General features: G+C 45.2%; 2 protein-coding genes and 2 long non-coding RNA genes across 14 annotated transcripts; 2 read left to right on the top strand and 2 right to left on the bottom strand.

Moving 5' to 3' along the window:
• Positions 1-24,293: 24,293 nt before the first annotated feature.
• Positions 24,294-32,761, bottom strand: LOC134757130 (uncharacterized). Its single transcript, XR_010130778.1, has 2 exons — positions 32,587-32,761; positions 24,294-25,773 (listed from the first exon to the last, which is right to left on the bottom strand). It is a non-coding gene; the product is annotated as an uncharacterized lncRNA (long non-coding RNA).
• Positions 32,616-83,659, top strand: EXD2 (exonuclease 3'-5' domain containing 2). 5 transcript variants are annotated; one of them, XM_019010113.3, is made up of 11 exons: positions 32,806-32,886; positions 45,213-45,296; positions 50,124-50,376; positions 50,718-51,097; positions 70,126-70,382; positions 71,786-71,912; positions 76,018-76,349; positions 77,364-77,470; positions 77,722-77,857; positions 78,890-79,246; positions 82,197-83,659. In XM_019010113.3, the coding sequence occupies exons 4-11, from the start codon at positions 50,765-50,767 to the stop codon at positions 82,411-82,413; spliced, it is 1,866 nt and encodes a 621-aa protein (XP_018865658.2). In that variant the 5' UTR covers positions 32,806-32,886; positions 45,213-45,296; positions 50,124-50,376; positions 50,718-50,764; the 3' UTR covers positions 82,414-83,659. The 5 variants fall into 5 exon arrangements, with proteins under 5 accessions (XP_004055399.2, XP_018865657.2, XP_018865658.2 ...); XM_019010112.3 differs by lacking the exon at positions 50,124-50,376 and having other exon boundaries at positions 32,649-32,886; XM_055362191.2 differs by lacking the exons at positions 32,806-32,886; positions 45,213-45,296 and adding an exon at positions 33,108-33,334.
• Positions 37,267-101,762, bottom strand: LOC115930607 (uncharacterized). Of its 3 annotated transcripts, XR_008671540.2 has the most exons (5): positions 101,624-101,762; positions 98,371-98,635; positions 80,384-80,530; positions 72,975-73,199; positions 37,267-37,502 (listed from the first exon to the last, which is right to left on the bottom strand). It is a non-coding gene; the product is annotated as an uncharacterized lncRNA (long non-coding RNA). The 3 variants fall into 3 exon arrangements; XR_010130777.1 differs by lacking the exons at positions 37,267-37,502; positions 72,975-73,199; positions 80,384-80,530 and adding exons at positions 90,858-91,951; positions 92,271-93,097; XR_010130776.1 differs by lacking the exons at positions 37,267-37,502; positions 72,975-73,199; positions 80,384-80,530 and adding an exon at positions 90,858-93,097.
• On the top strand, positions 100,943-198,429 carry GALNT16 (polypeptide N-acetylgalactosaminyltransferase 16). Of its 5 annotated transcripts, XM_063697930.1 has the most exons (17): positions 100,977-101,080; positions 101,512-101,801; positions 162,076-162,233; positions 166,038-166,136; positions 166,687-166,754; positions 167,312-167,377; positions 169,802-169,923; positions 172,821-172,908; positions 174,439-174,523; positions 174,854-174,957; positions 180,005-180,131; positions 180,881-180,973; positions 183,036-183,119; positions 188,441-188,582; positions 189,278-189,403; positions 193,430-193,569; positions 194,730-195,864. In XM_063697930.1, the coding sequence occupies exons 2-16, from the start codon at positions 101,625-101,627 to the stop codon at positions 193,565-193,567; spliced, it is 1,677 nt and encodes a 558-aa protein (XP_063554000.1). In that variant the 5' UTR covers positions 100,977-101,080; positions 101,512-101,624; the 3' UTR covers positions 193,568-193,569; positions 194,730-195,864. The 5 variants fall into 5 exon arrangements, with proteins under 5 accessions (XP_030857813.3, XP_063554000.1, XP_063554001.1 ...); XM_031001953.3 differs by having other exon boundaries at positions 100,943-101,080; positions 193,430-195,864; XM_063697931.1 differs by lacking the exons at positions 100,977-101,080; positions 194,730-195,864 and adding an exon at positions 198,137-198,429 and having other exon boundaries at positions 101,143-101,801.
• Positions 198,430-221,370: the final 22,941 nt, after the last annotated feature.

Below are 221,370 nucleotides of genomic sequence, written 5' to 3' on the forward strand. Positions count from 1 at the left end.
TTGTTTGTCTGTTTGAGTTGGAGTCTCGCTCTGTCGCCCAGGCTGGAGTGCAGTGGTATGATCTCGGCTCACTGCAACCTCCATCTCCTGGGTTCAAAGTGATTCTTGTGCCTCAGCCTCCCAAGTAGTTGGAATTATAGGTGTGTTTCACCACACCTGGCTATTTTTTATATTTTTAGTAGAGATGGGGTTTCACCATGTTGCCCAGGCTGGTTTGGAACTCTTAGGCTCAAGTGATCCACTTGCCTTGGCTTCCCAGAGTGCTGGATTACAGGCATGAGCTACCAAGCCCAGCCTTATTGCCATTTATGTATCTTCTTTGGAGAAATGTCTCTTTAGACCTTTTGGCCACGTTAAAAATTGAATTGTCTTTTTATTGTTGAGTTGTAAGAGTTTTTTTTACATATTCTAGATGTAAGTCTTCTATCAGATATTTGATTTGCAAATACTTTTTCCCATTCTTTGGGTTGTCTTTTCACTTTCTTGATTGTATTCATTGAAGCACAAAAGTTTTTAATTTTGATAAGCTCCAGTTATCTGTTGTTTTCTTATGTCACTTGTGCTTTTGGTATCATATGCCTACTCTATGGTCAATTTTTTAAAGAAAAAACCACTGCCTAATCCAAGGTTACAAATATTCACTTCTATATTTATTCTAAGAGTTTTATACTTTTTAGCTCTTACAGTTATGTCTATGATCCAGTTAATTTTGTGTATGGTGTGCGGTAGAGGTTCAACTTCATTATTTTGTATGTGGACATCCAGCCATCCCAGCACCACTTGTTTAGGAGATGATTCTTTCCTCCATTGAATTGCTAAATGTATAGAAATACAACAAATTTTTGTATATTGATCTTGTACCCTGCAAACTTGCCTAACTCATTTATTAATCTTAATTTTTTAATGAATTCCTTAAATGTCCTATATACCAGATCATGTCATCTGTTAATAGAAATAGTTTTACTCCTTCGTTTTCAATCTGGATGTCTTCTACTTCTTTTTCTTACTTAATTGGCTTGTCTGGAAACTCTAGCACAATGTTGAACAGAAGTATCAAGAGCAGACATCTTGCCTTGTTTCTGATATTGAGGAAAGTTTTAGTCTTCTAGTTACCATTAAATATTATATTAGCTTTTGATTTTACATAGATACCATTTATTAGGTTGCAGAAGTTTTCCTCAATTCCTATAGTTTTTTTTATCTTGCAAAGGTGTTGGATTTTGTCAAGTGTTTTTTGTGTATTGAAATGAGATGATCATATGGTTTTTATCCTTTATTCTATTAATATAGTATATTATGTGGATTGATTTTCATATGTTAAGCCAATTTTTCATTCCTGAAATAATTTTGATCATGGTGTATAATCCTTTTTGCATGTTGCTGGATTCACTTTGCTAGTATTTTGTTGAGGACTTTTTGTGACTATATTCATAAGGAATTTTGGTCTATAGTGTTTGTTTCTTGTGATGTCTTTGCATGGTTTTGGTGTTAGGGTAATACTGGCCTCGTAGAATGAGTTGGTAAGTCCATCCTCTATTTTTTGCATAGTTTGTGAAGGATTAATGTTAATTCTTTTTTAAATATTTGGTAAAATTCACAAAGGAAGCCATCTGCCCTGGGCTTTTGTTTGTGGGAAATTTTTTGATTATTGATTCAATCCCTTGTTATACTTCTGTTCAGATTTTTTATTTCTTTTTATTCTGTTTTGGTAGTTTGTGTGTTTCTAGGAATTTGTCCGTTTTATCCAGGTTATCTAATTTGTTTTCATGTTCACAGTGTTCCCTTATAATCCCTTTTATTTCTATAAGGTTAGTGGTGGTGTCACCTCTTTTATTCCTAATTTTAGTAATTTGAGTCTTCTGTCTTTTCTTGGTCAGTCTAGCTAAAGGTTTGTCAATTTTGTAGATATTTTGAAAGAACCTACTTTTGGTTTTATTGATTCTATTGTTTTTCTCTTCTCTATTTCATTTGTTTCTGCTCTGGCCTTTACTGTTTCCTTCCTCCTGCTTGCTTTGGTCTTAGTCTTCTTTGTCTAATTACTTAAAATGGAATATTATGTTTACCCTAGAGTAGTATAACCATGGAAAATATCCTTCAAACATGAAGGAGAAATTCTTTCCCAGGCAAACAAAAGCTGAGGGATTTCATCAACACCAGACCTGTCCTACCAGAAATGCTAAAGGGGGCTGGGCACAGTGGCTCATGCCTGTAATCCCAGAACTTTGGGAGGCCGAGGTGGGCAGATTGCCTGAGGTCAGGAGTTGGAGACCAGCCTGGCCAACGTGGTGAAACCCCATCTCTACTAAAAATGCAAAAATTAGCTGGGCATGGTGGTGGGCGCCTGTAAGTCCAGGTACTCAGGAGGCTGAGGTAGAATTGCTTGAACCCAGGAGACGGAGGTTGCAGTGAGCCAAGATCATGCCACTGCACTCCAGCCTGGGCAACAGAGCAAGACTCTGTCTCAAAAAAACAAACAAACAAAAAAACCAAAGAAATGCTAAAGGAGTTACTTCAAACAGAGAGAAAAGGATGATAATTAGCAACAAGTAATCACCTGAAGGTAGAAAACTCACTGGTAATGGTAAGTACACAGAAAAACACAGAGTATTTAACACTGTAACTGTGTTGTGTAAACTACCCTTATCCTAAGTACAAAGATTAAACAATGAACCAATAAAAGTAATAACTACAACAACTTTTTGAGACATTCATAGTATAATAAGATATAAATAGAAACAACAAAAAGTTAAAAAACGGGGGGATGAAGTTAAGGCATAGAGTTTTTAGTAGTTTTCTTTTTGCTTGTTTGCTTATGCAAACAGTGTTAAGTTGTTATCATGTTAAAATAATGGGTTATAAGATAGTATTTGTAAGTCTTATGGTAACCTCAAACCAAAAAAACATGCATGCATACACACAAAAAATAAAAACAACCAGAAAACAAATACCAAAATGGCAGGAGTATGTCCTTACTTATCAATGACAACTTCGAATGTAAATGGAGTAAACCTCCCAATCAAAAGACACAGAGTGGCTGAATGGATGAAAAAACAAGACCCATTGATCTGTTGCTTACAAGAAACACACTTCACCTATACAGATACACTAAGGGGATGGAAAAAGATATTCCATGCCAATAGAAACCAAAAAAGAGCAGGAGAAGCCAAACTTATATCAGGCAAAATAGATTTCAAAACAAAAACTATAAGAAGAGACAAAGAAGGTCACTATATAATGACAAAGGGACTGATTCAGCTTGAGGATATAACAAATTTAAATATAGATGAACCCAACACTGGAGCACCCAGATGTATACATAAATATTATTAGCGCTAAAGAGAGAAATAAGCTCCAATACAATAATAGTCGGAGACTTCAATACCCCACTTTTGGCATTGGACACATCTTCCAGACAGAACATCAACAGAGAAATATTGGACTTAATCTGCACTGTAAACCAAATCTAATAGCTATTTACAGAACATTTCATCCAGTATCTTCAGAATACACATTCTTTTCCTCAGCACATGTATTATTATTAAGGATAGACCATATGGTGGATCACAAAACAAGTCTTAAAACATTCAGAAAAACTGAAATAAGATCAAACATCTTCCCTGACCACATTGGAATAAAACTAGAAATTAGTAACGAGGAATTTTGGAAACTACACAATGCATATAAATTAAACAACATGCTCCCAAATTACTGTGGGTCAATGAAGAAATTAAGGAAATTTTAAAAATTCTTGAAACTGGGCCAGGCACAGTGGTTCATGCCTGTAACCCCAGCACTTTGAGAGGCCAAGGCAAGCAGATCACTTGAGGTCAGAAGTTCAAGATCAGCCTGGCCAACATAGTGAAAACCAATCTCCACTAAAAATACAAAAATCAGCTGGGCATGGTGGCAGGCACCTGTAATCCCAGCTACTCGGGAGGCTGAGGCAGGAGAATTGCTTGAACCTGGGAGGCAGAGGGTGCAGTGAGCCAAGATGAAGCCACTGCACTCCAGCCTGGGTAATGGAGTGAGACCCTGTCTCAAAAAATAAATAAAATAAAATAAAAAAATTCTTCAAACAAATGATAGTGGAAACACAACATACCAAAACCTATGGGATACAGTAAAAACAGTACTAAGAGGGAAGTTAATAGCTATAAGTTCCTACATCAAAGAAGATAATAAATTTAAACAATCTAATGATGCATCTTAAAGAACTGGAAAGGCAAGAGCAAACCAAACCCAAAATTAGTAGAAGAAAAATAATAATAAAAATCAGAGCAGAAATAAATGAAATTGAATGGAAGAAAACAATTCAAAAGATAATGAAACAAAAAAATGTTTTTTTGAAAAGTTGAACAAAATTGACAAACCTTTACCCACACTAAGAGAAAAAGAGACAAGATACAAATAAATTCAGAAATGAAAAAGGAGACATTACAAATGATATTGCAGAAATTCAAAGGATCATTAATGGCTACTATGAGCAACTATACGCCAATAAATTGGAAAATCTAGAAGAAATGGACAGATTCCTAAACACACACAACCTACCAAGTCTGAACCATGAAGAAATCCAAAACCTGAACAGACCAATAACAAGTAATTAGATTAAAGTCATAATAAAAAGTCTCCCAATAAAGAAAAGCCCAGGACCCAATGGCTTCACTGCTGAATTCTACCAAACATTTCAAGAACTAATACCAATCCTACTTAAACTATTCCAAAAAATAGAGGAGGAGGGAATACTTCCAAATTCATTCTACAGGGCCAGTATTGCCCTGATACCAACACCAAGACAAAGACACATTAAAAAAGGAAAACTACAGGGCAGTATCACTGATGAATATTGATGCAAAAATTCTCAACAAAATACCAGCAAACTGAATTCAACAATACATTAGAAAGATCATTCATCATGACCAAGTGGGATTTATCCCTGGGATGCAAGGATGGTTCAACATATGCACATCAATCAGTGTGATACATCATATCAAGAGAATGAAGGATAAAAGCTGTATGATCATTTCAATTGATGCTAAAAAGCATTTGATAAAATTCAACATCTTTTCATGCTGAAAACCCTCAAAAAACCGGGTGTAGAGGGTACATACCTCAACATAATAAAGACCATGTATGACAGACCCACAGCTAGTATCGTACCAAACAGGGAAAAACTTAAAGGCTTTCCTCTAAGATCTGGAACGCAATAAGGAGGCCTACTTTCACCACTGTTGTTCAACATAGCACTAGAAGCCCTAGCTAGAACAATCAGACAAGAGAAAGAAATAAAGGGCATCTAAATTGGAATGGAAGAAGTCAAATTATCCTTGTTTGCAGATGATATGATCTTATATTTGGAAAAACCTGCAGATGCCATGAAAAAAAACTGTTAGAACTGATACATTCAGTAAAGTTGCAGGATACAAAATCAACATATAAAAATCTGTAGCATTTCTATATGCCAACAGTGAACAATCTGAAAAAGAAATTTAAAAAGTAATTCAATTTACAATAGCCACTAATAAAATTAATTACCTAGGTATTAACCAGAGAAGTGAAAGATCTCTACAATGAAAACTATAAAACACTGAAGAAAGAAATTTCGGAGGACACCAAAAAATGGAAAAATATTCCATGTTCATGAATTGGAGGAGTCAATACTGTTACTACCCAAAGCGATCTACAGATTCAATGCAATCCCTATCAAAATAAAATACCAATGACATTTTTCACAGAAATAAAAAAAAAATTCTAAAATTTGTATGGGACCACAGAAGACCGAGAATAGCCAAAGCTATCCTGAGCAAAAAGAATAAAACTGGAAGAATCACATTACCTGACTTCAAATTATACTACAGAGTGATAGTAACCAAAAGAGCATGGAACTGGGATAAAAACACATAAACCAATGGAACAGAATAGAGAACCCAGAAACAAATCCACACACCTACAGTGAACTCATTTTTGACAAAGGTGCCAAGAACATATACCGGGGAAAAGACGGTCTCTTCAATAAATAGTGCTGGGAAAACTGGATATCTATATGCAGAAGAATGAAACTTGACCCTTGTGTCTCACTGTATACAAAAATCAAATCAAAATGGATGAAAGACTTAGATCTAAGACCTCAAATTATAAAACTACTACAAGAGAACGTTAAGGAAAATCTCTAGGCCATTGGTCTGGGCGAAAATTTCTTGAGTAATATCCAACAAGCACAGGAAACCAAAGCAAAAATGGACAAATGGGAACACATCAAGTTAAAAAGCTTCTGCACAGCAAAGGGAACAATCAGTAAAGTGAAGAGATAACCTACAGAATGGGAGAAAATAATTGCAAACTACCCATCTGATAAGGGATTAATAGCCAGAATATATAGGAAGCTCAAACTACTCTGTAGGAAAAATTCTAATAATTTGATCAAAAAATAGGCAGAATATTTGAATAGACACTTCTCGAAAGACATACAGATGGCAGACAGACATATGAAGAGGTGCTCAACACCACTGATCATCAGAGAAATACAAATTAAAACTATAATGAGGTATCATCTTACCCTAGTTAAAATGTCTTATATCCAAATGACAGGCAATAACAAATGCTGGTGAGGATGTGGAGAAAAGGAAACCCTAGTACACTGTTAGTGAGAACGTAAATTAGTACAACTACTATGGAAAACAGTTTGGAGGGCCGGGTGTGGTGGCTCACGCCTGTAATCCCAATACTTTGGGAGGCCAAGGCAGGTGGATTTCTTGAGGCCAGGAGTTTGAGACCAGCCTGGCCAACATAGCAAAATTCCATCTCTACTAAAAATACAAAAATTAGCTGGACGTGGTGGTGCACAGCTGTAAACTCAGCTACTCAGGAGGCTGAGGCACAAGAATCGCTTCAATGCAGGAGGCAGAGGCTGCAGTGAGCCAAGATTGTGCTACTGCACTCCAGCCTGGACCACAGAGTGACACTCTGTCTCGAAAAAAAAAAAAAAAGAAAACAGTTTGGAGTTTCCTCAAAATACTAAAGGTAGAGCTACCATGTGACCCAGAAATCCCACTGCTGGATCTTTCATATACTGATTTCCTTTCTTTCCCAAAAGAAAGGAAATCAGTATATGAAAGAGGTATCTGTACTCCCATGTTTGCAGCAGCACTGTTCACAATAGCTAAGATTTGGAAGCAATCTAAATGCCCATCAACAGATAAATGGGTAAAGAAAATGTGGTACATATATACAATGGAGTACTATTCAGCCATAAAAAATGAGATCCTGTCATTTGCAATAACGTGGATGGAACTGGAATCATTATGTTAAGTGAAATAAGCCAGGCACAGAAAGACAAACTTCGCATGTTCTCCCTTATTTGTGGGATCTAAAAATCAAAACAATTGAACTCATGGACATAGAAAGTAGAAGGATGGTTAGCAGAGCCTGGGAAGGGTAGTAGGTGGCGGGGAGCAGGAGAGGTGGGGGTGGTTATTAGTGAGTGCAAAAAAAAATCATTAGAAAGAATGGATAAAACCTGCTATTTAATAGCACAACAAGGTGACTACAGTCAATAATAATGTAATTGTACATTTTAAAATAATCCACATTTATAGATCAGGCATATGGAAATGAACTTGAAAATGTAGGTAAAACTGGCTTCATCCCACTGTAGGAGAGGCAAGTCAATTTAACTGCCACTGGACAGAATTTACTTGCATGTCTATAGATAAGAATTATTTTGCACTCTGCTGTCAGTTATTTACAATTTACAGAGTTGTAAAATACCTCACAAGCAATAAAAGGGTAGAATCAGATACCTTGGAAAAGTGTGCTCTAAAGAATGTACGGTTTTCCCCTGGAAATACCAGTTACATTTTTGCTTATTCCAAATTTGCTTACACTTCTCATCCTTGGGGTATGTGAAAATTGAGAGCATAAAAAGCTACCATTTAGGTGAGCAAAAGGGAAAATGTCTTTAAGAGACTGCCAGATTTTAATAAAGGTAAGAAATTGGGGGAAATGCTTGAGAATGGCAGGGGCTTTTGCAGGTTATGGATCATTAGTTCCAGAGAACACAGTGGAAGAATTTGGAAGGGGAGGGAAGGGAAGGGAAGGTAGGATGAGGCTGGGAGAGAAGTAATGTTGTAGGGAATATTATAGGCATAATAATTCATTCAGATGGCAATTCTTGAGCCAGATGTGGTACATGCCTGTAGCCCCAGTTACTAGGGAGGCTGAGGCAGGAGCACTGCGTGAGCCCAGGAGTTCAAGACTGCAATGCATTATAATCACACCTGTGAGTAGTCATTGCATTTCAACCTGGGCAACGTAGGTTGCTTCATCGCTTTAAAAGAAGAAAAAAGAGGCTGGGTGCAGTGGCTCGTGCCTATAATCCCAGTACTTTGGGAGGCTGAGGCGGGTGGATCACTTGAGGTCAGGAGTTTGAGACCAGACTGGTGACCAATGTGGTGAAACCCCGTCTCTACTAAAAATACAAAAATTAGCTGGGTGAGGTGGCACACACCTCTAATCCCAGCTACTCAGGAGGCTGAGGCAGGAGAATCACTTGAACCCGGGAGGCAGAGGTTGCAGTGAGCCAAGATTGCGCCACTGCACTCCAGCCTGGGTGACAGAGCATGACTCCGTTTCAAAAAAAAAAAAGAAGAAGCAAAAAGAATGGTGCTTCTCAACTGGGGAAGGATGTTGCCCCTCTTCCCCTTTCCTTTAAGGTTGCCAGATAAGGCGTAAACCAACCAGTTACATTTGGAATAAAGAAGTTTTTGGCTGGGTGCGGTGGCTCACGCCTGTAATCCCAGCATTTTGGGAGGCCAAGGCGGGTGGATCACCTGAGGTCAGGAGTTCAAGACCAGCCTCGCCAAAATCGCAAAACCCCCTCTCTACTAAAAATACAAAAATTAGCCTGGTGTGGTAATGAGCACCTATAATCCCAACTACTCGGGAGGCTGAGACAAAGAGAATTGCTTAAAACCTAGGAGGCGGAGGTTGCAGTGAGCTGAGATCACACCACTGCACTCCAGCCTGGGCGATAGAGCAAGACTCAGTCTCAAAAAAAAAAAAAAAAAAAAAGAATTTTCTGTAAATGTGTTCTGATTTTTTGTTTTCACTTTGTTAAATCTGGCATTCCTAACCTAAGGGAACATTTGTCAATGTCTGGAGACACTTTTTGGTTGTCAAAACTGTGTATAGGAGGGGGTGCTGCTGCTGGCATCTAGTGGGTTCAGGCCTAAAATGCTGCTAAATTCTTACAGTGCACTGGAAAACTCCTCACAAGAAAAGATTCTCCAGCTCAAAGTGTACATAGTGCCCAGGTTGAGAAACCCTGCATTCGAACAATGATCTCTACATTATTGAATCACAAACTTACCTTTAAATATTTTTCAACATGCACCCTAAGTTATTCATACATTAGAAGCATGTAATACAGTCCTAATATCTTATGTACCTTTTAAAATGACAAAAATGTTTTAAAGTTAAAGGATAAAATGATGATGCTGCCGAAATAAACTCAGTATTTAAAAATATAACATTTTGTGTATGATGGCCCTATCTTGCCCTACAAGCCAGGCCCTACTTTGGGAATAGGCGTCATCCATTGACTTGGGGTGGCAGGGCCCAGTGGTCTGCTTCTAACTAGATTTGTCTGACACCTACTTTGGAGTCCATATGTGTTTGTCAAGCCAAATACCTGTTTTCTGTACTTCTCAAACTTGTGGAAGAGGCCTCAGGCACTTATCTCCTCAGCTTTCTCTAATCCAAGTATTCTTTGGCCCTGCTGAAGCCCTGGAGGGTCCTGTGGATCCAGCTGGAACTGGCCAGAACAGGCTTACTGAGGACTGTGTAGCCTTCAGTGTCGGAGGTTCATTTTCCTGGCCCCCAAAATCCTCTAGTGGCTGTCAGTGCAGTCTAACACTGGCCTGACTGTCCCTCCAGCCTGGTACCATTTTACCCCACCCACACTCACTCTGCCCCCAGTATATCCTGAGGCCTCAGACCTAGCCTTCCTTCCTCTGTACAGAAAGCCTCTTCTCCACCCACCCGAACTGGGACACCATTGTATGGACCCACCTGAAGTGTTCCAGAGAAGACCACCTGTACTGATTGACAGACCTGAGAGAAGTGAACAGCTTTCCCACTGGAGGGTGATGCCACCTGGGCTGGTTCTAGTTAAAAGCCGGTGGCCTTGTGTTTGCTAGCAGCATGGGGTCACATGGAACTGACAGAGAAAGACTCTTATTGCCATTTTGGCCCCCTTCCCTGCCAGCGTGTGGCAAGAGAGCCCCTAATATAAATGTAAGTGCATCTGCATGTGTGTTGGTGTGTGTGTGTTTGTTGCATTATGTTTATTTTATTTACTTATTTATTTTTTAAGAGACAGGGTCTTGCTATGTTGCTCAGACTGCTGCAGAACTCCTGGCCTCAAGTGATTCTTCCATCTCAGCCTCCTGAGTAGCTAGTATTACAGGTGCCAGCCACCCTGCCTGGCTATATTTTATACATATATTTATGTATATTACTTTGTATATACATATATGTAATTATATAGTATATATATTTATTTGTGTGTGTGAATATATAGATAGATGTATGTGTGAAACAGATTTATATACACACATACACACATATGTATATGTTTCCTTCTTGCCTGCATGAAGAACCACCACCACAGACTGGCAGACAGTGCTACAACATTGTGTGTAAAATCATCTATATTCTAATTTTTATTTCTATGTTGATGCATATATTTATGTTACCTGTTTCTTTAAATACTTAAAATATACACACTTATGTATGCATATAAAAATTACATTTATTATCTGTACAAAGAAAACCCTCTTTTTTTGAGACAGAGTCTCACTCTGTCGCCCAGGCTGGAGTGCAGTGGCGTGATCTCTACTCACTGTAACCTCCGTGTAATGGGTTCAAGCCATTCTCCTGCCTCAGCCCCCTAAGTAACTGAGATTACAGTGTGTGCCATGATGCCCAGCTGCTTTTTGTATTTTTAGTAGAGACGGGGTTTCACCATGTTGCCCAGGCAGGTCTTGAACTCCTGACCTCAGGTTATCTGCCTGTCTCAGCTTACCAAAGTGCTGGGATTACAGGCGTGAGCCACCTGCCCAGCCTAAAAAAAACTTTTTTTTTTGCTCTTACTAATTTATTTTTAAGAGCAACTTTATTGACCCTGCTTTATTTCTGAAATTGTGGTTTAGCACATTACAATATTATAAATTTGAGGCCGGGCGCAGTGGTTCATGCCTATAATCCCAGCACTTTGGGAGGCCGAGGCAGGTGGATCACTTGAGGTTAGGAGTTCAAGACCAGCCTGGGCAACATGGTGAAACCCCCGTCTCTGCTAAAAATACAAAAAATTAGCTGGGTGTGGTGGCACGCACCTGTAATCCCAGCTACTCATGAAGCTGAGGCTGGAGAATTGCTTGAACCTGGGAGGTGGAGGTTGCAGTGAGCCAAGATCGCACAACTGCATTCCAGCCTGGACAACAGAGTGAGACTCAATCTCAGTAATAATAATAACAATAATTTCAAAGGCTTGTTTCTATGATCTGTTTAGCTTATTACTTGATGGAAATAAACCTGACAAAAATATGAACTCTAAATGGAGGAATTATTGTCTAGGCTTACTCAATAATGAAATTGGTTTTTCAATTTCATTCACCAATTTGTGAAGGTTTTTACTGAAATTCAGCTAATTTTTATCTTCCATGATAGTCAGCTGTCTTTGCAATTAATCAGAAAACACTATATTTTTATATATGAGCATTTCTATAAGTTACATACTTATATAATTTTTAGTAAAAAGTCACACCAAAATGGAAATGCTTCCAAATATAATTTTTCGAAATACTCTTTTGCAATAGCTTTCCAAAAGCAATTATTTCCCCACTTGTCAAATTATCAACCCTACCTTAAAGAAATGGAATTTTAAAATATTGCTTATTAGTATCTGTAAATAGCATATACTGACAGCCACATTATCATCGAAAAAGGCAACACAGTTTGAATGCTTGTCTTTTTGTCAAAGAAAAGTGCAAGTTATTTATAGATTCTATTTTTAATACTCTGACAAGAAAGACCAAGCAAACCTCTGAGTGAAGTCAAACATCTTCATCATCAATCACCATTTCATCATAGACTACTGTATTATAAAGATTCTGCTACGTAAAAGTCTTTTTTCTACAAAATTAGCATATTGATGTCATCCCTTAGGCACAAAAAAATATAATATGGGGAAGCACCACTATCATTCCATCTGTGCTGTGGAACTCCTATGTCTCTCTCAAGATATTGAAATGACTCATAACCAGCTGGCATCCAGACCAAATAAGGATGCCAGTGTCTATCTGCATATTAAATACTAGCAAAGGTGAACTTCTTTTAGATTAAAAAATATAAATAGAAATCTAACATTGCCTTCCAGTGCCCTAATGGATCATCATGCATACCCTGGACGTGCCCATCCCACTCTGCTGTGGGACCCTTGTGTTAGAAAATGGGGTCACTGGACTATTTGTACTTCATTATGGAGGAATATGAAGCCTAAATGAGGTCAGTAAATTGAAGTCAGAGAGGCCTGGGTTAGAACTTCCTAAAATGTCTCCATCATTCATCAGCTGAGTAGTCTTATACAAACTGTATAATCACTGTGCTTCTGTTTTTACATTTGTAGAGCAGAATAATATTGTAAAGTAGAGATAATGGCACCTCATGGAACTGAGAAAGGATTACATAAAGTAATTTTGTTAATAGGACCGTAACATCTTCTCTAAACCCTCAGAAATTGAGCATACTACCCACGCCCTTGCCCTTAGCCTTGACCTCCCCATCTGCTTCACAAGGATCATGGAAGCCATGAGTTGAGGACTCCAACCAGGTCTCTCTGAGGCAGGGGGCGGGACTCAATTCCAGAGATAGGGCTTAGACACTGGACCAGATTGAGGACTAGCTGAAATGGGGCCAGGGTGAAAGCAGTTTTCAATCAGACACATCCACCAGTATGCCATGTCAATTTACTGTTGCCATGGCAACACCCTGGCATTACCACTCCTTTCCATGACAATGACCCAATGACACAAAAATTACTACCCCTCCCCTAGAAATTTCTGCATAAACTGCCCCTTAATCTGCATGCAATTAAAAGTAGGTATAGGGTGGGCACCATAATCCCAGCACTTTGGGAGGCTGAGGTGGCAGATCACCTGAGGTGGCAGATCACCTGAGGTCAGGAGTTTAAGACAAGCCTGGCCAACATGGCAAAACCCCATCTCTACTAAAAATACAAAAATTAGCCAGGCGTGGTGGCGGGTGCCTCCCAGCTACTCGGGAGGCTGAGGCAGGAGAATCACTTGAATCTGGGAGGTGGAGATTGCAGTGAGCCGAGCTTGCACCACTGCACTCCAGCCTGAATGACAGAGTGAGACTCTCTCTCTCAAAAAAAAAAAAAAAAAAAGTGGGTATAAATATGACTGCAAAACTGTCCTGGGCTGCTCCTCTGCCTGTGGGGGTAGCCTTGCTTGGAAGGAGCAGTCACAGAGCTGTAACACTGCCTCTTGAATAAAGCTGCTTTCCTCTATCTCTGGTTTGCCCTTGAATTCTTTCCTGAGCAAAGCCAAGAACCCTTGCAGGCTAAGATTCACTATGGGGCTCGCCTGCCCTGTGTCATCTCCACCGCAAAACTCCTTATCCAAGTACCATCTTATCCAAGAACCATCTCATGTTATTTTCTCATTTTATCTTTAACTCATTCCATCAGTTATCCCCACTTTCTACTACACATTAATCCACTCCAGTGCTACTAACCTTTCTCCTTAAGTTGTTAAGTTTGTCAAGTGTCTCCCAACATTGAAAAAAAATTTTTTAACTTAGGTGATAAGTTAAAATTCATATTTACCCCCTCTCCCAATCCCACTTACCCTCTGAGAGGAAACCATGATTAACAGTTTAGCATTTATATATTGTATTAGTCCGTTTTTACACTGCTATGAAGAGACACCCAAGACTGGGTAATTTATAAAGAATTTAATTGACTCATAGTTCCACATGGCTGGGGAGGCCTCAGGAAACTTACAATCATGGCAGAAGGGGAAGCAGGCACGTCTTAAATGGAGGCAGGTGAGACAGAGTGTGTGAAGGAGGAACTGTCAAACACTTATAAAACCATCAGTTCTGGTGAGAACTCACTATCATGAGAACAGCATGAAGGAAACCACACCCATGATCCAATCACCTCCCACCAGTTCCCTCCCTCAACACGTGGGGATTCTGGGGATTATAATCCGAGATGAGATTTGGGTGCAGACACAGAGCCAAACCATCTATATCTACCTCATTATTTTAAATTCCTGCATAGCATAGTGTCCCATAGTCAATAAATATCTCTTGAGCACACTGTTCTATGCCCTGACGATATGGCCTTGAACAAAGATGGATAATATTCCCTGCCCTTAAGAAGCTTATATTCTAAAGGCAGTGGGACACAGAAAGCAACTAAGGTAAACAAGTAAAAATATATAATTTTTTTTGAGACAGGGTCTTGCTCTGTTGCCCAGGCTGGAGTGCAGCGGTGTAATCTCGGCTCACTGCAACCTCTGCCTCCTGGGTTCAAGTGATTCTCCTGCTTCAGCTTCCTGAGTACCTGAGATTACAGGCGTGTCCCACCACGCCAGGCTAATTTTGTATTTTTAGTAGAGACAGGGTTTCACCATGTTGGCCAGGCTGGTCTCAAACTCCTGACCTCAATTGATCCACCTGGTTTGGCCTCCCAAAGTGCTGGGATTTCAGGCGTGAGCCACCGCGCCTGGCGTATATGTTTTTCCTCAGTCTCCCCAGTAGCTGGGACTACAGACCTGCATCACCAAGCCCATCTACTTTTTGTATTTTTAGTGGAGACGAGGTTTCACCATGTTGGCTAGCCTAGTCTGGAACTCCTGGGCTCAAGCAATCTGCCTGCCTCGGCCTCCCAAAGTGTACCACTGTGCCTGGCCTATAATATATTACATGGTGATAAGTACTATGGAATTTAAATAGGGTGGTTATGGAATATGTCGCTGAGAAAAGTGACATTTGAATAAAGATTTAAGGGAGGTGAGGGCGAAGCACTCATGGATATCTAGGGAAGAGCCTTCCAAGGAGAGGAAACATTGATGCAAATGTCCTGAGGCAGGAGAATGCTTGCCATTGAGTCACAGTTGCAGTATCCATATTTAGGCAATGCTAATACTTCTCAAATTCAGTCAAGGTCCTACCTGAATATATTGAAACCTAAAGACAAATTGTCAAGTCAATCACCACCAGCAATCATTACTATAAAACTATAAGGGAAATCAGAAGAGATTACCTTTTTTGTACACACATAAAAAGTTGGAAGAACATATGCATAGTTAGTGTGCTCATTTCTTTAAGTGGTCATGATGTCATAGTTGACATTTATAACTGCTGTTTTCCACTATACATTCATTATTTTCTCTTCTTTTTTCTTTTTTGAGATGAGGTTTCATTCCTGTCACACAGACTGGAGTGCAATGGTGCGACCTTGGCCATTCCTCGGCAACCTTCACCTCTAGGACCCAAGCGATTCTCCTGCTTCAGCCCCCTGAGTAGCCCATGCCCAGCTAATGTGTGTGTGTGTGTGTGTGTGTGTGTGTGTGTGTGTGTGTGTGTGTGTATATATATTTTGTAGAGACAGGGTTTCACCGTATTGCCTAGGCTGGTCTCCAACTCCTGAGCTCAAGTGATTCATCCGCCTTGGCCTCCCAGAGTGCTAGGATTATAGGTGTGAGCCACCATGTTTGTCCTGCACTTACTATTTTCTTTATCTTCCACAAGAACCTTTTTTTCTGGTCTAGGTTCTTTACCTGGTTGGGGAACCAAACCTTCATTCCTGCAGGATCTAAATTTTCTTCAGCATTCTGCCTTTTTCTGGTTGCTTTAATTTTCCATTAATCTTTCCTATTAAACATGGAGTGCTCAGAGGCTTCCCAGAGAATCTCTTAGATTCAAGAGAAACTCTTGGGTGCATGTCCTCATTGTGTAACAAAGACTCAATTCCCTTTCGGTGATTAGGATCAATCACTTCAGCCAGTTGAGCAATATCTTCTTGGCTATTGGTTCAGTGGCTCCTCAGAGCCCAAAATGGCCAGGTGGTATCTCAACTTCTCATTCAATGGAGCTAGTGTTGTGTTTCATGATAGAAGCATTTCTCTGTGGAAACAAAGTTCATCAAACCTGCAGAACTCAAAGTTGCAGAGGTGGGAAGTAAAAATCCCACAAGTTGGTTATTAGGTATAAGAATGAGAAAAGTCACTTACATGTCCAACCATTTATTCCTGGACCCATGCATTCTGGCTGTGGGAGAAACAGCATGATATACGGGAATATATATGGAATTTTGTAAGACAAAACTTCAGTCTTTCAGGATGCTATCTCTCAACAGGTGCTGGTGCTGAAACCAAGCCATCATTAGGCTAATCCATCATTCCACCAGGCTAGATGCTTCTGGGTAATGAGGCATGTGGAAAGATCATTTTTTCCTTTACATCATTGAATGTAGTTGCAAGATCTGCTCTTAAATCTTGACAATTGCAGCATTTATGTCATATCAGTGTCAGTCTCTGTTGATTATCTTTTCTCTTGAGAAGATGTGCTACATAGTTTTGTTTCTTCATATGTCAAATAGTTTTGTTTATTTCTGAGACAGGGTCTCCCTCTGTCACCCAGGCTAGAGTGCAGTGGTGCAATCATGGCTCACTGCAGCCTCAAACCACTGGGCTCAAGTGATCATCCCACCTCAGACTCCTGAGTAGCTGGGATTACAGGTGTGTGCCGCCATGCTTGGTTAATTTTTTAAAATTATTTTTAGAGACGAGGTCACCCTATGTTACCCAGGCTGGTCTCGAACTCCTGGGCTCAAGCCATCCTCCTGCCTCAGCCTCCCAAAGCAGTAGGATTACAGGTATAAGTCACCACACCCAGCCATTTGTTAAATAATTGAGTTGTTTTCTGAACATTGCAAATGTTACGTTGTGAACACTAGATACTATTATGTTCCTTAAAGAGTTGAAAGCCAGTTGCAGTGGCACACGCCTGTAGTCCAAGCTACTTGAGAGGCTGAGACAGGATGATTGCTTCAGCCCAAGAGTGTAGTGTAGTGCACTATTATCACACCTGTGAATAACCACTGTATTCCAGCTTGGGCAACACAGTGAGACCCTGTCTCTAAAAAAAAAAAAAAATGAAAAATAAAAAATAAAGTGTTGATTTGTTGTTATATGTTTGTTTTAGCATGCTATTAATTTGGTTGGACTCATATTGCAAACTCTGACTCTGGGCTGCAGAGTGAATCTCAGCTCACTTATTTTATCTTTGGTTGGGTTACTTGCAGTGTACCCAAAGCATGTATGGCTCAGGGGTTCTCCAGATCTCCAGAAAGTTGAATAGCTTTTTCTTCTTTTTCTTTTTTTGTGTTTTTTGTGAGACAGTCTCGCTCTGTTGCCCAGCCTAGACTGCAGTGGTGCAATCTTGGCTGACTGCAACCTCTGCCTCTCAGGTTCAAGCAGTTCTCCTGTCTCAGCTTCCCAAGTAGCTGGGATTACAGGCATGTGCCACCACACCTAGCTAATTTTGTCTTTTTTTAGTAGAGATGGGGTTTCACCATGTTGGCCAGGCTGGTCTCAAACTCCTGACCTGAGGTGATCTACCCGCTTTGGGATTACAGGTGTGAGCCATATCTGACCTCAATTGAGTTTTGATTGATATTTATTTCATTGTTAGACTGGGGTTATGTGCTTTTGGGAGGAAAGCTATAGAGGTGAAATGCCATTCTCATGAAATCATATCAACTACACATACTGCCAGCATGACTTATCACCTTGATAAGTAGTGTTTGTCAGGTTTCTACACTGTAAAGCCACTCTTTATCCCCTTCTTTTTCATATTATACTCTGAAAGGGAGTCTATACATTGTCTCTTGACCCACATTGTCTTTGTCCTCTGTCACCCCAGGATCCCATCACCTCCATCAAAATCAGGGAACCCATCTCAACTATAACATCTTCCTTTATCATATCTACCTACAGAAAACAGCGACCATAGCGTTTACAAGGATATTGGTGCCCATCTGCTAATGTATTTCTCAGTGCCTTAGTGGAGAGCATGTCCTCTGGGATCTCTTAGGTGATATAGTGAGAGGGTGGCCATTCATATATTATAGATTCACTCCAACATTTCTATCTCCTTAAACTTTGGGATTGCGTCTTCTAAATTATGCCACTAAGTTCTTGCATCTCAACACTATTGAAAGTAGCCTACTGCTGAAATAAAGTTTCAGGCAACCAACCAAGTAACTATTAGAGAGGTTTCCAGCTGCACAAGCTAACACATTAAAACCAGAATTTGTGGTAAAAGCACCCATGCTAACAATTCAACCAAATCCAGTATTACATTCTGTCTTCTTGGTCTGTTTCCTTCTTGGAAAGGAAGAATCCTCCCTTTCACATGTTCTTCACATTTCTGCAGATAAAAATTAGCAAAATATTGAAAGAATAAGTTATTTCTTCCCAGCCATGCTGTGGAACATGCCGGGATCTAACCCTAGCTATAGATGTGGAGCTGTGGTTCTCAACTGGGGATGATTTGTTTCCCACAGTACATTTGGCAATGTCTGGAGACAATTTTGGTTGTCACAACTTGGAGGGGAAGGTGCTGCTGCATCTAGTGCGTAGAGGTCAGGAATATTGCTAAATATCGTACAACACACGGGACATCTCCTCCCACAAAGAATTATCCAGCCCAACATGTTGGGAAATCCTGATCTACAGTTAACAATGGGTGGTTGGAGTTAAACTAGAGGAAAGTAGGCTGGGCACCATGGCTCACACCTGTAATCCCAGCACTTTGGGAGGCCAAGGTGGGTGAATCACCTGAGGTCAGTAGTTTGAGACAAGGCTGGCCAACATGGCAAAACCCCGTCTCTACTGAAAATACAAAAATTAGCTGGGCGTGGTGGTGCGCACCTGTAATCCCAGCTACTCAGGAGGCTGAGGCAGGAGAATCGCTTGAACCTGGGAGGAAGAGGTTGCAGTGAGCTGAGATCACGCCACTGCACTACAGCCTGGGCGACAGAGTGAGACTCCTTCTCAAAAGAAAGAAAGAAAGAAAGAAAAAGAAACTAGAGGAAAGTAGACATCCTTCAAGTGATTAAATTTTTTTTCTTTTTTCTTTAGAGATGGGGTCTTGCTATATTGCCCAGGATGGTCTCAAGCTCCTGGCCTCAAGGTGTCCTCCCACCTTGGCCTCTCATAATGTTGGGATTACAGGTGTGAGCCACCATGCCTGACAGAAATGATGTTATTCTAGTGCCTTTAAGGGAAGAAGGACTGCTTCTACTGGCCTTGTAGATGTTTAGAGAGATTGGACATTGTAGAACTTCGACTTTCTTTGAGTCAACCCAATACTCCCATTCCCAGTTTCAGTGTTATGCCCCTCCCAGTCAGTGCCCTATTTTTCACTAGAGATATCTAGCAAGGATGTGAGATCAAATTGTATTGTAACTCTGAAAATTGCACAATTAAATTTTATGTTTGATTTTTAGAAAGATAAGTCTGGAGGTACAGGAAATAAGGAATTATTTTGGGCTGCTGTAGAAGTTTTGTACTCTGTGACTTGAACTGAATGTTTTTTTTGTTTGTTTGTTTTGCTTTTTTGCGACAGGGTCTCACTCTGTCTGTTGCCCAGGAAGGAGTGCAGTGGTGCAATCATGGCTCACAGCAGTCTTGATCTCCTGGGCTCAAGCGATCCTCCCACCTCAGCCTCCTAAGTAATGGAGACTACCAAAGAGTCTGGTACAAACCGGCCACCACGTGCAGTTAATTTTATATTTCACTATGTTGCCCAGGCTGATCTCAAACTCATAGGTGCAAGCAATCCTTCCACCTTGGCCTCCCAAAGTGTTGGGATTACAGGAGCGAGACACTGAGCCTGGCCTGAACTGAATGCTTAATAACCTGTACTTTTAATTTATAATAAGTTCCTCGGTGCATTCAAATAAAGCCATGAATAACCTAGAGTTGTTGTAGATATCATTGTCAAACAGTCAAATGTGGCTCCTAATTACTTGCTTTAGTAGGCACTTAGACAAAGTTGATTACAGACGATAAGTTGATTATTTGTGATACCACTACATTCCATTTCCCATTGACAAGTGGCTCAACATTGCATTTGAGTTTAAGGATATGACCAAATAAACTCCTATAATAAATCCTATATCTGAAAGTCTGTTCCCTGGAACAACTCCTGGAAAACCATTTTCTGTATTAGTCAGGATTCAATGAAGAAATGGAAGCCATAGGAGTTATTTTTTTCAATATAAAATGTATTAATTTTCATTGTGGTAAAATTCACATAATAAAATTTATCATCTTAACCATTTTCACGTGTTCAGTTCAAGTAGTATGAAATATATTCATAGTGCTGTGCAACCGTCACCACCATCCATCTCCAGAACTTTTCATTTTGTAAAACTGAAACTCTGTACCCATTAAACAGTAACTCCGGCCGGGAGTGGTGTCTCACACCTGTAATCCTAGCACTTTGGGAGACTGAGGTGGGCGGATCACAAGGTCAGGAGTTCGAGACCAGCCTGGCCAATATGGTGAAACTCCATCTCTACTAAAAATACAAAAATTACCCGGGCATGGTGGCAGGCACCTATAATCAATCCCTGTTGCTTGGGAGACTGAGGCAGGAGAATCACTTGAACCTGGGAGGCAGAGGTTGTAGTGAGCTGAGATCGTACTACTGCACTCCAGCCTGGGTGACAGAGCAAGACTCCTTCTCAAAAGAAAAGAAAAAAAAAACCCGTAACTCCTCATTTCCCCTCCCCCCAGTCCCTGGCAACCACCATCCTACTTTCTGTCTCTATGATTTTTGACTATCCTAACTTATATAAGTAGAATCATATAGTATTTGTCTTTTGGTAGCTGGCTTATTTCACTTAGCATAATGTCCTCAATGTTCATCCATGTGTCAGGATTTCTTCCTTTTTAAGGCTGAATAATATTCCACTGTAGGTATATACCACACTTTGCTTATCGGTTCATCTGTCAGTGTACACTTGGGTTGTTTCCACATTTTAGCTATTTTGAATAATGCTGCTATGAACACAGGCATGACAAAAACAAACATCTCTTCTTTGAGACCCTGCTTCTGACTCTGAATATATACCCAGAAGTGGAATGCTGGAAGGAACTGCCATATCATAGCAGTTATCTTTTTTCTTTTTTTTTTAAGATGGGGTCTTGCACTGTTGCCCAGGTTAGAGTGCAGTGGCATGATTACGGTTCACTGCAACCTCTGCCTCCCAGGCTCGAGTGGTCCTCCCACCTCAGCTTCTCAAGTAGCTGTGACCACAGGTGCACAACACCACACCTGGCTAATTTTTTGTTTTGTTGGTAGAGGCAGGGTTTTGCTATGTTGCCTAGGCTGGCCTCGAACTCCTGGGCTCAAGCAATCCACCCGCCTTGGCCTCCCAAAGTACTGGGATTCCAGGTGTGAGCCACCCCTTCCCCCTGGCCAATCTTAACTGAGAAAATTAATATAAAGAATTATTAGAGATATCACAGGTACCGGAGAATTAAAAAGGGAAAATGGAACAAAGAAGTAGTGACTGTAAGAAGTAGACAGGGGAAATAAAAGGTCAAGATTGAGATTACTGGGACCAAACACTTGAAGGAGGAGCCCAGTTAATTTTTGTATTTATAGTAGAGACCGTGTTTCACCATGTTAGCCAGGCTGGTCTCGAACTCCCGACCTCAGGTGATCCACTTGCCTTGGCCTCCCAAAGTGCTGGGATTACAGGCATGAGCCACCGTGCCCAGCCAAGAACAATTTCTTTATAACCAGCACAGTTAGGCAATCATTGTTCAGATTACATACAACGACATGAGGGAGAAGCAAGAGTCTAGGACATTTCACAGGTTTCTAGCTTTAGTAACTAAATGAAAAGTGGAGAGAGGGGTAGAATGTATGTGGAGTAGGGAAGAGCTAGTTTGTAGGGGTTGTAAATATACCAGCCCCAACAGAGTTGATATATTTAGAGAGCCTGGACTCTAATATAGCACAATTCAAAATGTGGCCTCTTTACTGGCCAGTCTGCAATTAAAAAAATTGTAGTAAAATATACATGAAGTAAAATTGTCCATTTTAACTTTTTTTGAGACAAGGTCTCCCTCTGTCACCCAGGCTGCAGTGCAGTGGCACGATCATAGTTCACTGCAGCCTCCTGGGCTCAATCAGTACTCCCACCTCAGCCTCCTGAGTAGCTGGGACCACAGGCAGGTGCCATCACTCCTGGCTAATTTTTTAAATTTTTTGTAGAGATGGGATGTCCCTATCTTGCCTAGGCTGGTCTTAAACTCCTGAGCTCAAGTGATCATCCCTCCTCAGCCTCCAAAAGTGCTGGGATTACAGGCAGGAACCACCATGCCCAGCCCCTTTTAACCATTTTTAAGCATACAGTTCAGTGGCATTAAATACATTCACATTTGTTGTGCAACCATCACCACTGTCTCCAGATTTTTTTCATCATCCTAAACTGAAACTCTGTACCCTTTAAACACTAACTCCACCCTCCAGGCCCTGGTAATCACTATTCTACTTTTAGTCTCTATGAATTTGTCTATTCTAGGTACTCCATGTGAGTAGAATCATACAATATTTGTCCTTTTGTGCCTAGCTTATTTCACTTAGCATAATATCTTCAAGGTTTATCCATGTTGTAGCATGAGTCAGAGTTGCATTCCTTTTTGAGGCTGAGTAATATTTCACTGTGCATTTATTCCACATTTTATGCAATTTGTTATCAGTCCTCAACAAGATAAAAGCTTGTCACAGAATGTAAAGCAACTGTGTCACTAAACACCAGGTTTAGTTCCCTTAGCATTTTTGTAGGAAGATTTTCTCTTTCTCAAGAGCATTGTGTAGGAAGCACAATGCTGATTTACATTCTGGAGTGAGGTCCTTATCTCACTTTATCCTAGTACTCTGAATAGCACTGGTATAGTAAATATTTAGAGATACAGCTTTGGACTGGAGATTTGAGAGTCATCATCCTACAAAAGAAAAAAATTCCAAACCTGGACTAGGATGCAATCTTTTTGCATGATGTAATTGAAAGCTTCCTTCTAGCAAGAAATTAGGATTTCTTGTAAAATGCCTACACAAATTTCTAATAAATTAATGGGATTAAAACTTCTAAGAAACCAGTCATCCACCCACTTACTTTTCAGTTAAGAGCCCAGTGAGTGACTTACCAAATGGTCTTTTCTTTTTTTTTTGAGACGGAGTCTCACTCTGTCGCCCAGGCTGTAGTGCAGTGGTGTAATCTCGGCTTACTGTAAGCTCTGCCTCCTGGGTTCACGCCATTCTCCTGCCTCAGCCTCCTGACTGGCTGGGAATACAGGTGCCTGCCACGACGCCCGGCTAATTTTTTGTATTTTTAGTGGAGACAGGGTTTCACCATGTTAGCCAGGATGGTCTCGATTTCCTGACCTCGTGATACGCCTGCCTCAGCCTCCCAAAGTGCTGCGATTACAGGTGTGAGCCACCATGCCCGGCCTTTTTTTTTTTTGAGGCAGTCTTGCTCTGTCGCCCAGGCTGGAGTGCAGTCGTGCAACCTCGGCTCACTGCAACCTCCACCTCCCAAGTTCAAGCAATTATCCTGCCTCAGCCTCCCAAGTGTCTGGGATTACAGGTGTGAGCCACTAGGTCTGGCTAATTTTTGCATTTTTAGTAGAGACGGGGGTTTCACCATCTTGGCCAGGTTGGTCTTGAACTCCTGAGCCCAGGTGATCCACCCCCTCAGCCTCCCAAAGTGCTGGGATTACAGGTGTGTGCCACCACACCCAGTCTCTCTCTCTCCTCTCTTTTCTCTCTCTCTCTCTGTCTCTCCTGCACCCCCCACCTCTCTGACAGGGTCTTGCTCTGTTGCCTTGGCTGCAGTGCAGTGGTGCCATCATACATCACTGTAACCTCAAACTCCTAGGCTCAAGCAATCCTCCCACCTCAGCCTCCCTAGTAGCTGGGACTACAGGTGCACATCACCATGCCCCGTTAATTAAAGTTTTTTCTGTAGTGATGGGATCTTGCTATGTTGCTCAGGCTGGGCTCAAGCAATCCTCCTGCTTTGGCCTCCCAAAGTGCTGGGATTATAGGCATGAGCCTCTACACCCCACCTGAAATCAATGTTCTGAATAGAACAGTGAGAAAGGGAAGTCAACAGAAACTTCTCAGAACAGAATTTATTTGTATATCTAAAGACGATAATTATTTATGTTACTCTTAGTTTTCTACAAGTTAGAGTCTATCTCTTTAGGATTGTTAAATACCTCAAAGACAATGAAAGGTATAAACCCCATAGAATCTGATAAGTTGGAAAGGGATACTTAAAACAATGCAGTTTTCCATTTCTCAATAATCTTTTGGTCCATTTCAAAGTCTTTTAGACTTTCCCCCATATGCTACTATAGGCCTGCTCTTATACTATAGGTCTTGCTATGAGATGGTAATGAAATTTCCCCATAGGCTTACAGCAAAATTATCTGAAAAACTTTAACACTTGGCTTCTAACATTGGCTGCTGATTTAGGGGAGTTAAGCAGGAGTCTTGAAAGTAGGTACTTTCACTGAATTGGCATGTTTGTTATGGCATCCCATCCTTAACTAGACAAAGAACTACCTACTCTCTCCAGGGAATCAATCCTGAGTCTTTTGCACCAGGCAGTCATTTGGGAGCTGGGGAAGAAATCCAGTGGTCTAATGCTTCTGAAATAGACTTTGAACTAACTGTCCAATTTCAGCCCCCACTTTATCCCTGCTTCTGGGGGTACCTGGTGCTGCCAATTCTTGAACATTTGGTGGTTCTCTGGGGCAAATCTGGCTTGCTTTTGGCTATCCCCTTTGATAGATGGCAAGTCTGCTAATTCAGCTCACACTATCCTCCTGCTTTCCAGCTTCCAAAATGTTAATAATTTGATCTCCTCTACTGTTCTCTGAGAGACGGATTATATAAACAGACAGTAGCCAGACCATATATGACAATAGAACTCTGACCCACAACCTCTGCAATCGGCCAGCCTGGGCAGGGCTTGGTCAATGAGTCAGCTTCCCTATATTTTGCCCCTATTTTCAACACAGGACCAACCAGAGAAAGCCAAACCATTACACAAGAAGCCCAGCCTCTAGTTAGCCCACCTGCAGTTTTCCCATGACAATGATCTCCAGTCAGAGCATACCGAAGCCTTCCCCTTTTTTCACTACAGCATAAAGTGTTTCCACTCCCTGCCTGCCTTCAAGTCTCACCAAAGTATGGTGGTATGGTGGCGGACTCCCAACGACGGCAGCCTCTGCATAAATATCCTCTCTTCTTATCTGAGTGGTTTTCATCATTTTCCTCATCTTTTTGATTTTGAAGTTTTATGTTAAAGTACTTTTTTTAAACCATTGTTCTAGAGGGATTTTAGAAGGAGGTGGGTTGTGTGTGGTTCAATCTATCAGCTTTAACTGGAGATCTCTTTCTGTGTTCTTTCCTCTGTGACTAGATGTCAGCTGTCCATCCTCTACCCTCCACCTCCAGCAGGCCCAGAAGTCACCTTTGTATTTTCCTCTTGCAAACCTGGATGCAAAATCCAATATGTATTCAAATTCCTCCAAAGAATCCGCTGGATCAAAAGGATTAGAGAATGACATAGACTTTGCTGAACCTTACCTGTGGAAGATAGAAGATGAAGTTAGATAACATTCACAAACCCCGTAGCAACTTAAATTCAACTCCCCAAACATCTTAAACATTTCTTTCTCCCCTAAAGTCTCTCCTCTGTAGATATCTTCTTTCCAATAATTTTGGAGCCTTGCTGATTCCCTTGTCAATCTTTGATTGACTCACTGAGCTTTCTAATTCCTTATCCTTTTACCCTACAAAGCAATTCAGCTCGGCACCTCATTTTGCCCCAAACACACCACTTATTGCAGAAACAAAGTTCTCTAAACCACCAAAAACCCTTCTCATTTGCTAACAAACATTCTTTCTTGTGTTTCCAAGTAGCTCCAGAGCTTCTTGAGTGCACAGACAATAGCTATATATTTTATAGTCTGTATAGTACCTAATAATATTACCCAAATTTATAGAGGAAAGGAATCAGTGGGTAGAAAGCATGGATAGAATATCATCAGAAGGGCCGGGCGCGGTGGCTCATGCTTGTAATCCAGCACTTTGGGAGGCCAAAGCAGGTGGATCATGAGGTCAGGAGATCGAGACCATCCTGGCTAACGTGGTGAAACCCCGTCTCTACTAAAAATACAAAAAATTAGCCGGGCGTGGTGGCGGGCGCCTGTAGTCCCAGCTACTCGGGAGGCTGAGGCAGGAGAATGGCGTGAACCCGGGAGGTGGAGCTTGCAGTGAGCCGAGATCGCGCCACTGCACTCCAGCCTGGGTGACAGAGCGAGACTCCATCTCAAAAAAAAAAAAAAAAAAAAAAAAAATATCATCGGAAGGGGCCAGGCACAGTGGCTCATACCTGTAATCCCAGCACTTCGGAAGGCTGAGGTGGGAGGATTGCTTGAGGCTAGGAGTTTGAGACTAGCCTTGGCTGCACAGCAAGACCTTGTCTCTACTAAAAATTAAAAAATTAGTTGAGTGTGGTGATGCACTCCTGCAGTCCCAGCTACTTGAGAGGCTGAGCGGGGAGGATTGCTTCAGCCCAGAAGTTTGAGGTTGCAGTGAACTAGGATCATGCCACTATACTTCATCCAGCCTGGGCAACAGAGCAAGACCCTGTTTCTTAAAAAAAAAAAAAATCAATGGAAGGAAAGATTTTTCAGAAATAGTCTATCAGGCAGCGATTCCTCTAAATTTTGACCTCCATCATTATCTTCTACCTTTTTTGTGTATCTTCAGTGCTGGGCATTGTATTAAATAGGTTTTAGTTGACTGGTGTGGCATGCATTTATCATTAATATCTTTTGTTTTCCATATCAGTTAGGGATTGGATTCTACCACTAGTAACATTGACTGCAGTAGCTTAAGAAAATTAGAGGTTTATTTTCCCATGTAAAAGAAGTACAGGCCGAGTGTGGTGCCTCACGCCTGTAATCCCAGCACTTTGGGAGGCTGAGGCAGGTGGATCACGAGGTCAGGAGTTCGAGACCAGCCTGGCCAATATGGTGAAACCCCGTCTCTACTAAAAATATAAAAAATTAGCCAGGTGGAGTGGCATGCACCTGTAGTCCTAGCTACTCAGGAGGGTGAGGCAGGAGAACCACTTGAACCTGGGAAGCAGAGGTTGCAGTGAGCCGATATCATGCTACTGCACTCCAGCCTGGGCAACAGAATGAGACTCCATCTCAAAAAAAAAAAAAAAAAAAAGTTCAAAGTTCAGAGGTAGGTTGCTCAGGGTTAGTATGGAAACTACAGAAGGCATCAGGGATCCAGGCTACATCTACCTCTCCACTCCGTCTTCCTAAGCACCTGGATTTCATTTTAAATTGCCACTGTGATGGCAGAGAACTGTTGGAGCTTCAGCTATCAGGTCTTAGTATAAGCAAGGAAGAAGGGGAAGGGCAATGACAAAAGGCAAAAGAGGCCTTGTGGGAGTTGTCTCTCCCCTCATTATTTATGAGACAGAATCTCTGTCTACCAGGCTAGAGTGCAGTGGCCCAGTCATGGCTCACTGGCAGCCTTGCCCTCCCTGGCTCAAGCAATCCTTCCACCTTGGCCTTCCAAGTAACTGGGACTACAGGCACAAACTACCATGCCCAGCTAATTTTTTACTCTTTTGTAGAAACGGGGTATCCCTATGTTGCCCAGCCTGGTCTTGAACTCCTGGGCTCAAGTGATCCTCCTGTCTTGGCCTCTCAAAGTGCTGAGATTACAGGTGTGGGCCATCACACCCAGCTCTGTCCTCTTCATCCCCTTTTTCTTTTCTTTCTTTTTTTTTTTTTTTTTTTGAGACAGAGTCTCTCGCTCTGTCACTCAGGCTAGAGTGCAGTAGTGCAATCTCAGCTCACTGCAACCTCTGCCTCCCAGGTTCAAGCGATTCTCATGCTCCAGCTTCCCAAGTAGCTTGGATTACAGGTATGTGCCACCACATCCAGCTAATTTTTGAATTTTTAGTAGAGATGGGGTTTCACCATGTTGGTGGTCTTGAACTCCTGACCTCAAGTGATCCACCCGCCTTGGACTTTCAAAGTGCTGGGATTACAGGAATAAGCCACCGCACCCAGCCTGTCACCTTTTTAGAAACATTACCAAAAGTCCCATGCAAAAACTTTTGCTTATAACTAATTAGCCAGAACTTAGTCACATGGCCACACCTACTCCTAATGAAGACAGAAAATTGTATTTTGTAAATGCAATTGTTTAATGCCCGCTAAGTGGAAAGGGAGAATGCATACTAGGTGGGCAACCAGCACTTCCGGCCACAGTTCCTTGTGAATTTTCTGCACATGATGTCCCATGAATCCCTAGCCCAGTGCTTGACATTAAGTTGTCCTTGGAATGAATAAACAAATGAATAAAGTATTTTAGATAGTTCACACAATAACCTTTTTTTAAAAAAATTAATTGACTTTATTTCTAGAGCAGTTTTAGGTTTACAGAAAATTTGAACAGAATGTGCAGAGAGCTCCCACATACCTCCCCTCACCACATGCAGTTGCAGTTTCATCTATTATTGACATCTTGCATGGGTATTGTACATTTGCTACAAAATTATATTGATACCTTATTAGCCAAAGTTTATAGTTTACATTAGAGTTCACTCATCATGTTGCACAGTTCCACACATTTTGACAAATGCCTAATGTCATGTATCCACCATTACTGTATCACACAGAATAGTTTCACTGGCCTAAAAATCCCCTTGCTCCAGCTATTCCGCCTTTCCTCCTCCCCTGGAATCCCTGGCAACCATTGATCTTTTTACTGTCTCTACAGCTTTGCCTTTTCCAAAATGTCATACTGTTGGAACCATACGGTATGTAGCCATTGCAGACTGACCTCTTTCACTTAGCAATATACATTTAAGGTTTCTCCATATTATTTTTTGCAGCTCGATAACTTCTTTCTTTTTAGTTCTGAATAATATTCCATTGTAAGGATGTACCAGTTTGGTTATTCTTCCACCTACTGAAAGACATCTTGGTTGTTTCCAGCTTATAAATAAACCTGCTGTCAACATTCATGTGCAAGTTTATGTGTGGTCCTAAGTTTTCAACTCATTTTGGTAAATACCCAAGGGTGTGGCTGCTGGATTGCATGCTGAGACTATCTTTACCTTTATAGGAAACTGCCAAACTGTCTTCAGAAGTGGCTATACCATTTTGCATTCCCAACAGCAATGAATGAGAGTTCCTGTTGCTCCACATCCTTAGCAGAATTTGGTGTTGGCAGTGTTTTGGATTTTAGCCATTGTTTAACCTCCACCCCCAAGACTCAAGCGATCCTCCCACATCTGCCTCCCGAGTAGCTGGGACCACAGGTGTGTGCCACCACATCCAGCTAATTTTTGTATTTTGGGTAGAGGTGGAGTTTTGCCATGTTGCCCAGAGTGGTCTCAAACTCCTAGGCTCAAGTGACCCACATGCCTAAGTCTCTCAAAGTGCTGGGATTACAGACGTAATTTCCAAGTACATGGAGTTTTAAAAATAATCCTTTCTTTCCCTCCCTTCCTTCCTTCCTTCCTTCCTTCCTTCCTTCCTTCCTTCCTTCCTTCCTTCCTTCTTCCCTCTCTCCCTCTTTCTTTCTTTCTCTCTCTTTCATTCTCTCTCTCTTTTTTTTTGATGGAGCCTCGCTCTGTTGCCCATGCTGGAATGCAGTGGCACGATCTCGGCTTACTGCAACCTCCGTCTCCCCAGTTCAAGCAGTTCTCCTGCCTCAGTCTCCCAAGTAGCTGGGTTTACAGGCATCGGCCACTGTGCCTGGCTAATTTTTGTATTTTTAGTAGACACAGGGTTTCACCGTGTTGGCCAGGCTGGTCTTGAACTCCTGACCTCAGGTGATCCACCTGCCTCAGCCTCCCAAACTGCTGGGATTACAGGCATGAGCCACCGCACCCAGCCTCATTGTTGATTTCTAACTTAATTGCAATGTAGTCAGATAATGTGATCTGTATGATAGCAATTTTTTGCAATTTGTAAAAAGTTGCTCAATAGCCTACATTTTTAAAAATTATTTGATTTTAAAAACAGCAACCTGTTAGATAATCAATGCCTAAATCAAAATTAATTTTCTTAAATCTTCCCTGTAAATGTGAAAAGTATATTTGAGAACAATTTGTGTTTTCACATCGTTGAGGACATAGTTCTTTTCTTTCTCTTCCTCAGGAATGGAGGGTTCTATACATAGTTCTATACATGCTCCTTAGAAAAGGTTAATTAATTATGTCAGACATTCCCATAATGACTGGTGATTCTTGGATGTCTTCTCATATTTAAAAGTGAGAAACTGTATTTTAAAAGCTGATTAGAAATTCTGTATGCACAGATGAGTCTTGTTGACTGGGCCTTAATGTAGAGTGATTGCTTGTGAACCCAGACAGTTCTTTATGAAATCCTCCAAATGTCAATATTCTGCTATTCTTTTTGTTTTTAATTTTTAATTTTTGTGGGCACACAGTAGATGTACATATTTATGGGGTACATGAGATATTTTGATACAAGCATACAATGTATCTGCCATTCTAATCTAATTTCTATCTTTTAAAATTGTATCTTTTTTTTTAGTTTGGTACTATGTCCTTTCCTGTTCTTTCTTCTTTGGGTTAACAAACTTTTCACTCCTTTACTATCATTTTTAAAAAACCCTTTTATCGAAGCATATATGAAACCAGAAAAGTGCTCACAAATATAACCTGAATACACATGTAAAGCCGCACTCAGATTAAGAAATAGAACATTATCAGCACTTTGTGAACCTCCTCATGTTCCCTTCCAGTTATTACTACCCTAAGATTAATCATTATATACAGTGACTTCTAATAGCAGGGATATTTGGGTAGTTTCCAGTTTGGGGCTGTTGAAAGTATGGGTATGAGCTTTTTTTTGTACATGTCCTTTTGGTGAATACATGCAGACATTTCAGTTGCATATATATAACTAGGAGTAAAATTGTTTTTTGTTGTTTTTGTTTTCGAGGCAGGGTCTAGCTCTGTCACCTATGCTGGACTGCAGTGGTGTGATCACAACTCACTGCAGCCTCAAACTCCAGGGATCAAGAGGTCCTCCTGCCTAAGCTTCTGGAGTAGCTGGGACCACAGGTGCGCACCATGATGCCCAGCACTTTGGGAGGCCGAGGTGGGAGGATCGCTTGAGGCCAGGAGTTCAAGACCAGCCTGGGCAACACAGTGAAAATCCCTAAAGTGCTGGGATGACACGTTGAGCCACTGTGCCCCAGCTAGGGGTGAAATTGTTGGAACAAAGTCTTTTCACATATTCAGCTTCAGTTGATACCGCCAAACAGTTAAACAAAGTGATTGCATCAATTTATGTTCCCTTCAGGAGCATATGAGAGTAGTGGTTGCTCCACAATCTTGCCAATACTTGATATTTTCTTTTTCATTTAGATATATCTCATTGTGGTTTTAATTTGCATTTCCTCTTTATCCTTTGTTTTTTAAGTGTTTCAAGATGGAGCAGATAAAAATTCAGGGAGTTAATCCTCTATAATAGCTGGAAATTTCCCCCATGGGTACTCATTCAATGGAATTTAAAACATTTGCGCTTGTATTGAAGGCAATATAGTATAAAGGATGGGGCCACATGCTCTGCAATCAGAAATATGAGGTTTGATTCCTAACTCCAGTGCTTACTTGCTGAATTACCTTGAGGAAGTTATTTAACCTTTTTCTATTTTATGTAAAACGGCACTAATAATAGTACTGCCTCACAGGGTTGTTATGGGGATTAAAGGAGAAAAAATAAGTAAAATGCTTTGCAAAGTTCCTAGCAACAGGTGAGCACAAAGTCAACAAATGGTAGCTATTATTATACCTTATATTGGTTATTTATGCACATCTCATTTCTCCTTCTGTTTTACACATTCCATGAGAAAGGAAAAGCATGCATGCAGCACAGATTAACTGCCTCACATATAATTGCTAATAAAGACTGATTGGATGAACGATTTAATATATAAACAGAAAGTATTGTGGTTATCGCTATAAAAGATGGCATAGGTTGGGCATTCACGCCTGTAATCCCAGCACTTTGGGAGGCCGAGTTGTGAGGTTCGCTTGAGCCCAGGAGTTCGAGACCAGCCTAGGCAATGTAGGGAGACAGTATCTACCAAAAAAAAAAAAAAAAAAAGGAGGGTACATGAAATTATTATAGTGGCTATAGGATAATGTGCACTGCTAATGAAGACTACATTATTTAAATACAGTGTCTTTCCTTCTATTTACTGTTATCGTTTAGCAGAAAAACAGTACGCAGGATACTAAAGAATGAAAATTCGATGTCCCATATTACATTTGTGAGAGTTCTGGAGGTTTCTCCCTTCAAAGCCAAAACCAAAACACAAACATACCATCCCAGTAACAAATGCGTCACTTTTCTGAAGAAGACGTTAAGCCCTTCCAATTTTAACAGATCCTTCGTTCATCAGAAGAGAGTGACTGGGTAGGCATCACCTGCCCCAGTAGCTTCCGTACAAAATGGCGTTGCCTGTTCCCACACGCCAGCTGGGATTACGTCCTCCAGGCCTGTCGCAGGAACGGAAGTGGTTACGGCCCTAGTGAATCCGGGTGGGTGCGCGCAGGCGGCCGCACAGGTTCCAGGTCTTTAACGTGAGCCCGCTGCAGGTGTGCGGCCCAGTCCGAGACAGCAGGTAAGTGAGGCTCAGAAGCCGGCGAAGCCTTGCACCAGGATTGTGCGCGGGGCAGGGGGTGCTTCCAGTGCAGACTAAGAGGGGTCGTGGAGCGGGGGGATATTACCGTGTACGGGGGTGACATTGCGGGGACCCCGCTGTCCCGGAGCGAGTTGGCCCTGCCCCTCTCCCCGCCCCTCGGCGTGACCCCCTCGCCCCCGTCGCACACGGCGGGGCGGTTCAGCACCCAGGTGCGCAAGGAGGGCCTTACCCCTGCCCGCGGCCTCCCACGCCCTCCTTGGGCCTCTCCTTTCGACCCCCTTACCCTCTCCCTGGGAGACTCTACCAGACCCTGGAGGCTGCGTGTCCCAGTCAGCTAAAAAGGAGGCCCCGCCCGCGGCACCTGGTAGCTCCTCGGGCGCTGCGGGTTCGACGCGGCAACAGCTGCTGTTTTCTCCCCTGGACTGGTGTGAGCCGCCACCCTCGCTACCATCCCTGTCCTCCCAGACCACACCCTGCTCTGGGCCTTGCCGGGAGCCACCTCTTTCGCTTTTCACATCCCTGGGATGGATCAAAACTAAGAACCTTAATCATTATTTATTACAAAATTGACATCTGCTCCTTAAAATACAAACAAACCAATCCCCCGATAAGCTTTTGATATGATTCCAGCATTCAAACTCCTTTATATACCCTCTCCTCAAAAACACAAAATTGAAATTATACTTTATTTTCTTAGTTCTGTTCCAAGGATAGAAGGAATTGAAAGGTTTTGTTAATCATAGGAATTAGGAAGTGCGGGTTGGGGCGCAGCGGGGAAGATGGATTAAATTTGGTCAAGTTGAGCTTGTTTTAAAAATGTATTTTTAAAATATTCTAGTTATAGTCCGTGCATAAAGCCTTGTAACAAAATTATGTAAAAATTTTAAACAAGACAGATCTTTCTTAGCTTGATGTTCTTGGTGGTGAGGGTGGGGAGTGTGGAAGACAGATCCTCTTTGATTTTGTTTTTTTTCCATCTCCACCTTCTTTAACAGTCCCTTTCCCACAAAATAAGAACTGTTGTCAGTTTGTGTGTATTTTTCTTTGCATTTATTTGACAAGTATGTGTACGTATAAGATATATGTTTGTAAGATTTCGCTTTAAACTTTTACAAATATGCATGTTTTATGCATTACACAACTTGACGTTTTATGCTTAAAAACGGGTCTTGGAATTTTTTATTTGTCAGTACCTAGAGATCTACCTATTCTTTCTGCTTGCTCTGTAAATTCCATGGTTATGTAAGATTCCATAGATTGTTTCCAGTTTTTCATTGTTAGACACAGTATGGCGGAGAACATCCTTCCCGCACACCTCTGTGAGAGCCCATGTGAGAGCATTTCTCAAGGATGGGTACCTGCAGGTGGAATTGCTGGGTGGGAGAGTATGGGGATTTAGGAATGCCAAACTGCCACCCACGGTGGATAATAATTTCCTCCATTCTCTCTCTCTTTTTTTTTTTTTTTTTGAGACAGAGTCTTGCTCTGTTGCCCAGGTTGGAGTGCCGTGGTGTGATCTCGGCTCACTGCAGCCTCTGCCTCCCAGGTTCAAGCGATTCTCCTGCCTCAGCCTCCCGAGTAGCTGGTATTACAGGCACCCGCTACCACGCCTGGCTAATTTTTGTATTTTTAGTAGAGACGGGGTTTCACCGTATTTGCCAGGCTGGTCTCGAACTCCTAACCTCGAGTGATCCGCCCGCCTTGGCCTCCCGAAGTGATTGGATTACAGGTGTGAGCCACCGTGTCTGGCCCACCATGCTCTTTTGATCATTTAATGGTATCGATCTTTTTTGTTTTTGCCAATCTGATGGATGGAAAAGTGATTTCTCATTGCTGTTTTAATTTGCATTCCCCTGATTACTATTGAGATTGAACATCTTCATGATTGTCAGCCATTTGTATTTCCTCTTTTGAGAAACATCTCTTTCTATTGGATTGTCTTTTCCTTATTGATTTATAATAGTATTTTATATGTTCTGGATTTTGATCTTTTGTTATTCATATGTGTTTATAATATTTACTCCCTGCTTATTGCTTTTTTAAGTTGTTGCTTGTCTTTTAACTATATGGCATCTTTGTTGAAACAAAGTTTAAAATTTTAGGTTTTAATTTATCAGTCTGTTATGTGTGTGTTTGTATTTTGTGGCTATCATTCCCAATCCGAGTGGTTCTTAAATGGCAGAGATTTTTGCTCTCGGGGTTATTTGGCAATGTCTGTAAACATTTTTTGTTTGTTCCACTAGGATGGTGCTGCTATTGGTTATCTAGTGAGTAAAAGCGAGGGGTGCTGCTAAACATCCTACAGCGCACGGGAAAGCTTCCCACAACAAAGAATTTCACCAGCCAAAAATGTCAATTGTGCTGAAGTTGAAAAATCCTTCTCTACTTTTAGAGAGAGGAGGGTTTTCTCCTAAAGCTCTGTTTTCTCCTTGAAGTTCTTCTTGTGGGAATAGTTTTTTTTCTTTAATTCCTCTGGAATTGTGTGTGTGTAATTGTTGTTTTCCAAATACTGTCACCTCGAACAGTCAGTCCATTCTTTTTTTTTTTTTTGAGTCGGAGTCTCGCTGTGTCGCCCAGGCTGGAGTGCAGTGGCGCGATCTCAGCTCACTGCAACCTCTGCCTCCTGAGTTCATGCCATTCTCCTGCCTCAGCCTCCCAGGTAGCTGGGACTACAGGCGCCCACCACCTCGCCTGGCTAATTTTTTGTATTTTTGGTAGAGATGGGGTTTCACCGTGTTCGCTAGGATGGTCTCGATCTACTGACCTCGTGATCCACCTGCCTCGGCCTCCCAAAGTGCTGGGATTACAGGCGTGAGCCACCTCGCCCGGCCTAGTCAGTCCATTCTTGAACCATTAATCCGAAATGCCACACTTACCATGTACTAATTTCTTTTTTTTCTTTTTAATTTTTATTTGTAGAGATAGAGATGAGTTTTTGCTATGTTGTTCAGGCTGGTCTCAAACTCCTGGCCTCAGGAGATTCTCCCCCCTCAGCCTCCCAAAGTTCTGGAATTATGGACATGAGCCACCTCGCCTGGCCTCATGTGCTCATTTATCATACAGGATCTGTTTCTAGACTGTCTTCTGTTCTATGGCATACTTTTCTATTTTGCTAGACCAATATCACAACATCCTATATTAAACTATATGTTATATGTTGACATTAATAGGGTAAATACTCCATCATGATTATTATTTTATTGGAAGTCATATACTATATCAGCTCATGTACTCTCATTTAAAAAACAATATTTTTGGTTATTATTAGTTTCTTTTCCAGATTAATTTTACAGTCAACTTGTCAATTATTTTTTTCTTTTAAGAGATGGGAGCCGGGCGCGGTGGCTCACGTCTGTAATCCCAGCACTTTGGGTGGTTGAGACGGGCAGATCACCAGGTCAAGAGTTTGAGACCAGCCTGACCAACATGGTGAAACCCTGTCTCTACTAAAAATACAAAAATTAGCCGGGCATGATGGTGTGCGCCTGTAATCCCAGCTACTCAGGAGGCTGAGGCAGGAAAATCACTTGAACCCAGGAGGCAGAGGTTGCAGTGAGCTGAAATTGCGCCACTGCACTCCAGCCTGGGTAACAGAGCAAGACTCCGTCTCAAAAAAAAAAAAAAAGAGAGATGAGGTCTCACTCTGTCACTCAGCTGGAGTGCAGTGGCAGCCTTGACCTCCTGGGCTCAAGTGATCCTCCTGCCTCAGCCCCCCAAGTAGCTGGGACTACAGGTGTGTACCACCACACTGGCTAATTTTTGTATTGTTTGTAGAGATGAAGTTTCACCATGTTGCGCAGGCTGGTCTTGAACTCCTGGGTTCAAGTGACTCACCCGCCTTGGCCTTCCAAAATGCTGGGATTACAAGGTGTGAACCACCACGCGCAGCTCCAAATCATTTTTTAATGGCTTTGTTGAGATGTAATTCACACACCATACAATTCTTCAAAGTGTACAATATAATGATTTTAGTATATTCATAGAGTCATGCAAACATCACCATAGTCTAATTTTAGAACATTTTTATCACCCCAAAAAGAAACCCATACCAATTAGAAGTCACTCCCTATCCCTGACTCCCCTGAGACCCCAGCCCTAGGCAACCACTAATATTTCTGTCTTTCTAGATCTGGGTGTTTTGTGTAAAAGGAATCATACAATGTGTAGTCTTTTGTGACTGGCTGCTTTAACTTAGGATAATGTACTGAAGATTCTTCCATGCTATAGCATGTTTCAGTACTTCATTCTTTTTATTACTGAATGAAATTTCATCCTATGGTATATTTGTTTTGTAGGGCTGTGGTCAAAGTAACACAAACTGCTGACTTAAAACAACAGAGGTTTATTGTCTCGCAGTTAAGGAAGCTAGAAGTTCAAAATTAAGGTGTCAGCAGGGTTGTGCTCTTCCTGAAGGCTCTAGGGGAGAATCCTACCTTGCCTCTTCTAGTTTCTGGTGGTTGTTGGCAATCCATGGCATTTCTTGGTTTGCAGTTGCACAACTCCAGTTTCTGCCTCTGTGTTCAAATGGTCACCTTCCCTCTGTGTCTGTCTGCACATTGGATTCGCTCAGCGTAAGCCTGTTTCTTCTCCTCCTCCTGTAAGGACACAAGTCATAGTTGATTAAGGGCGCACCCTACTTCAGTATGACCTCATGTTAACTTGATTACATCTGTGAAGACCCTATTTTCAAATAAGGTCACATTCACAGGTCCTGGGGGTTAGACCTTCAACATATGTTTTTGGGGAATACGATTCAACTCGTAACATACGGATATGCTACATTTTATTTATCTGTTCATCAACTAATTGACATTTGGGTTGTTTCCACTTTTGGGCTATTATGAATAGCTATGAACTTTAGTACAGGCATGTGTTTTCATTTCCCTTGGGTATATACCTGCCAGTGGCATTGCTAGGTTATATAACTGCCAGACTGTGTTCCAGAGCAGCTGTACCATTTGACATTCCCACCAACAATGCATGAGATTTCTAATTTCTCCACATTATTGCCAGCACTTTTTTTTTTTTTTTTTTTTTTTTGAGAGACAGGGTCTTACTCTGTTGACCAGGCTGGAGTGCAGTGGAGTGATCAAAGCTTACTGCAGCCTCAAGCTCCTGAACTCAAGCAATCCTCCTGCCTCAGCCTCCCAAGTAGCTAAGTCTATAGGCACACTACCACTCCTGGCCAATTAATTTTTTTTTTTTTGAGGCAGGGTCTCACTATGTTGCCCAGGCTAGTCTCAAATTCCTGGCGTCAAGTGATCCTCCCACCTTGGATCAGAGTGCTGGAATTACAGGTGTGCACCACCATACTTGGCCTTATTTGTTTTTTTGAACAGAACCATCCTACTTGGTGTAAAGTGGTATCTGATTGTGGTTTGGATTTGCATTTCCCTAACAGCTCATGATATTGAACATCTTTTCAAGTGCTTATTGGCAATTTGTATACCCTCTATCAGGAAATGTCTATTCAGTTAGCTGGACTTGTCTGTTCAGTTAGCACACTTGTAGTCAAGAGGCTGAGGCAGAAGGATCACTTGAGCCCAGGAGTTTGAGGCTGTCGTGAGCTGTGATTGCATCACTGCACTGCAGCCTGGGCAACAGAGCCAGATCTCATCTCTAAAAAATATATTAAAAAATAAAGAACAGAAATACCTATTCAGATTCTTAGCCAGTTTTTAAATTGGTCTGTCTTTTTATTATTTGGTGGTAAGAGATTTTTGTATATTCTGGATACACACCCTTCCCAAATATATGATTTGTAAATATTTTTTCCCATTCTGTGGGTTGTCTTTTCGCTGTCTCGATGGTCGATTCATTCTTTTTTTTTTATAATTTCAACTTTTATTTTAAATTCAGGGGGGTACATGTGCAGGTTTGTTACATGGGTAACACGTTATGCTGGAGTTTGGGGTGTGGATGAGTCCTTCACTCAGATATTGGGTATAGGTAGTTTTTCAGCCTGCGGTCCCCTTCCCTGTCTTCCCCTCGCCTCTGGTAGTCCCCAGTGTCTGTTGTTCCCGTCTTTATGTCCATGTGTGCTGGGTGTTTAGCTGCACTTACAAGTGAGAACATGCAGTATTTGGTTTTCTGTTCCTGCATTAATTCACTCAGGTCGTGGCCTCCAGCTGATCCATGTTGCTGCATCCATTTTTCTCATCTGCACACAGTCAATTCATTCTTTAAAAAGTTTTTTAAAATGAAGTTTGTATTGAATTTACATATTATTTTGAGTATTTCTATAGAACAATCTTTTCTTCTTATCAAAAATAGGATAATTATAGTACCTCCCACATAGGGTTATTGAAAGGATTAAATGAATACTTTAATATGAGTATATATGTACATGTAAAGTGCCTGGCACATGATTGGTCCTGTTTGACAGCTGCTATCATACATCTCCACTCTTCTGGTCTTCTTCTAGATCTTCACTAAAGTTTTCTGTTCCTCTTTGTATTGATCTGACACATTTCTTGTTGAATTCTTTCCTAGACTTGTGTATGTGATTATGTGGTTTTTTTATGTAGTTTTAAAATAGTGTACAGGTATATTGCTATTATGAATGAGATTTCTTTTTTCACATTTTTATAATAGGTTTAGAAAGCTATTGATTTTATACTCATCAGACTTTCTGAATTACCATATAATTTCTAAAAGTTGGTTGATGACTTTGTTGTTTTTCCAGGTGGTTGTGATGCAGTCATTCTGTTTAGGAGCTGTGGTTCTTTTTCATTCTACTTTCCTCTGCCATAATTCGAGTATTCTTTGCCTCTCCGCTCTGCTTTATAAGCTTCTAACAGGTCTCTCTGCCTACAGCCTTGCTCTCCTCCAGGCTAGCACCCACATTAGTACCATGGTGGTCTCGTCCTGTCACTCTCCTTATAAGTCTGTTATTTGCTCTCCAGTGTCCTGGAGGATAATGATGGCCCCCTCATGACTTGTCCTGTATCTGCTCATTCCAGCATCATCTCTATTTCCTTACTTGCACATTATATTTTAGCACAGTAGTGTCCATTAGAAGTAGAATGTGAGCCCCAATTTAAAATTTTCTAGTAGCCACATCAAAGATATAAAAAGAAACAAGGTGAACTGTAGTAATGGCATCACTTAATGAGGATCTGTTCTGTGAAATGTGTCATTTTGTGAACACGATAGAGCACATTTACACGAACCTAGATGGCATAGCTGACTACACACCTAGGCTGTGTGGTATAGCTTATTACTCCTAGGCTATAGACCTATATGGCATCTTATTGTACTGAGTCCTGTAGGCAGTTGTAACACAGTGGTATTTGTGTATCTAAACATACCTAAGCATAAAAGTACAGTAAAAATGTGGTATAAAAGATAAACAGTGGGCCGGGCATGGAGGCTCACACCTATAATCCCAGTACTTTGGGAGGCTGAGGCAGGCAGATCACCTGAGGTCAGGAGTTCGAGACCAGCCTGGCCAACATGGTGAAACCCTGTCTCTACTAAAAATTTAAAAAATAGTCTTGTGTGGTGGCACGCGCCTGTAGCCCCGGCTACTCAGGAGGCTGAGGCAGGAGAATCGCTTGAACTTGGGAGGCAGAGTTTGCAGTGAGCCGAGATCACGCCACTGCACACCAGCCTGGGCAACAGAGTGAGACTCCGTCTCAAGAAAAGATAAACAATGTTACACTTATGTAGAGTATCTACCATGCATGGAGCTTGCAGGACTGGAAGTTGCTCTGGGTGAACCTGTGAGTGAGTGGTGGGTGAATGTGAAGGCCTAGGACGTGACTGTACACTACTTTAGATCTTATAAACACGTGTGTATTTAGGCTGCACTCAAATTATTTAAATTTTTTTTGCAATAAATTAACCTTAGTTTACTATAACTTTTTTATTTTGTAAACTTTTTAATTGTTTTAACTTTTTGACTTGTAATAACACTCAGCTTAAGACACAAATATGTTGTACAGCTGTATAAAAATGTTTATCTCTTTATAAGCTCTTTCCAACTTAAAAAAAATTTTTTTTTTACCTTTTTAAACTTTTTTGTTAAAAACTAAGACACAAACACACACATTCATGTTAGCTTAGACATACACAGAGTCAGGATCATCAATATCACTGTCTTCCACCTCCACATCTTGTCCCACTGGAAAGTCTTCAGGGGCAATAACAGGCATGGAGCTGTATCTATGATAACAATGCCTTCTGGAATAACTTCTGAAGGAGCTGCCTGAGGTTGCTTTACAGTTAATTTTTTTTATAAGTAGAAGGAGTACACCGTAAAATAAAAAATATGGTAAATACATAAACCAGTAACATAGTCGTTTATTGTCGTTATCAGGTATGTACTATACATAATTGCATGTGCTGTACTTTTATACGACTGGCTGTGCTGTAGGTTCGTTAACTCCAGCATAATTACACACATTTGTGAGTAACGCATTGTGCAGCAACGTTAGGACGGTTAGGATGGCTATGATGTCACTAGGCAATAGGAATTTTTCTGCACCATTGTAATCTTATAATTTTGTAGAACTATTGTATGTGTGGTCTGTTGTTGACCGAAACATTGTTATACAGCACATGACTATATTTAACCCAGTATATTCCAAGCATTATTTCAACATAAATATTAAAAAATCAATATGGAATTCATAGTGATAGAAGGTATAATAGGGCTTATCAGGGATTAGAAGAGAATGGGAATTCTTGTTGAATTACAGTTTCTATTTGCAAGGATGAAGTTGTTCTGGAAATGGGTGATGGTGATGGTTGCACAGCAGTGTGAATGTACTTATTGTCATTGAATTGTACACTTAAAAATGGCTAAAATGGGCCAGGCGTGGTGGCTCAGGCCTGTAATCCCAGCACTTTGGGAGGCCGAGTCTAGGGGATTGCTTGAGCTCACGAGTCTGAGACCAGCCCGGGGAACATTGTGAAACCCCCTCTCTACAAAAATAATACCAAAAAAAAAAAATTACCCAGGCATCGTGGGGACTACCTGTAGTCCCAGCTACTTGGGAGGCTAAGATGGGAGGATGGCTTGAGCTCAGGAGGTGGAGGTTGCAGTGAGCCAAGATCGCACCACTGCACTCCAGCCTCTGCGATAGAGCCAGACCTTGTCTCAAAAAAAAAAAAGGCTAAAATGGTAAATGTTATGTTATATATATTTTACCACAATAAAGAAGTCACCATAAAAATCAGTATGAGGCCAGGCGTGGTGGCTCACGCCTGTAATCTCAGCACTTTGGGAGGCCGAGGTGGGTGGATCACCTGAGGTCAGGAGTTCAAGACCAGCCTGGCCAACATGGTAATACCCCACATCTACTAAAAATACAAAAATTAGCCGGGTGTGGTGGCGGGCACCTGTAGTCCTAGCTACTTGGGAGGCTGAGGCAGGAGAATTGCTTGAACTCGGGAGGCAGAAGTTGCAGTGAGCTGAGATCGTGCCATTGCACTCCAGCCGGAGTGACAAGAGCAAAACTCCATCTCAAAAAAAAAAAAATCAGTATGGAAATTATAAAAAGTTTACATCCTTTTTTTGTAGTAAGTATTCAAAAATTTGGTGTATATTTTACATGTATAATACATCTTACGTTGGGTTTTTTGTTTGTTTTTGTTTTTGTGATGGAGTCTTACTCTGTCCCCCAGGCTGGAGTGCAGTGGTATGATCTCAGCTCACTGCAACCTCCGCCTCCTGGGTTCAAGTCATTCTCATGTCTTAGCCTCCTGAGTAACTGGGACTACAAGCACACGCCACAATGCCTGGCTAATTTTTGAATTTTTATTAAAGATGGGGTTTCACCATGCTGACTAGGCCGGTCTCAAACTCCTGATCTCAGGTGATCCTCCCACCTTGGCCTCCCAAAGTACTGGGATTACAGGCGTGAGCCACTGTTCCCACCTACATTTTACAGTTGTTTAAATGTTTCACCTATCCTGTGGTGCTTCCTGCCCTTCCCATTTGTGCACAAGCTGTTCCCTCCACTTGCAGTGCCCTCCTCCTGTCTGGCTCCTGCACCTGGAGAACTCTTGCTCCTGTTTGAATGCCAGTCTCAGACACCGTCTCTCTCAGCAAGTGTTTTCTCTGTTGTTGTTGTTTTTTTTTTTTTGAGACAGAGTCTTGCTCTGTTGCCCAGGCTGGAGCACAGTGGTGCAATCTCGGCTTACTGCAAGCTCCGCCTCCCAGGTTCAAGCGATTCTTCTGCCTCAGCCTCTTGAGTAGCTGGGAGTGCAGGCGCACACCACCACACCCGGCTAATTTTTGTAATCTTAGTAGAGATGGGGTTTCACCATATTGGTCAGCTGGTGTTGAACTCCTGACCTCAGGTATTCCACCTGCCTCGGCCTCCCAAAGTGCTGGGATTACAGGTGTGAGCCACCGCACTCAGCCATGTTTTCTCTTAATAATACCCCAACTCGGCCAGGTGTGGTGTTCATGCCTGTAATCCTAGCACTTTGGGAGGTTGATGTGGGCAGATCGCTTGAGCTCAGGAGTTCAAGACTAGCCTGGGCAACCTGGCGAAACCCCATTTCTACCAAAAATATAAAATATTAGCGGGTGTTGGAGCTCAGGAGTTTGAGACCAGCCCAAGCAACCTGGCAAAACCCCGTTTCTACCAAAAATACAAAATATTAGTTGGGGTGCTGTCATGTGCCTGTGGTTGGTCCTAGCTACTTGGGGGGTTGAGGTGGGAGGATCACTTGAACCCAAGAGGTCAAGGGTGCAGTGAGCTGAGATCATGCCACGGCACTGTAGCCTGGGTGACAAAGTGAGGCCCTGTCTCAAAAAAATAAATAAAAATAAAAACAATATCCCCACTCTTTCCTCAAGTCCAAGCCATTCGTGTACTTGTGTGTGCTTCACTTGTTGGTATTATCTCACTCTTTGCAACTTGTTCATTACGTGTATTTTTCCTTGGCTATATCATGAATTTTTCGAAGGCAGATTGTGCCTTTCGACTCTTTTTACCCGGGGTCTATCAGTGTGTGACTTATATAATGTGTTGTGTAAAAAGTTTGCTGAATGAATCCCTTGGCTGGAAAAGAAAAAATAATGCAGTTCACAAAACCTCTTCAAGTAAAAATGAATTAATAAAAGCGTATGTTAGATGTTATTTTCTCTGAAAACAAATATTCAGTTTTGTATATAAAATTATGTTTGAGAGGGAAGCATAATCAAGATGCAGATTGGCCTCAATAGATGAAACATTTGGCTGAAACAGACAAGATGAAATTTAGAAGAAGGATTTTTGATTTAAGTACAAAATATAAATTACAAATATATAAAATGGAGAACTTGATTTGGCATCAGTGAATTTTAATTTACTACAAGCTTTATATGACCCAACAATGAGATTCTGTTACTAAAAAATGTATCATTTCATACAGCATTAATATAGGATCCAGCTTCTGGGAAGTAATAGTATCACTGTAGCCTGCATCAGTTAGACCATGTCTCAAGTTTGTTTGTTTGTTTGTTTGTTTGAGACAGGGTCTCACTCCTGTTGCCTAGGCTGGACAGCAGTGGTGTGATCACAGCTCACTTCAGTCTTGACTTCCCAGGCTCAGGTGATTTTCCCATCTCAGCCTCCTCAGTAGCTGGGGCTATAGGTGCATGCCACCATGCCTGGCTAGTTTTTTGTAATTTTTTTTTTTTTTTTTAAGTAGAGATGGGATTTCACCATGTTGCCCTAGGTAGTCTTGAACTCCTGGGCTCAAGCAGTCCGCCTACCTCAGCCTCCCAAAGTGCCGGGATTACAGGCCTGAGCCATCATGCCTGGCTTCAAGTATTGCGTATAGACCTGAATGCCACGTTTGAAGAGATACATTAACAAACTTGGGACTGTGCAGAAGGCCTTGGCCAGGAGAGTCTATAAGCCAGGTCACAGGAAGACTATAAGGGGAGTCTCAGAGCTCTCTTCACCTATTTAACAGGCTTTAAGGAGGGAGTAAACACTTGTCATTGCAGAGGCTGTCAAAGAGGGCAATTTGTAAGTAGGAAGCTTTTATAGAACGCAAGGACTTTCAACAAAAACTGCCTCTGAAGGTGATGAACTCGGTTACTGGAAGTATTCAGTCAGAGACTAGGTCATGATCTGTCGGGATTATCATGGAAAGGATTCTTGAATTGGGTGGGAGCTGAACTTGACTCCAAAATTTTAACTCTGATTTTTTGATTTCCTTTAATAGAAGTTCTGTGGTTTTGTAGTAATAGCTAACATTTATAGAATCCTAATGTTCTAGCCAATATACTAGGTGAATTTTATTTATCATTTTACTTAAGCCTCACAGTAATCCTACATAATGGCATTCCTATTTCACAGATGAGGAGACTGTCCTTCCTGTTTCGCAGATGAGGAAACTGAGGCTTAGAGAAGTTTGGCAAATTGGCTAAGTTCCTACAGCTAGTGAGTAACAGAGGCTGGATTTAAGCCTATGCTATTTGATGTTAGGTCTTGTGTTGTCTACCATATACTGCATTCCAAACACTTTATACATAATCATTTAACTCATTAAAGTGTGATTTATTCCAAGAATATGATTCTGTGTTTTGCCAAGTGGGATTGCCTATCTCTAAAGAGCACCAGTTTAAAAAGAGTGTATTTTTCTAATTACAAATATGTACATATTCGTATAAAATTTGAAAAATAAGAATTGTTCATAATCCTACTATCATTAGGTAGCCGTTGATATTTAGCCAGGCATATGGCTCACACCTATAACCCGAACACTTTGGGAAGGTGAGGCAGGAGGATCACTTGAGCCTAGGAGTTTGAGACCAGCCTGGGCAATATAGTGAGACCCACATCTCTACAAGAAATCAAAAAATGTGCTGAGCATGGTGGCATGCACCTGTACCCCCAGCTACTCAGGAGGCTGAAGTGGGAGCCCAGGAGGTTGAGGCTGCAGTGAGCCGTGATTGTGCTACTGCAGTCTAGTCTGGGCAACAGAGTGAGACTCTGCCTTAAAAAAAAAAAAGTTTTATGTTCAGTTAATTTATATAAAAAACTTAAGAATGACAGATTGTTTCATTGATGAGATTTAGTGAGGGATCGAAAAGCTTGGATCCCAGAGTAAACTGTTACCGCAGTTTGATTTTTTTCTGACTCCCAACCCAGTACTGAACCATACTACCTCTTTATAACATCAAGGCTCGATAAGGTGAAGAACTTTTTTTCATTTCAATAAACAGAATGTTGTAATCTGGTGATTGAATTAGAGACATTTATCATACAAATGTTAACATATAATACCTTGAGCTGAATTTCATTCATTCAGTAAATATTTACTGAGTATCGTCAGCTCCGTGCTAGTCACTGGGGATAATGGTGGTAACAAAGCCAGTTAAGGTTCCTGTTCTCATGGACAGACAATGAATGAACCAACAGTCACACATTAATCATTCAGGCCAACAGGCTGTTTCCAGTTTTTGGCTGTTACAAACAAGTAACTGCTATGAACATTCTTATATGAGTCTTTTTGTGAATAGATTTAATTTATCCAGCTTGGGGCTCAGAGAATAGTACCAAATATGACCCCCTTCATACATTCCAAATCTTTATTCCATGAATATTGGAGTTTCTCAGTCCATTCCCCATGTCTCTGCTTTGTTGTGTATTCTTTCTGTTTTAAAATTTTTTTTAGTAAAGATGGGATCTCATTATGTTGCCCAGGTTGGTCTTGAACTCCTGGGCTCAAGTGATCCTTCCACCTTGGCCTCCCAAAGTGTTGAGATTACAGGCATGAGACACCATGCTTGGCCTCAGTATGTTTTCTCCCTCTTTATCTGTCTACTACATTCTGGTGACTTCCTCAGATTTTTTTCTTCAATTCATTAACTCTGTCTGTATGTCTGGTCTACATTTTAATCTGTCTATTGAGTATTGAGTTTTTAAAAATTTTTAATAAATATTTTTCATATCTAGAATGTATATATTTTTGTCTTTGTTTTAGTTATTATTTTCATTAATATCTCTGAATATTCTTTAAAGTCCTTTTCAGATCTGAAGTATGGAAATCTTTGTTTGATGGCTCTATGCACTATTTTTATTGGCTTTAGGATTTTGTTTTGTTTTGATTCATTGTGAGACCCCTTCTAGGGACTGATCTTCCATGGTAGTCCTGTATGTTTCCTATGTGGGGTGTGTTTGTGTGTGTGTGTTATGATAGACTCTGCCTGGTTCCAATAGAATTTACCAGTTCTGAACCAGTGTAAATTCAATTTCTTGGCTTAGGGTTCCCTTTTATGAGGATAATGTGAACTTGGGCCTTGTATCTGCTTGAGCCATAGAGAAGTGTAGGCTTGAGGATTTGTCTTTTATTTTTTAATTTATTTTTTATTTTTATTTGAGACATAGTCTCACTCTATTGCCCAGGTTGGAGTGCAGTGGCGTGATCTTGGCTCACTGCAATCTCCACCTCCCAGGTTCTAGTGATTCTCATGCCTCAGCCTCTCGAGTAGCTGGAATTACAGGCATGCACCACCACATCTGGCTCATTTTTGTGTTTTTAGTGGAGAGACGGGCTTTCACTAAGTTGGCCAGGCTGATTTCAAACTTCTGGGCTCAAGCTGTCTGTCCGCCTTGGCCTCCCAAAGTGCTGGGATTACAGGTGTGAGCCACTGCACCCAGCTGAGGATTTTTCCTCTTTCAAGGGACTCTGTTCATGCCTTTGGCTTGGGGCAGGTGGCTTGCCCAGGCCAAGGTGGGTAAATACTTCTGGTTTGTGGATAGGGTGGCACTCCCCTGGATTCCAGCTGTGTCTTGGGCCTGTGGCGTAGAGTTCTGCCTCTGGATTGCTGATATACTCCAGCGCTGGGGCTGGCATGAGTTCTGGTCTCTGCCCAGCTTCACCTCCCACCCACCCACTTTTTTTTTTTTTTTTTTTTTGAGACAGGGTCTCACTCTGTCACCCAGGCTAGAGTGCAGTGGGTGCAGTGGCACACCATCACAGTTTCCTGTAGCCTTGACCCCCCCGGCTCAAGCTATCCTCCCACCTCAGGCCCCCCAAGTAGCTGATACTTAAGGCATGTGCCACCATGCCCAGCTAATTTTTTATATTTTTGGTGTAGATGAGGTTTCACCATGTTGCCCAGGCTGATCTCAAACTCCTAGGCTCAAGCCGTCCACCTGCCTCGGCCTCCCAAAGTGCTGGGATTACAGGCATGAGCCACTGCGCCCAGCCTTCCACCCACTTGGGGTTTCCTCCTCCCTTTCTGGCACCTGATGATTTCTTTCTTTCTTTTGGGGGCTTAACTGTGTTTTACATTTTTATCTTTTCAGTGGTTTCTCCAGCATTTGCATTGTTTAGAGTGGAAAAGGGAAGGACTTTTATGTCTTCTCAGATTACCTTAATCAGCAGTTTCTCTACACAAGTTATTTAATCTCATTAAGCTTCAGTTTCCTCTTCAATAAAAGCACTGGAGAAAATACATATGAAATTCTTAGCACAGTTTCTGGAATAAAGTAAATGTTTTTAAAACAGCATAACTATTACCACTTTTCATTATTACTCTAATAATTGTTGTGATTCAGTTTTTCTTCTCTAATACTCACATATCTCTATAGGCATGATTATAATCCAGAAGTTATTGTAAATATGAAATTTTTTTTTTTGGCCCAGTGCAGTGGCTCACACCTGTAATCACAGCATTTTGGGAGGCTGAGACAGGTGAATCACTTGAGGTCAGGAGTTCAAGACCAGCCTGGCCAACATGGTGAAACCCTGTCTCTACTAAAAATACACAAATTAGCTGGGTATGGTGGCATACCCCTGTAGTCCCAGCTGCTTGGGAGGCTGAGGCAGGAGAATCACTTGAACTCAGGAGGCGGATACTGCAGTGAGCCGAGATCATGCCACTGCACACAGGTCTGGGCGACGGTGAGAGACTCCATCTAATAAAAAAAAAATTTAAAGTTATTGATGAAACTTTTAAAAAGTAATAAAAACCATACACATTCAGTGGGAAACCTTCAGCCATAGAGAAGTGTAGGCAGGGTGCAGCTGATTGCTCTGTCTTTGGGCAATTTAGCTTTTAGGCCAGAGGCCACAGATGGGTAGCCTGGTGTGTGCCTAGGGTGTTTTTGTTTGGCTGGCGCAATATTTTTTAAAACTGTAAGTTTATTGCCAGCATTTTAAAATGGTGACATTTCATGTAAAATTCAGATACCTGACTTATCTTAAACAAGCAAAGTATTTGACCACACTGGGCCTTCTTCCTGCACAGGATCATCAGCTTGTGCCGAATGGTTGCTGCTCCATGTTTTCTCCCTGGCCCTGAGACCAAAGGCCATTTACTTTTTTTTTTTTTCTTTTTTGAGACAGAGTCTTACTCTTATCACCCAGGCTGGAGTGCAGTGGCTCAGTTTCGGCTCACTGAAACCTCCACCTCCCAAGTTCCAGCTATTCTCCTGCCTCAGCCTCCCGAGTAGCTGGGATTACAGGTGCCCACTACCACGCCTGGCTAATTTTTGTATTTTTAGTAGAGATGGGGTTTCACCATGTTAGCCAGGCTGGTCCGAACTCCTGACCTCAGGTGATCTACCTGCCTTGGCCTCCCAAAGTCCTGGGATTACAGGCATGAGCCACTGCACCTGGCCAGGCCACTTACTTTTTTTTTTTTTTTTTTTTTTTTGAGACGGAGTCTCACTCTGTCACCCAGACTGGAGTGCAGTGGCACGATCTCGGCTCACTGCAAGCTCCGCCTCCCGGGTTCATACCATTCTCCTGCCTCAGCCTCCCAAGTAGCTGGGGCAACAGGCGCCCGCCACCACGCCTGGCTAATTTCTTGTCTTTTTAGTAGAGACGGGGTTTCACTGTGTTAGTCGGGATGGTCTCGATCTCCTGACCTCGTGATCCACCTGCCTCGGCCTCCCAAAGTGCTGGGATTACAGGCATGAGCCACCGCTCCCGGCCCAGGCCACTTACTATTTACTGTTGTACTTTTACTGTTATTTTAACAGTACAGAAATAGTGCTGTATACTAATTTCTTTCTCACATAGAGGAAAACAGAAACTACATGGAGAAAGCCACATGTTACAGAAAAATGAAAAAGGGACTATTTTGTGGCTTGCTTCATTGATTTACATTAACCTGCCTGGCGCTGTGGACACTTCAGTTTGCATCCGCCTTCTATGCATCTTGTATATCTCTCTAAGTTCTACCTTTTTCTTTTGCTTTTCTGATCCTTTCTCTTTTGTACCCCCGCTGCCTTACCCTACAATAACCGCATCAGTTTCTATGGAGAACTGCTGAGCCTTCTGGAGCAACAGAAAGTGTTGAGTCAAGCCTGTTTCCTCCACTCCCTCACTGCCGCACCTTCCAGAGAAGTAAAAAAAGTCTCCCTACCAACTGACTGATGATTACAATTTTTTTTAAATTGAGAAGCAGTTTTCCTTCAACTGTTAGGTGATCAAAGGTTTAAAATACAAAATACTTTGAAGAAGATCCATTAACTAAAAAATTCATTCATTAATCAGCAGTTAGAGGTGAGAGTCTAGCTTATTGTTTTTTTTTCTTCCTAGATCACACTTCATTGTGTAGATAGCCTGTTGTTTTGACTGATATGATTTTATATCATTAAGAGAGCCATGGGGAACTGTCAGAGGGCAGGGAGATTTCCTGGGGTGAGGATGGAGATAGAGATGGAATACAGAGATTATAAAGATGAAGAAATTAAACCATTGCTACTATTTCACATGGAAATTTATAGCAGTTGTTTTAGTTTGTGGGCACAGAGATTATAAATGGGGCATTTTTTAGAGGAAAACTTGTTTATGTAAAGGTTTATATTCTGTATATAAATATATTTTTGCCATTTGTTTTGCAGATTGTGGGATTAGTGATATGCTTTTCTAAAGAGTAGAAAAGTCGAAGATGTCTAGACAGAACTTAGTGGCTTTGACAGTGACTACCCTTCTGGGTGTGGCTGTAGGGGGGTTTGTCCTCTGGAAAGGCATCCAGCGCCGCCGAAGGAGTAAAACGAGCCCTGTGACCCAACAGCCACAGCAGAAAGTGCTGGGCAGTAGAGAGCTGCCCCCTCCAGAAGATGATCAGCTGCACTCCAGTGCCCCCAGATCCTCGTGGGAGGAACGGATCCTTAAAGCAAAGGTGGTGACGGTGTCTCAGGAGGCAGAGTGGGATCAAATCGAGCCCTTGCTTAGAAGTGAATTAGAAGATTTTCCAGTACTTGGAATTGACTGTGAGTGGGTAAGTTAAAAAGCAAAAGTTAAAAAACAAAAAACAAAAAACAGAAAACAACTTCTGCTTTTCCAACTGGGACCTTGGACAGTCAAGTAGAAAATAAGGTTAAAGGAGAATGAATTAGCTTGTTCTCAACTTGCTTATAAGCAGATTTTAGCAGAAGAAGAAGCTGCTGTTCCTCTCAGGATGGCGGAGTGCTTACAATTATGGATTACAATTATGTCAAACCTATATGAATTCTATTTCCCCCACTTATCATTCTGTGAACTTGGACAAGCTATTTAGCCTCTCTGAGTCTTTGTTTGTTTGGTTGTTTGTAATAGGAACGTCATGGTACCTACCTCCAGTGGCTTTTCTAAGGATTCAAATAGATCACCCCCATAAAGGATTCAGCACAGTGTGAGCATATAGTAGTAAGTGTTCATGAAATATTAGCCACTGTTAATATTTGTAGTAGCATTTTCATAAGGATGCCATGGAGAAAATAGCTAAGGAATTCTATTTAAATGGAAATTATTACTTAGGATTTTAAAAGATAACAGTTAACATTTGAAACATCATTTACTCTAAGCCATGTACTATATGTTTTGCTTGCATCATCTAATTTTCACCATATGGGCATAACTTGGAGATATTGCAGGTTCGATGTTAGACCATGGCAATAAAGCAAATCTTACAATAAAGTGAGTTACATGAGTTTTTTGGTTTCCCAGTGCATATAAAAGTTATGCTTATGCTGAGTGTGGTGGTGGCTCATGACTGTAATCCCAGCACTTTGGTGGGCTAAGGTGGGGAAAATCAGTTGAGGCCAGGAGTTTAATACCAGTCAGCTAGGTCAGCATAGCGAGACTCCATCTCTACAAAAAGAGAAATTAGCCAGGTGTGGTGACACCCACCTGTAGTCCCAGCAACTTGGGAGGCTGAGGCAGGAGGATTGCTTGAGCCCAGGAGGTTGAAGCTGTCGTGAGCTATGAACACACCACTGCACTTCAGCCTGAGTGGCAGAGGGAGATCCTGTCTCGGGGAAAAAAAAATGTTGTGTTTATACTATACTATAGTTTATTAAGTATGCAATAACATTATATCTTTAAAAAGTACATTAATTAGTTTATTGCTAAAAATTGCTAATAATTATCTGAGCCTTCAGCAAGTTGTAATCTTTTTGCTGGTGCAGGGTCTTGCCTTGATATTGATGGCTGCTGACTGATCAGGGTAGTGGTTGCTGAAGGTTGGAGTTCCTGTGACAGTTTCTTAAGACAACAAAGAAGTTTGCCACATTGGTTGACTCTTCCTTTCATGAGAGATTTTTCTCTACTATGTGGTGCTGTTTAATAGCATTTTACCCACAGTAGAACTTCTTTCAAAATTAGAGTCAGTCCTCTGAAACCCTGCCATTGCTTTATCAACTAAGTTTATGCAATATTCTAAATCTTTTGTTGTCATTTCAACAGTGTTCACAGCATCTTTACCAGGAGTAGATTCCATCTCAGGAAACCACTTTCTTTGCTCATCCATAAAAAGCAACTGTTCATCTGTTACAGTTTTATCATGAGATTGCAGCAGTTTAATAACATCTTCAGGTTCCACCCCTAATGCTATTTCTCTTGCTGTATCCAGGAAATGTAATTAAAAGAGTCCCTAAGCAGAATGGCTCCACAAAATCAGTTCACAGGTTGATAGAAGAGGCCACTAGATGCCAACACTGTGATGACCAAAAAGAGAACACCTGACAGTGTGGGGAAATCTTTGTAGTCACAAAAGCCCTTACACCACAGCTACTGAGGGTGTTTCTTTATATCAGCAATAGTAGTAGTCATTTATACCAATGACCTTGGGCCATCAAGAAAGGATCAGTGATTTTAATCTATTCTGTGTAAAAAGTTACATCATTTTAGAACTATTTACATCAGCAACAATAGAAGAAAATAGGGTTTAAGTGGTAAGCTCTAGCAGATTAGGAAAATTCACCTGTGCCAAGCACCTGGATCATTCCAACTAAACGAAGTATAACTTGAGCAACAACAGGGTAGACTGAAGTGAATAGTAATTGATCTGATAATAATACACTTTAATTATTATAGCAGAGGCATAGAAAAGTTAAAGTGGCAAATAATCTAACCCCACCTCATTTTGACTTTTGATGTGTATTAAACTCAGGTTGGATTCCACATTTCCCTTTAGGTATGACTGCATTTCCTGATTGCTGTCATAAAAAACTCAATGAGAAAGTCATTCATGGCTTCCTTCCTTGTAGAAATAAGATAGAATACATTTAAGAGATGAATAGGAAACAAAAATAGGCTGGGCGCGGTAGCCCACGCCTGTAATCCTAGCACTTTGGGAGGCCGAGGCGGGCAGATCACTTGAGGTCAGGAGTTCGAGACCAGCCTGGCAAGCATGGTGAAATCCCCCCCTCTACTAAAAATACAAAAATTAGCCAGGTGTGGTAGCAGGCGCCTGTAATCCTAGCTACTTGGGAGGCTGAGGCAGGAGAATTGCTTGAGCCCAGGAGGTGGAGGTTGCAGTGAGCCGAGATCACGCCACTGCATTCCAACCTGAGGGACAGAGCAAGTGAGACCCTGTCTCAAAAAAAGAAAAAACGAAGACAAAAATGAAAAATCATCCATTCTTGCTCTATTTATTCCTCCATTCCTGTTTTGCTTTCCTTTTCATTCACTTTTATGTAAATGTTTATTCGATTATTATTTTTGTTCTTCTTTATTGTTTTTTTTTTAGAGACAGGGTGGTGTCACTCTGTTTCCCAGGCTGGAATGCAGTGGTACTATCATAGTTCACTGAACCTCGAACTCATGGGCTAAAATGATCCTTCTGTCTCAATCTCCCAAGTAGCTAGGACTACAGGTATGTGCCACCACTGTCACTTGGTTCCAATGGTTCTTGATTTTTTTTTTTTTTTTTTTTTGAGACAAGGTCTTACTCTGTCACCCAGGCTGGAGTGCAGTGGTGGGATTTTGGCTCACTTTAGCCTTGACCTCCCTGGGCTCAGATGATTGTCCCACCTCAGCCTCCTGAGTAGCTGGAACTACAGGTGTGCACCACCACACCTGGCTAATTTTTTTGTATTTTTAGTAGAGACGGGGTTTTGCGGTGTGGTCCAGGCTGGTCTCAAACTCTTGGACTCAAGCAATCCATTTGCCTCAGTCCCACAAAGTGCTGAGATTACAGGCGTGAGCAACCGTGCCTGGCCTATGTTATTGTTTTATAGTCAATATTTGTTTAGATTTACCAAAGTGTTTACCTTCCTGTATTCTTCTTCTTTTCTTTTCTTTTTTTTTTTTTTTGTAGTTGGGGTCTTGCTCTTTTGCCCAGGCTGGAATGCAGTTGTGCAATCACAGCTAACTGCAGCCTTAACCTCCCAGGCCCAAGTAATCCTCCCTCCTCGTGAGTAGCTGGGATTACAGGTGTGAGCCACCACATGCCATCTCTTTTTCACAGAGACAGGATTTTGCTGTGTTGCCCAGGCTGGTCCCAAACTCCTAGGCTCAAGTGATCCTCCTGCCTTGGCCTCCCAAAGTGTGCTGGGGTTACAGGTGTGTGTGAGCTACCATGCTGGGCCCTTTTTTTTTTTTTTTTTTTTAAGAGATGAGGTCTTGCTTTGTTGTGCAGTTGTGTGAGCATGGCTCACTGCAGCCTCAAACTCCTGGGCTCAAGTGATCCTCCTGCCTCAGCCTCCTGAGTAATTGGGACTACAGGCATGTGCCACTGCACCTGGATAATTTTTTTTTTTTTTTTTTTTGTAGAAATGGGGTCTTGTTGTGTTGCCCTGGCTGGTCTTCAACTCCTGGCCTCAAGTGATCCTCTCACTTGGTCCTCCTACAAGCATAAGCCACTGCACCCAGCTGTATTTACCTTTTTTTTTGTTTTTTTTTTGAGACAGAGTCTCGCTCTATCACCAAGGCTGGAGTACATTAGCGCAATCTTGACTCACTGCAACCTTTGCCTCCCGGGTTCAAGTGATTCTCCTGCCTCAGCCTCCTGAGTAGCTGGGACTACAGGCGTGTGCCACAATGCCCGTCTAATTTTTTCTATTTTTAGTAGAGACAGGGTTTCACCGTGTTAGCCAGGGTGGTCTCGATCTCCTAACCTTGTATTTACCTTTTTCTTTGCTTACTTTTTCTTATATCTCTGACCTTCTTTTGGGGATCATTTTCCTTAAAATTGTTCTTTAACAGTTTAGGGCCCATTGATAATAAACTTCATCATTTTGAAAATGTCTGTAATTTGATTTTAATCTTAAAGAGATTTTCTCTGGGTGTAAAGTTCTGGTTTGGCAGTTTATCATTTTCAGGATAGTATTCCATTGCCTTCTGGCTTCCATTATTGCTGTTGAAGATAACTGTCAGTCTATACCTTGATTCTTTGTAAGTAATGTAATTTTTTCATATCTCTTCTTAAGATCTTCTCTTTGAGTTTATGGTTCTGAAGGTTCACTATGATGAGTCTAGGTGTTTTATTTCTAGCTTGGGATTCAGAAAAATATCTGGATAATAGGATTGATGTTTTATCAATTTAAAATTTCTCTTTAAAGATTGTCTTTATCCTTTCTTCTTTCTTGCTGGAATTTAATATTTAACATATCTTAGTCTCTCTAGATTCATTTTATACGATTTCTTCTGGTCTCTTTTACAATTCCCTTTTTCTTTATTTGGCTTTGTCTAATCTGTTTAACCTGCCCCTGAGTCTTTTTTTAGACTTTTTTATTGTGAAATATAACACATCAAGAAAAGTGCCTGGAACAAAAATAAACACTGAATGATTTATGTAAAGAGAACAGCTCAGCTGTGTAACTAGAAACTAGGTCAAGAAACGTAAGATTGCTAGGACTCCAGGAGCTCTTGTTGTGCCCACTTGAAATCATTGTCCCCTCACTGCCCTCTGAGGGTTACCATTATCCTGTCTCAAGAAAGTCTATTTACTTTCTTGTTTTCTTTATACTTTTACTGCTTAGGCATGCCTCCCTCAGCACTGTAGTTTAATTTTACCTGTTTTTTAAATTTAGTATAAATGAATCATCGAGTATGTGCTCTTTTTTGTCTTGCTTCTTTTTCCAAACGTTGTGAGATCTACCTGTGTTGGGTGTGACTATGATTTGTTGCCATATAGTATTCCATGGTATAAATATACCATGACTTATTTTTCCATTCTATTACTGATGGACATTTATATATATATATAAAATACAGTATAGGCCAGGCGTGGTGGCTAACACCTGTAATCCCAGCACTTTGGGAGGCCGAGGTGGGTGGATCACCTGAACCTGAGGTCAGGAGTTCAAGACCAGCCTGGCCAACATGGAGAAACCCCGTCTCTACTAAAAATACAAAAATTAGCTAGGTGTGGTGATGCATACAGGTATAATCCCAGTTACTTGGGAGGCTGAGGCAGAAGAATTGCTGGAACCCAGGAGGCAGAGGTTGCATTGAGCTGAGAGTGTGCCACTGCACTCCAGCCTGGGTGACACAGAGAGACTCCATCTCAAAAATATATGTGTGTGTGTGTGTGTGTGTGTGTGTATAATACAATATATCATTTACATTTGGGGGCTCTTGCAAAGAATGGTGCAATTGAACATTTACACTCATTATTGGGCATATGCGTCTATGAGTGGAGTTCTGGGTCAAGGAGTTTGTGTGTGTGCACATGCACGCACAACTTTAACTTTTATAGATGATGCCAAACTGTTTACCAAGATCTTTTTATGAATTTACCTTCCCATCCGTAGCATATGACTGATTCCATTGTTTCTAGCTGTTTTCAGAAGTGATTACACTAATTTAACCTCCCTATATATGAAAATTGCCTTTGTTTTACATCCTTGTCCACATTTGGTACTGTCATATTTTAAAATTTTATCCATTCTGTTGGGCTTGTAGTAATAGTTCACTATTATTTTAATTTGCATATTCCAGATTGCTAATGAAATTAAACATCTTTTTGTATTTTATTGGTCATTTAGATATCCTCTTTTATGCAGTGTCCATTCAAGTCTCTTGCCTCATTTTCTTTTTTTTTCTTGCCTCATTTTCTATCGAGTTGTCTTTATAGAAGTTCTTTACATATTCTGCATATGAACCCTCTGGGAGTTAAATTTGTGTTGTAAATGTTTTCTCCCATTCTGTGAATTGCCTTTACATTCTTTTAATGTTTTCTTTTGATAAACAGAAGATCTGTGTAGTACAGTTGATCAAGTCTTTCCCTATACACAGTCATGAACATCTTCTCCCCATGTTATTTTCTTAGAGTTTTATGGTTTTAACCTTGGCGATTCAGATTTACAATCCACCTGAAATTGATTTTTTAGGTGTGTTTGTATATGATGTGTGGTAGGGTTAAGTTTAATTTTTTCTCCTAAAGGGATAGTCAATCTGCCTAGAATCACAGATTGAACAGATAAACCTTTCCTGATTGCTCTGCAATGCCACTTTATCACAAAACGAGTGTCTGTATGTGTCTAGATCTGTTTTTGTCTTCTTGATTGTCTATTTTTCTATTGTTGCACCAATTATTATATACTTTCTTATTTACCATTGCTTTAAAATAACTCTGGATATCTGGGGCAGCAAGACCTGCCATCTTGTTCTTTTTCCACAATATCTTGGATAATCTTGATACTCTACATTTTCTTTTTTGTGATGGAGTCTCACTCTGTCACTCAGACTGGAGTGCAGTGGCATGATCTCGGCTCACTGCAGCCTCCACCTCCTGGGTTCAAGCCATTCTCCTGCCTCAGCCACCCGAGTAGCTGGGACAATAGGTGCCTGCTACCACACCTGGCTTACATTTTCTTAAATGTTTTAAAATCAATTTTCAGGTCCTATAAAATTTTCTTGAAATTTTGATTGAGATTGTATTGTATAGATCAGTTTGTAGGGAACTGACTTCTTTATATTATTGAAGGGTTTTAAAAAATTGACATGAAATTGTATATATTATGTGTAATGTTTTATGCATATATACATTGTGGGATAATTAAATCTAGCTAATTAACAAGTGCATTACTTCACATAGTTATCATTTTTAATGATGAGAACACTTAACATACACTATCTTTGCATTTTAGTAATACAGTATATCATCATTAACTATAGTCACCATGCTGTACACTAGATGTCTTGAACTCATCCCTCCTATGTAACTGTAATTATATATTCTTTGATCAACATTTTCTCATCCTCCTCTCCTCCCAACCATCCTGGCCTGTGGTAACCACTATTCTACTCTCTACTTCTATGAGATCAACTCTTTTATTTTTTATTTTTATTTTTTAGAGACATGTTCTCGCTCTGTTACCCAGGCTAGAGTGCAGTGGCGTGATCATAACTCACTACAGCATTGAGGTCCTAGGCTCAATCAGTCCTCCTGCCTTACCCTCCCAAGTAGCTAGGACTATAGGCACACACTACCACAACTGGCTAATTTTTATTTTTATTTTTTAGAGATGAAGTCTCACTGTGATTCTTAGGCTGGTCTTGAATTTCTGGCCTCAAGTGATCCTTCCACCTCAGCCTCCCGAGTAGCTGGGATTATGGGAGGGAGCTACTATGCCCACCAAGGTCAACTTTTTTAGATTCCACATATGAGTGGGCTCATGCAGTATTTATCGTTCTGTGCCTGGCTTATTTCACTTAACATAATGTCTTCCAGGTTTAGCCATGTTGTCACAAATGACAAGATTTCATTATTTTTTATGGACAAATAATATTGCATTTTGGAGGGAGAGATTTATATATCACATTTTCTTTTTTTTTATTATACTTTAAGTTATAGGGTACATGTACACAACATGCAGGTTTGTTACATATGATACTTGTGCCATGTTGTTGTGCTGCACCCATTAACTTGTCATTTACATTAGGTATATCTCCTAATGCTATCCCTTCCCCCTCCCCCCACTCCATGACAGGCCCCGGTGTGTGATGTTCCCCTTCCTGTGACCAAGTGTTCTCATTGTTCAATTCCCACCTATGAGTGAGAACATGTGGTGTTTGGTTTTTTGTCCTTGCGATAGTTTGCTGAGAATGATGGTTTCCAACTTCATCTATGTCCCTACAAAGGACATGAACTCATCCTTTTTTATGGCTGCATAGTATTCCATGGTGTATATGTGCCACATTTTCTTAATCCAGTCTATCATTGATGGACATTTGGGTTGGTTCCAAGTCTTTGCTGTTGTGAATAGTGCCACAATAAACATACGTGTGCATGTGTCTTTATAGCAGCATGATTTATAATCCTTTGGGTATATACCCAGTAATGGGATGGCTGGGTCAAATGGTATTTCTAATTCTGGATCCTTGAGGAATTGCCACACTGTCTTCTACAATGGTTGAACTAGTTTACAGTCCCACCAACAGTGTAAAAGTGTTCCTATTTCTCCACATCCTCTCCAGCACCTGTTCTTTCCTGACTTTTTAATAATCTCCATTCTAACTGGTGTGAGATGGTATCTCATTGTGGTTTTGATTTGCATTTCTCTGATGGCCAGTGATGATGAGCATTTTTTCATGTGTCTTTTGGCTGCATAAATGTCTTCTTTTGAGTAGTGTCTGTTCATATCCTTTGCCCACTTTTTGATGGGGTTTTTTTCTTGTAAATTTGTTTGAGTTCTTTGTAGGTTCTGGATATTAGCCCTTTATCAGATGAGTAGATTGCAAAAATTTTCTCCCATTCTGTAGGTTGCCTGTTCACTCTGATGGTAGTTTCTTTTGCTGTGCAGAAGCTCTTTAGTTTAATTAGATCCCATTTGTCAATTTTGTCTTTGTTGCCATTGCTTTTGGTGTTTTAGACATGAAGTCCTTGCCCATTCCTATGTCCTGAATGGTATTGCCTAGGTTTTCTTCTAGGATTTTTATGGTTTTAGGTCTAACATTTAAGTCTTTAATCCATCTTGAATTAATTTTTGTATAAGGTGTAAGGAAGGGATCCAGTTTCAGCTTTCTAGATATGCTAGCCAGTTTTCCCAGCACCATTTATTAAATAGGGAATCCTTTCCCCATTTCTTGTTTTTTTCAGGTTTGCCAAAGATCAGATAGTTGTAGATGTGTGGTATTAGTTTTGAGTGCTCTGTTCCATTCCAGTGGTCTATATCTCTGTTTTGGTACCAGTACCATGCTGTTTTGGTTACTGTAGCCTTGTAGTATAGTTTGAAGTCAGGTAGCATGATGTCTCCAGCTTTGTTCTTTTGGCTTAGGATTGTCTTGGCAATGCAGGCTGTTTTTGGTTCCATATGAACTTTAAAGTAGTTTTTTCCAATTCTGTGAAGAAAGTCATTGGTAGCTTGATAGGGATGGCATTGAATCTATAAATTATCTTGGGCAGTATGGCCATTCTCACGATATTGATTCTTCCTATCCATGAGCATGGAATATTCTTCCATTTGTTTGTGTCCTCTTTTATTTCATTGAGCAGTGGTTTGTAGTTCTCCTTGAAGAGGTCCTTCACATCCCTTGGAAGTGGGATTCCTAGGTATTTTATTCTCTTTGAAGCAATTGTGAATGGGAGTTCACTCATGATTTGGCTCTCTGTTTGTCTGTTATTGGTGTATAAAAATGCTTTGATTTTTGCACATTGATTTTATATCCTGAGTCACATTTTCTTTATCCATTCGTCTGTTGATGAACACTTAGGTTGATTCTATATCTTGGCTATTATGAATGGTGCTGCAGTAAACGTGGGTGTGCAGCTATCTCTTTGACATACTGATTTTATTTCACTTGGGTATATATCCAGTAGTGGAATTGTTAGACCACAATATTGAGTTTTTGAATCTAAGTGTTTGTTTAGACCTTTAGTTTCTTTTAATAATGTATTTATAGTTTTCTGTGATTTTTAAATTTAAGTATAAATGGAGATTTTAAACATTTTTCTGTTTCTGGTACATGGAAAAAATAACTGAGTTTTACATATTTCTCTTGTATTAAGGAATCTTTCTAAACTCACTTATTCTAATTACTTGTAGATTCTTTTGGATTTCTATATAGACTGTTATCTTTGAAAATGACCATTTTATTTCTTTCCCGTCCTTGTCATTTTTTCTTTCTTTTCTTGCCTTGGTGTACCTGGCTAGGATCACAGTACAGTGTTCAGTAGATGTGGTGATAGTGGACATCCTTGACTTATGCCCTATCTCAAAATGACAGCTTTTAACATTTCACCTTGAAGTATAATATCTGCAGTAGGTTTGTAGATCCCTTTATCAGATTAAATATGTTCATTTCTATTCTTGGTTTGCTAAGAGTTTTTTTTTTTTTAATCATGAATGGTTGGTGAATTTAATCAAATGTTTTCTGCATTTCTTGAGATAATTATATATCTTCTCTTTATTCTGTTATTGTGTTGAAATACATTGATATTTGAATTCCTGGGATAAATGCCCTCCTCCTGTCTGGCTCCTGCACCTAGACAACTCTTGCTCCTGTTTGAATGCCAGTCTCAGACACCATCTCTCTCAGCAAGTGTTTTGTCTCTTTTTTTTTTTTTTTTTTTTGAGACGGAGTTTCACTCTGTCACCCAGGCTGGAGTGCAGTGGCATGATCTTGGCTCACTGCAAGCTCCGCCTCCCGGGTTCACGCCATACTCCTGCCTCAGCCTCCCGAGTAGCTGGGACTACAGGCGCCCGCCACCATGTCCGGCTAATTTTTTGTATTTTTAGTAGAGACGGGGTTTCACTGTGGTCTCGATCTCCTGACCTCGTGATCCGCCCACCTCGGCCTCCCAAAGTGCTGGGATTACAAGCATGAGCCACCGTGCTGGGCCTTTTTTTTTTTTTTAAGGAGACAGAGTTGGGCCAGGTGCAGTGGCTCACTCCGGTAATCCCAGCACTTTGGGTGGCCGAGGTGGGCGGATCACGAAGTCAGGAGTTCGAGACCAGCCTGGCCAACATGGTGAAACCCTGTCTCTTCTAGAAATACAAAAATTAGCCAGGCTTGGTTGTGGGTGCCTGTAATCCCACCTACTGGGGAGGCTGAGGCAGGAGAATCGCTTGAAACCGGAAGGCAGAGGTTGCAGTGAGCCAAGATTGTGCCACTGCACTCCAGCCTGGTCAACAAGAGTGAAACTCTTTCTAAGTCAATCAATCGATAAGAGATAGAGTTGTCCTTTTGCCCAGGTTGGAGTGCAGTGTCTCAGTCATAGCTCACTGTAGCCTCAAATTCCTGGGCTCAAGCAGTCCTCCCACCTCAGCCTGCCAGGTAGCTGGGACTACAGGTGCACACCACCATGCCTAGCTAATCTTTTAATTTTTTTGTGGAGATGGGAGTCTTGCCATGTTGTCCAGGCTGGTGTCAAACTCCTGAGCTCAAGCAGTCCTTCTGCCTCAGCCTCCCAAAGTGCTGGGATTACAGGTGTGAGCCACTGTGCTTGGCCGTTGTCAGGCTTTGATTTTAAAAAGTTATGCTAGCTTCATACAACAGGTTAGGGGTGTTCCCTATTTTTATGTTCTCTGGAAGAGTTTGTATAAGATTGTCATTCTTTTCTACTTAAAATGTTTAGTTAGAATCTACTGGTGAAGCCATCTGGAGTTCTCTTTTAAGGGAAGTTTTTGAATTATGGATACAATTTCTTGAATAGTTATAGAGCTATTAATATTTTCTATTTCTTAATGTCTCAGTTTTGATAAGTTATATATTTCATTTATCATCTAAATATGTTATCTTTAAATTTTTTTAATTATTGGTATAAACCAAGCGTAGTGGCTTATGCCTGTAATCCCACCACCATGGGAGGCTGAGGCAGGAGGATCACACTTCAGGCAAGGAGTATGAGACCAGCCTGGGCAACACAATGAGAATCTGTCTTTACAAAAAAATTTAAAAATTAGCCCGGCATGGTGGTGTGAGTCTGTAGTCCCAGATACTCAGGAGGCTAAGGTGGTAGGATGGCTTGGGCCCAGGAGTTCAAGGCTGCAGTGAGCTATGATCATGCCACTGCACTACACCCTGGGCAGCAAAGCGAGACCCTGTCTCCCCCTCCAAAAAAAATTATTGGCTGGCTGGGTGAGGTGGCTCATGCCTATAATCCCAGCACTTTGGGAGGCCAAGGCAGGTGGATCACAAGGTCAGGAGTTCGAGACCAGCCTGGCCAACATGGTGAAACTCTGTCTCTACTAAAAAAAAAAAAAAAAAAAAAAAAAATTAGCCACGCGTGGTGGTGCGCACCTGTAATCCCAGCTACTCGGGAGGCTGAGGCAGGAGAATCGCTTGAACCTGGGAGGTGGAGGTTGCAGTGAGCCAAGATCGTGCCATTGCAGTCCACCTAGGTGATAGGGTGAGACTCTATCTCAAAAAAAAAAAAAAAATTATTGGCATATATTTGTTTATGATATCCTCTGAAAATTTTTACCCCATTTGGTAGATATCTAGGAATGTCTCTTTTTTCATTCCTGACTTTGCTTACTTGTGCTTCTTTTTTCTTCATAATTCCTTCCATGGGTTTATTAATTTTATTAGTGTTTTCAAATAACCAACTTTTTGCTTTGTTGATCTTCTTTATATTTGTGTTTAATTGATTTCTACTCTTATTTCTATTGTTTCTTTCCTTCTGTTCTCTTGGGTATAATTTCTTATTCTTCATTATTCTTCAACCAACTTTAATCTGACATCTTTCCATATTACTCCACTGAAACTGGTCAAGTTGATGGCTTTCTTGTTTTCTAGTCCAGTGGACACTTATTTGGACTCGTTATTCTTGCTCTCAAAAGCATCACACTCACATTCTTCTATCTCCTATCTTATTATCCTTTCTACTTTTTCCTTTTCTGATTCCTGTTTTACCTGATATCTAAATATTGAAATGGGGCAGGCTTGGTCTCTTCTGTATCCACCCCAGATATTGCAAACTGAGATGCCTACAAGAGCCAAGCACGTTCTGTAAATGAGTGATATAGAGTGATTGTTTGCTTTTTTTAATACATAGGAATGTTCTTAAATTCATAAGGAAATGTATTACCTTTCATTTTTTTTTTAAACATAAGGCCTCTAGGGTCTATCTTTCATTTTTGTAGTTTTACTAGCAACATGGATCCTGAGAAATATTTTTTTGTATTAGAAAAATAGTGGTGTACAAATATGATGGTAAGTGAAGACAACATTTGGCCTCAGTTGAAAAGACATATGGTGAATTAGAGAATTCATGCCTCATATAAATGAAAAAGCTGCCATATAGTTCAAACCAACTGTTACTGGATTGCCCAGTTCTTTAAAAAGAAACTTGGAGTATGGATGGATTCTTTAAAATGTGAACTCTACTAATTTAAAAATTCTGGCGTAAGTTTTTAAATACGTGGAGACCAAAAATAATATTATAATAAAAGCATGTCTGTGAGTCAGCAGATGGATCCGTGGGCCACTAATTTATGTCTTCTAATTTACATTCTTTTCCTGTATTCCCATCTAATTATATGGCTTTAAATACCATTGATATGGTGATTACTCTCAAATTCAGAATGCCAGCCTTTCATATTCACCTGCCTACTTGACATCTCTCCTTGAATGTCTAATAGTCATCTCAAACTTAACATGTTTCTAACAGAATTCATTCTTGATTTTTCTTCCCAAACTTGTTATCCCTAGTCTTCCCCACCTTTAAGATTAAAATCAGTGAGACATTCTTCTCTCAGAGGGTTGTCCAACAGGATGGTGATATGATTGAAAGGCAGAAATAAACAGACAGTATATGTTAAATTTCTTTAATGGCAAAATATATGCAAATCCAAAGAAGTGGTTATACAAAGCAGGAAATAACAGCATGCTATCACAAAGAGGTATAGGTTTCTTTGAGTTACCTATAATGAGGTATAACTGTGGATAAATCACCTGTACAAAATGAATATTCTGCCATGTTTTAGGAGCTATTATTGCCCTTCTCCTGAGGCAGGTGGAGACATTAAATACCTTTTTGATCCCCTGACTCCTGCCTGGTCCTTTCTGGAGACTCTGGCTACATATTTCCTTGCATAACAGGTACAAATAATTGGTGCAATAAAGGCTGAGCAGGTGATTTTCCCAAAACCATCATCCTGTAGACCCAGTGTATTAGTCCATTCTTGCCCTGCTATAAAGAAATAGCTGAGACTGGGTAATTTATAAAGAAAAGGAGTTTAATTGGCTGTGCAGGAAGCATGGCCGCATCTGCTTCTGGTGAGGCCTCCAGGAGCTTTTACTCATGGTGGAAGGCAAAGCGGGAACAGGCGTCTTACATGGCAGGTGCAGCACCAAGACAGTGGGGAGGTGCCACACACTTTTTTTTTTTTGAGACAGGGTTTCACTCTGTCACCTAGGTTGGAGTGCAGTGGCGCAGTCTTGGCTCACTGCACTCTCCACCTCCCAGGCTCAAGTGATCCTCCCACCTCGGCCTCTGGAGTAGCTGGGACTACAGGTGCACACCACCATACCCATCCCCATGTTGCCCAGGCTGGTATCAAACTCCTGGACTTAAGCGATCCGCCCACCTTGGCCACCCAAAGTGCTGGGATTACAGGTATGAGCTACCATACTCAGCCACCACACATTTTTAAACAACCATATCTTGTGAGAACTCACTCAGTATACAGTAACAAGGGGGAAGGGTGCTAAACCATGTATAAGAACTCCATCTCATGATCCAGTGATCTCCCACCAGGCTCTACCTCCAACATTGGGGATTAGAATTCAAAATGAGATTTGGGTGGGGACACAGATCCAAACTATATCACACCCCTACTACCTCCTGAGTCCAAGCTTCAAGTATCTCTCACCTGGACTATTGCAAATCTTCCCTTGACTGGCCTCCCTGCTTTGACTCTTGCGCATGTACAATCCTTTCTCCATACAGTCACCAAAATATTTTTTTAAAATGCAGATTAGATTGTGTCAGTCCTCTGCCCAAAACCCTTCCATTGCTTAGAGTAAAATGCAGATGGCCAGGTGCAGTGGCTCATGCCTGTAATCCAAGCATGTTGGGAGGCCAAGGTGGGTGGATCATGAGGTCAAGAGATCGAGACCATCCTGGCCAACATGGCGAAACCCTGTCTCTACTAAAAATACAAAAATTAGCTGGGTGTGGTAGCGGGCACCTGAAGTCCCAGCTACTCAGGAGGCTGAGGCAGGAGAATCACTTGAACCCGGGAGGTGGAGGTTGCAGTGAGCCGAGATCACACCACTGCACTCCAGCCTGGCAACAGAGTGAGACTCTGTCTCAAAAAAAAAGAATAAAACGCAGATGTCTCAATTACCTACATGCTGTTAAGGTCTTACTTGCTGTAGCTTCTTTCAGCATCTCTGATTTTGTCTCCTCCTACTCTCTTCATCCTACTCTTACGGCGTCTAGCCACATTGGGCCTTAGTTCTGTTGCCTGAACAGGGTAAACTCATTCCTATCTCAAAACCCTGGTCTAAATTTAACTGATACATAAACTCCACAGACTAGGGGTGCTCATTAGTTAACCTGTTCCAGCCCAGAAGATGGTCCCATGTCATTCTTTGCTCTCTGCAGCCTTCATGAAGTCATTTAAAGAATCACAGGCCATTCCAGAAACTATTTTTTATGAATACTGTTTTGTTGGTTTTTCTCTTTTAAGAATACTGAAGCCAAAATGGATTATCCCCTGGCTCCTGGAAGGAGGACTCTAACCCGTTGTTCTCTAAATGAATCACTGAAACAGCAGAGTGTTAGAAATTGTATCTGTAATGATTGTTGTTATTGTTCAGTTAAACTTTGTACTTTTGTGTATATATAACACATTAATACAGTATTATATGTGCGTAATTTATAAATATATATAGTATATGTCTCAAACATTTTCATATATGTTGACTAATTTTAAAAACCCTAGATTAAATAATGCTAATAAGACCACTGGTTTAAATAGTGCTAATGAAATTAAAATGTGTCACTTTTTAATAATGTTGATAAGCCAAGCATTTCTTGTTTCCCATGAGTAGTGATGTCAGGGCAAAAAGACATTAGAAAGCAAAAAGGGGGAAATATGAGAAATAGAGACTAGATATCTTATTCTTTAAGCTAAATTGACTCTCCTAGAAACATTCTTCCAATTATATATTCAATATAAGTTATGTACCTAGTGGAATCATAAACATTTGGATTCCTAGTGAGAAAACTTTGATTATAGTATATTGGATCTTAAGCACAATCCAGAAACATTAAAGACAACTCAATTTACCTATCTGTCTATTATCTAGTTATTTATTTAATGTATTTTATCTTTTCTTTTTACCACTGTATTAACAAGGAAATTAACGTATGGTAGACAATGAGACCTGACTGTAAAGAGGTACAAATATTGAACCTTAGGAATTTGTAGTGAGTTTTATGTCAAATTAGCAGTACTAGCTATTAGAAGTAGAGATTTATAGCTTTTTCTTGGAGAAAGCTGATATCACAGAGGGAAAGAAGTACTCATTAATTTTTAAAAAGGTGATTTGGTCACATCCAGATGAATTATTAGAGAACTGGAACCCCAGTAGTCATGTTTCTCACAGGTCTTTGTAACCTTGGCTGAGCCTCAAGAAATAGACAATGAGATCAAACTGGCACGCTTTCGTGTGAGGATACGAAAATAGCCCTCACTGATAAAGCAGTGCCTAAGAAGGAAGCGTTAAGTCTTTTGTGAGTTAGATCATGGTTTTACTCCGCCTTAGAAAAGAAGTTGAGGGCTAGAGGGCCGGGCATGGTATCTCACGCCTGTAATCACAGCACTTTGGGAGGCTGAGGTGGGCGGATCATTTGAGGTCAGGAGTTTGAGACCAGCCTGGCCAACATGGTGAAATCCTGTCTCTACTAAAAATACAAAAATTAGCTGGGTGTGGTGGCAGGCGCCTATAATCCCAGCTACTCGGGAGGCTGAGGCAGGAGAATCGCTTGAACCCGGGAGGGAGAGGTTGCAGTGAGCTGAGATTGCGCTACTGTACTCCAGCCTGGGCAACAGAGCGAGACTTGGAAAAAAAGTTGAGGGCCAGAGCCCTCCCAGTTTTTTGTTTTATTTTTTTAACAGCAGTTCTTTTGTGATCTTGACTATTTCCTCTGTGTGATTTTGGTCACTTCAATTATGCAATGTACCTCCTGTGATTAATTGTGACACTTTGCTTGAAACATTCCTTTGGCATTTACCATGTCATTTTCTGTGTGTGTAAGCTTGTGTTTATGTGTATCCCTCCTACTCCTCCTGTAAGATTATAAATTCCTTAAGTCAGCACGCTCTCTTCCATTACTTTGTATGCAGCTGTGGCACTGCAGGCCCAGCAGGCAGCTAGTACAGTAGCGAGAGGACCACATTGCCCTAGAGCAGAGTTTCTCAGCCTCCTCGCTATTGACATTTTGGGCAGATGATTCTTTTTTGTACGTTGTAGGATGTTTAGCAGCCTTCTGGCCTTTACTTACTAGATGCCTATGTACTTCCTCCCCACTTGTGACAACCAAAAATTTTTCCAGATATTGCCAAATGTCTCTTGGGGTACAAAATTACCCTCAGTTGAGAACTACTATTCTAGGGACTGGGAAATTTAGGTGATAGTGTGATAGCCCTAGCTTTGCCATGATCTCACCATACTTGGTCAAACTGATTCACCTATATTCCTCTCCTGACAAGTGAGAAGGATTAGAATTTATTGGGTGCTTAATCTGGGTTCTGTGGATAGCTTTAGGGAAATTTTAATCCCTTGAAAATGTATGTGAGTTTTGTATGTACATTTTTCTAGGAATAACATCCTTAGCTTTCAGCATTTTTTCAAACTTATCTATGACCCCAAAAAGATTAAGCCTCAGCCAGGCTCAGTGGCTCATGCCTGTAATCCCAGCACTCTGGAAGGCCGAGGCAGAAGGATCACTTGAGGTCAGGAGTTCGAGACCAGGGCGACATGGTGAAACTTCATCTCTACAAAAAATACAAAAATTAACTGGGCGTGGCTGGGCATGCCTGTAATCCCAGCTACTCGGGAGGCTGAGGCAGGAGAATAGCTTGAACTCGGGAGGCGGAGGTTGCAGTGAGCCAAGATTGAGCCACTGCACTCAAGCCTGGGCGACAGACCCAGACTCCGTCTAAAAAAAAGAAAAAAGATTAAACCTCAATCACTTATTGTATAAAGTTTTTTGTATCTTTTAAGATTTAAAGGACCTAACTTATGCTCAATATACATTTTTTTTTTCTTTTTATGAACGCCATTTGTGACTAGAAAATGCTGAGAAAGCACTTGGTGCTACCTGGATTTATTATATTATCAGGTACCACTTATTTACAGTACTCTATCTTCTACCTCTTTTTAAAAATTGGATCTTGAGTCAGTGATGATAAGGTAAATGACTAGAGTTACCTGCGTGTACATTAGAGAGGCTGGATAATGAAAAGAGGATGTTTATCATTTCTCACTCTACTCCTTGGCCTTTTTTCTTTAGCCTTTTTTTTTTTTTTTTTTTTTTGAGACAGAGTTTCACTTGTCGTTCAGGCTGGAGTGCAGTGGCGCAATCTCGGCTCACTGCAACCTCTGCCTCCCGGGTTCAAGCGATTCTCCTGCCTCAGGCTCCCATGTAGCTGGGATTACAGGCACATGCCACCACGCCCAGCTAATTTTTGTAATTTTGGTAGAGACGGGGTTTCACCATGTTGGCCAAGCTTGTCTTGAACTCCTGACCTCAGGTGATCCGCCCGCCTTGGCCTCCCAAAGTGCTGGGATTACAGGCATGAGCCACCGTGCCCGGCCTCCTTAGCCTTTTAAAACCAGCATGTTCCATATGACTGCCAGTGTATGTCCCAGAGCTCCCCTGTGTCGGCTGGTCGCTGTTTATGGACTTATATTTCAGACCTTGGCGTTTGGGGTTCTCGGTAACCTTTGTTTAGGCCACTGCTTCACAAAGTCCATTGCATTTGTTACTGTAGGCTTATCTGTAGATGCAAACCAAAACCTGGTCAGATGCTCCCTTTGGGAAGTTAAGGATGTACCTCTTAGACTTTTTTGTCACAGTTGTATGTTATGCTCGCTGCTGTGCTCAGGTGTGAACCACAACCTTGTCTTCCTCTGTTGCAGGTAAATTTGGAAGGCAAAGCCAGCCCTCTGTCACTTCTACAAATGGCCTCCCCAAGTGGCCTGTGTGTCTTGGTTCGCCTGCCCAAGCTAATCTGTGGAGGAAAAACACTACCAAGAACATTATTGGATATTTTGGCAGATGGCACCATTTTGAAAGTTGGAGTGGGATGCTCAGAAGATGCCAGCAAGCTTCTGCAGGATTATGGCCTCGTTGTTAGGGGGTGCCTGGACCTCCGATACCTAGCCATGCGGCAGAGGTGTGGTTTATATGAATGCTGGGATTCCTGTAGCTGCGGGACAAATATTTTAGCCAGATTTGTAGATGCCTGGGACTCAATAGTGAGACATGTGAAATTGTATAGGAGCCTAGAGGCTTCTATGATGCATATTGAATTTGTGAGGAGACATTCCAACTTCTGTGAAACTTTGGTTACCTAGAATTAGCCTTTTCAGATCAAACATTACTGAGGTATCTCTGTAAGCTACAGGCTAAAAGCTGGTGGTCCCACTGGCTAAATTATGGCTGCAAAGGGTTTTTGGTTTTCTTTTTTCCCATATGATATTTTTGGGAATTTTTGTTTAAATCAAGAATATTTAATGTAAAAATCTGTATTTCTGGCTTCTCTTGAAATTAGGTAATCTGACTACACTGAGTCTACAGTTCTAGATGGCAGCATTCGGCTGGGTAGCATATGTGCCCTTTAGATGAGCGTGCTCTGTTCAGTTTGCCAGAGTCCCCACCACTCCCATTGTAACCCTGGCTCCTCCTAATAAACCTTTGAGTTTGCAGAGCTTGCTTTAGGCCAAAAATGATGGTAGACCAGCCCTTATCTGGGAGGAAGAGAGATTTCCTTTAGAATTTTATTCCTATGGAAATTTGATTTCAGCTTGTCTTTTTGGGGCGGGGGGTCATAATTACCTCCTCATGTTTATGTATGGATCCTCATTTATAACAACATGGACTGAAACAGCCTCTTGCCCTGCCTGAAGTGACACAGTCACTAAAAGGTTGGAGATTTGGTAAACTAAAAGAAGGCCTGATTAAAATCTGTACTTATCACAATTTTTTAGTATAAAATGAAATTTTATTTTAGTTTGTTAGTTTGGCTTATATAAAGCTCTTATAAGTGAAGTATAATTTTTTAAAGTAATACATTAAGATATTGCTGTGAAAATTAAAACTCTGCGAAAGTCTATGGAGTATAACAGTAAAAGCCTCCCTTCATCAGGCCCTCCTTTCTTTGGCACCAGCTCCCCAGAATGCCACTGTCGCTGTGTGCTGTTAGAGGCAGCGTGGATAGAGGCTAAAAGCTGACTCGGGAGCAGACTGCATGGGTAGGAGTCTCAGTGCTGCCACTTGCCAGCTGTATGACCTTTGGCACAGTACTAAGCCTCTCTGTTCCTCAGTTTCCTCATCTGTAAAGTAGAGTTGATAATGTAGCCACCTCACAGGGTTGGTGTGAGTATTAAATGAGTTAAACTACAGAAAGGATTTATAAGGTGTTTCACAAATAGATAACAAGTTATCATTTTCTTTGATGTCTAGTGAGATTCAGTATGTTATCTCTGTTTATTGGCCATTTATATGTCTTTTTTGATTTTCTTGTTCATGTCCTTTGCCCGTTTTTGATGCATGGTTTTGTTTGTTTCTTTCTTTTAGAAACAATTTGCTCTGTAATGGGCTTAGCCTGAAATCCCTCGCTGAGACTGTTTTGAACTTTCCCCTTGACAAGTCCCTTCTACTTCGTTGCAGCAACTGGGATGCTGAGACTCTCACAGAGGACCAGGTACTTCTTATCAGAGTAGTTGAAGAATGGAAAGTCATTGTTTCTGAAGTATAACTGTTTATAAAATTCGAATTCTCAAATATAGTATAAGTATTGGATGGAGATGCCTTAAAATAGATTCATTCTCTGGTGATACTCCAGCTAACTGGTCTACAATAATCACTTAAATGAAGGATAAGAGTCCTGCTTTTGTTCTATTTTTGAGATGGAGTCTCACTCTGTTGCCCAAGCTGGAGTGCAGTGGTACGATCTTGGCTCACTGCAACTTCTGCCTCCTGGGTTCAAGCAATTCTCCTGCCTCAGCCTCCTGAGTAGCTGAGATTACAGATGTGCACCACCATGCCTGGATAATATTTTTAGATTTTCAGTAGAGATGGGGTTTCATCACGTTGGTCAGGCTGGTCTCAAACTTCTGACCTCAAATGATCCACCCACCTCAACCTCCAGGTGTGAGCTACCGTGCCCGGCCAAGAGTCCTGATTTTTTTTGAGCATTTACTATATGTTGGGCATTTCAGAAAAAGGGATTTTTTTATGAATACAAATGTATAATTTAAAAAAATATATAGTGTTATAAGTGTGTAGCAGTTATAACTTATTTTAAGAAGCAGTAAGTAGTTCCCTGCATTACCTTTCCCCATTCCTAATCCTTCTTCCTTCTTCTCCTCAGAGGCAACCACTTTCATTTCTTTCTGGTAATTATCATTATACTTCTAAATTACATGCATGCGTTATTCTTTCTTATTTATTTATATTATCTTTTGACATCATACTATGGGAGATACGGTTTAGTACTCTTGCAGCTCCCCTGTCCCCAGACAAATACTTTTCTTCCCCATCCTCCCAATTTAGGTAAATCATCATTTTTATCAGGTTAATATCCAGTATTTATATTATTTATAGCTGAGTCACATAGTAAACTGCAGTTACTTTTATTTCCCAGGATTAATAATTAGTATTTTGTTTGCATAGTGTTCCATGTACCTATTATTTCCACCCCAGACTCCTTATCAGAACTATGGATCTCCTCTGGGCTGGTTCAGACACACGTCAGGTCACTTACTTGTTTCATTTTCCCTTGGAGCCTTCTCTCCTAGAGCCCTCTATCATCTGGCTCCTCCCAGGACGGAGTGCACTCTAGGCCTGCTGCCCAACTCTCATCCTGGAATTTGCATTTACCATCAGCCTGGAATTCCCTTCACCTTTCTCTTTCATAGTAGATCCTCTGTTTTTTAAATTCCATGTCTTCTTCCTTTCTTGCCTTGGCGGAGTACATTCATAACAGTTTCTTGAGAAAGGGAGCATGAGCAGTAAAAAAAAAAAAAAAAAAAAAAAAGTTAGTAACTGTCTTTTCTCTCAGGTGACTTAGTTTCTCCACAGATGAATCTTCTAGTATTCTATTCAAGAAGTGTAAGCCCCACTGCCTATATTCCAGTCACTGAGTGGGGGAAAGGTGCCAGTGGTTTTAACATTCAATGTGTAATCTCTCCCTTAATCCCCCTTTCTTCAGGTGACATTTTGTCCCTCCCTTCAGTTTTGCCTGGTATTACCAGGTCCAGATCCTCTGTGGTTTAACCATTATACGATTTAAACTTTTACTGTCTTTTGGGTAGGGGAGGGATAGTTGTCTGGCCCTGTGCTGTAAAGGAGGAGATCAGGGTGTAAGTGTTCTCTATAGAGATTTCACCTTATTCTTCTGTTTTCGCCCTTGCCTTCACAGATACCTGGTGTCTCCATTCCTTACGCTTTCCTGGTCTCTGTGTTCAAACTCATTTGAACTTAGGCTTTTTGCCATACCACTTGCATAGGCCTAGTTTCAACCTTGCTTGCCGAGTCAGTTACCACTTGTTCATCCTTGAGAAATGTTAACTGGTTTCCAAAGTAGCTACACCATTTTGTATTCCCACCAGCAGTGTATGAGGGTGTCGGGGTTCTGCATCCTTGCTGACATTTGTTATTGTCAGTCTTTTCCATTAGAGCCATCCTAGTAGGTATGAAGCGGTATTTCATTGTGGTTTTGATTTACATTTCCCTTGTGACTAATGATGCTGGGCATCTGTTCATGTGGGTATTGGCCATTTGTATATCTTCCGTGGAGAAATGTCTATTCATACATATCCTTTGCCCATGTTTAAATTGGGTCATTTGTTATTTTATTTTTGAGTTTTAGGAATTCTTTGTATATTCTAGATCCTTTTCAGATAGATGATCTATAAAGTATTTTCTACCATTGGTTGTTTGAAGCACAATAGTTTTTAATTTTGATGAGCTCCAGTTATCAGTTTCTTTTTAAAAATCTCTTCCTTTAATTGCTTATGCTTTTGGTGTCATAGTCAAGAAATCATTGCCTCACCCAAGGTCATGATGATTGGCTCCTATATTTTCTTCTAAAAGTCATATAGTTTTAGCTCTTGCATTTAAGTCTGTGATCCATTTTGAGTTAATTTTTGTGTGTCTTGCGAGGTAGGGGTCCACATTCACTCTTTTGCATGTGGACCTCCAGTCATCCTAGTACCATTTGTTTCTTTATCATTAGAAAATAATGTGTTAAAGGGAACTCTGAAGTCTTCTCATTCAAGCACACATTCTTCTGTGGGAAACAGTCTGCTAATAGATATGTAGATTGTTGGATCTAGGTGGAAAATTTTATCCAAACTTGTTTGACTCTAAAAGTATAAATGATCCTTACTAATAGAGTTATTCACTGGCTTGGTTATTAAAGGTGAAATAATAGAATTTTAAAGTCCTTACACTTTTTGTTGGGAAAAGCTATTAATTTTAGTTTTTTTAAATTTAATTTAGTTTTTTTTTAATTAAATTTAATTAATTTATTTATTTATTTTGAGATGGAGTCCCACTCTGTCGCTTAGGCTGGAGTGCAGTGGTGCGATCTCAGCTCACTGCAACTTCTGCCTCCCAGGTTCAAGCCCCAGGTTCAAGCGATTCTCCTGCCTCAGCCTTCCGAGTAGATGGGATTACAGGCGTGTGCCACCGCGCCCAGCTGATTTTTTTTATTTTTAGTAGAGATGGGGTTTCCCCATGTTGGCTGCACTGGTCTCAAATTCCTGACCTCAAGTGATCTACCCGCCTCAGCCTCCCAAAGTGTTGGGATTAGAAGCGTGAGCCACCACACCCAGCCGAATTTTAGTTTTGACCACACTACTTTTTTTTTTTTTTTTTTTTTTTTTTTGAGATGGAGTCTTGTTCTGTCTCCTAGGCTGGAGTACAGTGGCACGGTCTCAGCTCACTGCAATCTGCGTCTCCTGGGTTCAAGTGATTCTCCTGCCTTAGGCCTCCTGAGTAGCTGGGATTACAGGCGTCCACCACCACACCCAGCTAATTTTTGTATTTTTAGTAGAGACAGGATTTCACCACGTTGTCCAGGCTGGTTTCGAACTCCTGACCTCAGGTGATCTGTTCGCCTTGGCCTCCTAAAGTGCTGGGATTACAGGTGTGAGCCACCGTACCTGGCCCACAGTACTTTTCTTTATGACCAGCTTGCCTATCACCAGTTGCTTAGGAGAATGACTTACCACTATTAAATAAGTAAATTCCAGGAATGGGCCCTGTGACTTTGATTTGAGGCCCATGTTTGAAACTTATTTGTTTTCTTTGTTTTCAATATCTTATTAATAGATATGGCAGGTCATTTCTGATTGACAGTCACACAGGCCTCTTAATGAATCATGATTTCAGCCATTCCAAAGGATGACTGCCTCCAAAGTGAATTTCATGTACTAGTTATCAGGCCTTTGTTAACTACCCTTCCCCCAAACTTGAGAGAAATCTGTCCAGCAATTTGGTAGCAGATAGAAACTTCACTGATTTATATAGGTGAGGATTTTCCAGCATTTAGAGTAAGTCATTATTTTAGCTATTTTAGTTAAAAACATAGGGAACATGAGAGTTAATCATACTATTCAATTTACTTTTGTGTAGTTTGAAAATTTTTATAATAAAAAGTTTTAAGGAAGTATATGGTGCCCAGGTTGTCGTACATTTTGAATTAGGATCCTGAGAGTTATCTATTTCTTTGTGATTGACTTTGAAGTTGTTCTCTCTGGTTTGCCTTCCAGATTCCACTGATCTCTGACTTTTCTCTTCAGGTAATTTATGCTGCCAGGGATGCCCAGATTTCAGTGGCTCTCTTTCTTCATCTTCTTGGATACCCTTTCTCTAGGAATTCACCTGGAGAAAAAAACGATGACCACAGTAGCTGGAGAAAAGTCTTGGAAAAATGCCAGGGTGTGGTCGACATCCCATTTCGAAGCAAAGGAATGAGCAGATTGGGAGAAGAGGTTAATGGGGAAGCAACAGAATCTCAGCAGAAGCCAAGAAATAAGAAGTCTAAGATGGATGGGATGGTGCCAGGCAACCACCAAGGGAGAGACCCCAGAAAACATAAAAGAAAGCCCCTGGGGGTGGGCTATTCTGCCAGGTAACTGAATCACTCCCTGTCTAGTAAAGAGTCAGTGACCCAGCCTTAGCAAAGGGTGTGATGCTTCCCTGGGGTCTGGGGAGAAGGCTTGTAGTAGGGGAGCAGCAGCTCTCCAGGGGTTAATCTTGCTTTTTCTTTCCATCAGAGACGTTTGGTCTCTCCTTTGCTTTATTTGTGTATTTTTCTCCTTTTCCCTTATTTTACTTTTTTATTTATTGACAGTTGGGGTGGAAATGAGGAAAGCTTAGCTTAGTTCTGTCATTGACCCTGATGTGACCTTAGGCCTTAACTTCTCCAACTGTAAATGGGGATATAATTATCATTCCTTCCTTGTTTCAGGCTAGCTGTGGAAAATAAATAACATGCAGTGCCTCATACTTTTCAGGAGAAATGCATCATCTGATTTCTTGTTCATATGTTATTTGATTATTTAGAATGACATCCAGCTCCAAGAAAATGTTACTCTCTAGCCAGTGAAAAATGTCCTGTATAACTTATCCCTCTATTGTAGGAAGATGACTAGTAAGTACTTTGGAGCATAAATTTGGTCCCCGTAGCAAAGTGTCTTTAGGAATTAATTGGATGATTAAATTGAAGGAAGTGTTATTGCATGTGAGTTAGAAGTAAATCCACATGGCCCTCATTACTTTGGCTTGAACTTTTAAATTTTTAATGTACTTTGTTTAATCCAGTGATTTGGCAGTTTTCTTGTTGCTTGGTTCTTTTTTGCATTCACAGCAGAGCTGTGTGTAAACCACTTGACACACTCCCTAATGTCCTAGTCCATAAGTGTAAAAACTAGAGGCATAAACTCATTCATTTTTAGTTCTGTTTCCTAGCCCAATGCAGGTGAGGATTAAACATGGTTTCTTACTCTGTTTTTTCCATAGTGGTGTGTTTGACCTTAGTGTTGAGAATAGTTTTGAGTCACTCAGAAGAGAGCATGGGAAGGCAACAGACATTTTGACCCACAGTTAGCTTCCGGTTTGAGATTTCTCTTTCCTTTCCCTGCAGAAAATCACCTCTTTATGATAACTGCTTTCTGCATGCTCCTGATGGACAGCCCCTCTGCACTTGTGATAGAAGAAAAGCTCAGTGGTACCTGGACAAAGGCATTGGTGGTATGAGATTCAGCTGTCCTTGTTTATCTCTAATTAGGTGCATTGGATGCTGGCAGGAGTGGGGAGTGAGATAAGGAAGAGGGAGGGATAGAAGGCAGAGAGACCGTGAGATGCATGGGACTGGGTAGGCACAACCCAGAAATCATGTTCTCTGTCAGGCCATAGCAGAGAACAGTGAAGGTAGTGCTGCTTCTTGGGTGTGGTGGTGGGGGCAGGGGGAACAGTCAAACACTGATGTCTCTTCTCTTAAGAGCTGGTGAGTGAAGAGCCGTTTGTGGTGAAGCTACGGTTTGAACCTGCAGGAAGGCCCGAATCTCCTGGAGACTATTACTTGATGGTTAAAGAGAACCTTTGTGTAGTGTGTGGCAAGAGAGACTCCTACATTCGGTGAGTGCGGCATTGGGCCACCCTGGTTGTCTGTGGCAGATGGAAATTGCTTTTGTAGCCATATACAGAGCCTTTGGGGGCTGTGGCTGAGTCTGTCCACTTTGGCTGAGAGGCTTGTTCCTAGTATCCAGCTTCCCCAAGAGCTTTGGTATTCTGCTGCCCTTGCTATAGTGGCCCTTACCCCTCCTGAGCCGTTTCTCAGTTTCTGGAGTGCAACACCATACTCAGTAATGGTCTGTCATGGGGACAGTGGTTCCCTTTTGCTCATGAAAGACTGAAGACCAGTTCCTTCAGAAGCTGTGTCCTTCTCATCCTCTCTTGACTGGCTCACCAGGTTTTTGAGCCATGGTTTTATTCATGGAGTATCCAGATGTCCTGAAGCCTGCTCTGTGTTGTAATACTGTTTCACATCAGGGCCCCTGCACCATGAGGGTGAGGCTGCCGACTACGTCTGAGTGCCCAGACACTTGGGCTTTCTCCCTGGCTTCTGTGGAGTCACTCACTTTCCTCCTTTCTCCCCTGCAAAGTGAGACAAAGTCATTGCTGCCAAGAGTTTTTCCTGAGAGCTTAGTTCTCCTTAGAAAATAATGATGAACCTGGTGAACCAGGGAAATAGAGTAAGGTATTCCTCAGATGAAGGAAATTGGCTTTTTCAGGTTCCTAGGCCTTCTTGAGAGAGTTGTTTTCCAGGTGTCAAAGGCCATTAGAGTATCTTTTCAGTTCTCTGAGACTTTCCCTTCTGGGAGCACAGCCTTCTCAGAGGTTGTTATTAACCTCTCACTATGCTGGCCCTCCATTGAAGCCCACAGCAGGTGGTCTGTACTTACTTGCAGGAGAGAGGAAGCTAAGACACAGATGGGCTGAGAGTGGAATAGGTGATACTGCCTTTCTGTGATCTGTGTTGGGCGGTGGTGCCCAAGGCTTCTCAGTCATGGTTAGGCCCCAGTTAGAACCCCAGTAGCCTGTCTGCTGTCTTCCCGTGTGCTCTGTCATACACTTATGAGCGCTGCTTTCTGGCTGGGCTTGTTCCAGGAAGAACGTGATTCCACATGAGTACCGGAAGCACTTCCCCATCGAGATGAAGGACCACAACTCCCACGATGTGCTGCTGCTCTGCACCTCCTGCCATGCCATTTCCAACTACTATGACAACCATCTGAAGCAGCAGCTGGCCAAGGAGTTCCAGGCCCCCATCGGCTCTGAGGAGGGCTTGCGCCTGCTGGAAGATCCTGAGCGCCGGCAGGTGCGATCTGGGGCCAGGGCCCTGCTCAACGCGGAGAGCTTGCCTGCTCATCGAAAGGAGGAGCTGCTGCAAGCACTCAGAGAGTTTTATAACACAGACATGGTCACAGAGGAGATGCTTCAAGAGGCTGCCAGCCTGGAGACCAGGTACAAAGCACAGGAATTGTGGAATGTACCAGGGACATTAACCCTCATTACTTAGTGAGAATGCTTGCCAGGGAGGGGGCATTGGCTGCTTAGGCACAGTGCCTAGCCTCATGCTTCACCTAGTAGGTGTCTAGTAGTTTAAGATACCTTGGAAGTGGAATAGAACAATCTACTTGAGGATTTCCTTTCCATAGGAAACTTGCTTTTGTGAGGTGCCTATCTTTGACCTTTTTAAAGATCATACACTTAAGTTCGGTCATTTTTGTGATTAGCGTGCGAGTGCAGTTGTGGTGGAGCTGCATCTTACACATTCTATGCAGACGTAAATCCTCATGCCAGCACATGAGATGAAATAATAGTCCAATAACACCCTCGAAGTTCTGAAGTTCCCCATGAGATACAGTACATTCACCCCTCAGTATCCATGGGGGATTGGTTCCAGGACCTCCCTTGGATACTAAAATCCACCAATGCTTAAGTGCCTGATATACAATGGCATAGTATTTGCATATATCCTGCACACATCCTCCTGTATACTTTAAATAACCTGTAAATTACTTATAATACCTAATACAATGCAAATGCTATGTAAGTAGCTTTTATATTTTATTGTTTATGAAGTAATGAGAAAAAAGTTTGTACATGTTTGGTACAGATAGTACAGATAGTTTTTTTTTTTTTTTCCAAATAGTTTTGTGGTTTTTTTGTTTTGTTTTTTTGAGATAGTATATGGCTCTGTCACCCAGGCTGGAGTGCAGTGGCACTATCTTGGCTCACTGTAACTTCCACCTCCCAGGCTCAAGTGATCCTCTCACCTCAGCCTCCCAAGTAGCTGGGACTACAAGCATGCACCACCACACCCAGCTAATCTTTGTATTTTTTGTAGAGATGGGGTTTCACCAGGCTGCCCAGGCTGGTCTCAGATTCCTGACCTCAAGCAATCCACCTGCCTTGGAAGAACTGGGATTACAGGCATGAGCCACTGTGCCTGGCCCCAAATCATTTTGATCTGAGGTTTGAATCCACAGATGCAGAACCCACAAAGATGGAGGGCCAATTCTATGTGTGGTTTTGTGTCTCCGACTTTATACAGGTCTGTGAGAACTGTGACTAATGAATTCATGGTTCCTATCTCACCTGCACTCCAGGGTATCAGCTCACTGAATGGAATGTTGAGCAGAATTGCTGTTACTATGTAAATTACTTTTCTCTTTTTTCCTTCCTTGCTTTCTCCCTCATTCTCCATGAGTACATAGTTGAATTCTTGTGACACAATGCAGTATTCTGAAATGAGAAATGAATGGGCACGTGGCTCAGATGGTAAGAGCTCTGGGCTACCATGCGCAGTTCTGCCTCCCAACTGTCACTGTTTCCAACAGGACCAGGAGTTGAAATAAGGGAACTGATAAGTTCACAAAACCTTGAGAGTGATGCTGGTTTTTGTTAACTGAAAAATAAAAAAGTAACTCCAATTATAAGCAAATATTTAATTTTTTTAGAAAACAAAAATTTTTTTACTCTGATCCATTACTACTGATCCATTACAGATACTGCAAATATTTATTGAACAGTTATTTATAGATATACTATATCTTGCAGCAAACCAGCTAATAAACTTCACATAAATTGCCTTAATTGTTTCTCATGACAACCCGACAAAGTAGGATTTAGATTTCTTACTGGTTAACTGCTACTATATCTTAAATTTAAAAAATCTTTCAGGGTTTTAAAAGAATTATAGAATTTTATCCCCATAACTATTTTGTGAGGTTGTAGAATAGATGTTGTTTTGTAAGTAGCTGGGATTACAGGTGTGTGCCACCACACACGGCTAATTTTTGTATTTTTAGTAGAGGCAGGGTTTCACCTCGTTGGTCAGGCTGGTCTCGAACTCCTGACCTCAAGTGATCCTCCTGCCTTGGCCTCCCAAAGTGCTGGGATTACAGGCATGAGCCACCACGCCCAGCTGCCAATATGTTTTCTAAAGCAGCTAAACCTCCCCTTTCGGCCACAGACTTTTCTAACAAATTCATCTTGCTGAATTGGGTAGATGAATGCTGGACTTGTGACTGAGAAGAACAGTTGTTTGGAGACAGGCAAGTTAGTGGGAAGCGCATGAGCTAAATATTAATAATAAAGTGTCTGCAGATACCCAGAGACGCCAACACTGCTGGGGTGGCGGGCGTCTTGGGAGGGAGGATTGAACATGGGGTATGGATGTAGGGAGAGGAGAGTGTGTGTGGGCAGGGTGCTTCCTTGAGGAAGGTCATCTTTATTCACAGGAGGTGAAAGCACCATTCACACAGCATCGGAGCAGTTTTTTAAGGACTCTGCTTAGTTAGGAAGGAGGGAGGCATTCATCTTCTCATTTAATGGCACCATTTGCACAACTGAGCAACCATGGAAACATTTCACTGTGACCGAAACACTTCTCACCACTGTGGCTTGGCATCTTTTTGTGAGAAAAAAGGCTCTAAAGAAATATGCTACCTTGCATTTGACATTCAGTTATTAAATTGTGTTGTGAAAAAGTGTAACATGTGGGCCGATTTAACAGCCTCACATAAATACTGTGTCCCAGAATGAACAACTTAAAAGAGGGGTGAACTGGTCACTGGGTAATCCTGGAAGAAATGGAAGACCAGCATTCTTCATCCATTATCAGCTGGATGGTAGTGCCCCTCTCGTGGGAGCTGAACATTATGAAGTGGCCTTCCTGTCAGTAGAGCTCAGAACCCTCAAATACCTTCTGTTGGGATTGCGAGTCGTATGTTCAGACTATAAAAAGGGCAGAGATAGGAAAGAGGATGTTTCGAAAACACCAAAGTAACTAACCCTTTAGGAGTCCTTCAACCTCCCCAGTTACCCTTGGCGCGCAGCATTTGAAGCTGTCTGTGAGGCCATCCTGCACTTGTTTCCCTCAGACACTTTGTTTTTCATGTTTTGGCAGAATCTCCAATGAAAACTATGTTCCTCACGGGCTGAAGGTGGTGCAGTGTCACAGCCAGGGTGGCCTGCGCTCCCTCATGCAGCTGGAGAGCCGCTGGCGTCAGCACTTCCTGGACTCCATGCAGCCCAAGCACCTGCCCCAGCAGTGGTCAGTGGACCACAACCATCAGAAGCTGCTCCGGAAATTCGGGGAAGATCTTCCCATCCAGCTGTCGTGATAGCTGCTTTCCTCCCAGTTAGGACAGGTGGGAAGCTGGAGCCAAGGTTGAAGAGTCGCCTCTTCCCATTTTAGTACATCATTAATTGTCAAAGCCTGGGTGACACAACTCAGAATACTAACCTAGACTAATCCCAGGATGCTTCTGCTGGAGCAAAGATATTGTTTGAAGGAGAGTTTATGGTTTTGGATTTTAAACGGGCAGGGTCTTTTTTCCTCTCTTATTTTTGTGGACAAGAGAGGCCTTCGCCTTTATTTTTACTCTCCCTCTTCTGCTGTCCCTGTGCAGAGGAAAAATGAAGAATTCTCCCAGAAGTGACTTGTCAAGACTTAAAAAAAATGTTTTTAATGCATTTCTTCCTTGTCTAGTGCCTCGGTTTATCTCTAACAGGGGCTGTCCAGTATATCGGTCCTGTTAGGAGGGGAGAAAAAGTTCTTCCAAAGGCTGGAGAAGTGAACAAGGAGTCAATTCAACTTCATAATTATCATTTCTTTGGCTTCATGCTCTCCCGTAACTCATGTGGTTGGGATCCATCCCATCTGGGTCACTTCAGTCTACTTCACGTACTTGAAAAGGCTTTCCTTTACACTTCCAGGACCAAACAGCAACTTCCTGCCACACACTTCCACCCTATCACTGGGAGAAATCCTTTTCTGAAAATGAGCCTTTGACCTGGGTGGGGCAGAAAGAACCACAAACTCCATCTCCCAATAGAACTTTGAAATTCACTCAGCTTTTCCTTTCATGCTGTTTGTTGCCTGCTTGTTGCACTCCTCCTGCCCCAGAACTGCAAGATTTTTAGCTTCACCCCTTTCTGAGAGTAATGTTATCTTTTATCAGAATCAGTATCAGTTCCCCTGTATTCTGTGCTTCATCGAATTTGCAAGACTGACCTCTTTTAAGCATTTAATTCACTCCCAGAGTCATCTGGTCAGGTTGCAATATGAGGACTTCTCTGTCTCCTCTGAAGCCTGGGACACTGAGCTTACTTAATACATTAGATGTTCAAAAGAGGAGCGTTGTTTCATCTTTCAAAATGTTAGGCCATCACTTTGAGTATAAAATCGACTTATTAATGATTAGTAATTTTTCTAAAGTATTGGGAAAACTTTCTTATTTTATAAGATCTTAACAAGCTTAAAAAAGAATTTTATGACCAGAATCCAACAAGAGCTCTATTTTGGAATTGTGCCCAAGTTGGTGATGTTTACTCTAAAATTGATAATAAAACTACTTGTAAGCACAAGGCTCACTGGATGTAAATGTAAAACTTCACGACTTTATAAAACTGGCGTTCCTAGGGGAGGGGCTATTTATCCTACAGGTCCCTGCCTCCTGGCAGTGCCATGGTATGTGTGCATGGATATACCAGACACAGTCACCATCGGCCATCAGTAGCAGCCCATGAACCCACGTGCACATCCTGCATCTTGCTCCTCTGACCCTTCATTCCCACTTGTCTTCAAGCAGGCATTTCTGGGATCTAAACTAGAAATCCTTGAAAACAAATAGTACCAGCTACTTTGAGGAATGTGCATTCACTATAGTGGGTTATTATGGGGTCTCTGCCTCCTGGCTATGTTATGTGGAGCCCAGGAGTGGAGGAGAGCCGTGGAAATAGACGGGGAGAGGCTGGTACTTGGGTTGTGGTAATAGTCAGGCTTGCCACAAGAGGGCACTCATAGATTTGTTTTTATATTCATTCTTGAGAAAAAAGCAACTGGTTACTGAACGTAACTCATGACTTATGTTTCAAATTTTGCATAGCTGATTTTAAGTCATTTTGATAGCTTTGCAAGAAAAATTTTTCCTTTGAAACAAGGGAATAGGGCTGTTTCATTTTCTTTCCTTCTAATCCTCATGCCAAGAGGTGAGAAACACTTAAGGTCATTTAAGGTGCTAGGGAAAGGGTTTTCCCATGGAGCTTTCTGTGAGGCGCAGTAAAATAGAGCCAGCAGCAAAGTAGAGGAAAAAGCCAGACTGCGTCACACAAGATTTCTCATCCTTTTCAGGAGACAGTCACTGTGTAGATTTGAATCTTTTTTCTTTGAGTCTGCTTTGAACTTTAGCAGGCTTTTCCTAAGACTGACAATTGTCGTCTTAAATCAGAGATTTGAGGGTAGACTTATTTTATGGTAAATGTCTATTTTTCTGATATAAAAGTAACAATGCTCATTACAGAAGAGTCTAAACAAAGAATAAAAATTAGCCATCTTCTCGCCATCTAAAACAGCTAAACTTTGCTGATATGTTTATGAATTTCCTTTCAGTATTAAAAAGTGCATATAAGGTGTATATTTACACAAAATTGAAGGTCATACATAGATACAGGTTGGTATCCTAACTTTACCCTCTCACTGATTAACATGGTATCACGAGTAACTTCCTATGTTTTTAAATCTTTGAAAATAGATTTCTAGTGGTTCTACCTTATCCATCCCCACACTGTTGAAAATTTTGGTTGTTTCAGATACTTTCATTATCAATGATGATGTGATAAAGTTTCTTGTATATATCTCTTTGGCTCTATCTTTGGTAATTTCTTAAGAATGGAATCTTAGAATTGGATTGTGAAGAGGGGGATTCACATTGCTGGGGCTAAGTACAAATTGACATCACCTTTTAGGAATGAAATGCTTCTCTTTGACCCTTTAGCTCCAGTGTCCCAGCATAGTCACTGGGCTTCATAGGAGTAGCAGTGAGAGGACAGTGTCACAGCAAGGGCCTCTCTGCATGCTCCCTGATCATTGTGTTTGCAGGTTCAGCATCTCTTCTTGAGTCCTTCCCTTCTTCCAACCTTATTGCCTCATTTCCCCCTTGTAGTCAATGTTTTTTGGAAACACTGTTTATTTTAAAATAAAAATGTAAAAAAAAGGTAAAAAAAATAAAATTTTAAATTTTAAAATATAGGCTGTAGGCAGATGTTTTTCCCCTGCTACACAAACAATTAGTGATTTGCCATCCCAAAGTGAATGAGGCACAATATTCAGGGATTTGTTACCGCTTAAGAGCACAGCCATAAGTTACTTATTCTTATCCATGTCACGGATAGAGATCAGATGACAAAATGTGTTCTGTTGAAATAAAGCCATTTTAATCCTGCATTTTAGACTCTTAAGAATCCAGCAGGCAGAAAGAGGTTTTGTTCACCTTCCTATTCTGCCTATTAGTTTGGGGCCCTAACATTTGACTGTAAGTTAAGTTCTTAGTTTACCCTGCCTCTCAATTTTTCATTCATTTATTTATCCTTTCTTCCTTTTTTTCCCCTTCCTTATGTCTCAGCCTTATAAGAAGTATCATTTTTTCTTTTAAAGGAGATATTTTCTCAGTTTGCTAGTTTACTAATTATTATGTATTTTAAATGAATCTTTCTTTCTGGTCTTTTATGTTTCCTATTATAAGATGGTCATTTTTTTTTTGAGTACCTAATTCCCTTAGGGGTACACTGAGAATCAGTTTCTGTTGGAAGAGATAAACTAAAAGAGGGTATAAGAATGATTCTTGTTTTGATTAACTATTGATTGATATGAATAACATAAAAATAATACATAATCTCCCCAGTACTTTTTTTTTTTTTTTTTTTTTGACATGGTCTCACTCCAGACTGGAGTGCAGTGGTGCAGTCATGGCTCACTGCTGCTTCAACCTCCAGGGCTCAGGTAATCCTCCCATCTCAGCTTCCCAAGTAGCTGGGACTACAGCCTTGTGGCACCACGCCTGGCTAATTTTTTAATTTTTTTGTAGAGATAGAGTCATGCTTTGTTGCACAAGCTGGTCTCAAACTCCTGGCCTCAAGCCGTCCTCTCACCTTAGCCTCCCAAAGTACTGGGATTACAGGTATGAGCCACTGTGCCCAGTCCCCCAAATACTTTTGTTTTGGAATTCAGGTACAATTTTCAGGCATTCACCAAGATACCCCTTGTGCAAGAGCCCAGCACCTTCTGCCTGTCCCAGTCCTGGAGCAGTTTTGCATCAGGCAATGGAGCAGGGATGATGTGCAGCCACACAGCCCATGTGTTCAAAAGTACCTGTTCCACCAGCCTTCTAGGAGACGTATTAGTCACTCCCTTTGCTTGAGGAAGCAAGGCCTTGCTTAAATGCTAACATGTTATTTAGAAAGGTGGGAAGTACATTAGACCATTGTTTTTTTTTTAACCAGCTTTATCTGTGGCCAACTCTGGTTGAAGGGCCCTAGAAACTGGGTAACTGGACCAAATGGTTAATTATTTGAGAGATAATCAAGAACTGCCTTTGCAGAGGAATAGAGTTGTCAAAGGACCTAGTTCATGCATCCTGGGTTGTACCCCCTTCTGATGTGGTGCAGACTGCCTCAAAGGTCATTTTGTGTTGTGACTGAATGGAGATAGTGTCATACCCTCCAGACTGAACTCAAAGCATTTGCTTTTTGCTATTTGTTATTCTCGAGTTTTTCTCTCTTGTTGGATGGGTAGCCTGTTGCCTTTCTCCCAGCATAAGCTTCAAAAGCTGCTGAGTTTACAGGCAGCATTATTATAAGCATGATGTTTGGGTTCAGAATATTCCTGAGTTGAAATGGCTACTTAGAATCTGCTTCTGCTGCTGCTGCTTTTTTTTTTGTTTTTGTTTTTGTTTTTTTGAGACAGAGTTTTGCTCATGTCACCCAGGCTGGAGTGCAGTGGCGCAATCTTGGCTCCCTGCAAACTCTGCCTCCTGGATTTAAGCGAGTCTCCTGCTTCAGCCTCCCAAGTAGCTGGGATTACAGGCGTGCACCACCGCACCTGGCTAATTTTTGTATTTTTAGTAGAGACATGGTTTCACCATGTTGGTCAGGCTGGTCTCGAACTCCTGACCTCAGCTGATCTGCCCGCCTCAGCCTCCCAAAGTGCTGGGATTACAGGCATGAGCCATCGCACCCGGCCCCTACTTCTGCTTCCTAAAGATCTCCCTTCTCAGGCTGCAGCACGCCAGGGCGGAGTTGAGATTCTGGCCACTCAGGCCACCAGGGTATCTATTAAGTCCTGGGTAAGAAACAGAATTTTGAGCTTAGTCAGCTACAGGGGGCTGAAAAGGAATGAGACAGAAACATGGCTAATTTTAAAGGAGGTATGTTTATTTGTTTAGTGGGGATGGGGTGGGCTGGGGGCTTGTTCATGAACTGAACTTTAAATTTTGCTCTTTCCTATACCTAGTTCTGTCATGTATTGGAGGATCAGAAAAAAGTGTGCTGGTGACTGAGATTCTGGTTCCAGCCACCAGCTGTGTGCCTTTGGACAGATCACTTTTCTGGGCTCCTTTCTGTATCTATAGAGGTTTGAATTAGATGTGCCGTAAGGGCCCTCCTAGCTGTAGCATTCTGTAATCCACCCCACTGTTTCCTTATGTGGCCCTTTCCCTTGAGTACTGTGTACTTTCTGCTTTGTTGCACACTCTCCTCCCACCCCCAGCACTGGGAATGGAGACTGCATGGAAAGAAGGGTAATGAGGGAAGCAGGATGCCACACCATGGCCTCATTGACTAGGGAGAAGCCTGCTCTCTCCATCTGGTGTCAGAATACCTGTCTCACCAGAGATGTCTGTGTGTGGGGAACTCACATTTCCCTATCGCCCAGTCCACTGAATAATCAGAAAGAGAGAAGGGAAATCTGTATGTTTAACCACATTGCCAGTGCTCTAGGATTTAATAGGAGATAAGTGTAAAAGGGAAATGAGGCAAGTGTGCCAGGTGTTGTAGATGGGAGGATATTGAGTGGGGAAAGACTGTTTCTCATTTTAAGGATAAAGAAATTAAGATTTTATATATATATATATATATATATATATATATATATACACACACACACGTATATATACATATATATGTATATATACATATGTATATATACACACATATATGTATGTATATATGTGTATATATGTATGTAATGGATAATTGAATTGGGTACTTTGAAAAAAAAACCTTAAACCAATAAGTAAAAATACTCTTTCTGTGTTTTGTGTGTGGTGTTGTAACAGCCCAAGAATATTGGAGGCATCCACAGTGTTAACATGTTCTTACCCATCCATGAGTGCTAAGACATGAAGAACTCACAGGGAGACAGGGAAGCATCTCTGGAGCCTGTCTTGTATAACCCTGACATGCCTTGGACTTTGTCCTGCTTGCCTTTGCCTTTGCCTGGGCATCAGCTAGACAGACATGTGCAAAATGTAAAGTTTGCATTTTATAAGCTGCTGAAGACATTTCTCTCTCTATATCCATCCCCTATGACCTGACAGAAAATACAATTTCTAGTCCATCCTTGTGCTTAGTTTCAGTCCCAAAGTGGATTGGCTTTTCATTGTGTAACACAGATTTGTATCAAATGTGTTCATCTTGGAGCTCTTTCCACAGTAATCACCTAGATCTAGACATGAGCCCCTGCTTTCTACCAAATTGGGGTCCTTTTGTTGTTTGTTTCAGAAAGAGTAAGCAGCTAGCCAAACAGGAAGCTCAACTACATTTCTCTGCCCTCTCCTCGATGGACCCTAACTTTATCTAAAATTCTGAAATTTCTCCTTATATCCCATGGAATCAACTAAAGCCCTGTTGGCTGGCTTCGTTTCTTTTTAATCAAGATATGTATGTTTGGCCCTGGAGGTTTGGTAAGCCTGAGCTGTTGCACATATGGCTCCCTCTGAGTTCTTGGACACAATGAGCAGGACTAAAGTTGGCTACAAAAAGGAACAGAAGATGACTTAGGTTAGTTTTTCTTTTTTAAATGTTATACAAGTGCAGAGCACTTGGCTGCCATCCCCCTCTCAGACCATCAACAGAACTTGACCTTGGCCAAGATTTTGCCTCATCCTCTCGGCATTTCAGCATAGAGTTGCGTTTCAGCCATGGAATGCTTAACCAAAAGCACATGCTGTAGTGGTGGTTTCCAAAGAGTAAGTTTTTGCAAAAAGTCCACATAATGTTTCCTCATAACAGCAGCTTTCTCTGAACCATCAACCCAACAAACCTCTAAGTGGTGATTTTTTGGCTTATTTGTCCACAAGGACTGTGATTTTTTGTTTTGTTTTTAGCAATACTTTATTAAAGTGCAGTATAAGTAACATATGATAAAGTGCACACATCTAAGAATACAACTCAATGAATTTTGACAAATGCATATATCCATATAACCACCAGGGGCTGGTGTTTTTAATATTTTGTGAAGCACCTATTCTAATGATGTACGTTTTGGGATTGGAAGGTTGTGCATTCTTCTAGCTGAGAAAATTACTATAAAACAGTAAATCCAGATCAAAATGTGATGAAGATCCACCTTCCACAGAGAAAGTATTAATAGAATATAAGGCTAGGGTGTAGGAGAAGTGGCCCAGGAAAGCCATCCATGCAAATTTTGTTTCCTTCCTACTTGAAAGGGTTGGAGATGAGAGGTCCGTCCTTCCCTGGCTCATAAGCCCATGAGTTGTGTAAAACACTGTTCAGTAAGGCAGAATATAAGTCCCCTTATATATTGAGTCCAGACAGTTTTCCCTTTTGTCACATCTAGTGGGTTTGGTTATTGCAAAGCTTCATGTTTGTTTTTAGTAAGTTAATTTTTAAAAATAGGTAAAATGTGCACATAGTATAAAATTTTTAAAAAACATATAATGAAAATCGCTCCAGTCTTTCTGCCCTCCTTGAAGGCAACCAGTGTTACTATTAATTTGCATCCCTCAGAGAGATTGTATGTGTGTGTGGTTTTGTTTTGTGTTTTAATTCCCAAGTTTCTTATTTGGTCGCGAACCAATAATATTCTCCACCCCTTTGTTTCACACTTTAGGCTCTAGTTTAGGGCATTTATGCAGAAACGTTTTGGATACTGCAGCCTGAGTAGGACTACTTCTTTTTGTTCTGTACCACGAAGTTCATCCTCTATATCTGTCAGCTGGTTCAAAAGTTCATGTTTCTCACAGGATTGGCCATGGGTTGAGAATCATTGAAGCTGTGTGTTTATTATAGTGGGCCCTCTCTCTCTCTCTATATATATATATATTTGAAATTTTCCATTAAAAATGTTCTTTAAAAACTCAGTCTTTTGTTTGTTTTAAAGTAATGCTTAGTTGCAACCTAAAAGCAAACCATAGATTAATCTCTAGACAGAACCCCCTGCCCCACCATCCAAGTCAGACATTCAGAGTTCCCAATTTGCAAATTGTGACCTAGGATGGTTATTCACCTTTACAAGCCATCCTTCTGTTTAAACATAGGATTGACTTCGAATTTATTTTGAAAAGCCAGCTTCTCTGGCAGGTAAAATTTGATTTATACACTAATTCTTTCAAGAATATGAATCTCATGCACAACAGAGGGCTTATATTCTGCCTTCTTGAACAGTGTTTTACACAACTCATGGGCTTATGAGCCAGGGAAGGAAGGACCTCTCATCCTCAACCCTCTCAAGTAGGAAGGAAACAAAATTTGCATAGATGGCTTTCCTGGGCCACTTCTCCTAGACCCTAGCCTTATATTTTATTAATACTTTCTCAGTGGCAGGTGGATAAGGAGTCAGGTCTTCTCCAAATTAGAACTTCCCGAAGATACACAGTCCAGAGAAAGGAGCGAGGCTGTTGGTGTTTTCCAATTCAAGTCCCGTATGGTTTCCCTAGGGCCATTTTACCCTTGATGCCCTTTCATGCTCGCTCCTTTGTCTTGCCATAGTCTAAACACCCAAGGCCTCTCGGTCATCATTAAGAATATTCCCTCTGGTCAGGGAGTGCCCTTTGAGCATGCCCTTAAGAGCAGCTGTCAGATTTGAGCAGCATCTGCTTTCTGACAAGCTTGAAAACAGGATGAAGGAAGCCATTGAGTATTTCCCAGTGGAAATGGTACCACAAGCTGCCTTTGGGACTGTGTTCAATATGCAAGGAGTTTAGTGGCCTGGCAGCTTGGGTGGGGGTGGGGGATGTAAGTGTGGGTCATTCAGCATGGAGCAGGGATCTTCCCCATCCTGAATGGTCTCAGCCATGTCATCCATGCAGGGTCCTAATGCTGGAATCCTTCCCTCAGCCTTTGGCTCCAGCCTTTTCTGGGCAGGGAAACTGAATGAGGCAAAATGCCTGGTGTGTTTTAAATAGATTCTTCTTGTGGCAGCCAATGAGTCCAACAGCTTGGAAGGTGAGTGACCCTTCCCGAGAGACTTATGTTGTGCCATTTCTCTTGTCCCTAGCCCCTGGAATACTGACCACCTCGGCTCCTCCTGCCGTCCTCCCCTCCGACCTAAACTCCAGTGATGTTAGCCATCCTCTTGCTGCTCCCTAGATGGACTGTCTTCAGGCTTTTCTGGTTTTAGTATTTATTACACTTCCCACTTGGCTTTTTCTGTCCCCAAAGCTGATTTTCCTCATGCTATTTGTCCACTCCACCCAGTGCACATCCCCATCTGCTGCTGCTTGTCTGACTGTCATGGCTTCCCGATGATCTTCTTGCCTCCACCTTCCCGTGGCCTGCTAGGGGACAGCCCAGCCCCACCTGGGCCTGTGTGCAGCTGGGGAGGCAGGAGAGGCTGCTCATTGCAGTGGCAAACACTGGGGCCTGCAACGTGAGGTCAGCAGTCAGTGCTCCAGCACAGCCAGGACACCCCAGATTGAGCATGGGCAGCGTGCAGAGCCATTTTCAAAAGAGTATCTTTTAGCAAAGAGAGTTAGTACTTCAGAAGACCAATGTGGCCTCTTCCCACCCTATCCACGGAGACCACTTACAAGACCTAAGCACCATGATCTCTGGATTCCCAGTAAGGGGTCATACAAAGGAAGGACATGAATATTTTTTACTTGCTAAGGGGAGATTGGCTGTGTTGATTCTGGAAAGATGTAGGGTATGGGGAATGTGAATGGACAGTAGAGGCTCCTACCTTGAACAATCTCGGCTGTGGGGCAAGTGAGAGCTCCAGACTAGGAAGCAGACCTCAGTGATGATGGCTATTCTTGGCAGTGTGGCAGTGCCATAAGTCGGTGAAACAGGTAATGGGGGGGATCAGAAATCTGAGGAGGGGCATAGAGAACATAGGACACACAAGTGATGGGCCAGCACCCATTAAAGGTTAGAATCAAAAGAGGAAGGTCAGGTGGAGGCTGGATGTCATGAGGGAAAGTTGATGAGGAGCCGGCACTGGGGAGACCAGGGCAGCGGGCCCCTGCCAGAGACCCTGCAGCTCAGCTCTGCCACATGGAGGCAAGCAGTTTGGGGATAAGGCCAGGAACAAAGGGATCTGTGAGGACCTTGTCTCCTACTCATCTCTCGCCCTTTTATTATTTTTTATGAGCCTGTCCTCATGTTATATTAGTAGTAGAAAACAAACAAAGGCAGTCTGCATTTGAAAGGGATGGCACAGCCTGGAGAATTTAAGGCTAGATGTACTTCCCCTTTTGCTGAATTCTTAGGCCTCTTTGCCCATCTGGTGCTGGAGCTATGGGGCCAGTCCCTTACTGGAGCACTCTGAATGGAATCCCTACACAGCTCGACAGCTCAGATGAGTGCCGGCGGCAGGGGTAGCCAGCAGCGGGTGTGCACCCACAGAACCCCTCCAGGCCCATGGGGCAGCCAGGGGAGCAAGGCTGTTGGCCAGCCTGGCTAGAGAGGGACCCTTAGGGAGGTTCTGGTCTGAAGGCAGCTTCCAGCGTGTGACTCCAGCTCAGTCACTGGGCTCCTCTTCCCCTAGGCACTGAGCTGCAGAGAGGCCTGAGGTAGAAGAAAGAGGAAGGAAAACTTTTTTCTTGCTGGAAAAGAATTTTAGGTAAAGAGGTAAAAAAAATTGAAAAGGCACAAAAGGGTATACAATGAAGGTCTCTCTCCTACTCATGCTCCCCTCAAACTCCCCTCCTCAGAGGCATTCCCAGATGTACCAATTTCTTGTACATTCTTCCAATTTCTCCTTTTTTAGTCTGCTGTAATCCAGAAGTTTCCAGATTCTTGAACAAATGGACTATTTTCAGTTGTTGGGATGTGTGTGTGTGTGTGTGTGTGTGTGTGTGTCTGTGTGTGTGTAACATGTAGAGGGGGGAATCAAATGATAATAAAGAAAATTGTATCCTAGTTGATTGCCCATCATTCTTGCTGAGGCAGGGAATGGTTTAAAACATTAAAACAAGTAAATAGAATTCTAAAATGCTAGCACTTGAAAGGACCTTCCAAGTACTTTTTTCTTTCTTCTTTTCTTTTTTCTTTTCTCTTCTTTTCTTTCTTCCTTTTTTTCCCAAAGCCCTCCCCATAAACATGAGGAAGAGGCCCAGATAAGTGACTTTTCCAGGGTCACCATGCTAGCTGACAGCATATCAGCTACTGAAGTGGAAATTAAAGCAGTGTTCCTGGAATTGGTATATATCTTGAAGCTGTCAGCAAGGCTGAAGATATCCATCGATATATTCTGAAGTGTCATTTCTAAAACCCAGGTTTCCCATCTCCCAGTTGTCCCAGTTGCCCAAGAAAATACTGTGTGCGCCATCTTTAGGTAGTGGTCTTTGTAAAGATAAGTGATTCAGAGGTGGAAGGAAAGACAAATGATCAGACATGGATTTAGAAATTTTCTCTGGTGGACACAAATAGGAGGAAAGAAATTAGTAATTCTAGGAAAAGCCTGAAGTCAAATTCCAATTGAAAACAGAGCATGTGCACACATGCACCCGCCCACCCACCCATACACAAGTACTGGCAGAAGACAGAAGATGGCTGCCGGCAAAGTCTATTGTCTGTCTATCCTGCTGGGCTCCGGGCTGAGATTCAGGGTCCAGGTAGAGGCTGTGAGAGGCAGCATAGCGCCATCCCTCTGCCAAAAAACTTGCAGCCCTCTGGCTTACTGTCACTGGGCAGGTATTTTCTTGTTGGGCAAAAGGGATAAATGTCAACTTAGACTGAACAACTAAGAAGACAAGCTGTGCGTGGGGAGGATGTGCCTGGCCATGCCACCATGGAGCTCTGCCACCACTGGCTCCATGAGCACTGATAGACAGCCCCAGCTGTTTCCTACCATCTACCAGGAGGAAACTCCATAAAATTTACATGCTGATAAAATGGCAGGATGATATTTTAAAATCCTCCCTGTTTTGGCATCAGCTCCAGACACTGTGAGCAATTTCAGTGTCCAAGCCAGACTGATGGGCCTTTTGATGGCTTCAGAGGGTGGCTTCAGTGAGAAGGGGACATATAGGGCTGTAAACATTGGCTGTAAAAGCCTTCAATTGCTTTGAAATGGTAAATTTCCAGGCAATGTAGATCTGATGTTATATGCCTCCTGCATTAACAGCTTTTTCTTCCCGTTCAATTATTTTGACTGGTAAGGGAGTAGAAATTATACTTCAAAATATATCGATGGATATTTTCAGCCTTGCTGAGAGCTTCAAAATATGTACCAATCCTGGGAACATTGCTTTAATTTCTACTTCCCAGTTTCACAAGGAAAATGGAGATATCAGTTATAAGCACCATTAAACTGAAGGAAATGCAGGACCAGGACTATGGATCTCTCTTCAAATTCTCTTTGGTCTTGTCACCTGACCTTTTTGATATGGAAACAAATTTTATTCAAACCCTAGGTCAAGGGGTCCATCCTGGGTTTCCCGATAAAGCAATGGGTATTCCTAAGAGACTGGGTCCAGGGACTTGAATTAAGGCATCTGACAGAGGCAGAAAAAAATGCCAGTTTTCTGTCTCTCCATCTTCACACGAGGCATCCAGAAGCCCTCATCTCTGACAACATGGCCTTTCTGCCATGCCTAGGTGCTGGGTACATAGGCAGCCACCCAGCAACATGTTCACCCCAGTTGTGTTTCTGGCTTTCTCATCTCTACCTGACTGGCGACGTCCACTCTCCCTGAGCTCCAGATCTGGATTTATAGATGCCTTCCTGGACCGACCACAGACAACTCAAGTTCACTGAACACACCTCCCAAATTGGCTCCTCCTTCTATATTCCCCATTTCAGTTAATGGTTACATTACACCAAAGCACTAGTCTCCTAATCAAGAAACTTAACATGCTATTCTCAAATCCTTTCTCTCACATCCACCTCAAACTGACCACCAAATCCTACCCTCTTTCTCTCCTGCTTCAGTGTTACTGCTCTAATCTGTGCTTCTGTGGAGCTCTATTATATCATCTTGTGATTTTTTTTTTCCTCTGAGGCAGGGTCTTGCTCTGTCACCCAGGCTGGAGTGCAGCGGCATGATCATAGCTCACTGCAACCTCAAACTCCTAGGCTCAAGCTATTCTCCCCACTAACCCTCATGAATAGCTAAGACTACAGGCATGCACCACCATGCCCAGATAATTTTTAAATTTTTAATGGAGATGAGGGCTCACTATGTCTCCCAGGCTGGTCTCGAACTCCTGCTCTCAAGCAGTCCTCCTGCCTTGGCCTCCCAAAGTGCTAGGATTACAGGCATGAGCCACCACACCCGGACTCATCTTGTGATTATCTATGTGTATTTCCCCATTGTCAATTACTGGACTCTTCAGAGGCTACAACCAGATTCTATTAATTTTTGTATCCCCAGTACCTAGAAGTGCCTGGCATGGTAGGTGTTCAAGAAGGAAAGGAAAGGAAGGGACTGGAAATTCCACGCCAATGGGCAATCAAGCACTGGCTTTACAGTCTGAGTGGGCTATTTGGCATTTTCATGGGACAGAATGGGGAGTAGCAGCAGCTGCCACCCTCAATATTCATTCATTCATTTACTCTGCCTAGATATTTAGCGAGTGCTGCCAAGATGCCCAACACTGTGCTAGAAACTCATGATACATAAAAGGAGGCTGCCAGGCTCTGCTTAGAGGAGCTCCCATTCAAGGGAAAGACAGGCATGTGGTAGGCACTAACCTGGCATCTTGGGCCATGTAGTCTGATCTGAGGACCTTGGCCACCCAGCTCTGCGGAGGCTACGGAGAAGGGGAAGGGGCTCAGGAGAAGGTAGTGGAGACGGGAAGGTCAGAGAGGCCTTGGAAAGGGCTCTGCCTCTGGGATCAATTCTGCTGAGGAGTGGTTTTATTTATGTATTTCTCCTTTGTACAAATTCCTTGCTTGTTAATGAAAATCATTTGACACATTTCTAATTAGCCTGCAGCCTCTGCAATCCTATTATTCCCAAATGCAACACCTGGGTTATTTCATGATCCCTAGTAACATTTATGGTTCTTGCAGTTGTCCACCAGAATTGGGGTCATTCCTTCTGCTACTTCTCATGGGACCACAAAGGACTTTCTCTCCCCCCTCATCCTGGGGCAGGAGGGTTTGGCCCTGGCTCCATGACTTGGGGAGGAAGCACTGGCAGGGGACGCCCTACGCTGGCCCGCCCTGACCCTAAACGAATCACCTCCTTTGTCTGTGCTCTAGTCCTGTACTCATTTCTCAAGTGCTTGGCTTAAGAGAGAAGTGCATTTTTTCATAGAGCTACACTGCCTTTTTTCCTCCCTCCCTCTTCCTCTCCCTTTCTTCCATCAATAAATACCTATGCGATCGCATTCCAAGGGCTTCAGACAAACAAACAAACAAACAAAAAAACAAATACTACACACTAACAAGCATGTACTATTTGCCACTACTATAGGCACCAGGGAAACAGTGGTAAGGAAAATATACAGGAACCCCAGTCCTCTTGGAATTTATACTCCAGTGGCAGAAACTAATAAGTAAGAAACCAGGGTTATCAGACAAGTAGGAGGAGGAGGATTGACAATAAGAAAACCGCCAAGTTCCTTTCAAAGAGCTAAGTCCTTTCCTCCATCTATAATGGTTTATAGAAACTACCTTATAAATATCTTTTCCTTAGAGACGATTGGTGCATTGAGTGCGCTCAGCTGGCAGTGGGCAGCGCATGCTCCACTTTATGCTGGCACCTCCGTGGGCATCAGTCTCCTCCCCTGTGGAAGGGGGATGATTGCGCCTTCCTCACAGGGTCGTTGTGAGTATTCTGAGATCGTGTATCAGCACATTGCCTGTTGCTTGGTAACATACATTCTGTCCACCATCCCTGCCTTCTTTCCTGCTTAGAGCAGACATGGGCCAGTAAGGGTATCCAATCAGGTCCCTTCCCTACCTTCTGGGCCCTGCTGCTGCGGACAGAGCAAGAGCTTCTGAGCTGGCCCAGCACCTCAAATGGGAGGCTGGGGCCCTGCTCTGTGCCTCTCCCCTGCCTTGCCTCCAGCCTGCTCAGCAGAGGCTGTGGAAGATGCAGCCACCCACCCACGGGCAGGACAGTCTATGACTGCTGGACATTAGCCATGGCCAAAGAGGCTGGCATCAGGTCTGTTCTTGGCAGCAATAGTGAGCAGTCCCTTTCAGGAGGCCCCTTTCACCTCCAGCAGCCAGCAACAGCCTGCAGGAGAGAGCCCCTGGGGGGTGCTTATGAGGCACTGGATTTTACATGACTTTATTTCATCCTATCTTTCCCAACAAAGTTGTGAGGTAAGAGCTGTCAGTGCCCCATTTTGCAGTTGAGGAAACTGAGGTTAAGAATTTGCCCAACCCACTCTCTTAATTTGTGACAGGATCAGCATTCAAGTTCAGGTTGTCCAATTCCAGAGCCAGGGCCTTACACTGAGCTGTACCCTTTCCCCCTCGGTTATCCACTCCTCCACAACCCCCACACCAAAGGCCCAGAGGCAGAGAGCTCTCTGGGGCATCTGGGAGCCCCAGGGGCATGTGGAACTTTGCCCAGCTTACCCTGAGTGCTGGCTTTGACAGCTTTAAAACAATATGAACTGTGCCTAAGAGAAATCCTGAAAAGGAGGAAATGCAAGTTTGAAGTGGCACAGTTGATGAGACCCCCCCCACCCCAGGACATCTTGTATCCCTCCTTTTATGGATGAGAAAATGGAGAACTGTGGGCAGGGAAAGTGAGGCTCCTGCATACAGAAATTCAGACCACACTGCAGATTTCCCAGTGGCCTCAGAAGCCCTGTACTCGTACCCAGACACAAGCGTTGAAAATGGCACAGGACTTAAACCGAGCTTCACCACTTACTTGCTGTAGGATTCCAGGCAAGTTGAGTAGCCTTTGAGCTTCAGTGTCATCATCTGCAGTTGGGGATATGATCATCCTTAGCTCAGGGTTGTAGGGGCTTTAGAGACAGTATAGGTGAAGTGGTGGCACAGTGGCTGGCACCTGGTAGGTACTGAGTAAACTGCAGCTATTATGATCACTCTTGTTTTCACAGTTCAAAGTATGTGAAGAAACAGTGAATTCCTTAGGTGTTGCTTTGATTCTGTGATGCTGCTGGAGTCCATTCCTAGTACCAGAGAGGAAACAACACTCATTGTCATTTCTGAGCATTGAAACCTATCCCAGGGAGGGCCAGTTCTGCACCCACTTGGGATTACAATCTGAAACAAAGACCACAGACTGTAGCCAAGGTGGCAATTCCTGGTCTTTAGCTCTGCCAGAGTGCCTATGGCTTCAGGCACATTACTCCACCTCTGTCTATGTGGAATTCCTGTCAGTCAAATGAGCATGGTAATTACTTGCTGTCTTACCCCCACCCCACCCCCATCATCCCCCAGGGAAGTGCCCAACTAAGGAACAGCTGTGGTGAAGTCATCTAGAGAGGCTACGCTTCACTTCTGTGCAGTCCTTCTGGTGGTGGGGGCCAAGCAAACCTTCTCTCAGGGACAGAACTACCAGGAGTGACCATTTGGGGCAGATATATAGCATCCTCACCACTGAGCCCTGGGCAGTAAGTGGTGAGATGTGAGAAACCCTGCCACATTCCAGCCCATCCCACCCCTCCCTCCTTCCCCACATGGAGCCTTCCTTTTGGAGTCACCAGAAGCCCCATCTGCCTGGTTTCAGTCAGCATGGTCCAGCTTCATCCCTGTGCCGAGGGGTGAGTTTGGAGCCTTTTACCAGGAGGTGATAGGTGATGTGATGTCTTTGAATCCCACATCCAAAGGCAACTAGAGATGCACAGACCAGGCTGCGATGAGGGGAGGAGCCTATGACAACAGGGCTACTCCCCAAGTTTTCACCTGGCTCACCTGAGAGATGTGTGAAAATGGGGGCACCAGGAGGGTAGTTCCCTTACATTTTCTTGGTTGACCTGAGAGTCCTGTGGAGCCTGATTCCCAAGGAGCAAGGTCTTTCCTGGCCTCCCACAAATGGCACCACTGGATCTGCCCCGTGATTCCTGCGGAAACCAGACGGTGGTTTGGCAGTGGTTTTCTCCATCTATGCAAACAAGCCCTGGCCCCTGGCGCAGTCTTATTAAACTCCCCAGGGGAGAGAGACCTGGGAGAGCATCTGGCGTCTCCAGACTCCTGCCCCTGTTGTGACTGCCCACACCTTATGCCTGAAATTCCCCGCTACTTGTGTAGACCCTTTGTGAGGCCCTCTTTGCGCATTCTCTTCTTTCTAGGTCCCATTCCTGCGTGGGTCACTTTTGGACTTGTCTAAGTGTCATCGTAATTAGTCTTCTGAGTGAGGATATCGTATTGCAGTAATGACCCTGGGTTTTCCTCAGCAAAAACCCAACTAGGGTTTCTTCACCTCAACAGAAATGTATTGAGCATCTATTATATGTGCGGTTCAGTCTCGAGTGCTGGAGAAATGGAGAAAAGCCACCTGATTTTACTTCTGTCTGTCAGGGTGGTGCTCATGGGATGCTTGTTGGGGGGCATGATGCTGTGACTTCAGTTTGCCTGATTCCCCAGATGGCTTCATTTAGAGGCTGGACCCTATGTGGGTCTTCGGAGTAGCCATGGTGTCCAGCAGTGCCAGCAGGAAGCAGACTCCTCAACAACTCTGCCCTGGCATTCAAGGACCTCCTGAGTTCAGACTCACCCAGCCTGGCTAACCTCAACTCCTATCAAATCCTAGGCCCCCTGCAACGCCTGGCAGCTCTCTCTCTTGAACACATCAAGCTCTTCCATCCTCTGGATCTTTGCAAGGCCTATTTCTGCAGTCTCTCCCCTGTCCTCACCTCCCCCTTCCTTGCCTCTTAAGTGATTCATCCACCTTTCTGAGAGCTTTCCCAAAGGCCACCTTACAATAAATTATTTCTTCCTCTGTTGGATCCCTACTTTGTTGTTACACATCTATTCATTGAGCGCTCTGTGCCCGACACTGTGCTGGTTTCCTAAAACTCATCTAAGTCTCTTGCTTTCTGCCTGGAGTGAAGAGTAGTTCACGCCTGATTCTCAGTGCCTCTAGGGCTGGAGCGGAATCTCAATGTCTGTGTCCTCGTCTCTCACCACCGCGTTTTGCACTTTGTCGAAAGGTGTCAGATGGAGAGATGGCTTCTAGACTGGGCTCTGCCCACTAATTAGCTGTGTGGCCTTGGGAGAATCATCCGGCCTCTCTTGCTGCCCTTCTTTCCGATGAAATAATGCTGACGATGATATTTCAGGGTTGTCCAGGGGTCAATGAGGCGGGATAGAGGGAAGCATCGTGAAATCTGGGAGCCCCAGGCCAGCGAAAAATGTGGAAGGGCCGTACCCCCACTCTCCTAGCACTGGGTGTGAGGCAGCGTCGTTTCCCCTTCGCTCTCTTCGAATGTCAAGTGCACCAGCTTCCAATCCCTCCTCTGGGCGGGCCCTGTCTGGCTAATCTCAGCTGCAGATTCCAGTACAAACTCAGGACTCTCCCCCGCCCAGCCGCCCCTACACAAGGACTCGCCGAACACACCTTGAATCCCGCGCCAGAGCGCAGCCCGGAACTGCAGCTCGCGGCGCGGGCCCAGGTCGGGGGTCGCGCGTCTCCAGTCGGTGACTCAGGGCCGCTCGGCCCGGGGGTGGGTGTGGGTAGGCAGGACCGACCAGGGCCGCGCGGGGGCAGCTGCCGGGCGTTCGGTCACCTAGCGGTGGGAGCCGAGGCTGGCTTTGGCCAGTCGCCATTCCGCCGCGGGCGTCTGTCTCGCCGGGTTCCCGGGCGCGGGAGGAAGGCCCGCGCCGCTTCCCACTCGGCGCGCTTCTCTCCCAGTGCGCAGTGGCCGGGTGGGTCAGCCGGCGGCGGCTGGAGCGCAGGGCCGGCCCTGCGCGCGAATGAATGGGCGCCCGGGGGACGCGCGCGCTCGGGGCTGAAGGGCATTAGGACCGTGAGGATCGCTCCGCGATCCTGTCTCTCCCTATCACCCCCCCGCCCCCCCACCTCTCTCCTTTTTCTGCTCTGCAGGACTGAGCAGCTAGGCGTGAGCGAAAACAAACAGCTGGGGCTGCGAGCGCCCCCGCCCCGGCCCCGAGAGCACGCCGGCCCAGTCCCCCACCTGGGGCGCCCGTCTGCCCACCATGAGGAAGATCCGCGCCAATGCCATCGCCATCCTGACCGTAGCCTGGATCCTGGGCACTTTCTACTACTTATGGCAGGACAACCGAGCACACGCAGCATCCTCCGGCGGCCGGGGCGCGCAGAGGGCCGGCAGGAGGTCGGAGCAGCTCCGCGAGGACCGCACCATCCCGCTCATTGTGAGTACGCCCCGAGCGTCGGGCGGCCAGCTAGGGAGCCGCGGCGCGCGTCCAGCCCCTGCGCGGCGGCCGAGGGCGCGGGGCCCGGCCAGGGGCTGAGTGCCCGCTGCGCCGGGCCGGCTTTGTATATGTTGGAGCATTCCTGCCCGTTGTTATGGCAACCTCTGCCGTGCGGCGGGGCTGGGGCGCACCGACTAAGGGAGGGTGACAGAGGGTGGGGGCTGGGAGAAAGTGCTGCAAGTTTGGTGGGCCCGGCGTGCGCGCGCGGCTGGGAACGTGGCGGCTCTCCAGGCTCTGTGCTGCCGGGGCCGGGAGTCTGGGGGCTGCAGGAGCCTAGTGTGCCCCGGAAGGCTGCCGGGCCCAGCGCGCGGCGAGCGGGCGGTGGGAACTACTCGCAGCCGAGCGCGTAGGTGGCAGTGCGCAGCCCCTCTCCAGCCTTCTGGGGGCAAAGGACATCGGGTGGGGGCGTGGGTAGGGGAAGGCTCTCTAGGCGCTGCGCCTGGCTTCGAACCCCCTTCTGAGCCGGGGTCAACTTGAACCCGCTTCTTCGGCGCGGACACCCAGCTCCCCCGGAGTTCTCTGGGTTGAGGAGAGGTCTCGCACTGTACGCGTCTCTCACTCCCAACATTAGGGTCCGCCACCACGGGTAGGTGGGCAGTGTCAGCGCCCGAGCTTGGGGATACCCTTGCATGAAGTCAGCCTCGCGACATCTAAGCGGGCAGGGAAACAAAGGCAGTGTGGCACAGCGGGGGCGGCGGCGGGGCTGCGGGGGCCCTTGGCGCTCTGGGGACCCGGGCGGGGGCGTGCGGAGCCGCAGCCGCCCTGCAGGGGGCGATCCTGTCGCCGTCTCCGTCCGAGCCCCAGGTGACAGAGCTGTGCGTGGCCAGGCAGGGGCACCTGTTGAGGCGGGAGGCTTTGGCACCCGCCGAGAGTGCGCTCGAGCGGGCGCGTTCTTCCAGACGGGGGCGGTTGGTGGACGAGAGCCTCGGACGACCCTCGGGAACTACCAGGGCGGGGCAGCCTGGCCGGATGAGGACCAGGAAGAGGAGAGCCGAGTGGGGCGGGGGTAAAGGAGTGAGGAAGCGTGGCGATTCCGACAAGGAAAGATCTGGGCCTGGGGGTGGAGGGGTGAGGAGCTCCGCGGGGGAGGTGCAAGGTCCGGAGGGCTGAGGCTTGTGTGGAGCCGAATTCGAGAAACGCATCCAGACGCGGATCTGAACCCCAGGAATATCGGGAAGTTCATTGGAGAGTGTCCCCTCGTATTCCCATCCTGCCCCAGATTCCGAGTCCCCTGCAAAGGAAACATTATTTCAGGGCTTTGCCTGAGGAGACCTGGGGGGGGGGGGGGTGAGGTTGTGGGTTTTGTCCTAGATACCAGTCTGGGTGAACTCTCTGGGGGCAAGCCTGATTAGATGCACTGTTCCCTTCTGGGCTGTTCTCCCAGGGCACTGTTTCCAAAGCACTTGTCGCCCTTTGGACAGAAAACTGATAAGGAAAAGCCTCCTGTGCTGAGACCCCAGAGTGTTGTGATCTGAGCGGAGGGACAGGTTGGAGCTGGAACTGTCCAAACCAGCAGTGGCCTCCAGACCCCAGGGAGCTTCCTCTCCAGGAGCCCAGGCTGCCACATTCATACTCAGTGGCAGGAAGAGCCCTAGTCTCAGGCAAGGCAGGCTGGCCAGATGCTCTGTCCCTCTTTCTGGTGAGGCGATGGGAAGAGGGTCTGAGTTGGAAGGGGCGGAGAAAGAGGCTGGGCAGGGAGGAGAGGAGGGAAGAGAGCACAGGGAACTGCTGCTCAGAGCCTCTGCTTTGGAACCCGGAACCTGAACCCTGACCTGGCCCATGCACCTCTCTCCTGCTCCTTCCAGAGTCCTGTAGGATGCACTGGGAGGGCCGCTCACATTTCTCAAGAGTCCCAGAATGGTGTAGGGGACCTGCTGGAAGGATTCAGCACTCATTTTGAGGGGTGGGAATTGGAGGTCATGAGAATCACCAGTAAACATCCTCTTGTCCCTGCTTATTCCCACAGGGTTTGACTTGCTGCAGGTAAGAAAAGGTCTCAGAGCAGGAAGCTAAGTTTAAAGTATGAAGGAGTATCAGGGAGATACCTGGGAGCTGGGAAGTGAAGGTGCAGGAAGAAAGGGAGAATGGAAGTCCCTGGGAGTGGCAGAGCCTTCTGTGGCCACTTAGGGGCACAGCCAGCTCCCTCTTTGTTCTTAAGCTTTAGATGCCTGTTCCACCAGCACTGACCCCCCATCACGCACCACTTTTGACAACTGCCTTGCATTGTTTCATTGTATTCCTCTCTTCCAGTTATTTCTTCCATGTGATTTGCAGCTGAATGTAAGTGATGCATGCGGGAACTGTGCTGGAAGCTCCTTGCATCCCCACATTGATGCACACAGCAAGATTTCTTTTTTTCTTTTTTTTTGAGATGGAGTCTCACTGTGTCACCCAGGCTGGAGTGAGGTGGCATGATCTCGGCTCACTGTAACCTCCACCTCCCGGGTTCAAGCGATTCTCATGCCTCAGCCTCTCGAGCAGCTGGGATTACAGGCATGCGCCACCACTCTCAGCTAATTTTTGTATTTTTAGTAGAGACGGGGTTTCATCGTGTTGCCCAGGCTGGTCTCAAACTCCTGACCTCATGTGATCCATTCACCTCAGCCTCCTAAAGTGCACAGCAAGGCTTCTTAAAGGAGTGAAATAGGATTCTCACCCATTTCTGGGGGCAGTCAATGCTTCACATCCCCTTAATATTATTATATTATATTCATATCTCCTTAATATTTTATTATCAACTGTAACCTCTAAGTAAGGAGGTGGCTCTAAGTAAGGAGGTGGGGGATGTATATTCAAGCTTCTGCAGGCATTGAACCCTTTGTTCAACTTAAAAGGGGCAGGTGCAGCTGAGGATTTACTTTCTCCCTGCAATTTGTGGTAACCGCTTATTCAGAAACATTTCTCTGTCTAGTTGGGCCAGGATGCTGCATGTGGATTTTCAGATTCTTAGAGAATGATGTGGCTAGCCCTGCTGTCAGAGGCTGGCAAATTCAGACAGGCGTCATCATTGCTCCCTTGGGGAATCAGAGAGCTGAGCTGGGAAAGGGAGGGTCTGCAGAAGTGCCTGGACCTGGAGGCAGCTCTGCTTTCACAATGTCTGGACTATTCGAAGCCAGCCAAGTTGCTTCTGGACCTTGGAGATGCCTGTTTGGCATTATAGGGTGTCGGCATGGCAACCGTATGGCCAGATTTCTCAAGAAGGTCCTGATTTTTAATATTCTGTCCTGCTGTCGGCCCATGTGTCACCAATTTTGATGTGAAAAATTTGGCTATGGAATCTGTAAAGCTAAAGGGAGATACTGATTCCATCCCTTTATGGCTGCTTACGATGCGGCAAGGTTTGTGATTTTTCCATGCTGTACCTGATGGGCGAGGCAGTAGATTTGGGGACATCCCCTTGAATCTACACTGATGCACGCTGGGACAGGACAGCAGCCAAACTGGGAGGCAGGGCCGACACAGCCGGCCTTGAGTCTTCAGTCCTCACAGCTGGAGAGAACATTTGTGGTTGTTTTGGTTTGGGACTTAGGTTTTCCATATGCCAGTTCACTAACAGGCATGGGTGGGAGGCTAAGGTGTTATATGGAATTTCACTTTACATTTTTAAAAAGACTACTCATTTTCGGTATAGGTGCACTCATTTGTGTCAACAGTCTCCTATTTAGAACTGTGAAAGATTTAGGCAAGAATTTCTTAAACCGGAGTTTCTTAGCCTCAAATTGGGATACTGCTGAATGACCATGGACACAATACTTAACATCTCTGGACCTTGGTTATTTTGTCTGCTGAAGTTGAGTTAAATGATTTGCAAAGTTTGTTGATCCTGAGATAAGCAGATGATAGCTCCATTTCTAGATGTAAATACATGGCTTTAAGGGGGAGTTCTCCTGAAAGGTGTTGTGAAGTTTCTGCTTATGGAGGGACATGCTCCTGTCAGTGGAAGGTCCCATAGGAACCCTTGAGGCCTTGCAGGAAGCCCCCGCTTACCTAGCAGAAGGGGATGCAAATGATGGCTTTTCTGATAGTGTTCTCAGAGAGCGGAAGCTTTAATAAGATCTAGAATAATTTATATTTTATTTATAATGTGTGCATTTTGGAACTGTGGGAATATGATTTGCCTAAATATAATAACAGAAAGTGATTTTGTATTTAATTGGTTTAGGTACCACACTTGAGAAAGAGAGTGAGGAGGAAGAAGCACAAACACCCACAATTCCCTTTGTCAAAATGTTCAGATTTTTTTCTTTTCTTTCTTTTCTTTTTTCTTTCTTTCTTTTTTTTTTTTTTTTTCGGACACAGGGTCTCACTCTGTCACCCAGGCTGGAGTGCAGTGGCACAGTCATGATTCACTGCAACCTTCACTTCCTGGGCTCAAGCGATTCCCCTGCCTCAGCATCCTGAATAGCTAGGACTACAAGTGTGTGCCACCACACCTGGTTGATTTTTATATATTTTTGTAGAGACACGGTCTTTCCATGTTGTCCAGGTTGGTCTCGAACTTCTGGACTCAAGGGGATCCTCCCACCTTGGCCTCCCAAAATGCTGGGATTACAGGCGTGAGCCACTGCGCCCAGCCAAAAATGTTCAGATATAAAGGGCCTGATTTCCTGTCAATGGGGTCTGTTCCTGGGCCATTTCGAGACCTGCCTCTGGGACATGGGGTCAGCCCAGAGGGAACTAAGACTGGGGGTGGGGAGGAGGGCTGGCAGCCCGAGAGTTACCTTCCTGGAAGGCCAGAGGTCCAAGGGCACGGGACTAGCTTTAGGGTGCTGCTCATGCTTCTGCAGGTCTTTTATTTCTGTGCTGTAACAGCAATTTACCCCCCAGCTGCTCCGAGATCTTTGGGAGCATGGCTTTCTTCCCTGGTGGCTGTGTTTGTCCTTGCTGCAGGCAGAGGAAACCGTTGGGTCTGGAGATGCCATTTAAGGTAGAGGTAGGAGGACACTGGTAGACCAGGGCCAGGCTGAGTTGCCTACGGGACTGTCTCACTGTAATGGAGGAAGCTTCCCTGAGGTCAGAGGGGAGCCTATAGCCAAGCCTTCATTACAGTTACAAGATTGAAGATTTATACCCTGTCTGCTTCTTGAGGAGACCTTAAGCACCTTCCCCATGAACAGTAGAGCAAAGACACAGGAGGCTAAACAGACGTGGAAAGGAGCAGAGGAGCCGAGCTTTCAGACATGAGTCAACTGCTGATTATACTTGGGCAGTAAATTCAGTTCAGTTAATCAGTGTGCTTGCCTGGTACAGTCACCGACTGTGTGTAGCCCACTCTGAAAACGGTGTCAAGTGGTTTAGTCCCTCTTCTCTGAAATCTTGTGGTCTTTGACCCGTACCTGTCTAGCCTCCATAATCACTGTATACTCTGTTATGTTGATGGTGATGACATTCGTTGGAGACCTGGATGCTGTGTGTTTTACAGGCTTACCTCTCTGAATCCCCTCAACAACCTAATGAGATAGGTACCATTGTTAAGTTCTCATACGAGTAAACACGCTTACTCATGCTCTGACAACTAGTAAGTGCACCTGACACTAAGTGTTTCTGACTCCAAAGCCCAGGCTCATGGCTTCCTTCCCCTGGAGCATCTTCTGGTCAAGATCCAAGCCTGGTCTATCAGCACATCTTTTCTGGGGCACCTGAATCAGCACCTTGCTTTCTATTCGCTCCACAAACATTCGTTGGGGAAAAAAATGCAAAAACGATACAGAACAAAATGTTGGCAGTAGGGAGGTAGGATTATGGGCAATCCCTCCTTCCATCTTTTGGGTTTTTACCCCCAAATTTTCTGTAATAAGCATCCATTGACATGATAATGTTCAAACCAATAAGGATAATTATTTTTAAAACATATTTGGTGACTGGTTAAGATCACTCTTGACTCCAAAATCGAAGTATAACCTTCTTAACCACATCTCACACTTCTGACTCCCCATCAAAACTTAGCATTGAGCCAACTTTCAGAAAAGGCAAGAGACTTATTTGAATTATTCTGTAGGGTTCCAAGGAATAGAATTGAGGCCAGGAGGTGAAAGATGCAGGGAGAGAAATTTCTTTGCAGCAGAAGGAAAACATTCTCACAGAACCATCCAACATCGGAGCAGTCCAAAGGCCGGCCAGGGTTTCTCTCCACACTCCCCGTTGGCCCATAAGTGCTCCCAACAGCAGCAGGAAAGGGAGAAAAAAGACTCTCTGTCATGAAATAGGGCCCAATTATTGCACTGCAAGAGCCCTGCACCCTGGGAAGTAGGCGGGCCCCAGGCACTGAGGCCAGCCCAGGACAGGGTAACGACCAGAAATCCATAACTGCTGCTGTGCTCCTCTCTCCCCTGTTCCTTTGGAGCTGCCAAGCAAGGACAGAGAGAGGAAGCCAAGGCTGGTCAGAGACAAAGCTGCAAAGTTGGAGGCGCTGGTCTTTAGCATCTTTCCTCTCCCAAGACTGAGGCCTGCATAGGTGTTTCTGCCTGGTGGAGGCACCTTGAGTCTGACCTTCCCATATTCCACTTCTATTTTCCCAATCCAACCCAGGTGTGATTTCCAGGTTACCTGTCCTGTCTCCCAGACCCCTGACTGTTGCTGCCTGGGGCGGCGCTGGCTGGCAGTGCCTCTGAGCTGTGTGCTTATGGAGAAGCCACAGCCCTGGCCTGCCTGTCTCCCCACCCCTAAACTTCAGATGCGCCTTTGAACTGTATCTGGCTAGAGACAGTATGGTCACCCAGGGAACTTTTGTGAACATTTCAGACCAGATAGGAGTGGCAGGCCAGAGGTACTTTGGGAAAGAGGGGGCGACTGGAAGAAGCTTGTCGATCATATTATGTAGGTAAGATAAGGCTCAGGCAAAATTTGAGGAGGCATTGAGGCAGGTCTGCCCAGGTATAGCCTTTCCACTTTTCCAGACCCATTAGGAACAACTTCACGTTTCGCTGAAGAGCACAAGCTCCTCTTTCTTGCTGTTTCATAAAGTGAGGTGTGGCTCTGTGTAGAGCAGGGATGACATTGTCTCAGAGTTCAGAGGTGAGTGACATGCCTTAATGTGAATTGTGCTGTTGCAGGATTTTCCTGGCCCCTAGGTGGGCCAGGCAGAGTGGAGTGGCCCAGGATGGAAACAGATGTTGGCTGTCAGCAGGGGATGGAGAGAGGGAATGGAGAGAGGATGTGAATGAAGTCCAAGTGATCCCACTTCTAGGCTCAGCCCTGCCCTCAAGGGACTGTGTTTCCTTAGGTGAGTCACTCCCACTCCCTGGACCTTAGTTTCCTCATCTGTCAGGTGAGGGTTGAACTACAGGATCTTGGCGGTCCCTGTCAGCTGAAATAATCTTGGACTTTGTTGAACTTCTCCCGCAAAAGTGAGGTGGCCTTCAACCAGGGCTTAAGTCCTGATAGTGCTTGAATTAAGGAGAATAAGACCAGAGGGTGAGGTGTACAGAGACCTCGACCACATGCATTAAGAAGGGCTGTAACCTTTAAATTCTCATAAGGAATAAACTGGCCCTCATCCTTCCCCTTTCTCTTACCTTGAAACATTGTCTGATGGAGCTACGCCACTCCCTGCCCGCTGTACTAGAAGCCTAAGATATTTGTGAGTGTGTCTGAGAATGCACACAGGCATGTATGCAGAAGTGTCCACAGGTGGACTTCAGATACCTCAACAATCTAGGAAGACCAGAAGGAAGCTACAAAGACCCCTTTGCAGAGCATAAATAGCCACAACACCCATGGACTTTACTCAGAAGACAGGCATGGAATTGCCCATAGGCCACAGTCTGGAAATTAACATTGTTTATAAAAATTGGTTTCAGTAGTTCAGGGGGTTGGTCATCTCCTGGCAACTTTCAGTTTTCCTAGGTTACAAATATAGTAGATTGGATGAAGCAAGATGAGCGAATTGCTAGGAGCTGCTGACACTCTGAGAAGTGACAGCTGATAGCAAAGGCCTAGCCAGGAAGGGCTGTGTGAGGTAGGAGGGGCCCCTCCTGCCTCCACACACACACAGGATCAGAATGCTGAAGGCAGCATCTATTGATTCTCTTGAAAATTATTTACTGAGCATGTACTATGTGCCAGGACTGTTACAGGCCTGGAAATAACAAACCAGGTAAAATCCAAGCTCTCAAGGGGCTCATATTCTAGTGGGGAGAGGCAGAAAATAAACAGAAAGATATATTAGGTGGTGGCAAATACTATGAAAGTAAAGCAGCATAAGGGGGCAGAAAGATGGGAAAAGGATGGCCAGGAAGGGCCTCTGGTAAGACTTCATTGGAGATGGCATTGGCATGCAAAGAGAGAGTGAGCCATGCGGACATCTAGGAAGACAGTGTTCCAGACAGCCTGGGCCAGGGCACCATCCCGGAGAGTGTGTGCTTAGAGGGGCAGCTGGAGGAGGAGGAAAAGTGCCCACAGCAGAGGCCAGACCGTTAGGCCTTGCAGGCTGTGGTAAAGATAGGCTCAGAAATCCGTCTCTGAATCATCAGGAAGTGATAAATTCCACTCGGTGCACAGGCTGGTAAGTCAGGGAACTGTGTCATTCATTTCAGAACATTTTCCAGCAAGATGGTCACATTTAGTTGTTAGTGTTGGTTCTTTTTTCTTTTTTTAAGATTTTTTTCCCTCTCAGGATATGTGTGTGTATAAAAGCGTTGGTTCCTGAGGAGGTAAGTGTAGGTTCGTTGGAAAATGTTCTGTGTCTTGGAACACTGCATTTCCTTAAAATGTGGGATCAATGTGTGTTGTGTGTGGTATGTGTGGTGTGTGGTGTCTGTGGTATGTGTATGTGTAGTGTGTATGTTGTGTTGTATGGGTATGTATAGAACGTGTGATGTATGATATATGGGGCGCACGTGTGTGTGTGTGTGGTGTAGTGTGTGTTGTGTGTGGTATGTGTATGTGTGGTATGTCTGGTGTGTGTGTGATGTGTGGGGTTTGTGTATGTGTGTGTAGTATGTGATGTGTGTGTGTGGCATTTGTGTGTGTGTGATGTGTGGGGTTTATGTGTGTGTGATGTGTGTGATGTGAGGTTTGTGTGTGTGTAGTGTGTGTGTGTGATTTGTGGGGTTTGTATGTATGTGTGTTATATGTTGTGTGTGTGGTATGTGTGGTGTGTATATGATGTGTGGGGTTTGTGTGTGTGTGGTATGTGTGGTGTGTATATGGTGTGTGGGGTTTGTGTGTGTGTAGTGTGGTGTGTGTGATGTGGGGTTCCTGTGTATGTAGTGTGTGTGCGATGTGTGGGGTTTGCGTATGTGTGTGGTGTGTGAGATGTGGGGTTCCTGTGTATGTAGTGTGTGTGTGTGTGTGTGTCTGTGTGCGTTTGTGTGTGTGTGTGTGTGATGTATGCGTGGGGGGTGTAGTGTGTGATGTGAGGCTGGTGGAGGGTGCTGGTGCCTGAAGCGATGTAGAAGGGAAAAGGTAACGGAGCCCTTGTTGAAATATTGGAGTGGGCAGGCTGGGGAGGACTCTGTCTGGAGGGAGAGTTTTGTGTGGGATGGAGAATTCCTCTGAATGGTGGTACCTGATCAAGCCCACCTTTGTCTCCTTGTCTGGTTTGTGGTGTTCTCTTCTGGTAAGTTGGGACTCTGGAAATTGTTTTCTGGCCATGCAGGAACTTGGAATCCCTGCCCCTCCCCACAGCTTCTCCTCTGTTCAAGCAGACCCCCTGGAGGCTGAAGCCTGTCAGGGCCTTCCCTAAGACACAGAGTAGGCACTCATGTGGGGAGTAGTCACTGCTGGGCAGGAGTGGGCACTGCGCAGCTGTTTCTCGGGCAGGTGGTTGATAAAAGGGGCTGCCCTCAGGAGGCGGACGGCTCTGCCCGGCCCATCTGAGGTGTGTCCTCTGAGGTTCAATAGCTCCCTCAGTGCCCAGGTGACTGGCATGACACAGCGTCGTGTGTCTCTGGCAAGTTGCAGGCACCTTTTTTCTGTGGTTTAGGTCACACACAATTCCAATCCCCTGGCAGTCGTGCCCTGTGAGATGCTTCTTGTCAAAGTTCAGATTTTCATCCCTTCATCTTCTCACAGCAGCTCTGCCTGTAGCTTCTTTAAACAAACTGTATGGGAGGGCTTCTGATATTTCAAGGTCTTTCATGTCAAGGGAAGCTGGCCTTGGGCTGCCACAGCTCACTGGGGCAACCCGAGTTGCCTTCCAAAGTTGCCGGATCAGCGGTCCGTTCCAGGGGGCTTCACTTCTGACGCCTCACACATCTGTGACCTGATTATTTCCTTGGAAGTCATCTTTTCCTCTCCCTGTGGAAGTTCTCACTGGATAGGGAGATGCGGGGCATGTGGCAGGCTTGGGGCATTATCCCAGGGATGAGGGGAAGCGCAGCCTGGGGCTCAGGGAGAAAGAACGTGTAATCGCCTAGTGATGTCTTGTTGGGGATCTGGTGGTTTGAAGGGGCGAAGCAGTTAGGACTGAGCACAGCCCCCACAAATACCGCACCAACCTAGAGGCCGGATGAAGAAGGAGAACCAAAGGTCAGGGCAAACACACCGCAGGGACCAGGGAAGGCAAGAGAGCAGCAGGCCAAAGCACTTCTCCAAGTGGAAAACAGAGGCTACCCATGGTGATGTGTGAGTGCAGTCTTGGTGGTGCCTTGTGGGGGCATGAACGTGGCAAGGGCCTTCTCCCAAAACAATAACAGGACATGGCTCATCGCTGGATGCACCCCAAAATTGCCAACTCCAGTTGTTTTTTGTATAGCAGAGAACACAGCGTCACCCAACTACCTCTTCCAGACAATGCAGCATCCCTGAACCACACTGGGGCCGGGGCTCTGGAACTGGGACTCACAGCGGGGTGAGGATGGGCTAGCTCAAGACCTATGGAACTTGGGAGATCAGAAGGCCAGCGCTGGGGCAAAGCTGAGGGCAGGCCAACCAGAGAGCCCAAGAAAGGGCCCTGGCAGAGAGGAAAACTGGGCATAAGGTGACAGGTCTGAGCGAGAGTGCTCAGAGGAGCCGGCCCCTGGGATCCCCGAAGCCAAGCCGAGTCACAGGAGCTCTGATGGGAGGCTGGCATCTGCCCGAGGCTGGGGAGAGCCCTCCTCATCACAGGGTCCAGACTATGCTCACCAATGCAGTGGTTGCCGGCCACAGGTGGCCACCGAGTGCTTGGAATGTGGTTAGTGCAACTGAGGAACTGAATTTTTCATTTTATTTGATTCTCATTGATTTAAGTTTTGAAACAACACTCATTTTAGTTGTGGGAAAACATTTGGGAATGTTTAGAACTTCGGTATGTGGAATCTATATTTTCAACTGTAAATTTTTGTGAAATCTCAATACAGATCAAGTATCTGTGCTGAAAATTTAGTATCTGAATTGAAATCTGCTGTAAAATATATATCAGATTTCAAAGACTTAGAAAAAGAACTAAAATACCTTGCTAGTATTTTGTACATGTTGAAATGATATTTGGATATATTAGGTGAAATAACATTATTAAAGTTAATTTCGTCTGTTTCTTTTTATTTAATGTGGCTACTAGAAAATTTTAACTTGCATACATGGCTTGCAGTCTATTTCCACTGGGCAGTGCTGGTGCTCACATTCATTCATATCCCCTCTCTTAAGTGCTAGGAGGGACCAGGTGCTGTGGCTTGCGCCTGTAATCCCGGCACTTTGGGAGGCTGAGGAGGGGAGATCATCTGAGGTCAGGAGTTCAAGACCAGCCTGGCTAACATGGTGAAACCCCATCTCTACTAAAAATACAAAAAGTTAACCGGGCCTGGTGGCATGCACTTGTAATCCCAGCTACTCAGGAAGGGGAGGCACAAGAATTGCTTGAACCTGGAAGGTGGAGTTTGCAGTGAGCCAAGATCGTGCCACTGCACTCCAGCCTGGGTGACAGAGCAAGACTCTGTCATAAATAAATAAATAAATAAATAAATAAATAAATAAATAAAAGTGCTAGGAGGTTGTCCAAGGAAGGTTATACAGTCATGTGCTGCAACAATGTTTTGGTCAACCAGGGACTACATATACGACAGTGGTCCCATCAGATTATAATGGAACTGAAATATTCCTCACCTACTGACCCTGTAGCCACTGTAATGTTGCAGCACAATTACTTTATTTTAAAAAATAAATTTAGTGTAGACTACATGTACAGTGTTTATAAAGTCGTGTAACATCCTAGGCCTTCCCATTCACTCATCACGCACTCACTGACTCACCCAGAGCAATTCCCAGTCCTGCAAGCTCCATTCATGGTATGTGCCCTATACAAGTCTACCATTTTTTATCTTCTATACTGTATTTTTACTCTACTTTTTATATGTTTAGATACATACACATATGAAAATACTTATTGTGTTACCATCGCCTACCATTCAGGACAGTAATATGCTGTACAGGTTTATAGCCTAGGAGCAATAGGGTATCCCATATAGCCTAGTTGTGCTGGAGGTTATACCATCTAGGTTTGTGTAAGTGCACTCTGACATTTGCACAGTGATGAACTTGCCTAATGACGCATTTCTCAGAATGGATAAGGAATGCATGACTGTATACAAAGTGAAGAATCTGGCTACGCATCCTAGTTTACCTTGACTTCAGGATTAGATCTTTCCAGTCCAGCTGCTGCTGAGCTATTGGTTCCTAATTCACCATTATCCGTGAGCATGGGATACCTCCCAGCATGGGCTCTAGTCCTCATATCATCATTAAAAACAAGGTCAATATTTTGTGCAGTGTCTTCTCTTTTAGAAATCCCTTCTAAGCTCTTGCTGTGATGAAAATGGGTTTTGGAGGAGGGGTAGGAGCAGTGGAGGCGAGAAGCCTTTTACTCCCCTGGAAGGTAGAGGGATTATTTCCAGTCTGTTGCTTTTGGTGTTTCGTCTTTGTCCTGTTACAGCCAGAATGACAAGTAGGTCTCAGCTCTAATGCCAACTCAGAACTTGTGGAAGTGGCAGCCTGGAGCACTGTGGTGAGGATTCTGGAGCTGCCTCCAGGCTGAGCAGGAAAGAGGCTATGATCGATTAGCCATGTCTGTAAAGGGCTTGGAAAGGGACCCTAGGACATGCACCTTGTATTTACTAATCCTGCATTAGGTGAGGTTGTCTTCTTGGAGTGATTTTTCTCCACTTTAGAGATCTGACATGCTTTAAGACATCAGCCACTTTGAAGAAGCAGGGATGAGGCTTACACTGAGCCAGAACATGTGCAGAAGAGACATTCTCATCTCCTTGGGCCAGAATCCTAGCTAAGGAGATGTGTGACATTTTAGTAAGCATTCCTGTCAGGAAAGTCTCAATACCCACTTCACATACTTGGTGGAGGTGAGCTTGGCTCTGGTCTGGGCTCAGCCTACCGGCAAGATAGGACATAGTTAGAGCCGTAAACCCAAGAAGAGTAGGAATCTGCAGGGTCTGGAAGAAATGGGAGGGGTTGGCTCTTTTTCTGTCTTTCCTCTTCTTTGCTTAAAAACAGGAGCTGTGGATTTGAGAACATGTCTTGCTTCTTGGTGCTACATTTCTGATGATGGCTTTGTTCAGGATGCAGCATAGCGTAGTGGTTATGGGCACAGACGTTGCAGCCAAAGTGTCAGGGTTCATATTCTAGTTCTGCCACTTACTAGCAAGTTACTTAAGCATTCCATGCCTCTGGTTTCTCGTCTGGAAAATGAGGATGCTAGTAATCCGCGTTTTAGAGGGTTGCTCTGAAGATTGAGTTAATTCACATCAAGAGTTTAGGTTAATTCACATCAAGAGTTTAGAATTCTGCCTAACTCGTAGTAAATGCTATACAAGCATTAGTATACAAATTGTTACACAAATTAGTATGCAAACTTGTAATATAAGTTATTATTTGTTAATTTGTATATTAGTTATCTAATTCTGCATAACAAATCACCCCAAAACTTAATGACTTAAAACAATAATTATTTATTCTCTCTCATTGGGTCAAGGAATTTGGGAGTGGCTTGGCTAAATGGTTCTGGGTTTTCTCATGTGGTTGCAAACAGATGTCAGCCAGGGCTATTGTTATCTAAAGGATTGAAGGTGTTTCTCTCATATTGTTGGCAAGTTGGCATTGGCTGTTGGCAAAAGACCTCAGTTCTCCACGCGGGTCTCCACAGGCCTCCTGTGGGAGGCCTTCATAGCATGCATCTTCATAGTATGGTGGTTGGCTTCCCCCAGAGCAAGCAATCTGGGAGACCAAGGCAAATATTGCCAAGCCTTGTATATGTGTGATGCAGCCTTGGAAATCTCATAAACAGAAGAGTAGTAAGATTTTGAGAGACTGCTGCGGCTGCTGGTTTGAGAATAGACTGGAGGACGGCAAGGATAGAAGCACTTTTTGACTGTCCAGCTTGTTCTGGTACTTTCCCCCTTGACCAGAACAGCAGGCCTGAGCTGATTGTTACTGTCCTCATTGTACACATCAGAACCTGACTCAGAGATGGCAGGTTACTTGCCAACAGAGCCAGGATTCTACCAGGGCTGCCCGGCTTCAAAGCCATGGACACACTTACTTGTCAGGATACCCACCACCTGATGGCACAGCTTACAAGGGGAACACAGATTCTGTGAAGGATCTTAGTTCCCTTATCTCTTCAAGTCAGGATGGGGAGCTTCAGAGGGCAGAGAGGTACTCATGGATCAGACAAAGGATTGGAACGAGAAAGGGGTGACCATAGCCGGTGCCATAGCTGTGGGAAGATAGAGGGACTGGGGCAGAGTTTGGAAGGTCTTAGGGACTAGAAGGGTGCAGCCTGGGGAGAGCCCCTGCAATTGGCTTAGCCTCTCCAAAGTAGAACCCCTGAGGTCAGGGAAATTCTTGGTATTATTTATTATACCCTAGAGAGCTCTATGCAAAGGAAGCAGGACCACCCACTTGGGATGGAGAACCTTGCAGGAGTAAAATAAATGAAATTGATCAGTATATATATATCAGTATGAAAGGAGCTGAAAAGTATGATGTTAGGGAGGAAAAGAACTGCATTGCAGAATTGATGATTTAGTATGATACCATTTATGTAAGTTAAAATAATACAAAACAATTCCATATATCATCCTTGGGTGTGTCTATGTGTGTGTGCGCATGTGCACATATACATCTCAAAGTATAAAAGTGGAACTGGCCAGGCACACTTGCTCATACCTGTAATCCCAGCACTTGGGGAGACTGAGGCAGGAGGACTGGTTGAGCTCAGGAGTTTGAGACCAGCTTGGGTAATATAGTAAGCCTCTGTCTCTACAAAAATTTGTTTTTAATTAGCCAGGCATGGTGGCATGCACCGAGTAGTCCCAGCTACTCTGGAGGCTGAAGTGGGAAGATTGCTTGAGTCTGGGAGGTCATGAGGCTGCAGTGAGCTATGATCATGCCACTGCACTCCAGACTGGGCTATAAAGTGAGACATGTATTAGTCCGTTTTCACGCTGCTGATAAAGGCATACCTGAGACTGGGCAATTTACAAAAGAAAGAGGTTTATTTGGACTTACAGTTCTACATGGCTGGGGAAGCCTCACAATCATGGCAGAGGATGAAAGGCAGTGGCAAGAGAGAATGAGGAGGAAGCAAAAGTGGAGACCCCTGATAAACCCATCAGATCTCGTGAGACTTATTCACTATCACAAGAATAGCACGGGAAAGATGATTCAGTTACCCACATTGATTCAGTTACCTCCCATTGGGTCCCTCCCACAGCATGTGGGAACTCTGAGAGATACAATTGAAGATGAGATTTGGGTGGGGACACAGCCAAATCATATCATCTGTTTCCAAAAAAAGAAAAAAAAAGAAGACCAAAGAAGATACACAGCACACTTATGACAGTGAGTGTCCTGGAGAAGGATAGGAGAGAGGATCAAAAGAGAGTGTGACTTTATCTGTAATGTTTTGTTTCTGTTGTTTTTGTGGTTTTGTTTGTTTGCTTCAGTTTTTTTATAAGAAAGAAGCTTGGAGGCCAGGTGCGGTGGCACACGCCAGTAATCCCAGCACTTTGGGAGGCCGAGGTGGGCGGATCACGAGGTCAAGAGATCGAGACCATCCTGGCCAACATGGTGAAGCCCTGTCTCTGCCAAAAATACAAAAATTAGCTGGGTGTGGTGGTGGGCGCCTGTAATCCCAGCTACTCAGGAGGCTGAGGCAGGAGAATCGCTTGTACCCAGGAGGTGGAGGTTGCAGTGAGCCGAGATCACGCCACTGCACTCCAGCCTGGGCAACAGAGTGAGACTCTATCTCAAAAAAAAAAAAAAGAAAGAAAGAAGCTTGAAGCAAATCTAACAAAATATAAACAGTTGTTAATTCTGGTGGCAGTGCAAGTAATCGTATTCTTTGTCTTTGTCCTTTTTGGAATAAAAAAACTCTGATTTTAAAACATGTTTAAAGTAAAAGGAAAGAGCGAGCTTGTGACTTAAGTTTGCTGGATCTCAGCTGATTGAGAAGGAGGGTGCAGTGGAGGACTGAAGGCAAAATGCCTGTTCCCCCAAGCCTGTCACACACGTGGCACTGTGGTCACTTGCCTGGAGGACAATCAAAGTGATTCTCGATTCTTCTGAACCTGAAGATCAACCCTGATGGGCTGGCACTGAAGGCACTGGTCATGGAGAAAGGACTTCCCTGCTGAGAGCCAAGGCAAGAGAGACGAGATCCCAGGACCTGCAGGCCAATCTGTAAAAGGGCTGAATAGTCAAAATGGGTGTGTCTTCACGAAGGACAAATGACAAATTCTTTTGATAGAAAGGTATGAGATCAAAGACAAAAAGCCTTTATTATTATATTTTCTCCTTTTTTTATTATTATGCTTTAAGTTCTAGGGTACATGTGCACAACATGCAGGCTCATCACATATGTATACATGTGCCATGTTGGGGTGCTGCACCCGTTAACTCGTCATTTATATTAGGTATATCTCCTAATGCTATCCCTCCCCACTCCCCGCCACCCCACGACAGGCCCCGGTGTGTGATGTTCCCCATCCTGTGTCCATGTGTTCTCATTGTTCAGTTCCCACCTATGAATGAGAACACGCGGTGCTTGGTTTTCTGTCCTTACAATAGTTTGCTCAGAATGATGGTTTCCAGCTTCATCCATGTCCCTGCAAAGGACATGAACTCATCCTTTTTTATGGCTGCATAGTATTCCATGGTGTATATGTGCCACATTTTCTTAATCCGGTCTATCATTGTTGGACATTTGGGTTGGTTCCAAGTCTTTGCTGTTGTGATTAGTGCCACAATAAACATACGTGTGCATGTGTCTTTATAGCAGCGTGATTTATAATCCTTTGGACATATACCCAGTAATGGGATGGCTGGGTCAAATGGTATTTCTAGTTCTAGATCCTTGGGGAATTGCCCCACTGTCTTCCACAATGGTTGAACTAGTTTACAGTCCCATCAACAGTGTAAAATTGTTCCTATTTCTCCACATCCTCTCTAGCACCTGTTGTTTCCTGACTTTTTAATGATCGCCATTCTAACATTTATGCAGCCAACAGACACATGAAAAAATGCTCATCATCACTGGCCATCAGAGAAATGCAAATCAAAACCACAATGAAATACCATCTCCTTTTTTTTTTTTTTTAGTTTTTTTTTAGAGACAAGCCCTCCCTCTGTCACCCAGGCTGGAGTGCTGTGGTGCTATCAAAGCTCACTGTAACCTCCAACTCCTGGGCTCAAGCATCTACCCACCTCAGCCTCAGCCTGTAGCTAGGACTACAGGTGCACACCACCATGCCCGGCTAATTTTTAAATTTTTTGGAAAGACGAGGTCTCACTATGTTGCCCAGGCTGGTCTTGAACTCCTGGTTTCAAGCAGGCCTTCCACTTTGGCCTCCCAAAGTGCTAGGACTACAGGCGTGAGCCACCACACTGGTCATATTCTGTCCCTTTAGACATAATATGTGTTTAATATACAAGGCAGGAAATCAAAAGGAAGGAAATAAAAATCACCCCAAATCCTACCATTCAGGGTTACTACTATTAATGTTTTGGCAAATAATTGATTCAGATCTTTTTTGATTGATTTTTTAAAAAAGGAAATTATAGATTCTATACTGTTTGTAACTTGTTCTTTTTATTTAACACTATATCACGAATACTCTTCTGTATCATAATCTTCTTCCAAATATTTTTAAATGTCTGTCTAGGATTTCATTGTTGTCTACTGTTCCATAGACTGTATAATCACAGTTCATGAATGATGAATGTTTAGATTAGGTTGGACTATATAACGTTGTATTTTAGGTAAAAAATTGTCAAATTGGCAGTTTCATATGGTCTAACCAAATGTGTTGTCCGTGTTTCATAGTTATAAACAACACAGTGAGCATTCCTGAAGGCAAATCTTTGCACATAGCATTGATTAATTCCTTAGATAAATACCTCGAAATGAATTGTTGAACAAAAGATCAAATTTCAAATAAAGACAAGATCTGACAGGGCTGGAATTAGGGTGAGGCAAATTATCTATGCACAGAGCCAGATCCTGTCTTTACCTTAATTTTTTTTTTTTTTTGAGACAAAGTCTCACTCTTGTCGCCGAGGCTGGGGTGCAGTGGCACAGTATCAGCTCACTGCAACCTCCGCTTCCCAGGTTCAAGTGATTCTCCGGCCTCAGCCTCCCGAGTAGCTGGGATTACAGGCGCTCGCCACCACTTCCGGCTAATTTTTGTATTTTTAGTAGAGACGGGGTTTCACCATGTTGGCCAGGCTGGTCTCGAAATCCTGACCTCAGGTGATCTGCCCACCTTGGCCTCCCAAAGTGCTGAGATTACAGGCGTGAGCCACCACGCCTGGCCATTTATCTTAAATTTTAATATTTTGTTCATTAAGAATTTTTTGCATTAATTTTGATTTTTAAAAATACTTCATTAAAATATTACGTACCTTGATTACTGAGTTTTGGGGGGTCCCTTTACATTTGCACCTGAGGTGAGTGCCTCACTTGTCTTACCCTGAAGGTAACGATAGCACTACCTTTTAGAGTTGTTAAGATGAGACAATCTTTTGTAAATCTCAGAACATTGTCCACAGTAAGTGTGTTCAATAAATGTTATGTACATCTCCACTGAAAAAGCATTGGTTTTCTTGTGTGCAACAAGCACTAAGCTAGAAGCTGGTTTACATGGATAAGTAAGACCAGTTCCTGCCCTCAAGTTGCTCAGCCCTGTAAGGAACTGAGTGGGTGTGGGAAGGGCTGTGGGGGCCGTGTCAGGGCGTATGCCAAGTATAGCACAGTCTTGGACAGCTTCACTGAGGGCTGAATCTTTGAAGATGAGCATGTGCTTGGTGGACACAGGAAGGAACATCAGGTGAGGGGTGTGGCAAAGGCTTGGCGTAGTAACCCCAATTCCATCTTGTAGGGTCATCTCATAGGGTCATCTCATGGGATTATAGCCTGAATGGAGGGGGCCTAGGCCGAGAAATAAGACTGGGCTGTTGGGGGAAGAGACTGCAACTTCACCCTGAAGCTGGTATTTATTCTGTTCCCAAGCCATACAGACTACAGGAGAGCCCAGCCTAGAATAACCTACTCATGTTCCCTATGCAACAGAAATAATGGTGCCTAGTATTGATTTATTTTTCTTATTTTTAAAATTTTGTATTGTAGTAAAATACATATAAGATAAACTTTACCATCTTAACCATTTTTAAATGTACAATTCAATGGCATTAAAGACATTCACATTGTTGTGTGACCATCACTACCATTCATCTACAGAGCTCTTTCATCTTCCCAAACTCAAAGTCTATACCCATTAAACACTAACTCCCCATTTCCCCTCTCCCTAGCCCTTGGAGGCCACTATCCTACTTTCTGTCTCTATGACTGTGACTACTCTAGGTACCTCATATAAGTGGAATCCTGTAAGTGGTGTCTTTTGTGATGGCTCATTTCATTTAGTGTAGTGTTCTCAGTGTTCATCCATGTTGTAGCATGTGTCAGAATTTCCTTTTTTTAAGGCTGAATAATAAATACTCCTATGTATGTCTATACTACATTTTGTTTATCCATTCATCCATCAGTGAACCTCCCGGGCTGCTTCGACCTTTTGGCTAATGTAAATAATGGTGCTGCAAACATGGTGTACAAGTATCTGTGCAAGACGCTGCTTTTGGTTCTTTTGGGTATATATGCAGAAGTGGAATTCCTGGATCATATGGTAATTCTATTTTTAATTTTTTGAGGAATCACCGTAACTTTTTCTTACCATTTTTGCTGGATAAGGGAGCTGAGGCATCCAGCACAGTGCCCACCCCTAGAAAGTATACAATGAACATTGTTGCCTGGAGGAGGTCCATGGAGGTTGAGTCACTTGCCCAACGTCCCAGAGTTGGTGGCAGATTGGGGGAACATCCAGATTCGAATCCAGAGGGCAACTCCAGGGCCCAAAGGCTCTTTACCTCCAGGTTGTATAGCTCCCTGAGAGGGCCTGGCTCCATCAGTTTCATGATGTTTTCTCTTACCTTTCCTCCCCTTGGGGAAGAAGCTGAGGTTACAGCCCTTAGGGGAGCCCCCACTGCCTTCGCTGCAGTGAGTTGTAAAGGTGGCCAAACTGCTCATGGCTAATAAAAACACGGAGTCTTCGCCACATGCCCACACCAACCCCCGAGACCAGGGCAGCAGCTGCTGTGCACCAACCCAACTGTGCTACAGATTGCTTTTCCTTAGCTGTTCCTTGTATACCCAGTGGACAGAGTCCGCGATCGTACTTGACCTCCACAGTGCCTGGTCCATTGTGAGCACCTGGGGACTCTGCAGTGATTGAACCTACAGGGCCTACTGTGTGTCACACCCAGAGCAAAAAGCTCGACACATTCTCTGACTTAATGCAGTGAACTAGGAACTGTCAGTATCTCCATTTTGCAGATGAAAAAACTGAGACTTAGAGAGGGTGTGACAGCTAATCAGTCACAGTGCTAGGATATACAGCAGACATCTGGGCTCCTAACCGCACAGGCATATAAAGAGGGGGAGAACCTAATTAATTCAGCTCCAGACCTTGTTAGGTGTGCAGGGTCCCACTCAAAGTCCCCAAAGCACACCTGGATTGGGATGGAGGAAAAGGATGAGAGGAAAAGGAGGACAATTGCAAAGCTGGTGGACCCAGTGTTCTGCTTGTCTGCCCTCCCTGCTTTCAAAGTTCTGTGAGCCTGGCGGTGGAAATCTCTCTCCTTTGTTGCCAGCAGGGCTGGAGGCTGCATCCCTGTGTAGTCATGACACCAGCTGAACCCTCCACTCCTGGGCTTCATGTGCTCACGTGACCCCAAGGAGAAGTGGCTTGTTAAAGAACTCTGACGTCAGCCTTTCTCCATCCCAGCACACAGACATGTGCCATTTCTGAGACCTGATATTTTACAAGCCTGTATTGAAGAACCCAATACAGTCTCCCATTACTCCAGACACAGTCCTCTGCCCGAGGGTGGTGCTGGGTAGGAGCTGAGACTGTCCCCAGTGCCTGTCTAAACCTCAAGTAACCATGAGGGTCATTAAAGAAACAACACTCATTCTGAAATTGCCTCCTGTTGGTAAGTATTTGCATGCACAGAGCACTTCAAAGACTGTGTTAGGATTATGAATTTTCATACGTTACATCGTGGGGTTTGTCCCAGAGAAACTATGAGAAACGTCAGCCTTGATGAAGACGATGTCTGCACTAGCTGGGCTTTGTTTTCTTTATGTGAAGACAACTCAAGTTGCATGGTGAGGTTTCATCGCTTTCAGAGAGGCTGTAACCTGGGACTACCCGCATCCCCTGGAGGCGATTCCTTGAGTAGTTCCCTTGCACGCTGCCTGTGTGGACACAGTATTGTGTGGCTTTGGAGTGCACAGGCCTGGAGTCAACCAGACCTGGATTTGAGTCCCCGACTTTCCTCATCTCCTATTGTTCCTTCTACGCACTGTGCTCCTTCCACACTGACCTCCTTTCTTTCCAACAGGACCTCAAGTTGTCCTGCCCTGGGCGCTTTGCACAGGCCACCCTCTCTGCCTAGAACACCCCTAGCTCCTCAGATCTGACCATGGTTGGCTCCTCTCTCCAGCCCTCTCCAGCCTGTACCGTGCTTTGTTGCCTTCCCCACGATGATCGCCCTTGGAAATGATTTTTTTAGGGTTCCCTTTTATAAGGATAATGTGAACATGGGCCCTGTATCTGCTCTAAGTGCAGGCCCTGTATCTGCTCTAAGTGCAGGCCCCGTATCTGCTCTAAGCGCAGGCTTAAGAATTTGTCCTATTTATTTATTTATTTATTTATTTATTTGAGACAGAGTCTCCCTCTGTTGCCCAGGCTGGAGTGCAGTGGTGCTATCTTGGCTCACTACAACGTCCGCCTCCCGGGTTCAAGCAATTCTCCTGCCTCATCCCTCCTGAGTAGCTAGGATTACAGGTACACACCACCACACCTGGCTAATTTTTGTATTTTTGGTAGAGATGGGGCTTCACCATGTTGGCCAGGCTGGTCTCAAACTCCTGACCTCAAGTGATTCTCCCAACTTTGCCTCCCAAAGTTTTGGGATTACAGGTGTGAGCCACTGCACCTGGCCGAGATGATTTTTTATGTGTTCTCTACTGCTCTCCATCCCACCTCTTCCACTAGCATTACAGCTCATGAGGGGCAAGGCCATCTGTGGTGTTCACTTCTGTACCACCATATCAGCACCTGCCATGCAGATACCTGTAAATTTGTGCAGTTACCATGGAGCAAGTGATCTCACCTTTCTCAGACTCGGTTTCTTCATCAATAAAATGAGCATGATTAAGGTCACAGAATTACATGAAAAGACACTATGGACACATTAGTACGATCCACAAATGATGGATCACTAATGTCAGTCACTTGGGTTCCTTGAGCGCATCAGGGAGTGCACCTAGTTTAGCTGCATCAGGTCCTGGACAGTGCCTGGCACTTGGTGGGCGCACAGTAAATGTTGCCTGAATCGGAGGGAGGCTGGCCAGTATTGATATGGCTGCAGTTTCTTTGCTCACTTGGTCTTTCATAGTCTGCATCACCCATGTTGTGGTTGCTAGGATAATGGTTTGTCTACCAGGGTCACACTTGGCCTCTTACGAGTCCTGACTCTTGGGCTCAGGCTGGTGAGGAGCTTTGTGTAATGTGCCAGGGAGCTTTTCCAAGGTAGGATAGACAGGATGATAGTCATCACAGGGATGAAGAGCACCGGTGCTGGAATCTAACTGTCTGGGTTCAAATTTAGCTCTATCACTTACTAGCTGTGTGACCTCAGGCAAGATACTTAACCTCTCTATGCCTCATACCTACATCACAGGGTAGTTAAGAAGATTTGATTATTTACTCTAAGTGGTGCTGTTAGAATGGTGCCCAACACTTAGTAAGTGCTGCATTCATTTTGTTTGTATTACTGTCCCTCTGCTTTCTCATCTTCCCTGTGTCATGTATTCATTCATTTAAGATATATTAATTATGCACCTACTATGTGTCATGAACTGTACAGGGGGCTGGCAAATCAAAGATGAACAAGACATTCTGGCTCCTGTCTTCAAGTTGCTTACAGTAAGGTGGGAATCGGTGATAACAGAGGCATGGATAAATACCAGGAGAGGGTGTGCTTAAGAATGATTTGCCTCATCCTTACCCATCTTGATTTGGAAAAATGGATTCCTGCCTTTTGGTGCTCACACCTGCCCTGCTATACAAACTTTGACCCTCTCCTAAGACTAGACTCAACTTCTCAGGGCTGGACCTCCTCCTTATCTTCCCCCAAACACCTGCTGCAGTTCCTCGAGAAAGGGATGCCTGCTCTTCAGGCACAAGGAAGCAGAGCCACCACTCCAATGCCAGCAGCCAGGCCATCCTGCTACCCTCCAGACTCCAGAGGCGAGTGGGCCCATCAGCAGCAGCAAGGAGAGAGAGATCAATGCACCTGTCTCAGGAGCTGCACACAGATAGGTATAAGGAGGCACTCCCAGCAGCGTGTCAGCTCCAGGGCTGTAACTTCCAGTTAACTCACCCCGTGTGGTGTGTGCAGACGAAGGTGACATTGGGGAGCCAGGGCCAGGAGGCTTTTACACGTGGCTGCTCACTCATGACAAATAATGCTCCCGGGTGGAAAACTTGCCACCCACCCTGGACAGGACTCTGGGGCCTTCACTGAGCACCTGCTTCGGTACAGGAACCTCTTATTCAGCAAAATGCTGTGGCTTGCGGCTTCGTAATATGGTGAATTCTGGTTCCACAACTTACTAGCTGTGTGAACGTGGGCAAAGTATACCTCTGTTCTGTTTCCTCAGTCACAAAATGGGGACTGATATGGTTTGGCTGTGTCCCCACTCAAATCTCATCTTGTAGTTCCCATAATCCCCATGTGTCGTGGGAGGGACCTGGTGGGAGGTAATTAAATTATGGTGGTGGTTCCCCCATGCTGTTCTCTTGATAGCAAGTGAGTTCTCATGAGATCCAATGGTTTTATAAGGGGCTTTTAACCCCCTTCGCTCAGCCCTTCTCTCTCCTGCCACCATGTGAAGGACGTGTTTGCTTCCCCTTCTGCCATGATTGTAAGTTTCCTGAGGCCTCCCCAGCCATGCAGAACTGTGGGTCAATTAAACTTCTTTCCTTTATATGTTACCCAGTCTCGGGCACTCTTTTTTTTTTTGAAACGGAATGTCGCTCTTTCGCCCAGGCTGGAGTGGGGCAGCGAGATCTCTGCTCACTGCAAGCTCCGCCTCCCGGGTTCACACCATTCTCCTGCCTCAGCCTCTCGAGTAGCTGGGACTACAGGCATCCGCTACCACGCCCGACTAATTTTTTGTATTTTTAGTAGAGACGGGGTTTCACCGTGTTAGCCAGGATGGTCTCGATCTCCTGACCTCGGCCTCTCAAAGTGCTGGGATTGCAGGCTTGAGCCACTGCACCCAGCCTGGGGCAGTTCTTTATAGCAGCATGAGAATGGACTAACACAGGGACTATAAAAGTGCCTGCTGTGGCAGTAGGATTGTCAGGGGGATCAAATGAGATTAGACCTCTAAAATGTGTAGTATCATGTGCAGTTTTCTCATCATTACTGTTGTCATTATTGTTATCTTCTTCCAGGAGCAGTGAGGTCATGCTGATAGCCCATCACACACAGAAGCAGGATGGCTCCCATTTAAGAAAGATCCTTTAATTTTTATGCCACACTGTCAATTTTGTACCTGCACAATGTACCATCGTCTACATTTCCATTGTAGGCACCATTGTAGCTGGGGCTGTGGCAGTCGCATGGAGAAAGGGCCTGTTTGACCCTCAGAGAAAGAGGGTTTTGTGAGGACACCAGAGAACTGGAACTGCAGTTGAAAGGGGAGGAAGCTGAGCCCCCCTCTCCATCTGTCCCTCAGGGACGTGCCATCTCTCACACAGAGTTTCTTCATCTTCTGGATACACACCCCCTACCCCTCACTAGCTCTGGCTTTTCCACACTTCTGCTGGCACATGGCATGCAACCATAGTGACCCCAACCCAGATCTGCCTCATGGCCCCTCAGCTCAGCATCCTGGTCTGACTCCCCCACCCGCCCCAGTGCAACCAGTTTCCCACTTCTCGAAAGAGCCTCTGGTAGGTGTGGCCTACCCTGCCAAGCCAGGCCAAAGAGGTTAAAGATCACTCTTTAACCAGCACCTGGCTGGCTTGCCTTTGGGTGAGGTGCCCAGCCTGGGCAACTCACTGTGGCCAGGTGCTCAGAACCACAGGGCACAGAACTCATAGGGTAGGACAACAAAGGGTAGGGCATGCGGGACAAGGGCAGAATCCTGTAAGAAGGGATAGATGAGGGAACTTTCTGGAATGATATTACTGCTCTATTTCTTGGTAGGGATTTGGACTACACAGGTGTATGCACTTACCAAAATTCATCCAAAGGCACTTTTTTTTTTTTTTTTTTTTTTGAGATGAAGTCTCGCTCTTGTAGCCCAGGCTGGAGTGCAATGGTGTGATCTCAGCTCACTGCAACCTCTGGCTCCCAGGTTTCAAGTGATTCTCCTGCCTCAGCCTCCGGAGTAGCTGGGATTACAGGTGCCTGCCACCACGCCTGGCTAATTTTTGTATTTTTAGTAGAGATGGGGTTTCACCATGTTAACCAGGCTGGTCTCAAACTCCTGACCTCAGGCAATCTGCCTGCCTCAGCCTTCCAAAGTGCTGGGATTACAGGCATGAGCCACCGCGCCCGGCCAAAGGCACTCTTAAGATTTGTGCATTTTACACACACATATTATAACTCCTACTTAATAATATGCATGTGAAGGTTTTAAGTGAAATATACTGAGGTCTACAGCTTCCTTTGAAGTGCACCAAAAAATCAGGATGGGTTGACTGACAGATGAAAGGACGGTTAGAGGAGAGCTGTATGATCAAGCAAATATAGCAAAATGTTAACAGTGGAATCCAGATGGGTGTTCACTATACAACTCTTTCAATTTCTCAGAATGTTTGAAAAATTTTATAATAAAATGTCAATGTTTTAATAAAAAAAGAAAGGGAGTGTGATCAGGCAGGTCTTGACTGGCATCTCCACACAATTTGCCCTTTTTCCAGTCAAAAACACAGGACCCTTCTGCCCCAGGCCTGCCACAGAACACGCGGCATCTTCTTGACCAGTGTAGCCCCCATCAGTGAATCAAGAGACTTTCCAGGACATATGAGTCACTCACCATTCCTGGTTTTCCAGATCAAGACCCCACACACCTCACCATGGTTTGTGACTCTGCCCACTGTTGGTCCATCTTTGTGCAATTACAACTCTGCATCACACCCTTCACTTTCATAGGGCCCCTTTGAGCATCTTTTGTACAATTGCCATTGACATCATTGTATCTCCACTGTGTGAGATACATCCCAGAGATAAAAATCCCTGTTGGTTCCCTGGGGACAGGAGCCTCAGGTCTGGTTGTTGTTGCAGGCCCAGCACAGTGGCTGCCGAGCCAGATGCTCAGTAAGTGTTTACTGGCTAAACGCAAGGATGAGTGAACTGTAGAATTCAGTGCAAGAAAGAAGTGTTTATCTCCTGACGTTTGGGTAATCTTTCTTTTTAGCAAACAGAACTGAGTAGCACACAGCGTTTCCCTTTTGGTGCAATATAGCAATTACAACTGCTCCCGTAGCCTGAGCTCCCTCACTGGAAGTGGGAGGGGGTACCTGCTCCCTCCCTTACACATCTCTGGATGTTTTGTCTCCCTGTGAGTAATGCTCCAGGGAATACATAATAAATAAGTGAATAGAAATCAAGTCCAACCTCCAGAGAGATTAAGTGACTTGTCCAAAGGCAAACAGCCATCTGCTGGCCAGCACAGCCAACACAGAGCCCGCCTTTCCTACCTGCACTTTTTTCTCCTGGACCACACTGCCCCTTGTGTTCAGATTTGAGGTGAAAACACAGCTTGGAAATGATGCAGCTGCCTCTGAGTGAGATACGCTAACCAAAAATCCTAACTGCAGGGCCCAAATCCTGTAGAAAATTTTCCTCTTGATCCTCGCCTGGGGATTTGGTGACTAATTCTGAGGACTCAGAGAAAACCCTCCATAGCACCAGGAGCTCTGAATTCTCCCTGAAGTTTCTCAAGTCCTCAAAGACTGAAGTGCTAAGAGCCAAAAGTGTTTCTTGGGATCAGTGACCCTCCAAGTCCAAAGCAAACTAACAGTGTCTGCCACTGCCTAGCTCAATTCTTTGTGTACTGCTTTCCAGCAGGGACTGAAAGAAGGGCCAGTCAAATCTAGGAAGTGACCTGGACAGCCGCCTAGTGGCCTAATTTACAGGGGGAGGAAATGAAGGTCAGGAGAGAGTATCATTTGTTTAAAGTTGCACAGCTTGTTTGGACAGACTAGGGCTGGAATCCAGGCCTCCTGGCTTCCAGCATCCCGGCAGGACTCTTCCCACTACCACTTGCTGCGTCTTTAAAAAGCCACAGGGCACTTGTTCTGCATTAAGGCAAACCAGAAGGCAGTTGGAACAGGTTGACAGCCTGCAGCAAAGAAACCTCTGATGCAATTGGTGGTGAATAAATTTTAGTGGGGATGCTGCCAAACCTGACCCCCATTGACACAGCAGGCCCATGTGAAACAGCAGCTCTCCCACCAGTAACCCTGGCCCCTATGCTTTCCCAACACCCAGCAGGCTGGCCACGTTTCCTTCATTCATTTTGCATTGACCAAGCACCTAGCCAGGCCTGGTGAGTTGCAGCACCAGGCCTCACTAGTTTACCACCTGGAATTACTCAGAGAAAATGAGATTAATGGGCCCTTCCTAGGCTATCTCTTCAAGGATCAGAACTTCCAGTCGGTTTCAATCAACCCAGAACTCTGTAGATTGGAAAATAGCTTCCACAGCATCAGAAACTTCAAAACTCAATATGAGGTCCGGAAAAACCAACACCTGGAGAATGAGAGAACCCACATGTGGAGCAGGGGCATATTTGAGTCTGGTGTTGGCATGGGCTGTCATCCTAGCGAGTAGATAGAGGTCTTTTCTTCTTTTTTTTAGAGACGAGGGCTCACTCTGCCACCCAGGTGGGAGTGCAGTTGTGTGATCACAGCTCACTGCAGCCTCAAACTCCTGAGCTCAAGTGATCCTCCTGCCTCAGCCTCCTGAGTAGCTAGGACTATAGGCACACACCCCCATGCCTGGCTAATTTTTAAATTTTTTGTAGAGACAGGGTCTCGCCCTGTTGCCCAGGCTGGTCTCAAATGCCTGGCCTGAAGCAATCCTCCTACCTCGGCCTCCCAGAGTGCTAGGATTACAGGCGTGGGTCACCATACCCAGTCAAATAGAAGTCTCATTGTTTTCCCTTTTGCGGCCTCTGAGGGATGCCGAGATGCTGGAGAGTCTTGAGAGTGACTGAGTCCATGTGGAAGTCATTATGTAACACTTGAACTTGTATGAGGCCCAGTGAATCCATTTTGAAGTCTCTGGTTTTAAGTTTGCACAACTAACTGAAGTCATCAGGGAATGTGATGCAGGGGAGACTGGAAACCATGATGCTTCAGAAGGTCTCTGTGGTCAAAACTTTTGAAGGCTTCAGCTCGCTGGAAGGTTCAGACTCTACAAATCTCAGTTGCTGGCCTCAGGCCTAAGGCTTGAGAGCGGCTTGTTGGCTCGGCCTATGTCCTGTGGTTGCCCTTTGGTGGGAAGAAGTGGGCAGTCTCCACAGGGGCCTACAAGGACTGCCCTGGCTTCCATGGTGGTGATAGTGGTGGTGGGGCAGACTCCTGGATGCTCCACCAGGAGTCTTCCTGGAAGGAAACGGGTGCTCTTAGGAAGAGGAAATGGATACTAGGCTTCCCAAAACAAACGCTGTCCCCAGAACCCAGTGTAGACGTTGTTCTGAGTTATTTGTTTATTTGGAGATAGAGTCTCACTCTGTCGCCCAGGCTGGAGTGCTGTGGCGCAGTCTCACTGCAACCTCTGCCTCCCAGGTTCAAGCAATTCTCATGCCTCAACTTCCCGAATAGCTGGGACTACAGGCGCCCGCCACCAGGCCCAGCTAATTTTTTTTGTTTTTTTAATAGAGACAGGGTTTCACCGTGTTGCCCAGGGTAGCCTTGTACTCCTGAGCTCAGGCAATCCGCTCGCCTCGGCCTCCCAAAGTGCTAGGATTACAGGCATAAGCCACCACGCCTGGCCTGTTCTGAGTTATTTTTGTTAATGAATTTCATATGAACATATGCTTTGTTGGTCAATATCAATGATCTAATGTGTAAGGTTTTAAAAAGCAAGAGACAGTGCCACAGTGGTAGTTATTGTCACACGCCATGTGTTCATCTTTCTCACCGGAACTGCTATTTGGAGATGCTCTCAAGTTTGCACTTTGACCCACACAATCTTGCCAGATCTTTGCAAGGTTCTTAGGAGGCAGCTGTTGTTTTACCGAATATGGTGTTCCCAGGAGAAGGACCCTTTGCCTCAGGAAACCAACATCTTGGATGGCCTTGCAAGCAAACAGGAAGGCGGGGGAAGAAAAAGCTGTCCCAAGACATCAGAATTGAACCCAGGCTGCCTGCAGCTGGGAACAGCACGGCAGGGACAGACTCCCAGAATCATCTGTGTTTGGTGCCTCCACAGAGGAGCTGAGACAAGATGTTGGCAGGGGCTTTGCCCTTCGGTTTCATTGTTGATGGTTTTAAACTGACAAAAGCAGTTGAAAAGGTTGCAAAAATAGTAAGGCTCTCATTGACCCCAAGATGCTATGACAGAGAATGATTGAAAGATTCACGTTAAGAATATGACTCTTGAAAGTGCCTCCCAGAATTCAGACTGGCTTAGGAAAATAACTCGTGTGCTTCACCTCTGGGCTTGGAACCATCTCAGTCCAAATGGTAATGGTCTCAGAAAATTACCAGCCCTCGAAAATGAGTGTGGCGAATGGAAATGCTATTTCAGCCTTAAATGGAAAGCATTAAGTGCCAAAACCTTCCATCCAGGTTCCATGACTGACAACAGTTAAACTGTGTTAGAGGAAGGTAACGTCACCAGGGAAGGTTCCCTGAAGCTTCAGGACCCACAGAGCTCCCTTGAGAGACATGGTTCTGGGGTGCGGCAGCCCGCCGGCCAGGAGACAGGGTTAGAAGCTCAAGTGTCAAGGACACTTCTTCCAGGCTGGGCGTGGTGGTTCATGCTTATAATCCCAACACTTTGGGAGGCCAAGGCAGGAGAATTGCTTGAGGCCAGGAGTTCGAGACCAGCCTGGGCAACACAGTAAGACCCTGTTTCTATGACAAATTTTAAAAAGTTAACTGGGCATAGTGGCATGTGTCTGTAGTCCCAGCTAACTCGGGAGGCTGAGGTAGGAGGATTGCTTGAGCCTAGGAGGCAGAGGTTGCAGTAAGCCGAGATCACGCCGCTGCACTCCAGCCTGGGTAGCAGAATGAAACCCTGTCTCAAAAAATAAAGTAAAATAAAATTTTATGTGGGAACTTTTTAAGTTTGTCCCCAAAGCTCTTATCCAATAAGCCCCCCTCCCCGGCTTATTAGATAAGAGGGAGACTTGGCTTTGACTTTCCGAGTCTCTAGGCTGGGTGGCTCCCAGTAGACCAGCTATTCATACAGCTGACTTGACAAGGACACAACCCAGTGAGGTCGGGGTCCCCACCCACCCTGCTCTTGGTCAGAACAATGGGAAAGGCACCTTCTTCCACAGACATGCGCCAAGCCCTGACCTTGAGCCAGCCTGCCAGGCCTCCATGCTGCGCTCACCGACCACCAGGCACAGGCACTCAGGAGGAAAGGGAGTGGGATGGGGAAAGACAATCCTCACCTCTGCCAGGAAGGCTCAAGGTCATGTGGAACAGGAGTTCCACCCCCTGGACTTCAGTCCTTCTTCACTAGCTGCGTTGCCTCCCTTGACTTCCCCCATTTCTTCATCTGTAAAATGGCTACCATGAGAATGCTCACAGGCTTATAAGTGCCGAACTGAGAAACCGTGTGAAATTGCTTTGCAAACTGATCAGTGCCATAAAAGCAGAAGGAACCATGGTCATTACTATAGTAGGCACCCAAAGTCCTGTAATGGGTGTGACCCCACAGGCACTGCTAACTTGGGAGGGGTTCAGATACCCCTCCTGGGCACAGGCCTGATGGCATCCTGGGTCCTTCCTCAAGACAAGAATCTCAGGCAGGAAAGGGGACCTGTGGATGGCTCTGTCTTAACCTCAACACAAGCTTAACAGTAGCTGCTAATTATGGAGCATTAACTCTGTCCCCAGGCATGCTAAGAATTTTCTTCTCCCAATATCCATGTGGGGTAGGACCTGGAGCACAGAGGAAGTGGGCACAGAGAGGTGAAGTACTTTGTGCAAGGCCACACAGCTAGTGAGTGGCAGAGCCGGGACTCCCATCCAGGTTGCCTCATTCCTGAGTTAGTGCTCTTAGCTGGCATGCTGGACCACATCTTTGTTTCCCATTATGAACTCTGTCCTGAGACAGAGGGGAAAAGGTGAGTCAGCTGCTTAATGCTGCTGCCCCTGCTGGGCCCTGCTCCTCCTAGGAGAGGAGCCTGAGGCCAACGCAGGCAGGGCAGGGAATGGGAGTGCCATCCCAGAGCCCCAGGGAAGGAGCACAGCTGACTGCTCCTGAGCGCATCTCCATCCTAATGACACCAAGACGAGTCTCCTTCCATACCCTTGGCCAGTTTAATGGCCCATGGAAAGTCCTTTAAGGCTAGCTTAGCCAGCCTCCTGCCCCAGTCTAGACCCAGTGGCTCTTTCTCTGTTCTCTGGGGAGATGGAGAATCATTCCCTCCTACCCACAATAACCTTTCTTATACCAAAGTCACAGATCTACTTAAAGCACCTCATCTTTTTCTCATTAGTCTAGTGATGGTGGCTTCCCCCTACCAGTTTGATTTGCTGTACACAGTGGCTAAATTTCCCGTCGTCCCTCCAGGCTGATGACAGGGTTGGCCCATTGGGCAGCCTTTTTCTAGTGTGGAGAGTCAAATCACAGTGCTGAGAGCACAAGACCTTTTGTTAACCTTCCTCTACAAAGTGCTACACTTCCTTCATGAGCTGTAATGAGAAATGCATCTGTGGTGACAAGAAAATTAGGTGGAAGATAATTGACTGAACTTATTAATCCCTCAATATGTGCCATGACCTATGCTGAGCACTCTGCACATATTACATTATGTCATCCTTGCAACCTCCAAGCAGGTTTTTTTTTTCCAACCCATTTTACAGATGAGGAAGCTGAGAGTGAACAGAAGGTAAGTATCTTGTCACTGATCAGATGGCCATATTGGTAGAGGGGCCAGGACCAAGCCCTGTTCTGTCCTGCCCCAAAGCCTGGGCCTTAAACCTCAGCACACTGCCTCACTGCCGCAAAGAAACCCAGATGCGGTAGGAACTGCATTGACTTCTTGCTCCACCCCTTAATGTCTAAGCCAGATAGAAAAGGGATTTCTTTACAGAGGCTCTGTAGAGTTAAGCACTTTTCTTTCAGACAGAATACTTCTTAAAACAGGCTTGGCTTTTTTCTCCCCAAACACTTCAAAATACAATTGGACAAATTCAAGCCATTTGAGTCAGTTAAGCAGTAGTTTCTTCCCTGACTAGCATTTATTGAGCACTTATTGTATGTCAAGTACTTTGTATTCATTGTTTTTATTTAATTCTCATAACAACCTGAAATAGGTGATGTCATTGTGAGGTGGTACAGTATGGTGGTTAAGCATTTGGCCCTTAAAATCTGGCTACTGCTTGCCCTACTGCCTGCTAGCTGTGTGACCGCAGGCAAGTCACTTAACCTCTCCGTGCCCAGTTTTCTTATTTGTAAAATGATGATGATCATAGGAGAGTTGTGAGGCTTAAGCGCATTAATATATGTAAAGTGCTGGAACCAATGCCTGGCTTTATAGTAAGCATTAGTTATTCCCAGGACCATGTTACTGATAAGGGAATAGGAAGATAAAGGAGCAGCTACACTGGAACAGTTGGCATTTTCACCCAATGAGGCCAATGCCAGAACCCATACTTTTTTTTTTTTTGAGACGGAGTCTTGCTCTGTCACCAGGCGGGAGTGCAGTGGCATAATCTCGGCTCACTGCAACCTCTGCCTCCCAGGTTCAAGCAATTTTCCTGCCTCAGCCTCCTGAGTAGTTGGGACTAGAGGCGTGCACCACCATGCCCAGCTAATTTTTGTATTTTTAGTAGACACGGGTTTCACCACGTTGGCCAGGATGGTCTCGAACTCCTGACCTTGTGATCCACCCGCCTTGGCCTCCCATCTCGCTCTGTCACCCAGGCTGGAGTGCAATGGTTCCATCTCGGCTCACTGCAACCTCCACCCCCTGGGTTCAAGCAATTCTGCTGCCTCAGCCTCCCAAGTAGCTGGGATTACAGGTGCGTGCCACTGCACCTGGCTAAGTTTTGTATTTTTAGTAGAGATGGGGTTTCACCATGTTGGTCAGGCTGGTCTTGAACTCCTGACCTCAAATGATCCATCTGCTTTGGCCTCCCAAAGTGCTGGATTACAGGCATGAGCCACCGCGCCCAGCCCCCTTTTACCTTTTTAAAAAGCCACTTTACTGAGGTACGATTTACATACCAAAAAAATACACTAGTTCTAACAGCAATTCAAGGACTTGTACTAAATTTACACTTGTGCAACTTACACCATAATCAAGTTTGGAACGTTTCTGTTATCCCAAAAGGATCCCGCATGCCCACATACAGTCACTTCCCCTTCCCACCCCCAGCCCTAGGGAACCACTAATTTACTCTCTGTCTCCATGGATTTGCTTTTCAGGGGAGACATTTTATATCAATGGAACCTACAATATGCAGTCTTTTGTGACTAGCTTCTTTCACGTTACCTGATTTTTTTAATGTTTATTTACTTTTAAAGAGGGGAGTCTCATCATGTTGCCCAGACTGGATTTGAACTCCTAGACTCAAGGGATCCTCCTGCCTCAGCTTCCCAAGGAGCGGGGATTTCAGGCACAGGACACCGCGCTGGCTCACATGATATTTTTGAGGTTCACCCATGTTGTAGTTTATATTAGTAGTTTGTTCATTTTTATTGATGCATAATATTCCATGGAATGGATATGCCTCATATTTTTTCATTCACCAGATGATAGACATTTGGATTGTTTCCACCTTTTGATCTTTATGAATACCTTTTAAAATTTTAATAATCTATTACGAAAAAATTTAAACATACAATGAACTCCCACGGGTCTATCAACCACCTCAACATTTAACATTGGCCGGGTGCCATGGCTCACGCCTGTAATCCTAGCACTTAGGGAGGCTGAGGCGGGTGGATTGCTTGAGCTCAGGAGTTCGAGACCAGCCTGGGCAACACGGGGAAACCCTGTCTCTACCAAAAATACAAAAGATTAGCTGGGTGTGGTGGCGCATGCCTGTAGTACCAGCTACTTGAGAGGCTGAGACGGGAGGATCGCTTGAGCCAGGGTGGTTGAGCCTGCAGTGAGCTGAGATTGCGCCCCTGCACTTCAGCCTGAGGGACAAAGTGAGACTCTGTCTCCAAAAAAAAAAAAAAAAAAAAAAAAAATTAGGCTGGGCACAGTGGCTCACCTGTAATCCTAGCATTTTGGCATATTGGGAGGCCGAGGTGGGCAGATCACTTGAGGTCAGGAGTTCAAGACCAGCCTGGCCAACATAGCGAAACTCTGTCTCTACTAAAAATACAAAAATGAGGCAGGCATGGTGGCACGTGCCTGCAGTCCCAGCTACATGAGAGACTGAGGCAGAAGAATTGCTTGAACCCAGGGGGCAGAGGTTACAGTGAGCTGAGATCGCACCACTGTACTCCAGCTTGGGCGACAGAGCGAGACTCCGTCTCAAAAAAAATTAAAAAATTAACATTAACATTTTGCCATTGTTCTTTCATCGAAACCACTCACAATATATTTTTTTTCTGGAGTACTTAATTTCTCATAGGTAATATATTAATCAGGTTCTAAGACCAAGGAGTATAAGAAGATATTTCTTTCACTCTGGAAAGTCCTATCCCCCATCTGCTCAGTTCTCAGTTCCCTCCAACCACCGTTTTGTTCATGGACCCTTCCAGAATTTCTTTATGCATATCGTTATCAGTCCATTCTTGGATTGCTGTAAAGAAATACCTGACATTAGGTAATATATAAAGAAAAGAGGTTTCACTGACTCTCGGTTCTGCAGGCTGTACAGGAAGCATAAAAGCTTCTGCTTCTGGAGAGGCCTCAGGAAACTTCCAATCATGGGAGAAGGTAAAGGGGGTGTGAGCCACTTCACATGGCCAGTGTAGGAGGAAGAGAGAAGGAGGAGGAGGTGCTAAACACTTAAACAACCAGATCTCATGAGAACTCACTATTATGAGAACAGCACCAAGGGGGATGGTGTTAAACTATTCATAAGAAATCTCCCCCATGATCCAATCACCTCCCTCCAGGCCCCATCTCCAACACTGGGGATTACAGTTCAACATGAGATTTGGGTGGGAACACAGAGCCAAACCACATCACACATGCAAGAAAATATAAATATATAGTCTTGCTCAGGTGTGTTGGCTCATGCCTGTAATCCCAGCACTTTGGGAAGCCGAGGTGTGCAGATCACTTAAGTTCAGGAGTTCAAGACCAGCCTGGGCAACATGGCAAAACCCCATCTCTACAAAAATATAAAAATTAGCCTGGCATGGTGGCACACGCCTGTAGTCCCAGCTACTTAGGAGGCTGAGGTGAGAGGATTGCTTGGACCTGGGAGGCAGAGGTTGCAGTGAGCCAAGATCACACCACTGCACTCCAGCCTGTATGATAGAGCCAGACCCTGTCTCAACACAAAATAAAACTAGATAGATGGACAGATAGATAGATAGATAGATAGATAGATAGACAGACAGACAGATAGATGATAGAGATAGACAGACAGATAGAGCTAGATAGATAGATGCCTTTTCTCACCTTTTACACAAAAGGTAGCATATTACATATACTGTTTTGTACCTTGATTTCTTTTTCACTTAATAGTATAGCTTGGAAATCTTTCCATATCAGAAGACAGCTTCCTCATTCTTTTATTTACATTTTTACAGCTACATATTATTTCATTGTATAGCTATACCATAAGTTATTCAATCAGCCACCTACTGATGGACATTTGGATTATTTCAGTCTTTTACTCTTAACAGGCAATGCTGTGGTTCATTGCCTTGTACATATGTCATTTATCATGCAAAATATCTATAGGATATATTTCCTAAAAAGGAATTGCTGGGTGAGAGAGTATGTCCATTTGTAGCATTTGTAATTTTTACTGATTTGCCCTCTTTGGCGGTCGCATCGATTGACACTCCCAGCAGATGTATACACTCGCAAGTTCTTGATTTCCTATAGCCTCACCAATAGAGTGAGTTATCAGACCTTTTAACTGTTGCATAATAGTTCTGTTTTTCAGCTCTCGCCTCATTTTCTTTCTTTCTTTCTCTTACTCTTTTTGCTTTAGTTTATACATTTTTATGTTAAGAATTTTTGAATGGGCTATTCTTATACACCTTGACTCATGTTTTAAGGTTTTTAAAAATAACAGCTTTAATGAGGCATGATTCACATACTATACAATTCACCCATTAAAGTGTACCAGTCCATGGTTTTCAGTACTTAGCTCACTTTTAATGCTCATCCTCAATCTTTAAGAGTATTTTTTTCTAATTGCATTAGTATTATGTGTTTGGAAAAGCCAGAAAAAAACAAACTACAAAGAAAAACATAACACTGTCACTTAGAGATATCCAGTTAACATTTTTTTAAAAACAAAAATAATACCATATTGTAGATCATATGCTGAGGTTTGCTTTTATCATTCTCAGTTCTTCTAAGTCTCTCAATTATGTGTTCAGCCTCTAGGTCTTCTAGTGACATAATCATCGGTGATGATAACAATAGCAATAATAACTATAATACTACCGACTTACTGAGAGCTTGTTATGTGCCAGCATTGTGTCTTACATACTTTATGTGCTCGATCTCAATTAATCCTTGAAACAGTTTGTTGGTCGGTACTGTACTCACCTCTATTTTACAGCTACAAAAACTGAGGCTCAGAGAGGTTAAGTAATTTGCCTCATGTTAAACAGGTAGCAACTGAAAAAACTAAGGTTTGAACACTCATCTGTGCAACTTCAAAATCTCTAGTCACTCAGCTACAAGTTCAGACTAGAGACATTCAGGACTGGTTAAAGAAAGCAGCCCCTCTCTCAGGAAGAGTCAGGAGGGCAGAGGAGTTACAGCCTCTCAACAGCAACGTTGGGGCCTGCCAATGCCAGTTCCTGATGCCCCCTTCTTTCTCAGGGCTGGTGAGTGCCCAGCGCCCTTCACTTGCATTGGCAGGATTCTGTTCTAGCTGTGTGTGGCCCTCTCTCTGTCCCTGGAGGGCCCTCCCTCCTTCAGCTTGTAGATAGGGAGTAGAGTGGGTGAGGAGGTGTTGCTGGAGAAGTGGCCTACATCACAAGAAGGTGTGGGAACCCCTCTGGCGGGAGTCATCTCATAGCTCTTCCAACCTGTTGGTAGGGAATGATAGAACAATTCCAAATCTCTGCACTTCACAATCAGCCTCCCGTTCCCTGTCGCACACTTCCCACGTCCTCCACCATGTTCCATCCTCACAGACACTTTGGGGGCACCTTCCCCTGCAGTTGCCCAAGCCAAGTAGTCAGCAGGAGCTTCATGGCTGTTAGCTGGAGTGGAAGGCTGGCTGCCTGGTTGCCACAGCAACAGCTGTTGTAAGTAAGTGGTCCTTGTGACAGAAGACAATTTAATAAGCCAAATCTGGGGGCCTAGTGGGAAGGTTGCTAGTGGCTTTACTGGGTATCTTCTGTGGTGCTGGAGCTGTAGGCAGGCAGGTGTGACTGAGGAGAGTTGGAGTCGGGGGAGGCCAGGCATCTGCCTTTAACCGAGGGCTGGAGGCTTTTGTCCTGCAGAGGTAGGCCCAGCCAAGAGGGAGCTACCTCCCGTGTCTTCAGAGATCCCGACACTCAGCTCTGGACATCACCCAAGGCCGAGGCCTTGCACTTCTGCTCCCAGCTAGAATGAACTAGCTTGTATCAGAGCAGTTCTTCTGCTGAGAACAACCAGACAATTTGGATGAAGCATAAGAAACATCTGTGTGCAGTTGAGACTGAGGCAGACAGGACAGGTGTCCATATCTAGGGCCCGATTTCAGCACGTGCAGTAGCCCTGGGAAAATGGCATGCTGTTTCTGCATCTCTGTGCTCCTAGTAAAACAGCAGAACTCCTGGAAAGAGTTGCCTATGCTTGCTGTGCTGTTTCTCTCCTTTCATTCTTTCTTGAATCCACTCCAGTGAGGTTTTTGTCCCTACTGTTCCTCCAGAATTGTTTGTCAAGGCTGTTCTCACTTCATTTGCTCCCTAAGGGATCTCGCCTCAAGTCTCAGCTTCCCAGGAAGCTGACTCGGAGACGGAGGTTTGCATGCAGCAAGTTTATCTGGCAGTACTTTGGAATGAATACTCGCAAGGCACACAGGATGGTGCAAAGGGAGATGCTCCACTGTGATGGTGTTGCAGCAAAGACTGTGGCTGACCTCCAGGGGTGCTCCAGAGCTGGGGCAGCCTCATCCGTAAGGTGGGGTGGGGAGTGCTGAGCACTGTGCTGTGGAGGCATTACCTTGAGTCTTCCTAATGTCCTTAAGGAAGAGGTTCTGTCATTGTCACCATTTTGCAGGTGCAGAGGTGGAGGCTGAGTGAATTATACATCTTGCTCACTGTGGGGAGCTGAGACTCAGATCAGGTCTTCCTGCCTCCCAGAGCCCTAGCCACGCTTCTGCTTCATAAAGCCTCCAAGAAGCGTGTTGAGGAAACTCCTGGGCCAGGTCTCTGGGAGGCCTGTGACTGTCACTCCCCTGGGCTGGCTGCTGGGAACCCCATCTTCACCATGGAACTTTCAGGCTACAGTGGAGACTTCCCACAGATTCTGTCCCTATCTCCTTCTAAGACACCAAGGTGTCCCATGTTACAGGGTCTGATGGAGCAGCTCTGAGATGTTATAAGAGTTCGAGCAGCCTCAGAAGCAGGATGAAAGGATGAAGCCCCAGAGAGCCAGGCCTCTCTTCCCCAGCCCATCAGCACCTGCTTTTAGCCCGTGTGTGCACATTTTAGGAAGGGATGTTTCCTAGGGTGCTGCCTCCTTTCCCCACAAATGGCTCTGAAACTTGAAAAAACAAAAGTCAATTCCAAAATAAGCGAATCTCTAACCACTGGGTGAACCCCTCTGTGTCCCCTTGAAGAACTTGTATTCAAAGTGTGTGTGTGCTACACCCGCACACACACATATGCTCTGATACACACAGACACATCCCTGTCCACAGCAAAGCTTGTGCCTGTGTACACACATAAGCACACTCACATATTCACAAATATGCAGACCCAGAAATGGAAACACTGAGCAGCATCAGCACTGGGGTGATGCCACTCCTGCCCTTGCTGTCACTGGGGCTGTAGCTAGTGATGCTTCTGCTGCTGCCACCTCTAAGGCCACCTCTAAGAGCCGTTACCCTCTAGGGAGCCCAGGCAGCATTCTCTGATCTCAGAAAACCATGCTTGCTTTTGCCTATTAGGGTCTGGGGTGATGTTTGAAGCCTGCAGAAATGGTTTTAAATATTGATTTGAGTCATCTGCAGAATCTTCCATTTCACTTGGGGTGTGCCCATTTAACCTCTGGAGAGCTACTGCCAAATCACCTGCCCCTCCTGCCGGCCCTCCTCCTAGGTCCTAGCAGTCCCCTGTGCAATGACAGTTGGTAGAGGTCTTGGAGTTTGGTTCTTGGTACAGCTTCTTGAGAGATCTTTCAAAGCAAGAGGACATCCAACTCAGAATTAAAGCAAAACTCCTGTTCCTACCCCCACGCTCCCCTCCCCGCCCCATCCCAAAGGCATGGGAAATAGGAAGTCAGAGGTACCAACTTGGGATTTACCTTCTGGTTCTTCCTGTCCGTGGAGCCCTCCCAAATTGAATGCTTTTCAGCGGTACTCAGAGTACAAGAAATTCTTCCTCTGCATCATATTCTCTCTCACACGCTTTAAAAGTGCTTGCTGTGAGGCAGCCCCCTGGGAGTGCTGAGCTAATTCTATCCCTGGCTTTGTTCCTTTTTTCAAAATCCATGTTTAACCAGTTTGGCCCAAAAGGAACTTGGGGATTTCAGGGCTCCAGGGAGTGCCAAAGGCTTGGGATTGCACCAGGGATTCTGAATCTGGACTCCAAGAATGGACCTCAGGGGTTTGTGAGCCTCTGAAAGCACCTGCAGCTGGGTGAGAGTTTATGTGTGCTTTTTTCCTGAGGAAAGAGTCCATAGCTTTTAACAGGGTCTCAGCAGGTGTGCAATCACTCTTCCCTACATCCCCCAGAAAAGGTTAAGAACCATTGCCTCAGGGACAGAGTATGTAGCTTTATTTTTTTAAATTATTATTATTTGAGATGGAGTCTCTCTGTGTTGCCCAGGCTGGAGTGCAGTGGTGTGATCTCTGCTCACTGCACCCTCCACCTCCTGGGTTCAAGTGATTCTCCTGCCTCAAACTCCCTAATAGCTGGGATTACAGGTGCATGCCACCGCACCTGGCTAATTTTTGTATTTTCAATAGAGACAGGCTTTCACCATGTTGGCCAGGCTGATCTCAGAGACTCGCCTGCCTCAGCCTCCCAAAGTGCTGGGATTACAGGCGTGAACTACTGCACCCAGCCCAGAGTATGTAGCTTTATAAACAGGCAGAGTTAAGTAACTGCATTCTAGAATCAAGAATCTAGGGAAGGGCCGGGCGTGGTGGCTCACTCCTGTAATCCCAGCACTTTGGGAGGCCAAGGCAGGCAGATGATTTGAGCTCAGGAGTTTGAGACCAGCCTGGGCAACATGGTGAAATCTGCTCTCTCCAAAAAGTACAAAAAATTAGCTGGGCATGGTGGTGTGCACCTGTAGTACCAGCTACTCGGGAGGCTGAGGCAGGAGAATCGCTTGAACCCAGGAGGCGGGGTTGCAGTGAGCCGAGATGGCGCCAGCTTGGGTGACAGTGAGACCTCATCTAAAACAAACAAACAAACACACAGAAAACAGAATCTCAAGAGGGATTCTTAACAAGAAGTTGAGGTGGGGGTGCTGTATGCAAAGTTTTGTGGGACTCTGCCTTCTGAGAATAGGATACAGATTTCATTAGATCCCCAGAGAGTTCATAACTCCCTGATTTAATAATCACAGATACAGAGAATTAATGATGTTAAAGTATTAGTGTCATCTGAGAAGGTAGATATTTTTAATAGTGATTCTTTTTCAAAATGTAAATGCATTTATTCATTGAAGAAAACTTGAAAAAAATCTTCTGGAAATCTTCCAAAAATCACCTATAATCCCAGCACCCAGAAATAATAACTGTTTTTTTTAAAAAAAGATTTCTCCAGTGTGTCTGATGTCTGTCTGTCTCTCTCATTCTCTCTTTCTCGGTGTGTGTATGGGCATGTACACACAAACCTAGAATCATACTGATTTTAACATGATTTTTATCTATGTAATATCTATTTTATGAGCACTGTCTCCTGTTGTTAGTTTTCTAAAACAGTGTTTTTCAAACTTTGTTTAGTAATGGAACCCTTATTTTTAAACCGAATCTTGCACAGAAGTCTAAAATATAAAAGAGATAAAAGGTGAGACGCTCTAGTTAAAGCACAGGAAGAGAAGAAACACAATTTGAAAGCTACTGCACTAAAAATATGAATTTTAATGGCTATATTGTATTCCATCATATGGACATATAGGGTGACCAGATTTAGCAAGTAAAAATACAAGACATCCAGATAAATTAGAGTTTCAGATAAAAATGAATAAATTTTTAGTATAACTATATCCCAATTTGAATTTTAGATAAACAAATACTATAAAAAAGAATACATTTTTAGAATAAGTGTGTCTTATAGCAATATTTGAGACATACTTATACCAAAAAAATTATTTGTTGCTTATCTGAAATTTTGATTTCACTGGGTATCCTGTATTTTACATGGCAACCTTGTGATATGCCATAATTTAACCACTCTCCCATTGGACATTTAGATTATTTCCAATATCTTACTATTATAAAAAATATTAAGCATGTATCTTTGTACCTACATCTTCATTACTTATTATTTTATAACACCCTAGAATCAAAATTGCTAGACCAGAGGTTGTGAACATTTTAAAGGCTTTTGACGCATTTGCCAAGTTGTTTTCTACAAAGAAATGTACCTTCCACAGCTGTATGTGAGGGCACCCTGACCCATTGTTACTGGTTCACATTTGCTCGTCATTCTGCCTCAGCAAGGTCCTGAGCCTTCAGGTGGGATCCAAGATAGCTCAAATGGATGGGGCCTGAAGGTGCTAAAGAACCCAAAGGGAGGGGCTGGTTAGCCCAATAGCATCTGCTGCTTGGGGTCAGGGATCAGGGCTGATAAGAAATAGGGTAGAGATGGCAGAGACTTCACCCAGGGCAAGTCAGCTCCAATCATGTGTTGCAGAGACCATCCTTTCTCCATTAAAGTAGCAGTAAGCTGTACACTAGGCCCATGTAATGCGTTATATTTAGTAAGCAGCCTTACTTACCATAAAGACAGCCATTCCAAGGAGGGGAGAGGCTACAGAGGAAAAAGTCTGAAAAGATTTTTTCCCACTTAAAAAATAACAATTACATAAACATAGTAACAACCGAAAGGATGGAAAATCACCCATAATCTTCCCATCCTAACAAATCACAGTTTTTAGTTTTCAGTATACCCTTCTTGTCAAGGTCCGTGATTTTTACATAACTGCAATCACAAAGTGTATACAATTTTATCCTGCCCTTTCCTCCCTTTATTGTGCAAGCATTTTTCTGTACTGCTACAGAGCTTTCATAGCTAATATTATTATTGTTATTTTTTCTTGATTTCAGAGGTATAATTATTCAGCAAGATAAATGAGAACATCTAGATAAACAAAAATGGGATCAAAATGCACATATTAATTTGTAGCTCATTTTTTCCCATTTAACTGTGTCTAGTGAACATCTTTCCATGTTAAAAAATGTTGATTTCTGCATCATTTTTATAATTGCAATATGTTCTATTTAAGGAGTCTTCCATCACTTTTTTTCCAGGCTCTTTTTGGGGGTGGGGGTGAGGGATCAGGTCACGTTTAATGATGACATTTTAAAATTGTACAAATATTTTCACATTTGCCCACTACAAATTTAGCCTCTTAAAATGACAGGAAAACAGCAACCAATCGCAGGTTAAATAAGTTTACCCCTTCAGTTCTGATTTGCAATATCCAATATTCTTTTGAATTATGAAACAGACCGGTAAAGGCCAACAGTAAATTTCTGCCCTCTTGACAGAGTTGGAGAGTTCAGTCCAGGTCCTATTATGGTTTAATCTTATAAGTGAAGAGATGGAGATTCAGAAAATTTAAATAACTTCTAATAGATCACATGTCAATGAGTGAGAAAATGTAGGCCTTTTAATTCCATATGTGGTTTTTTCTTTTATATTATTGCAGTAAGAACACATAACATGAGACCTACCTTCTTAGCAAATTTTGAAGTGTAAAATCCATTATGATTGACTATAGGTACGATGTTGTACAGCAGACTCTAGAGCTCATTCTTTTTGCTTGGCTGAAACTTCACACCTGTTGATTAGTAATTCCCCATTTCCTTTACACCTCCCCCAATAGCCCCTGGCAACCATGAATCTGACATTTTGATGTCTATGAATTTGACATCATCATATTTTAGATACTTTATATAAGTGGAATCATGCAGTATTTGTCTTTCTGGGACCAGCTTATTTCACTTGGCATAATGTCCCCAAGGTTCATCCGTGTTGTTGCAAATGGCAGGATTTCCTTCTTTCTCAAGGCTGAATGGTTTCATTGTATGCATCTACCACATTTTCTTTATCCGTTCATCTGTCATGGACATTTGGGTTGTTCCCACATCTTGGCTATTGTGAATAATGCTGCATTGAACAAAGGAGTGCTAATATCCCTTCAAAGTCTTGATTTCAATTCTTTTGGATAAATACCCAGAGTGGGCTTGCTGGATGTTATGGAAGTTCTATTGTTAATTTTTTTAAGAGCTTCCATACTGTTTTCTGTAGCAGCTGCGCCATTTCACATTCCCACCAAAAGCGTGCAGGAGTTCCAATTTCTCCACATCCTCACCAACACTTGTCTTTTTTTTTTTTTTTATAATAACCATCCGACAAGTATCTTTTTTTTTTTGAGAGAGAGTCTCACTCTATTGCCCAGGCTGGAGTGGTGTGATTTCGGCTCACTGAAATCTCTGCCTCCCCGGTTCAAGTGATTCTCCTGCCTCAGCCTCCCAAGTAGCTGCGATTACAGACATGTGCCACCATACCTGGCTAATTTTGTATTTTGTGTAGAAACAGGGTTTCACTGTGTTGGCCAGGCTGGTCTCGAACTCCTGACCTCAGGTGATCCACCTGCCTTGGCCTCCCAAAATGCTGGGATTATAGGTGTGAGCCACTGCGCCTAGCCCTGACAAGTATTTTATTGTGGTTTTGATATGCATTTCCTGATGATTAGTGATATTGAGCATTTTTTCATATACCTGTTGGCTGTTTGTATATATTCTTTGGAGAAATGTCTATTCAAGTTCTGAGCCCAATTTTTAAATCAGGTTACTAGTTTTTTGTTTTTGTTTTTTTTAACTGTTGAGTTGTAGGAGTTCCTTATAATTTTTTGAAATTAACCTCTTATAAGAAATATGACTTGCAAATATTTTCTCTCAGTCTTTTCACTCTGTTGATTGTGTCCTTTGCTGTGCAGAAGGTTTTTTAGTTAGATTTAATCCGGCTTTGTTTATTTTTGTTTCTGTTGCTTGTGTTTTTGATGTCATGTCCACGAAATCATTGCAAGACCAATGGCATGAGGATTTTCCCCTATGTTTTTTCTTCTAGGAGTTTTGCAATTTCCAGTCTTATATTTGTCTTTAATCATTTTGAGTTGATTTTTGCATATAGCATAAGATAGGGGTCCAGTTCCATTCTTTTGCATGTGGATATCATGTTTTCCCAGCACTATTTGTAGAAGAGACTATCCTTTCATCATTGCGTATTCTTGGCACCCTTGTCGAACATCAGTTGACCATATATGGATGGGTTTATTGGGGTATCTGTTCTGTTCCAGTGGTCTCTTTGTGTCTATGCCAATTCCATACTGTTGTTTGATGACTGTAGCTTTGTAATATATTTTGAAATCAGAAAGTGTGATGCCCCCAGCTTTGTTTTTCCTCTTCAAAATTAATTTGGCTGTTTGTTGTTATATAATAACTTACTGAGCCAATTTCCTACAGTTGGAACTAGGGTTTTTTCCCACAATCTTTTGCTATTATAAGTGAAACCAAATTTTAATCATTTCCTTGGGAAAGACCCCTAAAATTGAATCACATGTACACTTTTTTTACTTTTGATCATACTGTTAAATTTATCTCTAAAAGATGTATACCAGTTTATACTCCCACTAATAATGTATTAAAGAGTACCTAGTTCCCCACAGCCTATATCAAATATTGTAAATCGTTGCTAAATATTCTATTCAGTTGAGAGAACATAATTTATTTACTCTTCTTCCTGCTGTTAACATTTAGATTATTTTCAAATTTTCATTCTTACAAAACCATCATGAACATCTTTCTGCCTAATATTTGTCTATAAGTTGAATCATGATTAAAATAGGAATCCTGGGTGAGAGGGCATATTTAACCTTGTCACTTATACTTTCCAAAGGTTAAACTGAAATCTTCTGGGTAGATGGGAGTTTTGGGGCACCCTGCCATGTCTAGGGGAAGGTAATGGACAGAATGAAATAGAAGAGGCCATGTGCCAAAGGATAAAGCACCAGAAATGTACTGCCAGACTGTTTTCCAAAAGGGTACTAATTTAATAACCATTCCGGTGTCTTAAAAACAATTTAATGCAGTATTCAAAGATATTAGGTAAGGAAGAAAAGCACTATCCACCATTAACCTGCAATAATGTCATTCCGCACAGAGGACCCTTCAACCTCAATAAAACACACATCTCTGTCCCTCCCGGATCCAAAGCTAGCATGCGCATCTGCCTAGCTCATGCACTTGGCAGGAACTACCTGTGGAACTCACAGGGTAGCTCATCTCCTGGGGCTCCTCTGTTCTAGAATCCTTTGTATTTTTATCTCCTGTCCAAAGCTCGACATCCCCAAGGGAGCAAGTCCCATTTTAGTTGACACCTAATCAAAGCTGCTGATACTCCTTCAGCTCCTGTGGAGCGTAGGTCTCTGGGGCACAATGAACACACTTTTTCACGTGACAAACGTACCTCGAGCAGCTACTGTGTGCCAAGCAAAGCGACGGATCACAAAGAAGCTCTCAGCTCTTCAGCAGCCTTGTCCAGAGACCTAGTCCTCACTGTTTCAGCATTTGCTCCATGATCTGCAATAAATATGTATTGAACAATGATAGGATGAGTGGATATTGTTCCGGCTCATTTGACATTTGAGGTGGAAGAAGACTCAGAGATCATCTTGCTGAACCCCCTCCTTTTATACAGTCATTTAGTGATGGCCTCCCATGACCCGATGTGCTTGACACCCCGAGGCAGTACCATTACCTCCTTTCCGCAGCTATGGAAACTGCTTCACTCAGGTTAACTTGACTGCCGCTGTGGAGTGGCTGTGGTCTAGCTGGAGGAACTTGACTGACATCCCTTTTCAGCTCTCCTTGCCCTGCCTGCCCCCTTCAACTAAGTTACTAAGTTAAGTACTCACATCAGGAACTTTAGAAAATATGTTTTTTAATGGTCAAGACGGAAAAGGAAATGGCACCAATTGCCCATGTGCCTAAGTACCTAAGTACCAGCCTCCTGGGAGTGTTCTGTGGTTGATGTCTGCAGTACAGGTGAGGAAAGGCTTGGCTTCTCGGCCTCCACGCCCAGTCCCACCCTGTTTTCAATTGTTAGGCTTGTGCTTTGGGGAGAAATCAGGCAAAGTCAAGTTGGGTTGCCAACCATCACACGAATGATGAATTCACCTGCAAAAGCACCTCCCACCCCGACTCTGCAGTTCAGCCTCCACATCTTGCTCCCCTCCCTCCTCCACTTTCCTCTCCTTCCTGTCCATCAGGACTAAGCTACTCCGGATGGTACCTCGGCCCTCAGATGTTACAGCTGAGGAGGGACTTACTTTTCATCAATGTATTTATCCCTGAGTTTCACTCTGAGGATGATGATGATAATGATGACAGTAATGAGCTCAATCCTTTTATCTTAGGTAGCGAATTAAGGTTCACCTGTTTCTTAAAAATTTTTATTATAAAAAATAAATTCTTATTTATATAAAAAAAACCTGACATGTATGAAGGAAAAGGTAAAAGTCTTCAGTTTTCTATCTCACCCCCATGCCATTTTCCAGAGGTGACCCCTGTAGAGCGGTTTCCTGTGTATTCTTTCAGGTATACCTATGCATTTACACATGCATATGTTTATCAACTATTTATATAAAATGAATCACACTGTATATATTTATTTCTTCTAACATTCCTTTAGAATTCTAGTATAAGGATAAAGTATACTTTAATTAATCAGTTGTCTACTGATAGACATTTATTTCCACCATTTTTATTAAAAATAATGCAGTAATTAATATATTTGTACATTTCACATATTTACATGAGTTTAATTGTAGGGCTAATGCCTAGAAATATAAGGTGACCATATAATCTATTGCCTAAACCAGGATAAGTGCTCATTCAGAAGGGCTCCAGAGAGCACAGGAATGTACACTGTACATTCCTGTCTCAGGAAATCAAGTGTATTTTTACCTAGAAATGAAACTTCTGCTAAGTCAAAGAGTAATATTTTTAAACACTGATGTTGACAAATAGCCTTCTGTCATGGTTATACCAATGTATCATTCACCAATGTATAAAAGCTTCTATTTCTTCAAACTGTCAAAATACTGAGAATTAATAATTATTCTTGAACTTTGCCAGATAAATTAGCAAGACATTATGTCTCATTTTAGTTTTTGACTTTTGTTTTCTGTAATTTTTTATTACTGGCAGAATCAACCAGATAGATCTTGCTTTAATTTGCATTTTTATTTAGTCGTTAATGAAGTTGAACATCTTTTCATTTATTAATGGCCATTTGCATTTTATTTTTATTTTATTTTTCCTTTTTTAACATGTACTTATATTTATTATAAAAGGATATAACTCAGGAAAAGCCAGTTGGAAGAAATGCATAAGGCAAGACATGGGGAAAGGGGCACAAAGCTTTCATGACCTCTTGAGATGTGCCACCTACGTTTCATCTTTCTTTCTTTCTTTCTTTCTTTCTTTCTTTCTTTCTTTCTTTCTTTCTTTCTTCCTTTCTTTTCCTTCTTTTTTTTTTTTTTGAGACAGGGTCTCACTCTGTCACCCAAGCTGGAGTGCAGTGGTACAATCATAACTTATTGCAGCCTTGAATTCCTGGGCTCCAGTGATCCTCCTGCTTCAATCTCCTGAGTAGCTGGGACTACAGCACGCACCATCATACCTCGATTATTTTTATTATTTTTTTATGTGTTTGTAGAGATGAGGTCTTGCTGTGTTGCCCAGACTGGTCTTGAACTCCTGGCCTCAAGTGATCCTCCTGCCTTGGCCTCCCAAAGTGCTGGGATTATGGGCATGAGCCACTAGCCAGCCACACATTTCATTTTTCTATGAACTTCGTCATATCCTTTAAGCTTATATTCCTTTTTAAGTATTGGTTCATTTCTTATTGATTAACAAGAGCTCTTTGTGTATTACAGAAGTTAGTTCTTTGTCATATTTTTATTTAATATTTTTTCCCAATGTGATGTTTGTATTTTGACTTTATGACATTTTTGACATATAAAAATGTTAAGTCTTTGTATAGTGTTTTCTTTTATGACATATGGGCTTTATGGCCAAGATTGAAAATAAATGAAAAGTGACCAAGTTTTTTCTTTATACTTTTAAGTTTCTTTTTCAGTTTAAATATTTGAGCTACCTGAAATTTATTTTGGTTGAAGAAATTAGTCCAGCTTTATTGATTTCCACATTGCCTAGTCACTTTTCCTAACATCATTCACTGAATGGCATAGCTCTCCCTCCCCACTGCCATTTGAAGTACAAGTGTATCTTATGCCAATCCTCCACATGTATTTGGGTCTATTTCTGATCTCTCCTCTATTGATCTGTTTATAGTAAGACATACTATAAGACTACAGGTACTACTAGTATAGTAGTATTCTACTATATACTACTATATAGGATATAGATCTATATCCTATAGATATAGGATACTATTATATGAATAGCATCTGTAGTCTTATGGTATATCTTAAAACCTGGTAGGTAGTTTTTTTTCAGATTTTCTCTGATTGTTCTGTCATGTTTAAACTCTTCCAGCTGAATCTCCCTTCCCCCAACACAGCTGTTATTTGATCAGAGTTGCATTAAATTCATAGATTAAGTCAAGGAGAATGTATGTCTTTACATCACTGAATCTTTTCCAAGCATGAGCTGTGTCTTCCCTTTAAGGTCTGTTTAACTACAGGGTGGGTGGCCGTAAAGGGAAACATGGACAAATATACCTAATCAGTGGTTTATTTCTATCACATTACAATACGTGAAACTGTGTTGTTTTTACTAACAATGTATGGTTCAGTGTACTGTGCAAAACTGCAACAAATGCCACATTTCCATTGATCCCTGTACATGCATCTAAAATATGCTATGATCGGAACATTTGTGTCTCTGTTTTCTGATGGAATAAAACTGCCTTTATGGCATCCCAGAAGTAATCAAAAGGGTTTTTTCTGTCTAAAAAAAATTAGGGCTGGGTGCGGTGGCTCACACCTGTAACCTCAAGACTTTGGGAGGCTGAGGCAGGAGGATCACTTGAGCCCAGGAGGTTGAGGCTGCGGTGAGCTATGATGGCACCACTGCACTCCAGCTGGGGTGACAGAATGAGACCCCAGCTCAATAAATAAATAAAATTTTAAAAAATAGTATTATCCCTCTTTCCAAAATTTATGGCTACTTTGTGCCTTGATAAAATGCGGGCTACAGGGGTAGAGGCAGTCCAGGGGCATGGTCCTATTGAGGGGACAGGTCACACCTGCTCCAGCAGTGGTCCTGTCTTTGTGCTGCTGTAACAGAATATCACAGCCAGGGTGGCTTATAAACAACAGAAATTGATTTCTCACAGTTTCAGAGCCTGGAAACCCAAGATCAAGGCACCAGCAGGTTTGGTGTCTGATGAGGGCTGCTCTCTCTGTTTCCAAGATGGTACCTTGTTGCTGTGTATTCCAGAGGGGACAAATGCTGTGTCCTCGTATGGCAGAAGGTGAAAGGGCGTAAAGGTGTGAAGTCTCTCTGAAGCCTCTTTTATAAAGGCATTAATCCATTCATGAGGGCAGAGCCTTTCTGACTTAATCACTTCCTAAAAGACCTTACTTCTTAATACCACCACAATGGGGATTAAGTTTCAACAGGAATTTTGGAGGGGACATATTCGAACCACAGCAGAGCCTCAAAGAAAGTCACACAAGAGGCAGGCTGGTTTTTCCCAAGTTCTCCTTCCCCTCTCCCTTTTCCTTATGTTTAATCTGATTCAAAAAAATCTGCCTTTGTCATGCTCTGTCCTATTGGTGGACATTATTGAGAGAGTATAGCCTAACCGATTAATTACTAGTCACAAACCACAGGTAATGTGTTTCTAAATTTGGCCCACAGTGCCAATAACATGCCACATCGGCCACTACTCTGTTTTTGGCTCTCTCTTCTGAAAAGTGTTATAAACCGACATGCCCAGCTGGCAATCAAAGGCTTGCTGAGTTCTAATGTGTTGAATTGGATCCTGGCCCGCTGGTCCCGACCTTAGTTGGTGGGGCAGAAGGCTGTCACCATCTTTGCAATAGTCACACTATAAGTGTTCTATATGTTATACGGCCCATTATTGCTTTTTTTACCCCCTTAATATGTTGGGGCAGGGGTGGTGGCTCACACCTATAATCCCGGCACTTTGGGAGGCCAAGGCAGGAGGATGGCTTGAGGCCAGGAATTTGAGACCCGCCTAGGGTAACATAGCAAGATCCTGTTTCTAAAAAAAAAAATCTATCTATCTATCTATCTATCTATCTATCTATCTATCTATCTATCTATATCTATCTGTCTAATATATATAGTCCCAGCTACTCGGGAGACTGAGATGGGAGGATCACTTGAGCATAGGAGTTTGAGGCTGCAGTGAGCTAGAATCATGCCACTGCACTCTAGGCTGGGCAACAGAGCAAGACCCTATCTCTAAAAAAAATTTTTTTTAAATTAAGTATGATCAGTCCGTGTTCGATAGATACTGACTGTGAAATACCTGAAGTACAAAGATGGCATGCGGACCTTGACGCTTTGCGCTTGTGACTGTAGCAGAAGTGGCACCGACATGGATCCCATGTTAGCCCAGAAGGTGTTTCTTGGGGCCTCAGTTGCCTTGAGGTTGTCCTGTCTCAGCAGTTCATCCTGCTCATGTCCTTTTCCTCAGCCATAGAGCAGGACCAGGTTGTTTGGGGGACTGGTACCCTGAGCAAGAACGACTTTGTCTCCCGTTAGGTGTGACTGCTGCTGAGGGTCATCAGGACCTTGAGGGTGTCACTGGCTGAGAGGACCTAGGAAATCTGGTGGTGTGCTGATTTGGTCTGAGTACACAAACTCTTGTATTTTTCTGTTTTTCCATGTTCTTTTGAGCCATAGTCAAGAAGCGCATGTCCAGGCCAGGAAGTGACAGCACTGGGCAAGTCCCTATCTGAGCCACGAGCTGATGCCGATCCTTGAGCCAAGGAAGGAAGCGACCTCCAGCCTGAGCTTGTCAGGACCCAGCTGTGTGCCGGACATCAGAGGCCAGCCTGCTTTGGAGCTGAGGACTCAGAATTGGCAAGAGGGGATGCCAAGGACATCTGAGCCACAAGCTGGTCTGAAGGCACACAGAGAAATCTTTGTGCTTAGGCTCTGTGGCCAGACAGCCTCAATTTTGGTCCCGGCTAAGCCACTCAGCAGCTATGTGACCTTGGGCATACTATTGTACCTCTCTAGGCCTCAGTTTCCACCTCTGTAAAATAAGAATAAGAGGAGCATTTGGAGATAGAAATAAGCCCTTGGCATATCACCCAGTGCACAGTAGACCCTCAATGAGCTGTCAACATCAGCTCATTCCTGTTGAAGATGCCCAGTCTTCCCCCGATAACCCTGGGCTACAGCAGCTGTGGCTGGAAGGATCAGGTAGGGCTTTTGTACCCTTCACAGACTCAGGGATGCTTGATTTGCACTGGTAAACTGATAAGCAGATGCAAGCCGAGCATCACATATCTCTGGCATGGACCAGCCTCACACTCCCTCCATCCCCAGATGGCCTCTGGGCTGGGCAAAGGGCAGGAAATGGAGACATGGGGAGCCTGGTGGACCTGGAGAGGACCCTCGGGTCTGAGCAGAGACTGCCTGGAATGGTGGGCCTGATGCCTTGGCCCAGCCTTAGGTAGAGGACCCTGGGTGGCTCAGATCCCTAGGGGAATAAGCAGTGGGCCTCCCTCCACTTTCTTGGTGAGATCACTGGAACCACAAGCACTCATAAGGCCACAGGAACTCTTTCTCAGTGAAACCAGTAGTGTTGGAAAGCTGTGCAGTCATCAGTACCCCTGGAGGAGTCATTAGGATGTGTTGGGAAATCTAACTGGAGGCCTTAGGTGGGTTTCCCCAGGCAGCTCCTATCTCGTGTTCCGGATATGTAATTAAACTAGGGCCTCCCAGGCCTGTGGGACAGAAGTGTTGCAAGGTAGTGGATTTCTGTAGTAACCATGGTGGCTCTAGCTGAGTTTCAGTTGGCTCTGCTGATGGTGAAGTTCCTGGTCAATACAAATAGAGGCCAAAAACCAGACTCGCGGTTAGCCTTCCTGGGAACGGGGTCAGAGGAGACAGCCTTTAAGGTCCCTCGTAGTTCCAAGATCCTATGATTAGCCCCTCACCATCATGAGTTTGTACAAAGCAGCGGCTCTCAACTTGGTAGCACATTGGAACTGCCTGGAGAGCTTTAAAAACATCTGATGCTTTTGTCCCACCTCCAGAGATTCTGGTTTAGTTGGTCTTGGGTATGGCCTGGACATCAGGCTTTTTGCCATCTTCCCACATGATTCTAATGTGTGGCCAAGGTTGAGAACTACTGATAAAAAGGCAGACAACGTAATATAATAATAGTTAATAACAATTCATTAGTTAATAATAATAATCACAATTTGTGTGCCAGGCACTGTGCAAAGCACATTATATACATTGCATTCTTGATAATTTCCATTTTCCAGATGAAGAAGAAACATGTTCAGAAAGGGAAGTGACTTTCCAAGGCCAGAGAGCAGTAAGAACTGCCATTCTATACCAGGGCCATGAGAGTTCAAAGCCCTGGCCAGTCACTTCTATAATTGCCACTTTTGAGGCAATGTGCAGCAGAAGATGGGGACATGTCTGGAGCAGACTCCTGAGGGACCCCTGATACTCCACTCAGGCCTCCCCTGTACCCAACCTGAGGTTCCTGGCCCTGTGCAACCTGCAGCACCTTGTCTGGTTGGATGAGACCACTGGCAGCCCAGTGGGGTTGGCTACTTCCTGAAGGGAGGCCCTGTGGAACCTTCCTTTTCATTTGGAAGAGCTGGAATCTGAGACCTTGAGCTCAGAGATGTCAAACTGTGTGCTTAGCTTCCCAGCTCTCATAATGAATGGCAGTCTTTCAACTTGGGACGGAGAATCAGGTAAGATTTTACTCCCAGGGGAGTGGGGAGTGGTTGGAAATCATATTTTATTCACCAGGTGTTTTTGGTTTATAGCAGACTCAGGAAAAAAGTCAGGGGCCATCCATAAAATAGGGCCAGAGCCTTTTTACTTGCAGTTTCATTGAAATTTAGTGAAAGGTAAACCCAGTAGGTACCTGTTTTACTGGCAGTAAAAGAAAATCGGGCAACAATTATTTAAAATGAGTCAGAGCTGTTTAAATCTAAAATTTAGGGGTATGTGTATGTTTTAAAAGAAAGTTTACAAGGCTTGGAGATTTGGACTGAACTGTTTTTGATGAAAATGACATGGAAAATATTTTCCTTTCTTATTTTAAACCTTCTTCTTTGCTGTTTGTTTCCTAAATTTAGCAGGAAGCAATAAGCAAATCTAGCTGGAAAAAAAAAACTGAAGCAAGTTAGGGAAGTTTCAAGGTCTAATCGAAATGATAGACTGAAAATAAAGCTGTCCAAGGTGAGACAGTAATTCCTCCCATTTTATAGAAAAAAGTCATTATTTCAACTTAAACCATTTCAGATGTGATTGACCTATTGGACACGGAAGTGCTGGATTTGGCACTCCCTAAAAGTACAAAGACTGGGGAGGGAGGCAACTGTCTAAACATCAGCCAAGAACTCTCAGCAGGAGGCTGGAAAGATGTGGGAGGCTCGTCAGCCTGTCACTCACCATCTCCCCAACCTTCCTTCCTCACCATGGCAACACCAGGGCTTCTGGAGCCATGGTCCAGATGGAACCCCCAGTCTCAAAGCCTGAATACCACCCTGCCTGCTGGGGAAGGCTGGGAATGCCCCACCCAACTCTAGACTTAAGCCACTGGCTAGATGCCAAAGACGGGCCTGATATTTTGGAATGGAGCATTGACACAAGTGACTGTCATTGTTGTCAGTGACTCACTTGTTGGGTTTTGGGTTTGACTTTGTTTTTTACTTGTGGAGAATGATTTTCTATTTATTGGAAGAACTGCAGGACTGACATCTCTGAACTTTTGGTCACTAGAGAAGAACACCCAACTCAAATCCGTTTTTTAAAAAAAAATATGTAGGTAGGTAGGTAGATAGATACTTTACATCTCTTGGTTCTGATTGTTTCTTCTTGGTTCATTTTTCAGACAAGGTTTCTCCATGTGATGGACAAGAAGATTCTTATTTTGCACGCTTGGCAGTGCTGGCAAAAAAAAAAAGTTCATTGTATAGAAAAGTCTCAGGGAAGATTCTGATTGGCCCAGATCAAATCAAATGACCATTCCTGAACCAATCACTGTGTCTAGAGGTGCAGTAATGAGATTGGCCTAGCCAGGGTCTTGTGCTCACCCTTGTGGTGGTGCTTGGGGTGTTGGTGGGACAGGGGACAGTGAATCACAGTCCTGCCAGGAGCCTATGAGTGGGGAGGAAGATCTCCAAGACAGGCAAACTACCATACGCCGGCTTGGTCCACCTCAGTCTCGTGTGTTGTATTTGGCCAAGGGTGCAGGGATGGTGGGGAAAGGAGGAAGGAGAGGCTTGAGATTACACATGTATTCAGTAGCTATTGTTTTTGAGTGCCTGCAATCACCAAGGTTCTGCTCTGGGCTTTGGGATTCAGCATTAGACAAAACAGAAAACCCCTGCCCTGGTGAAGCTTATAATCTTGTGGGGAGAGGTAGCCAAAACCCTAAAATAAATAAGTAAATCACATATAGACTGTGAGATTGCAATGAGTGCCATAGGAGAAGCAAAACAGTGCAGGAGGGCAGGGAATGAGAGGGTCGGGTTGGGGTCACAGAGTTACATGTGGTGGTTGGGGAAGGCTCACAGAGGAGGTGAGGTTTGAGCAGGGTCCTGCAGGAGGTTTGAGCAGGGCCCTGCAGGCCCTACACAGATGAGCCTTCCACAGAAAGAAAGTGTGGCTGGAGCAGAGCGAGTAAGGGGCAGCAGTGGAAGCAAGTTCAGCAAGGTGACACCTGCCCAGAGAGCGCCTCAAGCCATTGTGAGCTTGGGGGCTTGTAGTCTGTGAGAGAGAGGGGGGCACTGAAGGTCACATGATGTATCACAGGGTCCCATTTGTTTGCTGTTTTCTCTCCAATTGATTATAGGTCCTTTGAGAGTAGGGACAATATTTAGGTATTCATTCATTTACTTATCTATTCCTTGATTCAGCAACCACCCGTTGAGTACCTACTGTGTGCCAGGTGCAGCGAGCCCCATGAGGAAGAGCTCACCATCTAGTGGAAAAGAAAGAGAAGTAAAGCACAAATGTCAGTGTCATGTGACATGTGCCCCTGCCTGACATAAGAATTCCACCAACAACCCAAAATACTTTCACTACCCCCTCCAGAGAGGGCAGCCAAGCTAGTCCCATCTAGTGGCTCCAAGCCCAGGATCTCCAGTCTCTTGAGCTGGTCCAGATATAGCTCCTCATGGTCCTGCAGCCAAGTGCCAAATGATGCATTTACTCCCTCGCCAATACACTTAGTGAGCAACATGGATGGAATGCAGGCTAGCAGCAGCACAGTTCCCCTTTAGAAGAGGGGAGGAGGGAAACAGCATCCACTGGTCACAAGACATCTGCAGACTCCTGCTCCAGTGGGAGTCAGGGTGGGGTGAGGTTCTGTGGTCAGTTCTCCAGCTCCGCTCTGAGCTTGGGGTTGGAGGTTTCTTCTTTCTGATTCTCCATGGCCAAGCCTGGCATGGGATGGGGCATGAAAGGGACCAGATGCTTGGATTCCTGTTCTAGGGGTTATGTTGCCTTTTGTTTATTTCCACATTCCCAGCCTCTTACCCAGTGTATGTACATAGTAGGTTTTCACTCTGTATTTGCTGAGTTAATACCAGTGTTGTTAAGTACACTGCCTATGAATACACAGGGCAGACATTGAATCAGGCTGTGGAGCATGGGAGGGCATCAAAGACGATTTTGTGAATTCATGACTTGGGTGGAACTGCTCATCTCTGCAACAGGGAATGCAGGAGAAGCAGCAGCTTTGGGATAAGTGGGGAATTTGTTTTGAGATGCCAAGTTAGGGGCACCCATGGGACATTCAAAGACCTGAAGTCTCAAGATCAAAGAATGGGACTAAAGGCAAAAGGAGGAGTTCAAGAGCTGGGAGGAAATGATTATGATCTGGGCATGGGAACTGGGGTTACATATCGGAAGTAGAACAGCTCTGGGTGGTGACCGGGGCGAGGCCAGAGAGAGCTGAGGAGAGAGGAAGTGAAAGCCCTTCAGAGGTCATGAAATTGTGGCCAGGAGCCACAACCTACCCTTCCCCAGGATCCCCTTCACTTCACTGGCTCAGGGCCAACTGACATTTCAGCTCCAACCCCGAGGAACAGCAGGGTCATCCTGAAAGGAGAGCTAAGGCCTCTGGGCCTATTGTTTCCATGACACCTGTCTCACAGGTGAAGAGTCAAATCCCAAACCCTGATACCACCTGGAGCGGGGTTGGACCACCCAGAGAGTATGGCTTGTGGAAGGGAACAGCAGACTTTACTTTTCCCAATAGCATCTTTGAGGATGTGTAACTCAATTTCGAGGCCTTGGGAGGAACCTCTCTAGAGAGCCTGGGCCTGAGCAGACATTCTTCCACAACAGTCTCCATGGCCCTGAGGAAGCCTTGAATGAAGTGGGGAAGGCAGCAGGCTGGGGCAGGGGGAACTATCTCAGAAACCTTACTTCTGCTTCCTGGCACATAGGAGGCGCTTGGTGGAGCTTTGTTGAATGAATGCATGCATGAATGGATGAGTGAATGCAAGCATTCATAAACAAATGAATGCATGTTTAGGTGATTCAGAAGGGTGCCCCAGTGCCTGGTAGATGGGTGACTGTCAGTCAATGTTCACTGGGCAATGAATGAGTGTGGGATGAGGACTCAGAGGTTTCCTGAGCCCACAGAGTGGCCGTAAGTCCTAAATAAACAAACATTCCCACAGCTGACCTGGAGGATAATGAAGTGCACACTCTCCCTTTGGGAGCTTCAGCAAATCATCCCTCTGCAGTTTTTCTTTAATTTTAGCTCCTTTGCCATCAACTGGAGGCTCCGTTCCATTTCCCTGACCTAGAGCTAAGAGGGCATCCATCGCTCTCCCAGGTGGGAAGGACAAAAAGAATCACTCTCCCTTTCAGAGTTGGATGGCTTGGATCCTTCTGGCGATCCAGGGCCCAAGCCAGAACATTCCTTTTCTCCCTCTCTCCCTCCTTCCTTCCTTCCATCTTCCGTCTTTCCTGAAATGGATTTTGAGTTCACTGGGGGCTCCGCCACATCTGTTCAGTCTCTGGCATGGCACCACCTCAGTGTTCCACACAGCAGCCACAGCAGTGTTACCATCATGAGCATCTGCGTCTAGCATGGGGTGGGCCCAGTGGACACGAGGACATCTCCCTCACTGTTCTGCCCTCAGGGAACCTCCAACTGGCTCCTAGGACAGGAGGCAACCCTAGAAGGTAGCATCGCTACAGAGTGGCAGCAGTTCAGGAGATCAGAGCTCCCTGGACCCTGGGCATGCCTGTCCAGTGAGGTCGGGGGCTAGGCTCTCAGGGGAACGTAGAGGCCCTGAGCTGCTGGTGACAGTCCCAGTGTCATTCCACACAGCGATCCACTCCTCACAGGTCTAGCTGCCTTGCTGGGACCATCCCTCTAGGACTAGGCCTGTGATAGCATCCTCATGCAAGAGTTTTGTGAGTGGGCAATTCTCATCCTCCTCTCTGCTTCCTCTGGGGCCACAGCTTCAGCCCAGGGCTGATGGTTGGGCGGAAAGTTGGAGTTGGGATGTACCCACAGTTGATGATATTTCATGGCACTCTGGAGAACATCCAGCCAGCAGTTTGGTTCAGGTAATGAGATGTCAGGGTGCTTGCATCCATCTGTTCATTTCAGATGTGTCCTTCCCCAGTGTCTGTTGCTAGAGACTCTGGGAGCACAGGGTACGGTGTGGCCATGAAGGAACGGGATGGGCAATGGCATCTGCTATCCATCACTGCCCAGCACTTAGTGCCTGGGGACCAGTGGATCTTACAGGGGCCATTTCAGGAGCAAGCAGAAGTCCCAGAGAAGATGCATCACTGTCTGAGCACTTGAGTTCTGGTAGCTCTGGCATCAGCCTGCAGGGGTTTGCTGTCCTTACAGGTGGTTCTTTATGCAGCAGATTGTCCAAGCCCTGGTGTTTTACTGATCGGGTGCCTCATATAATGCCTAGGCCAGGGCTAGGCCCAAGTTTCTGCCTAGGAGACTGTCAATCTGCAGGCGCTTGGCAGCATCCATTCTGGTTTGTAGTCCCCTCAGGACACCTTGCCTTAGAGGTCTGGTTCACTCCAGGACTCACCCTCCCCATATCCCGCAAAGAACACTGGTTAAGAGCATGGGCTTTGGAGTCGGAATGACCAGTTTAAATCCAGACCTTGTGACTTACTAGCTCTGACCCTGGATGCTTTTTAAAAAGCCTCTTGATGGCTGGGCACGGTGGTGCATGCCTGTAATCCCAGCACTTTGGGAGGCCGAGGTGGGCGGATCACTTGAGGTCAGGAGTTCAAGGCCAGCCTAGCCAACACCACGAAACTCCATCTCTACCAAAACTATGAAAATTAGCTAGGCGTGGTGGTGCGTACCTGTAATCTCAGCTACTTGGGAGGCTGAGACAGGAGAATCGCTTGAACCCGGGAGGCAGAGGTTGCAGTGAGCCAAGATCTGCACTCCAGCCTGGGTGACAGAATGAGACCCTGTGTCAAAAAAAAAAAAAAAAGAAAAAAAGAAAAAAAAAGAAAGCCTCTTGAGCCTCAGTTTTCTCTTCTGTACAATGGGGGAGATAATGGTCTCCTCCTCATAGAGTTGGCGTAAGGCACAAATGAGGCCACGTGGCTGGCTCCCGCCTGGTGTGTGCTGAGCACTCGCCATGCGGTGGGGTCCTCCTGCCTGTGGTCCTCTCTGATGCTGACCTTCATCTCAGGTGACAGGAACTCCCTCGAAAGGCTTTGATGAGAAGGCCTACCTGTCGGCCAAGCAGCTGAAGGCTGGAGAGGACCCCTACAGACAGCACGCCTTCAACCAGCTGGAGAGTGACAAGCTGAGCCCTGACCGGCCCATCCGGGACACCCGCCATTACAGGTACGGCCTCCATCGTGTCAGTGGAGGAAGAAAGGCTGAGAAAAGGCCAACATTGTTTAGTTTGTCTTCTTTTACATGTATCTAAGAAATGAGGATGATTTCCTCAGACTGTGTCCAGTGATTTAGACATTCAAAAACCTTCACCCTCTGTTGCTTGTTTACCTGACCTACTGAGGCCCTGCCAAGACCAAGGAAACCGCTCAGCTGGGGCCAAGGAGGCCCCAAGGCACTTCAGTCTGGCGCCCCAGCAAAAGTGACCTGGGAGGGGACCAAAGGAGGTCCGTGGGGGTGGGTGAGCCAGGCACTCTCGGGGCCTTACTGGTGGCGCCTAAAGTGGAGAGAGTCACAGCCCTGCACATTGCAAACAGTGGGGTGCTGTGGCCCACCCCATTGACCTCCCTTTCCTGCACCACAGCTCCACCTTCTTAGCAACTCCCAGAAATGCTTCCTAGTCTTGTTCTTAGTTCTCCCAGTATGGTGAGGTGGGAGAGGCCTCAGACCAGGACCAAGGAAGCCTCCACTCTCATCCCAGCTCAGTGTGCGTGACCAGCCTTAAGCAAGGCATTAGCCCCTCTCTGGGTCTAGGCCCTTGTGTGTTCTGTCTAGAGCGTGAAAGTCACCATCTCCAGTCTTTCCTCTTCCTGCCGTCACCTGCAGGAACAGTCTGAGTTCCTGATGCTGAAGCACCACCGCCACCCCCCCATGACCTGGCCTTACCCACCTTTCCCCCAGCACTTGATGGTCCTGCAGTCCCAGATTCCTCCCTCCTTCCTTCCTTGCTTTCACACATGCTGTTTCCTCTGCCTAAACGCACCTCCTCCGCCCCACCTACCCTTTGAGCTACTTGGCTCACTTCGAGGACACTTGGCTCACTGTCCTCTCCTCCATGGAAGGCTCCTTCCCAACCCGGGCTAGGTTGGGCCCCTCTTCTGCTCTCTGTGCAGACATCTCACAGAATGGCCAGGGCGCTGTTGGAGCTGACCCACGGCTGTGCCTGCAGCTGTGTGCTCAGAGCTAGGCTGGGCCTCCATCTGGTCCTGGCTTGAGGGTAGCAACAATGACTTGGATCAAGGTTGCTTTTACTTCTGAAGCAGCTACTCCACAGCACAAAGGGTATAGGTGAGGTGAGGGTGAGAGAGGGCCTGGTTCTAGCACCTTCCTTGTCACTCACAGATGCATGCCTGAAGTCCAGGGTGCTTGGTGGCCTGTGCAAGGTGAGATGAACACAGGGCTGGGGGAGCCCCAGACCTTGGCCTTGCTGTCCTGTAACGCCAGCACTGTCAGCCTCCAGAAACCACTCATGCAGCCAAGTAAGGCGGTACTCCTGCTTCGTGACAAGGCCAACACCAGGTCTGCTGGCTGTTTCTGGGCCTCAGAAGTTCTTTCTCACCCAGTCCTGGGCAGCGTCCTCTCCTGTCTGCCTGTGCTGCAGAAGAGGTTACATCCACATAGCTCCACTTAGAGACCTTTCACGGGCAGCCCTAGCCATGGCTGACCTAGTCCCAGGGTCTAGAGGATCTGTTGGCCCCAATCTGTGAATTGCGGGCTTGCCCTGGATAATCTCTGTTCACCCCCCAGCTTACCTGACTCTGAACCATCTCAGGTGCTCACTGAGAAACTTAAAGGGGGAATTGCCCTGGGGTCTATGTACATTTTTAAATGAGACGCTTTAAATCCAGGGTAGTGGTGGGTTGATGAAGTGCCACGTGCTGCTGCTGGGCCCTATCAGAAAGCTGAGGTAGGCCAGGCACGGTGGCTCACACCTGTAATCCCAGCACTGTGGGAGGCCGAGGCGGGTGGATCATTTGAGGTCAGGAGTTCAAGACCAGCCTGGCTATCATGGTGAAACCCTGTTTCTACTAAAATACGAAAATTAGCTGGGCGTGGTGGTGGGCACCTGTAATCTCAGCTACTCGGGAGGCTGAGGCAGGAGAATCTCTTGAACCTGGGAGGCAGAGGTTGCAGTGAGCCAAGATTGCAGTACCGTACTCCAGCCTGGGTGCCATAGTGAGACTCCGTCTCAAAAAAGAAAAAAGAAAGCTGAGGTGGCTCACGGTGTGTGTGTGTATGTGTATGTGTGTGTGTGTGTGTGTGTGTGTGTGTGCGCACATGCGCGCACATGCGTAGGGAAGCAAAGGACGTGCTGGCTTTGGTGGGCAGGCCTCCTGCCATGGTGGGGCCAGTTTGCTGGTAGAAGCTGCTCTTCCTTGCAGCCCTGCAGGCTGTAGTGTCCGCTGGACTCCAAATTGTCAGGTTCATTTCTGGTCCAGCCTCAATCTAGGGAGCCCGCTCCAGGGGAGCAAAGGGACATAAACCACATAAGACAGGCCGAGGAGGATCACAGAGAAAACCCCATCAGCTCCAAACTCAAAACTCAGGGCTGGGACAAACCCCTTTAGAGGCTCCTGGCTCCTGGGAGCCAGATAAACCCCCATGCTAAGTAACATCAATCCCAGAGGCATGCATGCCGAAAGGGCTGGAGGGAGCCGGTGGGGAGGTCAAGTGCACCCTTCAGATGGGGTGTGGGTGGGTTTGCCCCCTTCAGGGAGACGTCGCTGTCCCGATTCCCTCCTTTCTGGGCACCGGATGGTTGGGGGATCAGGACAGAGGACTGGGGCCCTGGAGGTCAGCACTGGGAGGGTGCACACTTAGGAGGTATTTGCTGCTCCCAGCACACCCCAGCTCAGCCGGCCAAGCTCACTCCCTCCCCGACAATTCATAGACCCTTGAACAGCATGGTTTCTCAAGGGGTAGAAGGCAAATTTCCCTCCGCCACCACTACCCTACACCCCCTCTCAAGGAGAATTATTGCAGAGCCTCTCAAGATTTCCCCCGGCGGGGGTCCCAGGCTAGTGGGACTCCTGCCTGTCTGACCCGGTCTGCTCTGCAGGGCAGGAAACAGGCCTGGGAATTCGGGCTGTAAGCTGCTGTCAGTAGAATGAATGCCACAATGAAAAAATGGGCACTGCTGGAATAGTCAGAGAGCAATTGTAATAAAGAAGATTGCTATGAAAACCAGCAACGGAGGCCACCTTCCAGCACCCCAGGAGCTCAAATAAATGCATGCGCAGAAACAACAGGGATGAAGTCTGGCAGGAATGAATTGTTTTCACTCCCTTTCTAGAGGAGAGGGAGCCAGTAGGCCAGAAAATGTGGTGTCTATGGATGGCTGGGGAGGGAGGAAGTGACGGGATAGGCCTTTGGTGTCTTAACAGAGGCTTGTTTCCTCCAGGGGACCCAGTACCCTGGGAGAAGCGAGACTGCTCCCCAGCTTGTTATCTGCAGCAGGGCTGTCAGTGTTGGGCAGTGACAGGGAGGAATTCCCTGGCAGCCAGGGTAGGGGTGATTCCTCTGCAGATGCTACCAAATGTCCTGAGCTGGGAAGAGAGAAGGAAGAAGCTCTAGGGTATCAGGACAAACAGAGGTAGTTTTCCTTCTCGCACATACCCCCCACCATACGACAGAGTGTGGTCAGGGCTGTATCCTGGGGCCTGGTGCGGTACCTGTACATACTAGGGAGCCCCCTCTGGGGGCTCTGAGATCTCTGGTAAAGAGCCCCCGGGCCTTGGAAGGTCTCCCAACCTGCTGCTTCCCTCCCAGGACCCCAGGATGGGTGGCATCGGGGCTCTGGGCCAGTGTGGGATGCAGCATGGGGGTGGAGGCACGGGGCCTCTGGCCTGGCTGTGGGTGTGCCTTCTCTACCTGGCAGAAGTATTCTCAGGCACAAGACTGGACAAAGAAAAACCTTGACCTGCCCTGAGGATGCTCTCATGGCTGGCTCTGACCTCTGTGCTCCCTTCTCAGCTGCCCATCCGTGTCCTACTCCTCGGACCTGCCAGCCACCAGCGTCATCATCACCTTCCACAATGAGGCCCGTTCCACCCTGCTGCGCACAGTGAAGAGGTAAGTCCAGCCATGGGACTCTAATCTCAGTGGTGCTGGCAGAGGAGGACATTAGGATTGGGCGCTGTGGCCAGACAGCTTGAAGCCCAGCAGGTGCTGGAGTCTGAGTCCTGTACTTCTGAGAGGCTGAGACTGGAGAATCAGGGCCAGGAAGACCCCAGAAGTCAAACTGTTAGAGGAATGCGACAGTCAAACACCAGGTCAGATGTCCAGGACAAGGGCAGAAATGCAGGTGTCAGGAGCTGAGGGAGGCCAGCCTAGACAGGAGGCCTCAGGAGGGTGATGGAAGCCCAGCAGTGTCTGTCAGTGTCAGAGAGAGGTGGATTGGAGGTGGATTCTTCCTGCTAAGTAAGCCTGGGCTTGTGGTCAAGTTGAACTCCCATCTCTCCATTTCCTCAATGAACTTAGACAAGAATAGGATTCAGGTAGGAGCGCCCAGCATGCTGGCCCTGGAGCTGGGTGGCTGGGGAGTCCCACAGCCCAGGGAGTGGTAAAAATGGGAGGTGTTTCCTAAATCCAGGCTCTTTCTCTGTTTCCACTGCTACTGTAGTGTCCTGAACCGAACTCCTGCCAACTTGATCCAGGAGATCATTTTAGTGGATGACTTCAGTTCAGATCGTGAGTAGTCACCTTCCTTTTTGCAGCCCTCCATTCCGCCCTCGTCCCTGTTTCCCCAGAACACCAAGGCAAGCACCCTGAGGTTGTCGTGACCATCGCAGACACCTTTCTGCCCCCGGCAGGGATCCTGTCTTTTCTAGGACCCCTCCCTGGTCCTGTTCCCTGGTGTCAAAGGAGGGGAAAGAAGGGTGGGTGTTGCTTTGAATGGGACACTAGTGAGATGATATTGTTTTTAAAAAGTAAAGAAAATCAACAGCATCCTTCACTATTACAGCTGCCAAATGCAGATGATAGCTGGGCTGGTAACCACCCACAAGCGCGCTTTCTGGTGCTCCCTGAGGTGGAGTAGAGTACTGCCATAGGTACAGGCACTCTTCAGTCTGGCCTGAGAGTGGGGCAGGGCAACCCTTCGGCCAGTAGTGATGACCATACCCCTTCCCAATCCCCATCCCCAACCCTTTCCTGGGCTTAGTATGGGGCAATTTTCATGGCAGCCAAACCACTAGTGGCCTGATGCCCATGTCTAAATGAGCTTGCCTTCCTCTTTACATCCTCAGCGGAAGACTGTCTACTCCTGACCAGGATCCCCAAGGTCAAGTGCCTGCGCAATGATCGGCGGGAAGGTGAGTCCTTGCACCCTGGGTCCCACCAAGGGCCCATCTTGGTGTCATCCTGTGCACTTCCCCACTCTCTCTTGGTGCCGTGGCACACCAAGCCAACATGGTCCTGCTGCATTCCTGATGGCTGGGACCAGGTTCTGCAGAAGACTCTCCTCCTTCCCAGATCAGCCCCATCAAGGCACAACTGTAGGCAAGTTGCTCCATCTCTGACTGCCTTAGCTGTCTCTCCTGAGAAATGGGATAAGACAGTCCCTTTCTGCCTTGCAAGGTGATTGTAAGGATTGCATGAGACAGGCTGTGTGGAAAGGCTTTGAGAAAAATCCAGAAGCATAAAGCAGATGTGATCTCACTTCCAATTCAGATGTGTTTTGGAGTAGCTACTATAGCGTGGCATTGTGCATGGCACTCTAGGGGACACGAAGGAAGTACAAAGCATAGGCCCTGCCCTCAGAGAGCTACTACATAGCCAAGGGGTCAGAATCCACTGCAGCCACAGGCTGGTTGTGGTTGTGTATGAATAGCATGGAGATCGGAGGAGAGCTGGAGTGAGCAGGGAAGGCTTCCATGGAGGAATGGGCCTCAATGGGGTGTGGGGGCATCATGAGACAGGTAAAGGGGAGCAAGGGAGGGCATGCCAGCTTGTGCACTCTGCAAGCAAAGGCATCAGTCAGGGGTACGGGCATGCGCAATACTAACAGCCCCTTTCCTGAGGTCTCCTCCCCTGCGGGCATCCACTTTGCTACTTTCAGTCCTTGTACTCAGCCCACTGTGCCCGTTGTACAGACAAGGGAACTGGGGTTTAAAGAGCTTCAGCGATTTGCCCAGGGTGATGAATAGAGCAGCCATGGTTCCAACCTGTGGGGCCCAACCCAAAGGCCAGCCTCCTAACCTCCCTCTACTCATACTCCCTTCCTGCGAGACCCCAGGCCTGGTCAGCAGGGGGAATGGATGGAGTGAATTGAGATGATAGAAGACCTTGGAAGCCAGAAGAAAGCATTGACTTCATAAGGCAGAGGTAGCAGGGAGCCACTGAGGTTTTAGAGTGAGAGAGGGATGTGATAGATATGTTTAAAATAATCCCAGTACTTTGGGAGGCTGAGGAGGGCAGACCACTTGAGGTCAGGAGTTCAAGACCAGCCTGGCCAATGTGCTAAAACCCCGTCTCTACTAAAAATACGAAAATATCTGGGTGTGGTGGCACATGCCTGTAGCCCCAACTACTCAGGAGGCTGAGGCAGGAGAATCATTTGAACGCTTGAACCCAGGAGGCAGAGGTTGCAGTGAGCCAAGATTGCGCCACTGCACTCCAGCCTGGGTGACAGAGCGACACTCAGTTTCGAAAAAAAAGAAAGAAAGAAAGACCAGTCAGGCCAAGGGGCCACAAGAATACCAGTGAGGGAGACCTTCAAACCAGAATGGAAGTGGCCGAAGTTAAATCCTTCCCAAGCCACTGGGTTGTAGGTACCGTCAGGTCTGGGAATATGCTGTCCCTGGATTTCACAACAGTAAATGTAAATTTATGACTCGATGCTTTGTAGACACTTTTGGAGTGGAGATTGATGGGCTTCTGGCTGGCTGGCGGGCTGGTAGGCAGCTAGAGGCAGAGTGTGGGGCAGAGGCATGGCTAGGGAAATGTCTCCAAGGAGCTGCTTATACTCAGAGCTCTAAGAGTGAGGCCCTTCCCTCCCACAGCTCACAGGGCACGCATGGCCACTCTGGCAGGGGCAGGAGAAGCTGGGCCTCCTCCCTCCTGACCAGGCAGGTCTCCGCCCAGAGCAGAGTGCTGCCCAAAATGAGGCTGGTGAGGCTATCGGGGGACAGGCACAGAAGAACAGAACCTGACATGTGTGGGTCTCCCAGGCACCAAGCTCTGTCCCTGTTGTCTTGTTTGATCCTGACAGTCAGGGATTATTATCTCTCTGAATCTTATAGATAAGAAAACTGAGGCTCAGAGCGGTTAAATAACATGCTGAAGGTAAGGAAAGGGGCTGCCATACAAACTTAAGCCTATCTTAGTCTCGAAGATTATCTCCATGCTACACATAGGGGTATGGATGCAGGGGACGACCCAGAGGTTCCCATGGGAAAAAGTTTTGTTTTCTGGTTCTCCTTTGGGATCAAACTACTTTATTGCACTTTCCACGCTCTAAACTGTGACTGTTCATCAGTGTGTCCCTAGAGCCCAGACAGTGACTGGCACATAGAGGGCACTCGGGGTGTGACCCTGAAGTGATGGTGGCTGATGGGTGGATAAGAAGAAGCAAGGGAGGGAGGCAGGAAACAAGCAGAAGTATAAAGTCAAATCCAATCATAATAACTCAGGAAACCTCAGCCCCTGAAGGAGAGGAGAGCCTTGGGACTTTGGGGGACAGGTGGGAAGCCAATTGGCGCAGTCCCAGCGCCAAGCCCTGTCTACTCCTCTTGTAGGGCTGATCCGGTCCCGAGTGCGTGGGGCGGACGTGGCTGCAGCTACTGTCCTCACCTTTCTGGATAGCCACTGCGAAGTGAACACCGAGTGGCTGCCGCCCATGCTGCAGCGGGTGAAGGAGGTGAGCCACTGTCTCTGGGGAGCTGGGCGTCCTTGGGGACTCAGCCACTACGTTCCTGGCACCGAGGCCTATGGGACAGTATTTGAAGCTGGGCAGGCATCGTAGGAAGCCCAAATAGTCTACTTCCCCCTGAGTGACTTCACCTTATTGAGTTTTCTCATCTGAAAATGGGGATAATTGTCATAATTATCCCACTGGGTTATTGTGAGAATGAAATTGGACGAAAGCCTGGGTGAGCTACAAAGTTCCTGCTACAAATGGGTGTTGTTTTTCTCCTGGGAGAGTTAGGGTCCTGTGCGGGGAGAGCTTTTGTTCAGGCTGGGAAGCCCTTGCAAGAGGGAGCAGAGGATGTTGTTCTCAAAGAGAGGAGAGGGTAGGAGGGCCCCTGCCACGTGCCTACTGTTCTCCAGAACAGGGAGGATTTGGACAGATGGCAGAAAAGGATGAGGTGATTACAACCCGACCATAAAAATACAACCCAATTTAAAAATTGACAAAGGGGCCTGGAGCGGTGGCTCACCCCTGTAATCCCAGCACTTTGGGAGGCCGAGGAGGGCAGATCACCTGAGATCGGGAGTTCAAGACCAGCCTGGCCAACATGGTGAAACCCCATCTCTACAAAAGTACAAAAAGTAGCTGGGCATGACGGCAGGTGCCTGTGCTCCCAGCTACTTGGGAGGCAGAGGCGGGAGAATCACCTGGTCCCGGGAGGCAGAGGTTGCAGTGAGCCAAGATCACACCACTGCACTGCAGCCTGGGCAACTGAGCGAGACTCCATCTCAAGAAAAAAAAAATTGGCAAAGGATTTGAGTAGACATTTTTTCAAGGAAGATATAGAAATGGCCAATAAGCCTAGGAAAAGATGCTCAGCATCATTAGTCATTAGGGAAGTGCAACTCAAAACCGTAATGAGATGCCACTTCACACCTACCAGGATGGCTAGAATCCAAAAGATGGACAATAACAAGGGCTGGCAAGGACATGGAGAAATAGGAGCTGTATCAGGCCATTCTTGCATTGCTATAAGGAAATACCTGAGACTGGATAACTTACAAGTAAAAGAGGTTTAATCGGCTCACGTTGTACAAGCATGGCACTGGCGTCTGCTTGGCTTCTGAGGAGGCCTCAGGGAGCTTTATTCATGGCAGAAAGTGAAGGGGGTGTAGGTACCTCACATGGCGAGAGTGGGGGCAAGAGAGAGTTGGGTGGAGGTACTACATGCTTCTAAACTAACCAGATCTCACGAGAAGTCACTTACTATCAGGAAGACAACACCAAGCCATGAACGATCCACCCCCATGACCCAAACACCCCCAACTAGGCCCCATCTCCAACCTTGGGGATTACATTTCAACATGAGATTTGGGGAGATAAATACCCAAACCATATCAGGAGCCTTCATATGTTGCTGGCAGGAATGTAAAGTAGGGCAGCCACTTTGGAAGGCAGTCTGGCAGTTCTGCGAAAGTTTGAACATAAGTTAGTTAGCATATGACCCAGCAGTGGAGCTGCTAGGTGTATACCCGAGAGAAATGAAAACATATGTTCACACAATAACTTCAGAGCAGCACTATTCAGAATAACCAAAAGGCAGAAAAAATCCAAATGCCTATCAACTGACGAATGGGTAAATAAAATGTGGTGTATCCATACAACAGAATTATCCAGACATTAAAAAAATGAAGAACTGATACATGCTACAACATGGATGAACTTTGAAAACCTACGTGAAGTGAAAGCCAGTCACGAAAAGCCATACATTGTATGATTCCTTTCATAGGAAATGTCCAGAATAAGCAAATCTATAGAAACAGAAAGTAGATTGGGTTTCTTGTCGGGGTGGTGAAATGTTCTGGAACAAGATAGTGGTGATGGTTGTACAATCTTGTGAATATACTAAAAACCACCAGTTGTGTACTTTAAACCTGTGATTTTATATCTCAGCACAAAAAAAAGTCTATAAAAAGGATGAGGTGAGGCCCTCCACAGAGCACTGAAAAACCATCAAAGGTCTCTGCTGATCAGCCCCATCCCGGGCTTCCGTTATCCTGATCTAGGGTGGGAACTGAGGGGCAGAGCTGGATTCCAAGTTCCAGACAAGAGGATTTGGGAGGTGAAAGCAGAGTGGGGAAGGAGAAGAAAGAAGAGGCTTTGTTCCGTGTCCCCCATGGAGGGCGAAAGATGAGAAAGCTCATGAAGGGTGATGAAGTTTTACATGTGGTATATGACATAATCTACCACCTAAGAAAAGAGGCCAGCAAAATCAACATTATTCATCAAGGTTTTGGATCTGGATTTGTGTTCTGGGAGGTGATGCGGGGAGTGGTGAGTCTGACCTCGTAACAGTGGATGTGGTATGAGAGGGATAGCACCCAGATTACATGGGGACCTCAGAGCCCCCGCCCTCCAGCTGCTAGTAGTCCCATTGGGAAGACTCAAACAACTATAATACAAAGTTAAATGATATTAATAAAGCAACAGTTCAGACCAGAAATAGAAGAGCCACTTCAGGCAGCACAGTGAGTCACTGTCCCAGGAATCATCTAGGCTGTCATTGATAGCTAGAAAGTAGCTTAAAAGAGGAAAAAATCCTTCAGCCTGCAGCAGTCAAGGAAGGCTTCATGGAGTAGGTGAGATTCTAGCAGGGCTCAAAATAATGTGTGAGGAAGAGGCTTGGAGAGTACATGGGAGCCAAATAGGAACATCCAGGAGCTTGGGTGTGGTGATGCAGGACAGCTGCCAGGAGCCTGCCAGGGTTGAGGGGTGGCCCTGGGCATACCCTGCAGGAAGTGCTGAGTGCCCCATGTCTCAGAGAGGCCTTCTCCCCAGAGCAGGCAGCTAGGCCTTTTTCTGCAGAGAAGTCCCAGGCCTCACACCATCTCACATCTCTCTCCTAGGACCACACCCGCGTGGTGAGTCCCATCATTGATGTCATCAGTCTGGATAATTTTGCCTACCTTGCAGCATCTGCTGACCTTCGTGGAGGTGAGTTCTGCTCCCGGGGGTGGGGCTGTAGACATGAAAGGAGGTAGGTGAGGCTAGGCAGGCAAAAACCCTTGCTTGCTGCTCTTTCCAGCTGTGCCAGAGAGCCTCATGAACACCCCTTCCACCACCTCCAAAGAGAAAATGAAGAGGGATTGGGTGCAGCCCTGGGACTGGGGACAAAGGAGCAGAGCTGGCAGTTGCAGGCTTCTGATACAATCAGTAGCAGAGCCAGACTAGTCTCTCATCTTTCCCTCCCTCCAAATATTGACACTTTCTTCCCAAATGCTGCCAGCCTAGGGATCATGGCCACAAGTCCCGGCAGAAGGCCATGATGTGACAGCTGTCTTGAGGATGGGGAGTGGGGAGCCCTCAGCCTTACATGACTTCCTAACACATGCGCCCCAGAGATGGTCAAGACCTGTGTTGTGTATGGCAACTATCAGCCACATTTGGCTATTGAGCTCTTGAAATATGACTGGTCTTGAAAAGTAACTAGTTGGAATTAAGAGTGCTGTAGGCATGGAAAACCCACAGGTTACCCAGACTTAGTGTGAAAGAATGTAAGATACCTCATTAGTAATTTTTTGTATTGATTACATGCTGAAATGACAATATTTTTGATATATTACATTAAAAATATTTCGTCCAAATTAATTTCATATATTCTTTTTCTGATGTGATTACTAGAACATTTTGAATTATGTATTTGGCTTACATTTGTGCCTTGCATTATATTTCTTTTGGACTGTGACGGGCTGTTCAGTACAGTAGATAATAGTCACCTTTGGTTACTTAAACTTGCATTAATTCAAATTAAATAAAACTTAAAAGGCAGTTCCTTAACTGTACTAGCCACATTTCAAGGCTCAGTAGCCACATGAAGTTAGTGGCTACCATATTCGACAATGCAGATACAGAATATTTCATCATTGCAGAGAGTTCTATGGAACTGTGCTGCTCTAGAGAATCTGTTGCTGGGAGCTAGCGGGCACAGTGGATTTCCTGTTTGGGATCTGGACTCCCAGTATATGGACCCAGCCATTAGTTAGATCGTGAGTTGGAGTGGGATTCTGAAGGGAGCCAGGCATTTCCCCTTTGGGAAATCACCTCAGGGCTTTGGCACTGGCAGCTGCCCCTACCTGGAATTCCCTTTCTCCAGGTGTCTTCATGGATCTATCCTCCATTCAGGTCTCTACTCCAAAGTCACCAGAGAGCCTTTCCTGACTATTCTAACTAAAATATTAATAGTATGGGCACTCCTCCTTTGTTTTCTTTTCTTTTTTTTTTTTAGTACTTTCATCCCCAGCTGACATAGTCTCCATTGATTTATTTATCTTTGTAGCTTCTGTCTTACCCAGTAGATGGTACACTTCCTGAGAGGAGGAGCTTGGCTCATTCCGAATGAAGGAGGGACTGCACGAAGAGCCCAGGGCTCTGATCAGGGGAGACTCCAAGGGGTGATGGAGTGAAGGGGCTCAGCAGCCCGCAGCTCTGCCCTGAGCTCTGTCCTCACCTTGCTGTGTCCCTTAGGGTTCGACTGGAGCCTGCATTTCAAGTGGGAGCAGATCCCTCTTGAGCAGAAGATGACCCGGACAGACCCCACCAGGCCCATAAGGTCAGGGCTGCGGTGGGCTCTGGGGGACCCCTTCCTTCCCTGGGTCAGGGGCCTGGGAGGCTCTTGGGAGCCTGTATAGGTAGCTTGGGCTCATGAGGCGCACTAAGTGCTGACTCTGTTCTGGGCCCTCGGACCCTGTATGCAGGGACAGGGCGGACAGAGGCCACGGGAACAGATGTGGGGGCCAGGGAGCTGGCCAGACATCCTGCCCCAGTGACTCTGCAGGGAGGGATCTAGAGGCAGATGGTCGTGGGTCCTGGGGCCATCTAAAGGGCCTCCTTCCTTGCTTCTCCAGCTCACGTGTTGCGTCTTCCCTCTCCTTGTTCCCAGGACGCCTGTCATAGCTGGAGGAATCTTCGTGATCGACAAGTCCTGGTTTAACCACTTGGGAAAGTATGATGCCCAGATGGACATCTGGGGGGGAGAGAATTTTGGTGAGTTGGGAAATAGTGACAGTGAAGATAACAGTAGCAGTAATAACCATAGTTAACCCTGACAGAGCACTTTCTATGCGTGAGGACCTGCTCTAAGGACTTTACACACATGAGGTCATTTAATTCTCTCAAGGACCCTCTGAGGTAAGTACCATGATCTCCATTTTACTGATTTTAAAACCCAAGGCACAGAGAAGTTAAGCAATTTGTCCAGAGCCACACAGCTAGTAAACAAAGAGGTTCTATTTAGGGGGAGCCCGTGGTCACATGGCTGGACATGTGTGTGGAAGAACACACAACTGTATCACAGACCACAGCTTACACACGTGGCTGCTTCCCTACCAGCAAGGCTGGGAGGTGTGTGGTAGAGGATGGTGGTGAAATGCTAAGTGATGGAGTCAGATGGCCTGGGTGCAAACCCTGGCCCTACCACCTGCATGCTGTTTGGCCCTGGGCAAGTTAAAGCCCTTTAAAGTCTGAGTTTCCTCAAGAGGTTGTTAGTACTAAATGAGGTGATGAGTTAAAGGCAGGTCACAGTGCTGGTGGCCACTGTCATTAGGCAGTCTCTAGACTCAGAAGCACAGGAAGCTGCCCCTCCCTGCCCTGAAGCAGCAGCGAAGGAGACAGGTGGGGGCAAAGTGTTCCAGTAGGGAGCTGGAGGGGGCTGGACCCTCACACACTTGCTTCTCAGCCCACGGTTTTGGGGCCACAGAGTACCAGGGAAGGGTTACCAAGTGGGATCAGAGCCCAAACTCTGGACTCCAGTATGTGTGGGCTGGCAAGCCAGTCAACTCTTTGAACCTCAGTTTCTTCATTTGCAAAACAGGGTTGCAAGTGAGATGGAGGTTAGATAAAGGGTGAGCATCAGTTAGGGTCCTGGCAGAATACGGAAGGTGCAACCGACTTGAGTGTTTATTAAAGGGCTTATTTACATGGTGCGGGCAGGATAGAGGGAACCGCAGGGACAGCGCAGTACTGGGCAGGGCTGTGACTTCTGGGAGCTGTAACCACCCCAAGATCTGAAAGACAGGGTGAGGGAGCACCCCACGATGGAGCTGTGGTCTTGGGGCACATGCAGCCAGCCCATGGCACCAGGTGGAGAGTGTCAGGGCTAAACACTCACCCTCACTCTACCCCCACCCCGTCATCTCCTGCTGGTGCCTCCCTGTCTGCCTGAGGAAGGGAACCCAGCAGTGCAGCCCCCAGGGGCAGTCTCACAAACAGCGATGTGGAGACGGGGGCGGTGGGGAGCACCATTCTGGGGGTCTCCAGGAGCAGGGGCAGGTCCTTGGTGGCCTGTTCTTGCCCTCTTGGTGGACCCAGTCCTTCACAGAGCCCTCTCCCACTGCTTCCTTCTTCTTCCTGACCAGGTGTTCTGTGCAATAACTAGCACTGGTGGTATCTCACCCATTTGACAGGTAGAAAGACTGAGGTGGATGCTGCCTTCTAGATTTCAGTCCGGAAACTCCACATCTGATGGGCGTATGCAGCTCCTTTACCAGAGCCACTTATGTGTTGTGGGACGTTGACAAAGGCACAGTCTATGTCTCTGAGACGTTAGGAGCAGGGATTCTTTAACTCTTTCTCCCTGATGAGGAAAATAGCAGTGAGGGGGCTTGCAACAGGCCTGTGATCCCGACTCAAAACCAGCTGGAGTGGGAATGGGCGTGGGACTCCCCCAGCTTTGTAACTTGCTTTTGGAGGCTGTTTCCAGGCAGGGTTCAGAGAAGTAAATTCTGGGAACTGGGGTGCAGTGACCCCTCCATTCTGACCCCTTTCATGTGTTTTGGGTCCAAGTGACCTGCTTTGTGTCTTCAATCTCGGCCTGAAGGGCTTTGGCAAAGCCAGTTTCCTGTGAAGACTTGGAAAGCTGGGAAACCCACAGTCTCCTTGCTCTGCCTCCAAAGGCCATTTTTTCTTTTTCTTTTTTTTCTGAGGCTAGAGACAGAGAAACAAGTGAAGGATCAAACAGCTCACTTCAAACTCTGCCTGAGGCAAGGGCTCCGTGGTTGGAGAACTTGAAAGGTGAACCACAGAGTGGTTCTGGCAAGGGTTTTGTTTCTTAGAAGAAATTCAAAGAAATGTCTGGGCTAGCTGCAATGCTCAGACGTTCAGCCGCTGGGACCAGTTTTGAGCTGTGCGACTCCTGTCGCTGGTGGGTTTGAGCCTTTCCTTTTATTCCTTTATTGAAGGAAGGGAGATTTCCAAATCAAGACTTGTTCTTTTGTCCCCAAAGAATTCCAAACTCGGGAGCCCAGAGGCCACCTTGAGTGGGGCTGGCAGATGTGCAAGGTTAGGATCCCCAACAAAGATGTGTTGGGGATCCTTTTAAAACATAGATTATGTTGCTTCTGTGCTCAAAACCTTGCAAGAGTTCTCGTGTCATTCCGAGGAAAACCCAAACTCCTTACTGGCTACAGGGTATCTGCCTTTCCCTGCAGCCCTGAAGCCACACCCCTGCCCTCACTTCCCACTTCTCCCACCCTGCCTCACTCCACGTGGGCTGCACGGCCTCCTTTTTTTTCAGACAGAGTCTTGCTCTTATTGCCCAGGCTGGAAGGCAGTGGCACAATCTCACTCATTGCACTCTCTGCCTTCTGGGTTCGAGCGATTCTCCTGCCTCAGCCTTCTGAGTAGCTGGAACTACAGGCACACACCACCAGGCCTGGCTAATTTTTGTATTTTTAGTAGAGACGGGGTTTCACCACGTTGGCCAGGATGGTCTCGAACTCCTGACCTCTCAGGTGATCCGCCCGCCTCAGCCTCCCAAAGTGCTGGGGTTGTAGGCGTGAGCCACCGCCCCCAGCCAGCACGGCCTCTTTGAACTTGCCAGCTGTGCCTCTAGGGACCTGCCCTTGCCGGCTCCTCTGCCCGGAATACTCTTCTCCTGCTAGCCACAGGACTTGCTCCCTCATCTGTTTCAGCTCTTGGCTCAAATGTCCCTTTTATAGTGACAACTCCCCTCATCAGCCTGATTTAAAACAGTCTTAGTCCTCCCCCACCACCATCCACTGGCCCTCTCCAGCTCCCAGCCTGGTTCATTTTTCTCCATGGCCCTAACTACCATCTGATATGCTCTATTTATTTTATTTATTTTTTATTTTTATTTTTTTCATTTTATTTATTTATTTATTTTTAGAGACAGAGTCTCCCTCTGTCACCCAGGATGGAGTGCAGTGGCACGATCTTGGCTCACTGAAACCTCTGCCTCCCGGGTTCAAACAATTCTCCTGCCTCAGCCTTCCAAGTAGCTGGGACTACAGGTGCATGCCGCCACACCCGGATAATTTCTTTTGCATTTTAGTAGAGACGGGGTTTCACCATGTGGCCCAGGCTGGTCTCGAACTCCTGAGCTCAGGCAATCCGCCGCCCTCAGCCTCCCAAAGTCCTAAGATCACAGGCGTGAACCACCGCACCTGGCTGACATGCTACATTTTTATGCATTTTCTTGTTTACTTGTATTTTTTTGCCCCTTAGTTTATGGAGTTCCCATCTTCTCACTTCCCTGCTAGAGTACAAGGGAATCTAGAGCAGTGTCTGACATATAATGAAAATTTGCTGAGTGGACTAAAGAGTCTGACAGTGTGGCTTGCTGGACACAATGTGAACTTGATGCTGCACTTCTGCAACTGAATATTTGAGTGACCTTGGAGAGGTTATTTAACATCTTTGAGCTTCAACGTCCTCATTAAAAAAAATAAGGCTAAAAATCCTGACTTCACATGGTTGCAGTGAGAATTAGATATTGGATAGAAAGAGCATAGCATATAGTAAGTACTCAGTAAATGGATGGTTACTGCTATTGTTATGGCCATTGTTGATAATAATAACACTAGTTAATAATATTATAGACATTATGGGCTGAGTGGGATGAAGTGACTTAACTAGCATAACAAAGTTGGGATGGCAGAAATGGAACCAGAATGCAGATCTTCTGCCCCCCAGGACCGTCCCCAGTTCTAAACCTTAGTTGCTGAGGCCAAACACAGAGCTCTGACCAGGAGAAGGGACGGATGCCTGGCAGTTTATAGGCAGACCTAGGGAAGCCCATTGATACAGCCATCCTTTACGTGTGGGTCCAGGTATGCCAAGTGTCCAGTCCTGGCCCTGAACCACATCTGGGCGTCACTTGGTGCACACAGGCTGGCCAGAGGTGGGCTTTAGTCCTGCTTCCTCCACTCTGCCCTTTGCTAGTTACTGGGAGGGTCCTGACCAGCTATGCCAGGTGAGAGCCCCCAGGCCTGGTTGGAGATCATGAGTGTCCTTAGAGCCAGCTGAGGAGTGGGAAGAGACTATAGGGTTAATATGAAGGAAAGTAGGAAATCAAAAGAGATTATGTGAGATTCAGCCAGCTGTCAAGGTGGGTCCTTACCATAAATGGCAACTGGTGAGCGGAGATCAGAGTGGTAACTTTTGAGGTCCCCTTCTGGGCAGCAGGATGGCCACTGCTCTCCCGACACCACTGGGGACCACGGTCATCCACAAAAGCTGGTTCAGCTCCACCACCGCTGTCAAAAGGAGGCATGGCTCAAGAGGGCCAGTGAGAGCCTGTACAAGGAGACCAACTGGGTCAAGAGGGAGGTTGGGGCCAGCCCAAGAGGTGCCAGCTGGAGTAGCCTGTGGTTTGGTTGGTGGCTGGTTTTCCGACCTCTCAGGTGCACAGAGCTGGCTGATGAGCAGATGTGTTTTTCCTTAGCTCATGTCTGTCTGGGGCTTTCCAGACAGAGCCTGGAAATGATGCCGCTGTTTGGTTGTTTTCCTTCTACTTATGTTCTTGGTGTTCCTTCAAGCTTTTTCCACTGCTCTTCCTCCAATGGGCCATGGGGATCATGTGTATATGGATGTGTGTGCATGTGCACGTACACACGTAGAGTGGGCAGTCAGGAACCTGTGCAAGGAGTGGGAGCACTCCATTTGAGCAGGCCCAGGAGCCCCGACCCCAACATGTACCTCCAGTGAGACACCGAAGGGAAGAGAAGCCAGCCCCTTCCCACCCTCACTTGCCAAGGAACCCCTTCCTCCTCCTGACGGCTACCATTTCCTGCAGAGCTCTCCTTCAGGGTGTGGATGTGTGGTGGCAGTCTGGAGATCGTCCCCTGCAGCCGGGTGGGCCATGTCTTCAGGAAACGGCACCCCTACAACTTCCCTGAGGGTAATGCCCTCACCTACATCAGGTAGGTCACCGAGAAAGGAGCACGGGACTCAGAGGAGGACACCAAGGCCCAAGCCCCCAGCCTTGCCAGTTATCACTATGTGACTGTGGGCAGCCACCTCACTTCTTGGGCCTCAGTTTCCCCATTTGCGCCCTCTGGTAACATCCTGGGATTGCAGGTACCTTCAGGGGTGGAGGGAGTTGCCACCAGGTCTCTCTTGCCTTGAAACTCATATGGACTTCCTTTGTCCATATGAGTCTCGGAAAATTGGACAAATCCCCAACTAAGCCATGCTCTCCACTCATGGAGCCCCGAGTGCTGGTCATGGATGCCCGTGTCCCAACCCTGACTTGATCAACCATCTGTCCATCCCTATCCCCAGCTACAGGGTGCACTAGTCTCAAGGGAGAGTGGGTAATGTCCTAGGAGACCACTCCATGGTCTGCTCTCCTGAGGAGGTTGGCGGGGGAGGATGAGGGACTTGTCATGAGCACCCTCGTACGTGTGGATGGTTCTTCACCTTGTCGAGCTCATGCTTATTTGTACAGCGTTTGGAGCAGCAGCTGCCCAAGTCTAGCTGCATACCTACAAAGTCGATGGGTATTGACAGACTGTCTTCCAAAAGGACCGTGCTAATCTATACCATCCAAGTATCACCTTGCTCCTGAGATTCTCATCGTCCTGTATTCATGGATCAATTAATCTTGATCCTGACTGCTAACCCTGTTGCTTCCCTGGTGACCTTATTTTGCTCTTTCCTCTCCTTTTAGGAATACTAAGCGCACTGCAGAAGTGTGGATGGATGAATACAAGCAATACTACTATGAGGCCCGGCCCTCGGCCATCGGGAAGGCCTTCGGCAGGTGGGCCCCCCCAGCTCCACTGTCTGACTCCCTCTACCCACATTAGCACAACCCCAGCAAAATACGAAGTGGTGTGTATGCCAGGGAACCACCCGCCACCTCCCCAGCCACTGAGGTCCCACCCTAATGGGCTTCTTTGGGTCCTGGGAGGGAATGCAACCGCAGAGACAAGACCTTAGGCTTTGAGGAGCGTGAAATCTCATGGGAGAGAAGGCTCGCTTATGAAAAAGAGCTGCCTGTCCACAGCTGCCTGCAGAAGAACAGGCAGCTGTGGAACTGCTTAGGAGGTGGCTGCCTGCAGAAAGCATTTGGGGTTCTGCCTCCACTCCCTGTTCAAAATTGAGATCTGTTAGCCTGTTTTCCTGTCATGGACTGTTAGGACTATGGTCTAGTTAAGCATTTTCAAAATGCAGATGGGTTGTGAAATCAATTTAGTGGGTCGTGACCAGCATTTAAAAAGAGAGAGAGAGAAGTAGAACCCTATAGATTAGATTAGTACAGAGCAGGATAGAAAATAAGAGTTGATTGCAGTTAAGGGTTAGTATTGTCCTTATGAAACTCTTATTTCCGTTGTGGGTGCATGTGAGTGCATGCATGTACCTACACATGTACAGTCGCCCCTCTGCATCTGCAGGGGATTTGTTCCAGGACCCCCCACGGATACCAGAATCCACACAGATGCTCAAGTCCCTGATATAAAATAGTGTAGTGTTTGCATACCCTATGCACAACCTTCTGAATATTTTAAGTCATCTCTAGATTACTTATAATACCTAATACAATGCCTACACATCACTTCATTTTCATGGATTCAATGTGGTACTCGATGCGTGGCGAATTCAAGTTTGGCTTTGGAACCTTGTGGAATTTTTTTTTTTTTCTAGATGGAGTCTCATTCTGTCACCCAGGCTGGAGTGCAGTGGCACAATCTAGGCTCACTGCAACCTCCACCTCCTGGGTTCAAGCGATTCTCCTGCCTCATCCTCTAGAGTAGCTGGGATTACAGGCATGTGCCACCATGCCCACCTGATTTTTTGTGTTTTTAATAGAGATGGGGTTTCACCATGTTGGCCAGGCTGGTCTCGAACTCCTGATCTCAAGCAATCTGCATATCTTGGCCTCCCAAAGTACTGAGATTACAGGCATGAGCCACTGCGCCTGGCCTGAAATTTTTTCCTGAGTATTTTTGATCCAAGGTTGGTTGAATCCATGGATGCAGAACCCACAGATACTGAGGGCTGACTGTACATGGGGCATATTAGATTACAATGTAAGATAGTTATCTCCTACTTAAGCTTGTGGTCAGAAAAGTTTGAAAACACTATTAATGATCATCAATGAATCTTCTCCCTATTTATTCATATCTATCTCCCTTTTTTTGAAAAAATAAGTTATGTCACTAAATATTTCTTGTAATGAGGAACTAACATTTACTTAGCACCTGCCCTGTGCTAAGTGCTTCACGTCCCCTTAATTCACTTGATTCTCACAAAAGCCTTCTGAGATGAGTGGTCGTGTCCCCAGTTGAATGTAGAGGAAACTGAGGCTCAGATAGCTGGTGACGAGGGCCATCAACCAGTGGCCATTGTGGTGGGTGTACCTGAGGAAGGTGAGGATGGCGGTGTCCCAAGAACACATCTAATGGTTTTATTTGCCAACACACCTAAAGATGTTTAAAGCTTGCTCTTCCTGCTGTTAGACCTTCCTCCTATACTTCTCATTAATTCTGCAAAGATAAAGACCAGTTCATGGTCTGCTAACAGAGGTCTTAAGGAGCGAGAAGCTGAGAGAAAGGCATGGTCCCGTATGGTCTGTGCTCACCCTGAAAGGCGAGCTCCAGGCAGGAATTTGATGAGTGAGGAATAGCCAGGAGACCTGCCTTGAGCTTGCAAGTCAGAAAATAACATCAGACAAGTGGCCAGGGCTGGACATGGCAGGCTGGAAGTCTCCTGGTCCTTGCCTGCCTGAGATAGATGGGGCTGGGGGACAGGCCTCTGGCGTCCTCCCTTGGGCTGCCTTCCACACTGGCAGGCCAAAGCCCAAGCCCTGCCTCCTCCTACAGTGTGGCTACGCGGATAGAGCAGAGGAAGAAGATGAACTGCAAGTCCTTCCGCTGGTACCTGGAGAACGTCTACCCAGAGCTCACGTGAGTGCAGCCCTCATCTTGTGCATCCCCCAGGCGGGTAGGGGGTGGTTGGGGCCAGCGGCTTGGGTCCCACCCCACCCTTAGATCTCCTCAACACTGGTGATCTGGCTTTCTAGCTGCCGGGTCTTATCTTCACGTGAAGGCTCTGGGGGAACTGAGAGGGCATTACTAGGGGTTATAAATTAGGTGTGGTGGGAACTGAATTTTTAATGGTTTCAGATCTAGATATGGACGTTATCCCCTTAGGAAACAACACTGCATTACATAGCAAAGGCTGCAGAGACATTCGTCCCCTTTAGCCCTGTTCTCTCCCTTCTGGGAGTTTATCCTAAGGAAATAAAGCAACCAAAGCAGAAGCTGTTGACCAGCAGATCAATAGCTGTGGTGAAAAAATGAGAAACCGACAGGCACAGTGGGTTATGCCTGTAATTCCAGCACTTTGGGAGGCCAAGGCAGGAGGATTGCTTGAGTCCAGGAGTTTGAGACCAGCCTGGGCAACATAATGAGACCTTGTCTCGACTAAAAATCAAAAAATTAGCTGGGCGTGATGGCACAAACCTATGAGTGGGAGGATCACTTGAGCCCGAAAGGTAGGGGCTGCAGTGAGCCCTGGTTATGCCACTACACTCCAGCCTAAATGTTAGAGTGAGGAAGAGGGAAGGTGAGGGGAGGTGAGGGGAGGGAGGGAGGGAAGGTGGAAGAAGGAAGGAAGGAAGGAAGGGAGGAAGGGAGGAAGGGAGGGAGGGAGGATGGAAGGAAAGAAGGAAGGAAGGGAGGAAGGAAGGAAGGAGAGGGAGAGGGAGAGGAAAAGAAAAGAAAAGAAGAGAGAATCAACAATAGGGGTTGGCTTCACTGAATCACCGTACATAGATCTAAACAAATATTATGCACCCATTAATATTATAATCATAGAAACGGTGAAGAAAACACAGGGAAATGTTTGCTCTCGCAAATGAGAAAACAAAATGCAAATATTGTGTGCACTCGAGCTGTAGTTACCTAGGAATATGTGTGCGTTCTCACAGGACAGTGGGCAATAAGCTACGATGGCCTTTTCAGTGTCTCAGTTACATCCACGTGGTTCATTTCCTCACCTTCCTCATCCCTTGACTCAAACGTCCCCTTCCCAGGGAGACTTTCCCTGAACACTCTGAGTTTGCAGCTCCGCCTCCCTCCCCAGCATCGTCTCCTCCATGTTCCTTGTAGCCGTTATTATCATCGGCATTATCTGGCCAATTAATTTTGTTGTATCTCCCTGAACTTGCCTGTAAGTTCTATGAGGGTGGAGGCTTTGATCTGTTTGTTCACTGCTTTATCTCCAGCACCTGGAACAGTGCCTGTCATAAAATGGGCACTCAGTAAATATTTTTAATGGAATAAGTTGCACAGTCCATACGCCTCAATCATGTCTAAAAGCGGCATGCTCCCTCTATAGCTGTCACCTTGGGGAACACGTTTCCCACCGCTGCCAGCTTTTTCTCAAGGATGCTGCCATGGCTTTCCGGAACACTCCACCCCTCAGAGCTTGCATATCCTTGAAAGAGGCAAATCTTTGTCCTTTGAGGACAGGTTTGATTTTTGGCCAACAGCCACCATTAAGTTGTAGCCAAGTGCAGTGAATAAGCTAGAGATGATTAACCCAGATAATTATAATCCCAGGTCCCAAATACAGCATGACTCTAAATGAACAAGATTAAACTGACTCTAGGAGCAATTTCCAAGAAGTTCCAGAACAATGTGAGCAACGGCAGTGTCATTGGAAGAAAGTCAGTGGCCTAGATAACCCCAGCTCCCTGGACACTAGCTGTGATGGGAGGAACATTAATTTATGAAAATGCAACTTCCTGAAGTGGTCACTTCTAGGGGACAGTGTTCATTCAGATGCATAATTTCTGAGATCCTGAAGAAAAAAGAGCAGTCACTTCTTTACACTGTGTCAGCGTTCATACAACATTTGGGTGAAGCTCACTAGTTCCAGCCCTAGGGCAGGAGCTGGGCAGCCTGTGGGAAGAGTGGGGGAGGCCTGGGAATGCCCTTCCTCTCCAACCTCAGTGCCCTGCCACAGGATCTGATGACATCCCCAAGGACCAAGGGGAAGAAGTGTCTCATAACTATCAGAAACCTGGCTCGATCACAAGGCAGGAGAGTAGATGAACCAGCTACGTCAATGAGGAGCAGAAGTCCTCTTCTGTTTGTTCTGCCACTGTGTGAAAGTTAAAATAATTTTTTGTTGCTAAGATGGAAACCCCAGACCTCATTCCTATCTGGATTACTCACCCCCAGTTCCTAGGGTGAGGGGCCAGGAGTGGATCAATTTGCTGATTAGAAAGGGGACCCATAGGCCTGAGTGATACCAACTTTCCTCCAAACAGGGGGTCCCTAAATAGTTGCCTACACTTGCAAACAGTCAGTGGGGAGACTGAGGAGGCTGAAAGAAGAGGCTTTTGCTTTCCTAGGCCTGCCGTGGCTCTGCCCCTTCTCCAGGTTAGAGCTCTGCAGCTGGCCTCAGCAACTGCTAATTTATTACTTGCATTAGGACTATCAAGAACAGTTGTTCAGGCTGTGCGTTGCACAAGCACACCATGTTTGTGAGGGTGCTAGTTGCATAGTAGACATTGCACATTCATGACACTAATTCCAAGCAAATGGCAGTAAGCATTCTTCTAACAAAACCAGTATGTCAATTTTCTGACAGAAAGAAGTAGTGTCTTGGGGAATGGATCTAATGGCAGCCTGTGTACATAGAAGAGACCCATAGAGAAGGAAGTGGATGCAGAGTTTAGAGGGCTGCTGACAAACAGGACAGCTTAGCCTGGCACTGCTGGGGAGCTGGGGAAGGATGGTGATGACTGCTATTCCAGCTGCTCCAGGACTGCTACCATGATGACAGCTTAGGAGCTGCATCTGATCTTGAGATTGCTCCCAAGCCTAGGGTTTCTTCCGTAAGCATCACTGGGCATTGCCACTCTTGGTCGGTATCCACCTCACCTCTGAAAGCTGATCAGCTTACACAACACCCTAAGCAACAAGGGAGTAGCAGGGTCTGGAACAACCCCTGGCCCTCGTGCTGTATTCCCCCTGCGCAGTTATCAAAGAGGCCTCAGTACCCATCTTGTCTCTATAGAGAAGGGAAATGTAACACGTTGCTCCTGGATGAGGCTGAGAGTGTGGAGCTCCTGCCCTCCAACATTCTTGCACATGGCAGGGGTTGCAAACTCAAATTCTTACAGTGGTCAGGCAGGTGATGTCAATAAGTCAAATGGGTAAGGATGAGACAATAGAGAGTTGTGGGGACTGGGGCAAAGCGCGATGCAAAAGCCCCACTCAGAGGGGGCAGCTGCTACTCACTGCAGTGGATTAGTACCATTCTGGAATGCAAGCTCATTGTGGCCTGATCTTCCAATTTTTAGGGAAGCTAGATTCAGATTTGAAGGTTTCTATGTAACCTTAAAATCATTCAATATTGCCAACTAATTAAAAGCAACAACCACCACGCTATGCAGGTCAGACCATGTCCGGGATCCAGATTCAGCTTGGCAGCCAGCGGTTTGCCACCTCTGCTAGAGAGTTGCACGGCCTCCCAAAGGGAGTCTGGAGAGGCACAGGCTGCTGCCAGGGGTGTGGGAGAGGAATTGAAAGGATCTCTCTGAGCCTCCTGTGAGCAGATCAGTTCTGGAACTTTGTGGCTTCTAGCCACCCCTGAGGAAGGAAGACCTGGTTTGGTCTAGATCCTGCAGATGTCCACATCAAAGAATGCCAAACATCTTATAATGGCCCAACCCCCCAGGCCCAGATTGTTTCACTGACAGAGGTAACAGGAGGCAGAGAAGGCACACACACTGTAATCCCTCCTGCTCCCCCGTAACTCCCAGGCCTGGTGACTCCTTAATCCAGGAACGAACATAACCTGAACTCAGGTATGCAAGCCTGCAGCAGCTGGGGCCGGCAGCTTCCTCAGGTTTATTACCCATAAGGTGTCAGTGTGTGTGTGTGTGTGTGTGTGTGTGTCTGTATGTGTGTATAAGCATATTTTCCTGGGCATATAAAGTGTTTTAATAATATAATATTTTAAAACTTGCCTGTTTTACTTAATAGTGTGCTGTGAACATTTTTCCATACTAGCAAGTATCATTTCACAAAGTCATTTTTTAAAATTTTATTTTATTTATTTACTTTGAGACAGGGTCTCACTCTGAAGCCCAGACTGAAGTGCAGTGGTGGCATTATGGCTCACTGCAGCCTCAACCACCTGGGCTCAAGTGATCCTCCAACCTTAGCCTCCCAAGTACGTGGGACTATAGGCATGTGCCACTGTGCCTGGATAATTTTTTTTTTAATTTTGTAGAGATGGGGTCTTTCTGTGTTGCCCAGGCTGGTCTCAAACTCCTGGTCTCAAGTGATCCTCCTGCTTTGGCCTTCCAAAATGCTGGGATTACAGGTGTGGGCTACCATGCCCAGCCATAAGTCATTTTTAATGGCTACAGGGTTTTCCATCCTATGGATGAATCCGAATTTATTTAGCCCAGCTCCTGTTGTTAGATACCTAGAAATTTCCGGTGTTTTCAGTATAATCAACCACTCTGAGATGAATATCTTTTACAACATTTATAATTATTTCTGTAGGATATGTTCCTACAAGAGGCAATATTGGTCAAAGATGTGTGCATTTTTAAGGGCTTTGAGACATAATAGCACACTGCCCTCCTGAGAAGCTGTGCTAATCTATGCTCTCACCAGGAAGGTGTGAGAAGATTCAGTCCCACAGCTGTTGCCGACACTGGGCATTGTCATTAAATTAAGTGTGTGTGTGTGTGTGTGTGTGTGTACAAATGTACATACATGGTAAATAAACATTGGTGACTCTGATACGTAGTTCTTTAATCATTACTGAGATTAAACACATTTTCATATTTGTGTTTAATTTGCCTCTTCAAAGCGCTCCCTTCCCTGTCATTTTGGGATTGATTATTGAGCATACGTTTTGGCCCCAGGCTCTCCTGAGGCTTTCCTCTTTCTGGACTGAGGGGCTCTGTTTTTCCAGCCTGAGCTCCCCCCATGGCTCCCCCATCCTCTATGTCTCAGGCCCAGCCTCCAGGGCAGAGGCTCCCAGAGCCACTTGGAAGAACCCCTGGGGCTGAGGCCCAGTCTTCCCAGAGGCCACTCCTGCTCCTCACCTCCCCCTGCTGGCCAGGCTGCTCCCGGGGCCCCTTCCCACGGAGACCTCGGCGCTCCCAGAGCTGATGGGATGCTGACGTCTGGCAGAGGGTGTAGGTAAGCCTTGGGGGGCAAAGCACAAGCCTGACTGCTGCCTTTTCTCTCAGGGTCCCCGTGAAGGAAGCACTCCCCGGCATCATTAAGCAGGGGGTGAACTGCTTAGAATCTCAGGGCCAGAACACAGCTGGTGACTTCCTGCTTGGAATGGGGATCTGCAGAGGGTCTGCCAAGAACCCCCAGCCCGCCCAGGTAAGGACCTCGGGTAGGAATGGGAGTGGGAGAGAGCTGGAGGCATTGTCCAGGAGTGGGGTGAGGGACTTCCCCCTACTCATTCTCCTCCTCTGTCTACATCTTACACAAACCCACTTTGCCAGGGGCCCCTAGACCCTGCTCCTACACATTCATATCCCCTTTCCAGCCTGTCACTTGGGTATCCTGTGTGCACCACCTGCTTTGTTCTTGCCGAGGGAGAAGAGCTGCCCAGATAGTGCCCAGTTCTCTCCTGAGATCCAGCTGGGGTTGGCTCATGTGACAGGCAATGTCCAAGACTCCTGTGCGCACATGGGTGCAACATATGAGTGTTGCACCCACATCGAAACTAAAGCAGGTCATGGAGACTCCAGTGAGGACCAGCTCTCAGCTGCCTTGGTTCTATGTCTTGTCATTCTCTCTCATCCCCCACAGTCCCTTGGCACAGCCCTGATTGCCCTCTGGCCAGCTCCAGCTAAGCTCCCCCACCCCAATATTTTATTACCAAAAAATTCAAACATATAGAAAAATAGTAAGAATTATGCAGTGAATACCCATACATCTACCCTAGCTCCTACAATTATTTGTAGAAATCTTACAAAAATATGCCGTGTTTTTGCTTTATCCCCTATCTACCCATCTCTCCACCCATCGCTGTACTTTTTGACTTGGCCTTTCTGCTCCCTGCCTTACAGGCATGGCTGTTCAGTGACCACCTCATCCAGCAGCAGGGGAAGTGCCTGGCTGCCACCTCCACCTTAATGTCCTCCCCTGGATCCCCAGTCATACTGCAGATGTGCAACCCTAGAGAAGGCAAGCAGGTGAGTCTCCTTGCCTCTGGCCCAGAGGCCCAGCAGCCCCAGGGGACCATGCCTCAGGGTGGCAGACCTTGGCAGGAGAGCCCCTGGTTGACTCAAATAAGCCCTTCAGAGCGAGGATCTGGGGGGAGGGGGAGCAAAGTCTACATCTAGGTCAAGCCAATTATTCTGCCCATGAGGAAATACTTCTTTGGGTAATTATTTGTTTAATGCCATCCTGCCAGGCTATGAGCTCCATGAAGGCAGGGACCACTTGTCTTGTTAACACTGTATCCCTAGCTCCTGACAACCACCACAGTTCAAATAAGTGTTAGCTTTTACTGACAGCCTGTGCTAGAAGTTTGAAATAGATCATCTCATCTAATCCTCCCAGCCACCCAATGATGTGGGTTCTAGTACTACCTCCATTTTATAAGTGAGTAAGCTGAGGCTCGCTGAATCTAAAGAATATGTCAGATCACACAGCTGAGGAGGGGTGGAGCTGGGAATCAAACCCAGGTCAGTGACTTCTAGGCCCACAGTCTTAACCCAGCGCATAGTAGATGTTCAATAAGTATTTCTTGACTGTTGGCAGACTAGGGAAACTGAGCTCCAGACACAGTGATGTCCAAGCTGGCATGACCAGCCTCACGTGAGCACTGCTTTTTCTGTTGATCCGACACTCTCACCCACACTGTCACCACTAATCCTGGGAGACAGGTCAGGGTCAAGGAAGAAACTGATGCACAGAGAGGTGGAGTCACTTGCTCAGGGTACACAGCAACCAGTGACAGTGGATTTCCAGAATCCAGCCAGCTCCCTTCTGTGCTACTCCTTTCCTGTCTTGGAGGGCTCCCTCGCCACCCAGGGAATGGGACCCAAGGCCCAGAGGCTGCTCCAGCACTTCCCCTGCTCACCCTCCTCAGAAGCCCTCCCTGTGCCTGCCACTGGCTAGCCTGCCTCAGTCGGTGCAAGCAGTGAGGAGGGTGCCTGGGTCTCTGATTTGGCCTGCATGGTTTTCCTTCTACCCCTTTTTCTTTGCTTGGGTCAGCACGTTTTTTAAAGGATGAACAGCAGTTTGCTGTGCCATTCTGGAAAGCAGCCACAGCCTCTCCCTCCGGCCTGTGTGTGTCTGAGGGATCTGTGTGCCTAGCCCACTTGCTGGACCTGTGGGACACTTTAAGCACTTTTGGATGGTGGGGGGATGTAGCCCACCCTCGGCCCTGCCCTGCAGTGGGGCTGGTGCAGTGTCTCCTGCACCTAGAGCACCCACCTCTCTGAGGGCAAATCCTTGAGCCCACGCCCACCCCCTCCCACTGAGGAATTATCTCCGAGCAAAGCCTCCACTCAATTGCCCCTCTGGGGCTGAATCACACATTTCCCCCTTTGTGCTGACCCAGCCTACGGGGTGTGTAGGTATCTCCTTGGCCCCATTCATTCTGCCCCTGCAAGTCCTGCCAGGCTCCCGATGGCATTCTGGGTGCCTGTGCCCCTCTTCTCCCAGGAGGACAGGATGAGCAGCTATCCCACTGCCAATGCCTTCTGGAATCCGGGCCATCCTTCTTGGTCCCCTGCTCGTCCTATTTCCAAGGCTAGCTGGGTTTCCTGTATCCGAGAGGCTCCTGTGCCTCAGACCTGGTGTGATGGAGTCAGCAGGCCCCAGCTCAGTCTTCCCTCCCCCTCCCTTCACTCAGTCTCCTCACTTATAAAATAAGGGGCTCCCTCCCCTGCTTACCTCACAAGGAATCCGCAAGAACCAAGATGTGGAGATGGGATAGTGGGTGATGTGACATTGTTTCTCAGACAAGCCCAGAATTGAGTGGCCTGGAGAGTCAAGAAGCCCTGAGATTGTGCCTAATAGCACTGATAGGAAGTGAGAATCCCACTGTTTGGGGAGCACTTCCTAATGATTGGGTGATTCAGTCATTTGTTCATCTTAAAACAAAATGACGGCCAGGTGCAGTGGCTCATGCCTGTAATCCCAGCACTTTGGGAGGCTGAGATGGGTGGATCATGAGGTCAGGAGTTTGAGACCAGCCTGACCAAAATGGTGAAACCTCATCTCTACTAAAAACACAAAAATTAGCCGGGCGTGGTGGCGCGCGTCTGTAATCCCAGCTACTCAGGAGGCTGAGACAGGAGAATCGCTTGAACCCGGGAGGCAGAGGTTGCAGTTAGCCGAGATCGTGTCACTGCACTCCTGCCTGGGTGACAGAGCGAGACTCAGTCTCAAACAAGCAAAATGTCACTGGGTGCCTACCTTGTGCCAGAGAATGTACAGATCATGTTGGCCACAAGGATGAAAGGACATGGTCCTTGACCCCCAGGGAATTTACACTTTAGTGGAAGAGAAAGAAGGGAGTAAGACACTATATTACAGAAGGCTAGATGCTGAGGTAGCTCCAAGCACCACGACTCCCTGGGTTGAGGATGGCCATACTCCCTCCAGCTGGGCATTGCTGGAGGTTTGGCCTACGTGAGGTAAATGTCAAGGACTAGAAGAGCATGAAGAAACAGGAGGGGGGATCCAAAGGCCCTTGACATTTAAGCTCTCTGCGGGGGCCATGTGGGCCCAGAGAGGCTGGGTCTCAGCCCTACCCATCACATCCTTGCATTCCCACTGGGAGCCCAGGCTCCGCCCCTGCCTTCCACCCTGTGTGCACATCCCCCCGCAGCCCTAGCCCTATCCTTGCAGCTGGGTGGGCTCATCTCTCTCCCCCCAGCTGCTCCCTGTCCACCAACTGCCCTCAGAGCCCTCTGGGCTTCCTCCACATGGTCACGAGCACTCCTGCCTCTAATCGAAGACACGGTGAATGAGCGAAGATGGAAGAGGGGAGGTGGTTGCAATGGGAGGCAAATAGGAGAGAAACCCAAACTAGACCTATCTTACTATTATTCTTCTCTGAGCCTTGAAACCTGGGTCTCTGCCTCTCATCCCTTCTCATAAATGTTCCAAGCAACACTCCATCCTCCACCCAGGCACTTCCGTAATGTTCTACAGGAGCAACTCTTCTCCCCCTTGTCAAACCCGGGGTCGGGGAGGCACCAGGAGGTGAAGGCACTGACCAGGAGCCCCTGCATGACTCTGTGATGCGAGACCTCCAGTCTCCCACCACCCTCCTGGCCCCACACTTCATCCCTACAAAGAAGGCAGCTTCCCACTAGGGGGTGTAGATTACTGGCCTCACAGGTCAGAAGCTTAGGAAGAATAAATCATGTTTACAGAAATAAAAGATTTACCTAGGCCAGGACTGACAAGCTCAAGTGCCTACAGGGAGCTGGTGGGAAAACCCCAATAGGAGAAAAGTCGGGACCAGGCAGGGACTATGGTGACCTGGAGAACAAGAGCCACATCTAAGGCAGAGGGCAAATCCTCAGCCCCAGCAACTGATGCCATGTAAGAAACTGGGTCCAATAACTAAATAGAAGCTAGAAATGCAGATTTGCACGTGGCAACCAAGCTAAATTGTAAATAAACACAGGGGACTTCTGCTTTGCCTCCTCCTCTGATCTGGACAGGAACTTCTGCAAACTACAGAAAAGCAAGAGCCCTGCTGGGAAGGGCAGGGCTTAAAGCTGGTGTTAGAGGCAGGATGGGGGCAGCCTCTTACATAGGAACACACAGCCTGATTTAAATGAGGGGCATGACTGGGCATGGTAGCTCATGCCTGTAATCCCAGTGCTTTGGAAGGCCAAGACAGGTGGATCACTTGAGGTGAGACGTTCTAGCTAGACCAGCCTGGGCAACATAGCAAGACCCAGTCTCTGCAAAAAATTTAAAAATTAGCTGGGCGTGGTGGCATGCAGGTGTAGCCCTAGCTACTCAGAGGCTGAGGCAAGAGGACTGCTTGAACTCAGGAGTTCAAGGCTGCAGTGAGCTATGGTAGCACCACTGTAAGAACAAGATCATGCCTAAAAAAAAAGGAGGAGGGGGATGTGTCCTAGTTATATACAAGGGCTGTGTACATACATGTGGAATGAAAGTACAACATTATTTTTTTAAATCATTGTTTTCTCCTTCCTCTTTTAACCCATCTCCATTCCTCCTAGAAATGGAGGAGAAAAGGATCTTTCATCCAGCATTCAGTCAGTGGCCTCTGCCTGGAGACGAAGCCTGCCCAGCTGGTGACCAGCAAGTGTCAGGCTGACGCCCAGGCCCAGCAGTGGCAGCTGTTGCCACACACATGACGGTAGCCCTGGGCCTCCTGTACCTTTTGCATGAGACTTTGGGACCGGAAGGGGGTTAGGGTGGGGGAGTGCAAAGCGGGCTGTTCCCATCTCCTCACATTTCCGCCAGGACCATCAGCAAATACCCACCATGACACACGTTCTCCAAAGCTTGTTCCAGGAGGGCGCAGGCGGGCACGCCCCGATGCTCTCAGTGCTATCCTGGCCTTGCCCCGGGAGAGGAGATGGTCAGGGTGCTGGACTGTTGCTGGGTAGAGACTGAGTAGGTGCCCCTGGCCCTTTGTCCTCTCCCTTGGCGCTTCTTGGGGCCGGGACAATAGTGTGTGGTCTCTCCCTTGTTGCCTGGAGAAAGCGAGGACAGAAGCCCACACAGGGGTCTTTTGGGTCATGAGGCCCAGCTGTGCAGGCAGGCAGGGCCAGGGGAAATTGGGCAGCATGGATGGAGAGGCTGAAGGCTGGGAAGAGGGAAGGGGAGAGGGGCAGCCTGCAGGGGTAGCTAAAGAACAGGAAGGAGGTGAGAAGCCCGGTGACCTGTCAGAGATGCCAAGCCCAGGGTGGCACTGGGTTGGGTGGGGACGGATGGTGTCTTGGCAGCAAAGGATGGGTAATTTGCAAATGAACACGGATAGAAGAGCAGCAAAGCACCAAAAGAACAAGGTCTCTTACCCAGGACACAGTCCCTTCCACACTATACCAGCCCCAGGGTCTGAGCCCGACACTGCCTCTTCCGCTCCTGTGCCTGTGGGTGCCCACATTCTTAGCAAGAGGCTGCAGAGGGATCTTTAGGGGAAGACTCGGGCATAGTTTATTAAACAGACTCCACTTCTATTTGGCCATGTGTCAGGCTGAGACCTCTCTCTCGGGCATTAATGAACAGCTAGTGCCCTGTCCCTGCCGCCAGGACCCACTGAAAGGACGGGTAGCCACACACATCCCTGAGTAGTCCCAGCCTCGTTTGTCATTTTTGACTCCTGCTTTCTCAAAGGTTTTTTCCTCTGTCAATACAGCATCATGGGTGGTTGGAAAGAAGGGAATTTCCTTTCTGGACAAAGAACAGACCCTAAGTCATTAGGGTTCAACCTCACCCTTATTCCCCTCCCCACTACAGGAGCCCCTAAGTCATTAGGGCTCAACCTCACCCTTATTCCCCTCCCTACTACAGGAGGGATTTTCTTGAAGGGTCAGCTATTGCACTGTGCTGGGAGGCTGGCTGTGGCTCCTGTTTGTGAAGAGAACTCCCAGTTCCTTTTCACAGCCGCTGAGAACACATCCACACATCTACCCCACGGCCTTGTCTTGGAACTGCTCCTGCTATCCCCACACCCTGCTTCCTCACCCCACTGGCTCTTGGGCAAATGACTGTTGGTACCAGGACCCTGGGGGTCTCCCCTACAAAGCAGACCAGCCTGGGGCAGATATACCTACCACAGGAGTCCCCTGTCTTTCATAGGCCAAGGATCCACATACCCATAGAGTTCATGGATTCCAGAGGGTCTAGGAATCTCTTGAAATTGTCCCTAAAATACTGCATGTGTGTGCATACATGCATTTTCCTGGGGAAAAAGTCCATGGCTTCTAAAAGAGGTCCCTGATCCCCAAAGGGCCTGAACCTCTGCTCTGGATTGAAGCCACTGTCTGCCCAAGCTGCCACCCCCTAATCTTCCTCCCTGGCGTGCTCAAACTGCCATCGCCTGCTCCCTCCACACGGCCCTTGGGGTCAGCAGCCAAGTGTCTGTGGTCCGCAGCACCTGCTCTGGAGGGCTCTCCAGCAGTTTCGCCTCCTGACTCTCACCAGCGTCCTCTCGGCAGCACTCCCGTGCCCAAGCGCACCCCTCTGGACTTGCCAGCGCAGGGCCCTTCGCCCCCAGGGCCATGCTTTGCCTGTCCTCTGTCGTGATGTTTCTTCCACAGCCAGGTGCAGCCTCAGATCCCCTGTTCATCTGGGAAGCCTCCTGCCACAGCTTAGGACAGAACTGGGCCCAGGGCAAAGGCCTCTCCCCAGAGGATGGACTAGAAGGCCTGGGCCACACTCGGGCATGGACCTTTGGGGCTGGGGAGCAGGGGCTGCGCCTGTTGAATGTAAGAGGACTGCTGACCAGAGGGCCTTCAAGAGGGTCTCTCTCTCCTTTGCTGTGGTCAGATCAGGCTCTGCACTTATCAGCCGGTCCTTTGTGGCAACTCAGCCCTATTCTGTTTTTGCTTTTCCTCTTCTTGACCAAAGCATGTGCCACTAGCTGTCCTTGAGGACCTCGTCTTTATGAAACACACACCTGGAATAAAACCACTTCTTACATGTCCACATGCACCAGCGCCTTCCTTTCTGCCTCCAGGCCTAGCCCTTCAGCACACCCTCCCCCGCCTCGTGGGGAGAGTCAGGGCCTCCTTTCTGTAAAAGTGAAACTGAACATGCTCAAGTCTAGCCCTCTCCTGCACCTGGTAGCTTGCTCGTCGACCTCCATGCCCTGTGGTGCCCCAGGAACTCCTGACTGCTCTGGTGGGGGCCAACAGGTGGCCCTACTGCAAGGGCAGGCCTTGGACCAAAACCAGGAATCAGCACAGGTCAGGTGGAGCCCAGGCTCCTGTGGCCTCATTATGGGATTCTACTTGGGGCTTAGAAATGGAAAGCAAATTGCTTCTCCAAATAGGTATTGCCCTGCCGCCATGCTTGCCTTTAGCCAGCCCTCTCTCCTTCCCTGTGAGCCAGCCCTGTCCCCTTGGAGCTGCCCTCCCCTGCTCTACCACACAAGAAGGCAGTGGTACAAATTCAGGCAGGACATACTTCCTGGGTAAAAACAGCAAAATAATTCTGAAAAGAGTCTTACCAGACCAGCTTTGCTTGATTGGGTAGCAGATGCTCTGCCTAATGTTCCCATGGAAACCAATGGAAAACCCCCACCATGTCTGTGATCAGAAGCTGAACCTACCCAGGTAAAAATAAACGCTGCTTCAACATACATATGAACTGCAGTTGGCAGGCCAGCACACCACTAGCCTCTCCTGGACGCAGCCATTTCTGCCCTCAGCCCCACTTTGCCGTGGGGCTGCTGATCTGGAGTTACCCAGAACTTCTGACCCCTGGGCCTGAGGAGCCTGGAGCAAAGCCCTAGCTGGCTGCAGAGAATACACCTTGGCTACAATGTCCAGCTTGGTCTGGGCTTAGGAGCAAGTCACTGTAAAAGACCCTGGCTGCAGTCTCCATTCCCCCATCCACCCCTCCGTCCTCTCAGGGAGCACAGCCCACCACCCACCGCCTACTCAGGGCTCCCTCCTGGCGCGCTGAGCCCCATTTCCACTCTCCATCTATTTTCACCCTCAGCCTTGGAGGGCTCTGGTGCTTGCTTCTCCTGAGTCAGGCTCTCTCCTCTTGCTTGCTCTCCTCCAAACCTACCTCTCCCAAAGCCCATTTTCTGTGCCACCCAGTTTTTTCCCTAGGAGCTAAGGCTGTCAGCCTTTAGCCAGGCCCTGGAGGAATCAGCAAAAGCCCCAGGCTGGGTATTAACAGTTGCGTCACTGGCAGGAGAGTCCCCCGAGAGCCTACAGGCAGGGCAGCAGAAGGGACTTCTGCACCGGGGCCAGACTCCCATTTGTACAGCAGGGAGCAGTTCCTGAGGATCCCTGGGCCTCTGTGACTTGGCTTCAGTTTTTACAAGGGCTATTCCCCCTGGCCCCTCAGGAAGGCTGTCTCCATCTGCAGTTGGGAGAAATAACCTGGACAATATGACTGTCGTCCCAGGGTTCCAGCACCCCAAGGCCTGCGGGGGATGTCTCCCAGCACTGCATGGGGTGTGGTCCTTCTCCCACCAGGGAACAGAAAGGAAACCTGGAAGGGAAAGGCTGGCATTTATAACGTCTGTAATTTCATTGCCAACAATGTTCTCAGTGTGTTTGGTATTTGTGTGTCCCTGTGATGGTCTGAGTCAGTGCTCCTCCAGAAGGAGGGGGCGACCCAGCCAGCTTCTCTAATGGGAAGAGGTCTTCACTGCCAGGCACTTAGGAAAGACCTGGAGATGGATCAGGGGAGGGCCTACTCTCCTGGGCTGGCAGCTGGGCTGTCTGAGTAGCCGACCTGGACTGAGGCTCCAGAGCCATCTGAGGACACTTTCTCCTGCTTAATTCAGCCCTGTGAAGCGTGGAGAAGAGTGTACTAGGGGTGTGGACTCTTGGGTCTTTAAGACCCATTCAAGCCAGGCGCAGTGGCTCACACCTGTAATCCCAAATATTCAGGAGGCTGAATTGGGAGGGTCCTTTGAACCCAGGAGTTCAAGACCAGCCTGGGCAACATAGCGAGACCCTATCTCTATAAATAAAAATTCAAATCAACTTTAAAAAATACCCATTCAGCTGGATCCCTCACTACTCTGCCATTTGCCAGCTGTGAGCTCTTTTTTTTTTTTTTTTTTTGAGACAGAGTATTGCTCTGTCACCCAGGCTGGAGAGCAGTGGCATGATTTCCACTTACTGCAAGCTCTGCCTCCTGGGTTCACGCCTTTCTCCTGCCTCAGCCTCCCGAGTAGCTGGGACTACAGGCGCCCACTACCATGCCCAGCTAATTTTTTTTTGTATTTTTAGTAGAGACGGGGTTTCACCGTGTTATCCAGGATGGTCTCCATCTCCTGACCTCGTGATCCACCCGCCTCGGCCTCCCAAAGTGCTGGGATTACAGGCGTGAGCCACCGCGCCTGGCTGAGCTCTTGAATAAGTTATTTCATCTCTCAGCCTTGATTTCTTTACCTGTTAAATGGGGTACTCATAGCCATAAAGGATTTTTTTGTGAAGCCTGATCGCAAAGCATCTGGCCCTTTCCAAATGCTTAATCAATATGTCATTACTATTATTAATAAACATTTTCTGAGTGCCTGCTACATGCCAAACACTTTGTTAGGGGTGATGACACAAATGTAAACAAGACAGAAACGGTCCCTGCCCTCGAGAACAAATATTCTAGCAGAGGAGATGGACCAATCAGCAGCAACTGTGATACCATATGATAAAAGCTACAGGGGAAGGCAGGAGCTATGGGAGCAAGGAGAGGGAGCTCTCACCCAGAGCGTCAGTGAGTTGGTGCTCTCTCTCCAGAAGACGATGCTTCCAGGACAGCTTGAAATGACATTCCAGGCAATGCCTGCCTCAGGCTGGATAAAGGTTGGACTGGATAAGGTCTGGTGAAGTCCACTGGCCACACTAGCAGAGATGGCAATTCAGCTGGCACCTTGCTGGGTGGCCTGGGCTTTTTACCCTGCAGGCAGCATTGTGGTGATGTAGACCAGCCTGTTACAACAGGAGAATTCTAGAAGGAAGCTGTGGGAGCCATTTCAACCCCAACAGACACAGCCTGTGCTTCTTGAGCTAGGGACCATTCCTCCAGGGCTCGGTATTCTTCCTTCGGGAAGGTGGGTCTAGTTGGTATGGGAATTAGTGATCCTTCTCTGGAGAGAAGGGATACTCATGATGGAGGCGTTCCAGGAAAGACTTGTTTTTGCCTCGCTCTCAGGTTGCTTCTGATCCCCTCAAGCCATCTGAAAACAAAGCCAGTCTTTCAACAATTTGTCTTTCAAATATGTGTCTCTTAAGATGTGGTCCAGATAACCTGCTCAGTATCCCTGGAGGGATTGTTGACCTGTATGCTCCTGGGTCTGACCCAGACTGGGAGGCTCAGAATTCCTGTGTTTGTATTGAGTGGCCCAAGTGATGCGTTTGCACATTTAAGTCCCATGCACCAGGAAGGAGAGCTGGAGGCCCAGAGAGGGGAAGCTGTGCAGGAGAGAATCAGAATGAGCTGGGCCCTGGATTGAGTACCCTGACACTCAGCACTGGACTCACTACAAGAGGGAGAAGCCAAGGGGAAAGAAGGCTACCCTTGTACTCCTTACTGTACTTCCCCAGGAGCCAGAAGAATGTAGGGACCACATCTTGGACCCGGAGGTCTGAGCCCAGCAGTGGTGGAGAGTCCCCAGCTGGGAGACCCTCAGTTGGATGGGAAACTAGGGATGGCAGGAGAGTCTGGGGGACTCTGGCAGGAGAACCAGGAGGTAAGAGTCTCTGGAGACAGTTGCTCTAGGGCCACCTCGATGGGGTCTCTGTCTGGGCCCCTCCCCACAGTTTGAGTCAGAGATGGCTCTCAGCATGGCAGGAGGCTTGTTCCTCTCCCCGTGGGTGGACTGCAGTTCCCACAACCCTGTCAGGCAGCTGCAGAGCTCCAGGTTTCTCTGCTCACAAGGGCAGGGGCTGCCCCTCGCCCAGGATGACTCTGCCTTCCAGAGCCTTGGCCTCCCTGGGGGTGGGAGTGTGGGGGGATGCTAAGGTTAAATCAGGTCACACTAAGTTGTGGGGGCAGCAGGTGGAGCAGCAGAGTGGCACTGGGGGCTTTCTCTTGGGTGTGCGGTGTGGCCTTGGTTCTGCAGCCATCAGGTGGGGGCTTGGGACTGACTTCTCCTTCTGAAGGATGCTGGGAAGGTGAGCTGGCTTTGGCAGTGCTTAGAGCTCCTGGGGGTTCCCCCTCCTAGAACATGCAAGCTCTCACACCTGTGCATCATCATCACACCCATCATCAAGCCCACAGTGGCATACTGAACACCTGCCCCACAAAGACGGTGGAATGCTCTCGGAGGAGCCCCATGAACCACCGATGGTCACAACTGTCCAATGCCTGACGGCAGACAGCCAGGCCAACCTCAGCTCCCACTCTCTCTTCCTCACCCTACAATCAGCCAAAGTGCCCTGAGTCGTGTAGTGTGAAGTTGCTTTCTGCTTTCTCTTGTTTGTGCTTTTGCTGTTTCTTCTGCCCCATACTTTGTTAACTCCATGAGTTAAATGCTACCCATTTTCCCAGACAAATGCTGCTTCTGCAAGGAAACCCTTCCTGATCCCCCACCTGTCTGAAAAGTACCTCTCCAGCTTGCTTCTTCAGGGTGCTGAGTGTTCCTTCCCAGCCTGTCATCACCTTCCTCCATAAGCAATGGTGTGTTCCTGTCTTCTCTAGTCTTGTCCTCTTTTTTCTGTTAGATAGTAGCTCCTTGCTGACAGGAACCATGCCTGCTCCAGCTTCATACCTCCCACGGCTACAGCACAGAACCTGCTTCTCAGACTTACAGCAAATGTTTGTTTGCTGAATGAATTAATTAAAGATAAAGCATTCTAACTGGGTTTGTTTTTATTTTGCTTTGTCTTTTAATGATAAAGCATTTTGGCATTTAGGAATTAGTACACTGCATATAGAAAGCACGCAATATACATTTGTCCATTTTTCCTCTCACTTCTTACAAGTTCGATATCGCCACAACTCCACCCTCCCTATTCATTAGTTGTCTCAACAACAGTGTGTTGGTGATGCTGAGGACTGACACAGATTGAGCACTTTCTGGGTACCCAGAATCTTAGTAAGGCTACCATATGCACTCCAATGAGGTAGGTTCTGATACACTCACTTTATGGAGGAGGAGGGGAGGCTCAGTTGAGAGAAGAAATTTGCCCAAGGATAAACAGCTAGGTTTAAACTCACTCCCACAGGAGCATGTGTCAATGGTCCCATAGACCAGCCCCTTCAGCTGGGAACTTATTAGAAATGTAAACTCTGGGCCAGACGCGGTGGCTCACACCTGTAATTCCAGCACTTTGGGAGGCTGCGGTGGGCAATCACAAGGTCAGGAGATCGAGACCATCCTGGCTAACGTGGTGAAACCCCATCTCTACTAAAAATACAAAAAATTATCCAGGCGGGTGGCACACGCCTGTAGTCCCAGCTGCTTGGGAGGCTGAGGCAGGAGAATCACTTGAACCCAGGAGGCAGAGGTTGCAGTGAGCCGAGATTGTGCCATTGCACTCCAGCCTCGTGACAGAGTGAGACTCTGTCTCAAAAATAAAATAAAATAAAATAAAATAAAATAAAATAAAGAAAAAAAAAAAAGAAATGTAAACTCTTGGCCAGGCACAGTGATTCCTGCCTAGAATCCCAGCACTTTGGGAGGCCAAGGTAGGAGGACCACTTGAGCTCAGGAGTTTGAAACCAGCCTGGGTAAAATAGTGAGACCTCATCTATATTATAAATTTAAAAATTAGCCAGGTGTGGTGGTGCATGCCTGTAGTCCCAGCTACTCAGAAGGCTGAGGTGGGAGGATCACTTGATCCCAGGAGGTTGAGGCTGCAGTGAGTTATGATTGCAGCACTGCACTTCCAGCCTGGGCAACAGAGCGAGACCCTATCTCAAAAAAAAAAAAAAAAAAAAAAAAGAAGAGGCCGGTTAGGAGACTGAGACGGGTGGATCACTTGAGGCCAGGAGTTCGAGACCAGCCTGGCCAACATGGTGAAACCACGTCTCCACTAAAAATACAAAAATTAGCTGGGCATGGTGCCAAGTCCTGTAGTCCCAGCTATCTGGGAGGCCGAGGCGGGAGAATCCCTTGAACCCAGGAGGTGGAGGTTGCAGTGAGCTGAGCCTGGGAGACAGAGTGAGACTCTGTCTAAAAAAAAAGAAGAAGAAGAAGAAGGAGAAGAAAAGAGAAGAGAGGAGAGGAGAGAAGAAGAGAAGAAAAAAAAGGAAAGAAAAAAGAAAAGAAAAGAAATGAAGAAATGCAAACCCTTGGGCCCCACTCAGAGCTACTGAATCAGAAACTCTGGAGGTGAGGCCAGCCCTCTGAGTTTAACAAGCCTCTTGGGGATTCTGATGCATGCTCAGGTTTGAGAGCCACTGTTTTGGTGACTGAGATGGGTTCTGGTCCCCTGACGGGGCCACGTGTCCCCACGTGGTGCAGAAGGCTCAGAGAGCTGGGTGCTGTGGGCCTTGCCTCTGCTAAGCAAGCTGCCTGCCACAGAGCTCTGGGCAGTGATGGATCACTCTGAGGTGGAGGGACAGTGGGCATTGGGCTGGGCTGAGGGTTGCCACTGAACCAGCTGCCACATGCCAGCCTCGCTTTGCATGATTTATGAGTTTCTTCCCCAATACCAGCCACATATGGCTGACTTCATTCTAGAAGAGCTTCTGCCTCAGAAGATCTATTAATCAAGGAATCAGTGCTGCACCCTCCAGCCTGCAGGACAGGCATACATTTTACCGTGAGTTACATGGCAAAGCCCTTTCTATGAGTACTCCATTCAATGACATTTATAACTGGTCCTGTCAGTCACTGACCAAACACTGAGACACACACTTTATCTTCTTTGATCTTTACAACTCTATCAGGTAGGTATTTTCAATACCACCCCATTTACAAACTAGGTATCAAAGCCCAGAGAAGTTAACATATCTGCCCAAGATTACCCAGCTGGCAGGATGGAGGGCCAGGATTTAAAATCATGAAGTCTGATCCAGGGTCCATGCTCCTTGCTGCTCCTTATTGCCTTTCACGCATCAGTCTGTATATTCATAGAACACTGACATGTTTGTACTGTTATCCCCATGTTGCACTTGAGGACACTGAGGCCCTGTGCAAAGCTCTAACAGGCTGATAGCTTTTGTCCCCACATCCCGTATCCTTACATGGCTGATTCTTAGAATGGAGGTAGGATGGGCCAAAGTTGGTTCCACAATCATCATTTTGCAGATGTAGAAACAGGATGAGAGGCTAAAGCATCTAAAGTCACAGGGGGCCCAGTGCGGTGGCTCACACCTGTAATCCCAGCACTTTGGGAGGCCGAGGTGGGTGGATCACCTGAGGTCAGGAGTTCAAGACCAGCCTGGCATGGATGGCGAAACTCCGTCTCTACTAAAAAAACAATAATTAGCCAGGTGTGGTGGCGCACACCTATAATCCCAGCTACTCAGGAGGCTGAGGCAGGAAAAATGCTTGAACCCGGGAGGCGGAGATTGCAGTAAGCTGAAATCACGCCACTGCACTCCAGCCTGGGTGACAGAATGAGACTCCATCTCAAAATAAATAAATAAATAATAAAGTCACAGGGCAGGAAATTGGGAGCACAGGACATGGTAGATCCAAGAATACAATGTCCCGTGATGTAGCTCTGGAGGCGATTGTGAATGGTCTGCCTGGGGCCAGGCATCTTCTCTGGGGCTCGGGAGGGTGAGACCCCTGACTGAGCTGGCCTGAGGGCCCAGGGCTATGTCCAGCATGGCCTGTTTTCTCCCTGCCTCCTGGCCAGGGGTATTTGTTCCCAATGTCCTCCTGGCCTCAGGGTTCTCTGCTCTGCCTTATTTGTCCTCAGACATTCATTTTGAGCTTGTTCAGACCCGTGTGTACTCTGCCTTGTGGCTTTGTCCACTTGAGGTGGAGGCTCCAGGGTGCTTTGTGGAGCCCCACGGCTTCCACCAGGTGCCTGGATCTCTGCATGCTCATTAAGAAGTGAGGCTTATTTAAAATTATTATAACCAAATGTGTCCATCTCAGTTATTTCTTGGCTGGTTTTCTGTGTTGGACTGCAGGGAGAGAGAGGAGAGTTCAGCCTCACAATAAGAGAACAATTGCTGTAGCTCTGGCCCAGCTATTTCTGAGCTGGGAGACTTTTAGCCAGCTGCTTAGGCATCCTGAGCCTCACTGTTCTCAACTGAAAAATGGGTATGATGTGGGAGCAGATCAAATGGGAAAATGTCTGTCATCAGGTCTTGTAAAGTGGAAACAGCAGTCTGGGAATCCTCAGGATACGTTTATGCAACCCTGGGCAGGCCAGAGCTGCTAGACTCTAAAGCTTTGAATTTTCCAGCTGGTCAGGACTGTCACCAGCCACCAGGGCAAGACTTTGCAGCTCAGACATGGTGGCCTGAAATGGTGGGAAGTTGACCAGAGAGAGGAGGTTGGGGAGTCCCAGCACCTACTTCGTTCCTGAGTGGAAGACTGCTGGTCTGGCTTTGAAACCTTGTTTCATGACACTTGCTTTACCCTGTGAAGAAAGCAAAGTGAGTTCAGCAGGGGACTTGATGTTTCAACAAGGCTTTGAAAACCATCAGAATATTGGACTGGGAGGGAAGGTTATGAGGCAGGAAGAGTGGTTCTGTTTGGGGTCTTCAGAGCACAGCTGTCCCACCGTTGTCTGCATCCCTGTCTGACATGACTTAGGTTCCCTGGAGCAGGGAAGATGCAGGCTGCGGAGACAGTCCTCGGCCAGTGCCCTCTGCTTGTGGGGGCCATACAGCGCGCATGGCCTTGCTGCCATCACCAGGCCTGAGGGAGGATGGCAGTCACGCTGCCGAGAAGGACCCACAGATATTTATCAACAACACAGAGAAAGCTGCTGTCGGAAGGCCCCTTCCCAGCCCAGGATTCGGTCTGCCCAGCAGAGGAGAAAGAGAAGAGGCTGGGAGTCTAACCTAGAGTTGAAGCCTTTCCCTTCCTAGCTGGGCAACCTGCAGCTAGTTACTTGAACTTTCTGAAACTCGGTCCCCTCACCAGCAAAGCAGGGATAATAACAACTACTTCTTAGGGGTGCTGTGAGATTTAAATAACATTTGTCAACGAGCTGAAGTAAATAAAAGAAAAAGAGGCATGGTGCCCAAAAAACTGCCCCAGTTCCTTGAGGAAGAAGTATTTGTCCTGCTCACGGCTGGATTGCCAGAGCTTGGTACAGAAGTGGTCAGTAAGTGTGTGCGAATGAATGAATGAATGAATGAATGAATGAATGGAATGAGGCTCTGTTGAGGCAAGATGAGCCTCTCCTAGAAGGCACTGACTCTAACCCCAGTCCTAGCCCTGGTTCCCGGGCTCTAAAAGGGGGCACGCATTCAAGGCAGATGCATGCCGATCTTGTTAACCTTGCAGGTAGAGGAATCCTGTCAGGGATGGATTGGACAAATGGATGCAATCCAAGGGCAAGAATGCCAGGAGCTTCCTTGAGATTCGCCACCCCTATCCCTAGCCACTGGGTGATGGGCCCCCACTAGAGGTTCCCTGAGTGCCTGTACTTCCCCGCTTTTACCTTGAATCAGGGTTGCATTGGAATGGCCTGTGCTTTTCTGTACTCCAATTGGATTGCAGACTACATGAAGACGAAGACTTGTCTATTGCACCTAGTATAGTACCCCGTGCATGGTGGGTGCTTGCAGTAAGTGTTTCTTGAATGAATGAACAAGTGGCGATGAGTACAATAAAACTACTGTTCTCCATCAGTTCTGAGAGTCTTGGGGGTTTGTTCTTTGTCAGTTTGTTCTCAGCTTCCTCTTTTAATTTGGCTGTTGACTTGCGTTTTCATGAAATTAGGTGAGGTTTGACCCACTGAAAATTCTTTTTCATCAGGCATAGGAGACGCAGCATTTGCAAGTGGATGCCAGATCAGTGCTTGATTAAACAGACAATGAATGTGAGAACAAAGATTACACAGCAGAGATGATGCAGTACATACAGATGGGGATGCATCTACCTTGTTAGAAAACTGCCTTCCATACTAATGGATTTGTTGAAAGGCTAAGGCAGTGGAAACTGCAGCTTTGAAATTATCTAAGGTTTTCATTTAAACTGGCAGCAAAGAGAAACTGATGCAGGCTTCTCTGTGGTCCAATAGTCGTCTTCTTCAAGCTTTTGCCCAGGGCCATGTCTCAGCTCAGGATATAGGAGTCTGTATTTGCATACAAATTGCAAATATCTACAAATTGCTCAAGCAATTTTTAAGCAAAATGTTATTGCTTCCCTGAAGGTCATAATTCCTTGCTTTTTCTCTTCAATATTCTTCTCGCTTAGGAGCCACTCACATTGACCCAGATTTCCCACCCCAGGAGTGGGCAGGAGGGTGGAAGGAGCCAAAGGAAGGGGAGTGGGTGGCTGGGTGATGGAACCCGCTTTTCAGGATGCCCAGAACCTGACCTAAGTGTTTTAAGTATTATTTCATTTAATTACCCAGCCAGCTCTTCAGGGTAGACACTATCATGATATCCATTTATAATGAGGAAATCAAGGTTCAGAGATGTTGTGTGAGTCTCTCAAAGTCACACAGCTAGGAATGGCAGAGCCTGGAATCCAACGATGTCTGATTCCCAGAATTGAGTCTTAATCTATGCTGTTTCTGTAAACCACTTACTCTTTATGTCCCCTTAAATATATTAGGCAATTCTATTAAAATTATTAACAATAGTATGCCAAGTCTACTGACTTGTCCCTAAACTGTTTCCAAATGTGAATGTGCTAGGAGCTTTCTGGAGTTAAAGTGGGGGTAGGATCAGCTACATAATTTGGAGGCTTTAGTGAAAGATGAAAATATGGGTCATCTAATTCATAAATAATTAATAATTTCAAACGATGACAGTGGAGTATTGAACCAAGTGTGGGGCCCTTTTAAGCTCAGAGCTCTGGGTGGAATGTATGTCTATTTTGTCTTGGTACCTGGCATTGGGTCTGGCACATGGTAGACAGTAAAAGCTACTGGCTAATTGATACAAAGGAACGAGATCATGTCCTTTGCAGGGACATGGATCGAGCTGGAGGTCATTATTCTCAGCAAACTAATGCAGGAACAGAAAACCAAATACCACAAGTTCTCACTTACAAGTGGAACTGAATGATGAGAACACATGGACACATTGGTGGGGAACAACACACACTGCAGCCTGTTGGAGGGCTCAGGGACAGGAGGGAGAGCATCAGGAAGAATAGTCAATGAATGCTGGGCTTAATACCTAGGTGATGGGATGATCTGTGCAGCAAACCACCATGGCACACGTTCATCTATGTAACAACCCTGCACATCCTGCACATGTACCCCTGAGCTTAAAAGAAAAAAAAAAAGAAAACACTGCTGGCTATTTGAATGAAATAATGCAATAAATACTTATCATTACTACATACCAAGCAGGGTTTAGGCACAGGCAACACAGCAGTAGACAACATACGTAAGGTCCCTGACCCCATAGCACATATAGTCTAGAGGGACAGAGAAACAAGTAAACCAAAAAATGCACAAGTTTATTCCAAGATAGTAATAGGTGTTATGTACGAAGTAAAACGGGACAACGGAAAGTCACTAGGAAGATGGTGTGGAGGGGTAAGGGCTAACTTCAGATGGGGCAGCAGTTGGCATTTGATGCAAGACTTGGGTGATAGGAGTCAGAGAGATTCGGGAAGAGCTTTCTGGGCAGAGAAAGTAGTGATGCAAGATTTCACAGAGGAATGAATGAATGACATGAATGAATGAGCAGCATGGGTAGAGTGGATGCATGCCCATGGGGGTTTCCCATGTAGTAAGCTCCAGTCCCTTGGCTATCCCCCACCTCAATCCATGATGGCCCCCTCCCTACCTATCCAGTTGCCCTCTCTTCACTGTGCCAGTCTTCTTTGAATCCTTCAAAGGCACCAAGTTATTCTCTGCTTAGCACCTTCCCACAGCAGATCCTCTGCGTGCTTCCCCGACTCTGCCTGAGGGGCTCCTTCTCATCTTTCAGGTCTCAGCTTAGATGCCAGCCCTTACAGGGGCCTCTGCTCATCCATGTTCAAGCAGCTCAAAATATTATTCTCTCTCATAAAACCCTGATGATTTCCTTCATAACTACAACTAAATTAGCTTCTAGTTTTTGCTGTAAAACTCTCTGAGGGTATCATGGATCAAGGGTCATGTGTACTTCATTTGTTTATGAACCTTAGTTAATAAAAATGAAAGCTGACCTCCCTCCCTGCCTCATACTCCTTTATAATGGAACCAGTATGAATAGGCAGACACAAGTGAGAGTAATTCCCTGATATCATAAATCAACTAACTAGCTAATTGATTAATTAATCACAAACATATGTTGAGAACCTATGATTTAGAAGGCACTGGGGATTCCAATGTGAAATATGTAGTTCACTCTTCAAAGAGCAGAGATGATTGAGGGAAGTAGACAATCACACAAACAATCCCACACAGTGCAATATAAGCCATGTCAGAACATGCCGGGGTGGAAGGATTAGGTTATCAGGGAAGGCTTCCCGGAGGTGGTGATGCCTGAATGGAGCCTTAACCTATGATTAAGGGTTAAAGTGTATGAGCCTTGAGGAATGAGATGTACCCCTAAAAGGAAGAACGTATAAGAGGCATGGAGAGATTGTGGGGTGTACTAGTGGAACCGCAAGAAGTGTGGTCCGTACAGGGAACAGGGAGGGGGATTTTTGGGGGCTGAGTTTTGACAGGTAGGCAGGTGCTGATCATGACGGGCCTTGGGTGGCAAGCTAAGAAATTTGGATTTTATTTTAAGAATGTGCAATGGACTGAATGTTTGTGTTCCACCCCCGCAAACTCATATGTTGAAACCTAACCCCCAAAGTGATGGTATTAGAAAGTGGGGGCTCTTGGGAGGTGATTAAGTCATGAGGGTGGCAGCCCTCATGAATGGGATTAATGCCCTTATAAAAGACACCCTAGAGAACTCTCTTGTCTTTCCTCCATGTGAGGGTACAACAAGAAGGTGGCCATCTGCAACCTGGAAGACTCCCCTCACCAGCGCCTAACCATCCTGGCACCTGATCTTGGACTTACAGCCTGCGGATCTGGAGCAATACATTTCTGTTGTTTATAAGCCACCTAGTCTATGGTACTTCGTTGAAACAGCATGAACAAACTAAGAGTGATAGAGAGCTTCAAGAATTCCAAGCAGGGGCTGTGCAAGGCAAAAAAAAAAAAAAAAAAAAAAAAAGAAAAAGAAAAAGAATTCCACACAGGAAGGCCAGGCGTGGCAGCTCACACTTATTATCCTAGCACTTTGGGAAGCGGAGGTGGGGCAGGGTGGGGGGGAACTGCTTGAGGCCGGGAGCTTCAGACCAATTTGGGCAACATAGGGAGACCCTGTTTCTACCAAATAAAAAATTAAATATTAGCCAGGCATGGTGCTGCACAGCTTTAGTCCTAGCTACTTGGGAGGCTGAGGTGCGAGGATCACTTGAGCCCAGGAGTTCGAGGCTACAGTGACATGATTGTGCCACTGCACTCCATCCTGGGCAACAGAACGGGATCCAATCTCTAAATAAAGAAAAAAAGAAGAAAAAGAAAAGAGAAAGAATGGCAAGAAAGTGATATAATCAGATTTTCATTATGAAAAACGTCCTCTTCCATAGCACAGAAGAGGACAGAATATTAGAGGGTAGTAATGGATGTCTATTCTTTATCAGCCAAAACCTCCTGCCTCCTTTTTCTGGGAAAAGCTCTTTCCCTTGTGGGTTGAATAGAAACTTCCATTTTATTATAGACTCTATTAGCTACCTATTGCCGTGTAACAAATTACCCCACAATTTAGTGGCTGGAAACAATTAACATTTATTATCTCACAGTTTCCATGGGTCAGGAATCCAGGAGTGGCTTAGCTGAGGGTTCTGGCTCAGAGACTCTCATGAGGTTGCAATCAGTGTGTCAAGCCAGGGCTGCAGTCATCTCAAGGCTCAAGCAGGGCTAGAGAATCTGCTTCCAAGCTCACTTCCATGGGCTGTCTCCATAGGGCTGTCTCCATAGGGCTGTCTCACAACATGGCAGCTGGCTACCCTTGGAACCAACAGTCTCAGAGAGACTGAGAGAGCACACCTAAGATGGAAGCCACAGTCCTTCTGTAACTTCATACTGGTAGTGAGATCTCATTACTTCTGCTGTATGCTATTTTAGGAGAGTCATTCATAAGTTCAGCCTTCCCCTAAGAGGAGGGTTTACACGAGGTCTTGACTACCAGGAGGCAGGAATCACTGGGGGCCACCTCAGAGGCTGCCCACCACACAGATCCCACCATGTCCTCAGGGCAGGTAACCCAAGCTGGGCCAGTCTAGTCAGAACATTTCTTGGGATTTTTTAACTCGACTAGAAAGAAGGAATCTTTCTAAAGTGGTAAAACTCGAAGACAATGGGCATCCCTGTGGGAAAGAGCTGGCCTGTGATGGGAATGACACTAACACTTCAAGGGAAGCAAGGACCAGAAATAGCAGGCATTCCTGTTGCCCATCAGCTTCTGGTTCCACTTGATCCTAAGACTCACCTGTGCTCTGGCCATTCCTGTAATTTGTTTACACAACTCAATAAACTATACCCCTCACTCTTGTTGCCTGAGCTAAGTCAAGATGGGTTTCTGTCATTTGTAACGAGAGAATGATGACTGACTAACTGATCGAGAGTCACCCTGAGGTAGGAAGATCAATTAGGAAACTATTGCAGATGATAACTGATGAGGGCCTGATGAAGGCACTGGGGTTGTGATTAGGGCCCAAACAGGAGGACACATAGGAACGGAAGGAGGAATCATGGCAGACGGTCTTATTCCATTATATCCCCAGATGTTAACATTGTGTCTGGCACATAGTAAGTGCTAAGTAAATATTTGTGGAAATGAATAATTAAATAAATGAATAGAGGCAAAGAGACAAAGATAAAAGCAAGACTTGCTGACCAACTGGATGTGGAAAGTGAGGAAGAAAGAAATGAAAGCTTGTACCCAGAACTCAGCCGTGAAAGGTTGGCTGGCTAGCAACACCATTCAAGACTGAGCTGCTTTGGATGGGGTCCATGAGGAGGGGTGGTGAGCTCCACTGTGAACCACTGGCATGTGTCTTCAAGGCAAGCGGCTGATCTTAGGGAACGGAGTGGTTAACTTTTCTTCACGAGAAACATCCATGTTGTTGGCCTCCCCAGCTCTGTCCACGTTACTTACAGAGTGACGCAACCACGTGCACTCAAAACTAGAGAAAGACCTACTTTTACAAATAGGCAATGATCACAACCACCTCAGGGACTAGTGGCTCCTGATTAGGAACAGTCTAAAGTTAGCATGACAAAATCAGCTGTCAACTGTCAGCTTAATGAGTCTTCCGACTCCCTGAAGGAGCTCTCTAAGGTCCCCCTGAGGACAGCTTACTTCCCGACCAGACTGGGGAAGATTGTAGAGATGAGTGGAGAGGCCTGAAATTGGGAATTCAGAAAACACATTTGCTCTTCTCCTTTGGGGATGCCCACACTGAGTGAGGCTGGGCACATTTGGCAGCTTTTTACAAACTGGCATTGGAAAGCTGTCAGAGGTGGGAAATGCCCCCTTTTCTATTGGCATTCTTGTGTCCAGTCAGAAGCAGTCTAGGGAGGTGGTTAAGCAAGGGTTGTTAAATGTCACCAGAATTTAATTTGAAGTGCTGACTCTGTTTACATCCCTGGGCAAGTTCATTAGCATGTGTCAGAAATGCAGCTTCAGTGGCCCCAAACATTCCCCACTGCTCCCAGGCTTACAGAACACCAGCCCGACATAGCAGAGCTACCTCGGGCTTCCTTGCAAGCTCCGCCTGCCAAGCAACCAGACAAGTCGTCCTCAACAAAGGCTTCTTTTGTGGCTCAAATATGCCCTGCTTTGATAATGCATCATTCCCTCTTCTGCTCAGGCTGAGGGGAGAGGGTGGGGCAGCGTATCCAGGTGGAGTGGAGCAGTGAATGTGGTCTGTGAATGGTAAAGCCCTATGGAGGAGTAAGGATCATGGATGCATTGTCAGTCTTAGAAGTGTTCCTACTGGCTTTAGCACTACAGCTATGCAGCTGTAGCCAAGATAGGATATAACTTTGTGATCGAATCTTTTATTTTTTTTTAACTTTTCATTATGGAAAGTTTCAAGCATACGAAAAAGAAGAGGTGAAACCCACCACCCAGGTTATCAATTTATGGCTAATCCTGTTTCATCTACACCCTTCCACTGGATTATTTGAAGCACACCTCATATATGTCATTTTATCTGTAAATATTTCAGTATACACTCTAAAAGAGAATTTGAAAAAATAACCACAATGGCATTATCAAATCTAAAAATCACAATAATTCCTTAATACTGCTGGAATCTTATACTGATGGGCAAAGGAGCCTCCTGGTGTTATCTTCTCCTTTGCCCTCCATCTCCAACAGGAACGGTGTGCCAAGTGCAAATCAATGCAAAAGGCAAGATCCCACCTATGCTAGGGTCATTACTGCTTTGTGAGCAGCTTTAGCAATTTAAAAATACTTCTTGAAATAGCTTAATAGATACAATTTTAAAAACCAAATAAACAGTCCTTATGTTTTTATCAGATCTTTTGGCCCTTACCAAAGGGCCAAGGATAGCCTATTAGAGAATCAAAGTGCTACAAGGACAACCTATTAGAGAATCAAGAAGTGCTGGAAGGTGAACAAGATTCCTTGCCTGAGCAGCTGGTGACTGGACTGCCCTGGGGTCCTTGGCCTCCACTAAGATACAGGGGTAACTTCACGGTAACATGAATGTTTTTAGACTTCTTTCTGGTAGTATTGTATTAATAGTAATTTTTTTATTTTTTTTTTGAGATGGAGTCTCACTCTGTCGCCAGGCTGGAAGTGCAGTGGTGCGATCTCAGCTCACTGCAACCTCTCACTCCCTGGTTCAAGCGATTCTCCTGCCTCAGCTTCCCGAGTAGCTGGGATTACAGGCACGCGCCACCACGCCCAGCTTATTTTTGTATTTTTTTTTGGTAGAGACAGGGTTTCACCATGTCAGCCAGGATGGTCTCGGTCTCCTGACCTCGTGATCCACCCGCCTTGGCCTCCCAAAGTGCTGGGATTACAGGCGTTAGCCACCACACCTGGCCTAACAGCAATATTAAATATTGCTGGGGAATACATTTGATTAAGTATAACGTACATATGGAAAGTGTGCAAAACTCTTAAGAGTTTGTTTTGTAATAATAGTTATCATTGGCCAGGGGTGGTGGCTCACGCCTGTAAACCCAGAACTTTGGGAGGCTGAGGTGGGCGGATCATGAGGTCAGGAGTTGGAGACCAGCCTGGCCAACATGGTGAAACCCCGTCTCTACTAAAAATACAAAAATTAACTGGGCGTGGTGGCGCGAGCTTGTAATCCCAGCTACTTGGGAGGCTGAGGCAGAAGAATTGCTTGAAGCCGGGAGGTGGAGGTTGCAGTGAGCCGAGATCACACCACTGCACTCCAGCCTGGGCGACAGAGCAAGACTGTCTAAAAAAAAAAAAATAAATAAATAATAAATAATAATAAGTTATCATTCACCTGGCTCTACACTTACCCGAGGATTAAGTTAAACAGTGAAAATGAGGTGGAAACAGCATAACTGTTACTAGGACAGCCGGTCACATAAATGTGGAATTACCTTTATGGATGAGCAGGATGAGTAGGGCATCCCTGTGCAGGAGTGGCCTGCAGTGAGGAGTTAAAGCCCAAGTAGGAAGAGGAGCTTGTCTAGGCAGAAGGTGGCTGGGGGTTGGAGTGGCTATCAAAGCTGGTGATGGGCAGGGGGAGGTGAGGCGGTTGTCCTTGTTGGGAAGCCTGAGTGATCCATCCACAGGCTCTCGGGGCAACATACTCCGTGTTGGCTGCAAACACTGACTCACTGATACGGGGTCTGTTGACATAGAATCTTATACAAACTGTGGAATCCCAATATCTACACTGGTCTGTTGCAGGAATGCTGGGTAGTATTCAGAGATGCTCACCATTCACACATAGGTCACAAGGCTCAAATACATAATTGTCTTAGTAGTGATCATTAGCCTTTTTTTTTTTTTTTTTTTTGAAATGGAGTCTCGCTCTGTTGCCCAGGCTGGAGTGCAGTGGTGCGATCTCGGCTCACTGCAACCTCCACCTCCCAGGTTCAAGAGATTCTTCTGCCTCAGCCTCCTGAGTAGCTGGGATTACAGGCGCATGCCGCCATGCCTGGGATCTTTAGCCTTTTATAAGAAGGAAAGAAGTAATTTCTCAATCCCAAGTACCTGAAAAGATTCAGAGGGCCTGGCTTAGAGAAGCAAGAGTATCAAGGATACGTTGAGGTATCAAGCAGGACTTTGATCTCTAATCAACTTCATTCTAATGAGCATTTGTCCTCAACAGCCTTTCAGTACCTGCACCTTCAAATCTTTTCCTAACACTCTGCAAGAAACATGAGGTTTCCTGCCCTCTGTCATTATACCTGCAACCTCCCATTGGGATTTGCAAAATAATTGGGATGAGCATTGTGGTAATCCTTCCTGGAGTTGCATTGTAGGTGGAAGTTGGTGACCATACTTCTAACAGGTCTCTGAGCTCACTGACAGTGTCAAGGACAAAGTGATCTCTAGAATGGCCAGGGGCATTGCAGGGCAAGGACCCAGAACTGTGGGATACTCTTCAAACTACTCACCATGGAACAGACACTAAAAGACTCAACTATACTCTTTTTCTCCAAGGCTAGAGAGGCAATATAGTTGGCCAAGCCCAGGGGTCCTGTAACAGAGCAGGTACTCCACAACAAATGCTTGCAGGTAAAGGTGGGAGTTAGTATTACCATGACAACTCCTCCAACCCTGGGCTTCCAAGAAAGAAACCACGATCTATCCCATTTCTCTTAAATTACAGCCCACACACTTTAACTTCAAACATCTATTGACAAGAATGCAGGGCCTGTCTCAGTTAAGTGATGTCATCAGTTCTCATTAGCCTCTTCATACTCTCTTGAAAAGCATAAAGAAAATTACCTCTGGCACAGAAAAGGCTTTTAAACCAACCTTTTCACAGTATGTCTCAAACTGAACATCCACTTAAGTGTATAATTACAAAAAAGAAAGGGTATGCTAGATATGTTGACACAGGATCCCTAAATGTAGCTGAAGGAGTTACTATTATCTTCAAAGGCAAAACATCTTTCTTAGGCTTACAAGACAAACTATGTAGTGGAGTAGACAGGAAAGCAAATCACTAAGAGATTATCTCCCTCTAAGTCTTCTTTCTCTTTTTCTTTTCTTTTTTCTCTTCTTTTTCTTCTCTTTTTTCTCTCTTTGTTCTTTTCTTTCTCTCTTTCCTTTCTTTCTCTCTTTTTTGACACAGGGTCTCAATCTGTTGCCCAGGCTGGAGTGCAGTGGCACAATCTCGGCTTGGCTCACTGCAGCTGTGACCTCCTGGGCTTAAGCAATCCTCCCACCTCAGCCTCCTGCATAGCTGGGACTACACGTATATGCCACCACACCCAGCTAATTTTTGCATTTTTTGTAGAGATGAGGTTTTGCCACGTTGCCCAGGCTGGTCTCAAATTCCTGAGCTCAAGTGATCTGCCCGCCTCAGCCTCCCAAAGTGCTGGGATTACAGGCGTGAGCCACTGTGCCTGGCCCTCCTCTAAGGTATCACTGAAATTCCCCTCAGACCATCATCTAGCTTCTTTCAACTTCTCCATCTTTCAAGTGCTCTCATGATTTCAGCCTCTCAGCCCCTCCTATCTCCTAGCCCATCATTCACTTGCCTTAATGTCTAGCCTAGAGTGTGAGTAGTCTTTCAGTGTTATGCTTGTTACTTACCTATGATTCCTTGTCCACTTAACACTCCCCCAGCATTCCCTCCCATAAAAATGTTATACTGCTCCATGTACTAAAGTTTATGCTCTTCTCTATCCCTACTGCCTAAGATCATTCTTGTTCATCTTTGTTGCCATTTATGTGCCTTGTTCTGTTTAGTCAGATTCTATCACTATTTACTGTTCACCTACTATATACCAGGCATTTTCCTATGCTACCTCATGAAAAGCAGTATCGTGTAGGATGTCTTGCTAGTCAAAGTGTGGTTACCTGGAAGTTTGTTAAAATTGTAGACTGTGAGTCCACCACAGACCAACCAAATAAAAATCTGCTCAAGATACTCAGGTGTGCAACATTTTGAATAGTACTGGTATATTGCACATTAGAATATCCCGAGGTTTTTAATTCATGTATTTTGAAGTTCTGTCACTGAGTGATGTGTTAGTCTATTTTCTGTTGCTGTAACAGAATACTTACTGGGTAATTTATAAACAATAGGAACTTATTTGGCTCACAGTTCTGGAGCCTGGAAGTCCAAGAGCATGGCACTGGCACCTTGCAAGGGCCTTCATGTCATCCCATGGTGGAAGGCAGAAAGCAAGAAAGAGTGAGAGCAAGAAAGAGAGCAGGGGGACTGAACTCACTTTTATGACAAGACCACTCATGATAACTAACTCACTCCTGCGGAAATGACATTAATCTATTCATAAGGCTCATACCCTCATGACCCAATCACCTGTTATTAGGCCTTACCTCCAACACTGTTGAATTTGGGATTAAGTTTCCAACACATAAACTTTGGGAGACACATTCAAACCACAGCAGGTGCACATATTTTTAGGATTGTTATGTCTCTTGATGAAGCTACACTTTTATCATTACAAAGCATCCCCCTTCATCCCTGGTAATATTCCTTGTTATGAAGTCTCCTTGCCTTATATTAAGTATGGCCACTCCTGCTTCTAATGCTTAGTGTTTGCATGACATATTTTCCGCATCCTTTTCACTTTTATTCTATCTGTGTCTTAACATGTAAAGTGGATTTCTTATAGACCACATATAGTGGTGTCTTGCTTCACGATCCAGTCTGACAATCCTAGTCTTTTCATTGAAATGTTTAGACCATTTACATTTAATGAAATTATTGACTGGGTCTAAATTTACCATATTGCTGTTTGTTATCTATTTTCCCACCTATTCTTTGTTCTGGGGTCCTGGCACACAGTAAAACAAAAGCCTCCACAACAAAAGCCTGTAGATGAAGGTGGGAGTTAGCATTACCATGGCAACTCCTCCAACCGCAGGTTTCCACATTATCCTGATATCCTATCTTCTTTTGGATTCTTTTTTTTAAAAGTGATTTCTCTAGGGTTTACAAATAGAGATCTTTATTTTATTGTGAGACAAGTTCTCACTCTGTTACCCATGGTGGAGTGCAATCATAGCTCACTGAAGCCATGAACTTCTGGGCCTGAGTGATCCTCTTGCCTCAGTCTCCTGAGTAGTTAGGACTACAGGCACATGCCACCACATCTGGCTAATTTTTAAATTTTTATTTCGTAGAGACGGGATCTTGCTATGTTGCTCAACTGCAGTCTAGAATTCCTGGCATCAAGTGATCCTCCTGCCTTGGCCTCCCAAAGTGCTGAGATTATTGGCATTAGCCACCATGCTTGGCCCTCAAATAGACATCTTTAACTTTTCAGTCTACTGTTGACGTTAAAAAACATTTCAACCATGTATTCCATTTCCCCCTATTGTCCTTAACACTATTGTTGTCATACTTTTTATTTTTCAGATACCGTCTCACTCTGCTATCCAGGCTGGAGTACAGTGACGTGATCATAGCTCACTGCAGCCTCCAACTCTTGGGCTCATGTGATCCTCCTGCCTCGGCCTCCCAAAGTGCTGGGATTACAGGTGTGAGCCACCACACCTGGCCTAAGATGCGTTTTTAAACTTTGCTATGGTAAGTCTATAGTAGCCTTAATTTAAGGGACCATTGGTCTTATTACAAATTTTAACACTTTTGGAGGCTTCAGTGAATCCCTTAGTTGGTGACACAGGACTCTAGTGGTCAGATTGTTTCCTCACCCTGTATGAGCTCTGAGAATTGTTCTTCTGACTCCCCATTCTATGCCCAGCCTCCTTTCCTCCAAGATAGTAATTCATTTTACTCATTTAATGAGTTAAGACCATTTAACACAAACTCTTTCAACTTTCCATGTCACTTTTTCTTCTGAAGTTAATCATTCCATCAGTATCCTGTTTAGTAATACATTGCACCATTATGTTTCCTCAGGAACAGAGCTAGAAAGCTAACCCAAGGTAACCACTTAGGGCCATGCTTCTCATAAGCAATCTGGTCTAGTAATACATTGCACCATTATGTAATACACTGACTCATGGTCAACTTGGGTTAACATTGTAGCTCTGTTCCTGAGGAAACACAACGGTGCAATGTATTACTAGACAAGACTGCTTATGAGAAACATGACCCCTATGTGATAAATTACACCTAGACTGGGAGAAACAATGAATACCTGATGGGAAGACATGGCCTTGTTTCTCTGAATACAATGACTTGTAAATGGGGCATGCTCCTTGCAGGGACCTAGAAACTATGTCCATGAAGCTATTACAAGAGTTAGTGGCTCTTGTTGTACATGAAACTTCTAAGTTGGGGTAGCTCTTGCACTTACCTAAGTCTTATCTCTTGCATCTGAGCTACTGTGTGTTTCTGTGTGTTCGGAGGATAATTCTTGGATGGCTGTGTGAACTGCCATGAGGAATACTCCCATGGAAGAGAAACACTTGATGATGCTGGGCTGGCAAGCTGTTTTCTGTGTCCCCTATGCTTTTGATTAAATTGGTGCCAAGTAAGACCTCTTCAGGTCTTGTGAATCCAAATATTTGATTGAGTCTAAAAAGGTCCCTTTGACAAGAATTAGAGGTCCATTATTTAGCACAGCTATTCATATTCTAGGGCTCCCCTTCAAGGTCTTTGAGGTTAAAACCTTGTCTTTTTCATCTAGCAAAATTTTGGTATTGCTTTGTGATCTGGTGAATCACTTAGGCAATCTAAATTTTTATTTATTTATTTTTACCATTAATAGAGATATAATTACTTCCTATCTCAAAGGGTTGCTGTGATGATAAAGATGTAGAAATATTTCCTAGGCAGTAAAATGCTATGTCTAAGTGGCAATACTAGTATCATTATGCTAACATATAAATTAATATTTCTTCCAAAAGTATTCCTAGGTTGGGTGCAGTGGTTTATGCCTGTAATCCCAACACTTTGGGAGGCCAAGGCGGGTGGATCACTTGAGTCCAGGATCTCAAGACCAGCCTGGGCAACATAAGGAGACCTCATCTCTACAAAAAATAATTTAAACAATTAGCTGGCCATGGTGGTGTGCACCTGTAATCCCAGCTACACAGGAGGCTAAGGTGGATCACCTGAGCCTGGGAGATTGAGGCTGCAGTGAGGCATGATCGCGCCACTGCACTACAGCCTGGGTGACAAGACTGTCTCAAAAAAAAAAAAAAAAAAAAAAAAAAACATGAACATAAAAGTACCCTTACAAATATAGTAATATTAATCAATTTATGTATCAATCCTGATTTTCATTCCAACCTTCAAATGATTAGTTAAAACAATTTGATAAAGGAAGACCATTCTGATGTAAAGTTGACAATCATACTAAGAAAACTACCCTGTCCTCTCTCCCCCAACCCAGCCTGGTCTGCTTCTAGGACAGTACAAAATTATTTGCTCATCCCTTAAGTCCCTCTCTTGCTGAAAGTAAAACAGTTCACTACTACTTCTGTCCCAACAATGGGAGTTAAGACACATAACCTGTCTGAGCATTTAGTAAGTTGCTGGAAATATATTAAGCCAGAGAACTGGAAGGGAAGTGAGATCGCTGAACTCTTTTTATACTCCTGGGACCTCTTAAATCAAGCACTACAGGACAGAAATGGCCATTATCAAGAAATATTTTAGAAATTCTCAGGTATATAAATTTAGATTATAAATCTGGATTAGAGAATCGGAAATTTTATAATCTGTCTGGTAGGTTTCACCTTTATGTAGCAGTATAAAATATCACTTAATAAGCGGAAATCAAACCTGTTTTACTTGTGGTTGGGGAAAGGCCAATCAACCAACACTCTAAATCTCTAACACAAGGACAGTGGTTGTACCTAGGCCAAACCACAGAAACTTTCATTGCACATTTCACCTTCACAAAAAGGCTACTTTAGGCTCTTTTTCTGTGTATTATGGGACATAGACAAATGTTTATTTCTCTGTATTTATTCCAGTTCTAGTCTTAAGCTTTTAATGATTCCAAACACTGCTCCCCTTCTTTTTGTTCTCATCACTCAACATCTAGAACCCAGATACTTTCTCACATTCCTTTCTCATATTTTCCTCTGTAAGCCCAACACCAGAAATGGTACTATATCTGAGAATCAAGGGATCTCATTCCCTTCAGATCTGCTCTAGAGTATTTAATTAATAAATAAATAAATAAATAAATAAAGCCAAAGATCCTCTATTTGTTAAAGAAATAAAACTATTTTAGCAGCACAGGCCAAATGAAAAACAGGACAATCAGATTACTTTTGGATCTATTTCTTTTTCTGTGAGATTATTTTAGCTTTATTTTTTTTTTTTGAGACAGTCTTTGTCACCCAAGCTGGAGTGCAGTGGTGCAATCTCGGCTCACTCACTGCAACCTCCGTCTCCCTGGTTCAAGGGATCCTCCTGCCTCAGCCTCCTAAGTAGCTGGGATAGTACAAGTGTGTGCCACCATGCCCGCCTACTTTTTGTATTTTTAGTGGAGACAGGGTTTCACCATGCTCGTCAGGCTGGTCTTGAACTCCTGACCTCAAGTAATCTGTCCACCTCAACCTCCCAAAGTGCTGGGATTATAGGCGTGAGCCACCGCACCTGGCCTATTTTAGCTTTAAAATTTGGTTGGTTTCACAGTGAAACATTAACTACAACTCTACTTAATTTTGTCAGGTACCCTAAAATTCTAATAATCTCTTGGTACAGTGATAACATTTCATTAACCAGATTATTCTACAGAAAAACTGAGCACATATGAGTATGTTCCAGGTAAAATTTTGTCTTGCACAAAACAACAAAAAAAATAGTTAAGGCCCTAATGTGCAAGTAGAGGCAGGAACAGGGGGATATTAAACCAATCATGAGCCTTCCAAAAAACTTTCAATCTTATGCTGTGTCAAGATATCACTGGCTGTTGGTAAAGTGCTAATAGCAGAATCAGAGGGTGCTCATGTACTTGCTCATTGAAAATACATGATTGACATGATTGGAAGTACACTCCAGCCTGGGTACAGAGTGAGACTGTCTCAAAAAAACAACAACAAAAAAGAGACAAGACTATCTTACACTTTTTTGTGGTTTTTCCCTTGCCCTTATAGCTTCCCTACGGTAGTGGGTAACTAGTATCCAACTGAAGGCTCTGAAAAGGGCACAAAGACCTCCTAGAAAGAGAACTTGATTTGATCAACACTAAGAAGTTCATCTGTCTGCTGCTGCTGTGGACAAGCTTTATCACCAGAAAGTCATTTATAATGTCTGCATCAATAGTAGGTACAAACCTTGGAGCTA

Source organism: Gorilla gorilla, chromosome 15 (assembly GCF_029281585.2).
Source record: "Gorilla gorilla gorilla isolate KB3781 chromosome 15, NHGRI_mGorGor1-v2.1_pri, whole genome shotgun sequence".
Taxonomy (NCBI): domain Eukaryota; kingdom Metazoa; phylum Chordata; class Mammalia; order Primates; family Hominidae; genus Gorilla; species Gorilla gorilla.

Bases quoted from the DNA above. Each gene is read 5' to 3' on its own strand.
- EXD2 (XM_004055351.4), top strand. From the start codon at position 50,765: ATGTCTAGACAGAACTTAGTGGCTTTGACAGTGACTACCCTTCTGGGT. The intron at 51,098-70,125 runs GTAAGTTAAAAA...CCTCTGTTGCAG, and splicing joins TTGGAATTGACTGTGAGTGG to GTAAATTTGGAAGGCAAAGC. The intron at 77,858-78,889 runs GTGAGTGCGGCA...GGCTTGTTCCAG, and splicing joins AAGAGAGACTCCTACATTCG to GAAGAACGTGATTCCACATG.
- GALNT16 (XM_031001953.3), top strand. From the start codon at position 101,625: ATGAGGAAGATCCGCGCCAATGCCATCGCCATCCTGACCGTAGCCTGG. The intron at 162,234-166,037 runs GTACGGCCTCCA...CTCCCTTCTCAG, and splicing joins CGGGACACCCGCCATTACAG to CTGCCCATCCGTGTCCTACT. The intron at 169,924-172,820 runs GTGAGCCACTGT...TCTCTCTCCTAG, and splicing joins TGCTGCAGCGGGTGAAGGAG to GACCACACCCGCGTGGTGAG.